This window comes from Cryphonectria parasitica (genome assembly GCF_011745365.1).
Source record: "Cryphonectria parasitica EP155 unplaced genomic scaffold M406scaffold_4, whole genome shotgun sequence".
Taxonomy (NCBI): domain Eukaryota; kingdom Fungi; phylum Ascomycota; class Sordariomycetes; order Diaporthales; family Cryphonectriaceae; genus Cryphonectria; species Cryphonectria parasitica.
Genome location: NW_024468912.1, coordinates 2,586,973 through 2,812,625, shown reverse-complemented (window position 1 = coordinate 2,812,625; position 225,653 = coordinate 2,586,973). Strand labels below are relative to the sequence as shown.

The 225,653-nt window shown below is 54.2% G+C and overlaps 64 protein-coding genes across 64 annotated transcripts; 35 read left to right on the top strand and 29 right to left on the bottom strand.

Moving 5' to 3' along the window:
* The first annotated feature begins 2,223 nt into the window (after positions 1 to 2,223).
* On the top strand, positions 2,224 to 7,159 carry M406DRAFT_351266 (uncharacterized protein). The gene is made up of 3 exons (XM_040922612.1): positions 2,224 to 2,432; positions 2,511 to 6,561; positions 6,604 to 7,159. Exons 1-3 carry the CDS (start codon positions 2,238 to 2,240, stop codon positions 6,714 to 6,716), a joined length of 4,359 nt encoding a protein of 1,452 aa, XP_040776956.1. The 5' UTR covers positions 2,224 to 2,237; the 3' UTR covers positions 6,717 to 7,159.
* Positions 7,160 to 7,335: 176 nt separating this feature from the next.
* M406DRAFT_60514 (uncharacterized protein) lies at positions 7,336 to 8,523 on the bottom strand (the record flags this gene model as incomplete). Its single annotated transcript, XM_040924682.1, has 3 exons — positions 7,336 to 7,743; positions 7,837 to 8,340; positions 8,449 to 8,523. 3 exons carry the CDS (start codon positions 8,521 to 8,523, stop codon positions 7,336 to 7,338), a joined length of 987 nt encoding a protein of 328 aa, XP_040776955.1.
* An 837-nt stretch (positions 8,524 to 9,360) lies between these two features.
* On the top strand, positions 9,361 to 10,974 carry M406DRAFT_257895 (cytochrome P450; the record flags this gene model as incomplete). Its single annotated transcript, XM_040917199.1, has 1 exon — positions 9,361 to 10,974. One exon carries the CDS (start codon positions 9,361 to 9,363, stop codon positions 10,972 to 10,974), a length of 1,614 nt encoding a protein of 537 aa, XP_040776954.1.
* Positions 10,975 to 11,618: 644 nt separating this feature from the next.
* Positions 11,619 to 13,533, top strand: M406DRAFT_290309 (uncharacterized protein; the record flags this gene model as incomplete). Its single annotated transcript, XM_040918895.1, has 3 exons — positions 11,619 to 11,724; positions 11,990 to 12,040; positions 12,187 to 13,533. 3 exons carry the CDS (start codon positions 11,619 to 11,621, stop codon positions 13,284 to 13,286), a joined length of 1,257 nt encoding a protein of 418 aa, XP_040776953.1. The 3' UTR covers positions 13,287 to 13,533.
* Positions 13,534 to 14,809: 1,276 nt separating this feature from the next.
* On the top strand, positions 14,810 to 16,813 carry M406DRAFT_256060 (acid protease; the record flags this gene model as incomplete). The annotated part of the gene is made up of 4 exons (XM_040917074.1): positions 14,810 to 15,140; positions 15,253 to 15,347; positions 15,441 to 15,654; positions 15,786 to 16,813. The coding sequence occupies 4 exons, from the start codon at positions 14,810 to 14,812 to the stop codon at positions 16,811 to 16,813; spliced, it is 1,668 nt and encodes a 555-aa protein (XP_040776952.1).
* A 1,402-nt stretch (positions 16,814 to 18,215) lies between these two features.
* Positions 18,216 to 20,060, top strand: M406DRAFT_227067 (uncharacterized protein; the record flags this gene model as incomplete). The annotated part of the gene is made up of 2 exons (XM_040915758.1): positions 18,216 to 18,432; positions 18,496 to 20,060. Coding segments are annotated over 2 exons (1,782 nt in total), but the record flags the coding sequence as incomplete, so codon positions are not given.
* Positions 20,061 to 20,928: 868 nt separating this feature from the next.
* Positions 20,929 to 21,798, bottom strand: M406DRAFT_356157 (uncharacterized protein). The gene has a single exon (XM_040923373.1). The coding sequence runs from the start codon at positions 21,752 to 21,754 to the stop codon at positions 21,017 to 21,019; it is 738 nt and encodes a 245-aa protein (XP_040776950.1). The 5' UTR covers positions 21,755 to 21,798; the 3' UTR covers positions 20,929 to 21,016.
* Positions 21,799 to 22,467: 669 nt separating this feature from the next.
* On the top strand, positions 22,468 to 22,914 carry M406DRAFT_29197 (uncharacterized protein; the record flags this gene model as incomplete). The annotated part of the gene is made up of 1 exon (XM_040919006.1): positions 22,468 to 22,914. A coding segment is annotated over one exon (447 nt), but the record flags the coding sequence as incomplete, so codon positions are not given.
* Positions 22,915 to 22,980: 66 nt separating this feature from the next.
* On the bottom strand, positions 22,981 to 23,582 carry M406DRAFT_356155 (ankyrin). The gene has a single exon (XM_040923372.1). It carries the CDS (start codon positions 23,503 to 23,505, stop codon positions 23,095 to 23,097), a length of 411 nt encoding a protein of 136 aa, XP_040776948.1. The 5' UTR covers positions 23,506 to 23,582; the 3' UTR covers positions 22,981 to 23,094.
* Positions 23,583 to 23,790: 208 nt separating this feature from the next.
* On the bottom strand, positions 23,791 to 24,198 carry M406DRAFT_257942 (ankyrin; the record flags this gene model as incomplete). Its single annotated transcript, XM_040917201.1, has 1 exon — positions 23,791 to 24,198. A coding segment is annotated over one exon (408 nt), but the record flags the coding sequence as incomplete, so codon positions are not given.
* A 6,661-nt stretch (positions 24,199 to 30,859) lies between these two features.
* Positions 30,860 to 34,603, top strand: M406DRAFT_351263 (uncharacterized protein; the record flags this gene model as incomplete). Its single annotated transcript, XM_040922611.1, has 6 exons — positions 30,860 to 30,907; positions 31,004 to 31,091; positions 31,176 to 31,246; positions 31,321 to 31,553; positions 31,623 to 32,529; positions 32,617 to 34,603. 6 exons carry the CDS (start codon positions 30,860 to 30,862, stop codon positions 33,418 to 33,420), a joined length of 2,151 nt encoding a protein of 716 aa, XP_040776946.1. The 3' UTR covers positions 33,421 to 34,603.
* Positions 34,604 to 34,826: 223 nt separating this feature from the next.
* On the top strand, positions 34,827 to 35,928 carry M406DRAFT_38081 (uncharacterized protein; the record flags this gene model as incomplete). The annotated part of the gene is made up of 2 exons (XM_040924048.1): positions 34,827 to 34,967; positions 35,056 to 35,928. The coding sequence occupies 2 exons, from the start codon at positions 34,827 to 34,829 to the stop codon at positions 35,926 to 35,928; spliced, it is 1,014 nt and encodes a 337-aa protein (XP_040776945.1).
* A 900-nt stretch (positions 35,929 to 36,828) lies between these two features.
* M406DRAFT_68364 (uncharacterized protein) lies at positions 36,829 to 38,481 on the top strand (the record flags this gene model as incomplete). Its single annotated transcript, XM_040925162.1, has 1 exon — positions 36,829 to 38,481. The coding sequence occupies one exon, from the start codon at positions 36,829 to 36,831 to the stop codon at positions 38,479 to 38,481; it is 1,653 nt and encodes a 550-aa protein (XP_040776944.1).
* Positions 38,482 to 40,579: 2,098 nt separating this feature from the next.
* M406DRAFT_255919 (GroES-like protein) lies at positions 40,580 to 41,765 on the top strand (the record flags this gene model as incomplete). Its single annotated transcript, XM_040917066.1, has 3 exons — positions 40,580 to 40,818; positions 40,919 to 41,107; positions 41,183 to 41,765. The coding sequence occupies 3 exons, from the start codon at positions 40,580 to 40,582 to the stop codon at positions 41,763 to 41,765; spliced, it is 1,011 nt and encodes a 336-aa protein (XP_040776943.1).
* Positions 41,766 to 47,123: 5,358 nt separating this feature from the next.
* M406DRAFT_356153 (uncharacterized protein) lies at positions 47,124 to 49,737 on the top strand. The gene is made up of 2 exons (XM_040923371.1): positions 47,124 to 48,419; positions 48,483 to 49,737. Exons 1-2 carry the CDS (start codon positions 47,486 to 47,488, stop codon positions 49,307 to 49,309), a joined length of 1,761 nt encoding a protein of 586 aa, XP_040776942.1. The 5' UTR covers positions 47,124 to 47,485; the 3' UTR covers positions 49,310 to 49,737.
* Positions 49,738 to 50,742: 1,005 nt separating this feature from the next.
* M406DRAFT_68361 (family 79 glycoside hydrolase) lies at positions 50,743 to 52,386 on the top strand (the record flags this gene model as incomplete). The annotated part of the gene is made up of 1 exon (XM_040925161.1): positions 50,743 to 52,386. One exon carries the CDS (start codon positions 50,743 to 50,745, stop codon positions 52,384 to 52,386), a length of 1,644 nt encoding a protein of 547 aa, XP_040776941.1.
* A 2,302-nt stretch (positions 52,387 to 54,688) lies between these two features.
* M406DRAFT_88784 (uncharacterized protein) lies at positions 54,689 to 61,626 on the top strand (the record flags this gene model as incomplete). Its single annotated transcript, XM_040926130.1, has 3 exons — positions 54,689 to 54,991; positions 55,055 to 60,209; positions 60,314 to 61,626. The coding sequence occupies 3 exons, from the start codon at positions 54,689 to 54,691 to the stop codon at positions 61,000 to 61,002; spliced, it is 6,147 nt and encodes a 2,048-aa protein (XP_040776940.1). The 3' UTR covers positions 61,003 to 61,626.
* Positions 61,627 to 61,888: 262 nt separating this feature from the next.
* On the top strand, positions 61,889 to 63,443 carry M406DRAFT_351260 (uncharacterized protein). Its single transcript, XM_040922610.1, has 4 exons — positions 61,889 to 62,158; positions 62,257 to 62,825; positions 62,931 to 63,114; positions 63,223 to 63,443. The coding sequence occupies exons 1-4, from the start codon at positions 61,940 to 61,942 to the stop codon at positions 63,415 to 63,417; spliced, it is 1,167 nt and encodes a 388-aa protein (XP_040776939.1). The 5' UTR covers positions 61,889 to 61,939; the 3' UTR covers positions 63,418 to 63,443.
* Positions 63,444 to 65,058: 1,615 nt separating this feature from the next.
* Positions 65,059 to 66,306, bottom strand: M406DRAFT_219859 (uncharacterized protein; the record flags this gene model as incomplete). The annotated part of the gene is made up of 2 exons (XM_040915556.1): positions 65,059 to 66,186; positions 66,244 to 66,306. Coding segments are annotated over 2 exons (1,191 nt in total), but the record flags the coding sequence as incomplete, so codon positions are not given.
* A 2,632-nt stretch (positions 66,307 to 68,938) lies between these two features.
* On the bottom strand, positions 68,939 to 70,585 carry M406DRAFT_31150 (uncharacterized protein; the record flags this gene model as incomplete). Its single annotated transcript, XM_040919316.1, has 4 exons — positions 68,939 to 69,294; positions 69,364 to 69,472; positions 69,614 to 69,889; positions 69,950 to 70,585. Coding segments are annotated over 4 exons (1,377 nt in total), but the record flags the coding sequence as incomplete, so codon positions are not given.
* A 903-nt stretch (positions 70,586 to 71,488) lies between these two features.
* M406DRAFT_97417 (uncharacterized protein) lies at positions 71,489 to 74,638 on the top strand (the record flags this gene model as incomplete). Its single annotated transcript, XM_040926362.1, has 4 exons — positions 71,489 to 71,539; positions 71,633 to 72,235; positions 72,350 to 74,170; positions 74,207 to 74,638. The coding sequence occupies 4 exons, from the start codon at positions 71,489 to 71,491 to the stop codon at positions 74,399 to 74,401; spliced, it is 2,670 nt and encodes an 889-aa protein (XP_040776936.1). The 3' UTR covers positions 74,402 to 74,638.
* Positions 74,639 to 75,153: 515 nt separating this feature from the next.
* Positions 75,154 to 76,892, top strand: M406DRAFT_346115 (uncharacterized protein). Its single transcript, XM_040922150.1, has 2 exons — positions 75,154 to 75,341; positions 75,464 to 76,892. Exons 1-2 carry the CDS (start codon positions 75,234 to 75,236, stop codon positions 76,301 to 76,303), a joined length of 948 nt encoding a protein of 315 aa, XP_040776935.1. The 5' UTR covers positions 75,154 to 75,233; the 3' UTR covers positions 76,304 to 76,892.
* A 7,249-nt stretch (positions 76,893 to 84,141) lies between these two features.
* On the top strand, positions 84,142 to 85,392 carry M406DRAFT_322188 (uncharacterized protein). The gene has a single exon (XM_040919611.1). It carries the CDS (start codon positions 84,157 to 84,159, stop codon positions 84,442 to 84,444), a length of 288 nt encoding a protein of 95 aa, XP_040776934.1. The 5' UTR covers positions 84,142 to 84,156; the 3' UTR covers positions 84,445 to 85,392.
* A 331-nt stretch (positions 85,393 to 85,723) lies between these two features.
* Positions 85,724 to 87,868, bottom strand: M406DRAFT_236899 (NOL1/NOP2/sun family putative RNA met; the record flags this gene model as incomplete). The annotated part of the gene is made up of 2 exons (XM_040916047.1): positions 85,724 to 86,225; positions 86,337 to 87,868. Coding segments are annotated over 2 exons (2,034 nt in total), but the record flags the coding sequence as incomplete, so codon positions are not given.
* Positions 87,869 to 88,305: 437 nt separating this feature from the next.
* M406DRAFT_255171 (uncharacterized protein) lies at positions 88,306 to 89,040 on the top strand (the record flags this gene model as incomplete). Its single annotated transcript, XM_040917013.1, has 3 exons — positions 88,306 to 88,416; positions 88,507 to 88,800; positions 88,930 to 89,040. 3 exons carry the CDS (start codon positions 88,306 to 88,308, stop codon positions 89,038 to 89,040), a joined length of 516 nt encoding a protein of 171 aa, XP_040776932.1.
* A 225-nt stretch (positions 89,041 to 89,265) lies between these two features.
* M406DRAFT_322187 (putative cofilin) lies at positions 89,266 to 90,687 on the bottom strand. The gene is made up of 7 exons (XM_040919610.1): positions 90,615 to 90,687; positions 90,407 to 90,491; positions 90,336 to 90,346; positions 90,009 to 90,192; positions 89,856 to 89,929; positions 89,748 to 89,796; positions 89,266 to 89,664 (listed from the first exon to the last, which is right to left on the bottom strand). The coding sequence occupies exons 2-7, from the start codon at positions 90,407 to 90,409 to the stop codon at positions 89,524 to 89,526; spliced, it is 462 nt and encodes a 153-aa protein (XP_040776931.1). The 5' UTR covers positions 90,410 to 90,491; positions 90,615 to 90,687; the 3' UTR covers positions 89,266 to 89,523.
* A 782-nt stretch (positions 90,688 to 91,469) lies between these two features.
* On the bottom strand, positions 91,470 to 93,749 carry M406DRAFT_356149 (heat shock protein 60, mitochondrial precursor). Its single transcript, XM_040923370.1, has 3 exons — positions 93,529 to 93,749; positions 93,299 to 93,440; positions 91,470 to 93,229 (listed from the first exon to the last, which is right to left on the bottom strand). The coding sequence occupies exons 1-3, from the start codon at positions 93,637 to 93,639 to the stop codon at positions 91,728 to 91,730; spliced, it is 1,755 nt and encodes a 584-aa protein (XP_040776930.1). The 5' UTR covers positions 93,640 to 93,749; the 3' UTR covers positions 91,470 to 91,727.
* Positions 93,750 to 94,609: 860 nt separating this feature from the next.
* M406DRAFT_101526 (uncharacterized protein) lies at positions 94,610 to 95,320 on the bottom strand. Its single transcript, XM_040914954.1, has one exon. It carries the CDS (start codon positions 95,125 to 95,127, stop codon positions 94,801 to 94,803), a length of 327 nt encoding a protein of 108 aa, XP_040776929.1. The 5' UTR covers positions 95,128 to 95,320; the 3' UTR covers positions 94,610 to 94,800.
* Positions 95,321 to 95,325: 5 nt separating this feature from the next.
* M406DRAFT_351253 (uncharacterized protein) lies at positions 95,326 to 97,274 on the bottom strand (the record flags this gene model as incomplete). The annotated part of the gene is made up of 6 exons (XM_040922609.1): positions 95,326 to 95,520; positions 95,607 to 95,966; positions 96,050 to 96,527; positions 96,595 to 96,751; positions 96,867 to 96,962; positions 97,097 to 97,274. 6 exons carry the CDS (start codon positions 97,272 to 97,274, stop codon positions 95,326 to 95,328), a joined length of 1,464 nt encoding a protein of 487 aa, XP_040776928.1.
* Positions 97,275 to 98,881: 1,607 nt separating this feature from the next.
* On the bottom strand, positions 98,882 to 100,429 carry M406DRAFT_329810 (uncharacterized protein; the record flags this gene model as incomplete). Its single annotated transcript, XM_040920462.1, has 6 exons — positions 98,882 to 98,919; positions 99,053 to 99,119; positions 99,505 to 99,572; positions 99,916 to 100,187; positions 100,245 to 100,297; positions 100,355 to 100,429. The coding sequence occupies 6 exons, from the start codon at positions 100,427 to 100,429 to the stop codon at positions 98,882 to 98,884; spliced, it is 573 nt and encodes a 190-aa protein (XP_040776927.1).
* Positions 100,430 to 102,494: 2,065 nt separating this feature from the next.
* M406DRAFT_68346 (uncharacterized protein) lies at positions 102,495 to 103,074 on the top strand (the record flags this gene model as incomplete). Its single annotated transcript, XM_040925160.1, has 2 exons — positions 102,495 to 102,611; positions 102,715 to 103,074. 2 exons carry the CDS (start codon positions 102,495 to 102,497, stop codon positions 103,072 to 103,074), a joined length of 477 nt encoding a protein of 158 aa, XP_040776926.1.
* Positions 103,075 to 103,829: 755 nt separating this feature from the next.
* Positions 103,830 to 105,351, bottom strand: M406DRAFT_68345 (uncharacterized protein; the record flags this gene model as incomplete). Its single annotated transcript, XM_040925159.1, has 4 exons — positions 103,830 to 103,854; positions 103,917 to 104,159; positions 104,735 to 104,929; positions 105,185 to 105,351. 4 exons carry the CDS (start codon positions 105,349 to 105,351, stop codon positions 103,830 to 103,832), a joined length of 630 nt encoding a protein of 209 aa, XP_040776925.1.
* Positions 105,352 to 107,721: 2,370 nt separating this feature from the next.
* On the bottom strand, positions 107,722 to 107,891 carry M406DRAFT_322185 (uncharacterized protein; the record flags this gene model as incomplete). Its single annotated transcript, XM_040919609.1, has 1 exon — positions 107,722 to 107,891. A coding segment is annotated over one exon (170 nt), but the record flags the coding sequence as incomplete, so codon positions are not given.
* A 637-nt stretch (positions 107,892 to 108,528) lies between these two features.
* On the bottom strand, positions 108,529 to 108,887 carry M406DRAFT_225235 (uncharacterized protein; the record flags this gene model as incomplete). The annotated part of the gene is made up of 2 exons (XM_040915729.1): positions 108,529 to 108,662; positions 108,869 to 108,887. Coding segments are annotated over 2 exons (153 nt in total), but the record flags the coding sequence as incomplete, so codon positions are not given.
* A 2,474-nt stretch (positions 108,888 to 111,361) lies between these two features.
* Positions 111,362 to 112,331, top strand: M406DRAFT_346110 (uncharacterized protein; the record flags this gene model as incomplete). Its single annotated transcript, XM_040922149.1, has 2 exons — positions 111,362 to 111,433; positions 111,515 to 112,331. The coding sequence occupies 2 exons, from the start codon at positions 111,362 to 111,364 to the stop codon at positions 112,238 to 112,240; spliced, it is 798 nt and encodes a 265-aa protein (XP_040776922.1). The 3' UTR covers positions 112,241 to 112,331.
* A 2,621-nt stretch (positions 112,332 to 114,952) lies between these two features.
* On the bottom strand, positions 114,953 to 115,255 carry M406DRAFT_234566 (uncharacterized protein; the record flags this gene model as incomplete). Its single annotated transcript, XM_040915987.1, has 2 exons — positions 114,953 to 115,021; positions 115,139 to 115,255. Coding segments are annotated over 2 exons (186 nt in total), but the record flags the coding sequence as incomplete, so codon positions are not given.
* A 1,073-nt stretch (positions 115,256 to 116,328) lies between these two features.
* M406DRAFT_351250 (uncharacterized protein) lies at positions 116,329 to 117,563 on the top strand (the record flags this gene model as incomplete). Its single annotated transcript, XM_040922608.1, has 3 exons — positions 116,329 to 116,546; positions 116,701 to 116,841; positions 117,211 to 117,563. The coding sequence occupies exons 1-3, from the start codon at positions 116,528 to 116,530 to the stop codon at positions 117,561 to 117,563; spliced, it is 513 nt and encodes a 170-aa protein (XP_040776920.1). The 5' UTR covers positions 116,329 to 116,527.
* Positions 117,564 to 117,991: 428 nt separating this feature from the next.
* On the bottom strand, positions 117,992 to 119,186 carry M406DRAFT_256273 (UFD1-domain-containing protein; the record flags this gene model as incomplete). The annotated part of the gene is made up of 2 exons (XM_040917090.1): positions 117,992 to 118,831; positions 118,914 to 119,186. 2 exons carry the CDS (start codon positions 119,184 to 119,186, stop codon positions 117,992 to 117,994), a joined length of 1,113 nt encoding a protein of 370 aa, XP_040776919.1.
* Positions 119,187 to 120,055: 869 nt separating this feature from the next.
* M406DRAFT_329802 (uncharacterized protein) lies at positions 120,056 to 121,948 on the bottom strand (the record flags this gene model as incomplete). Its single annotated transcript, XM_040920461.1, has 1 exon — positions 120,056 to 121,948. The coding sequence occupies one exon, from the start codon at positions 121,946 to 121,948 to the stop codon at positions 120,056 to 120,058; it is 1,893 nt and encodes a 630-aa protein (XP_040776918.1).
* An 860-nt stretch (positions 121,949 to 122,808) lies between these two features.
* Positions 122,809 to 124,583, top strand: M406DRAFT_351249 (TIP49-domain-containing protein; the record flags this gene model as incomplete). The annotated part of the gene is made up of 3 exons (XM_040922607.1): positions 122,809 to 122,817; positions 122,911 to 123,137; positions 123,221 to 124,583. 3 exons carry the CDS (start codon positions 122,809 to 122,811, stop codon positions 124,413 to 124,415), a joined length of 1,431 nt encoding a protein of 476 aa, XP_040776917.1. The 3' UTR covers positions 124,416 to 124,583.
* Positions 124,584 to 125,627: 1,044 nt separating this feature from the next.
* On the bottom strand, positions 125,628 to 127,199 carry M406DRAFT_25035 (uncharacterized protein; the record flags this gene model as incomplete). The annotated part of the gene is made up of 2 exons (XM_040916689.1): positions 125,628 to 126,637; positions 126,890 to 127,199. Coding segments are annotated over 2 exons (1,320 nt in total), but the record flags the coding sequence as incomplete, so codon positions are not given.
* Positions 127,200 to 128,976: 1,777 nt separating this feature from the next.
* M406DRAFT_329799 (uncharacterized protein) lies at positions 128,977 to 130,578 on the top strand (the record flags this gene model as incomplete). The annotated part of the gene is made up of 3 exons (XM_040920460.1): positions 128,977 to 129,090; positions 129,167 to 129,574; positions 129,649 to 130,578. The coding sequence occupies 3 exons, from the start codon at positions 128,977 to 128,979 to the stop codon at positions 130,576 to 130,578; spliced, it is 1,452 nt and encodes a 483-aa protein (XP_040776915.1).
* Positions 130,579 to 130,675: 97 nt separating this feature from the next.
* M406DRAFT_346108 (TPT-domain-containing protein) lies at positions 130,676 to 132,763 on the bottom strand (the record flags this gene model as incomplete). The annotated part of the gene is made up of 2 exons (XM_040922148.1): positions 130,676 to 132,264; positions 132,341 to 132,763. 2 exons carry the CDS (start codon positions 132,761 to 132,763, stop codon positions 130,966 to 130,968), a joined length of 1,722 nt encoding a protein of 573 aa, XP_040776914.1. The 3' UTR covers positions 130,676 to 130,965.
* A 714-nt stretch (positions 132,764 to 133,477) lies between these two features.
* M406DRAFT_78694 (uncharacterized protein) lies at positions 133,478 to 135,437 on the top strand (the record flags this gene model as incomplete). Its single annotated transcript, XM_040925976.1, has 2 exons — positions 133,478 to 133,592; positions 133,662 to 135,437. The coding sequence occupies 2 exons, from the start codon at positions 133,478 to 133,480 to the stop codon at positions 135,371 to 135,373; spliced, it is 1,827 nt and encodes a 608-aa protein (XP_040776913.1). The 3' UTR covers positions 135,374 to 135,437.
* A 1,868-nt stretch (positions 135,438 to 137,305) lies between these two features.
* Positions 137,306 to 140,363, bottom strand: M406DRAFT_276707 (uncharacterized protein). The gene is made up of 3 exons (XM_040918295.1): positions 138,417 to 140,363; positions 137,711 to 138,232; positions 137,306 to 137,623 (listed from the first exon to the last, which is right to left on the bottom strand). Exons 1-3 carry the CDS (start codon positions 139,881 to 139,883, stop codon positions 137,525 to 137,527), a joined length of 2,088 nt encoding a protein of 695 aa, XP_040776912.1. The 5' UTR covers positions 139,884 to 140,363; the 3' UTR covers positions 137,306 to 137,524.
* Positions 140,364 to 144,253: 3,890 nt separating this feature from the next.
* On the top strand, positions 144,254 to 146,128 carry M406DRAFT_236884 (uncharacterized protein; the record flags this gene model as incomplete). The annotated part of the gene is made up of 1 exon (XM_040916046.1): positions 144,254 to 146,128. A coding segment is annotated over one exon (1,875 nt), but the record flags the coding sequence as incomplete, so codon positions are not given.
* Positions 146,129 to 151,760: 5,632 nt separating this feature from the next.
* Positions 151,761 to 153,344, top strand: M406DRAFT_36875 (uncharacterized protein; the record flags this gene model as incomplete). Its single annotated transcript, XM_040924010.1, has 2 exons — positions 151,761 to 152,082; positions 152,146 to 153,344. The coding sequence occupies 2 exons, from the start codon at positions 151,761 to 151,763 to the stop codon at positions 153,342 to 153,344; spliced, it is 1,521 nt and encodes a 506-aa protein (XP_040776910.1).
* Positions 153,345 to 153,577: 233 nt separating this feature from the next.
* Positions 153,578 to 159,634, bottom strand: M406DRAFT_255190 (uncharacterized protein; the record flags this gene model as incomplete). The annotated part of the gene is made up of 2 exons (XM_040917016.1): positions 153,578 to 158,840; positions 158,958 to 159,634. Coding segments are annotated over 2 exons (5,940 nt in total), but the record flags the coding sequence as incomplete, so codon positions are not given.
* An 868-nt stretch (positions 159,635 to 160,502) lies between these two features.
* M406DRAFT_322183 (uncharacterized protein) lies at positions 160,503 to 161,176 on the top strand. Its single transcript, XM_040919608.1, has 3 exons — positions 160,503 to 160,559; positions 160,629 to 160,696; positions 160,774 to 161,176. The coding sequence occupies exons 1-3, from the start codon at positions 160,533 to 160,535 to the stop codon at positions 160,865 to 160,867; spliced, it is 189 nt and encodes a 62-aa protein (XP_040776908.1). The 5' UTR covers positions 160,503 to 160,532; the 3' UTR covers positions 160,868 to 161,176.
* Positions 161,177 to 161,538: 362 nt separating this feature from the next.
* Positions 161,539 to 162,762, top strand: M406DRAFT_356146 (COX4-domain-containing protein). Its single transcript, XM_040923369.1, has 3 exons — positions 161,539 to 161,942; positions 162,176 to 162,369; positions 162,441 to 162,762. Exons 1-3 carry the CDS (start codon positions 161,684 to 161,686, stop codon positions 162,525 to 162,527), a joined length of 540 nt encoding a protein of 179 aa, XP_040776907.1. The 5' UTR covers positions 161,539 to 161,683; the 3' UTR covers positions 162,528 to 162,762.
* Positions 162,763 to 163,106: 344 nt separating this feature from the next.
* M406DRAFT_37337 (uncharacterized protein) lies at positions 163,107 to 165,059 on the bottom strand (the record flags this gene model as incomplete). Its single annotated transcript, XM_040924024.1, is given in 4 exon segments — positions 163,107 to 163,594; positions 163,659 to 164,275; positions 164,341 to 164,571; positions 164,587 to 165,059. 4 exon segments carry the CDS (start codon positions 165,057 to 165,059, stop codon positions 163,107 to 163,109), a joined length of 1,809 nt encoding a protein of 602 aa, XP_040776906.1.
* A 1,045-nt stretch (positions 165,060 to 166,104) lies between these two features.
* On the top strand, positions 166,105 to 169,366 carry GBE1 (response to light stimulus). The gene is made up of 9 exons (XM_040915176.1): positions 166,105 to 166,504; positions 166,565 to 166,689; positions 166,746 to 166,845; positions 166,904 to 167,019; positions 167,084 to 167,775; positions 167,847 to 168,182; positions 168,258 to 168,818; positions 168,901 to 168,970; positions 169,033 to 169,366. Exons 1-9 carry the CDS (start codon positions 166,414 to 166,416, stop codon positions 169,069 to 169,071), a joined length of 2,130 nt encoding a protein of 709 aa, XP_040776905.1. The 5' UTR covers positions 166,105 to 166,413; the 3' UTR covers positions 169,072 to 169,366.
* A 357-nt stretch (positions 169,367 to 169,723) lies between these two features.
* M406DRAFT_290254 (ATP synthase beta chain, mitochondrial) lies at positions 169,724 to 172,082 on the top strand. Its single transcript, XM_040918894.1, has 7 exons — positions 169,724 to 169,807; positions 169,955 to 170,099; positions 170,182 to 170,203; positions 170,296 to 170,381; positions 170,473 to 170,515; positions 170,580 to 171,134; positions 171,213 to 172,082. The coding sequence occupies exons 1-7, from the start codon at positions 169,797 to 169,799 to the stop codon at positions 171,905 to 171,907; spliced, it is 1,557 nt and encodes a 518-aa protein (XP_040776904.1). The 5' UTR covers positions 169,724 to 169,796; the 3' UTR covers positions 171,908 to 172,082.
* Positions 172,083 to 172,475: 393 nt separating this feature from the next.
* M406DRAFT_356140 (AAA-domain-containing protein) lies at positions 172,476 to 173,821 on the bottom strand. The gene is made up of 2 exons (XM_040923368.1): positions 173,349 to 173,821; positions 172,476 to 173,256 (listed from the first exon to the last, which is right to left on the bottom strand). Exons 1-2 carry the CDS (start codon positions 173,664 to 173,666, stop codon positions 172,558 to 172,560), a joined length of 1,017 nt encoding a protein of 338 aa, XP_040776903.1. The 5' UTR covers positions 173,667 to 173,821; the 3' UTR covers positions 172,476 to 172,557.
* A 2,006-nt stretch (positions 173,822 to 175,827) lies between these two features.
* On the bottom strand, positions 175,828 to 178,238 carry M406DRAFT_346100 (uncharacterized protein). The gene is made up of 2 exons (XM_040922147.1): positions 177,822 to 178,238; positions 175,828 to 177,755 (listed from the first exon to the last, which is right to left on the bottom strand). The coding sequence occupies exons 1-2, from the start codon at positions 177,961 to 177,963 to the stop codon at positions 175,963 to 175,965; spliced, it is 1,935 nt and encodes a 644-aa protein (XP_040776902.1). The 5' UTR covers positions 177,964 to 178,238; the 3' UTR covers positions 175,828 to 175,962.
* Positions 178,239 to 179,168: 930 nt separating this feature from the next.
* On the top strand, positions 179,169 to 182,755 carry M406DRAFT_276688 (2-oxoglutarate dehydrogenase, E1 component). Its single transcript, XM_040918294.1, has 2 exons — positions 179,169 to 182,011; positions 182,078 to 182,755. The coding sequence occupies exons 1-2, from the start codon at positions 179,437 to 179,439 to the stop codon at positions 182,617 to 182,619; spliced, it is 3,117 nt and encodes a 1,038-aa protein (XP_040776901.1). The 5' UTR covers positions 179,169 to 179,436; the 3' UTR covers positions 182,620 to 182,755.
* A 169-nt stretch (positions 182,756 to 182,924) lies between these two features.
* M406DRAFT_346098 (WD40 repeat-like protein) lies at positions 182,925 to 185,479 on the bottom strand (the record flags this gene model as incomplete). The annotated part of the gene is made up of 2 exons (XM_040922146.1): positions 182,925 to 184,500; positions 185,452 to 185,479. 2 exons carry the CDS (start codon positions 185,477 to 185,479, stop codon positions 183,095 to 183,097), a joined length of 1,434 nt encoding a protein of 477 aa, XP_040776900.1. The 3' UTR covers positions 182,925 to 183,094.
* Positions 185,480 to 188,139: 2,660 nt separating this feature from the next.
* On the top strand, positions 188,140 to 190,379 carry M406DRAFT_37499 (uncharacterized protein; the record flags this gene model as incomplete). The annotated part of the gene is made up of 4 exons (XM_040924028.1): positions 188,140 to 188,315; positions 188,398 to 188,956; positions 189,036 to 189,587; positions 189,636 to 190,379. Coding segments are annotated over 4 exons (2,031 nt in total), but the record flags the coding sequence as incomplete, so codon positions are not given.
* A 520-nt stretch (positions 190,380 to 190,899) lies between these two features.
* On the top strand, positions 190,900 to 191,492 carry M406DRAFT_356139 (uncharacterized protein). The gene has a single exon (XM_040923367.1). The coding sequence runs from the start codon at positions 190,950 to 190,952 to the stop codon at positions 191,412 to 191,414; it is 465 nt and encodes a 154-aa protein (XP_040776898.1). The 5' UTR covers positions 190,900 to 190,949; the 3' UTR covers positions 191,415 to 191,492.
* Positions 191,493 to 192,355: 863 nt separating this feature from the next.
* On the top strand, positions 192,356 to 195,584 carry M406DRAFT_346096 (uncharacterized protein). The gene is made up of 3 exons (XM_040922145.1): positions 192,356 to 192,807; positions 192,898 to 195,009; positions 195,122 to 195,584. The coding sequence occupies exons 2-3, from the start codon at positions 193,107 to 193,109 to the stop codon at positions 195,271 to 195,273; spliced, it is 2,055 nt and encodes a 684-aa protein (XP_040776897.1). The 5' UTR covers positions 192,356 to 192,807; positions 192,898 to 193,106; the 3' UTR covers positions 195,274 to 195,584.
* Positions 195,585 to 198,455: 2,871 nt separating this feature from the next.
* M406DRAFT_255485 (regulator of G protein signaling superfamily) lies at positions 198,456 to 199,322 on the bottom strand (the record flags this gene model as incomplete). The annotated part of the gene is made up of 2 exons (XM_040917035.1): positions 198,456 to 198,717; positions 198,862 to 199,322. The coding sequence occupies 2 exons, from the start codon at positions 199,320 to 199,322 to the stop codon at positions 198,456 to 198,458; spliced, it is 723 nt and encodes a 240-aa protein (XP_040776896.1).
* Positions 199,323 to 207,933: 8,611 nt separating this feature from the next.
* Positions 207,934 to 208,617, bottom strand: M406DRAFT_38440 (uncharacterized protein; the record flags this gene model as incomplete). Its single annotated transcript, XM_040924058.1, has 1 exon — positions 207,934 to 208,617. A coding segment is annotated over one exon (684 nt), but the record flags the coding sequence as incomplete, so codon positions are not given.
* Positions 208,618 to 213,033: 4,416 nt separating this feature from the next.
* On the bottom strand, positions 213,034 to 215,266 carry M406DRAFT_339257 (uncharacterized protein; the record flags this gene model as incomplete). Its single annotated transcript, XM_040921431.1, has 4 exons — positions 213,034 to 213,996; positions 214,094 to 214,387; positions 214,490 to 215,112; positions 215,218 to 215,266. 4 exons carry the CDS (start codon positions 215,264 to 215,266, stop codon positions 213,034 to 213,036), a joined length of 1,929 nt encoding a protein of 642 aa, XP_040776894.1.
* Positions 215,267 to 217,071: 1,805 nt separating this feature from the next.
* Positions 217,072 to 220,143, top strand: M406DRAFT_233201 (uncharacterized protein; the record flags this gene model as incomplete). Its single annotated transcript, XM_040915933.1, has 3 exons — positions 217,072 to 217,133; positions 219,354 to 219,420; positions 219,550 to 220,143. Coding segments are annotated over 3 exons (723 nt in total), but the record flags the coding sequence as incomplete, so codon positions are not given.
* Positions 220,144 to 225,653: the final 5,510 nt, after the last annotated feature.

Here is a 225,653-nt window from a genome sequence, read left to right as displayed (position 1 = left end):
GCCGCCTGGGAAGGAAATGAAAACCGGCTTGGCCCTTCATCTCGTCGAAACAACGCCATGTATCCTACACACACACACACAGAGAGAGAGAGAGAGGGAGGGAGAGAAAGGTTGATTGCACAGAAGAACTTTACCTTTCCCTCTGACACTTTGATTTTGTTGTGCGCCCTCGCGTACCGACGACCTTGTTCGTAAGCTTGACTTGCAGCGCCGGATCTTGTGCACAAAGACGGTCAAATCGTCCAACCACCACCGCATCCCAGGCAGGGCGATATGCAGAAAGCTGCAACACACAGCTTGTATCGTCTCAGGGAATTAACTGCAAATCCACAGCAGGAAGGTGGAAAGAATGATCCCAGGTGCCACGTTAACAATAGCGGGTCGGCTTAGGAGGGCATCCACACTTAGACAACTGGGCCACGAATAGGCCACGAATCAGCTGGGGTGGTTTAGGCTCGAGTCTCGTTCAAAGTGTGGAGAGAGAGTTCTTGTGTCCAAGGTTGTGAAAACTTTCCCTGATGAGGAGCGAAATTATTACGAAGAATAAAGAAAAAAAGGGGGGGTGTCCACATGCAAGAAGAAAAAGCAAAGCGAGTGCGTAATCAAGAGCTGAAGATAACGAGGAATGCAGTGTACCATAGAATGAAGACTTACGAACCTCGATTAGGATGCTCGAGAACTTGGCACCTCTCTCACAAGGTTGCAGGCCTCCAGAAAATATTTACTACCGAGACCATACAATGGTACTATAGTGCCACTGTATACAGTTTTGCAGATCGACCGGTGCCCTAGAGATCCAATCGGAGAGGTGCAATCTGAGATACCGCTAAGATCATGGTTATTTTCTTCATTTTAGATAAAAAGAAAGGAAGTAATCAAGACATGGGAAATGAGGTGTGTGTGGGCGCACGCGTGTGTCTGGCAAGATAACATTGATGTGGTGGTGAAAATGTCGGCCCAGCACACAGTGATAAGAAAAGTTCCGTCTCTCATCTCGGAAGATTTCCATGATGTTATGGTACAATCGGGAAGCACGCGACACATGCACAGGTAGGCGGGAAGAGGATACGGGGAGGAGTACGTAAAAGTAGACGGATCTCGGATGGCTGCCCACACACAGAAGTACCACCATATTACCTTAGTATGTGGTAGTACATGGGACACTGCAGGTTTAGGGGAATTGGGGGGGGGGGAGGGTGGATTTTGAGGGCGGGCTTGCTGCTAAAATAGGGACCATCATGCTTATCGAGGGCGCATACTAGTACTACGGTTAAGCGGTACAGTGACCTGCCAGAGTAGCAGTACAGGGTATTACAGAAGGTGTATCCTAGGATATATTACAGAACAGTAGGTAGCCGTGGTACCCCTGCAGGAATCTGCAAGCCTGGCATTGATGATGAGGCCCTGGTCCCTGTCTATTACAGGCAGTCTCGATTTCCAAGAACACGAGCAAAGAGCCAAGATGAATGCAGACAGACCTGACAGACAAACCAACCGCCGTGATCGTCTTAGTCAGGCAGATCAATTCAGCAACAAGGGCTCAACTCAGCATGTAGCCACCAGCGTCTTCTGCTCCTCCTCCTCCTCTTCCTCCTGCCGCCCTGCTTGAAACATATCAAATATTGTTGCCAGGAGCTACAGCATTCCCCAAAGGGGCCCCTTGTCCCTTACCACGCGCCACGCACCACACACATCATCACCACCAACACCACCAGGACAGACTGCCTGCCCAGTTGGAGTCGACGTGCCCTCGTGCCCTCGTTCGCCAGGTCAGAACGGCATTTGGCAGCAGCGGCATCAGCCCTAAAGAACGCCAGTCATCCATCAAATGCCATGCCATATCCGTCGTCCGACACATGCTAATCCCCCCCCCCCCCCTCGACACCGTTCCAATTCGTTCGTTCGTTCGCTACAAGCAACAATACAGCACAGCCGACGCTGGCCCCCATTGGTTACGTCGCTCACTCCTCTGACCACAAATTTACTAATCCCCCCTGGCTTCGAGCAACTTTGTCCTTGGTCCTCTTCCTGAACTTAGTGCCGATCTGCAGTGCTCTGGTTCCCTCTCTCCTCTCTCCCTATACACACATGTCTTTGGCGACTTGATCTCTCTTCGCTTCTGTCGCCTGGTCTCTCCTTCGCTCGCCTGCTGCTGCTGCTGCTGCTGCTGCTGCTGCTGCTGCTGCTGCTGCTGCTGCTGCTGCTGCTGTCTCTCCCGAGGCACCCGAGGCAGGATCATGTATCCCACCGCGACTCCTCGAGACGACACGACAGACGCGCTGCACGAGACTGGCTTAGGCTCTTCTCCTGCTGCTGTTACTGGTGCTGCAACAGACGACAGAGCCAACGCCCCCCAACCGCCGAACCGGAGCCAGGGCCGTTTGCAGGCACCACAGCCGCAACCTGCCCAATCCGTACAGGCGCAGGAGGAAGTAAAAGAAGGACAGGCAGAAGAAGCACAAACGAAGATACAGACACAGACACATGCACATGCACATGCACATGCACAGGCGCAGGCAAAAAAAGCACAGACACAGACACAGATACAAGCAGCAACACGAGCCACGGATGAAAATGACCCTGCAAGTCCCGCTCGTGTATCTCCTCGTCCTGCAGAGGAATCGGTACCACCAAGCGAGAATGCATTTCCCGCTATAGACAAGGGTATTGACCAGGACGCACTCCAGCAGCAGCAACAGCCCATGGCCACAGACTCTCTCGCCTCCACAATCGAGGCCCTACAACAACGGCTCCATCTCGAACAGGACGGCCTCGCCAGCCCGAGACACGAACTCGAACTGATTCCAGAGGACCAGCCCATCTCCTCCCCCCACTCCGCCGGCTCGGAGGCGGCTCCCCTCCTGCCGCCAAACTCGATTCTGACCAGCAGCGGCTCTCATTCTAATCGTGCCTCCGCCACGTCAACCCCTGACACGGGCATCCAACGTCCTTCCGCCCTGCGTCTCGTGGCACATCCTCTCCCATCTCGCCCGTCCACACGATCACCCATCACCCCGACCTCGCCCATCGAGCCGCCACTTTCGCCCACCATCATCCGCACTGCCTCTACGAACTCCGTCCTCCGTCATCCTGCCCCTGACATCAACGCCCGGTCAGGCTCCTACACCAGCAACATCGCCGCCCTCGAGGCTACCGCTGAGCGCTTTTCTATGACCAGCAGCATAGAGGATGCCATTAGGGACGCCCACAACGAACTAAAGCGCAGCGACAGCCGCCGCTCGTCCATCCTTGCCGCAAGCGTCCGGAGCGCCGGCGACCACACCACCGACAGCCCCCAGGTGCTGTCACAAAGCTCGATTGTCGGCCTGAACAACGCAGCAAGAACGGGCGGCTACTCTCCCGGCGGCTACATCATGAGTCCAACGCAGTCCCTGACGGGCTGTCTGAGGAGCGCAAGCAAGAGCAGCGGGCCCCTGTCGAGAGCGAATAGCACCAGGAGCAAACCCGAAACCATCGACGGCGAGGCATTTCCCAACTTGTCTTCGGGCTCCTTTATGTCAAGAGATGGTCCAGGAAAGGGCTCTACAAGAAGTGTCCGCAGTGTGCGCAGTGTCCATAGCGTCCACAGTACCCATAGCGTCCACAGCAATCGCTCTGGTCCGCTTTCCCTTGCCGAGATCGCCGAGATGGAGCCTCCGGCCACTCTGACACTAGATGCCATGGACGAGGCCGACCGGACGGCCCCTAAGCTGGAGGATCTGGGCGACGATGAGCACACGATCCTCGCAAGGGCTCATCAGCATGTCGACCCTGACGCTACGGACATCCACGTTGCAGAGACCGCGGCACAATATCCTAGCAACAACGGCCAGGAGGAGACGGTCATGCTGGAACATTATGCTGGCGACTCGTATTGGGACAACCACGGGGATGTGGACGTGCAGCTTCGCAATCCCGCCAACCCGCCGCCAGATCGTGTCCGTGACGAATATGAGCCTCCAGTCGACCTCCACCAGCACGAGCACGGGGCATATGGAACTCCTGACACTGTCGATGAGGACAATGTCTTTGCCGACTTTGATGGAATGCACTGCGACCCGGATTCGGTGGCTGAGAATTTCCCTATTCCACAACAACAAGAGGATGAGTTGCCCCAGCCGCGACCACGACCAGCACAACAGAGAAGAACCACGACGGCTCGGCCCCAGTCTTACTTCGACCCCGAGACAAACCAGCAGATGCTTTACTATCCTGCTCGCGTTCCAGCTATGCTGAATTTGCCGCCGAAGCTGGGCAAGGGCATGAAAGCTGCGCAGGCGGCGAGGACCGCGCGCAGGAGCCAGGTGTTGAGCCAGATGCCCAAGGCTGCGCGAGAGAGCAGATTCTGGCTGCCTGACCCGCTCGAGAAGGAAGAGGGCTCGACTGACCTGCTGGGAGTCGATCTGACGCCGAGCTCAGGGAACCTGCTGGGCGACGATGTCACGCCGAGCTCAGCACACTCCAGCTCTCGCGACTTGGGTCGGGACCATGCACTGGCTACCCTCCAGGGCCCAGGAATGGCGTCGCACGAGAATTCGCCATTAGATTCGCCGGATCTGCATAACCTGCGGCGCCCGGCCAAGCTTGGAGGGTCTGCTGCACGCCAGTCCCGGATGAACCTCGCGGACCTGCCACCCCAGCTGCGCGCCAGCGTTTTCTTTGATCTGCCCACCGAGTCTCCCAAGCTTGAGGTCAAGAATGGTTCTGCGATGGACACATTAGATAGCATCCTGGACGCGGCCGCCTCAGCCCCGGTCAACGCCTTCACAGACCACGCCTTCGCAGGTCACCTCGGGGCGGAGGTGTATGGCCATGAGAAGAGAAAGAGCAGCCGCAAGAGCCAGCTCATGGTACCCGAGGCCGCCGGCAATGCGAAGGGGCACAGACTGTCCAAGAGCGCTTCGACTACCCTCGCCGTGCCGGATACCGAGAAGCGCAAATCGGTCTGGTCCCTGCTGCCCGGCCGTAGCAAGTCTAGGAGTAGCGTTAACTTGCTCAACGCGCAAGATGAAGACGCCCGCTCGAAACTGTCGGCTTCTGTTGGCGATGAGGACTCGCCGTCAGATGTAGATGAGCACTCGGCTCTCGCGCCTGACGAGGATGAGAGGGGCTCAGGATCCGGCTCCGAAGACGGAGAGCAGGTATATACAGGTCCTCCTACGACGCTGCTGGCCGAGCTCCAGATGCGCAAGCAACAGCACAAGAACCGCACACGCAACCCCCTGCACCAGGGCATTGGACTCCACAGTACGCTCCTGGAGCTCGATGCCGTGGCGCAGATGGAGGCCGGGCAGCGGAAGAAGAAGAAGGTGAACCTGGCCTGGGCTGCGGATCACTCCGACGCGGACAGCGACGACGAGGACGACGAGGATATACCCCTGGGCCTATTAGCTGCCAAGAAGCAGCTTGGTCCCGAGGCGACCGACCGAGATATGGCCATTGCCCTGCAGGAGATGAGCCGGCCGTTGGGCTTGATGGAGAAACGAGACCAGGACGACAACGAGCCTTTGTCTCGGAGGCGGGACAGGCTGCAGGGCAAGCCCGTGCCTGTCAGCATGTATCTCCAGCCCAACGGCAATGGCACCAGGCTCTCGGTGATGCCTGGCGGCAGCAACAAAGATCCGGTCAGCCCACTGCGTATGGTGCATCCGCTGAGTGCTTCGGCCAGCGCCACTGGTGGCCAAGATGGCGCAGAAGAGGAGGTCGAAGGCGAGACCCTCGGCGAGCGCATGAGGAGACTGCGGGCCGAGGACGAAGCGAATCCCCTGCCGAGGGCCAGGCCTGTCAGCACGGCCTTCTCCGAGGAGTTGCTCGGCGAGTGGGGTGTCGACGAGGCCGCCGAAAAGAAGAAAAAGGAGGAAGAGGAAGCCAAGAAGAACGCAGTTCCACCTGCCGAGGAGGAAGAGACACTTGGGCAACGCCGCCGCCGCCTGCAAGCGGAGCGTGAGGCTCGTGAGAAGGAGATGGGCATCCGTGTCGTGTCGGGCGGCAGCCAGAAGGAGACTGTATCCCGACGCCTCAGCTTGGCGGGCGTGCTCGGCGCAAACCCACTCGAGGGGCCGCAGGGCAACATGGACCCTCGCGAGGTCGAGCGTCGACGCAAGGAGGAGGAGGCCGCCCGCGCCGCTCGCGAGCAAGAGGTCAAGATGCGCGCGTTCCGGGCCCAGATACCCACAAACCTGACAGACCCCCGTGGTGGCGTCGTTCAGCCCGGTGGATACCAGAACGGCAGGTTCAACGACAACATGGGTGGCCTGGGCGGTTCGGTCCGTTCGACGAGCCGTCATCAGCTTCGTGCCAGCATGAGCATCGGCCAGCTGGGACAGTACAGCCAAGGCGCCCGAGCTGTCAGCGGCACGAATCTGATCGGCGCGGCTGGCAACTACGGCAACGCGAACGGCATGAACCCCGTCTTTGCCACCCCCAACCCCTTCGGCAACGGGTATAATGGAGGCTTCATGCAGCAGCCGCAGTATCAGCAGGCCAGTCCCTTCGTCAGTGGCAGTCTGCTGGGCCAGGGAGGAGGCTTTGGGGCGTTTGGTGGAGGCATCGGTGCGGCAGGTGGGTATGCGACGAACCAAACTGCGTATGGCGCCGGGGTAGGTTTCCACGGTGGAATGCCTGCCACCAGCTATGGCGTGCAGGCCGGCGGGGTGCCCATAGTGGGTGGGCAACAGACGGATCGTGTGGAGAGATGGAGGCAGGGCATCCGATGAGTGAAGCCTGGCACAGGCAGCGATCAGAGTACAAAGACAAATGACCGGACCACTATAGTTCTCTGGTCAGGCGTTTGGGATAATCTTTTTTCTCATCCTTCCCCTTTGCTTTCTTTTGTTTGTTTAGAGGGACATTGAATGCAGCATAGGACATATGGGATGGAAAGCGAAGGGGAGGGAAGAAGGCGTGACATATTGGCACCAGGCGCGTAGGGTCGGGGCATGGGATAGGACGACAAAGCATACGAGCATTGTTGTTGAGACTTGCATTGCGAGGGCGTCCGAGTGCCTATCAAGGATTTTCATATACAGACAGATACAGGTTCAGATTCAATTATTGTTGAAGAGATCTCTCGGTCAGCCTCTGAGGAGATACCGGGGAGAGAGAGAGAGAGAGGTACGGGCTATCTACGGCTGCTTAATGGAAAGGCTTCATTCAGCCCAAATATAGTGCAGTGTCTTCATGGTGAACAACAAATTATAATAAATCAAATACCAATAATGCCAATAATCTTACACCAACCAGGGTATGACCTATCTATCTTCACTATGTATTCCCAGCCAGATCACCACTGATAGAGGAGCGAAGAGAAAGAAGGAAGAAGAAGAAAAAGATTTATCATGCTGGCCTCGTCGCCAGATCAGGCCGCTGCTCCCGTAACACCTCCTGAATAGTAGTCAAGAGACTCGCATGTAAATGTGCAGGCGCAGCGACGATGCCATAGTTTTCAATCATCTTCCTGTCGGCGGTCAGATCAATGTCCCGGCCATCGACGTCACTGACCTTGCCGCCGACCTCCTCGAACAACAACATGGCGCCGGCGTGGTCCCAGATCTTGGCCAGGCGGTCGCGCGACTTGTACACCCACCAGGTGCTGTTGCCCACGCCCAGAGCGAGGAGGACCCAGCGGAGGACCCAGGGCAGGAGGGTGCTGCCGGGATACTCGACGCCTAGGCGGTGGGCTACTTCCTGGTGGACGGTGGGCAGGCCTGATTTGTTGCGGGCGGTGGTGGAGAGGAGGTGAGGCTGGTGGGCGTGACTGGGTAGACGTCTGAGGAGGGAAGAAGAAGAGGAGGAGGGGGAGGAGGAGGAGGAGGAGGAGTTCGTGTCGTCGCCAACGTTGTGCAGACCCCGAATGAAGGCGCCGTGGCCTCGTACGGCGAGGAGGATGCACCCCTCCCCAGCCGGGTCAAGCGAGTCGTCCGAGGCAGGGTAGGCGACGGAGGCAGACAGGTTGGGACAGCCGACCACGGACAGGGCTTGTTGGCCGTCGTGCAGCAGAGCGACGTTGACGGCGTAGACAAGGCCCTGCACGAAGTTCTCTGTGCCGTCGATGGGGTCAAACACCCAGATGCGGGCGGCCTGGTCTGGGCGGCCGGTACCGCACCAGTCAATCATCTGGCACATCTGCTCGGGGGAGTCTGGGATCTTGACGACGGCGGCGGCGCCTGAAGAAGCTTGCTGCAGGGTGGTCCAGACGCGGTGCAGGAGGGCTGGGTTGGCCCGCAGGGCGTCGGCCGACTCTTCGCCCACGAACCTGTCGTCTGGGAAGGCGGCGTGGATGGTGCATGTGAGGAGGGCCTGGATGGCGAAGTCGCCTACTGTGACTGGGGAGAGATCGTCCTTTGCGACGACGCCTAGTCCTTCGCTGGTGCTGGTGTCATTGCCGTCATGGCCGGCTTCTTCTGCGTCTTTGTTTTCTTCTGCGAGGCGTTGTGCCTGGGCGAGGACGAGGCTGCTGAGTCTCGCGGCGGCCTGGACGGCGGCGATGGCGACCTCGAGTTCTTGTGTGTAGGGGGAATCCATATGTTGTGTGTGTGCTGTGTCTTTTTTGGACATGTATATCTTCTTTTTCCTTCTCTTCTCTCTCTTTTCTTTCTGGCAGTCTGTTGATAAGCTAGCTTGACTTGACTTGGATGGCTTGGCTGAGTGGTGGTTTGCGATTTCCCTTCTTCCCTCATGACTCTTCAATGGGCTGTTACTTCCTCAGTAGAGATTTATTTCATATGAGAATAGACTCTATAACCCTAACCCTCACTGTAAAGCCTGGAAGGATGAAGATCGTCTTCGTAAAACAGGACGCTGGTTACGGAAGCCTCTCGAGCTCTGTTTTTGCCTCTCACTCTGACCTGGTGCTGGTCACTTGATAATTTGCCTTGAGTACAGTACTTGTGTGCTGCCGAATCCTTTCTCATCTTCTTTCTGGCGTTGTTGTGATGATGGCTTCACGAAACAATCTCGGGAGGACTTTATTGGAGTGCAACGTAGCGCCTCTCATCATCTTTTTAAAAATGGTCAAGGACAAACGAGATGTGGTCAAAACAATGAGCCAACATTTTATGGTTAATCCAATCTACTAGTCTTCTCTATAGCAACGCTTCATAACTGCCCTTCTGGAGAGAAGATATGCCATGAGCTTCAAAACTTGTTTATCTCCTTAAAAGTACTCTGCTTGAATAATTAGTAAGTAGCAGTAGTTCCGAGGTTTAATTGTTGCCGCAAACGAGGCCGACCAACGTACATATATTCAGTCAAACCTTAAATCAAACCCCTCTTCTCTTCAACTTCATGTCCGCTACCATTATCGTCCGAGAAAGACAGTTTGTGTACATGCCTCTCGACGCACATATCCCATCACTCACCATGATTTCCTCCTCTCTTGTTATCAAGGGCGTACTCGTCCTGTTTGTTCTATACATCTTGTACACTGTCATCTGGGAGGTCTTTTTCTCACCGCTGCGCAGAATCCCAGGCCCTCACGCCGCTCGCTTCACGAGGCTGTGGTACTTCACCCGCGTGGCCAACGCCAACTTCCAGCATGAAAACACCACCCTGCACCGCAAGTACGGTCCTCTCGTGCGCATCACCCCCAGCCACGTAAGCATCGATGACCCGAGCGCCATCAAGACCATCTACGGCATAGGCGCCAGGTTTCCCAAGTCAGACTGGTATCAAGGGTCTCGGGCCCCCGGGAAGAGGGTCGTCACGACGCTTTTCTCGGAACAGGACATAAAGGTGCATGCCGAGAGCCGCAAGCAGTTCCAGAATGTCTACAGCATGAGCTCGCTCGTGTCGTATGAGACGTTTGTAGACGAATGCGCGGACCTCTTTGCCCAGAGGCTCGACGAGATGGCGGCGAGAGGCGCAAGAGGAGGCGGAGGAGGAGGAGGAGACCGTGTCGACATGGCGCACTGGTTCCAAGCGTACGCGTTCGACGTGATTGCGTGCATCACCTTTGGGGGCCGCTTTGGCTTCCTCGACGCGGGTGAGGACATCAGGGGCATGATGGCCCAGCTGCACGACGTCATGCGGTACGCGAGCCTTGTTGGCATCTTTCCGAGAGTTCATGACTGGATCTTTTACCCGTCGGCAAGGTTGGGCCTGTTCGGCTCGGCGGGGAGAGTGGCACACATGGATTTTGTGAGGAGGCGCATGGCGGTCAGGGAGGAGGAGCGCAAGCTGCACGGCGGTATTCACAAGGCCCGCGCGGAGAGGGGAAGCAGCAGCAGCGGCAGCACGCCAAGGGACTTTACGGATAGATTATGGGATAGGCATGACGAGAATCCCGACAAGACGACCAAGGACCACATCTTCATGGTCGGGCTGTCAAACATCACGGCGGGCTCTGATACCACCGCATCGACGCTGTCCGGCCTGTTGTACCACCTACTTGTCAACCCGCGCGTGCTCGCCAGGCTCGAGGATGAGATCATGGGGTTCGCCACGAGCGGAAAGCTCTCGGAGCGCCCCACCTTTGACGAAACCCGCCAGATGCCGTACCTCGACGCCGTGGTCAAGGAGGCCCTGCGCCTGCACTCGGCTGTCGGCCTGCCGCTGTGGCGCGTGGTGCCTGAGGGCGGCGTGGAGGTGGCCGGCCATTTCCTCCCAGCTGGTACCAACGTCGGCGTCAACGCGTGGACGGCACACAGGAACGAGGAGGTCTGGGGCCGCGACGCCGAGGTGTTCAGGCCGGAGCGCTGGCTCGAGGCGCAGGCCGAGGCGGATGTGGGCGGGAACAAGGCCAGGCTGCAGAGGATGGAGGCGTATTACCTGCCCTTTGGCCTCGGTTCGAGGACGTGTATCGGAAGGCACATCAGCATTCTGGAGATCTCCAAGCTGGTGCCGAGGCTGCTGAGGGATTTTGCGTTCGAGCTGGCCAGGCCGGGCGAAGAGATGCAGTGTGAGGACTTTTGGTTTGTGCTGCCCAAGTCTCTGGCTGTAAAGGTCAGGAGGAGAAGTACCAGTAATGAAACTTGAAAAAGTATGGAGCAAGGTCTGGTTGTGTAGCAGCGTGAATGGGCTACACAGAGAGCAAAGAACTGGGTAGAGAATCCTGCTTGCTGGCCTTGTCGCCTTGGCAGCTGCGTTGATTCAAATGTCATATAGATATTCTACAAGGCCCTACTTTAGGCGAAGGATGAAGATTTGTGGGGTTAGTTGCCAAGTAGAGATAAAGTGAGGCTATTCAGAAGCTATACTGAAGAAGTGGTGTTTTGATGTGCTGTGGACCCCAGCAGGTGAGCAGCTCGAGAAGGTACTAGAGTCAGGCCATGTGTGGGGCCCCAGCTCAGGGTGACTGTAAACTGTGGGTGAGGACCCACCAAAAAAAGACCCGTTGCCGATTAACGGAGAGAGCCGGCCTGAGGTCTGGTCTGACGCACCCGCAGTACACAACCACCTAGAGCTGGGGTAGGATTTGGAGAAACCACCCTGCACCACCCTACATCAACAACTTCAAACGCGAGTCTTTTTCGTGGTTTCCTTTTTTTCCCTCTTCTCATTTGAGCTTCCTGTTTCTTCTACCGCCAATTCCCTCTCTCACTCTCGTCACCACCACCCATAGCTTTCAGAGCTCCTCCTTCACTCCTTCCTACAACGACATCACCAGAAATTCAGCCAAGATGCTATCCTCTACTAGAATCGCAGCTCGTCGAGCTTGCCTTGTCAACAACACAGTTCTGCGAGCTGCCTCCACCTGGGCCAAGGTCCCTCAGGGTCCTCCTGTGAGTCCAAACCAGATCGAGCTAGGATGAATAGCTGACTGCCTCTTACGGACCTTGCTAACCAAAGTCACCATTTATAGGATGTAAGTGACGAATGTATGCCAGTAGGTGATCCTAGGGAAGCTGTGTGACTGACGAGAGCGTTTTTTTTTTGGTCACAAACATCAGGCTATTCTTGGTATGTCTTGGTCACCACCACAATGCAATGCAAAACAATGTTACTAGCAATGATTAAACTGTTTACTAACACTCTGCTCCTTTCCAACCAGGTATCACCGAGGCATTCAAGGCCGACAGCTTCGAGAAGAAGATCAACCTGGGTATGCTGCCCTTCGAGTACTCGTCCCTGTCCTCCTCAACATCCACCTATCTCTCTTTCCCAGCCAACCTCGAATCAATGGTCTACAATCCAGAATATACGACTATGCTGAGTATACTGACCGGTCCTTCTCTTACCCACCCATAGGTGTTGGAGCCTACCGTGATGACAAGGGAAAGCCATACGTTCTGCCCTCCGTCCGCAAGGCCGAGGACAAAGTTGTCAGTTCCAACCTGAACAAAGAGTACGCCGGCATTACTGGTGTCCCCGAGTTCACCTCGGCCGCCGCCAAGCTGGCCTATGGAAAGGACAGCTCCGCCCTCAGCCGTACCGCCATCACGCAGTCCATCTCCGGCACTGGTGCCCTGCGCATCGGTGGAGCTTTCCTCTCCCGTTTCTACCCTGGCGCCAAGACAATTTACATCCCCACGCCCTCCTGGGCCAATCATGCCGCTGTGTTCAAGGACTCGGGCCTGACGGTCGAGAAGTACCGTTATTATAACAAGGACACAATCGGCCTCGACTTTGATGGCATGGTGGCCGACATCAAGGCGGCGCCCCAGGGCAGCATCTTTCTTCTGCACGCCTGCGCTCACAACCCCACCGGTGTCGACCCCACCCCCGACCAGTGGAAGGCCATCGAGGCTGCCGTCCGCGAGGGCGAGCACTACGCCTTCTTCGACATGGCCTACCAGGGCTTCGCCAGCGGTGACATCAACCAGGACGCCTTTGCCCTGCGCTACTTTGTCGAGAAGGGCCACAACCCCTGCCTGGCCCAGTCGTTCGCCAAGAACATGGGTCTGTACGGCGAGCGCACCGGTGCCTTCTCCGTCGTCTGCGAATCTGCCGAGGAGAAGAAGCGTGTCGACTCCCAGATCAAGATCCTGGTCCGCCCCCTATACTCCAACCCCCCCATCCACGGTGCTCGCATCGCCGCCGAGATCCTGAACAACCCGGACCTGTACAACGAGTGGCTGGTCGAGGTCAAGGGCATGGCCGACCGCATCATCAAGATGCGTGCTCTCCTCAAGGAGAACCTGGAGAAGCTCGGCTCCAAGCATGACTGGTCCCACATCACCAGCCAAATCGGCATGTTCGCCTACACCGGCCTGACTCCCGAGCAGATGGACGTGCTGGCCAAGGAGCACTCTGTCTACGCCACCAAGGACGGCCGTATTTCTGTTGCCGGCATCACCAGCGACAACGTCGGCCGCCTGGCTCAGGCCATCTACGCCGTCAAGGGCTAGAGATACGACGGACAATGGAAGCTTCCTCCTTTGGGTGATTTGAATAGAAAAATTTGGATGTGGATCGGCCAAGGGACTGGGCCCTCTGCATAGAAAGTCGTGCTTTTACTACTGAACCGGCGTGTACAAAAACTCGGTGCATCATGGGGCGCGGAAAGAGGGCATGATAGATGTTGAACGAACGTCGCACGAACAACAGGTCTAGACGGCAATACCGTGAGAAGAATCAAAGAAACATACACACCTGCTCTTGTCAAGGAAAACTGATCCAGACGTGCCAGAAGGAAAGTGACCCAACTTCGTTTCCGCCGCGAGCTGGCCCGCCACTTCGAGGATGAGGCAGCATGTGAATCTGATGCAAGCGCGGAGACGTGGTTTCCTGTCAAGACACATCCAACTCTCGTTGCATTACGGAACTCTACCCATACTCACACGTGTGCCACTTTCCACAGTACTTGACTTACTATTACGACTCCTACTACGCATGTACGTCAATACACCCTCCTGCCTTCAACCTTCATAATACGGGGTGGCTCTGGCCCCAAGATGTCTCACTCTCCCCCATTCAAGTACCAGGTAGGAATCAATTTCCCTGCAGGCCTATTATGGCACTAAGGACCCAAAATATTCCTCGTGAGTGAGCGAAGTGGCTGATCAATCATCAGCTCTCGAACCAGGAGAGGTGGTAGGATTTGCTGTCGGACTGAGAGCATGATCATAACAAGACCAAAATACAGTTGAAGGAGCAAGTAGTGCCTGGGAAAAGGGCATCCAAGGCCCAACAAGCTCAGTTTTTCCTCGCTGGACGGACTTAAGCCACGGTAACTTAATTACCTTGTCCCAACAACACGATCTAAGGAAGAGGACGCCTATTCCGGCTCCTCGGCTCTACCCATCCAAATTTCCATCCGCTGACCATGCAATACAGACTGAGGGATGGTGGTGTAGTGGCAATGCAGCACTTCCTTTTTTTCCTCGTCTCTCCCCCCAAACGCGGCCGCAGCCTATTGGTTGCCTACATCTTAATGCTGCAAAGCCGCTATGTTCGGTCCTGACCCGCTTCGTGGCCTATATTTTAATCCTGCAAAGCCGTTGCGTTCGGTCCGGACCCGCTTCGTGGCTGGTCACCAGCGGATAGGCAGGAGCTGCTGTGGCCGCCGCCGTAGGATTCCCGCCAGAGGCAAAGCTCATTAGCAAAACAACACGCATAGGTAGGTAGTTTGGACCCTTGCAGTAGGACTATGAGTTCAGCTGACACATGGTAATTACAGTGAGAGAAAATATGCTGAGTGGTGGTTTTGGATTGGGACCAGAGGGGGGAAGGCTGAGGCTATTGATTTAAATATCACTTGCTGGCTCGCCCTCCTTGGATATGAGCCAAGTCGAAGTGCCCGGTAGGCCTGCTCTGCTTCCTTTCCGTTCTTCATTCTCTGCTCGTCGATCATTCCCCTTCCTCTCTTTAAGTCTCTCTCTCTCTCTGTGTGTGTGTGTGTCTGTCTCTTTTGTTCGTGTCACTTGTCAAGATGAAGCTGGCTGGCCTGTGCCTTGTGGCGCACGCCGCCTTCTTTGACATCTGTCATGCCTTCTCCTCCTCCGCCCAGACCCCAGGGTCGCTGAAATTAGGCCTCGCGCGGTCCCAAGACAATCAGCCGCTATTGAGAAGCCGACATACTAAGACCGACCATTCGGTACTGAGCAAGATAAAGAACGCGGAAGCGAATTATTTGATTAACTTGACAGTCGGCACGCCGCCGCAGGCCTTGACGCTGTCGCTCGATACGGGGAGCTCTGATCTCTGGCTGCCTGGAGTCTACTCGGCTGCGTGCCAACAGGGAAACTGCACGAATGGAGAATGTATGCCTTTTTTTCTTCTTCTTTCTTCTTCAAACGTTTTGCTGCCTTGCATTATCTTTTGGTCTTTATTACTTCTTCCTTCTTCCTGAAGACTAATGCGTGCTGATAATAGATAACATGTCTGCATCGTGCACAGCCGAGATGTTTTTGGAGGACGAGTTTCTCGTGAAGTATGTGGATTCGACTCAAGCAAGTGGAAGTTATATTGTACGTCGCCACCCCCCTTCACCTGTTCCCCTTTTCCCCTTATTATGTTCACAAGAAAGGGATTCGGGCTAAACGGATCGCATCAATTAAAAGAACGACACTGTCCGAATTGGAGAGGCGATTATAGAAAACGCCACGGTCGGTTATGCGAGTATTCTTACCGGCGTGAACACTGGCATAATGGGTATTGGGTATCCATGGATCGAGGGCACCACCGAGCGTGTGTACTATGACAACCTTCCTCAACGGCTCGTTGACGACGGGATCATAAACACTATGGCATATAGTCTTTGGTTGGATGACCTTGGTGAGTGGGCTCTACTCCGTTCCTCCTTTCTTTACCCTCTCCTCGTCTCTCTCTCCGTCTCTCTCTCTCTCTCTCTTTTTTTCTCTTTCTCTTTCTTCATAGTGCTGACTTTATTTTCCTCCTCCAACCAGATGCGTCCAGTGGCTCGATCCTGTTTGGCGCCATAGATCGGTCCAAGTACGTCGGCGACTTGACAATTGTGGACTTCTGGCCCGAGACTGGTTACGACATCATCTTCAGGTTCCTCGTCATGCTGTCGGGTGTCACTGCTGTCAGTGACTCTGGATCTGACGCCCTGGGCTCCTCATCTTTCCCCTTTACTGCCCTGCTGGACTCCGGCACCAGTGGTACCTTCCTGCCAGACGATCTCGCCCTCGAGATCCTGGAGGAGGTCGGCGGGACTTACTATGAAGCTGATGGTACGACATGGGTCCCTTGCGACCTGGTCAACAGCACGGGTTATTACTCCTTTGAGTTCGGCGGTGGGCCAGCCAGGGTCAACGTTTCGATGTCTGATCTCGTATTTCTCGACTTACGTGCCGAGATGGACAACACGCTCTGTGAGTTCGGGATCGTCCCCATGGGCAACGTCTCCACGTCTGTCATCCTAGGCGACACCTTTCTCCGGTCTGCCTACGTCGTCTATGACCTGGCCAACAACCAGGCCGCCATCGCCCAGACCAACTTCCACGCAAAGCCCGAGCATTCGGACATTGTCACCTTTGCAAGTCTTAGTGCTACCGTACCATGCGCCACTCTGGCGCCAGGCCATGGGAACAGCACTGGGGCGAAAGGCGCCGTGACAACCACGTTGGCGTCCTTCTCGGCGGCGGCGGGCTTCTCCGATGTCCCAACCGCTTCTGCTTATTCTGTTGCCTCCTCCTCGGGCTCGTCCTCGGACCACAAGAAGTCCGTGAGAATCGTTGGGGCTGCGGTAGGTGGGGCTGCCGCGGGCGTTCTCTTGCTCGGTAGCGGTGCGTATGTGTGGAGGACAGTGGCTGCCAAGAAGAAGAAGAGGTATGCCCAGGTCGATGCCACTCCTGCGGGAGCGGATGCTGGCCATGTGGACGAGGCCAAGGTCCTTCTTGTGCCGACGGAGGTCGGGTATAAACGGCTGGATCAAGTCCAGACAGCTTATAAGGATGACAAGGGGGCATGATGGGTGTCCAAATGTATAAGATATTATTTTCACTTATTGGCTATAATGATGGATATGAAGATGGCAATATAATGGGCAGCAAAATGTACAACTAGTATAGAAGATATTCACTTCCGGAGAATATGCTTGTAAGACCTGAGATGTGACGCATATGAACCAGTGTCTGCGCTGCATGTCCATTAATTCTAGCCCTACGCGTGACTCCTTCGCCTCGAATAGGAGACGGCCTTGTCCTCAACAATCACTCGACCGCGAGTATTAGGACAAACTTGCCAGATCTCACTTTTCGCACCACCATTCAGCGGATAGACTGTTCCTTTGTCGGAATGTCACAGCCGACCTGCCACAGAAAACCGCCTCTCATGCCGTGGCGCAGTGCATCACAAAGAACTGGTAGCTCGTCTCTGACCAACGACAAGGACAAAGCATGCGATCAGTCTTCTTGTCTTCCTCCCTCTCTCCCTGATATTGAGAGGACAAGGAGGATATTGCGTGCTCCGTTCACCTGTTGGGTTACTTGAATGTATTTATTCCCCTAATTATAGTGTAACTGTTGACTCTATGATTTACGACTCAAAAGGACTCACGATCAGCAGCAACGATGGCTTGACTGTGCATCATACAATATATTCACTCTCATGTGTTATTTCCAAAGACTTGATCGACTTCTTTCCCTTTGTTGTCCTCCTTCTTCTTCCTTGGCTCCCCAGATTTGTGTATCTCGACCTGTCTTATTTTTTAGAGATTCAACTCTGGAGTAGTAACTTCATATCCATTGAATGTCGAGCCAACCATCTCCACGACGGCGTCACCTACAAAACACCAAAGCGTTTCACGCACCATTATTGAGAAATTTCACGACGAGTCTTCATTCCCTTAGGCGTGTCCGCATCCTCGGTTTCGAACTCTCTTCTATTACTCCTCAAGCCATCTCCCGCTTCCAGGGCGGACATATCAACCAGATTCACTCCTCTGATATCTCATACCCAGATTCACGCTCGGTATGTTCTTCTCCTCCTCCAGGCGATCCTCCCGGCCACTGGAGGATCCCGCCTTTTCTCCTGGCCATGACCAGCCATTCGATCGAAATGACTTTGGCAGGATGGATTATCCCACGACCTCTGCTTTCGACCATCGTGATTCTAGCAGCATACACGAGCAGGGAGTTCCTGGTCCCTACCGCCGTGAGTCTCTTGCGCCTTCATCCCTGAACGACGACCCATTTGCCCTGGATAGCACTGTTACTTTCTCCACCACTAGCCAGTATACATGTCCTCCTTCTCACTCCCACCACGAGGAATCTTTCGAGATGCATGACCTCAAACAGCAGCAGCAGCAGGAATTGTCGATCCCCCCAATAAGAAAGCAGTCCCTGTATGACTGTGCTGCACTTCCGGGAGAGATCACTCCCTACCTCGGTCTCCGCGCGAGATTATCACAGGTTCCGATCAATAGGTGGACAGTGTTGCTGCTGCTCGTGCTCGTGCGGATGCTCATCTTGTTTGCGCAGCTGAACACGAACCTTGTAAGCGCACAGCAGGAGGCTACAGCGGCTTGTTCAAAGGTGGAGGATATTGGGTCTACTTTGGCCTCGATGCCACATTATCTCTCTGCCGGCGGTAATTAAGTCTCTGTCATGTCCTACGAATAAGTTTTTTTGGGCTGATTCTTCTTCAATATAGTCAACAAACTCGTCGCTGGGGGCGTTACTGACACCGTCCGCGGCCTGGTCAAACTTCTCATCATGATTGTCAACGCCGTCATGCAGACCATCATGTTCTTCATCAATTTCGAGTACGGTACGATCGCCTGTGTGGCTGATGACTTCATCCACGGCCTCATCACCGTCGCCTCAGACACCATTGGCGCGTTGCTCAAGGAGCTGAGCGAAGGGCTCAAGGACATCGCCAATGGCCTGAGCAGTGCCGTCTCTGGAGTCGACGATGCCATCAAAGGGATCGAAAATACTGTCAACAGTATACCATTTGCGCCTCACATCGACTGGCCCGACCTGGATGCCCTCGACAGCGGAATTGCTTCCTTGAAAAATTACCAAGGCATCGATGCAAATCAGACTGTTGCCGCGATTAACCGCTTCAACCAGACCGTACCAGATTTTGACCAGCTCGAGACAGACGTCCAGTCTGTGATCAACATCCCCTTTAAGGCTGTAGAGTTGCTGCTCAACGAGTCCATCGGGAACTGGACCATGGACCCGTCAGTTTTCCCGACGGCGAGCAAGCAGACCCTCACCTTCTGCACAGGCAACGATGTCCTCACGCAGTTCTTTGAGGCTCTCTTCACAGTCGTCAAGGACGCCAAGACAATTGCGATTGTCAGCCTGATCCTCGCAGCTATCCTCGCAGCCGTCGTAATGGCCTGGTGGGAAGTCAAAAGATACCACAGGTCCGTGGCCATGGCGCAGACCACACTCCACCGCCGCGAGCCCATGGACATCGTCTACATTGCAAGCCGTCCCCTGACGGCGCGCACAGGTCTCTGGATTGCTGAGAAAGTCTCGGCAGACCCGAGACGCCAGATGCTCATCCGGTGGTGCATCGCCTACGCGACGACCTACACGGCGCTCTTCGTTCTGTCCCTAGCCGTTGCTGGTGCGTTGTCTGTGCTCTGTCAGTTCTTGGTCATGCGAGCTGTGCAGAAGGAAGCGCCGGCTCTCACGCAGGTGGGCGGCTTCGTGACGGAGGTCATTGACAGGCTGGAGGGGATCTCGACGTCGTGGGCCAACGAAAGTAATCAGGCCATTGCGTCTTTTCAGGACGATATCAACGGCAAGGTCCTCGTATACGTGTCCAACGCGACGGATGCTGTCGTCAACGTGATCAACGTCTTTGAGAACAAAACAGAGCAGATTCTGGGGGAGGCACTCGGGACTGTACCCCAGCTAGAGAACTTTGCCAACGGGCTGCTCGACTGTATCCTAATCGACAAACTGGATGAAGTGAAGGATGGCATGGAATGGATCCATCAACACGCCCAGGTCTCTTTTCCAGCGTTTCCCACGGACATCTTCTCACTGGGCATCACCGCGAACTCTTCTTCTGCGGGAGACAACTCAAGCGTGTTCAGCCTCCTCGCCAGTTCAGGCAACAACACAGCAGACGATATCACAGGCGCCGTCGACAAGGTCGTTACCGCGCTCCGAACCAGCATCATCACGGAGGGTCTCATTGCGCTCGTGTTGATGCTTATCTACATCGCCTACGTTTTCTTTGCAGTCGCACAGGCGGCTCTGAGGATGTGCTTTGTTCGAGAACGGTATGGGACCTGATTATATTTATTGGAGATTATTAAGAAGATTGGAGTGTGTCGAAATTTTTGAATGGCTAACAATGATGGTCTCTTGTCTCTGGGACCTATAACTTACATACAGATTATCACCAAGCGGAATTGACCGCACGCCTTCCAGCATGGGCAATCGGCAGGGGCAACTGCACTCGTCCAATGATGAGACCAGAAGGTCTTCGAGTACACTGAGGTCCCTGCCGCATCGAGGTTCATCTATACCCAAACTTTCCGAGGTCACGGTGCTGGGCGATAATTCTGAAAGAGCGGGAGACACTTATGGGAAACCGAAGGGGCTGGCGGGCTCTAGGCATGTGGAGGTTCAGTCGATACTATCGGACGAAGACCCGTTTGGCGATGATGTATATGCGGTCGACAAAAAAAAGCGAGACAATAGGGAGCATGCCCATGTGAACCATGGATCAAAAGACAGGGAAGAGATCAATTTGACTCCTCGAAGAGGTCACTTCTTTAAAGAGGACGGAGACGGGTAGGATAGTCAGCATGGAAGCTTGTCTTTGTGTTAGGGACCTGCACATAACTTCAGTATATGACGTCTAAATGAATGAGAGAGGTTTGTTTGTACTCATGTTTGAATTTCCCTCTTGTATCTCCTCGATTCTATGCGCTCACTTACTGGAGACGTAATTATAAGGCTACAGATGAGATCTTGTACAATTCCGAAAGAATTGGGCCGGATGAGTTACAAGAACGCCTGGCTATAGCGCACACGCAACGTAGACTTACTATGTCATCAAAAAGACCCATCGAAGGAGAAGAAGAAATGGAGGTGGTAAAAGTCACGGTGGTTTCTGAAGTACCAATTTGTATTTCTGCTCGATCAACCAAAATCGGGTTTCATCCTCTTCCTTTTCTACAACTTGGCAACTGCTTACAAACTCAGTCCTCCTGGTGAAGTTTGGCAGAGTACACATGCGTTGCCCCGTGGAAGGTCCCACCCATGTTGTGCCCATAGATATGCTGATGTCCGCGCCCGGAGTGAACAGGCTGAAGCCCTGAGCCGTTGTTGTTGATATGGTAGACGTATCCAAACTGCTCTTCCTCCGTTAAAGATGGCGGCAGCTTTGCGACTAAATCCAGAGCTGCCTTTAACTCGTTTTGCTCTTTCTCTTTGATGAGCCCAAGAGGAGACTCTGCGACCTGAAGCATAGATGCCAGCATATCCTTCATCAGTGCTTCGACAGTCTCATCTACCGAAGTCTTCTGACGGTAACGAGTCTCGCGGCCCTTTGCGTCTCCCGGCACAACTGCTTCATATATTGTTGCCATCTTGGTCGCTTTGGTTCTGCAGTCGTCGACGAGTTGTTGAACGCTCGGATAACTTTCCTTTTGCTCCCTGGAGTCTTTGTCACAGTTCCGATCACTCAGACGGCGTTTGATGGCACAAAAAACGCTGGCAGTGGTGGATAGGTGCTCAAGAACGACAGGAAATGCTTCCGGCAACCCTTCGTCCTCGGGTCCCTTGAGACGGCTGGGGCCACAGACGTTGACGATCGTATCAATCGACAATAATATGTGGCTCACACATATCATGATCTTTGTGGCTGCTTGACTCGGCATTTTGGAAGGATGGCGCGGCTGGATCCAGTCCTTGATTCGAATTTTGTCTGAGGACATGTCCGGTGTGCAATGACGTGAGAAGCAACGAATTTATTTTATAGTTATATGTCAAGTTGAAAGGAGTTTGTGAGATCAACATTGAGGCTACAGGATGACAGAGCCTTAAAATGCATCAGACTACCAGATTTAGAGCCCAAATCCGAGCCATGATACATGCATATATGGTAATTACGACGTTCTTGCCGCGCTAGACTGATGAGTGTTCGAAATTCTCGGGTACTGAACAGTCACTCGACACCCACATTCAAGTAATCAGCTCATACATCCATTTCCCGCTTGGCTTGGACAGGAAGCTCTCGAATGCATGGAAAGCGATAGACTGTACAACTCAGAGTGGTGTGGGTGGCGCGGAATGCAATGCCATGTCACTCAAACTGAGATGGCATGGCGGTGAGATAAGTGGCACAACCCAGGTGGCTTCGCCCCCGAACAAGCTGCGTATAAGTACTTAAGTACTTATGCAATGTAATCAAACAGTGTGGACTCCTCCGAAAATCCAGCCGAACTAAAGAACGAAAAACGAAAAGAGGGGGAAAAGGTCTGGATAAGGCTGTGGAATCAGAGCCTTATTTGTCTCGATATCACCATTTTGCCCACACCAAGCTTCCAGCGAAAACAAGACGAAAGATTGTATGGTTAGACCCGCAACGACTTTGTGAGGCTCTGCGTTGACATCATTACAGATTTTTTGCGGTTATCCGAAACTCAGGATGTCGGGAATCGAGGTACTAGGGCTCATTTCGAGCATTATCTCGGTGATTGACGCCTCACTTGAAATCTACAACGCCGTCAAGGATGCATCCGGGCTGCCAGCATCCTTTCGCGACGTAGCATCGCGGCTACCTGTTATAAAGATCACCATCCGAAAAGCCATAGACGAATTCCACACAAACGAATCTGACGATTTTTACAAAGACATGAAGCCGTCACTCGAGATGTGCAAGGAAAAGGTCGAGGAGTTGGAGGGCATATTCCGCCATGCCATGCGTTCCAGCGAGGCGTCCCGAATAGCGAAATCACTCAATGCCATCAGAACAATACGCAAAGCAGAGAGGGTCATGTTGCTCAAGACAGGAATCATGGAGGACCTGCAAGTCTTGACAGCAAATCAAACTATCCGGACAGCAACGCGGGCACAGGTTCAAGAACTGTCAGACACAGTGAGCAGGGGCTCCTTTATACACCGTGGCAGCTCATTCATCTCAGTACGCAACACCGGGAATGGAAGACAGACAATTCATTCTGGAGCGGGCGACCAACGTACTGATGATGGTCCTTTGTTTAGTGGTGTCTTCAATGGACCATTATACTACACTCGAAGCAGATAGAAAGGAAAATCAGGCCCCGCCCGCCTCTGTGCCCAGATTTCGTTGTGACGCCAAAGGATGTTCCATGATAGCCACAATCATCTCCCAACCCCGCTCTTTTGCGATATCTTTTGCCGTCTGGCCTTCTGCATCCCGAATGTCAAGACTCGCTCCGAACTTGAGCAGAACATGGGCATCCTCTTCTCTTCCTAGCTCTGCTGCCAACATCAAGGCTGTCTTCTTTCTAGAGTCCTGAATGTCGACTTTCGCCCCCGCTTTTAGTAGCATGTATATAATATCCCTCTCATCGCCGGGTTTCACGGCATGATGGAGTGCCGTGGCTCCGTTTTGGTCCTGTATATCACTGGATGCCCTCTCTCTGAGCAGGTATTGTATCATATCCCGACGCCTCTCAAGTGCTGCATGAGCGAGAGCTGTCATCCCGTCAGCACTTGTTGCATTGATATCGACCCCATATGTTAAGAGCAGATGCACCACACGCTGGTGACCTTGCTTGGCTGCGAGGCACAGCGCCGTGGACGCTTCGCGCTTCACGTCTTCGTTCTCGCCTCCAGTTCCTCGATTGTTCAGTAGAATCCAGGATACCCAGGAATCTCCCTGGAGAGCAGCTAGATCCAGTGCGCTGAACCCGCTCAAGTTTCGAATGATCGGACTCGCATTTCGTATTGCCAGTAACCATGTAATCGAATTATCTCTGTGATCAACAGAGTAATGTAGCGCAGTTGAACCACTCGAGTCCTGCTCGTCAGCATTTGCTTTTTTGTCCAGCAGGAGCCAGACGATACGAGACCTGCAATGTTTGGTTGCCTGGATGAGAGGCGTGGATCCGTCCTTGTCCTTACGCTGTACATTGGCGCCGTGATCGATGAGAAGCTGCGCAATGCGTGCATAGCCATAGATTATAGCAGCCTCCAGAGGTGTGCTGCCGTTGTAGTCCTCGACATTCGTCAGAGCACCGTACTTCAGCAGCAGCGATACAATGTCCTCGGTTCCGGCTTGGGCTGCGGCGATCATGGGATGCCACAAGCAGCGTCCGGATTGTTTGACAAATGCGCCACCCTGAAGAAGTGATGAGACGATACAGAACTTCCACTTCGGGTCAGCGAGACTCATCGCTTGCCGGAAAGGAGACCAATCCCTTTCGTTTCCTACGACATCTGTGACGGGCTGGTGCTCTGCTAGAATCCGCATGGCCCAGACGGGGCCGTGCTTGATTACTTGCTCAAAAGGCGTGAGACCGCCTTTGCCCTTATTGCGCACGTTCATTTGACCAGCATCTTGAGCCACCAGCTGTGCAATCACTCTCTTGTACTTGGAACCAGCCCTAGAACCGGCAGCCGTGATCGCCATATGCAACGGAGTGTTCTCGTTAGCATCTCGGATATCGGGGCGAGCGGACTTTCGTAGGAGCAGATCGACAAATGATGCAAGCCCCTTCCCTGCAGCCCAGTGCAGCGGTGTTTGCCCCTGCGAGCACGTTGTGTTGACATCCATGCCTTCCTCGATGAGTTTTCCTGCCCAGGTGCCACAGTCAAAGTACACCAAGGCGTGGAGGCCGGATACCTTTGCAGGAGCATCCTTGACCACGGTCTGGAACCAGCTCGTGACCTTTCTGTCATGTCTCAATAGTTGCATGGCCTGTTCCTCAACTTCTGCTACGCCATCCCCGTTCTGTTGTTGCAGAATCGCCTTCCAGTACTCGGCAGCATATGGAAGGAAAGCGTATCTCCGTTTACGCTCCTGAACATCATCGTGGCTGGATGCTTCCTTGGAGAAATCATCAGAAAGAAGGTATTTCAGACACTGCCGCGCCATCATAGTGTAGGGCTCCCGCGACAGTAGACCGGCTTTCTGAAGAAGGTCTTGGACAGAGTCGTGAACCAATCGCACGACCTCATCTCTCGGGTTCACGAAGGCGAGACCTTCACAAACTGACGTCAAGTCTTCTGGAGGCCGGTCAAAGTGTCGATCAGAAGCATTTTCGGCTTTCGTGATGGCAAAACTATGTAGGAGCTCTTTCACCTTCATTGGTCGCGCGGCATATACCAGCCAAGTCAGTACGTGCCTTGAGAAGGCTCGATCGGATTCTGAAGATTGGTTCTTGATCCGCTCAATGGCGGAGTTGAACACCTGAGGTAGACCTTCGGGTGGCTTTTTGAGGGCGGTATTGAGGTCTCCCAGAGACCGTTGGTTGCGGAGGCCATTGATATGCAGCGTAGCAACAAGTATTCTATGTATAGCGGACGTCAGCAACTACTCAAACAGTATGAGCACCCGAGATCTTGAATGTATGCATTGTCTAATGCCCAACGTACACTTCTTTGCTTGCAAGCCTGATACATTTAATCACCTTTTCCTTGAACCCTGGCTCTTCGGCCTGCCCTTGTCGCACCAGCCGTTGTAAATTCTCGTCTTCGTCAATGCGATACCTCACATAGTCTTCAATGTCGGTACCATGTGATCGGACCAATAGTTCGTAATCCCTGCTGGTCTGAAGGATGTTAGCCACAGCTGGGCCGGATGCTGTGGTGATCAGGATCTTGACATGGCACGGCAGGCTTTGTATGGTGTCCAGCATCAACTTTTGTTCTCTGAGAGAACTTTCATAATTGTCGAGTGCATCGATTACGAGGTATACTTGCTTGAATAGGGCAGATTGCAAGCCAAGAAGTTTAAGCAGCTCCTCGACCGGAAGGGGGTTCTCGGGCTCGTGGGCTTGATACTTGGCGTGAACTGCTCGCAAGCCATCTGCACATTGATCATCTTCACCTTGGACTATTCTCTGCTGCAACAGTTGGGCCAGCAAGCATGCCAAGACCTGTACCACCGTTGGTTGCCTGGTTTCTCTTTGGAAGTAGAAGAAAATGCAGGCCGTGTCGTTGCGCGATTCGACTCTCTTGCTCAGGTGGTCAATGATCAAGGAGCTGAAAACCACGTGGTGAGCGATGATGATTTTTTTTAGGCATGAAAGGACACAAGCAACTCACGCGAGCATGGTTTTACCGGACCCGACTGTCATGCAGAGAATGTCAGAGAAACCAATGAACATGCCAACATGAAGAAATGGCATCGCAGATATCAACTCACAAATGCCATGCATCCACAACATTCGACGTTTGATCTTCCAGTCTTTGAGCTCGTCACTGTCCAGAACCCATGTCCCTATCTCAGCAACCCGTTGTTGCTGGAAATTGCTGTGCAATTGCTGAACATAGGGCTTATGGAATGGTGCTGCCTGCGAATTCAACCATTTGACGATGTTCCTCGCTGTCTCTGAATTACCTTGAATCAGCAGTGATCTTTTACGCAAATGATACCAGTCATTCTGATACGTACGGGTTTGCTCTTCAGGTGCATCGGCAGGGCTGTAGAACTCAAGTCGCTCAATGTGAACCGGGCTAGGGCCCGTAAAAACGATCTGATTACCACGTCCTGAATGCAAAGGCTGTGTGCCGGTGCTCGTGTTGCTCGCTTTGACCTTGTCGCTCGAGTTGTCAATTTCCGGAATGTGAGATGGCATCTTGAAAAGCAAGGCAGCATTGTTCATGTGAAACCCCTCTCGGACAACAGCAGAGAGACACATCTAGTGCAGAATACCGGGCTCAAGTATTTATAAGTACTTGTAGAAGTACTTACTGAGTGACCTTGTCAAAATCGCACAGAATGTGCCAGACAAGGCTACGGGCTCTACAATGGATTAGTTCAAGTGGGTACACAACGGCAGGTTTCGAAGGAGCAGTTACATTTAACCCCGATCTGTTCAGCATACCGAGTGCAAATCCCTTATGCAAAGAGGCCTCTCTTCTGTATTAACTGTATCAAGCACCCACCTCCGCGCTGACCACCCTCACGCCTCTGAGGTAGTCATTCAGCTCGCATGCAGGGTCGCAGGGCTGACTTGTGGCAGTGAACCAAACCTTCTCGGGCTTCTGTCCATGCGGCTGAAAACGGGTTTGCATCCAGTTTCTATTGGAAAAAGAAATGTTTTAAACACCTGGGCGAGGGCCCCGCGGTAGATTTTTGAGGTTCCAGAACGTCCACGGGCACGCTCAAATCTCTCTCTCTCTCCTTCGGCTCACAATGTCGTCGCTGGCTTCATATCTTGATTATACTCCAGAAGATACAAGACGGCAAGGTTTGGCTTCCAGCCTGCCCAAAAGATTTGCTCGACAAAGCCAAACTTCATCACAGCGCACGACATCGGGCTTTGAGCGCCCTCCATCAACGGAAACGTCCAGTGACGAGTTCTACCAAGATGAACGTCTTCGCAATCCCTTTGGTCGACAATCCGAGTCGACACATAATGGCTATGCCCTTGACCCTTATCGACATGGCTCGTATCAATATCGGAGTGCTCCTGGTATCGTTCCATTCGGCCCACCAAATTATCCGGGCCCAGGACGGTACGCACCACCAGCACAGGGTCAGCCACCATGGCCACCGACGTATTATCCAGGCATGAACTACAACTCGGCAGATCCCCTTGCACAGCCTGCTGAGCAGAATAAAAAAAATCTGAATTCAGATCTTCGACTTTTACGCGAGGAGCTGGACCTTATCAAGGCAGAGAAGCAACAGGCCCAGCTTCAAGAAGAGAATAGAACGAAAGTGATACAGCTCGAAATGAAGATTTTCAAGGATGAGATCATAAATCAGGCAATACGACAGATACAGAACGTCACATCCGAGAAAGAGGCTGTGGCCCATGATCGAGACAGAGAGATATTACAAGGCGAACCAAACTCACAGCGCATGCATCCCAACGCAATAGGAGATCGCCAGGAAGAATCAGACCGACGGCATTCGAGGACATATCTCGACAACCTTGACTATCGTGATTTGGCACGGCTCGCCTCCCGGTTTTATAGAGAAACAGACCAGCGCAAAAAGACAGCAGAGAGATCCAGAAACAGACCAGGACAGAGCAACCGAGTGAGGCCTAGGCGGGATACAGGACAGCAACAGCCAGAGCAGGTATTCATACCGAGGCGCAGGAAAGAGACGGAATACATCAAGCCATCGCAGCCAGGCTCCAAGAGAGTAGTGATGAGTGGTGCATTGCCATTGCCCAGGATAGTATCCAAACCAGGGAGGACGAAAGGGCCGGGAGTATCAGAGAATATGGCTCAAGACACCTTGATGAATGATCCATCCAATGTGTCTCCTCAAGACAGCAGAAGACCAATCCTGCCGCCTTCCAATGGGAGACATATCCCTGGTGCCAACTTTCGGAAAGGGCCTCCCGCACCAACAGCTGAGGACGCAACGGCCTCGCCACCTGGTCCACCTTCTGCACCTCTTCCAGTCCCTTCGCTTTCTTTGTCCCCTTCTCCCCTTCGGCGCGAGACAACGACAGGGAGACAAAAGAAGTTGAAAATACAAATCCCATCTCCAGGCTCAGTTGGGCCTCTATCGGAGAGAAATGAGACTCATCATGCAGGCCAAGCCGCCCAGTACGCCCGAGAACAAGACAGCAACGTACTTTACGGGGATGAAGCGCTGAGGCATTTCGAGAGTGTGCCTGGAAGCAAATACAGCCCGGCACCACGTAGACAAATGTACAATGGTATACCAGGTATGTCTCGTGGTCAAACCCGGGGGGAAACCCATAACGACACTGGGTGGGGGCGGGTGGGACGAGATCAAGACGAGCACTCCCCACAATCTGGAATTGATGATCATTCCGAGGAAGATGGCTGGCCTGAGGAGGATAGAGATCGAAAGCTGCACGCTCACGTTGAGGATGAGGCAGCCTCACCAGCACCTGAAGAGGTTGACTCGAAAGAGCAAACATATACTGGCTCTGCTATGGATCGTGATCTAAACGGCTTCCACTCCAGGCCTCAGTCTGGTTTACCGTCTGAAGATCGCTCAACTCCCTCTGTCCTTGATATTAGCCAACCAGGCCCTCATACTCCGCAGTCGGAGTCTGTTTCACTTTCATCAGTAGACAGCCCTTTGCGACGCGATGGTTTGGAGCAATTTCGTCTTTCTCCTGAGTCTCTTGATGGACAGCGGCCTATTTCCAGTTCGCAGTCATATGCAGATCCCAGAGGAGCACAATCGAGGAAACCTGAAATGGACTTCTTCATGTTCCGTCGCTTTAAGAAGAATATGTACGATGCCATGATGGATGCCCTTTACGACGCATACCACTGCCTCCAACCTCCCGCTGTGCATGTGATACCCACGATGGCCACTATGCTCCAGGTGCCCCAAGTCATAATGAAGGAGGCGCGGCCCCCCAGAAAGTCGTCTTTGTTTGGTGACGACACTTACCTTTCACTGGACGACGATTCTGACGACAGAACAACTCGGACACAGCGTCGAAGCCGCCGGGATCGTCGACACAAGCGAGGCCCGGGTTCATCACAGTTGTCACCAGAGCACCATCCCTCGCACACGGATGACTTCAATTTTAGCCCAAGCAAGGGAGATGATGAGACACATGGTGGTGTCCAGCATTCTACGAGGGACGATGCGACGGTACGAGTTGATGGTCACCACGGGAGAAGTAACGACCCCGGGCAGCCAGAACAAGACCTCAACACTCTCCTGGCAGAGCCGGCCATTCAGCAGCGATCTGATAGCGAACCTGGGAACGCGTTGGCCGACTATACAGGACCCAATGGTGGTGAAGACGCGCATGATGATGTGCTTGAATCGGACTCGGAACAGAGCTTCAAAACCGCGTCGGCCGGCTCCTCAAGGCGCGGAAGTTTCGAGGGCAGAAACGGGCCAGATGTGCGGCCTACGGGAGCAGCCATGGCTGTCGAGGCCTTGCAGTTGAATCACAGCGATGATTTGAATTCCCAGTGGGATTCAGATTCGAATGAAAGCCGGTCGACCGCTGCAAATAGAAGGCCTCCAGTAGCAACCCCCCCAAGTGCAGAAACCCGAGACAAGCATTACCGTCCGTCACACAGAGTGCGGCTGGCCAAACCTACCATGATGATGGTCCCTGTGGCAGCTCTCTCCTACTACCTCGTCCCACTTGGCCACCACGGCGCACGCAACAGTTTCGCTGTTCCCCATCAGCATCAGTGGTTTTCGCAGCCATCATCGATACCTCGAGCGCAAGCTAGATCTGAGACACCCGAGCCAGCATCAAAGGACCTGTGGGATCGAATTCGCCGCCAAAGACATCAGAGATACAAAGACGAAGAAAGTGAATCAGGCTTCGAGAGCAGCGAGGAAAGCGAAGACTCCTACATGTAGATATCTTCCTAGAATCAATAATGAGCACCTAGAAATCATAAAATGCTGGAAAAGACCTAGTTTAGATGTCGAAGTTTCGGGGGGGGGGGGTTGTTGCTTTGAAGTTGTTGTATTGGCGGACCTCACTTGATCCGACCCTCGCATGCATGTTCTGAGTGCATCTTCTTTCACAAAGGAGTTACAGAAGTTCGTTCCGCTGCTACACGTTGGGGGGTGGCGATAACGATAGCGGGAGACGCTGCAGCAGCAGCATCATGCATTATTTAGTACTAAGTAGACAAGCGCCCCTCCACTGTGTCATCGCACCCCACCACACCCACTAAACCACCCACTGAGGGGCAGATGCTGAGAGGCCGAGGACGGGACCGGGGATCGGTGCAGGGGGGCGTGGCTCTACTATGACTGTTCATACTGCTGTCTTTGGCTCCGAATAAGAAATTTGGTGACTCAAGAAAGACATCACTTATATAGTACCTTCCTCAACATCCTCTCCCAACTCCGTGTTCTCCTGCTCTTGTACAACTTTCACAGAGCCAATTGAACGTGTGAGATCACCATGGAGGCACTCAAGCAGACTTTCCAACGATGCAAGGCGGAGAAGAGGGTATGTCCAGCGCTCTTTTCACCAACACCAACGACGTCTTGTCTCGTCAAAGAGATCATCGCAGTTTACTGACGCGAGCAATGCGGCCAACAACAGAGCGCCTTGGTCACATACGTGACGGCTGGCTACCCCAAGGCCGAGGATACGCCTCAGATCATGCTGGCTATGGAGAAGGGAGGCTCTGGTAAGTTTCTGCTCTTAGCTATGCTTCTTCTTCCTCTTCTTGGAAAAAAATTGTGTCTCTGGCTGACTGCGTTGCGACTGGCAGACATCATCGAGCTCGGAGTGCCCTTTACAGACCCTATAGCAGACGGACCCACGATCCAGACCTCCAACACTGTCAGTTGGAACAATGCCATCTATGGCTACTCCGAAAACCTTCTGCTTCTAGCCTCGCTGACCACAGGGAGCAGGTCGCCCTCGAAAATGGTGTCACGCTGGCCACCACCCTCCAGATCGTTCGCGACGCCAGGAAGCAGGGGCTTAAGACCCCCGTGTTGCTGATGGGCTACTACAATCCTATGCGTGCATACGGCGAGGAGAGGCTACTGCAGCACTGCAAGGAAGCTGGCGTCAACGGTTTCATCCTCGTTGATTTGCCGCCAGAGGAGGCCATCTCCTTCCGGAAGCTCTGCTCGAGCGCAGGGTGAGTCAGAGACCACAGGCATTTTGACATGGACACGCATAGCAGACTTCTTACACTCTCTATACACAGTCTTTCTTATATCCCCCTGATCGCACCGGCCACCTCCGAGAACCGCATGCGCATCCTTTGCCAGCTGGCCGACTCGTTCATCTATGTCGTCTCTCGCATGGGCGTCACTGGCGCGTCAGGCACCATGAACGCGGACCTACCCAACCTGCTCGAGCGCATCAAGAAGTACTCTGGCGACAAGCCTGCCGCTGTCGGCTTCGGTGTCTCCACACGTGACCACTTCGTCAGCGTGGCACAAATCGCGGACGGTGTGGTCGTGGGCAGCATGATCGTTACTACCCTGCAAAAGGCACCAGAGGGCCAGGGTCCGAAGGCTGTCCAGGAGTACTGTTCGTACCTGTGCGGCCGAACGCCCGAGGAGGGTCTGACGAGGGAGGTGGGCGTCATTGAGGCAATTGCTGAGGCTAAGGAACCCAGCAGCACGCCTACGGTCAGTGCCGTAGTTACAGACGACGGTGTCAAAGGCGACGATTCTGCACTAGTAGCGCAACTCGCCCACATGCACAACAAGATTCCCGACCGCTTTGGAGAGTTTGGCGGGCAGTACGTGCCTGAGTCGCTCATGGACTGTCTGTCCGAGCTGGAGGATGGCTTCAACAAGATCAAGGACGACCCGGTGTTCTGGGAGGAGTTCAGGTCGTACTACCCGTACATGGGCCGCCCGGGTCACCTGCACCTTGCTGAGCGGCTGACCAAGTATGCCGGTGGTGCAAACATCTGGCTCAAGAGAGAGGATTTGAACCACACCGGCAGCCACAAGATCAACAATGCTATCGGTCAGATCTTGTTAGCAAGAAAGCTGGGCAAGACCAAGATCATCGCCGAGACTGGTGCTGGTCAGCACGGTGTTGCCACGGCGACGGTGTGCGCCAAGTTTGGCATGGAGTGCACAGTGTACATGGGCGCGGTAAGTCAAATCGCCATCCAAGTTTTGAAGCAAAAGGAACAAAAGAAAGGAATGAATGAATGAGAAAAGGCGCTGACCAATATACAGGAAGATGTGAGGCGCCAAGCTCTGAACGTGTTCCGCATGAAGCTACTCGGTGCCAAGGTTGTCGCCGTCGAGGCCGGCAGCAAGACGCTCCGGGACGCTGTCAACGAGGCTATGCGGTCCTGGGTAGTGCATCTTGAGGACACCCACTACATCATCGGATCAGCCATCGGGCCACACCCCTTCCCGACCATCGTGCGGACGTTCCAGTCGGTCATCGGTAATGAGACCAAGGAACAGATGCTTGCGAAGCGGGGCAAACTGCCCGATGCCGTCGTCGCATGTGTTGGCGGAGGTAGCAATGCCGTGGGCATGTTCTACCCCTTCTCCAACGACCCCTCGGTCAAGCTGCTTGGTGTCGAGGCTGGTGGTGACGGTCTCGACACCAACCGCCACTCGGCCACGCTGTCAGGAGGCACCAAGGGTGTGCTGCACGGTGTGAAGACATATGTGCTGCAGAACGAGCACGGCCAAATCCAGGACACACACTCTGTATCTGCTGGCCTGGACTACCCGGCTGTCGGACCGGAGCTGTCGTCCTGGAAGGACAGCGAGCGCGCCAAGTTCATTGCCGCGACGGATGAGCAGGCGTTCTTGGGCTTCCGCCTCATCAGCGAGCTGGAGGGTATCATCCCCGCGCTGGAGTCGGCACACGGTATCTACGGAGCTCTCGAGCTGGCCAAGACAATGAGCCTGGACCAGGACGTCGTGATCTGTCTCAGTGGTCGCGGTGACAAGGACGTGCAGAGTGTTGCGGATGAGCTGCCCAAGATCGGACCCAAGATTGGCTGGGACCTGCGATTTTAGATGACGTCTATAATGGTGTCTTTGAATTATTCTGGCTGAAAAACATGCCAGAGGTAAGAATCTTTTGGTTGTTCCGGTTATGTAAATATCAAGAGTTGTTCTCAAAAGTCATAGAAGAGAGAGAAGTCCATGGACTGGGTTGTACATGGCACCTTCGGGATTCTCCCAATCGATGATGCTGTTGATATCTGTATATGGTTTTTGGTTTTGATCTTTTTTTTAGGTCGCATGCGCAGTCCGTGCATGCTCTCCCTCCCTCGACCAGGAAGATTATAATCTGCCCTCATCTGGACCCAGGGCAAACTCCTCCCCGGAACTCAACATACGATCCATCTCCACAATCATCTGCTGCCTCTGGGCATCATCCGCCGCCTTCACCATCTCATCTGCCGCCAACATCTCCGCCTCAATCTCCGCCTCCGTCTTGGGTATCAACCCCAGCTGTTTCCTCTGCTGGATGAACCTCTCCCGCACAGCATCGCTCTGCATAAGCCTCCACCGCAGCTTCCAGCCCCAGGGCCCCAGGTCCTTGATCCGCTGCGCCTTGTCCCCCAGCAGGTACTCATCCAACCCCCCACACTTGTCAATCGTCCGCAGCACGCGCGTCGTCACGCGGGTCTGCACGAAGCACTGCAGGGCCGGCGACCACAGGCGCCTGCGCTGGACGTTGGGGCGCCACTTGCGGTGCGTCTTGACGTTCCACTTCTCGGAGACGTTGTTGCCGAACTGGAGGCGCGCGGAGCCGTACAGGCCTGCGTTGGACTGCTTGTAGATCTTGCGCGGGCCGTAGGGGTAGACGGGGATTTGCTCGTCGCGGGCGTGCGGCTTGGGGATGGGCAGGCTTGCGCCGTGGCTGTCGCGGGGGATGCCCTGGCGCGGGTAGCCCGTGGCGAGGGCGGCTGGCGAGGTGCTGAAGCATCGTGTCGTTGGTGTTGTTGCCGCTGTCTTGCTCGTCGTCCTTGAGGCTATTGAGGCGACTGCGAGGGAGGTCGGGGCTGTTTGTTGCGAAGGGAGGAGGAAGTGGGATGTTGTCGGCCTGGGGAGGAGGCCAAATCGCAGCGTAGAAGCCATGATGATGGCAGTCGAATTTGGCCGAGGAAAAGATGGTATGTAGATTGCTATCGGCTGGCCATTGACGAAATATTTGTTACGTTGTAGCGGGCGCGGAGCCTGAGCGCAGGTTTGGTGGGCGGGGTTTTGGTTGTGGTTTGAAGGTTTGGTAGGAGCTCTAGAAGGCTGCTGAAGCTCTGGTCCCGAAATTTCCCAAGCCTCGCGCCAGCAAGTCCGCTGCGGCACCGCTGTGGTCACGTGAGCACCCGACTTCCCAACCCAAACCGACCACGCGTCCATGTCTACGACAACGCGTCAACTGATCCGGCCTGGCACACGAGGACTGCACTGTCATTATGCTACCGCCTGTGGAGGAATCCGTGTTGAAGAGCAACCCTGAGTTTGCGGCTCTCCACAGCACACTCACGACGGCTATTTTGAATTCAGATGGGACAACCAAGGATGACCAGAGCAGAGCGGCCAGGGAAAGAGAGGCAGTTCGCAAGGCATGTCATATTTGTTTGCTACTTTTTTTTTATATATATCTCTTATGGAAACTTTTTCTTGTCTGACTTTTGTGCACAGGAACTTGATGTCTATCGGTTGAAATCAGCCAAGCAACATCTGCTGGCTCAAGCCATCTCGTCCGCAGCGCCTCCTGAGCCAAGAACAACAACAACAGCTAGGAGGGGTAAGCCCTCATCAACGTCCCTGCCAGAGCCGTTGCTGGACCTCTTGTTGCTCCTGCCGCCACTGCTCACCAATGCCGAGCAGCTCTCCCAGGAGAGTCTTTCATTGTTGCTATCCAGTCCACCGTTCTCGTCACTCGACGATCTGCTGCCTGAGCTAGCAAGCCTCGTCTCCAGCAACCTGCAGTCCTCCGCCGTTCAGCTCGCCCGCGCAGCAAATTCAAACACGAACGCCTCCTTTCTCCACCGGCACATCTCCTCCGTCCCGAAGCACATCAGCACCCTCTCGTCCGCCGCAAGCCAACAGTTCGCCAGCCTAGCCAAGGCCCGCCTGGCAGCCGCCAACTCCCTGATCACACTCCTAGACAGACACGCGCAGGCACTGACCAGCCTCATCCGCTCCCTCGAGGCCAAGCACGGCGGCGTTGCCCGGTCACTGGAGCTTCGCGCCGCCGAGGTGGCCCTGGAGGCGCAGCGCGGTGAGATGGCCGTCGAGACGGTGCTATGGAATGTGCGCAGGGATGTGTACACGCCTGAGGTGCGCGATGCGCTGCGGAATTATGCAGATCATGTCCGGGATGGGCAGCGACGGCTGCGGGAGGCAGCCAGGGCGGCGGAGGCGGAGCTGGGGGAGTATGGCGTTCAGCTTGACGACGAGGAGGGCGGTGATCCGGTCAGGGAGAGGAGATTTAGAGAGATTGCGAGGGCGCATCGAGACGTGAGGAGGCAGATCGATGAGGCTAAGAGGGATTTGTCACGCCTTCGCTGATGGAGGCTTGGCTCGTTAGGCTGGCACGTCTGAGACGTTATGGAGACCATTGCTGCTGCGTCTGCACCACAGCAATTTTTGGTCATCTTTTGAGAGATGGAGGCCGCCTTCTTTACACAAGTATCAAGAATAAGTTCTTGATCTAGCTACGCTCCCTGGTACGTCAAACTCCAACCTAAGCGCTTCTGTTCCGTCCCTAAGCTCGCTCTGACCAAAATGTATCATGACTCTAGTGTTGCTTGGACTCGCTTTCCTCCTCGGTTTCTGACATAGTTCTGCATTGGCTTTCCGACTCCGTCAGCTCTGGTGTTTTCTCCAACAGCTGCGTCATTAGGAGACGTGTGCCGCCGCGTAGAACCCACGCGTACTGCAGTTCCCAAGGGCTTACTGTGCATGCTGCCTGATTGCCTTGTGCTTGGTGGGGATCTCTTGGCAGCATAAGACGGCCAAACAATCGGCACTGTGATCGACCCGTCTTACTTGCCGCCCAACAGACACAATCTCTGCTGTTTAACAGCGGTCGATTTAATGCGACAGTCGAATTTAGAGTAAGTATTCCGGGGATTGAGAAATCTCGAGTACCTTGTACATTAAATAGTATAGACGACAGAGTATCCAGGGTTAGGGTGTCTCATACTGGCGGCTGTTTTACTTGTACAAAATACAGTATCCCCCGCACCTACTTTGTTTGGCGTCACTTAGGTCTGACGATTTACTTCATTGTAGTATGAATATCGGCAAAATACCAGGTACTTCTGGCCTGAGATATCTTGATCAGATTTCTCGCATAGCTTTTTCATATGTAGTGAATTCTCCAATCTACACAAATTTGCACGAATTTCAGCCGCTCCCAGATCTTAAGTGTTGCATAATTACATAATTCCCATACCACCGGTCAAGATGATTCAACAAACCCGTTTCGCCCACGATCTTGCTAAGCTGCTCACACCACTCCCATGCCGTGCTCCCAACAGCACGCACGAGGCTGGCCCCTCTCAACCTGATGTAACATCCTGGTACAATACCTCTGGGGTCACAGTCGCTGCCGCCACTTCATCAGCAGCGGCTCACGACGCCAACATTTGTCACGCCGAATGGGGCGCCAGACAACTTCCCAGTGGACCAACTCCCGATGCAGAGACGCTCTTCCAAGCCTGTTCCATCTCCAAGCCCTTCCAGAGCCTGGCTATTCTCCACTACATCAGTGAGGGGGCCATCTCGAGCCTCGATGACCCCGTCAAGCTGTATCTATCGGAGGCGACATACCGCACGCTCCTCGACACTTCGATCCGAAGGGGTATGCCGGAGAAACTGGCCGCCCAGATGCTCGACAGGATGACCATCACGCAACTTCTCTCGCACACGGCGGGCACATCGGCCTCGGGCTTCCTGGGCTACCCGGAGACGAGCAGCCGTGTGCTCTCAACGACAGAGATCCTGAAGGGTGGGTTCGGCAATGCAAACAGCCCGGCTGTGTACGTCCACGCCCTACCTGGGGTGCAGTTTGAGTACTCTGGCGGCGGTTCAACGATCCTGCAGGCCATGCTGGAGAACATCGGTGCCGGTGACGGCTTCGGCTCGTTTGCGGAGCTGATGAAGGCCAAGGTCCTGGAGCCGTTGGGCATGATGAGGTCCTTTTATTGTGGCGGTGTGCGCCTCCCAGAGGACGAGGGGAACTACGCCACAGGCTATCAAAACGGTGTGCATGCCCTGGAGGCTGGCGAGTATCACGTCCATCCAGAGCAAGGTGCTGCTGGGCTTTGGACGACGTCTGTGGATCTCGTCAAGGGCATAACAGGCTTCGCTCACACGCTGCTCGGAACTGCCTCGGCCATCAAGCTGAACGGAAAGCCGTGGATCCGACCAGAAGTGGCCCAGGTCATTCTGCAGAAGCGGTCAGAGCTTGGGCATGGGGAGACTACGTACTACTGCGGCTTCGGTGTCGCCTTCTTCGATGGGGAAGACGAGTTTGCGAGGGATGAGCACCTTGTGAGGATCTCACATGCCGGGGGAAACCATGGCTATCGATGCTGGGCGGCAGCTGTGCTTCCACTTCCCGACAAGATCGATGCGAGTCAAAAGGATAATATCGCCATTCATGCACAAGCAATCATGACGGACTCTAACTATGGCGGAGAAATTGTGGGTCCACTGATGGCCGCCATCAGCGAGATGCTCGACAGCCCTCTCGGACCAGGAGGGTTGGCCACGTACGGAGAATTCACGCCCTTTATTGCTCTCGAGGAGGAGACCATAGCGGCAGAGCCCAGCTTGGATGCGTACGAGGGAGAGTGGGAGATCAAGGACAGGTCTCAGACGCTACGTATCGTGACGAGGCCGAAGCCGGTTGTCATATTCAGCCACCTGCAGGATGTTGAGCTGCCACTCTGGGCGGTGGCAGCGAGGAGAGGTCCTGGCTTTGTGAGGCTGCGCGCCAGTTCTTTGGATGTGGTCCTGGATTTTGGGGCCAAGAAGGGCGACGGTGAGGCATCGTTAACACTCTGTACTGCTGGCTCCAGGATCAAGTGCTCCAAGCTGCGCTCAGGACAGTAAGTGCCTCAACAAGCCAGGATGCTTCGATTCAAGAGATAGGAAACAATATAAAATGAAATTTGCTGAAATCCACGGAATGCTTTGTGCAACGCGGATATCCTCAACACGCAATTGAGATTTGAGGAGATGCACTGTTGTCTGGCGTTTACTATGGGCTGAGTAAGCCTCCATAACCCTAGCCCTGATTTTTCCTCATACCCCTACAGTTGCTGCCTGTCTTTTGAGTTGCCAATCAACCAATCATTCATAGGATAGTCGAGACTACGCAAACGCATCTACAATGACACAGCATGGCACCTTGAAAGTGTTTCACTTTCTGTCTGCGGCTCTCACTTAGTTTGTCTAAATTATGCTCACTGGAAGCTAGTCAATTTTCACGTGGCTTGACACAGCGTGGTGCCAACATTGAACTCTGTCAAATCACCAGAGATGCATAAGGTGTCCTCCGAGATGGGCACCTCCCAAGAAGCTCTTGGACCGGGGGCAATGCCGAAGAGCTTTTTTCCTTTTTTTTCGTGGCTGAGCAGGCACAACCACGCGCCTCACACGTCTTTTTTGTACATATTTTACCAGTCTCTCTGCAAATGACTCGACTGCCCCGAGGTATGACGAAGGCGGCGTGAGACAGGCAGGCTGCTGCCGCAAACCCTGGAAGAATTTCAGGTACGCTTGGAGATACCGAGTCAAGTCCAGATTGACTTGGAAGATTACTTATTTATTTAGCCTCGGCGAATTGATTGCACTGCACTGCCTTGGTTATTAGCCAAGTAAAGGTTTTATCAACAATACATTAACGAAACTGGGCATAGGTCGTTCTCTACTTGCCTAGGCAAATAACTGGGAAGTTGGAAGAATGCCTTCAGAATCTTTCTCATCCAGGGGGTCATGTTGCAGATCGCTTGGCAGGAGAGATCGGCACAGGATGCATGAACAGACTTTTGCTGTGAGCTCTAAAAGCCACGTGCGGTGGACCCAGTCAGTTGGGCCCAGGACGAGCACAAGAAGACTTTGTAGCTCCTTGTAGCCACTTTTCTGCATTTTCCTTTTGAGATGATAATACTGTGCTGCGATCTTCTCTGCTGCCCGCCACTGATGCTGCGGTCTTCTTGATGGATGATACAATACCAGGGATCTCAAGAGAGAAGCCGTATTTCTGCTGCTCACCTCTACCTCACCACCGAAACTATGAGAATCGAGGTGACGCACGCGTTATTGCTATGACCTGGACTTAAAGCAACTCCCTGCATGTCCCCGTTCAACAGTAGTACTCCAGTATCGCGGATGATCCTCGGTGAGATAAGACATCCTGCCGGAAGAGAGATTGTCCAGAGAGGATGGCGACAAACAATTCTTGGATCCGTCCCACTTGAGGCGCTCGCATTCTCTTCTGCTAGGCCCCACGACCTTCTGTGGAGCACCCGAGGTTCAGCGGGAAGATCCGACAGCACATAGTAAGCACTCAGTCTTGTTAGCGGCGTCGCCACTAGAAGGTCTCACAGCTTAGTAAACGGAAATCTTTTTTTTTCGGAGTTTGCTGAAGGTAGCCGAATCCAAGTGTTCTTCGCCGGTGCTTTCAGATTACCAATTAGCCTTTGTATAATTTTTTTTCACTCCTTGGTCCTTATCATTTCATTCCTACATCCCAGTCCGAGGAGCGGCACAGAATCTTTCGCCCACGACATTGTTCTAGAAGCGCGGTTTCTCCCCTGGTTCAAAAGTAAAAGGGGAAAAAAGGAGGACCCCACCATGACGTTTCCACTAGGCCCGTCGCATCGAGTTTAAAAACTACACTCTCCATTACCAATCTCGAAGAAAAGAAAATCCCATCGTCGGTGTTAGGTGAAGAGTTTTTCCCTTGACGGACGTCATTGAAGATCGTGATATTACGCGCCAAGGGCTTTGGTAATCAAGATAAATAAATATATAACGTAGAAACTTATATATATGAAGCGAGCCGCGTGTATACGAGTGAAATTTGTATCTGAGACTGAAACTCCACGCCACACTACAAATCAACAAACAATTCCCATCTCCACAACCAAAAAGAAAAAGAAAACAGAAGAAGGAAAAAATTATTGCAAAATCACATACACACACGATGCCTACTTTCACTGTGTTCAAGGGAGCCAAGGATGGCAAGGTGATCAAGTCCTCCACCACCAAGCCTGACGAGCTCACCGGCGACAAGGTCCTGCTCAAGGTCACCGCGTCGGGACTCTGCTACACTGATATTCACTACAAGACCGCCGACATGGCCCTCGGCCACGAAGGTGTCGGTGTTGTCGAGGATGTTGGTCCTGATGTCAAGCAGCTGAAGAAGGGCGACCGGGTTGGCTGGTATGTATTTCTCCTTTATTCCCTGGCTTTCTACATATAAGTGTCAGCAATACAGCGCATACAGATCAAACAAGGATTGTAACTAATGTGCGGTCTTTAGGGGATACCAACACGACAACTGCGGGCTCTGCAAGCAGTGCCTCACTGGACAGGAGGTTTATTGCGCAGAGAGAGTCATGTACGGCTACGCCGACCTGGATCAGGGCTCGTTTGCCTCTCATGCCATCTGGCGCGAGGCCTTCCTCTTTAAGCTCCCCGACGAGCTCAGCGACGAGGATGCCGCTCCTCTGTATGTGTGATCTTTTACCTCCTCCTCCTCCTCCTCCTACGGGTCGTGATGCTAACATGTTCTCCTTTCTCCTAGCATGTGCGGAGGCGCCACTGTCTGGTCCGCCCTGACAAGCTACAATGCCCGCCCCACGGAGACAGTCGGCATTCTGGGCGTCGGCGGGCTGGGTCATCTGGCCATCCAGTTCTGCGCCAAGTTCGGCTGCCGCGTGGTGGTGCTGTCCGGCACCGACAGCAAGCGGGACGAGGCGATGCGCCTGGGTGCGCACGAGTTCATCGCCATGAAGGGTGCCACCACCCTGGAGGTGTCGCAGAAGCTTGACCGCCTGCTCGTGACCACGTCCGCCCAGCCTGACTGGGCGCTGCTCACCTCCATCATGGCACCCGGGTCCACCATCCACCCGCTCTCCGTCAGCAGCGGCAACTTCAGCTTCCCTTACACGCCCCTCGTCACGCAGGGCTTTGCTGTCCAGGGCAGTGTCGTAGCCCCCCGCCAGATCCACCGCGACATGCTCACCTTTGCCGCCCGCAACGGCGTCAAGCCTGTTATTCAGGAGTTCCCCATGACCGAGGAGGGTATCCGGGAGGCTATCGACAAGCTCGAGAAGGGCGAGGTGCACTTCCGGGCTGTGCTGAAGCCTCAGGCTGGGAAGCTGTGAAAAGATTAAAATAATTGTGTGATTGAGGGTTTGTTCTTCTTTTCACTTTTGGAGATTAGAGCGTGGCGTTTGTAGACGAGGAGAAAAACTCTGGACTATACTGGGAATCGGGAGAATGGGTAGTAGACCTGGCGTGACTGGAGAGAGGAAGGAACTCTTTCAAGAGCAAGGACATGGTGCTTAGAAGGAAGGAAACAAGACTTCCAAGGTTGGCACGGAAGCTGGTCTTGGCAATATTAGCATTTTGGATATAGAAGCATTCTCAAGGCATATACAAACAACATCAGAAAAATTCAATTCACTATGCGTGTCTGCGCAACAATTGTACTATGGACTTCCTCCAGCCCGCGCCCTTTTATTGGCCTTACAGCTTCGAACGATTTTCCGAGAGCGCATGATCATCCACTACGATTATAGCTGGCTGACAAGCTTGCGCATTGATTACGATGCATGAGAGAGTTCAGGTGTTTCATCGAGGCTGTGAACAGAAATGTCAGCCGCCACATTTACAGGACTTGGCAAGTGCATAATGACTGACCTAGAGAGAAGATCTGATAGGAGATCCATATAAAAAAGGTCTTATTTTAAGCTTTTCATCTGCAAAGAATCGAGTATTCTATGGTAAACATTCTGCAACCTATCCTATACCCCAGACTCTTTGTCTCATACAGACATTCAATCTGTTGTTTTGATACACGATACCTTATTTTGAGATGGACAAGTGCACTCGGTCCCTCACTCGGTCCCTCTCTGTAGATGCTCTCATGTGCTAGGCTTAGTTAGCACAAATTAGTTCAGTGCTTGCCGCTGCCACGCAGGTCGCCAGCCTCAACGGCGCGCGGTGTTTGCTCAGCCACAAACTTCGGAAAGTGATGTCAGTCAGCCGTGTCTAGCGCCTTACCGCCCCAACTTCCCGTAGTGGAGAGTGTCAAAAAAGAAATTTTCGTGTTCGAGAACTGTCTAATCCGTTGTCGGGCCCGAAGACCTCGGTGGACCGAGGGACGATCATCATGAACGTCACAAAGAAACACAGCCCAAGCCTATCATCATCGCTGATCATCATCATCGTCAAATGAAAGAAGACAAAAAAGAGAGATCTAGAGGCGGCGCGACGCGAAAGGGGTCGAGTCACGAACACCCCCCGGATCCGCTCCTCTTCGGCTTCTGTCTTGTCCTGTCCCGTTCTCAACATCCAATACCCAGTCGGACATGGGTGGAGATTATCAGATCAGGAGAGGGGGGGGGACAGAAGAATGCCTTGCAGAAGAAGAGAAGAAGGAGAGAAGAAGAAAGGAAAAAACGCCTTGCTAACCCCACGATTCGGACATTTCATGGCCCAGATAGGAAGAACCTCCCCTTCTCCGCCGCCCAGGGGCAACAGTAAAAATAGTCATAAAGCACGAGATGGGATCATGGGTATGATCATACCCATACATAGTAGCATGTTTCAATGCGCCCACAAGCCGTTACGGCAGAATGTTCACCTGATGCTTGCTGCAAACACTGACGGCTGCGGCTGCAGCTGCGGTTCGCCCTTGGTGCCCTCGCGCCATCGTCCTCCCCACCTGGAAACCTGGATGGGACGGGCGAACTCCCCCACTCCCATTGAGACCAGGGAATGCTGTGGATGGATGGCTTGGGCTTTGGTAAGGGGCCAGAGGCTAGAGTGAGGTGAGGCGAGCGGCTGTCTCTCTTTTCTCCCTCTCTCTCTTGTTCTGAAGCTCTGAAGCAATCTCGGAGAGGATCCACTCTCAGGGCTCTGCCGGAGGCTTGTCCAGCTGGGGACATGGATACGCGAGATGGGACACATTGCGATACGGGGCTTATACTTTCGATGAGATATAGGGCTGTATGTGTGTGCAAGTGAGTGAGTGAGTTTGTAAAATTCTAGCACGTGGAGTAATTAATTACCATATTATATGTGGGCAGTCGGGCGGGCATGCATGAATCAACTGCTAAAGATAATGAAAGTTGTTTTTTCCTTCTTTATTCCCCGGAAGGGCGATGCCGGAGCGGAGGGAGGGAACTGGATAGGCAGTTGAACCACTTGTGCAATTTGCGGCGCCATTTCCCTCGCGGAGATGGGGATCAATCTCAGCCACGGGATGGCGGAAGAAGCCCATTTTCGAACGGTCAATGTGTTCATTCCTGACTTCCTGTAAAATCACACTCTGAGCCGCTGATCGACTTGGGTTAGAGTACGGCAAGAAGAAAGAAGAAGAAAAAAAAAGAGACTTTAGACTAACACAACGGCGCCGGCTGTTAATTCTGCGAACCGTCGTATTCCCGAGCATCGAGCGAGCGTGTGTTTGACCGCCAGACGACTTTCTAAAACATGCTATGGTACGTGCGTGCCCTGCGAGTAAGTCGAGAACATAGCGAAGAGAGAATTTTGACCCGGGGGGAGGGGGCCAAACAGGGTCCGGGTCCTGTTACGCAAGGCATTTTTTGAGATCACATCACTGGACGGAAAAGGGAAAAGGGGGTGAAACGGTTTGTGTGCTTTTCTTTTTCCTTGTCGCTTACTTTTTGGCTGGGACAACCCCCTTGCCCGAGCGGGTGGCACCGCGGGTTCGGCGCCTTGTGGGGGAATTTTTGTTTACAAGAGCCGCTGGGGTGGTGGAAAAGTGTTTCGAGAAAGCCCCGAGGGGGGTGCATTGACAACCGTTCGTCTTTGAGGAATGTGAGACCCGACAAAAGTTGGGGGGAAGGGGAGGGGGGAGATATCCACAATTCCTCAATCCCGCGAGAGGTCGAGAAGTTGGGTGATTGACTGACTGGAGGGTTTGAATTTTGCCAAAGGAAATAGGCCCCTTCGGAGGCGAGGCAGACTCGGTGGGACGCCGGCAGATTACCGTAGTAGGAAGTCTGGCTCTTTGTGTCCGTGCTGTGATAGAGAGGGACTGAGCACACACCCAAGAGAGAGTCTGGCCTGTGGAACCCGTCCAGTAGCATCACTGATACCTTTCGGGTCCACATCTGATCCCCTGTAGAGTTCTACTGTGGTACAGAGAGACTGTCGGGTCAGGTCTCATCTGATCAGGGTCAGGGCTGAGATCTATCTTTGTCCGCAACAAGGCATACAGGACGAGGACGGGATTTTTTATTATTATACATTTAATATATTACTTTCCCTTCTTCAAAACCTAAATCATGCTTGTTGTAGGCAAGTAGGTTGACAAGGTCTCAACTGGGAACGACATAATAGCATACACAGTAATGGTACTTTGGAATGGGGACCTTGAGGCTTATCTGGTGGCAGAAAAGCTTGGCCTGGGGGGCTGGCAACTTGGAAATAATGGGTGGAGGAGGGCTCTGCACGGCTCATGTTATGGTCTGTGCATGCATGTGTCTGTACAGAATTGTTTGTACCGAGGTGTACTTGTACATGTTATGATGGTGGCAGTAGTAACAGGAGTAGTAATAGTATAATAGTTGATGGTGTATTGCAAATCCCTTCAAGTTGTTGCAAGGCCTGCTTGATTTGGACAACTTTTGTGTGGGAGCAAATGACCGTGAAATCAGGTGTACCTCAGGGGAGAGAACCAAAAAGTAAGACGTGCATATGTCCATACACGAGCTGGTTGTAGAGAGGACCCATATTAATCATGTGTGGCATAACGGGGTATTCTCTGCACAGTACAGTCTGATGGCCGCGGCCGCACACCAAGGATATCCTCTGACTGTACCTGCGACCAAGGAAAGGCCCCGGTCCCTCACACGACGATGGCATCAGTCTTCCCCGGTCCTTTCGAGCTCGGGCCTCAACGTGGGCAGATGTCATCATCATCACTAGGTTGGGCGGCAGTCAAGAGGAGGGGAAACTAGAAGAAAAATCAGAGGCTCCATCACATTAGACAACAGGAAACCAGAAGTCAGAAACCAAACAATCAGACACCAGACAACAAGGACACTGGGGAAATGGGCAACGTATGCCAACTCCATCTTCGTGCGTCTGGTGTCGTCAACCTACGCTACGTCTCATAGGACCTGTTGGAGACCGTGATCCTATCGAGAGACACAAACTGGGGAATTTTATTGCCTGGAATTGGAACTACTGGCTGAGCGTAATCACTAGGAACAGGCAGGCGTCGTCATCACCACCACCACCCCCTCCTGTGTGTGCCATCGCTCCCGGGCCATCGAGTAGGCGCCTGAGATTTAGTCACCTACATTACATGCTATGCAGCATGGTTAGTCTGTAACATAGACGACTATGTAATAGTAACAAGTAGTAGTGTCTTTAATAGTTTACCTCGGTCGGATGCAGTCGTACCTGCTAGTGCATGGCGGTGTCAACGTTTAGGACTTATTTTCTTCTCTCAACGTCTTTTTCCTTCTCTCGTTTCGAGTGACGTATGTTTGAGGTGAGAAAGAAAGGCTCTCTACAATGGCTCTGTGGTTGTTTGAACCCATGTTGGCCTTCTCGAGGGTCGACGCTCGTGTTGGGCATCTTATTTGAGACTTAAAGTTCTCTCGTTGAATCCCTCCTCTTGAATGACTACGCCTTCTAATAGCAGCCCCCGCACCCCCCCCCTTTCTCCTTTGTACCAGCAGGCCAGGAAAGTCGAGCACATAGTAAGGGTCACATACATATCGATAGTATTACTTTTGAATACCTCTGGTACATACTGTAGTAATCCGTACGGCGATATAATATCTACTACGGTAGGTGGAATATTGGCTAGGACGGGGAGAGGGAAGAGGAGAAGCAGAAGGAGGAGGGAACCCGTCCGAGAGAAGCACCAGACGAACAGGCGCGAAAAGAGGGTGCACCACCATTCCCTGATTGGTCTATTGTGTACAGGTTGGGGGAAAGGCTTACGCGTCCTTCGATACATGGCCACAGGGAACCAGGGCTAATCATCCCTGTCTTCTGCATTGATTCATGCGCCGTCCTTGGTCGAATTCTAGTGGGCCTTCCCGTTCGGGCCAGGTCACCGTCCCGACGCTCTGCCACCCTAGCCTGGCCTGGTACCGCTGTGCTCGGGAAGTTCTCGCTTAGAAAGCCCCCCCTTCTCCAAAGCCCCCATTCCAGTGGGAACCAGTGGGCCTCGGGGCGGGCATTGAACTGGAGTGAATGTCAGGGCAACATACTAAATAGTAGTGGACTGACAGGCGGGGGGGCTTGTAAACTTAGAGCACCCAGAACCCGATACGATGTACATCCAGCACCACCTACTACAGTCGTAGTACCAAGTACCGCCCAAATACTGGCATAGTAGCGCCAACCAACCCCCGGTTTAGCCCTTGGCTGCGCCCACCCGTAAGGCCTGAGAAAACCCCATCCTCTCCCACCCCCCCCCAAACGATTCAACTCTTGCCCTCTGGCCTCAACAACTTCCCTCCTGTTCCTATCTCGTCTCGCCTGTCGTTTCATCCATCCCCAATCCACACACTTGTTACCATCACAATACATCACAACGGCACCGTCCACCCCATCATCTCTTACCAGCTAACTCTTTTTTCTTGTCTTCCTCTTTTCTTGATTCAACAGTCAACCAAAACAGAATTCAGCAAGTCGTTCTATTCAAAACTGGGTTCGCTTTCCATCCATCGTTTCGCTAGCCGTCTTACCCGATCAGCTTGACTGCGCGACCTTCCTCCCGATCATCAAAACAAAGAGATCAGGGTGCGTGTGAAGAGAAGGATATCTTAGTACTACTGCTGCGCACGGCAGCGGAGAGAAAGAAAAAAGAAGATTGGAAAAACAGGAAGAGATGTCGAGGCAAACCCTCTCACAGAGCCCAGCTGCGTCGCAGCCCGGCATGGTCGACTCCCTTGATTCTATGCTTGACCTGTCCGGTTACGAGGACGCTGGCTACACATCGCCATCAATGTCTCCCGCTGGGTCCAAGACTCCCTTCGCGAGACCAGTCAACACTGCCGTCCAGACCGCGCCCACATCGCTGCTCTCCACCGCGCAGCCCCTGACTGGCCCTAGCCATCAGTACGACCTCTACAAGCAACAGACCGGCATCATTCCCGGCGCCCTCGCCAACACTCTTCAGGTCAACCAGAACAACTCCCAGATTACTGGCTACCAGCAGTTCGATATCGATGCCTACTTTGCCAACCTGAATGGTGTCGAGTACGGCTTCAACACTTCCCCAGCCCAGACCATCGGCTCTTCGGACATCGACATCGAGTTCGAGTCTCCCTCGGGCGCCTACTTCAACGAGTCCACCATCAACCCCAATGCCATCGGAGGCCAGGAGGGCCTGCCCTCGCCACCAGTCGTCTCGACCCAGAGCAACGTGGGCCGCATGTGGCCCGGCATGCACCAGCAGGCTGCTATGGCCAAGGCCCAGGCTCAGCAGCGCCAGCAGCAGCAGATTATCGCCCAACAGCAGCAGAGGGCCAGCCAGCAGGCCGCCAAGCAGCAGCAGCGACCCAGCAAGACTGCGCAGCCCACCGACCCTATTGTCGAGCAAAAGATCACCCAGCTTCTGAACTCTATGCGTGCCAGGAGCGGCGGGCCCGAGCTGGATAACTCTCCCCTGATGAACGTGCCTCGTCCGAAGAAGGATGAGGACGACATGGACGAGGACGAGAGGCTGCTGGCAAGCGAGGAGGGCAAGAAGCTGAGCAGCAAGGAGCGCCGCCAGCTGCGGAACAAGGTCTCCGCCCGTGCTTTCCGGTCCCGGAGAAAGGGTAAGTCTAATTCCAACACATCAAATCCATACTTTATGAGGCAACACGGCTAACGATGAACAGAATACATCACACAGCTCGAGTCTGAGATTGCCAACAAGGTTACCGAGAACGGTGACCTGCGCGCCCAGAACCGGGCACTGATTGACGAGAACAAGCGCCTGTCGGACTTGACCCGCATGCTCCTGTCGTCGCCCTCATTCTCGGGCTTCCTCGAGAACCTGAGCACCAACCCCTCGCAGCTTCCCCAGGCCGCGCCCCAGGTCGAGCAGCAGCAGCAAGCCCCTCGGCAAGCGCCCAAGGATGTCAACCCCTATGCTCAACAGCATATGCAGCGTCAGAACGTCGGCGTGGCCATGATGCCTGAGCAGACCATGGACTTTGCTGCCTTCGGCGACTTCCAGCCTCAGGTCTACGCCGTGCTGGAGACCCCCGAGGCTCCTATCAACATTGACACTGCCGCTCTGTCTGGCAAGACCTCCAACTTCGTCGGCGAGTGCTTCGACTCCGAGGATGAGAAGGTTGAGATGCCCATGATCGAGCAGCCTCCGGTCGTTGAGGAGAAGGCCACTGCGCCCAAGCCCATCGAGACGCCGGCTGTTGTCATTGATGACGACTTCGAGAATGATCCCGAGTTCGCCCTCTACCATGACTCTCCATCAGCCGCCACTACCGAGCCAGCTCAGTCCACCCAGATCGACGCCGAGGATTCGTCAGAACTTGACATCTTTGGTGGTATCGAGTCCGAGAAGCTCCTGGCGCGCTACGAGCTTCTCGACGCGTCGGAAGAGGAGCAGAACGCCGCGCTGGCCATGGCTTCGGTACAGAGGCGACTAGCCAGTCTCGAGGGGTTGTGTGCGAGGTTAGACATGCTCACTGCCGATATATGATGACCATGACATGGTCGTCTATCTCCCCTTGGATATATTTGTCAACATTTTCTCTTATCGCCATTGTCTGTCAAACTCAATCACAGCTACACACACATCTTCCCTTGACGTCAAAAATTCTCTGTAAATGGATATAAGATCTATCGGATTTTAACTTGTTCAATGGCGTTTGGGCTTTGGGGTATCTACATGCCGAGGAAAGACCTCGAGCATATTATGTTTTATTGGTATAGCGGTCGGCAGTCCCCAAGATCGTGGGCTGGGGGTCGCGGATATGGCTCTTTTCAAGTTGATGAGATCAAGTTCAGGAATAGGGCTCATGGGATAGGGTTGATTTATAAGGTGGACGTGAGTAAGTTTTTGTCACGCCACTATTGATAGCATTAGAGCGCCATTTATTATGGAATAAAAAACTCATAACTGAAATCATCCCTCTTTACCCCACCAAGTTTGTGTATCACTAAGTTGTGTATCAAGTATGTCTAACTGTGGAGAGCTTCTTTACATCTCAACTAAGGGAACAGTTCCCACAGTTGCCCATGAGAGTGTGTACTGTGCAGGAAATGCTGCTATGTAGCGTTCTCTGTATATATGGTTCCTCTGTGAGGTTGGTTATCGCACCGTCGATTCAAAGAGTTTCGATCATGAGAGTGAGGTCATTCACATAAACGTGGCAGTGGCACCAGAGCCTACCGGTCCGAACCGGTCCGAGGCCGCTGGAGGACAAGGAAAGTCAAGTACGTACACTTTTTGACTAAACGAATGACATCTCGTTTGCTCCGCTGCGCTTTACCAGTCCAAAGCAAGAGAAGGAGAAGATGGGACAGGCAGCCCTGTATTTTACCGGCGGCAGCAATTATACCGAACCAGGGTTGCACCTTCTCTCTTTTGGATCAATAAACATGAACCCCCAGGTCTTGTTTCTCCGCACCTCGGACAAGCGCTCCTGTCGGGGGTCGCAGCAGCACGATGCGGTACCGACACCTGCCTAGGCCGACTGACGAACAGGCCAACCAGACGGGATCCTTGATGATCCTATCTACATGCAATTTTTCGCGTAGTAAAGTGTATATAAGTGTGGGGAGATGTCTGCTGATTTACTATTCTACCGACAACCGGGGGGGGGGGGGGGGATACTGTGGACCGGAACAGGCTGCTCGGAAGAGGACAAAAGGCTTGCTGCTATTGCACATGGGCGCAAGAAGCCTCAAGAGGTCATTCAAAGGCACCGTCAAGTACAGAACGGTTCAAACTTACTGCAGTGCTGCTCAGCCTCGCATTGATCGCACCTACAGTATCTATCTGAACCCCCAGATCCAGCAGCTGTACCAGTCAGCCAAAGCCCACGAGAGAGAGAAAGAGGAGCAAGAAAGCGACAGAAGGAGGGAAAGAAACAGAGAAATACAGAAAGCCATCGTTCTACACTGCAGGCCATGGGCCATTCTCGGCTGCTTTCTCTGCTCGCTGGGCTGGTGGGCGGTTCTCTGGCGCATACCAGCTCCGTCGACATCCCGTCCAACCTGAGCACGCGTGCTCTGGTTCGAGATGCGTACGGCTACTCTGTCGAGCCTGTCTGGCTCAGCTCGTTCACAAACACCAGCCTGATGACCACGCTCCTCCAGCAGATGGCCGACGTCACGGGCAAGGCACCTCCTATCCGCATAGGAGGCACCACGAGCGACGAGACAACGCTCTACAACACCAGCCTCGCGGGCAACCTCACCTCCAACGGGACCTCGCAGTTCAACATCACCTCGGGCTGGTACACCTCCTGGGCAGACTACTTCCCCACGGGAACGGATGTCATCTACACACTCAACTTCGCGGCCAACGAGAGCGACTGGGCCAACGCGCAGGCGGAGGCGGCGGCGGTGGGGGCCGCGCTGGGCGACAAGCTGGTCATGTTCGAGCTGGGCAACGAGGTGGACCACTTCATCAGCGAGGACTGGCGGGCTCCGGGATGGGGAGTCGCAGAGTACATCCCGCAGTTTGACAACCTGACGGCGAGCATACAGGGCGCAGCGTGGTACGAGGAGGCGGACACGGCGGCGCCCAAGTTCCAGGCGGCGGTGTTTGCGGACCCGCCGTGGGTGCCTGACCAGCAGACGGAGATTGACGACTTTGACATCATCAATCTGACCAGGGGCGGGCTCGTGGACCCGGAGCACAACGTCATCGAGACGTACTCGGTGCACCTGTACCCGCAGTCGACATGCGACACGGAGCGCTGGCTGCGGATGCGCCTGGACCTGCTCTCGAACCACACGGTGCTCTGGCTCAACGTGTCGCAGTACGTGCCGCAGGTGGCGGCAGCAGACGCGTACGACACCCCTCTGGTCTTTGGCGAGACCAACAGCGTGTCGTGCTCGGGCCGTTCGGGCATCAGCGACACCTTTGGCGCGGCGCTGTGGAGCACAGACTACGTGCTGCTGGCCGCGAGCATCGGCATGCCCAAGGTGTATTTTCATCTCGGGGCGCAGAGCCAGTACAGCGCGTTCACGCCGGAGCCGTACGTGCTGGACAACGAGACGCTGACGAGCGGGATCCGGGCCAACTTCTACAGCCACTACTTCATCGCGCAGGTGGTTGCGGGGCTTGGCGACGATGACGACTACGGCATTGCGGCGCTGCCTGGGGCAAACTCGAGCGACCTGAGCGGGTACGCCGTCTACCGGGGCACCGACCTGGCCAAGGTGGTGCTGCTCGACATGGGCGTGTGGAACGGCACCGCGGGGCTGAGCAACCCGAGCACGCTGAGCAGCACCGACGGCACCGTCTTCAGCAACGGGACGAGGCCCAGCTACAACATGAGCGTGGCGACGTCGTGGTCGCCCGGCGAGAGCGTCCAGGTCATCCGCCTCCAGGGGCCCGGCACCAACGCCAAGAGCCTGGTGAATGTGTCGGGCGTGACCTTTGATCCCGTCACGGGTGACAAGCTCGGCAACCTAACGGAGGAGTATATCAAGGTCGGCCAGGGGGGTGTGGTGCAGTTTGGGCTGGTAGAGGCGGAGGGTGTGCTGCTGCAGGTTGTCAATAACACCACCACCACCACCAAAGTGCCAAGAGTCTCGTCTTGAGGAGATTGCCAGCTCTCTCGCCCTGTGACGAGTCTGGGGCTCAGGCAGACCGCGCACGGGTCTTGTAGAGTGCCGTGGTGGCGGTTGTGGGGTCGGCAATTTTGGGAACATGTTGTTGTTGTTGTTGTTGTAGTTGTAGTATTGAGAATAATCCAGAGTGAAACAGTGAGGCAAGTCCAAATTTAGGTCGGACATTTCGTGTTCAGGTGATATGGTATTGAGATGCGTCGTGAGTTTTGTCACAAATTTGTTTCGATCATACATTTGCATTCTCCATTTCTACTCCCTCGATCTCGACTGTCCTCACCTCATCCTTCAAAGATAGGGTGCAAGTCTCGTAGTCGTACCTGTGGAAGGAAATCTAGAGGATGATGGACATTGGAGGAGATCTCATTTCGCGTCACGTCCGTGGCTAATGGTGAGGATTTTCCAAGAGTGGGCCGGATGCAAGGCTGTGGAATTTAATTACACGATCGGCTGTGCCTTTTTCCAACGTTGACGCCTGCCTGCCTGAGTGAATGAATGTAGGTGAGAGCAGACAGTGAAGAGAGAGAGAGAGAGAGAGAGAGAGAGAGAGAGAGAGAGAGAGCACATGTGTATTTTACTGCAAGGTTTGGTCTACAGCCATTACTTGACCATATTGTCGTGGCGGGTTGGGTACTTTGGTATGCGCGATTCGGCGCATCACTGGGGGCTGTACCTGCAGTAGCCTTTGATCTCCTGGTCCCAGTTTTTCTTGTATCTCCTCCTTATTCCTTGATTTTCCTCGCCATGTACCATTGAAAGGTCACAATTGACTGACTGTGAGCACATGTGCATATCTCTCTCCAAGTCTTCATCTGATGTGTGTGCTTTTTACTGTGTTGGGAGGAGGGGAAGTTTTGGAATAAAATCCCTTTCCTGCCACCCCCTACAGTTACAGTGGCACACCTCAGGACTCCGTTCAGTATGAGTGCTCATCAGGCACAGACAGGGGGGTAGGCTGTTCCAGAGGCCCCAAGGGGGTTTAGCCTGCCATCAACTGTTGAATGATGTGCAGGGGTCTCCATCGCAGTGTGCCAAGTAATTAAGTAAGTACACATTACCGTATCTACCCTGCCACAAGTACTAACTGCAGGTACGTACTGCGTAGTAATGAGCAGGACACACGCGATGAAAACCGTAGCGCAGGTTGTTATCAAACTTTGTCAAATGTGCCTCTTCTCCAACCCACTTCCAGTCTCGGAAAATTAATCTGTTGAGCAGTATTATCACTGTTCCCAATGGGAACCTAGCTTCCAACCGTGTCCCACATCCAAAATCCACTACCACTTACAGAGAACACACACACTCACTCACCAACCCCTGGAACTGCAGATGCAGCACATGTTCTCTCACCCTTCTCAGCTCTTAGAGGCCTGGGCCCTGCTGGGAAGGATACCAAGATATTACCTTGTCTCCTGAGGCAGCGAAAATTGGCCTGACTGACAACTTCACGACATGAGAGACATCTCAACACTTGACGGGAGTTGAAGCCTGCAAACTCCAATTGCAATTTGCAACTCGACTCTGTCATAGCAGAGCATCTTGGCTTCACCTTTTTGACAGCGTACCGAGGAGATAGATGCACACGCCTTTCTCCGGTTGAGCGAACCCCCCCCCTTTTTTTTTTTTTTTACTTTTCCTCTTCCCTTTCTTTCCCAGACCCCACGATCGACACGTGCTGGCCCTGTCCTGCCATGCTCTCTAGTCGTGAAATTTCTCTGCGTCGACATCATCTGAACACAATCTGAGGAACGATTGTCTTCACTCTCGACTCTTGCTCTGGTGCCAGACCCTTTTTTTTTCTTCGGTTTTATTTTGTTCCCTCTTCTCTCAAGAAACCCCCTCCCCTTTTGGGTCTGTGTGTACAGTAGCGTCTTTTGGGGTTTGCCTTGGCCTGTGATCGGCTGCAGCAACAATCGGCACAAGCTTCGCCAGATGCCCCAGACCGCAGAGAAGAGGCTCCACCCACTGCTGCAGAACTGACTTGACACCGCATCCGACGTCTTTGCTCTTCACGATCCAACGACCTACGTGTCTCTCTTGTACATACACACGAGCGGAACCCTCCTCTTCCTCCCTCCACCAACACTGTCGTCGAGCAAATCGTGTCAACCCCTCGAAGCCGCCTCCTCACTGGCTGTCCGCTGCCACCCCTCCTCCTCCTCGTCGCAAGCCACACCTTGCAACAAGAGCCTCGATCAAACCTAATCTGCTGTCTCGACTTGGACTTGGGACTTTGGGAGGGGCCGGTTGGTAGCTTCATGTCGCCTCCCCCAAGATGCCCTGGCAACCTCTGCCTCGAATCGCCTTCGCTATAGCGACCTATCCATTCGCGCCCCAGGAGCCTCGAGATCTCCCCCTCGAAATCGGCGACGAGTTATACATCATAGAGGAGACCACAGATGGCAATTGGCTCCGTGGATACCTGGTCGCACAGCCCTCTCTGCTTGCCGGCCTGACCTCCGTCAAGGGCCAGACCCTCGAGGCCCGCATATATAATGGCATCTTCCCGCGCAGCTGTGTCGAGATACGTGAAGTCCTAGGCGAGCCCGACGATGTCGAGAACCGCGACGACGAGGAGGTCGACGACGAGCAAGGGGCCGACTCTGCCAAGGGTGGCCTGGCCGACGATGTGCGCAAGAAGGGCAGCGACGCCGCCGCCGGCGGCAGGTCGAGAAAATGGACAAAGGACGTGCCCCTCGGCACAAATGGGAAGCTCTCCGTCCCGGTCACACGGGATCCCGACGCCCCCCGGCCTCAGGCTCCCGTGCCGATGCTCAAGATCGGCGACGAGACGCCCACGTCCGCCTCCGAGCCTCTTATCGACGAGATCGCCTCCTGCCTGCGCGAGTGGCACTCCACCAACCTGCACGAGCTCCTCCTGTCGCGCCAGTATCCCAGGCTCGACGGCCTGTCCCAGCTCGTCACCGCCCTCTACTTTGCGAGGCAGCAGTTCCTACACAACGTCCTCACTGCCTGGGAGTACACACATCTGCGCGAGAGGACTGTCTGGGACCTGGTCCGCATGAACAAGCTCTGCGGCGGCGAGGTTATCGTGCGCGACCCCAATGAGCGCGGCCGTGTCCTGACCGGCGACGACTCCGTGGTCGAGGTCACCAAGCTGCAGTCCGTCATGAGTTTGCTGGACGAGCCTCCCCGTCCCATCGTCGAGCTCACCTCCCTGCATCATCTCCTCGTCGACATCCGAAGCTTCGCCGGCATCGTCAGCGGCTCGACCACCCTTGTCCTGTACCTCGTGAGGAAACCACTCTCCGGGTCGCTCGTCCAGCTGTCAGAGTGCTACAGCATCGACGTGCCGTCCGACGGGGCCATGAGCGCCCTGGGCAAGAACGCCCACGCGCCCATGCGGACCCTCTTTACGGATCTGTCGCCCCAGGACACAGGAAATGTTCCCTCGGCCGATTCCGAGATCTATCTGGTCGTCAAGGTCTATACAGCCGAGCAGCTTGTCTCAGGAAAGCCGCGATCGAGGTCTGGCTCTGTGTCCCGGGAAACTGCGCCATATCATGCCACCGGCGCGGCGCGGCCGCCACTGTCGAGTGGGAACAAGTCTATGCGTCGGAGTCTGATGTGGGGAAGTAAGAGCTCGAGAACCGCGGCGGCGCGAGGCTCTGCCATGGCCAAGCTCGACGAGGCCGCAGACGAGAGGCCCTCTTCCAGTGCGACAGGCGAGAGCAGGGATGGCTCGCGGCCACCAGGGACTGCGCATTCAAAAACCTCCCAGACCTCGAGCGACGGCTCTGGGACTACCATGGCAGATCGACTCGCTGGGGTCGGGTGTCTGAAGTTGAACGCCATCATGAAGCAAGACGAAGAGGTCGAGCAGGTCGTCAACATCTGGTCGCCGTCGCTGAGGTGGACGTCGGAGAAGGAAGATGGCGGCGACTGGGATCCAGTCCTCCGAGATTTGCTGGACAGCAGCTCTGGGCAATACGAAAGGTCGAGGACGGCAGAACGACTGCAGGTGCGCCTCAAGGCCTTCGATCACCCGGACTCTGACGTGCTCGTCAAGGCCACGCCGACCTTGCTGTCAGGCATCTCCAAGACGAGGAAGATGGGGTTCTCAGGGGCGCCGACAAAGCCAAGGTCCGACATTTACATTACGCTCGACGGGGCTGCATTGTCTAAGCAGACGCTTCTGTCGAGATATGGCGGCAGCGCGACGTCCATGCTCACAAGCTGGCCAGGGAACAATCTTCAGGTCACGGTGGAGGTGCGAAAACCATCTGGTGAACTGATCGAAGGCTGTATTTTTCCGTCTGCGAATTCCGACGGCCTCGATACCTGGCACTCAATTGCAGTGGAGGCCAATGCGCCGTGGAGACAGACCCTGCGCCTCAACCTGGACGACCAAGATGTCTCGAGTGCTCACGTGGTTATGTACCTGGCCAACATGCCCAACGCGCCGTTTGCGATGGCATATCTTCCCCTGTGGGACCAGCAGGCTTTCGTCCGAGACGGGATGCACGGACTGCTGCTGTACAAGCTCGACGAGTTCACGGTGTCGGCACAGGCCGGTCCAGCGGGCAAAGGAGGATATCTCACCCTGCCCTGGGGCGCAAAGGGTCACTCGGCCGAGGTCACTGGCCCAATAGCGATCCTGCGACTCGAAACCTATCTCTGCAGCACGAGGTACTCCCAGGACCGCGTCATCCTGGCCCTGCTGAAATGGAGGGACCGACCCCGAGAGGAGATACCAAGTCTGCTCCAGGAATTCATCTTTGTGGATGAGATTGAGATTGTGAAGCTGCTCAACGACGTCTTGGATGCACTCTTCAGCATCCTCGTCGAGTGGTCTGGTAATGATGAATACGAGGACTTGGCCTTCACGGCTCTGGTCCGAGTGCTGGACATCACCCACGACAGGCGTTTCAACGTCGCACCGCTGGTGGACCAGTATGCCGAGAGCAGGTTCAACTACCCCTTTGCCACGCCCTGTCTGGTCAGGTCCTTCACGCGGCTCCTGCAGAAGCCCACCGAGCCCGAGACGTCGAGGAAGCTCAGAGCTACGTTCAAGGTCACCCGACACATTCTCAAGTTCATCACCCACGGCCGTGACCAACAAAAGGCCAAAGAAGCCGGAATCGGTATTACGAGAACTGATCCAGGTTTCACGCGGCACTTGCGGAGCATCTTCAAGGCCCTTGACTCGATGATGCGCAGCACTGCGCCGGTATTGGTCGGCAGCCAGACGTTGGCCGTCCAGCACTTCCATACCTGGCTCCCTGAGCTCGCCGGGCTCCTGACGGCCGAGGAGATCCTGCACATAGCCATCGATTTTATGGACTCATGCTCGCTTGTCAAGGGCAAGCTCGTCCTGTTCAAGCTCATCCTCATCATCAACTACGCCAGACTCGACATCTTCTCCCACCCAGAGCAGAGATCCGCGCTGAGTGCTAATACCGTCAGGTGGATCGCGCCACACTGGGGCCACACAGAAGATGTGACAGACCTCTGGAAGGACCAGGTCCGCCTGTGCTGTTCGATCCTGGCCAGCCAGGTTGACCACCTCGGGCCCGAGATACCTGACTATATCCCCAAGATCATCGACTCCTACCTCTGCATCCAGACAAAACCTCAGGCCCCCAAAACCACACTGTCTCTCCTGTTTCCCACGTCCTACCCCTTTCCCTCCAAGCCGACCCCGGAGAAGATGGTGGTCGAGGAAGCACTTGTTGAGCTGTCCGCCGTCCTCTCTGCCCTCGCCAACTCGCCCAGCGGCATGCAGCTGGAACTCACCGACGACGACCTGAGCATGGTGCTCGAGAATATCCTCCTCGTGCACATGAGCATCCTGCAGGGCGAGGCTTTCCCGCCCGAGTGGCTCAGCGTGCACATCTACCACCACAAGTCCACCATGCGGACCTTGCAGTACCTGTCGGGCATTATGCTCGAAAGTTTCCTGCCGCAGCCCGACGAGGCCGACGGATTCAACACGGATCTCTGGAAGGCCTTCTTCACGACGCTACTGAAGCTGGTGGGCAGCCCGTCCCTTGCGCTCGAGACGTTCCCAGAACAAAAAAGGCGAGCCGTCTGGAAGATTGCTGGAGATGTTCGCGAGCATGGCGCCGAGCTGCTGAGAAGGACGTGGGAGGCCATCGGCTGGGACACAAGTCCCGACGAGAGGCAGCGCTACGGCCTGACCAGGATGGGCGGCTACCAGGTCCAGTACGTGCCGACCCTTGTTGGTCCGATCGTGGAGCTCTGCCTGAGCGTGCACGAAGGCCTGCGGAAGATGGCAGTCGAGGTCCTGCAGACCATGGTCGTGAGCGAGTGGACGCTCAGCGAGGACCTCTCGATCATACAGACGGAGATCATTGATAGCCTTGACGCCTATTTCAAGTCGAAGCCGCTCACCGAGAGCATCCTCCAGAAGCTCTTTGTTGGTGAGCTGCTGGAACGCTTCGAGCCGCTGGCCGACCTGGAGGACGAGCCTCTGTACACTGCCATCCGAGATCTGATGGCGACCGTCGTCGAGTTTTTGGACCTGCTTGTTGCGGTGCACGGCGGAGACGGCTCGGGCGAGGCCTCCAACCTCATCAACCGCTTGCGGCTGATGGAGTTCCTGCGCGACATGCAGAAGGAGGAAATCTTTGTGCGCTATGTGCATCAGCTCGCTGATCTGCAGGCCAGCGCGAGAAACCACACCGAAGCCGGCCTGGCCCTGCGTCTGCATGCTGACCTCTACGACTGGGATCCTGTCCGGACGACACCTGCACTAGTAGACCCGGCGTATCCTCCTCAATCCCATTTTGAACGGAAAGAGCGCATCTACTTTGACATGATCAAGTACTTTGAGGACGGCGAGGCGTGGAGTAGTGCTCTCGCTGCGTACAAGGAGCTCGAGGTGCAGTACGAGTCGAATGTGTTCGACTTTGCGAAGCTGGCCAGAACCCAGCGCGCGGTCGCGACCATCTACGAGACGATTGCCAAGAGCGAGAAGCTGGTGCCCAAGTTTTATAGGGTCGTCTTCAAGGGCCTCGGGTTCCCGGCCAGCCTGAGGGACAAGGAGTTCATCTACGAAGGCTGGCCGAACGAACGGGCATCCGGGTTCACAGACCGCATCCAGGAACAATTCCCGTCGGCCCAGATCATGACCAGCGATCACATCGACGACATCGAGGGGCAGTTCCTCGTCATCTCCTCGGTCAGCCCCCACCGCGACCTGACACACCAAGTCTTCCAGCGGGCCCGGGTCCCGCAGATCACCAGGGACTACATCATGTCTGCGCACCCACAGAAGTTCTCCGTCTCGACCAAGAGACATACAAGCGGCCCTCCCCAAGACCATTATGCCGAGAAGACCGTGTACACCACAGTGGAAGCGTTCCCTACGATCCTGCGCCGCAGCGAGATTGTAAGCACGGAGGAGGTGCACCTCGGACCCAAGGAGGCGGCGCTGGAGCGCATCGTGCGCAAGACGCAGGAGATGACCGCGGTGGAGAAGAAGGTCGTGGACGGAGACAAGAGTGACGAAGTCGCCCAGCTGCTGGTGGACGCCATCAGCATCAGCGTCAATCCCGAGTCAGAGAACAGCGTCATTGTGTATCGTCAACTGCTCCCTACCAGCACGAACCCAGCTTCATCAGACGGTGGTGAAGATGCGGAGGATCTCGATGAGGACTTGGTTGAGCACCAACCGCCCGAGCTGGACTACCAAGAGAGTGCAATCAAGATGGCGCTGATCGACCACGCCATTATGATCAAACGGTGCCTTGCTACGTTCGCGAAGAGCTCGAACCAAATCCTCGTCAGGGCGCATTGGGATCTGCAGAAGTGTAAGTGCTAGGCTCGCAGTTCAAGGTCTCAACGATCTCCTTCTTGGTGGCGGGGATATATACTAACGTTGTCGTGTGTGTGTGTGTGTGTGTGTGTGTGCTAGACTTTGAAGCAGCCTTTGCGCCTGAGATCGAAGTATTCACTCCGCCGCAGGTACTTCCTATTAATCCACCGCTGTCACCGACCGTCGTGTCTCCAACCACACCGAGGCACCATCAGCATCACTCCAGTGTCATGTCCGCAAGCAACGGAGCAGTCGAGGTGAACACCGTGCAACCAGTGTCATTACGCCAAAGCCGTGGTGCACGGCTGAGCTTCCTTGGGGGACGTAAGAAGGACCCTTCAACATCCGCCGCGCACATGAGCACGAACGGCGTCCAGCACCCCATCCCCGAGACGACCAAAGACGACAGCGCGCCTGTCGCGACAGAGGAATCCTGGAGAAAGAGTGTCTTCCCGTCGTCACAATCCTACGAGAACCAGCGGCCGAGCCCAGGAGGCTACGGCGTGTCGACGAGCGCGAGCAACGGCACGCTACCCCATGGCCCACTGTCTAGATCGGGTACAGATACGAGCGACTGGGTGACGGATTCTGGCGGAAGCAGTCATGCAAGCTACGATACCAATGCGCTCTCGGGCACGCTGGTCAACTCCATCGATAGGGAGCGAGAGAGCGTTGGGGGTACGGGAACGCCCAAGCTCGGCAGCGTGAAGCGGAGGCTTAGCCTGCTGAAGCTGGGCGGGAAGAAGACCAAGAGCCTTGCGATGATGGGAGCTTTGAATGAGGAGTGAAGAGGGCCGTATCTGGCTATTTCTCTTTCACACGCTGAGTGGACCTGACACGACGACTACTTTTAAAAAAAAAAAAAAAAAAAAGAGACGGCTCTTCTGTTGATACTGCACTCTGCCATCATCCTCAGGGCCCCTTTGGCTCGACGGGCCAGAGGAGAGAGGGCCTTCAGGATAGTAGTGGATTTGGACATAAAGGGAGAGGGTGTAGGATAATTTTTGTTGGGAAAGTGTTAAGAAGCTTCTTGTCAGGTTTGGAAATATAGTGTGAGGACTGGCGGAAAACCCCTTTGCGAATGAATCCCTTTGATTGGGCGCAAACTTGGTCGGTTGATTGGATTGTTTAAAATGCGATCGAGGCCGTGTGTATAAAGATGGCTGGAAGGGGGGGGATGAGACAGAAAAGGGTGGCAGGCACTGGGAGGCCAATGTATTATTATCATCATTACTCTTTTTTCTTTCTTTTCGTTTTTCGTCTTCTTTCTTTCCTTTTTTCTCTTGTCGGATTCTGATGAGCGCCGTTTAGATACCACCAAAACAACAAAACACAGCCTTTGACTTCTTCGGCGAATCCGCGACGAACGAGTTATGAACGAGGAGGCTGCGAATAAATATCCGTTATTTATCAGTACTGTACACACATACGGTCTTTTGTACTGTGTTTTACACGGACGGTTAGCAGGCTAGACTTCTTTGGGCGCTTTAAGTGGCTTACTAGCGCGAGGCTGTTGTCAATTAATTTTTAAAGCAACAACCCGCCATTTGCAATCACTCGCAGGTGGGGCCAACCGAACCTTCCCGCAAACAACCCGAAGCTCCATCTGCAACAACGACGAACCAACCCTCCGCCCCCTCCTCCTTCTCCACCACCGTTCATCTTTCCATATAGGTCGACACAACCTCATATTGCAGCATAAAAGAGAAGGGGGGAGGCAAAACCATGCCCAAAGCAAACGCCCGTCGCCTCGACCAGGCGGAGAAAAACGTGCTGGTGCACCTCCTGCAGGCGCCCAAGCTCACCAACGGCGACATCGCCAAGATCATCGACGTGGACGAGCGGACTGTTAGCCGGCGAAGGAGACAGCTGCGCACATTAGGACATTTAAGCCCAGAAAAAAATTTCAAGGGGGCGGAGAAGTTGCGGCCGTGGCATCTTGAGGTGGGAATTCCTTTCTCCTTTTTTTCTTCTTCTTCTTCTCCTTCCCCTCTCTAAAGAAGACGGGAACTTGGGGGATGCTGATACGCGAGAGGAAAAAGGAGAGAGAGAGAGACAGAGTGGGCTTACCACTTCCACAGAGAATCATCGCGCTCCTCGCCGAGAACAACGACCTTCATCTTAAGGACGTGCAGGAGTTCTTAAAGAAGGAGTTCGACCTGCACGTTACCGTCTCGACTATCAGCCGACAACTGTCGAGAGCCAACCATGCGAGGGCAAGAAGGCCGGGATATAAGACTACAAGGCCGGACCTGCAGGACGAGGCCGAGGCCGAGGCTCAGGCACAAGTGCAGGCGCAAGCACAGCAACAGCTGCAGCCAGCCGACACCCGGGTCCAGGATGTACAGGCCCCGACCCAGCCACCGTTGCAGGGAGGCCAGGACCTGAGCGCGTTGCAGCAGCAGCAGCAGGAAGAGGCGAGTGCGTCACCATCCGTACGTTCACGACAGTTGCCCCTTCCTCCTCTTCAGCAGCAGCAGGAGCAGCAGAAGTCATCGGTGGAGCAAATCCCGACTATACGGTTGGCCTGTCCTTTCTACAGGCACAATCCGCAGAGGTATATAAGCACACCGTTCTGCCAGAGCAGTTGGCATAGTGTACGTGATGTCAAGTACGTATATTCCCAATAATCACCTCTGGCCTTTTCTCCATCTGCTGTCTGCTATCTTGTGTGCAGGTGCTGATACTCTTTGGTCCACCCGTCCTTCCGTTTCAGGGAACACGTCTTCCGGCAGCACATGCAGCCTAAATTCAGATGCAATCGCTGTATGCAGATTTTCGCAGACGATGAGTCCCTTGTTCTCCACCAGCGATTACCTGAGCCGTGTCTCTTGAGCGAATGGCTAGACTCAGAAGGGTGTGACGAGGCGGCAAAAGAAAAAATACGAAAAGGAGACAGGGTGCGTGTTACAGATCATACGGGCACCACCACCATGATTTTCCACCCACGACCCTAAGAACCCACACTGTTGGATTGACTGACTGACTGATCTTTTCTTCGTGCTCAGGGCGACGAGAACGAGCGCTGGAAACGCATGTTCCGGATCCTCTTCCCAGACGTCAAAGCTGAAGCTGCCCCGGACGGCCTGATCGATCCCCAGGTTGCCACCCCTGCTTCCCCTGCGGAAACGTGCTTTCAAACAGCAGCTCCCATCGATCCGAGTCTGGAAGGCTGGCATGGTCCATCGGCAACCGATGGCTGACTGAGTGTTGATGGTGGCGTAATGTCCACACAATCACTCTTTTTGTTGGTCAAAGTCTGCTCCTTCAAACCTCAACACCATTGCACATTTGGCATCTACTTCTGCATGGTCGAGATCGATTTTCACTGCGAATCTATACCTTCGAACCTAGACAAGGTTGGAGACCTCAAGCGTTAAAATGACCGATTGAGTTCTCGCGGAAATATCAATACTCTTGGCGGCCTGCTCTAGAAGGGAAGGGCAAGAGCTTGCCTGTATCCTGGGCTCAAGGCTCGGAGACATTAGTTCCGAATGTGTTTGAAGGCAATACCGAGTTGGTACGCACCTCAAAAATGGATCATCCAGCTGAGCTTCTTCACTGCCGCATCTTGTCCAAGGGCATTGTCCGAGCTATGTTCACAAACGTAATGTCAAGGTGAGATGGTTTGGGATGAGAAGCTAGAAAAAGCGTCGAGGACCATGTTTATCGATATTATCCTAATCAGAAGCAGTAAGGGTTATATAAACATGGGGTATGTATAGTCCTCCCTCCAAATCGATGATTGACTTGGTCATGTACCGAACAGAATGACCCTCCACCCTTCCCACTTCACAGTGCCCTGTCCCCCTCTCCTGACCTGGCAAATTTTAAATTTAAGCTTCTTCACTGGGTGGTAGGGTCTGCCTATGATAGTTTAAAGCATTGTTCAGATATGTTTACACAACAACACCTACAGCCTCGGAATTTCTTATTCTTACAAATAGACCAAGTAGGAAGTAAACGGGAGGAGAAGGAGGATTTTGTTGGAAATTTTAAGCTCTGAGTACTATGAAATGCACAATCGTCTGTGAAATTTAGAATGTCTTTGTCCAGAAACAGAACAACGGCAAAAGAAGGTCAAGAAAAGCACAAGGACAGGGTGGGAGGAAAGTACCGTCCCCAGCCTTACCAGAGGGCGACACGGGAAGGAGGAATCTTGGCGATGGCGATCGGCGGCGCGCGACACGTGGGACGAGAAGATGGGAGCTTAGAAAGGGGTGTTTTAGTCCTCTTTTATAATAAACTTCACTAGCAACTTAGAGCCTACTTTCATTCACTGCGCTGAGGTTGACGATACTGGCCACCATATATATATATATATATATATATATATATATACTCTATATTGATAAATTTAGTATGTAGTAGTCAAGATATATTTCTTCTTTTCCTTAAAAAAAGTAGTCTTCGAGAAAAAAGTCGCGACAAACTTATGGTCTGAACACACTTGACGCGTAGTGGAGGGGACGAAATTTCCTCTGATGAGACATTCAAGTGAGACACGGCTGGTGGTGGTGGTGGTGGTGGTGGGACACAAGTAAATATAACTATGCTGATCAAGGCGGATCTTTGCTTGTCCCCAATCTCACTTCCCCCATTTATACATGGCAAAAATCATCTGCCATCTGTTCATCAACGCCGCCGCCCCTCCCAGGAAAACGATCGGCTTCCCGACTTGGGAAATATGCGTAATACCTCATCTCTATGATGCTAAATGTGTATGAAAAATTCCCCTTTCCTTTTTTTCCACAAAATAATCAAGACCCATGTAAACGCCGTTCAGAATGCCTTCCAGGTACAGTAGTACTCCATCGATATACACGCCCACAACTTTATTGTCTTTACCAATAAGGACCCTCATGGCCTTGACCTTCTGTAAACACGTTCCAATCCCGCTGCAGGGTCCACGCGTCCTCAGCGGTGCGGTCAAAGATGTCACAGCCGCGGTGTCCCCACTTCTCCGAGAAGACCCTCCGGCCAGCCTCGATCTGTGTGTCCAGGCCGATCTGGAAGCCTTCCTGGTCCCGGTAAAAGGGCTCGCCCTGGCCTCCGCCCTGGCGCAGCTGCCACATGTTGCGCCATGACCCGCCGTCGATATACTTGACGGCCTGCATGCGGTAGGAAATGTCCACGAGGTACTCGACCGTCTCGCCCTCCTTGTCGACGAGCCTCTTGCGCTCGGCCTCGCGCTCCTGGAACTCGGCCTGCCTCGCCGGGTCAACGCCGACGCCGCCTTCGTACTGCTGCAGTTGGTCTTCTGGGCCCGGGTCGCCCTGGAAGGTGGCGTGGATGCCTGGGATCCGGAAGAAGGCGCCAAAGTCGTCGAGCACGGTCGAGGTGTCGATGATGATGCCGATCTGCGTCGAGCCCTGGAAGTAGCCGGCCCATTTCTGGCGCAGGTAGAAGTCGCAATCGGTTGCGTAAAAGGGTATGTGCGTGTCCCAGCCGCCAATGTCGAGGACGGCGTCGCGGTGGACGAGGGTCAGGTGGTCATAGGCGAAGAAGTGGTTGGCCCACTTGGGGGTGCCGGGCTGACGCAGGAAGCGCAGGATGGCGACGGCGCGCGCGTACAGCGGGTAGTTTGCGTTCTGGATGGACTTGTCGTCGGTGTGGGGCCGGAACTCCTTCTCGAAGGAGAAGGCGACGACGTCCTGGTGGCTCCAGAAGAACTCGGTCCAGTTCCTCTCGAGGGCGGTCCAGGCGTAGAAGTTCTGCAGCTGGGCGAAGCTCATGAGGGTCGGGGTGACGATGACGTTGACGCCCAGGATGTGCAGCTGGGTGTGGTTGAGGTAGAAGGGGTTCTGCAGGGTGAGCTGGCCGTTGCGGTTGGCATGCATGACGCCCGTGTTCTCGACCACGTAGATGTCCTCGGCGGGCCACCCGGCGGCGATGTAGCTCGACACGCACTGCAGCAGCTGCGGCCAGTTGCGCGTGAAGCCGATCAGCAGCGGCGTCTCCTCAGGAACGTGCTTGCGCGGTGGACGGTTGATCTCGGGCACCACGAGCTTCTTGCGGACCTCCTCCACGGGCACCTGCGACAGGAGAGGGAAGGGGTCTGGGATGGGAGCCGCCGTCTCTCTCGCGGGCTTTGGTGGTGGTTTCGCCTTGGGGTTGTACGTCTCGTCGCGCCACGACATGAACTCCTTGGTCAGGGGGTCCATGGGCTGTGACTGCTGGCGCAGCTCCGTCTGCAGCTGCATGACCTTCTCGTTGGGGTGTTGGTCTGCCAGGTTGGCTATCGACAAGGGCACATCGTGTGAGCCTGTGGGCACGACAGTCTTGGACGAGGCGGGGGTAGCTCCCTGACCTTTGGCCTGCTTGTCCTCCTGTTCTGTCGGAAGCAGAATCTCATAGCCGCCATCCTTCATCCAGCTGATGATGGACGCCGAGTTGGTCGAGTCGTCGAGCGGCGGCGCATAGTGATGAGACGTCAGGAAGAAGATGCTGAGGCAAAAGACCGCCAACACCGCAACGCCCCTGTAGCGGTAGAGGGTCGAGCGACGATATGTCATGGCGCTCATCTTGTCGACAAAAAGATAGCCAGGTTTCCCATTCCGCTGTGTGATTTTTGTGCTGTTCGCCTTCGTCGCAACGGGCGAGAAAGCGATGTAGCTAAATATAGGAGGAGGAGGAGGAGGAGGAGGAGGAGGAGGAGGAACAGCGGTGGGTTGGCAGTGGGATGGCGGTGATGGGCGGCGGAGCACGGAGGGGGGGAGGGGTTCTTTGAGGATCTGAGGTCGTCGTATTAAAAGCTCGTGAAGGTCAAATTACCGCAATTGGTGCGATTCAGGCTCAGATACGTTTGTCGATCAGAGGTGATAGCGAAAGGGTAGTTTCTTGCTTTTTTACCGGAACCCGGCCAGGGGCAGTCAACGGAATGACGATGTTCAGGAGAAATTGGGAAAGAAAACAAGACAAGACAGTTAAGAGACCACAGTTGTTTCGCAGGGTCGGTCGATCTGACAAGATCAAAAAGACAGGTCCGATGAGTGAGAGAAAGACGAACGAACAAGCCCCTAAAAAGAATAGTAGTAAAAAGGAAAAGGTAAAAAAAGCCAAGGTGATTTCCACCTAGTCATGTAAGAAGGAGTAAGAAAAACGGAAGAAAAAAGGAGAAGCCCGGCGCAAGAGGCTCTCTGCTAATCTCCAGCTTGTTCGAAAACACGAAAAAAAAATTAAAAAAAAAAACCTAGTGACGACAACCACGAAAACCTGGAGAAACGAGGTCAGCAAACCTGTCTACCAATCGTTGCCACTAAGCAGCCACTCTGGCACGTCAGCTCGAGTGTGCATCATTGTGGAGCTCCTCGTCCGTGATGATTAGAACCAGGATGGCAGGCTGCAAGAGAGCGAGAGAGAAGGTATGCAGGCTTCTTCCCCAAGCGAGGAGCAGGCCCTGGAGGGAACACTGGACACCCTCTATGCAGGACTCCAAGATCCAGGGGCCTCCTCCTCAGTGAGACCGACCAACGGCCGCGTCTACAGGCCCACCCGATATGCATTCACCCAAGTCTAGTGGATCCCTTGCGTTTCAAAACACGCCCACCACTCTGGGTCGCATTCAGAGGTCCCCCATGCTCAAACATGACCCGGAGGAATTGTGAGGCACACCAATAACGCGACTGCTCGAGGTTGATGAAGATCCCATATTGCAAGTAGATTGCACATATATTGCCTTGTCCCACCCATTCCCAACTCGACTGTACAGAGGGTCGAGAGGAAAACGAGTAGGAGGAGGAGGCCCAGCCGCAGTGGTCATAATCGCGCATTTGTCTGTCGGCCCAGCACATACGTGTACCGCGGGCGCAGTACCATACCATTCGATAGTACGATCAGGGCCGCCTGGTGGCGGCTTGTCCAGTGCCGAGCTACTACTGTAGTGGTATAGTAGAGCAGAGCGAGAATAGCGCACACACACACACACACACACACACATCCACGCCAAAGGAGCCACGATTCTAGCGTTCCCGCGCGGCAGAGGATCGCCATCGTCTCCGAAATATCCGCGGGCCGACTGAATGGCTGCTTCTCGTCGTTCGCGTGGCTCTTAGCGTTCGGCAAATTCCAATGTGGTTCCTCTTTTCTCTTGACAAGAGACAAAAGAAGAGGGGCCGTGTTGTGCTGTATTCGTAACAGGCTGCACTGCCACGCAACCTCTTGCAGTCTTTGCATGTTCTCTTGAGCCCTCGAGAGCCTATCATTGTTTGACAAGCGTCTTGCTGCACTTGATCGACAAATTATCCTCTTCCGGCAGATCTGATGTCAGAACTTGGCTCGGAACTGTGACCAGAGAGCAGATCGATGCAGGGCTGTGGCGCCTACGTCTATTTCCGGCCATGCTCACTGCCACCCTCTCTTTCAAAAGAGTATCCCGGCCTGCCAAATATGGGAAATGTCGACAGGCTGTTCTCTCTTGACTTGTGAATGTATCCACAGGATCAGCGCTCCGAAAAGTTAAAGATCCGACGAGACGTTTCAACCATCATGACAATCTGCTGACTCTTACCGCCGATTGCCTGGTTCACTGCATGCATGTGTGTGTGTGTGTGTGTGTGTGTGTGTGCGTGTGTGTGTGCGTGTGTGTATCACGATATTGTGTCTTTCAATCGTGGGCCGACTATTCTCGCACACAACTGTGAGGGGTTTCTGTCGGCTTAATTCACTGCTGATTTTCTTCTTTGCTGCCCATCACGATCACGATGTTATGTCTGCAACAAGTTTCCAGCATTGGCGCATTCCAGTCCCCATCGTCTCTCCTTCCACAGCTGCCGAGGTGGCCCAGCGGCGTGGGTTCTCGTCTTGGGCGTGGGCTACTGGTGTCTCCTGTTGGCCGTTCTTCAACCGGAACAGATGGACATGCATCGTAAGCTTCAGATGAGAGAAAACCCATGGCACGCTGCCCAGCTCTCCGCGATATTCTAGAATGAGGCTCTGCTTCCTACCCGCAGCCGACGAATCTCCCAGGTCGAAAAGATCTGTCACAAAATTGCGGGCCGATCGCTTTCGAGACGCTGCAGTGCTATCGTTGGCCTCTGCGAGAATCTGGCTTGGAAACTCCCACATACCGGCGAGGAGACCTATTACGTTTAGCAGCTTGGCCTTCCTGTTCTTCTGCTTCCTCTGCTTTTTCCTTCGGTGCGACTTACCTTTGTTTGGACGTTTCTGTAGCAGATACATCCCATCACTAGCCCGCTGTATTGCGCACACGAGGGTCTCCTGCTCCCGCAAGGCTTTCTTCACAACCTTGACCGGGAACTTCTGAGCATGGGCAACGATGACTTTGAGCGCTTCAGGAGAGAGACACTCTTGGGAACTAGCCCCAGCCTTCTTGCCAGTTGTTCCTGTTGAGCCAGGTGTGAAGAAGGACGACAAGGTAGCCTGTTTTGGTTTCCTCACGGCCGACTTCTGAGCGGCATGGTCTGTAGCAGCAGTCTCGAAAGGCTCACATAATCGACACAGGTCCTCGATCTCGACTGGTTGTGACGTTTTGATGACACTTCTCCGGGGCAGTCCGGCTTCCGAAAGCGTGGAGCCCTCTTCGTACGCGCGGCACGTCATCGTAATGGGACATATCGAGCAGTTTGGCTGGGGAGTGCAAACAGTGCTTCCTAGCTCCATCAGTGCCTGTCCCCAACGCCCTGGACCGTCGTTGGGCTGTACCTCGCCCACCTCCTCACGTTCTTCTTCTTCTTCAGTAGCAGCAGGAGCAGTAGCAGCAGCCTCGAGCGCGACAGTCTCCACAAGAGCACTTGCACAAGCCCAGATTAGGCCAATGATGGTCTTGTCGTTCTTAATATCCCCCAGCACGCCTAGCTGGCGGCTGAGCACGCGCAAGACGTTTCCATCGACCATCGGCGCCGGGCGGCCAAACACAATGGACGAGAGAGCACCGGCGGTGTACGGCCCAACACCAGGTATCTCCTTCTCGAGTGTCTTGGCATCCTGAGGCATCAGGCCGCACCAGTCTGGGTGTCGGACGACCTTCCTGCAGGCCTCAAGAATGCGTTTGCACCTTGAATAGTAGCCCAGACCTGTCCAGGCACTCATGACATCGTCTTCGTCGGCCTTTGCCAGGTCGTAGATCGTTGGCCACTTCTCCATCCACCTGTTCCAATAATCAATGACAACTTTAACCCGCGTCTGCTGGAGCATGATCTCAGATATGAAGACCTCGTAGGCGCGCTGTGTGAGGGCCCTCTGAAGCTCGGCAGCATTGTCGTAGTCCTTGACATCTATGAAAGGCTTCCTCCAGGGCATCAAACGATCGGTGCTGACCCCATCATACCAGTCCAGAAGGGCAGACCTGCCACGACTGCCGAGTTCTCCGTGGAGCAGAAGAGGCCGGTGATACTCGAGGCTGTGCTGACGGAGCGGAAAGCGGCACGAGGATACTTGAGCGTCAGACTCCGAGTTGGTTGTTGAGAATAGGCGTTGATGCAGGTTTAAAGCTGGCTCCGGGCCTGTTCCATTCTTATTCCTGTTTCCTCTGGCCCTTTTTACTGGACGCTGAGGTGGTTGGGCAACACCATCGCTTGCATCAGACGCGTCGCTTTCTCGTCTTGACACGCGTTTTTGTGGCGTCTTCCGGGGTGATGGCTTCCCTCTGGTCTTCTCGATGTAGTTCTCTGTCTCTTCATACGAATTCAGCTGCGTCTGTATGCGTTTCGACGCGACCAGCGAACTTTGTCGACGGACTGCCATCTGAAATATATTTCGATGGGTGATTTTGACTCCACGCCCGCCCACCTTAGCGTGTGGTTCTCGTGAGATACAACAATAAATGAGGCCAGGACTGTTTTCCTCCGGGGGTGGCAGGTATGGTACGAGTGAATCGACCAATTCGTGAGCTTGCCTTGGTAAATGACAGCAGTGTACCGTAGTACTCGCTCCTGCCCAAGCAAATCCAGCCAGGAGGTTGCTTGGATACTATACGTACGTACTACTACATGTAGTACTATGTACATAGTACCGAGATGCTGTCACCCTAACCCTGATGGGCTGGCTGCTAACCATAGCCTGCACCTTTGATCGCGGTTGGCTGTCTCCCAAGGCAGCTCGCTCAGAACAGCTGTCGGACCTCGAAGAGGATAGGCCCAGCTCGGTGCAGACGTCCCAGTGCCCTAAGCTCTGGAGGATCTCGGCCCTGAATGTCTATCGATCTAGCCGTGCGAATCGTCACCTTTCCTACGCCTTCTGAGTCGACCCGCTCTCTTTCTCTTTGTCTCTGTCTCGCGCGCACAACTGGGAGACTGCACAACGCCCTCCTCCAGAATGCCTCGGAAGTCGAGTGCCATTCCAATCGTCGACCCTGAAACCAAGAAGGTCTCTGACCCCAAAGCTGTCGTGCCAGCTCTGCCAATACGTCCCAAGATCCCAGACACGACGGCGAACAACCATAACACATGGTCCGGTGAGAATGGCATACGAGGCAAGGAAACCGGAACGAAGAGTACCGTTCAACCTACGAAAAATGACCAGTCCGACAAGAAGAACCCCAAGCCAAGCTCTACTACTACTACACCCGCCCCGTCATCTCAATACCCTCCTCTCCTCCAACCAACTCACGCTCAAGCTGTGAACCTGGATGAGGAGTCGTCTTCTGCTTTCAACGTCTACGCCCGCCCTTTTGTTCCAACAGCTTTCGCTGTCATAAACACGCTTCCTGGCAGGAGTATATCGACCATCCCAAAGAAAGCTATCAACTATGACGCCTACATCTCTCAATCGCTTGGACCCGCCGCTGGCTTCCTTCCCACGCCTCGCATTCTGGCCCCACCGCCGATTCCTTCAGCTGCTGCCACAGCCAGCCTCGGCCCCCGTCACTATGAGGCTTTCTTCGAATACCATCAGCGGCAGGAGAGGGAGGCTGAGGGGAGAGAGATTGAGGCATGTTCTCTCTATGGTCATGAGTGCAACATCAAGCCGGCATTTCCCTCGTTACAGCCCGACGAGGCTCTCTTGACCGTGCATGTCCCCGGTCTCAGGGAAAACAGCCCCTTTGTGGAGGAAGACGATGTTGTCCAGCTGCGCCAGCTGCGCTACGGAAGTGATGGGAACCTGCTTGGGATGAAGGAATGGCTCTCTGAGATGACGGCACTGGGGAACAAAATTGCGCAGACATCATTGATCAAGGCCGCGCCCGGTTGGACCGGCGTCATCTACTTCGCACGAGTAATGGGCGTTGCACGATCCACCGAGACTCTTCATCTCCGGGTCACTGGTCTCCCTCCGTTCTCTACCAGTTACACTGCAAGGTTCAACATCCAGTTCCAGGTGTCCATGGACAGACATATGCCCATGTTATATGCCCTTCCCGAGGCACAGAATGCACTTCCTCATGGAGGCTGGCTCAACTCGATGCTCTTTCCGACCTTTGTGGATGTGACTATTCAGGAGCAACTGCACCCAGGTGTCTTTGAGCAGCAGTTCTTTGACCCAAAACTCAACTTGGAGCAGAAAAAGGCCGTCGAAAGTATCTGGTCACGCTGCCACGGCACGTTACCATACTTGGTCTCTGGCCCGCCTGGCACGGGGAAGACAAAGACCATCATCGAGACAGCCCTGCAGCTCATCAAGAACTCAACAGAGCATAGCCACATCATCCTCTGTGCGCCTTCAGATCCCGCAGCAGACATCCTCTGTCAGCGTCTCATCGGACCCCTCGAGCCTGGCCAGATGTTGCGACTGAATAGGCCCTGCCGGACATTCGCCGAGGTGCCGGATGCTCTTCTCCCTTTCTGCTTTGTGCACAAAGAAGAGTTCTCGCTGCCTCCTTTCCACATTCTGATGAGATGTCGTGTGGTCGTCACGACCTGCAAGGATGCCTCCATGTTGACAAGGGGCAGAATGACCAACAAAGACCTGTACGCCATTCAGATAGGCATGCAGGATACGTGTTCTGTCATCAACCCGCGCCAGCCTGTTGCACCCGAGCCCACGCTGCACTGGTCAGCTCTCTTGATCGATGAGGCAGCCCAGGCGACGGAACCTGAGGCCCTGATACCCCTTGTTGTGGTGGCACCACCCGCCGTGCGTTACTCTGGCACACCAGCGCCCTTGGTTGTCATGGCTGGTGATGAGCACCAGCTGGGACCAAGGACATCGTTGGCACACTCGCCTCTCCAGAAGTCCCTCTTTGCACGGCTCTTCAGTCGTCCTGTATATGCTGATCATCCTCTGGCTCGAGGCAAGAAGGGCGAGGCGCCTACGCCGCTCACGCGGTCCATCCTGCCTGTCTTGCGGCCCGCCTTCACCAATCTCATACGCAACTATCGATCGCATCCGGCCATCCTGGCACTTCCCTCGCACCTCTTTTACTGGGACACGCTGGAGCCCGAGGCGACAGGCACTGACCGTCTGTCCACGTGGGAGTGCTGGAAAGGTCGCCGTTGGCCTGTGCTCTTCCACGACAACCCCTCGCTGGACGAGCTCGAGCTTCCTGGGCTGTTCGAGGGGACAGGCGGCTGGTATAACCACGGCGAGGCTGCCATTGCGTGTGCCTACGCAAAGTCCTTGGTGCAGTCCGGGCTGGTCGAGCAAGAAGAGGTGTGCATCATGTCTCCATTCAAAGCACAGGTCACACACCTGCGGAAGTGCATCCGAAAGCCCGCGTACGGAAGCCTATGGGATGTCAATATCGGTCCCACAGAGGCTTTTCAGGGGCTTGAGAGGAGCGTGGTGATTCTCTGCGTGACGAGAGCGAGGAAGAAGTTTGTCGAACGAGACCAGCAGATAGGATGGGGTATCATCGGCACACCCAACAAGCTCAATGTCGCCCTGACGAGGGCCAAACACGGCCTCATCGTTGTGGGGAAACGGGAGCTTCTCGTCGAGGATCCAAACTGGAAAGCCTTTATAGATTTCTGCGAGCGAAACGGCCTTGTTTCCAGCGTCCCACAGACATCAAAGGACCATAATGGTGCTGTTGATGACGCGTTACATCCCCAGGGACAGGTCACCCGGCTTGAGCAGACGATTATCGACAGAGAGAAAAGCATGCTGATACCGGCGCCGATCAACTCTGGCTTGCTGCGCAGTGCTGTACCCAGCCAGGAAATATGGCCTGGCAGCATGATGCAAGCGCCACCAGGCCCTGAGGATCAGAACGATTATGACGACGACAACAACTACGACAACCTTAATGAATATGAATATTATTACGACCATGATTTTGATGAGGTTTGATGGCTGTCCATCGCGGAGTTTTTGTGAGAAGGGATGCATCGATGGGACGGGATAGGACGGACAGGTTGGATTGGATTCAGGGCATGGCAAAAAAAGGGTCTCGCAGGCTATACACATTCCAGTTGCAGGATGTCTCTTTCTATGGCAATTTTGCATCAAGGGCGTTTCGATTTGACTGGCTTGCTGATGGAAGGTACTTACTTGACTTTTTGTCAGTCATCCCATCTTCATACTCATACTTCATTGTGTGTTGATCACGCTTGCCGTTCTTTTTAATAAATCTTAAATATCTTCTTCATTCTCAGTACTTCAGTCCGTCCTCAGCCAAGCTGACGAGGCACAGAATACAGAACATGCTGTTCATTATTCAGTGGGGAAGTCGTCCGACACACTCGTAAGGATGGCAGCAGAATCAACGGGCATGCAATCTTCTCCTTGGACCCAAGTTCGAGTATACTTGATAGTAATAGTATTCGAGTTTGGATCTGTACGTTGTTGTTCCCACACGTGTTTGAATACAGCCAATTTGTCCCCACTAGTGGGCCCGAGCCCAAAAGAGTGGCACGCGCGCACTGCAAACAAGGCTTAATCGTCATTCAAGGGCCCCTCCTCCTTTCCTCCTCCTGCCCCTCCCCCTCCTCAAGGAAGTCGGCTCCATTACTCTTGACCCACGCTATTCCTTTTATCTCTCATGTATCGCCCATTGAGGCCTCGGATTTCCCTGCCGCAACAACTTTGCAAGACGTTATCCTGTTCGTCCCTGCGCACTTTGAGTCCGTTCACGAACTTGGCATGTTACAATAGTCAAAGAACCTACTCAGACTTCCTCAAAATGAACTCCTCTGAAGCCACACACCAGCCCGATGCTACGGGAACCGACCCTAAACAGCTTAGTTACCTGCCCAACCTCAAGCTCAATGACGGACATGACATCCCCATGGCAAGTTCTTTAAGATGCACCCTTCAATTCAATTCCATTACCCTCCAAAAAAAAAAAAAAAAAAAAAAAAAGAAAAAAAAATTTCTTGTCTCATAAGACTGACATGTTTGCCCTCCCTCCAGCTTGCCTACGGCCTCGGCACAGCCAACTACAAAAGAGGCGCCGGTCGTGATGTCATTGATGATAAAATTATTACAGACACTGTAACGGCCATCAAGTGCGGCTACACCCACCTAGACGGCGCCGAAGGCTACGGTAACGAGCCCGAGCTAGGCCGCGCGATCAAGAAGGCCGGCGTCCCGCGGGAGAGGCTCTTCGTCACGACCAAGTGCAGCAACGTGGAGGCCGGACAGCTCTCGCAGAGCCTGGACACATCGCTCGCCAAGCTGGGGCTGGACCATGTCGACCTGTACCTGATCCACCAGCCGTTCTTTGCAGATGGGGACCTCAAGCTGCTGCAGAGCACGTGGGCGGAGATGGAGGCGATCCAGGCGTCCGGCCGCGCCACGAGCATCGGGGTGAGCAATTACACGACGAGACACCTGGACGTGCTGCTGGAGACGGCCAAGGTGGTGCCGGCCATCAACCAGATCGAGCTGCACCCGTACCTCCAGCACGGCGACCTGCTGGCGTACCACCGTGAGAAGGGCATCGCGGTGTCGGCGTACGCACCGCTGACGGCAGTCACAAAGGCACGGCCGGGGCCCTTGGACGATGTCTACCCGGCGCTGGCCAAGAAGTATGGCGTGGGCGAGGGTGATATTGCGTTGCGGTGGGTGATCGACCAGGGCGCCGTGGTGATCACGACGAGCTCCAAGGAAGAGAGGCTGCAGAGCTTCCTGACGAAGCTGCCGAGCTTCAAGCTGACCCCGAAGGAGGTGGAACTGATCTCTGAGAAGGGGAGGGAGAAGAATTTCAGAGGGTTCTGGACGCACAAGATCAAGGAGGGTGACTGGGCGTAGATGGGGCCTTGTCGTGGGTGGGGGGCCTGAGACAAGAGCCTTGATTAAGTGTCCCATGTAGACGCCATGCAGCATCACGAACAACTGCGGGGGGGGCTGATACAGCTTGATCTCTAGAGAATAAGTGTGTAGAGGCTGTGAATATCAGAGAGCTGTACATCCCATATTCTATTGCTATGCCTCGAAATAGTGCTTAGACGTCTCTGCGGGGTCTCAGATCAGTACTCGCCAGTCCATGTCTGGTGACATAAATGTAACACTCTCTCCCTATCACCATCTTCCCCCCTTGGCCTTTGATAGGAATTTGCAGTCATACACATACAAACACCTCGCTATCATTCGGAAGCCGTCGACTCATCCGGATCGAAGACCGGTGGAGACCTATTCAGCTTGGTGGCGGGCGACTTAGTATCAGCCTCAGATTCTGATGCGGAATCTGTAGTCTTTCTGTTTCGCAGGTTCCGGCTCGGCTTGTCATTAGCAGATTTCTTCCCCTTCTTCTCCTTCCCGGAGCCTCGAGCCGTGGAGGAGGAGGAGGGAGATGCCCGTGCCACCTTCCAACCAGCCTTCTTGGGCTGGGGCTCAGGCGCAGGCGTGGGCTCAGGATCACTGCCACTAGCCGTGTCCGAGCCCTCTGGCGTCGTCATGCCAACATCAGACATTTCCTCGTCAGCATGACTGCTTCTCTCATCAGCCTCCTGGTTGACGTCGTCAACATCCATCTTACTCGCGGCATCATCGGATTGCACGTCGACGCCAGGATCCTCCTCCTCCTCCTCGTCCTCCTCTTTGGCCTTACGCTTGCCCCTCCTCGAGGCCCCAGCGGCACCACGACGCTTTGATGATGCTGTAGCAGTAGCAGCCACTGCGTCGAGCTTACCCTGGTCCACGTCCGCCGTGGCCAGGACCTTGTCCTGCATGCGGATCTTGAGCTTCTTCTCGTTCAGCAGGTCCCTGAGCCATGAGTCGTGCTGGGCCTCGAACGCATGTTTGCTGCGCTCGAGCTCCTCAAAGTGGGCGGTCTCCCTGGCAACGAGCTCCTGGAGATGGTTGTGGCTACGCTCAAGCCGGGCAATCTCCTGCTCCAGTCTGGCGCGGACCCTGACGGACTCAGTACACCAGTCGAACATGTCGAGGGTTTCAGCCGCTGCCCGGCTCCTCCGTAGCTTCAGGGCACCCAGGGTTTCCTAAACATGTCGCGTCATTCGTTAGCCTTGGGAAGATCAGTCCCGGCTGGAGCTGCAGCCCCGAGGGACCCTTAGAAAGGGGGGGGGGGAGGGTCTTCAGTGGCGAACACCCGGTGAGATGGTGTAATGGGTGGGTCCCGTTTGCATAAAGATGAAAGAAAAAAAAAAGGACCAAATAAAGAGCCTCTTATTTCAGGGGTCCAAGCGGGAGGATGATGAAGCAGATGAAGTGCGAGACATACCGGACGTCCCGAGACCCTCTTCTTTTGGACGTGGATGAACAGGTAACCCTCGTCACTGGTCTGGGCATAGGCTTCAACATCCTCAATAGGATGGCCGTCGAGAAGCAGGGCCTCGAGAGAATGTTGCCACTCTGGGTCGGAACAGGCACTGTCGTCATGTTTGTATTTTGCAATCTTGCCTTGCTGTACTGTAGCAATAAGGCCAGACGGGGAAGGTCTCCGAGATTAGCAACGGCGAGATCAGCGCCGACGAGAGAGAGTGTGTGTGAGTGGGTAAGAGGGACACAGAGAGAGAGGAGGGATCTGGGGAGGAGGATGATATGTGATGGCTGGGAAGGTGTTACACACACACACATACACAGTCATAGCCATGGGCCCTAGGAATTAAAACTGGCATGAATGCAGGCAATGATGGGATGATGGGATGATGGATAAATGGCCGATTGCCGAGACCAGATCGGCAGGGCCCAGCTGCAAGGAACCAGAAACAGGCTGGGTACGGGGACGGAGACGGGGGCCGGCGGAAAAGGAAGACTCACAGGTCATGACATAGGCCTCAATATTGTCGGTGGCCACAAGTTCCAGATTGAGTGAGCGTGTGGGAGATCCTTCAGCAGAGGAGGAGGTCGGGGTGATGCCAACCAGGACATGCGTCTTCTGATCGCCCTGGGGGTCCCTGAGTGGGAGATGAACGACATATGGTGCTGCCGTTGCCATAGTGAATAGTGATATTGAGGACCCAACTTTTCACTCTCTTCCCTTCTTTTTTCTTTCTTCCTTGCAAGGGTGTATGGGTGGTGATTGTTACCCGTTCAAGCACTTATCCCCGTGGAAGCGAACGGCCGTGACGTGACAAGTGGTGGATAAAGGGACTGAGAAGAGTAGCAGTCCAAGTCCAGTCCGGTTCAGGACAGCGTAAGGACGTACGGAGGAACGGACGGTAGCGCAAGGCACCGCGTGAGTGGTTCAGAGTTTGGTAGTTTGTGTTCTGTTTGGGGCTCAAACGCTAGTGTGAACGAGATTGGAAGGGCTATCGAGGCTGGTTGAATCAGCAAGCAAGGAGAAAAGAGAAGAAATTAACGCGGCTGGAACATGTCAAATTGGCAGGTCCATAGGATGGCGAAGATCACTTGCCACCTGCTGATAGGAATCATGTGCAAGACAGAGAGAGATGAGAGATGAGCAAGAGGATGATGACTTCATGGGTGGTATGTTGTTGTCATTGTTGTTGTCGCTGTTGTTGTTGAAAAAGGATCTCTTTCCGAAGATGATACACAGTACACGGCTGTTTTCATATTATGTACTATAGTTACCTGTACCACTTCTGGGCAGACGCGGGGCAGCTGCCTGGTGGCTGATGGATACACCCCAAAATTCCATTCACTCTTCTTCCTCTTCCCACAAGAGTTCACAGTTTGATCACAAGCCTGCACAGTCAATTGTTATGAATTGTTATTAATCTATATTAATGTGACACGGAGTTTTTAAAATTCATGCTATGGATGCTGGCAATTTTTTTCGTACATCCCTGCTTAGAACAATATGTGTTGGTAAGCGTTACAGGGCAGACCTGACTTGTTTCTCTTGACGGGATGCCCTGCAGCTTCAGAACGCGTTGACCTCGCAGTATGACATGACTGGGGATCATCCTGAGGATCATCCTGAGGCCCAACTCAGGGACCATTATTGCAAAACACACTTAGTGTGTGCCATATTTACTGCAGGATCTGCAGGATATACATATATGCGTGTGTTCCTACTATAGAATGATTATAATAGTATGCCTTACTAACTCTTACCAGAGGGACCCTGAATATATTCACATGTCTGGAGAAGGAAGGAGAGAGAAGAAAGAAGAAGAAAAAGACGCGTCACACGACTAGTAGCTTCGGATCCATGAAGTGAGAAATGTGGCACAAAAAGGCAGAAGAAAAAGAAAGGGAAAAAAATTGATAGGTCGACAACATGACATACTACTGTGTACTATGTATGTGATAATGTGATACCATAGTACCATATAAAGTACATAGTAATGCTGTGCTGAGCTCTCAAGCTCAAGGAGCCTCTGCCCCACTGAACTGCGGAACAAACAGTGCACGAATCCGCCCTGCCCGCCTTATGTGGTCCATGCTTCGACCTCTCCTCCCCAGCCCGAGTCGTGTAGAGGTTCATGTCCTTGAGGGAGGCAGGGGTTCTAGGGCCCCAGAGGCACAGGGGGTCACATGTCTCTTCTCTTTCTCTGCCCAAAAGGCTACCTGAACCATGCTGCTACGCAGTAACCGTCATCCCTGTGCACGGATACTAATGCTTAGCATTCATTAGGTATGTACAGTAGTACAGAGTGCTAGTGCTGGTACAGCATGCCTGCAACTCGTCTTCCCCTCCAACCCCTGACCCCCTGGGTCCCGGCCCCCTGCCTCCGCTGAAGCCCTGTCCCCAGCCGCTCGCTACGCTAGCCAAGCAGCAGCACATCATCACAATTTACACCAGCTGCCAGCCCCAGCCATCTTTGGTCAGATCAACAAACCTCTCCACCAAACCCACCCGCCCTCCCAGGCAAGGCTCCTCCTGCAGGTGCAGTGTGCAGGTTTTCCCCTTCCCAACCCTAGACTGGCCCCAGCCCAGCTGCGACCACCCCCTTCCCTTCCCTCCTTCAATCCTGCCTCCAATCAATTCCCACAAGCATCGTCACCGCAACCACTCTTTCTCTCTCTCACATACACTCTCTCACTCTTCCTCCTCCTGCAAGGCGTTTTGTTCAATCTTGTTCAATCTCACCACCCTGCATCCTTTGCATAACCTCTTGTGTTTTTTTCTTCTTCTTTTTCTCTCTTCCATTTTTCTACAGGACATACCAGGGACAAGACAGTGGAGAAGGCACTGTTGGTTACGCGCCTGGTCAACGTGGTCGCAGCCATCAGCCATCAATCCTGTCCTTCGCAACTGGAGCCCCCACCCCAATTTCCCTCTCTCTCTCTGCCTCCCCCCAGCCAGGTCTTATTTCCACACCCAGGCCAGTTGACGTGCATTACGCATCCTCCTCTTGTCATCTCGTATCCCCCCCCCTCTCTCTAAAATCTCCACAATACCTTTGGCGACACGGACCAGCAGCTTTCCTTGCAAGAACCTTCAGCTTTTTTGTATCGCACAGCATCGGCGTCGTACCGTGTTCATCTCCCAAATCCGCTCTCGACAAGTTTTCTTTTCCTCTCTGCCTCTCTTACGCTTAATTTCCACCCCTCCCCACACCGGACCCCTCCAACGACGACATCACTATCGCCTGTCTTTTCACGGGGACCACAAGGGACCAACAAAGCGCAAGCCTAGAAGAAGGATACGTCCTGCGGAAATGAGCCAAGGGTCTGCACGTGGCCGCCATTGATGGTTATGATGATGATCTGCTTCTCGATCTACTCTCGCAATCAGACTCAAACGCCACCTTGCCGCGCCCTGTGACGGCGCCGGCCATAACCGAGTCGCAGCCCAGCTTGTTCTTACCCACTTCTTATGACGACCGCCGGCACTGCTTCCCGAGTTACCTCGATATCATGAATATGGACATCATGAACACATTACGAATCAAAGAGCGTCACCCTGTCGAGGACGACGTCGAAAACTGGGACGATGACGACTTTATGATTGACGGCGACGATCTCGCCCTTCGAAACCCTTCCGCATCGGCCAGCAGTGGACCCCCACACCGTCGCGATAGCTTCTCCTCACACCACTCCTTGCGATCCGAGCGAGAGTCTGTTCATGGTGAGGAGGCTAGACAAGTCCATATGCCTGCTGATGACGAAACCTCCACCATGAACGCCATTGCCATCGCTGCCAGTGCTGGAATTCCCATCCCCCGGACCGTTCCTCCTTCCGCCCTACAAGGCACCATACGGAGACTGGGAGGTCGCAAGGTCAAGAGGGTCCTCCAAGAGGACTGGAGCGATGACCTCATGTTCCCCGAGGGTGCCAACGCTCTGCGCATCAGGACCCAGGACCCTGCCCGTTTCCCCGAAGTCCTGAGACAGGTCAGCAGCGGGTCCTTCCAGCTGAGCCCGCCCAAGCCGTCCGAGTCTTTGCCAGCAGCTGTGGCTGGCTTTGTAGACCCCATAAAGACTCCCGCCAGGACCCTCGCACCACCCATCGACCTGTCCAGGTACCGCGATACCGAAGATGATGACGATATGTTTGGCGACGGCACTGAAACGATCAAGGTGTCCAAAACGCGTCAGGCCGTCAAGCAGCCCCTCCCCCTCCCCAAGCTCGCCACTACCCCTTCACCACCGCGCAACCCTGGCGAGGACGACTTCGAGAAGGACTTGGAGCTGCCGTCGGACGGCACGCTGAAGCTGTCCGCCCGCAGGGACATCCCCAAGACCCCGCTCAGCGCCAACGAGGACTTCGATTGGGGAGAAGGCAGCTTGGGCACCCGCTACGGAGGCACGAGGAGGGACGGCCGTTCCAACCGGAGCTCTTCGACCTCGGCTTTCAGCCCCAGCATCTCGAGCACCATCACCGCCGAGAGCGAGGACGAGGCACAGTTTGACGGCATCGAGATACCTACCGGGCCCCTCGACCTCAAGGAGAGGCTGAGAAGGCAGCGCCGAAACCGATCCCCGGAGTATACCATCGAGGAGGAGCCTGCCCCCTCGTCTAAACTGGCCTCGCAAGACGGCGACGGTGCAGATTTCTTCTCGGGCTTGGATGTCGGCGACGGCTCGGTGTTTGGTTCGGGCAAGCTCAAGCTTCATACGAACGTACAGCTGAAGAGCGCGCGGAACACGAGCCCCACCCGCCCAAAGGCAGCTGTCTCTCTCACCTTTACCAACAAGCCCACACAGAACAACGTTTCTCGGCTGCCTCGGCCTGCGTCCGGCCACGAACGGACGCCCACACAAACTTCGCTGGAGCCCGTCCTCGAGAGCGGAGGTTCGATGGCGTCTCGTAGCCTGAGGAGGTCGCAGTCTCGACTCGGACACATGTCTCAATCCTCACAGTCATCTACTGGAAGCAACACGACGCCAATCACGCCGTCTGGGGGCGGACCCTTCTTCCCGCCCCCCTCGACACCTCGCAGGAGAGAGGTCGGGAAGCAAACGTCAGTCATGTCGCTGCGGCAGGAGCCCACAACCACCAACGCCCAGCTGCTGCGGCTCAAGCGGTCGCTGCCTGTCATGAAGCCGGCCGTGTCACCAGGAAAGCCAATGGCTGTGCGGCCCTCGTCCAGAACCGACACCGGCCCACGGCCTACTTCGGGCTTGCGGCCCAAGACGCCTGTGGACCGAGCTCGTTTCTCTATGAGCGATGGCCCCGCGGCACAGGGCCGGAAGCCCTTCTTGCCTGCAGGTACTGCATCTCAGTCCTCGAACGTCAACGCCAAAGTCAGGACATTGCGCCGCCACGACTCCGACGCGTCCATGGAGATGCGAGCGGGTCCACGAGCGGTGTCTCGTACGATAGCGAGATCGCCGAGCCCTAACAAGCAGCGAGACCGCAAGGTGGAGAAGCTGGCGCAGGCAGGGATCCGCCTGCCCCTGAGCCTCCCGAAGCGGCCCAGGCACTTTGGCGATGGGCACGAGCTGGACGCCTTCGACGACCTGCCGACCTCTGCAAAGACCGAGTCTGAGTTTGTCAAGCAGCCCAAACACATCGGCCAGCAGTACCCGACCCAGTTTCGCAACAAGGGCATGCAGCATTTGGCGCCAGGAAGAACAACATCCCCCGCCCCATCCCCGCCCCACCAAGCTCTCCACTCACCAGCGAGGTTCGACTCCCAGCCCCGTTTTGCACGTGACACGGCGTCCAGTAGGATCGCGAGGGAAACAAACCTTGCGCATCGAGTTCCCTCTTCTGGGCCGCTCGCTCCTCTTACGTCGCAACGTGTTGCGCAGCTGTCCACGAGGAGTAATCTGCATGCTCTGCATCCGCCACAAGGCTCGATCAGGTCCAAGAAACATCCTCGCAAGATTGCTCAGCTCAAGCCACACCTGATCTCCAATCTGAACTCCAACAACGAATCCAAAAGTGAGTCCAGCGCAGCCTCAACCCCAACGCTTGTGATTTCATATATATCAATTTGTTTATATACCCCCCCCCCTTTTTTTTTTTTTACAAAAAAAAAAAGTAGCATGACTAACACCATTCTACAGTGGTAAATGGTATGCTTTACAATCCCGAGACATACCAATGGGAGGGCAATGACAACGCTCTGAGCGCTTTTGAGGTACCCGCATCCTCACCGTCTACTGCCTCCGTGCCGCCCTTTGCGGTGCGCGATAAGGAGAACGCCACCCCGAGACCTGCTCTCATCACCAACATCAGCGCGACCAAGGGCGTACAGGTTGTCGGAGGCATGGTGTTTGACCCTCAGAACATGTGCTGGCTCAAGCTAGGTCCCCAGTCTGCCCAGTCAGAGATCACGGATCCCATGGACGGCTTCAATGCATTGGACGATGACGATGATGTCTTCAAGGACATACCGGACCTAGAAGATAACACGGCCGACACGACTGAGACCGGACGCGTCAGTGAGGTTAAGGATGACTGGCTCATAGGCGAAGAGTTCGACGTCGGCCCAGAATTCGTCAGAAGACAGCGCGAAGAAGAGGAGCGCTGGCGGAAGAAGTGTGAGAGGTGGCTTGGCCTGGGTCCTCGTGATTGCGAGAACTGGCGATGGTTAATTCGCAGTGTTGTCAGCGAAGCTGCAGAACAGTGACTGACCTCTCTCACCGCCATTTCTCTCAGACCCTTGCACCGCATAACTCCACCAACCTTTTTTTGTTTTCTGCTTCTCATTCCCCCTTTTTTATTTCGTCTAGACGTTTTATTGCTTTTCAACGGATCTGTACAACGACGCAAAGACAAAAGTTTACGACACACGAGCCGGAAGGCATCACCAAAAAAGGCGAAAGAGAGGGTGGGAAAGAAGTGGAGTTGAATTTTTATTATTTTTTTTTTCCTTATTGAGGAGTACGTGCAACAGAACAGCATCCGCAGTATACACACTGCACGATTGAATGGATAGGGGGCCCCACGGGGCCATTCTGGATACCACGACATGGTAAACTATCTGCTGGATCCATGAGTTGTGGGGACGGAGGGAGACGCGAGGCTTCGAGGAAGGGGTGTCTCACGGCGGGGAATGGAATACAAGGGAACGAAATGAAACAGACGGGCAGTCATTGGCCCAAGTACTAACGACGGAACGACACAAGATATCATTGATGACAGTTAACGGTGGATTCTTTTTCATCTCTATTTGTTGTGGACCGGTCATGTCTATTGGGCATGAAGAGGGGAGACTGATTCTAATGCTGAGGCTGAAGAATGAAACAGAATCGAAGCAGTGCGCGAGAGTGTGGCGACCCGGCGAGGTGATGTGCGATGAATTGCTGCGAAGAGGTGCTTTCTGAAACCAAGAAGTGAGAGGGAAATGCAACGATGGCACTCGATGGGCTCTTGTCTGAGACGACGACGATCGATGATGAAGATGATTATCACAGAAAAAAAAACGATGACAGTGATGATGACGGCGGGCAACGAATTTCCTTTTGGTGGCGCTTCCTTGTTCTCTGTTTCTTTTCCCTCGAATCAGCATGGACGTACCGGCCCCGTCCAAACAACCCCGACTCTAGATTAATAACAATGCAACATGTACAACACGACTTGTCAATGTCTCTCACAAGAACCACCAAATTGATTGATTGGCTGGCTGATTGGCTGATGGGTGTCTGACAGTGAAACAGCCCACTGATCGCACGGCATCCTAGCAAGACGAAATGGTCTATGCATACAAAGGCGTAAGGTTGAATTGGACATAATCAGGCGAGGTTGAATAAATACTTCGATTTCGACCAAGGTGCACGTACACCTTCCTGGTCAGAATAATATACTTCCTACTCCTTTTGTCCCCCTTCCCCAGTGAAAGATCTCTCTTACCCTCTCTCACCTCTCTACTTGGCCGCTTTCTTCTTGCCATTGGCCTTTGCCGGCGCGTCCTTCTTAGTCTTCTTGTCCAACGCCCTGGGATCCAGACCCCGCCTCCTCATGGCATTCCTCTTGGCCTTCTCAATGTACTGCTCGTCTTCATCCTCATCGAAACCACCAAACTCATCAACCGCCTCCTGAGCGTCCTCGTCCAGGATGGGCGTCTTGTCGATGATTTCTTCGTCACCATAAGAGGCGTCACCACCCGCAGCAGCAGATCTCTTGGCAGACGGCGACGTGGCGGACTTGCCGCTGCCGGTCCTGTCGGCCAGGACGGCGTTGGCCGGCGTGGGGCCCGTCTTTTGCAGCTTGGCGACGAAGAAACCGTCCACATTGTAGGTGTGGGGGTAGTAGCGGCGGGTGAGCTTGAGCGAGGGGTGGAATTGCTTGCCGCGGTAGCTGGTGAAGCCCTCGCGACCGAATGTCAGGTTCGTCTCGACCAGCTTGACGTTGGGCCGCTTGGCGAGGGCGTAGGCTACGACCTGCTCGTTTTCTTCTACCGTGACAGAACTGAAAGGGTGTAAGATGCCGGGTTAGCTTGATATAAAGGGCATTGAGAGGGAGCAGGTGATTGATGGATGTGTGTGTGTGTGTGTGAGTGTGAGAGAGAGGCTGGCTTACCAGGTAGAGTAGACAATGTAGCCACCCGTCTTGCTGTGATGATTGACGGAATCAATGGCGGCGAGCAAGAGCTGCTTCTGCGTGTGCGGCAGCACCATGAAATCCTTCTCCGTCTTGTTCGTCTTGACGCTGGCATCCTTCGCGATGACACCCGTTCCGGAACAAGGCGCGTCGAGCAATACCCTGTCGAACCCACCGATAGGCTTTGGGAACTCGCGGGCGTCGTAGTTGCACACAACGACATTCCTGCACCCCAGGCGGTGGATGTTTCCGATCAGGCCCTTGGCACGAGACTTGCTCATATCGTTGGCGAAGATGCACCCCGTGTTCCGCATCAGGGCGGCCATGTGTGTCGTCTTTCCACCAGGAGCGGCAGACATATCGAGCACGCGCTCGTTCTCCTGTGGCGCGAGCGCCATGACGGGCAGGAACGAAGAAGCGGCCTGGATGATGTACTGGCCGGCCAGGTACTCTGGGGTAGCACCCAGGGGAACATTGCTTTCGAAGATCTGCAGCCCGACCTTGGACCACTTGCCAACGGGCTCGAGGGTGACGCCACGGTTGATGAGGGCGCTGGCGAGATCTCGGCGGTTCGTGCGAAGGGTATTGGTGCGGATGACCATAGGACGGGCGCTCTCGTTGGCTTCGAAGAAGTCAAAGGCCTCAGACGGGCTGAAGAGGTGGTAGAGCTTCTCGGCGAGATACTCCGAGTAGCCGTAGTATGCGCAGATGTCCTTAATCAGCTGATTGGTGTACTCGGCTCTTGACCTCCCTTCCTCTGCCAAGCTCGAGAAGTCTTCTAACACCCGGATATTCTCTGTTATTCGGTTGCGCAGGAGCTGCAGGTCTGGAGCCAGCAGGGTCTTCCTTTGGGTCTCTGTCTCGTTCCGATCCTCCTCATCATCGAGCACCTTGGGCTTGTCTCCGCGGATGTTTGTCTGCAGGGCTGTCTCCTCCAATTCTGCCTGCGCATCGGCAGCTTCTTGTTCCAGCTGCTTGTCGAGTTTCCTCGACAGTCCCTCGATGTTGGCTGCGGTCAGCTTCTCCTCTCCGTCCGAATCGTCTTCGTCCTCGGAGAAGACAAACTCCTCCTTGCGCTGGTCATTATCCGAGTCGTACACCGAAGAGTCGGAACCGAGAAAATCGTCTCCCAGTTTCTGAGGCTCATCATCGCCCTCTAGGCCCGATAGGCCCTCCTCCTGCTCTAGATCCGAATCCCCAAACTCCTCGTCGACCTCGATGTCAGAGTACGACTCTGCCTCAGGCTGGGCTCTCTTGGCCTTCTTCTCAGGCACCACGGCCTTAACCCTAGTGCCGTTGGTCTTCTTCGCTGCAGGGCGCTTCGCAGCCGGTGCGGCCTTCTTCGAGCCGTTTGTCTTTGCATCGCTTTTGTTCGTCGTCTTGCGCTTCTTGGCTGGCAATTCCTCTGCGACGTCGGCTGGCAGACCCTTCTTGCGCTTGAGTTTGGCAAAATGATCCTCTGATAATGGCTCAGGAGGACCTTGCTTCTTCATTCGACGTCCAGGACCCATTTTGGGAGGATAATTAGAAGAAATGGGTTATTTGAAGAAATTGGGACTCGGAAGAGTTGTTCTTGGTTGTTACAGAGACTGAGGCTGCTGGAACGAAAAAAGTATAAGGAGCGAAGGGGACCGGGGGGGGAAAAAAAAAGTCTAGGCGATAAGATAACGAAGGAGAGCGCAAGACAAGTGGCTGAGTGACTGCTCCAGTGTGCAAGGTCTGCCCCTCTAGAGTAGTCGTAGGTGGGGTCAGCACAAGCATGTCTTGACTCTGCACCGCTAACTAGTAACTACGTAACAGCGTCAGCCAGTCTTGCCCCAGGGCACATTAGTGTCCAACGTTTAAGCTTCTCCTCCCCCTCCTCCCCCTCCTAAACATACCATCTTTCCGAAGCTCAGAAGTCACTCGTTACGCCGACCTCGCCTTCATCTTCTCACATCTATTCAAGATGTCAGAAGTCACATTCGCTAAGTCGTTCCTCTCGGCGGTCGGCAGCCGCCCGCAGAAGCTCTCGCCCGACCATGTGGAGGATCCCAAGAACTACCCAGCTCGGCCACCCGTACGTCCACGTCCATCTGCTCCCCTAACCTTTCTTAAAGTCCAAAGAGGAAAGCTAACGAACGGCCTTGATTTTACTACACATGTGCAGTACATCCTGCCCAAGATGCCCAAGCCCATGAGCAAGCGTGTCCCCCTCGCCCCAGGCCAAGAGCGCTCCGTCACCGTGCACATCAAATCGCTGCGAAACCCCCCGCTGGAGATCAAGCTCACCTCGCAGCCCCTCAACACGTCCATCCTCGACGTCAAGACTGCCGTGGCGGAGCAGGCCGGCCTCCAGTTAGACAAGATTAAGGTGCTGCATAAGAAGAAGCCCGTCGCAGATGCAAAAGTGCTCAAGGACCTGCTGAGCGAGGAGGAGACGAGTGTCGAGTTCTCCGTTATGGTGATGGGTGGTGCTGCTGCTGCTGCTACCGCCGCCGCCGTGAGTCCAAGCGTTGGAGCCAAGGTTGAAGAGGCTGCTGGTGCTGGTGCCAACCCGGCGCAGGGTCTGAGCGGGGAAGCGGTGTTACAGACGGATGAGTTCTGGACGGATCTGAGAGGCTTCCTGTCGCAGAGGATACGGGACGAGAAGATCACCGAAGAGTTGTTTGGGAAGTTCTTGTCAAGCTGGGAGTCACGATAGCGTGTAGGCGGGGCTGAGCAGAGTGCACATAAGATATCACCTATCAGTAAATACATGCATGGGCAAGATAAGATGACGAAGAAGTCCAAGGTTGGACACCCTTACCTCGATATCCAGCCGCAGCATCTGTAGACAGGAGACATCTCTGTAGAGCAACGCGTCCTTATTCCGGATGCTGAAATGGTTATGACACGTGACAAAACTCGACAGGCCATAGTGGGTTTTGGAAGGAGGCCCAACGCCCAATCTGATTGCTATTCTAGAGCAACGCCGATATCAAGAATCTCGGGTTGCCGTCCTGTCTTTTTCATTATGGACATAAGAGCAAAGTGGTCCCCCCAATGTTGAAATATGATTTCTTTCCCACCTCAAGTCTTGCTACACAACTACTCGTGAAATCCGCGCGTGGCACGTTCTCAAACCAGGCCAGCCGTCTACTATAAAGGCAACGCAGCTTTGTGGTGCTTCTCTCGCGATCATGGCTTAGGCGGCGGCGCCCTTGCTGACCTTGCTCAGGATGGAGTCGTACTCGATGTCATCGTCGTCGTTGGCCTGGATCTCGACGGCGATACCGCTCAGCGCGCGCTTCAGGGCGTCCTTGGAGGAGGCGTACACCATCTTGGCCTGGTCAAGAGGATTAAGTTAGTTGAGGCCTGCACACTCTAAGGGAAGATACAGTGGTGGTGGGTAGGCTGTGGACTACGAACCTTGATGCCGGCATCATCGGGGGACCAGGCGATGAAGGTCAGCTTGTTGCTGTGCAGAGGTCAGTCTCGATCGCGTTCTCGTGGTCTCAGCGCACGGAAGATGCTTACCGCTCGCCCTCACCAGAGGCCAGGTTGTACTGGAAGTCGTAGACGGCGTATCGGGGACCCTTGCTCTCGGCGCCCTGGAAAGAGTATTCAGTACAACGAGAGTCACACGAGCATGACGGGATGCTCCGGGAAGGGGATAAATGGATAGCGTACGGTCTTGGAGACGGTCTTGGCGTCCTTGAGCTTTTGGCGGAAGGCCTCCCAGTCCTTGTTGTCGCTCGCCTCCTCGACGACAATCTCCTTAAGGTCGTCGGACAGCTTGAAGATGACATACTTGTGCTTCTTGTTGAGCTTGAGGTCGTTCCAGGCGGTGACGCAGTCCTCGTGGACGGTTGCTCTGTATCAAGAAAAGCGCTTGTCAGCTTGTGTCCATGTCTTTCTGTGGTTGTCTTATCGCGGTTGTTTGCTCCCATCCGCAGCTGGGTTTGGACGGAGGACGAGGGCTCGATCTAGCAGCTTCAGACGGAAAGGTCTACTAACCCGGATTGCGACTGGACGAGTAATCATGTCAGTGAGCGTCAAATATGGTCACAGAAGGTTCGAGGGCTTACCATTTTGGCGGTCTTGTTTGACAGAGAAAAGAATTTTGAGTTTGGTGGGTGTAGGTCTGGTTGCCGGGGGGAGGCTGAGATAAAGCTGTCGCAGGTGAGGGGTCGAGGTCAGCGGGAAAATGCTCCTGGGCCAAACGGTATGACGTGACAAGAGTAGAGAGAGCTTCCTTCTGAACGGTCAAGGCTCATAAAAGGAAGAGGGTCATACCAGGAGCAGTGGAGGGTTTCCTCGAGGAAGAGATGCGTAGACTGGACACGGAAGATGGACTTTGTTGGAAAAGGTTTGGGGGTGGGTTGTTGTAGGGTAAAGTGGGAGAGTTGCAAAGCAAGTGGGTGCTGAGGTACAGGTGGGAATTGGCGACAACACAGGCTGACAAGTTGCTGCCCAGCGTCAAAAGGGGGGAGCCATAGTGGGTGAGTTGAGTGGGTGTGGAGGCCGTTTTTTGTTTATGGTGGGGCCCCTGGTTCCGTAGGCTTGGGCAACAGGCTCACCATACGAAAGCCCCTCCTTCCCACCACCCCCTCACCCTTCAAACCTCACACCACCTCAAACAAAACACTTCTCTCCCTCTTCCCCTCTCTTTTACTCACATGGCCTATCCTTTCTCTCAAACCTACAGCTAGCGTATCACTCTGCAATGCCAAGCGCATCATCAACCACTAGACAAACAGGTAGCCAAATTAGGTGACTTTTCATAACCCCTCCTCAAGCCTTGGGGAAAGCTAAGCCGGAGCGACCACAGCTCCCAAAACAGCACAACGGTGCCTACAACCGAGCGTCCAAGCTTTTTTCCTTCTTCCTTTATCTTCTTTTTATGCCACCAATACATGTTTTGGTAGAAGCGCGAACCTTTTTTTCTTCCCCTTGTGTGATGATTCAACGCCCCTTCACTCTCGCCTACGGGGTGAACCTGATAAGCGCTGCCTAAGCCAAGACTCAACGCCAGGCAGAGAGTACGCGTATCCAATACGCAAGTCTCACTGCCACACGACTTGAATGAGGATGACGACGACGATCCATACGTCTTGCAAGTAGGCAGGCACGACAAAGGTCATCCTTTTCCTTGGGTTTCGGACTGTTTTGTTTTGATGTCGCATCTATCAGATGATGATGGTAATATACAGGCCTGGGAAATGTTTCCAGACAACGTAGCCGTGCGGGTATGCCAGGTAGAAGAGAGGAGATGGAGTGGGGAGAAGATATGAGAATACATGACCACCATGGATCCAACCAAAACACCAAAGCCAACGTGCCCAAATAAACTGTGCCGCTCTAAAATAAACAACTTTTTCTCTTACTTGTTCCAGTCACTAACCTTTTCTACATCATTCCCATGCCGGGCATACCACCTCCCATGCCACCTGGAGGCATGGATGGCTTGTCCTCTGCTGCCTCGACAATCGCAACCTCAGTAGTGCCAAGCAGGGAGGCAACACCGCTGGCGTCAATCAGACCGGTCCGGACAACCTTGAACGGGTCAAGGATACCCGCTGCGATCATGTCCACGTACTCGCCCTTGGCGCTGTCGAAGCCCTTGTTAAAGTCCTTGCCAAAGTCGTCAGTCAGCTTGCCGACAACGACGGAGCCCTCCAGGCCAGCGTTCTCGACGATTGTCCGGGCAGGCCTGGTGATGGCGTTCTTAACGATGCTGACGCCGAGCTGCTGGTCGAAGTTGGCAGGCTTGACGCCGGCCAGGGCCTGGCTAGAGGCCTTCAGGAGGGCCGTGCCACCACCGGGCAGGATACCCTCCTCAACGGCGGCCCGGGTGGCGTTCAGGGCATCCACGAAGCGGTCCTTCTTTTCGCCAACCTCAACCTCGGATGAGCCGCCGACCTTGATGACGGCGACACCACCCGAGAGCTTGGCAAGACGCTCCTGGAGCTTCTCCTTCTCGTAGTCCGAGGTGGTGGGGTCAGCCATGACGCCACGGATCTGCTCGCACCGCTGTGTGATGGCGTCCTTGGTACCCTCGCCGTTGAGGATGATGGTATCCTCCTTGGTGATGGTGATGGAGCCGGTAGAGCCGAGCAGGTCGGCGGTAGCCTTCTCCAGCTTGACGTCGAGTTCGTCAGTGAAGACAGTGCCGTTGGTCAGAACAGCAATATCCCCAAGAATGGACTTGCGGTTATCACCAAAGCCGGGCGCCTTGACGGCAGCCACCTGCAGCTGGCCACGAAGCTTGTTCAGGATGCAGACAGCCAGAGCCTCACCGTCAATATCCTCAGCGATGATGACAAGGGGTCGGCGGCTCTGGGTGGAGATCTCGAGGGCGGGGATGATGTCCTGGACGGCGGAGATCTTCTTCTCCGAGAGGAGGATGAGAGGGTTCTCAAACTCGACCTTCTGCGCCTTGGCGTCGGTGATAAAGTAAGGGGAGATGAAGCCGCGGTCGAAGCGCATACCCTCGGTAACCTCGAGCTCGTCGTTCAGGGTCTTGCCCTCCTTGCAGGTGATCACACCCTCCTTGCCGACCTTCTCCATAGCGTTGGCAATCAGCTTGCCGATGTGGGTATCGCCGTTGGCGCTGATGGTGGCCACCTGCGCAATCTCCTCGCTCGTGGTGATGTCCCTCTTGTTCTTTTGCAGGTACTCAACAACAGCGTCGACAGCGGCCTGGATACCACGGCGCAGATCCATGGGGTTGCAGCCGGCAGCAACGTTCTTGACGGTCTCGGAGAATATGGCGCGAGCGAGGACGGTCGCGGTGGTGGTACCGTCACCAGCAACCTCGTTGGTCTTGGAGGCGACATCTTGCAGGAGTCTGGCGCCGAGGTTCTCAAACTTGTCCTTGAGGGAAACGGCCCGGGCAACGGTCACACCATCTGCAGAAGGTCAGGTCAGCCATGAAGTGATTTGTATGTAGAAGAGATTTAGATTGAAGAGAGACGCACCCTTTGTGATCTTAGGAGAGCCGTAGCTGGACTCGATCAGGACGTTGCGGCCCTTGGGACCGAGGGTCGTGGCAACGGCCTTTGCGAGGGTGTCGACACCAGACAGCAGAGCAGCACGGCCCTCAACGCCGAACTTGAGCTCCTGTTTGCGCAGAGATGTCAGCTTGTTTCAACTCGCAAACCGAGGCAGCCTGGAAATGATGTCAAGCTTCGAATTCGAGCCAACCCACCTTGTGAGCAAAACGGAGCTGTTGAGAGAGGGCGCCGTTGGATCGGAATCTGGAAGCGACGGAAGGGGACAGGGCCGAGGCCGCAGTCCGGCTAGTCAATGCTCGCTGCATCTTGATATTATGTGATGATGAAGATCAAGGAAGTACACGGCGCAAAGGAGACTGGCAAGTTGGGGTATCGAATTGTCCAGCGCACTCAGTGAAGAGGTAGGATGTGAGGGAGAAAGAAAGACTTAGAATCGTGACGACGAAATTCGAGATTCTGAGCTCCAGAAAAAAAAATTGGAGTTGCCGACGAGCATGGGTAAGTTAGCCGGCAGCACTAATGCGCTAACCCAAAAGGGCGCATCATGGGATTCTATAACTTTCTGTGGGGCTCTGGTCGACCTGGATCGCTCCCGACACTCATGGCCCCTGGAGTTCAGGTTCCAGAAGTCAAGGTCGACGACACCATGCTGCCCTCTCAATTTTTGGCCCAACATAGTCCTCGACTATCATTCAAGGGCCTGAGAGGTGGAGCTGGTCCCTCGCTCGCCCTCGCAGCAATTAATATCACAAATTTTGACAGATATTGCGTGGTGCTCGTTCAAATTGTGGCCCTTAATCGCTCGGACAGGTTGTCAAATTTTGTCCAATGTATCATTTAGACACTTGTTACGAGTTTTTGTGACTCTAATCAGGTTGCAGTGACAGCAGGTTGGTCCGCAGATTGTGGAAATTATGCCGCACGTTTTGGAGCATGTACCCAGTGGTCAGTCCAACAAAGGCCCAACGAGGGAGAACACTGAAGCCAAAAGGATGGGAGAAGAAAAGAAAGTCATAGCAGTGGAGAGAGCACGGTGTGAATCACACTTATGCACCACCTTCTGCAGCCCAGACCGGAGCTCGAAAGCCAGGTCTCAGTCTCGTCAATGACAGTTCACAGATAGGCCACGGCCGCCACTACAGATGTGTTCACTGGAGGATGTTATAACAATTTTCATCGATTTCGACAGCTGATGTGTCCGGGATGGTGTTCTTGGACTACTTGGGAGCTCACCCTCCGCTTTTCACCCTCACGATCCTCCGACCCAAACAAGACAGCCTTCAACCGAAAGACATGTGTCAAGAATTTGTCAAGACCTCAGACCTCCCCGACACTGTCCACACAGTCATGCATGTCCGTCAAGAAGACAGCCATTTCCGCAATATTTATCATCATGACCCCCCCCCCCCCCCGGCCCGATCGCTTTCAGGCTCACCATCAGATGGTGAGCCTCAAGCATAAGTTCATCAATCGATAGGTGCGTTAAAGCGACGCACTTGAAGAAACAAATCCTTCCAGCTTCCTCGCAGGCCATGAGTTTTAAGAGACAACGAATTATCCCTGCAATGGTAGCAGCCACAGGAGGTGATATTGCAGCCAGAAGATGCTGCAGGAAAACAATTTTGAGACCATGAGACAACAACGTCCAGGGACTGAGCCGCAAAGCCTACCAAATCAGGACGACAAATCTGGAGGTTGATAAAGTACCGAACGCCGAAACTTCTTAGTCGAAGAAAAAGAATCAGAAGAGAAGAGAAGACCGCAATGAGCCATGACAAGATCCTGGCAGCCATCTGAGAGGAACAAATTTTAGCAGATGGGCAGTTCCAACCTCAGAGCTTCATGCCCAAAGTAACATGAGACGACGACAAATGAGAGTGCCGGATAAGCAGAGAGGCTCATACAGAAAGGCTGTTATTGATCCATGAGATGTCGAGCCAGCTGTTGAAAGAAGGAGAAGTCGTATGGAGACGTAGACATTCCTTACGGACTCAGTCGTCCTTCTGTACCTTCTTCAGCTGGGCAGCAAACTCGTCGGTGTCGCTGAACATGGAGGGGAAGTCCAATGCCCGGTTGGGGTCCTCTTGAAAGCTGGGGCCAGAGACGGACGACAGCATAGGCATATCAAAGCCACCGTTGGACAACATTGCGGGACGGATGATTCCAGCATTCCACTCGTTCATGTGCTACAGGGTGATTGATTAGCTCAAGACTTACTGGGGTAGGAGAGACATCAAGATCAAATTGAGTATACGGAGAGGAACCGACTTACAGTCCGCATGGCAGTAGCGGTGTGGGGAGTGGCACTGGCCATGTCGAAGCTGGCGGGAGACGAGGAGGCCGTGGTGAAGCAGGGAGCTGCTGCAGCCACAGGAGTGCTTGGGAAGGCTATGGGTTGAATCGCGTTCAGGCCGCCAGGGGCCATAGTTGCGTATCCCCATGTCTTGCCGCCGTCGGGAGTGACGGGAAAGATTGGGCCCATGAGGACCATTCCGCCAGGCTCAGCGGTGCCGTCGGTGAATCGGCCGCCGCCACGCTTGGGAGTAGGGGTGCCAAAGACCTGTTGGAAGGCAGCTTGAGACTGGGCGGTGAACACCGGGGTCGCGCCAGGAGTGGCAGTGAGGGTCGTATCCTGATCGAAGTGGGAAGTCACTGTCGTCAGCAAATGCAATTTCTCGTGGTTTTGTTTGAGGAGTGCAATCGACAATTTCTTACCTCGTTGGCAGCACCCTCTTTTTGGTTGACATCGTCCTCGCCCTTGTCGGTGAGCTCATTCTCCTTGACGCCCTGAATACTATCGTCGTCCGACTCAGGCTCAGCATAGTTGGTCTTCTTCTTGGCGGCAGCGCGAGTGGGTCGCAGAGCAACACTCTTCTTCCTCTTGTTGTTGCTGGCGACGAGGGCCTCGTCATCTTCGTCGTCAGGAGACTGGTTAGAGATCTTCTTGCGCTTAGGCTTAGACTTGGACTTCTTTTGGATGTTGGGATTCTCGACAAAGACATCGCTGTCACCGGTCTCGGTAACATGAGCAGCTGCATCAAGAAGTCCATCGAGAAGTCCAAGGTCGGTGGCGTCAGCACTCTTGTCAACGGTGCCGTCGACGTCAGCATAGGCAGCATCACCGAGGCCCTTCTTCAGATCGTCCATTTCCTCAGTCCAGCGAACAGGACGGATGGTCTCGTAGTCTCCAGAACTTTTTCAAAAGGTACGTTAGCTAACTTTGTCTTCAAGAAGGCGTCTAATCGAGAGATTAAACCTACGCGTCTTGGAATCTGCGAACATAGCCTCGGATGGCGGGATCAGGCTTCTGAGTTCCAGGCTTCTGGAGGACGGGAGGGACGAGGTGGCCCTCGGCGATCAAGGTCTTGCGAAGACGGACCAGCTGCTGCTGAACAGAGCTTCCAGAAGAGCCAGGATCTATAATTGATCCCTGTTAGCTGTCCCTCCAGGTGAACTGGGGCATGCATGCCTGCGACACCCGTCTGTCGACGAGCCACTCATAGGAGAGAAGGAAAATGTGTGGCTGACTGACTGAGACGGTGTGCAATATTATCCCAGGGAACGGAGATGTTGCGCAACTGGCACTCGTATTCCATGTGCAAGATGAGTTTCTCCATCATTCGAGGGCCTGAGACTTCGTCAGCTTTTCTTGTTCGTGTTTTGTTTGATCCATCCACGTCACGACTCATATCGACTTGGCGCAAGGATTCTGGACACATAGGCTGTCGAAAGGCAAGAAAAGAAGTGGGAAGAGGTACTTACGGTTCCAAGCGATCAGGTTGCGACCGATCTTACGGCCATTTTGGGCAAGATCGCTCTGCTTGGGGGGGACGTGGGTGTACTGAGACCAGTCGCGGTTCATGCCGCGATAGCGCTTGTTCTTGGGGATGGCATTGCTGCCGTCACCATCGCCAGCTCGCTTCTTGCTCTTCTGACCCATTTTGAACGGTTCTCAAAGTGATTCTTCTCTGGTCTGGGGTGGTGTTCTTGGTGTCAGTGAGACTGACAGTGATCAGGAGGCTGGCAGCAACTTTGCTTTGAGGCGGGAGCTTTTCTGGATAGACTATGGCAGGACGGGCCCCGTGTATGGGCGCCTGGCTAAGGTGTTGCTTGTCCAATAAAAATAGTAGTAGTATCGAAGGAAACGAAAGAAGATGATGGATTAAGGAAAGGTAAGGAAAGGACGGAGAGAGGGAATTTGGTTGTCAGGTGTCTTGTTGAACTACTGGTAGGAGACGTGCAGGAAAAGAAAGATAATAACAAAGGAAGAAGAATGCGTGACTTTCCACACGCAACGCGCAAACCTCGCGAACGTGGAGAAAGACGCGCCAGGATGTCCTCAAACTTACCTCAGCTTTCAGCAGTCGAAATAGAAGACGGACAATGAATCTCAATCACGTGCTCCGCAAGGTGCAATGGGGTTTGGGAAGTGCTGAAGAGGACGAGATATCCACGAGTTGTTGTGTTCTCCGCGTCAGGAGCTGAAGGTACGGTTTGACGAGAAGGGTCAACACCGATTTCCCTCGTCCGCTGCAATGGTGAAAGGAAAGGAATAGGGGACGTATTGTTACGTTACCAGAGCGTGTCTGGACAAGGTGGTGGAGGAGGAGGAGGAGGAAAGAGGGGGAAAGAGAAAAGTCGAAGATAATACGGGGGCGGGGGCCTTTGGTCAGAGGGCATAGGTAAAGCTACTTGCACTGTGCACACATCATTAGTTGCTGTAATCGGTAGTCTCCCACCCCCCTCTCCTTCGCCAGGAATTCAAAATGAGGTAACCACCGACACATCAACCTTGCTCAAAATGACCTTGCGATCTTGAATACTGGAGTTACAGACCTACGCCTCTGAATATTATTTTCTTCTTCATAGTGTTGGACTGGAGACCTAGGAGAAGCAAGTCTCTAGCTACATCATGAAGATCTCAACAGAGAATTACTATTGTTGTGGTAGGATATAAATTTAGGGCCAAGTGTTGTCCTCATCTGGCAATACTTTGGGGCTAGGTCACTCCAGAGTCCGTGCAGCAAGGCACTTGGACGAGCAGGCATTCCCAGTTTGCAACGCACACACATACTCAGTGTCTCTTTTGAGGCCATCAAGAATATTCCGTACTCGTGTGAGATGTGTCCAGACAATGTATTCAGAGGTACTCCGACTGAGAGTATAGCCGCAATAGTCCTGTATTCTAGTTTTGGTTTCTCAACCGCCCTGAACATCCAGATTTCAGTTCTTCCTCCTAGACCCCCAAGCATTTATTCGACGTGAGAATATACTAGTAGACAAACATGACCAGATCTTTCAGCTAGGTCCGTTCAACAATCCATGCAGGACCTGACAATTTCGTCCTCTCGGTCTGTATAAGTTGACAATTCGGTTCCATCTCAGTAGGGCCTCCCACGACAGCCTTTGATAGTCTCTGTGACGAAGCAATTAATACCATTCTATACACACACATCAGCCCTTCCCCCTCCCCCCAAAGGGTTACGTTGAATCTTCCTGAGGTATGAAACCCTAGCAAAGAGGCTTTGCTCTGAGGGCAGCACCTAATTACAGTGCGTTACGTCGAACCTGGACGCCATATTGACCTGAAATGGGTTTCATTAATGGAACGCGAGTGACTACACGCCATTATTGCCGTCAGAAAACACCTTGAGGACTTGTGTGTCATTTAAGGGCAAGAAAAAGCCATGGTAGGTCCCCTTCTAACAGACCACTTACACGGGTTGTTCCGCAGTGAGAGCTGAGGCTCGGCGGCTGCACCCGCGCCAAGGACAGGGATCCTCCCCTGTTGCCTGTCCACAGCGCTTTAGCCTCGAATGGGGAAGTACGTACTTTTCGACTTCACGTGCAACAGGGCAATTTGCCCAAAGTCACCACCGTAATGAGTATTGCCCTTTTATTTCATCGAAACTACCGTTTGTCTGTGTCGAACGAATCCTCCCTGCAGTGGAACTCTCAATATGCCCTCTACCAGATTCCACACAAAGAAAGAGCACAAACGTGGAGCCTTCAAACGACTCATCATCAAGACCAAATCGTAATGTACCGACGTCCTGTGCCAGCATCTGGTCAGAAGAGTCTTCTCCCACCCCTCTTCTCTCTCCACCAACCAGGATAGACTTACTTTTTCCAAAGTCAGACGCAGCCAAGAGTCTCACTGCTTCTCATACCTGCCTAAGAGAAGGCTGGGTTTTGGTGATGCAGCCAGTGGCTGGCGACCTGCTCAGACGTCGAAAAGCTCGTCTGTGTTGTGTAGTCAGCATCATGAACGTGTCCGTCGTGTTCTTGCAATACTGTAGCTGAGGTTGGCGGGAGGACGGCTGTGTGCGTTGGGGCGGCGGTCATGTCACTCGCAAAGTGGTTGACGAAGCCGTATAAACTCTCTGGGGTTGTTGGGTGCATGAACATTTGATGGGCAAAGGCAAGAGGCGCTGGTGGACCAAAGAAACTCGAAGCGGCCGACATCAGATGGACTTTGTCATCAGCTCTATCTCCGTAGGCAACGCCAGGGGTCGTCGTCACAAGTGTGTTTCCTGCTGTCATCTCAGGTGGGGTTTCATTCCGGTCTGTAGTGTACGAACCATTGGCATCGATGGCGTCACCGATCTCGTGCTTGACCTCGTGCTTGACTTCGGCTTTGACCTCGGTCTTGACGTCCTCGTCGATGTCGGCACCTCGAGCGGCCAGCTTGCGCTTCTTGCTGGCTGGGGTTCGGGGGTTGGTAGCTGCCTTGCGACCACCAGGGGTCACTGGAGTGCTGGGGCCCGAGGCGGCGGGCGAGCCAGCACGACCACCACCGAGACCGTTGCCAGTGATACCGTGAGCCTTCATGAGACGCTCGTACCGCTTAGCACTATTGATAGCGTTAGTAAGCAACGGGTCCCAGCCAGGAGTGATGGAAGACACCTACGCGGCACCCTTGCTGATGATGTCGCACTCGGTGGCGACCTGAGTGAAGTCAATCTGGCAAAGTTCTTGGTCAGCTTTATGTAAGAGTTCATTCTTGGTTGGATTACTCACTTTGCCAGCCGTGGAGTGTTTGATGCACGCGATCAGAAACTTGAACTGATCCTCGGTGTTGGAAGGAGGAGCCATGATTGCTGATGTCGTGCAAGATTGTTTCTATTTCTTGACCGTGCGGATGATGTGTCCAGGAGCTGTTGCCCTGAACTGTTAGCTTCCAGTATATATGTGAAAGTGAACACATTTCCGCGCCTCGAAAATCCAATCCACATCAGATGCTCATGCGCGAAAGGGGGTCTCTCCTTGCTCTCTGCCCCCGATGCTTTGGCCTTGTAGCACTGTGAGCTCGTAATCGCTGATCTGATTAAACTAACGTGAGGTAAAACGCGTCAGGAGCAGTCCTTCTTACCTTGATGAGTATTTGATCTTGCAGTACAAAGAAAAGAGAGTCGTCTGGGAGCTTGCGAGCTTGCGATGAGTAGCGGTAACGCAAAGAGGTGACGGTGGGAAGATGTAAAAACGGGACGGCTGGTTGAGAGATGGGGGGGGGGGGAGGGTGTGAGAAGGCTACAGTTATCGAGATACTTCGACCTTGACCCTTGGTTCACGATTAAATGGTTACTTCGTTTGGCTTAACCCTCATTAGTGGCTTGGCGAAGATATGTCTGGGTGGACAGGTGTGCTACGTCTGGAAAGTTTTCTGAAGGGGTGTCCCAATATTCTACTCGGGAGGATGGAGCCGGGCTCATGGATATATGTTGGATCCTTCCCAGTGTCTGACCCCTCAAGGCAACCACTTTCTATTCAGCTTCCTTATATGGCCATCCATGAATCAGCCTGTTGGTCTTGTCTTGGGACCATAGAAAGCCAGACTTGTCCAACATGCCTTCCAGTTGAGCTTGGCTAGCCATGGAGCTGGTTGTCCCATTCTCTGCTGTCTTTCATATGCTTGGGTAACAAGGGTTCGGCAGCAGTAGAGATTCAAAGTCCAATTAAACATCACATCTGACATTATCATGTCATGTCCAAAGCCTCTTTCAAGACCATCCTTTGAGGTGTAGAATAAGAGATGACATGTCCTTATTGTATGTTTGGTAGGATGAACCCGGAATGTATGATAGGTTTCATTCCTGTCTCAGTAGGCTCCAAAGTATTGCAGTATGTCTAACCCATTACTTACGAGATCGACTTACACCCACATTGCAAATAATTACCAAGATCCCAGATCCTCAGAGGGGAAGGGGGAGGAGGAGGAGGCGAATTGGATGGAATTGTTGTATCAATTGCATTACCCAAGCCTTTTCCGTGTCATGGTGAAAGCATGCTGCTGTATTCACGTACTTGTGAGCCTCCTCACAGTGTGAATCTGGTTGAGGACCCCCTTCAAGGGAAAATGCATACACAGTATCTCACCGTTCATTTGAGGTATGCGGAACTGGTTTAAAGTCTCATCATTGCTCCTCACAATGAGTAAAAAGTGTATGATGATGCATTTATATATATAAAGCGAACTCTTCTCGCTCTCTGCAAAGGTCTAGTGGCACAGTCTGTCATTGACAAGAGCGAGTCTTCACTATCTCCTTCAAAAAGAGCTCGAGTTTCTGTTACCATCCATCCTTTTGGTATTCTCTCCCTTCTCCAAATCCATACTGTCGTTCCTGAGTCCACCTTCTCCCCCAATGATGCAAATCTTCGATCTAATCCCAGCCTCGTGTTGACAACAGCGACATCATAACAACTTTAGCAGCCACCCGGATGCTTCTCCAAAGCCAACACCTTCTGCCTTGGTATCCCACACTCTTTCTTCTCCCAGCTTGCATGCGCCTCTTTTCTGACCCTGCATCTGCTGTCCTGTTCATCTTCCATTCTCTTTTCGTTTCCAACCACCGATCGCAACAACGCAGTAACTGCTTCTGACATCAACCCTTCACAGCAGCTCGCAATCCAGATCTGCTCAGTCTCTAACGTGGAACACCAGACCAAGAGTAAGTATATCCGTTCCCATCACTTCAAATTACCTGCCAGCCTTTCATCGCGTACGCGTTCACATGATACTATCTCACCGCATGGGCTACACGGAAGTTACCATCTACCCAACAGCCCCCCTTCCTTCTCAGCACCCAACCATGGAAACTCGTTCTTGATATATTGGCTGAACCTCCTATTCTACAGAGCTACAATGGACTCCCCCTCCAAGATGTCTTCCAACCAGTCGGACAAGGTCCCTGAGGGCACCGGCCCCAAGCCTACTGACGCCCAGATGCGACTGTTGGCCATCATGATGCAAAACATGAAGGGCAAGCCCGAGTTCGATGTAAGTCTACAGCGCGTCCCATTCATCCACCCTGCCTCCGCTCTGAAACTTCCCCTTGCAACAATCTACGACTCAGCTAATACCCTGTTCTCTCATCCAAAAGTGGGATGGCATCGTCGCACAGGCCGGCTACAAGAATGTCACGACTGCCAAATCCGTCTACAGCCAGATGCGCAAGAAATTCGGCTGGAACATGGGAAACACTGCCTCCACCAACACTCCTAGCCCGGCCAAACCTGCTAGCAACGCGATTGCTGGTTCCTCCTCGTCCTCCTCCAGCAACCATCTCGTTGGAGGCGCCAAGACTCCCACGAAGGTCGGCAAGAATCCGGGCAAGGGTGGCTCCTCTGCGAAGAAGCCCCGCAGCAAGAAGGTGAAGGCGGAGCTCGAGGGAGATGGCAAGGAGGGTAATACCTCCGGTGTCGATGCCCCCATCAAAACCGAGCGAGGCGAGTCGATGTGATTGGGAGGTCAAGTCGGAACGGGATGGTCTGCCTCGGACATTCTTTTTTTCTTCTTCTTGCCCCTCAGCCTTGCCCCACTGTTACATTCCGGCTTCTGAGCCCAAGGTTACGATTGGCTGAGGCAGTTTCTTTACACCAAGAAGGATATCGAGGAACTCTGGCCAGCACAACGATTCAGTATCGACGTGCTTTCGAATGATAATTATGAAAACACACAATGAAATTCATCCTGATTTATTTACACTGTTCCACTAAGCCTTTGTACGTGATCATACCTGCATAAGGATGATGATCTTGACTTCAGCTTCGGCTGACGGATTCGACTTGGTGTCAAAATCTCGAACCTGAAGTTGTGGGAGGCTTCAACTTACATCAAGTGTTCACAAGCTCAGTGCAGGGTGAGTGCTGAGGAGTTTATGACGATTGTATGATTTATTCATTGGGGGTGGTCCACTATGTCCAATTCCAAACTGTGTCGGCCTCGAAGCCAACACCACAAGAGAAGAACTTCCCTTTATCTCAAGTAAAACGCATTTCCGTGGACCATACCCTTTCATAGAAAAAGAAGAAAAGAAATCCTCCCCTAAGACGCAACCCAGGCAGACCAAAGATTTTGGTTCCAAGTGCGATCATCATAGCCCAACCACACACGATCCTCCTTCCTTATACCCAAATGAAGCCATCAAAAGTAGCCATCTTTTAGATACTTGGGCGGTGCACGTAGTAAGTAGTCAAGCAACCATGACCGTCGCACCTAGACGTCGCCATCGTCGTCGTACCTGAAGGCTGAAGTCAGTATCATAAGAAATGCATTGTACTTTCACTATGAGGAAGTACTTACTCGGTAGGCTCGTGCTTCACAGCATAACCCTCGAAGTTCTCCTCCTGTTTGACGGACTCGGAGGCGGGAGTCTTCTTCTTCTTGCCGCCAGCCGAAGTACGACCCTTCTTGGTCGGAGTCTCCTCGTCATCGTCAGCGGTCTGACGGACACGCTTAGCGGGAGTTGACTTCTTGGACGAGCTAGGCTCGCTGTTGCCGCCACCGGAGGCAGTCTCCTTGCGCTTCAGCTTCTGAAGGTGCTGACTGGAGAAAATAGTCAGCAAGAAATGCTCACAAAGTACGGTTCAGATGAAGGCAGGAAGGATGCAGCTCGGGTCTTTCCCACTCGGGATATCCTGTTGGATTGGGATGAGGTAAAGTCTAACATGCGATGGGAGGCTGCCTTATAGGTGCAGTCAATGCCACGCTCATTCAGAATGTCGACGGCCTGACGAAGCGTGGCACCCTTGGGCTGTCCACAAGCTACGAGGCAGGCGCCAAACAGGTCGCGCTCCGTCTCTGCGTCCCACTTGACGCCCTTTTTGGAAGGAGTATCCATTTTATTGATGGACACCGTTGGTAGAGGGCAATGAAGTTGGGTTGGTGGTGTTCCTGGAAATTGAGGGAGGAGTGACGATCAAAGTAGAGGGGGGTGATCCAAGCTTGGGGAAGTTGGGAAACAGAAATGAGAGAGGAGAAGGAGAAAGGGGAGAGAGATGTAAGTAAATCCTTGGGGGAGTGTGGTTGGTAGCTTTGGGGGGGAAGGAGAAAGGAATGGGGCTCCGAGGGAAAGTGTTGGGCTGGGAAGCGCGGTCAGAATAAAAGTAGGTGTAGCGTACACAGCAGCCTTGTATGTGTAGTTGTAACCCTTTGCGCAGAGCTCAGGGTTGATCTTCTTCCACTCTACGTCGGTGAGCGTGATATTGGTCACGATAGCCACCAGCAGGTCCTGGTGAGCCTGAGCGGTCCAAACGGTGCGGTCAGACATGATGGAAAGGGGAGACAATATGCGAGATTCCGTGGAAAAGACGTTGCTGTGAGTTGGCAGAAGACCAAAGCTGCAGTTGGATGTGAAAGACGGGGAAGTCAGGAAACAAGAGAGAAAACAGCAAGTGGTTGGGTCTGAGAATGAGGTGGCTTATCAGAAAACAGGACGAAAGGGTTTGGTTGATGCACTTGCAGTCACATCCCGCCCGCTACGTCTTGCCAGATGTGCAATGAGATTTTCGAGCCGATTCCAGGGCACCCCACCGAAACACGAAACTGAGAATTGCAAGCAGGTGACATACTAAAGTCCGGAAGCTGAGAACTCCCAGCCTCCAATAGCCTTGGCCTTTTCAGCAATCTGGATGATATCTCCCTTCGAAAGGGAAGAGTGCTCGAGCGTGGCAATGAGGACGTCCCGGTACAGACCCGCCTCGTTCCAATCCTGCTTGAAAGCATTGGGCTTCGCCATGATCGTTTGTGTATGTATGAAGCGGACGCGGTGTTGTTGATTGGGATCAGGGCGCAAACGTGGGTGAGGTGAGAACAGAATGGAGATGTGTCAAGCCAAAGGTGAGGTGTGGAAAACAATGATTGTGAAATCATGTGAAAGGCTTCTGTGGGGTACACCAGCGGGATCCCGAGATCTTTCGAAGTGAATCGCCTTGTCAACCACTTTCTCGAGACCTGCCAGTGTGGGGAAACGGTCGGTCATATTCAGAAGTGCACTTGCACATTGCAGAATATGACAAACTGGAGAGCACTCTCTATGAAAAAGGCAGCCCCTTCATCTTTTCAAGTCTGATTGGAAAAGAGGCCACTGCTATACCCCAGGCCAAAGCCGCTTCATCCAAGTCCTGGATCATTGAGAAGGGTGCTATGGTAAGACAAGCTGGGATGTGCAAGAACTTGTAAGGTTTGCGTAAGGATCCTTGAGGCTGGTGCCCTCCTGTGCCTGCCTCTGTATGCATATATGTGTGTGCACGTACGGGCAAGAGGTGGGAAGGGGATGCTTTGACACCAGCACTATATGAGGACACAAACATACCGAATTCCCTCCCAGGTGGTCTCGGAGTGGCCATGCTGATGCATGAAGGCAACAATCTTGTTACGCTCCTCATCCTTGAGGTGTAGAAGACCAGGCAGGGAACAGAGGATAGCCCTGAAGAGGACCACTTCGGTCTCAGTGTTCCAGGTGGTAGGCATCTTGAGAAATAGAGAAGCTCGAGGCCCTTGAGAATGAATTGGAAAGCCTCTGGATGGATTCTGTGTTGTGTGTTTTGGTGTTTTGGAGAAGAGCGTGAACAGTGAGGAAAATAGATGGGGAAATTGAGACCCTCTTAAGATTTCCGGCTGGGCAATGATGACCAAGAGCTGTATATGCCACTCCAGCGCAGAATACGAAAACGATAAGATCAACAGACAGACAGGCCAACAAAAAATAAAATCAAACAAGACAAAGACACCAGTGCAGTAGAATGTATGCTGGCAGAGGGAATGTGCTCACCGAATGGCATTCCAATTGATGTCGTTGTGACCTTTCTCCTTCATGAACGCAACAATGGACTCCTTTTCCTCAGCAGAGACACTCTTGTGCACAAACACATGGTACATGCTGTACAAGAGGTCCCTCTCGACCGCTTCGGTCCATTGCATAGGCATTTTATCTTGATGAACGAAGGCTGACAACAGAGAATGGATAGAGAACAGAAGGGGGTTGGCGGCGAGTGTTGATGATTGAGTCAAAGAGAGATGTTGGCAGGAGCAGAGAAGTTCTCTTGTTGCCTAGTGCAGACACGCGACTTGCGTTCTATTGTTTATTACCACCCCTGTGGCAATCAAAAGGTACGTGACTACCAGCGTACGTTACCAAGGAGATCACGTGAACCTTACCGGATGCCCTCCCAGCTGAAGGTCTGGCCACGGTCCATCATGCTCTGCACCAAGATATTTCTGTTGGCTCGAACCGATATGTCATTCGCTTCGAATACCTCCAGGAGGGCCCCGCAAAGAGCCTTGTGGGCTTCATCACTCCATTTCACGGCCCAAGATCTGCCGCGGGCCAGGCTGTATCTAGTGGTCGAAATCTTTGCAGCCCTTTTGGGGGGCCGTCGAGGTTCCATCCTAGTTGTGTTTCGTGCGTGCTGTGTTGATTCCATTGATGCGTGTCGAGGTCTGACGCTGCAAGAGAGCATATGCACGCTGCTAGAATGTTTGGCATGGTGTGTCGACGGGTTCGAAAAATATCATACGGTATATAATGAACGAAGACCTGAATCTTCACGACTCACTCCCTCTTGTCGATGACTGACAAGATAACGTGCAGTGCAGTGAGTGAGCGAGCCGCAACCAGCCTCCCCCCGGCGTACACTTCCCCTACGACACATCAATGGCAATCGACAGAACAATAGTTCAAGTCATTCGTATCTCAGACTCACTGTAGGGCATCTGCTTTGGAGCATCCTCAGTACCCTTCGCAAGCAATTCTGAAAGGGACTGATAAACCTTAAAGAACAGCAACTGCGCATACCAGCCCAGAGTAGTATGTGAAGTGCTGGATTCGTGATATTAAGATAGAGTAAACAATGCGGATAGGCCATTGAGTAAGATGAAACGAATACCTGAACACCGGCTGACCAAATAACAGACACCATTTTCTTTCCAAAGCGTTGACCAAAGCAACGCTGACGTGAACTCCTCCGCTTCTAGACCCTGATCCTGGGTTTCTGGGCGGCTAAATGCCTCCCTCGTCTCGGTACGGCGCCTGCCTTCATGCCTCGCCGTAAAAACTTGAAAGATTAAGTTAGCAAAGAGTAGAAGAGATTGCCCAAAGGTAACTCACTCAGGGTTATAATGCTCCACGGAGCCTGGATTGTTGTGAGCAGCCAACGCACTCAGAATAGCCTCATCATTGAGGGCAGGGTCGTGATTCTCTTCAAGCTTGGCACGCTTAGCAACATGCTCATCAGTCTCTACGTCGACATCTTCAAAGGACACATCCCCTGCATGCATCACGACATGCTGTGGTGGGGGCGGTGCCTGCATCTGATGGGCAGCAGATTCCATCATGGGAGTTGGAGCAGGTCCCACGCCAGGCTGCATGCTCGGCTGGCCCGGTAGAGGTTGCTGTTGAGAATGCCCTTGTGGCGGATGCTGCTGCTCCTGGGCCGGATCAATATCATCCGTGTCTTGAGCAAGGGCACCATCTGCAGCGTTTGCGGTGGACTTTCGAGGTCTGCCCCTCCCAGGACCTGGCCGACGGGTGATTGGGTTCTGTGTGGGATCGACCTTCCTTGGATTGTCGCCCGAGACGCCATTCGCCTCTGCCTTTTGCTGAGCTCGACGGAGGCCCTGGAAGTGTTGACTAGGAACTTGGTCAGCTGGTGCGAACCGCAAGATGGTGTCACTTGAGGAGATGGAACAAGCTCAGTTGGGTTCAAAGTATCAGAGTAGACAAAGGACGTGTGGTGGCGGACAGGGCCCAAGGAGTCACAAAGTATTTTTAAGGCTGCTTTCCACAACACAAGCAGCATGAGACACTGAAGCTGGGGAGTCACGAAGGCGACAATAAGAGAAGGCCAAAGTGGGAGAGGAGAGAAGGCGGGGGTCTGGGGGAAAGTATCAATGCAAGGCGATGAGAACGGCTGACTCACCGGCATCCTTCATTCGTGAAGCCATAACCCATCGATCTCATGTGATTGCCGATCGTGGTCCATTCTGAACCGCTGATGACTCCAATGTTCTTCACTGATAGGATAGTGAAAAACAGGTCCTTGTCGGCCTCTGAAGACGGACGTGGTCAGTCAAAGTATATGTCTACGTGAATGCCAGAGCACCAGTTTGTTGAGCAGGCAGGCTCATGTGAACACATGATTGGCAACTGAGGGACAGACGAAAGGCATCAATGACAGGCAATTTTGGCAGTGATGAAGAGTAGGACAGACGAGCGGGGAACAAGGAAATCAACGGAGAGCAAAGAAATTACTGACTGTCGCCCCAATTCTTGTTATTCATTGTCGGGTGAGAAGACTTGTGAGCTGAGAAGAAGCCCTGGACCGGTGTGAATAGCCTCAATGGCGCTGTTGGGCTCGACTGATTGGCAATGCGATTTATTGTTAGGTCAGTAGCAGTCGTCGTGGGATCAGGGCAACAAGAGGGAGCGGAAAAAGATAGGTGGCCATCTGCCAGGGTTTCTGAGACCACGGGGGGGGCTCTGGAGGGAACCTCGGGGAGGGCAAAAAGCTCTCTGGCTTGGGCTAGCGGCACACCTCCTACGCCAACCAGCCGTCCCAGCCGCTCCGGTCTAGTCTCTATGAGGTTAAAACCACTCTAACCCCCTGCTATGAGCCCGCTCATTCGTCAACCCGCCAGCTCGTACAGGCCCCAACCACTTCTCCCCTTCCCTCCATCTTTCCCCGCCCCTCTCTTCCTCCCGCCCTCCCTTCTTTCAATCAGGTTTCGGCCGACCCTCCTCTACGCCAGTCTAGTCTCTTTCCGGTCATCGGTCATCACCTGACTGCGCGTCTTTCAGGCGTTACCCTGTGGGGCAACCATTATGAGATCCATCCCTGAAGGTGACCAGTTGGACGCGTCTCGGTGCACGACTCGGGCAGATCGCCGCACCAACAGGACGTCAATCCATCGCGGGCTCCGACATTATCCAGCCCCCCCTGAAAGCTCTGTCAGATGGATCCGTGTTACTCATGATTCATCTAGACTCGCCTCTCGCCTGCGACAGATTGCCACTCCTCTTCATTTCCCTCTCTTGATGGATGGCGGATGACGCAGTGCTGTCGTTTTTCCATTGCTCATAGCACATAAAGATGATTATTCTTTGCTTTCTAATTGATCTATTAAGGCTGATATGTATCCCTGTGACCATAAGACAGGCAACGTAACTATGGGAGATGTGGTTTGACCGCGCAAGAGGCATGATGCCTATCGCTCTCCTGCAGCCTGGCCCCCCCTGGCCGCCTACCCTGAATCTGCACTTTTCTAGTCCGCCAATCTCTCCAAAGGATCCAACAAAAAATTTCACCGAGCGTCTACTTATTTCCTGGTAAAGTCTGCAGCAAGGTATGCAGACCTGCAATTCCTCCACGCTCGCATCGGGCCTGGTACCGTCCGGGTTCAGGGCCTGGCCCCCGCGGAAGAGGCCTTCTCGGACATTCTCTGCGACAGTGTTCCAATCAAGATCCCTGGAATCGGTGAACAATCTGCTCCTCTCATCTTGTCTCAGCCTGGATGTATCTGTCTGTGTGTGTGCAATGTGTGTGTATGCAACAAATGACTCACTGTCACAAAAGCCATCTCTAGTCACACCTTTCCAGGCTTGTCTTGCATCGAGGAAAATCGCACTTTGTGATGCTACCTCCCCCACTCCTGCCAGCCCTCCTGCCTGGCCGTTGGACATCAAAGATACTGACACACAACCCAGCCACGCCTCGAGCTGGACGCAGATGATTGCGTTTCCTGCAAGAACGGGGCAAGGGAAAAACCAATACATTCCGATCCTCGTCTCAGACAGAGACCAGTGCCTTCTCTTTCGACCTGGCCCTCCTAGACCCCGATCGATCCTTGGGTTGTCTCGAGGTAGAGGTACTTGGTGTACAGGGGCCAGGATCTGAAAAATGGATGCAACCCATCTACACAGCGGTACGAAAACCACTTTACGCGAAGTGCCGCGATAGCAGATCGAGCCCACACCACCCTTCGCGTGTGGTCCCTGATTTGTTGAGTCTCCGAGGTAGTGACCAGGCAACTACAGGCACCCGCTGCCATGACCTGTTTCCATTTTTCTTCTTCTTCTTTTTGGCGGCTACAAGACTCTGTCAAAAAGCAAGAAGGCCCGAGCAGGATAATTCCAGACTTCTTTTGATTCCCTTTGCCATCCTTCTTTGAGCGGTCTCCCTCCCCAAACAGCGGCAAACAAGTATTCATGCGGTGGCTTCCCTTTTGGTTATGGTCCCTATTTTGTCAAGAACCCTAGTGGTCACACTTGGGCTCTCTTGTTGAGATTGAGTTCATTCTGCTCGGGCTTGTTGCCGATCCTATCCTGGGGAGTAGCAGCACCGAGACCAGCACAAGCTCTTGGCTTTGCCCACTACTGCCTTTCCCTTCCTTGGGGGAGTCACTGCAAGGCATCATCTCCTTGATTTCTTTTAAGACTTTTGGGTAGACCTGACATATAATAACCTCTCAAGCCTCGCCTCACTGATTTTCACATCACCTTATCAAGCGCTTCACTACACACACCCACACGTATTTCCAAGTCCTCCTCACCAGAGCGGATCTTTCCTTGAAGCGGGTCCTCCCACTGGCAGTTCTCCTACGAGTGAGCCCTGACTGGAAAGAGGAAAGGGAAAGGGAAGGAGAAGAAACCCCGCTCGCATCGGATCAGTGCCTGCTCACTGCTTTCAGTCCCAATATTCCTATTACCTAAAACCACTTGTCGTGTCCATCTCTTCCTGATCCCGCCGGCCATGTCTCCTTCCAACGATAATACTATGGCTCGTTTTCTGTTCGCCATCCTGCAGCAGAAGTGCCTGAAGGATGTAAGCAATTCCGGGGTGCAAAACTTTGACACGCATGATTGGGGTCCGAGGACTCCCGACGCTGACCCAACAAATAAATAGATTGATTGGAACAAAGTCGCACGTAACCCCATCCTCACCCAAGAAATCACAAACGGTCACGCCGCTCGCATGCGGTATTCTCGCTTCAGACAATCAATCCTGGGCATCGAGCCTCAGCGACGGAACCGCAACCCCAAGTCCAAAGTCACAAAACCTAAGAAAGACAATAAGACCAAAAAGGAGAAGCAAGAATCAATCAAACCCGAGTCGATCACAACACCCGATGGTGCCTGCGAAACTTACAACGACACATTGCTTCAGGCAAAGAACGAAGAGACATTTGTCAAGCAGGAACCACAACCCATCCGCCACGATGGCCCCCTCACACCGGCCGACCTGCCTCCTGTCTCGATGGCTGACACGCAGCTTCAATTCCACAAGCGACTCATGACCCCTAACAGCGACACCGACCTCTTCGCTCCAGCCCATGGGTTCGCGACGAACCCAACGGCCGACATACTCCATCAAGAGACAACATTCGACTACACAGGACCAGCCGTTGGTCACTGTTCCCACGATCAAACCTCGTGGCAGCCCAGCCCATCCTATTCGCCCTTCGCCCTTCCATCCTACGAAGTAGACAACTTCAGCGCTACAGCACAGTTCTGCGAACACCAGCACGTGTCTCATTCGGAAGCGTTCGGCATTGTCCCAAGCGCCATGATGACACCAGACACTACCCATATTCCGGTAAAACATGAAGAATGGGACACTCGCTTCCACTGAAGAGAATCACCGGTCTATGGCACTGGCGCGACATCATATACAGTAGCTATTGACGCTCGATACATACAGATTGTTTGGGACTTGGTTGGGGAAAAGACAAAAACAGGATAAAAAAAAATTCTCTGCTTGATAATCTCATTGGTATTTGGGGTCTAATGATGGAATGGCTCGAGCTTGTTTGGGTCTTCTTGGTTCGCAACTAGTTGATTTCTTTGTGAGTAGTATCACTGTTGGCTTCTGGAAGCGCAGCATCAATACTAATGGGACACGAAGAGCTGACTGGAAGGAGATCTGTCCTTATTACGAATGGAAACGAAGTCATCACCACTCTTGAGTCACACAGCACAAAAGATGCAACTGTATCAACAGCCTCCTTTCCGTTGATGATCATCATCTCTGCTCTCTCTGTATTACAAGATTTTTCTGTCCTCTAAACGAAGCATTTCACAACTGCGCCAATTAGCGCCAGAGTCCGCTCTCTTTCTCTCCACAAGTCGACCTTGTGCAATGCAAATGTCTCGGGGCGTGCTACTACGGCAGCCATGACAAGGTGTCCTTTCCCCCTCCTGCCACACCAGCCAGCCAGCCACGCCAGCGCTTTGACCTGAACAATTCCGGGAGGGCAATTACGCTGCTCTCTCGGTGAAAGTTTCACTTTTTTTTTTTAGTCCCGGCCCGTTTGGCATGTAATAGACGCAGCTACATCTGGTTTTCCTGCCCGTAATTACGAGTAACTGATTACCTATTGCTGAGTGTCCTAGTTTTGAAGCACAGTCGGCACTCTCAAATAGGTTCTTCTCTTGTTCTTGTTACTATGCTGCCATCCAAACACTGCTAAGCTGCTCAATTACGGGGCGGACCCTCTCTACTGCTCCTGGGACTTGCTGAGCGCAACACCCTTGGCCAGACTCTTGTCCCCTCTCCACCCCCCCATCTCCTTCTTCTTCCCCCCCCCTCTTCTTGTCCCTTCTGACAAGAACTCTTTTTCTTTTTCTTGTCCATTAGTACACCGACTTTTCTTTTTTCTTTCTTTTCTCGTTACGACTGTGTCACCCCCCTCCCGCTTGTCGGTTACAATGCACAGCTCAATCACTTTCTCCTTCCACTCCTGGATAGATCAGCAGCTCAGCAAGGATATGAAGTTTTTTCCTTCTTCCTCTAGTAGAGAGGGAAAGTGCTTTTCCTTCTTATCCTTTCTCTTGAGCGAATAACTCGTCCCCTCCCGGTTCCCCCCCCCCCCTTCCAGCACTAGGTTTCATAGCGAGAAAGGAAAGGCTGGTACTGGCCCCCATGCCTTCCAACCATCATTTTACACTTTTGATTATTGTTTTGATGATACCAGACCGGTATCACGACATCAACCCACAGCGGTTTATCTCTTCTTTCATTTGTCTTGATCCACTTTCTTTAGTCCCCAGAATCGAATGATTACAAGTTGGGCATCATTGGCCGCCGTATCACGTCGCATGTACTCCATTCACACAAAGATACTCATTAGTAGGATACTGGATCTGGCCATGGTTTGTGTTGATTTCTGCATATTTGCTTCTTTCTCTCCATGCCGCTTTCCCTCCCCTGAAACTCGCATGCATTGAGTTCACAAGGATGCTTACTTCTTTTGACTTGGAAAGAGATTCTTCAGAAGTACCAAGACAATGCAACCGAGTCCAATTTTTCGATCGAGCCACAGTTCCCACCCACCGCTACGAAAAGACCCAGAGTTCGGAAAAAAGGTAGCAAGGTCCGTCATCTAGCAATGCAAAAAGAAAAAGAAAAAATTGAGTCGGGAAGATGGAGAGCCATCCGCGCAAGCGCCTCGTTGATCACCATGCAAACCTGGGGAGGTTACTCCTCCTTCTTGACTCCACCGACGACACCCTTATCCACCTCGTCCTGCATGCCCTGAGCCGGGGAGTCGTTCAGCTTGCCAGGGTTTAGAGTTGGAGTAGGAGGGCCGAAGAAGCCGGCAGGGTCGTCGTTATCCTGCAGTTCAGACTTGGGAGCTCCAGCACGAGAAGCAGTAGCAGCAGCAGTCTGGACGAAAACCTGGCCCTGGGCAGCTTGCGCAGTCTGGCTGCGAGGGGAGCCAATATACTGAGTAGTGGGGACAGCTTGTTGGCGACTGGAGTGGCCGCCGACCATATGGTAGCCAGGGTGAAAAGCAAAGGGAGAGCCTTGGAAGTACTGCTGAGACGACTGTCCCATGGAGGCAGCATGCATCTCCTGCTGCCTCTGCTGCATCTGGAGTTGCTGGAGGTGAGCCAACTGTTGCTGGCTCATCTGGGGCGTGGGGCGGGCATGTTGGTGCATCATACTGTAGTGGACCAAGTCCAGGCCGCGGGAGTTATTGAATGCACGTACGTGGTCCTGCTGCTGCTGCTGCTGCTGCTGCGGCGGCGGCGGCGGCGCCATGTTTACGACCATGTGAGCCCCGCTGAGAGGGTTGGCACCACCACCATTGCTGGACTCTGTCTTAATCTTGCAATCCTTGTTGGTAAAGACGCCACCTCCCTGGGTCTCGCCACCAGCGTCAGATGCCTGCTCCTTGACCTGCTGACCATCATCTTTCTTGGTTCTTACATTGGCGGGAGCAACTCGCTTGCGAGGCGGGGCCTTTCTGGAAGGAGTCTCGCCAGTAGAATCATCATCCTCATCATTCTTGTCCTCGACCACAGCAGAAAGGGTAGTATTTCCAAGCGCCTTGCGCTTAGTTCCACCAGTTTTTCCACTGGGAGTCAGACCCTCCAAATTGTATTTCTTCTGGATCTGGCGATAGCGAACCTGCAAGGGAGGGGGGGGAATAATAGAAATGGAATATATGAGTCCTGAGTGCCATTCAAGAAGACGGTATGATATCTTGGTAGGAGGGGGGGGGGGGGGAAGTCGTCATGAACTGACCTTGGCAGAGCCAGCATTCTTCAAGTTGGAGTGAATGGCAACCTCGTTCCAGTCGACAGCGCTGGGATCTTTGTTGAAGCGAACAATGTTGAAGAAGAGTAGGCTCTCAACAGGAGTAAGCTCGATACCACCTTTTCTGTTATTCTTGGGAGTCTTGTCGGTAGAGTTGGTAGTGTTGCCGCCTCTAGCATTGGCCGCGCCGTTGGCAGAACCTTCATCAGCAGCGCCTTGGTGCGATGACTCGACCTGAGGGTGATCGTCGTTGTCGGACATGGTTGCGACTGGGAAAGAAAAGATTGGTCAGGAGCTTTCGACAAGAGGCGTTGAGAGCAAGGTGAGAACGAAGTTAGGATCATTGTGCAAACATACTTGTATGGTATGCTTCCTTAGAATTGTGATGTGAATGGGCTGAGTTTTACTTTTTTCCTATTCGGCTTGTGGTGTTGGGAAATGCGAGGCAAGAGCGTCGAGGAGAGTTGGAAGAACCTGCTAACAAAAATTAGCCACGAAGTAACTTTATGTGAATGATGGCTGGTCTCAAACCTCCTCCTTCCCTCCGATGCAGAGGAAGACTTCTTTGAGGGGGAGAGGGAGATTGAAGAAGGAGGGGTGTTTGGGGAGGGGGGGGGGGCCTTGGTGGGTGAAGTGGGCGGTGAGGTGTACGTGACAAGCTTGGAAGACGCAACCAAAGCAGCGTGCTGGTTGGTTTTTTTTTTTTTTTTTGTTTTTTTGAAATCTTTTGCAGAGCCAGAGAGTATCAATGTCGTCTTGAACGGAGTATTGGACAGCAAGGCGATGGATGGTGTTGCAGGTGGACGTTGAGCCTTACTTGAGGGCTACCAAGACGCGTTATTGCGCTGGTGGTAGAGAAAACCGTAAAAGACGTGTCGAAAGGGTCGTTGACTTGGGAGTCTCCGATAGAAACCAAAGCTCATACGAAGAAGGGGCAGGTTGCAAGATATTTCAAAAGTTCTGTCTTCTGCGCGTGTGCGATTTCACTCTTGGGGAAGCAAGTCGAGAGAAAGCGTGATAGTAAACCAATTGCGAAGCTGTAACTTTTTCTCTGCAAGACCCCCTCGACAAGACGATATCAATCCACACTCAACATTTCGTCCGTGGTCGACTTTCCTGGAAACGGCCCTACTTCTTTGCCTTTCTTTTTAAAATCATCGCGTCACTTCACTTAACTCCGTGCTCAACCACTCGACCTTTCCATTACCAGAACCTTGGCCCTGTGAGCTTCCTCGCGTCACGACCGCCACCAGCTATCAACCACGCCACTACTGCGTCGCTGTGCTCGTGTTATTCCCTTTGATATTCTCTTTTCCTGGATATCCTCCCGACATTCTCATATTTCCTACCAGTGACAGCACCAACTTCATCAGCAAAATGTCTGCTCCCGCCAAGTGTAAGTGGGCTCCCATCTCTCCTCCTACCAAGCCTTCCTCTTGTAGACCGGCGGCACCTCACGACTTCCCATGCAGGCCCTCCTCCCCATTTACACAATCTGAATGTTGTCCTTCATGATCAGAGATGATGCGTGTGGTACTGATGATCGACAGGGACCGACGCGGCCATCAAGGACCTCACCTTCGCCATCCTGATGTCCACCAACAGTGGTGGCATCAACGTGAACGCCAATTGGGACAAGGTGACCGAGACCATGAATGCCTGGGGCTACAACTTCACCAAGAGTGCCATGAGTAAGTTCCTATATGCCATCATCATCATCATCATCATCATCATCTATGCTTCATTTGCAATTTCCTCGCAGGTGCTATCTGTCGTGTCTCGTCTGGTTGGATTTTTGTTTCCTTTTTTTGGTGTTTGTTGTTTGTGGTGCCATGTGATTATTACTGCAAAGCCTTCCCCCGCCCCCCCCCCCCTCATCCATCTCCTCTCATGCCACAACTTCAACGGAGGCCACTTCAATTGCCCTCTGACCAACCCCCGGAATTCCAACGCCCTTACTCTAGCCGTACAAACTCCCCAACCTCAGGACCTATCTCGTATGTTTCTCCAGCAAAGTCACTAACTGCCCCCTTCCCCCCCCCCTTTTTTTCCCTCTCTAGGCCAGCACTGGACCAAGCGCGTCTTGAAGGAGTTCCGTGAGCGCCACCCCGACACCGGCAGCGCTCAGAATACCCCCAAGAAGCCCCCCCGGACGCCTGGCAAACAGCGGCCCCCCAAGACCCCCGGCAGCTCTGCCCGCGGCAAAAAGCGTGCCGCCGAGGACGACAAGGACGACTCCCCGGAGGGAGGCTACATCAAGGACCCCATCGCCCGCAACAAGACGCCCCGGTCTTCTGTCAAGAAGGCCAAATACGCCAACGCCAGCGACGCCGAGGAGGACGAGGAGGAGCAGGCTGAGCTTGATGACGTGCAGGCCAAGGTCGAGGCCTTGGATGACGACTTTGGCGTCTAAGCTTTTGGGAAAAGGGAAAAGGGGTGGTTTTATGTTCTAGATTGGATTGGGGTTCTTTCACCTGCAACCATGCCCCCCACCCGCCTCTTATTCACCAAAACCAACGCGGTTGGTGGAAGGAATCTTGCGTTGTTGCGCTTGCATTCTGATCTGGTTCCTTCTTGATTTTTTTGACAACATTGACGTTGAGGTCATCATTTCTCTCAGGGTTATGCGTCGACCGTTTACGGAAGACAGTCTAGTTTCCCGTGAAAGCTAGTTAGTTCCCTCGTCAGATAAGGCCCCCAGTCAACGTGAACTCAAATCGACGTCTAACTGCACCTCAAGCAATACATGATGACCATGGTGTGATGGAAGCCTCCCCCAAACTCCGTTGCCTGCACATGACCAGAACGCCTGCAATTTGTTGACCCAACCCCCCATATGGCTCAGGCCACCTTCTTGCCATCGAGACGACGTCCGCCCGCATCTGGATTCTTCTTTGCAGGAGCTCCATCCTTCTCATCAGCCTCGCCCGCCTTTTTCACCACCCCCCTGAGCGTCTGTCCCTGGCCTGCAAAATGTGGTCGCTTGGCATTCTCCGTCTCCTTCAGCTTCTCCTCCTTGGTCTTGTAGGGTATGATCTCGTAGCCAAGGAACAGCTTGTTGGGCGGCAGACGCAGTGGTAAGGGACCGTTGGTGCGCCTGCGAGGAGCAGCGGAGTCTCGACTATTCGCCGACACGCCCGCAACGGGTGTGGCTGGCTGCGGCGTAGGGGCCTTGCTGCTCTTCTTTGAACCAATACGGTTGCCCTCGCCCGAGAAGTTGGTCACCCTCGCAGCTGCCGAGGACGGCGCGATAGAGTCGTAGTTGATAGCCTGCGCCATGGTACCCTGGCTGTGTAGCAGGCCGCCGGCTGGCAGACCTCGGCCGCTCCTGGGGGTGCTGGTACCGCTTGCTGGCGCCCGCGAAGGCTCGACATAACCGACCGGGGGCGCAAAGTCCACCGAGACATCCGTCTCAATCATACACACTCCCATCTTCTCCGTCTCGGGCTTGACCTCTAGAACCGCGACGTCGTAGACAGTATCGTTATACTCAAAGTTGAAGACATCACCCTTGGTGAGAGCGGCGAAGTTCCGAAAGGCGCGCTCCAGGACGGCCTTGGGGTCGCTGATGTCGAGGAATTTTATGGACTGGGGCTGGAGCTTGACCATGCGGGCCAGCTCAAGCGAGGTGGTCTTGATCTGGATCATATCGCCGACGTCGAGCAGGAGCGTCTGCATCATCTGGAGAGCCCATACATCATCAGCATCCATCCACACTGGGGCCGTCGCGTACACATCCGCGGTGCTAAGGGATTCTACCAACCCACTGCGGCAGGTATGCTCTGCCTTCTTCCGCTACGAACTCCAGCACGCCAGCATGTGAGTGACGGCCTTTCTCGCCGTTGATGAGCTCCATGAGCAGCGGCCACTGCACGTGGAGCTTGGAAACCTTGTCCAGAGCTGATGGCGGCAGTAGGATCTTGGAGCCGTGGTTCAGCTCACTACGCTCAGGACCAGGGGCCATGACCATGGGATAGCAGCGGTAATACTCGTCGAAGCGTCTACTGGCCGGGCCGCGCATGCCAGCTCGAGCCATGTGTAGGAGATCGTTCGGGTTGTTCGGGTCCATGCCGTATGGTCCGCGAGGGTTGAACTTCAAGTAAAAGGGTAACAATCAGCATTACACCACAACTGAGGGTTCAAGCAAGAGGGAAGGGAAACGGCTTCTTTATGGGAGGACGGGGGGAGGGTACCATCTTGGCGACTCCTTTGAGGGCAGAGTTTATCGAGAGTTGAGAGGAGGGCCTGCGGTGTGTACTTGTCGGTATGTAAGTTGTGATGGCTGGTGGTGGTTGAACTCAGAACGGAAGCTGTTGAAAGTGTAGTGATGCAGCAAAAGGTAGTTGTGTTCGTATTAGGTGGTGTAGTGTACTTAGTAGTATGATTGCGGTAGCTCGCCCGCCCAGGCAGGTGTGTGAATGACGAAATGCCACACCCCTGTCAGAAATCCCACAATCAAACAGGGGTCCCCTCTTCAGGTGAAGTTTTGCAAACCGCCCCCCATTATCTCAACTCTCTTCACATGCTCGTCCACACCAAACATCAAGCACATCCTCCAAAAGAGATGCTGGACACACATGTGGAGATGACATTAGCTTTGATCAAGATACCTAGATAGTGTGATGAAATCCTCGTCATATTTATAGCTAAACTGCAATTGAATTTCATGTGTCATAGGCATTGTTATCATTCTTAGGGTGTTTCTGACAATTGACTCCGTGTAAAGCAAATGCTCACAGAGGGTACCGTACAATAACCACAAAACATATTGTCCCCTGCCCCGACAAGATTATCTTGACAAAAGCTCGCATCAATACAGTATGCATCATCCCTCATCAGCAAATGGAAAGAAGTAGCACGACAATATCCCATAGCAACAAGTTGGGGAGGGCTCCGATGCTCTTCTCAAGCTGGAGAAGCTTGCTGTGCGGCGAGGCCAGTGGCTGCTCCGCTCACATCCTCCACTCTCTGGCGCTTTCTTGTTCGTTCCAAGGGGTCGTTGTTCACGGAACCACGTTTTCCGAAAGTTTCTCGCTTCGCTTCAGTTTCTCTTGCCCAGTTCTTTACCTTCTCACGGTGCTGCGTTATGTCCGTCCGCCACGTCTCAAGGTTGGCCAGCCTATCGCACAATCTTTTCATCTCCGCCGGGTTTATGGTCGCGGATAGCTTATTGAAATGTTGCATGATGAGATGCGCCATGTCCACAGTGGACATGTTCTGCCACTGCCCATCCAAGTTGAGAATCATCTGCTCATTGGCCTTGAGCCTGGTGTCATAAGCTTTCCGCAACACCTCTAGGTCGTTGCGTAACGTGGTGCTGGCACTCTCGAGGCTCGAGACCGCCGTCTCCGTAGCCTCAATACGCTGTGTGATAGCTCCTGGCTCTGCAGCAGGACTATTTGGGTGGGATGATGCTGCCCCGACAACCAAAGGAGCCCTTGGCGGGGCCGCAGCCTGTGTCTCTACGGCTTGAACGCGCTTCTTTAGGTCAGATGCCTCTGTCGATGCCTTGCTGATGAAATTACGCATAGTTTCAATGACCATATCCGTCAGCTTGCCGAACTGTTCCTCCACACCCCGGCGGCCCTGTTCATCGACAGCACTCAGCTGCCGGAGTCGATCGTCCAAGGCGGTCCAGGGCGGGTAGGCCAACGACTTCTGCAGAGCTTCGTGGTGCGCTTTCATATCGAAGCTGGCAATCTGTTTGCCATGCTCGTCGACTCGACGTTCCACTTTCGTCATTCTTTCCTCCCATGATGCTGCATGCTTGGCGGCTTTGGAATCCTGCGAGCAGGCATATTGCTGGAAAGAATCGGTAGCTTCGGTATGCTGGGTAGCCACCCGCTGCACGAACGTGGCAAACTGGTCTCGAAGCTGGGAGACTTCGTCTGCAAAGCTCTCCTTTGTTCGGTTCAACGCATCGAGTGCAGACAGCTGAGCCTCCGCCTGGGAGTCGAACTGGCGCTGCAATTGTGCGCATTGCGTCTTCAGAGTTGCCAGCTCACCGGCCTGTGACTCATACAGCGCCTCACGGGCGCGCAACCTCTCATTCTCCTGCCGCAGTTCGTCCAGACAGTGTTTCTGTGCGTCCTGTGTCTCCTGGACCGAAGCAAACTGCTCTTCTAACTTCTGAATCCGGTCCGCAGCTTCTGGCGCTATCGTTGACTTCTCGGCGTTGGCCAGCTCCTCCTTGGCGATCTCAATGTACTGGCGGGCCTTGCTCTTGTCAATAAGCTGGGCCTTGGCCAGACGTTGGCAGAAGTTGTCTGAGACCTTGTCAAGCAGTGCCTCGGTCTTGGCAATCTCCTCATCGAAAACGTCCTGTTGCCGTCGGAACTGAATCTGCTCTCTACGCAACGACTCGGCGAGAGCTGGAAAATGACTGCTCCCAGGCTTCTTAAAATTCTCTTCCCTGCGCTGGAAGCCTCTGGCCTCTGTCTCTTTCTTGTTGGTCCACCTCACATTGTCAGCGATTGTGTTGCACAGCTGGCGGTGCAGCGTTGCAAGCTCCGCCTTGTCCTGGTCCGTCTCGTTGCCTTGGAAATCGGCACTCGACTGAGCCTGCTCACGCCATTGCTTCTGGGGCGAATCCTGCCGAGGCCGGTTCTGCTCAGAAACGCTTGTATTTTGATGTTGATTTGGCGGGTCATGATCGCGATCATGGTCGTGGTCAGGATTTGTTGAGTGGCGTTGGTCAGCATTCTGGTCGCGATCGCGCCTGCCAGGGCGGTAGAAACCACTAGAGTTCCGACGAGGAGCCGAGCGACGAGAAGACTGGGACGTGGGCTGTCGATTCATGGCTCGAAGTGAAGAGTCAAGCGGGAGAATGCAAGAGAAATGTTTCGGCCGCCGGAGAGGAATGTGGTAAAAAATACAGTGGGCAAACACAGTCCTGGGTGAGACCTCCCCAGAGAATGATGCACACAGAACGATCAGAGAAAACACATGCCCTGCCGTGCTTGAGAACAATGGCTGAGAGACAGGTGAATCAAGGCCAGGCCAAACCAGACGTATTGGGTATGAGAGCTATGATTTGCTACTCTCTGCAGTGTAAGTTGAAAGGAGAAAACATGCGACTTTCGAGCTTCGAGGCTGTGGATGCGTGCACTGGTCTCCTCATCTAAAGGTTGCAGAGCTCAGGCACGTTTCGTTCACAATAGATAGATGACCTATCTACGCATGTGCAGTACACATCTGCAGTGGCCCGGCCTGCTCTGTGTACCTGACCAAGTGTGGAGGCGGAAGGTGCCAGAGAAGGCGTGGGGCGCTGCTAGGGTCAAAGCACCCATGTACATAGTCCCTGCACGCCCTCAAGATTTCATCACGGCGCTTTCACAGTTAGCACCCAAACACCCCTGCCTGGTCCGCAGTCTGTCAGCTCCAGTGCCCCGACTGACTAGCTGGAAGAGCACCGCACCAGCGTAAGTTGTTAGCACCGCAGTACTAAGAGGCGCGCCTCCAAATTTGTTCGGGTGCCTTTGTCGAAAACGTGCCTCGCCCGACAGCTTCCCTGGTGATACTTTTCATTGCGCAAGCACACCAGCCTTACCACCGCAAACGAGCAACAGCATACAATTCAGCTTCCACCTTATCAACTCGACCCCTGACTTACTGCCTTTGCGACCCCTCACCCTCTCACAGCAAGGTTGAACGAAATCATGGCTGCGGTTTGTACACCCCGTCTTGACGGTGTATCTCGCGCGCGCGCGCGTGTTGTGTCCAGACAGCTTTCATGCTAACCAAGGAGACGCGATATGTAGCCAGTAGTCACGGTTTCCGAGGGCAAGGAGCTCCGGGGCATCAGCCTCATCGCCGCACACTCCCATATACGCGGCCTGGGCGTTGATGCCGACACTCTGGAGCCCCGTTCAGCTTCTCAAGGTCTCGTCGGCCAGGCGAAGGCCCGCAAGGCTGCCGCTGTGATACTGGAGATGATCAAGCAGGGCAAGATTGCAGGGCGCGCATGTCTGATCGCAGGCCCGCCGAGGTATGTTGGTTGTTTGGCAGCCTAATCGGCTACTGCCTGCCGTTCCAGTGTACGTGCTGACGTGTTGGATGTCTCTGTCACAGCACAGGAAAGACCGCCATCGCCATGGGCATGGCTCAATCTCTCGGCCCCGACGTCCCCTTCACATCCCTCTCCTCCTCCGAGATCTTCTCCCTCGAGATGTCCAAGACCGAGGCACTCACCCAGGCCTTCAGAAAGTCCATCGGCGTGCGGATCAAGGAGGAGAGCGAGGTTATGGAGGGCGAGGTGGTAGAGATCCAGATCGATAGGAGTCTCACCGGCGGAGCCAAGCAGGGGAAGCTGACCATCAAAACCACCGACATGGAGGCCATCTACGATATGGGTGCGAAGATGATCGATGCCATGACCAAAGAGCGCGTGATGGCCGGCGACATCATCTCGATAGACAAGTCATCCGGCAAGATCACCAAGCTTGGCCGCTCCTACGCACGATCGCGTGATTACGATGCTATGGGTGTTGATACAAAGTTCCTGCAATGCCCGGACGGCGAGCTGCAGAAGCGGAAAGAGGTCGTCCACACGGTCACGCTGCACGAGATCGATGTCATCAACTCTAGGACGCAGGGCTTCCTCGCCCTCTTCTCTGGAGACACGGGCGAGATCCGCAGTGAGATTCGGGACCAGATCAACACCAAGGTTGGCGAGTGGAAGGAGGAGGGCAAGGCTGAGATAGTGCCGGGTGTTCTGTTTATCGACGAGGTCCACATGCTGGACATCGAGTGTTTCTCGTACATCAACCGCGCGCTGGAGGACAACCTGGCGCCTATTGTCATCATGGCGAGCAACCGCGGCCAGTCCCGCATCCGAGGCACCGACTACAAGAGCCCACACGGCCTGCCGCTCGACTTCCTCGACAGAGTATCCATTATCCAGACGCAGCCCTACGGCCAGGAGGACATCAAGCAGATCCTGTCGATCCGCGCCACGGAGGAGGAGGTGGAGCTGTCTCCAGACGCGCTCGCTCTGCTGACCAAGATCGGCCAGGAGGCTGGTCTGCGGTACGCCAGCAATCTCATCACCACGTCACAACTCGTCGCCACGAAGCGGCGCGCGAGGCAGGTTGGTGTGGACGACGTCCAGCGCAGCTTCAAACTGTTCTACGACCCTGCACGGAGCGTGAACTTTGTGGCGGCCTCGGAGAGGCGGCTCATAGGCAACGACGGCGCGGTGGATTTTACAGCTACTAACGGCAGTGACGGCGCGGCGAATGGCGGAGAGAAGATGGATACCACGTAAGGAAAAGAGGTCGACGGGCTTCGGAGGAGAAAGACGGGAGGCAAGGCGTTTTCGGTGGGGGGCAGAAAATCAAAAAGCTTCTATAATGGCACGGATAGGGGTTCCTTGTGTACTAGATGATTCACTGTAAGTTCTCGGACGGCGTAATACGGATTATCAGATACAACAGTTCCCTGCTGGTGCAGACAGCTGGCTCTCAGAATTTCTGACTGGACTGGACTATCTTGAGCACGAACGAGGGACCTCACTATGCATCCCAAGCCCCATGTCTATCAACTCGTAAACCGCGCAGCAATGCACACTTGACTTCTTGTACAAGCTGCAGGATATAAACGTGTAGACAATTGCGAGAAGACGTGCTTCACCCCCTAACTCGACTCATCGCCAAGGCGTCTTATTAGAAGGAGAACGTCCGACCGGAAAGGACGAAAAACATCGAACTCTGGTCCGATCCCTAGATCTCCTGATCTCAAAAAAGCAAATAACCAAACAGCCTGGTTCTCCTTCTCAATATTTGCCCTTGAAGGGTAGAAGAACAATATGATTTCGATGCCGTTCGCTCCAGTCTTCGCTTCTCTCCATGGTGTGTAGTACGAGACGGACGGGTTCAGGTCCACGCGGGAGCGGTAATTATCACACCTGGAGTGACCAGGGGCAATCGGAGCTACGGCGAGACCAGACCTCGAGGATCGCGTCTTCGCCCTGCTGGGTCTCATGAATCTCGTTCGTATTCAGCCCTTGATCGGCATCGTTTGGGTGAGGCATTGAACCGTTGTGCGGCCACTCTACGGACCAGAGAATGCCATTGTTTATGAGGACCGTCACTTATCTGTACAAGACATGATAAGGGTTCCCCTCTTTTTGTGCACTGGTATGGCGAGTTTGTATCGTGATGCAGCTTTGGACGAACGTCTGCCTGCATGTCCGCCCTAAAGGTAGCGGGCAGTTCATAGGACACAGGATCCTCCTTCCTTGGCATTGTGTGGGGTTGTAGTATGTTGCAAGCCAGACGGGGCGCACATCTCAGCTACCTGGCGGCCACGGAAAAGGTTGATCATAGCCCGGGGATGGAGTTGCACTATCTGGCAGCACAGAGCCTTCTGGCCCGCCGATCCCAGAATCCGCCTCGTCAACGGTCTGTGGAGCGGGAACCCAGCCCGTGTCCTTGACCCACGACACCGGTTTGCCCTCGTCGTTGACCATGATGAGCTTCGGAACGACCTCTGACCGAGCGCTCGTGGGCTCCCACGCGTGATTGCCCTGGATCAGCTTGGCTAGCTCGACCTTGTCGGAGATCTGGAGGGCCGTGCGGGGGACGTTGAGCAGATGATGCCACTCGACCGGCAGGTAATTCATGATGTCCTGGATGCCGCGGTCTGCAATGCCGCTCAGCCACCAAATGTTATTGATCAGCTTCAGAAAGGGGAGGTAGTGGGCCATGATAATAAGGGTTCTCGGGGTGCGCCTCTTGGCGAGCTCGATAAAGTCCTTGGGCAGGAAGGTGAACCAGGTGATGACGCGCAGGCTGAGCACGGGGCTGAAGCCGTTCTCCAGCTCACGATACAGGCCGCCCAGGTACTTGAGGGCATTGTAGTACGTCTCGGTAAAAGGATAGTCTCGGTCGCCTTCCTTTATGGAGGTGACCATGAACAGCAGGTTCGGCGGGGAGTGCAGGGCTCCCTGGTTGAGGTCGAAGACGGGTCGCGAGAACAGCTTCTCCAGGCCGGAGTCGAACAAGACCTCGCGGGGCAGCATCTCAAAGATGAGACCTATACCACGCCACACCACCATCCAGTCGATGATGTACAGGGGTCGCATATCGCGCTGCCTGAAAAGCTCCGACGAGAGGGCGCACAGCAGGAGCGAACAGGAGAGCAGAGCGGGAAAATCCTTGGGCTCCGCTCTCTCGATAGCCTGACGGTACCCCGCGAAGGCCCTCTGCTTGTACAACAGCGCTTTGGACATGGGCACCGGCTGGTGCAGGAACTGCATGTGCTGTGCAGAGAGGCCTAGGATGCAGTCCATCAGGAAGGGGCTCTGGAAGGCAAATTGGACAATCTGCGACCTGAGGATGGCATCGACGTGCGGTAGCTTGCCGGCCTCGACGGAGAAGGAGGTATAGGTCTCTGCCGTATAGAACCAGAGCAGCTTCATGTCGAACTCGTCGGGCCCGGCCAGCTTGATCAACGGTTCGTCCACGATGATCAGGTCGACATCTCCATCTCCATCGTCACCACCACCTCCTCCTCCTCCTCCTCCTCCCCCTCCTCCCCCTCCTCCCCAACCGCCTTCCTCACGGCCGGCCGGCGATGTATCATCGTCATGGGCACCACGGAATGCGGCTTGTGCAGCCAGAGGCGACCTATGCGGCAGCGTGAGAGATGTAGGTGTCCCCAATGATACAGGGGCATGCTGGGACAGCGGAGAGGTGGAGTTTGTGGAGGGTGTGAGGGGAGTAGGCACTACACGCAGACGGCCAGGCGGCAGTGCCGATGCCGAGCCCGGGGAAGTCGGAAATGAGGCTGAGGTCGGCGTTGAGGCAGAGGCTGGAGCTGGGGCCGAGGAGAAGGAGGCGGAGGCAGAAGCGGAAGCGGCGGAGGCACCTGTGGAGCGCGCGGCCGCCGCTGAGTGTTGAGACTGAGACGGGTAGACACAGGTTTCTCTTCTCAGAGCGCAGTTTCTGCAGCTGGGCTTCTTCTCGTCACACTTGACCTTGCGCGTCTTGCAGTTGCGACAGCCCAGACGAGACTTCCGGTGAGGCCTCTTGGCGTGATAGGGCTTCTCCTCAGCCTCGGCCGGCGGAGTGGGCGGCATCAGGACCGGGGCCGTGTCTGGTTGGCCGTGGCGATCGTGAGATTCCCGGTCGGTAGGCATCATGGCAGAGAAGGGGGGGCCGACGACGCATACGCACTTATGTTGCAGTGCACCTCTTCACTACCGGTTGAGTGAGTATTTGACGCAGAGAGTGAGTGAGAGAGACTCTGAGATACAAGAGAGATAGGGCAGCGGGAGGAGTGGGCAAACAAAATAAGATAAAAATACCAAAAATAACATGAAGAAGAGATACAACTCGTGTGAGATGATTGACGATAAACCGAGTCAGTGATCCTAAGCTTGTGCCAGCCTGCTGGAGCCTGGCTGCAGACGCGCACACACGACACCCTCGTGAATGGTGACGCTTACAAGTACAGGACAAGGATGAAATAGGACTGGACTGGACCCCACGTACCCTAGGGTTGATGCACTCAGGCGGCTGGGTACCAAGTACTGAGGGCCCTCTATGGTTCTCGTGGCAGATGGTCCCGGGTTATCGTTTGGGGGGGGGGGGGCTAGGTTTGTTGTCCGGCGTAGGGTGATCTGATCCGTGTATGAGGAATTGTGGACCTTTGTATATGATCAAATAGGGTCAAAAAAGGACTATAATAAAACAACTATGTATGTCAGGTGATAATGGTGATCTCGTAGTACTATTAGTAGTGTATGGTAGTAATGATGGGTTGTGGTTTTCGTGTATGTGGATGAGAAAAATTGTTGTGACGACACGACAGGTGATGATTCTTCTTCTTAATGCGCCAGCCGCGAGTGCAGACAGAAGGCGGAGCAGCCGCCGCAGCGACAGACGTGCCTTCCTCGTTCATTTTTCCCTAAAATCTGACCAGTACGTTGGTACATCATGCATAGTGAGTCCCCTTTCGGAATGCGGGTTCTTCGCACTTTCCTTGTCTCTCGCCCTACCTGCTGCCATCGTGCGAACGTGCCCTACTGGCCGCTGCCTACCCAAAGCTACGCTACACTTTCCCAGGCTGACCTTGTCTCCTGCAGTAGACGACGTGCAAATCCCTGAGCACCTGGGCACACCACGACGTTCCAAGGCCCTAATCATGCTCTGGGAACTGATTGCTCTGTAGAGGACATTTTGTGCTATACATATAGTAGTTAATGTGCGCAAGCTATGGAGGTTGTCGAGTAAGTATGTACTATCCTATAGTATTAGACTTACTGCCCTCAAGGCTCATAGGCAGGCTTCTTTTCAGAGGAAGAGAGACCCAAGCAGAGAATCAAACTTGTGTATGCTGACCCACCAGATCGGAAATTGACAGAGAAGTGCCATTTGGGATCGTCGATCAAGAAGGAGATCGACTCGTCCCCGCCCAGCGCTCCTCCACAATGATAAAAGTGATAACGGTGGTATTATGATACTATAGTGTGGTCACTACACGATTACTACGCACTACGTTCATCCTGCTGCAGTGAAGTACATGGGCACAGTACTAGTGCTTGAGGATGATTGAGGTGGTATTACAAGGTGCTGTGGATGCTTTCTCTTGGTCGACCTGGTGAAACTCACCAATCAACCTCGAAACCCTTTTTATACAGATCTGTTGAGGATCGGGGCCGGGTGAGGTACTCACGCCGGTACTACCCTACCCCTAACCCTTAAACGCGTTCTCTCCCCTGGGTCGAAGCTTCACGCGTTGAGGTCCTACCTGCTTGAGAGCCTCAAGACAACCCCATTATCAAGCAAATCACGAACACGCCAACGATACAGGCGAAACAAGTCATGGCGGCTTCCATGAATATGTCTCAGCTGCCGGACGAACTGGTCCTATCCATCCTCAACGACAAGTTTCCCTGTCGTGAAACTCAGACTAGAGCCCTTGCCGTCTTCTTCGACGTGAGTTGCAGGATATTAATTTATAGTCTCCCTCTTCCTTTCTGCTGGACTACATGGTTGCTGAAATCTTCCATAGCCAAGGGCTGCCTCTTGTCGAAATTGCATAGTGTACGGTACCGAGGCCACCGGCAAGAGCGCCATCGTGTCTGCCCTGCTTCAGGAGCTGGCCCAGGCTCACCGCAATGTAAACGACGACGACGACAGCGAGGCCGAGTTCCAGTATGCCATCGTCAGCTCGCCCGAGTGTGTGACGGGGCGACACCTCTTAGAGACGACGGTCAGGAAGGTCGCAGGAGCCGTCGGGTTCGGGTCCTTTGCCCCGCGATGTGAGAACCTGGCGCAGTTGACGTTTGAGCTTTCCAAGATGCTCAAGTTTGCACCGCAACCCAAGGGGCGCCACTTTGTCCTTGTCTTTGATGGCATAGACCGTCAGAAAGAAGCGCCTCCCACCCTTCTTCCTGCCTTGGCCAGGCTCTCAGGGATTGTGAGTGTAAATCCTTCGTCTCTTCTACCTTGCACGCACGGCTGCTCCCAGATATTAATCAAGATTTCACAAAGATCCCTCATCTGACGACAGTATTCATCGTGACAAATCCGCCGCCCAATGCTCTTCTCACCACCTTCGTCAACCACGTTCACTTTCCCAACTATGACAAGGCCGAGTTCGTCAAGATCCTCTCCACCACGCCGCCTCCAGCCTTAGCGAACGCCACAGCCGCCGAGACAACCGAGCTCTGGAAGCGCTTCTGCGGCGCCGTGCACGACGCCCTGACCAGGTCCGCCGCTCGCACCCTGCCTGCCCTCCAGCTCGCCTGCAACTCGCTCTGGCGCCGGTTCACGGCCCCGATCCGTGAGGGAAACCTCGGTCCCAAGGACTTCTCCAAGCTGCTCATCGCGGCGCGCAGGCATTTCCAGGACGAGTCGCTGCTAGACCCGGGCATCGTCAGGCGCAGGGACAAGGACAAGGACACGGCTGTGCCTCAATCGGCGGCGGCGGCGGCGGCCATCTCACGGACAAGCCTCGCCGCGCTCCTCCCCTTGACGGCCCGGATCCTCCTCATCGCTGCCTATCTCGCCTCGCACAACGCCGCGCGCCACGACCTGTCCCTCTTCTCAACGTACTACCACGGCCGGCGCAAGCGGCGGGGTGGCGGCGCCGGGGCGCGGGCCGGCGGGCCGAGGAACAAGCACCGCAAGATAGCACGGAAGCTGCTCGGCGCGCATGCCTTTGTGCTGGAGCGCATGATGGCCATCTTTGCGGCCGTGCGGAACGAGTGGGGGATCGGTGGCAGTGTTTCCGGGACAGATGCGGACGTCGGCATGGCATTAGCGACGCTGGCTTCCTTGCGGCTGCTTGTGCGTGTGGGCGTGGGCGGCGGCGACCCTCTGGATAGGGGCGGTAAGTGGAGGGTCAATGTAGGGTGGGAGATAGTCAGGAGTCTGGGCCGGAGTATGGGAGTCGAGGTCGAGGAGTGGCTGATAGAATAGCCCAGGGTTTCCGAACCGAGAAAACAGACAGATAGACCAAGCCGATCGTGAACAAGTCACGGTCACTTTGTCCAAAGTTTTGATTCGAAGCAAGTGCCTTTTCAGACTTTTCTACCATGCTGTATAATAGCCCGTTCCGCCCCGCCCCCAAAGCACCTATTGTATAATGATGGGGGAAAAATGGGGTTATCCTTAGTCTAGAACGCCCGTCCAACGCCAACCCAAATCCACATCCTCCAAGAATTGCCCGTTTGATATCGTCTTATGCTCATGTCTTTATACACACACATACACACAACCCCAGAGTTTCCTTGTAACCAAGTAGTGTGCCCCAAGCAGTGATGGGTGGCCCGCGAGAAGATCAGCAGATAGAGAGAGCACAGCATTCTATGCAGCTATGTTGACCCCTTTGTCGCCAAGCCTCCACGTCTCTTCCTGTTTCGTTCCCGGCGGTAGCCACTGCGCACTGCTCTGGGCTCTCGCCCTCGACGGCACATTATCGTCAGACTTCTTGCTATCATCACCGTTGCCGACCAAGAAGCCGTTGGTGTACGGGTGCGCGCCAGCAGCTGGTGTGGCGGCTGCTGGGCTCTCGAAAAGGCCCGTTCCGTTCTGATTCGCTGCCAGGCCTCCGGCTGTGTTGAGTGGTAGCAGTGGCGTGCCCTTGCTCTCCGTCATGGTGCGCGCCTTCCTGTCTGCCTTATTCTTCTCGCTGCTCCTGTCGTAGAAATACAATCCAAGAAAGGTGAGTCCGATGCCCACAGCCTGGATTCGCGTGGTCGGCGAGCGGAACCACACGATCGCGACAACAATGACAAAAACCCGTTTGATGAGGCTCGCGACGGAGTAGGTAACTGGAGAGACGAGCGACAGGAGGACGAAGGCCAGGATGTTCTGCCCAAAATGGAAGCTACCGTTGAAGACGAACTCCACGAACAGCCGACCGTGATCGAAGGTGTCTGGTCCTTGCTCCAAGTCCACAGCTCCATCGTGTAGGAAGTCGCCTAGGATCCCGAAACCTTCGCTCCAGAGCCAGATCGGCGACGTGAGCACGAAAGCAAGACCTGACGAGTAGCAGAGGAGGTTCAACTTGTCTAGTGTGCGCGTTGTCGTGGTCATCCCTTCAGCCTCCGCCCGAGCGGCCTCGTTGAAGAGCCGCTTGGAGAAGATATTCTGCGTGACAAAGATGAGCGTGGCCAGGAAGGCATAGAGAATTCCCAGCAGCTGCCCGCCGAAGGAGTGGCTCCCAGAACAGGCGAGCATGACGCCAATGGTCAGTGGTATCAGGGAGAGGTAGGTCGCCACGGGATATCGAATGTCATAGATGGCGCGGTAGGCCAGCACGGTGAAGAGGGGTGACAGCCCCTTGATCGTATGGACAAGGGAGACGGGTATCTTCGAGGTCGCATTGGAACTCAACAGATGGCCTCCGACCTGGAACAACGCCAGAGGCATTGTTGTCCGGATCACCTCGACACTCGGCGGGCGAATACCGTGTCTTAATGCTGGCACTGCGGCTTTCACGGCTGGGAATGTAGCGGCGGCCCACGAGAACAGCATGCAATATCCCGAGACGAAGAGAAATTGGATCATGGTCAAGGTCGCTGGTTTGTCGAAGGCGTTGAGGATGGACTTGGCTGACGTATTGGTCAGGGCCGAGGAGGCGTACCACGTAATACATAGTATCTACAGTTTTTGGGAAGAGTTTGAGATCAGCACGTGTCTTCAGGGACGGCGTGGAGTCTTGAAAGGGTCGTCGTACTATAAGTCTCGGGGACACGGGGGCCCGGAGCGCGCCTGCGAGCTCATGTGCATTCTGGCTGACGCTCCCACCTCGCGCTCTGATATCCCGGAGCGTATCGTTGATACTTTTCTGCCGAGCATGTCCACGCGTCGGCTGACCTGATATCGACGGCGCCCATCCCGCTCCCCGTGCAGAGCTCTCCCTCCGAGGGCGCCACTGGTCTCCAGAGAGGTGCGTCCCGCCATTTACGTAACCTTCTGGTCTGCCATTTAGACGGCCCTGTGCAGGACCAATACTGTATGCTGGTATTGACGATGATTCGAAGTCGGGGAATTTCTCCGTCGCCGCCTCATGCGAGTCGACGCTGGCATCGCGAGGACCCTTGGACCGTCCCTGCGACGGAGCGCGCTGTTCCGAACCAGAAGCAGTCGAGCGTGGCATAGCGTTCGGAGGGAAGCGAAAGGGACAGGCTCGAGGGCGGCGGGCCTGGAGGAGGAGGAGGTGGAGGAGGAGGAGACGGAGGGGGTGTAAACAAGAGGTTGTGCGATTTGAACGAGCGACAAAGGTGGGCGTGAGAAGGACAGCCGGCGCGTCTACCGCAACATTTCCTGTGCTTCAATCTTCAAGTCGTCGTCGTCGTGGAGAGTGCCATTGATCATCTGCAGAAGATTCGAGGCGAAGGGGTCGTCAAAGGAAGGGGGACGGAAGCTTGCGTAGGCGGCGATGATGCGATGATGCGATCGTGGACAAGTTACATAGGACCCTCGAACAATTGGTCGGTCGTAGTTGCAGGACCAAAACTGTCTGTCCCAGCTATAAAAATGTACCGTAGTGCAGCAGGGGTGCGACAGGTAGCTGCAGCCAAGCCTTTTCTGGGTCTTGGCGGGACCCAGCGGCGCTGGTACTGTGGTACACTGCTGTGCTGCAGGCTCTAGAGCCGTACTGGGATTCGCTAAAAGAAATAATACCTACCACCTGGAACTCAGATCTCGGCTGGCAAACTCGCGACTCTGGGACAACCGACTGAACTTCTTCTCGCCCCCGTCGACACGTCTCTCGCCCTCGACCCCCCACGCGTCATCGACATCTCTTTAGATTTGCACAAAAGCTTCTCGAACCTGGTCAGTCGGCTCTGCCGGCCAGCTCACCGTCAACATGGCGGCCCCAAAGATGACCAAGAATCAAATGCGCCGCGCAAAGAAGAAGGAGCAGAAGAAGGCACAGGCAGAGGTAAGCGCGCACGGCGAGATTCGGACCTCTGCGATCGGATGTACTGACCACAAAGCTCAGGTATCCTCGAAGCCAACCGAAGATAACGAGATTCGGGAAGACGACCAAGCTGAGACCAACGGAGACGAGGCTCCAGCAGCAGCAGCCGACGCCGTGGAAGTCAAAAAGGACCCAGACGTCAAAGAGGAGGCAGCTTCAGACGCGCTCGTCAGCTTCAAAGTCGACGACGACGATCCGGCGTTTGCAGAATACAAGAACATATTTCAGAGGTTTGGCGCGGACCTGGAGGACGACGAGGTTCAGCGGGAGGCAAATGCCGGCAACCAGGGCTTCACGTTCTTCGACCAGGACGATGACATACCGAGCGAGGACGAGGAGAATGGGCAGCCCAAGATGTCCAAAAAGAAGAGGAAGAAGCTGAACAAGCTTTCGATCGCGGAACTCAAGGCCCTGGTGAGAAATCCCGAGGTTGTTGAGTGGCAGGATCCCTCATCTACCGACCCGCGGCTGTTGGTCCAGATCAAAGCACAGCGGAACGTGGTCCCCGTCCCCGGCCACTGGTCCCTGAAGAGAGAATACCTGTCGTCCAAGCGAGGTATCGAGAAGCCGCCGTTCAAGCTTCCCAAGTTTATCACGGACACGGGCATCACGGAGATGCGGGATGCCGTCCTGGAGAAGCAAGCCGAGCAGACAATGAAGCAGAAGCAGAGGGAGCGGGTGCAAGGCAAGATGGGGAAGCTCGACATCGACTACCAGAAGCTCTACGACGCCTTCTTCCGCTTTCAGACGAAGCCCGACCTGACCCGCTTCGGAGAGCTCTATCACGAGGGCAAGGAGTGGGAGGCAGACTACAGATACTTCAAGCCCGGGGAGGTGAGCGACTCACTACGAGAGGCCCTAGGGATGCAGCCTGGCTTCCCACCGCCATGGCTATTGCAACAGCAGCGCGTGGGTCCCCCACCATCCTATCCTCTGCTGAAAATCCCTGGCCTTAACGCACCACTGCCGCCTGGTGCCTCTTGGGGATTCGGGCCTGGGCAGTGGGGTAAGCCGCCGGTAGATGAGTACAACCGGCCCATCTACGGTGGTGACATATTCGGCGTCACGGCGGGCAATCCGGCGGCCCAGACACAATTACAAGCAGCACAACCCCAGGCAGAGCCTATTGATCGGGCGCTTTGGGGAGAGCTGAAGCCGCCAGAGGAGTCTGAGGAGGAAGAATCTGACGAGGAGGAGGAGGATGAGGATGAGGAAGAGGATGCTGATGTTCCTGGTGGCCTGCAGACACCCGGAGGTTTGGAGACACCTGGTGGCCTCGTCAGCTCCGTGCCGACGGACTATCACGGTCCTAGCGGTGTCGAGAGCAGTATGGCAGGCGAGTTTGACCTCAGAAAGCAGCGCCGGGGCTATGAGACCGAGGAGAGTGTGGCAGGGCCGCGTTCTGCTTACCAGGTCATTCCCGAGAGGCAATCCCGTGCAGAGGGCTTCTTTGGCAGTGACAGGGTGTACGACCTGTCCAAGAACAGGGGTGGCGTGCCTGTGCTTGGACAGGAAGACGACAGCCGCAAACGAAAGAAGCCGGGCGATGTTGATGTCGCCCTCGACCCTGAGGCCCTGGCGAGTCATGACGGCATCAGCAAGGACGAACTGCGCAAGAGGTTCGAGGAGGGTCGGAAGGAAGAGGGAATCGGCAAGAATTGGCAGTCGTATGACGACGACCTTTCTGAGATGATAGCCCAAGAAAGTCGGAAGAGGATCAAGCGGGATGAGGAGAGACGGTCTGGGGGCGACAAGAAGAAGGAAGCCAAGTACAGATTCTAGGTAACCCGCCGGCGCTTCAGTCATAGGCTACGTTTCAATGCACAATATAAAATTGCTCTCGACCAGTCCATCGCAACCACGGTATGCCTTATTTCACCCCTTTAGAGCCAAAACGAAACGGTGTGCTTGACTTTTCATTGGCTCAATCGCCTTCGCGGGGACATGCTAGCCCGGCAGCATTGTCTTATATCTTGCAAACCTCCCGTCATGGTTAGTAGGCGTCTGTCTCATCACGATGTGAACACCATAATCATCTTTTCAGAGTGTAAATAGGCCCAGCTTGTGGGACTCATTTGGTCCTGATGGCTCTCGTCGTGCACTACGACTCGGCAGAAGATGTTTTGTAAGCCGAACACACCTACGGAGAGAGAGAGAGGCAGGCCCGCAAGACGCTTATATCAGCACCAGCATTACGCCCAACATCTGCAGGAGCTCCGTCAGTCACCACATCATCCTACCATATAATTAATATTGAGAGCGTTCGTCAGATCAGCCTTCTGAGCAAGTGTGCTTGTAACTTGTAACTTGTCTCCAACGCTTTCAGACATTAAACATGGCTACACACAATGCGGTGGGGTGGTTACATTCGATGGTGAGAACAGTCTGCCAATACATATTATTAGGCATGCAAAGTCTTGATTTGGAAGATGTATCTGAATGTTAAATGTCCTTATAATCCCATCAATTTTCATGCTTAATCTTGGAAGAGTTTAATAGGAGCTGGAGAAACGAATAGCTCTTACAAGTCTTCTTGGCCATTACTGATCACACCAATTGTATCTGGAAGTTCATGCTCCCTGGGTGTATTTGTGAGAAGTAAAGACTCCGCCCACATCATGACAACGGAGAAAAAGGCAAAAAACTTGGACGGGCACAGAAACATGTCCTAAGGAGAGGACGGATCGGTCCTGTAGTGAGTGTGGCCAATGAAATTCACGTACGAAAATGCCCGTTGCTCCGTAGTGTTGATCTCCAAGTGGCTTGACGAGAATTCACCTTTATCTCGCATATGTACAGAATATTTTGTGTGCACTACAGGCAAAGGGTAATTATATCTTTCCATCTCCCTACTTATCTGAGTATCTTAGGTAGTATGATCTGATCCGAGCCAAATGTCTTCCAGAGGTCGCAAAAGGGCGTACTGTGGATCAATAATAGTCGAAAGCCAGCTTTGAAAGCTGCCCAGTGTAGGAGAACGAGCCATGTCAAATTTGCAGTTTATGCTTGCTCACGTGAATCAATCAATAAAAGGACAGCAGAAATAAGGAATTCATACCTCATGAGTAAGGGTTTTCTGGGTTTGTATATCTAAAAAGAATGAAAAGAAAGCATTGATAACGTATAGGCCCTGGCGATGTGACATGCATGCACGAGTCCTAGCTCTTGGTCCCAGCAGCCCAGATAGGCCCGTCTCGCAGGACAAATGACCACTATAAGAAAGGGGTAAGAAGATTGACAAAACTAACGGATGGTTCTAATCATTCTCTTGAAGTACAATAGCGCAAGCTTTCTTCACCCGGCTCTGCCTATGCCTGATAGAATAAGAGAAGCAACATGAGACCACAGCAAGCGAGGCTTGTGGCGGGCAAAAGTTTCTTCGGCAGCATCGGTCTAGTCTGAGAGAAAATGACGGGGAATGAATGACTGATTAATCGCAAATGGGGAAAGTGGAGAGGCAAGTTCGCTGAGCGTGATGGTGGTACTAAATGTTATAAAGTCGGGTTCAGAACCGCACACCCTCTCCCCCTGTGTTCCCCCTCTGTGGCGAGTGATGTCGAATGTTTAGAACCAGTAACAAGCACTCGGGCTTTCGCTACGGAATACGGTTCTGAAACTGATTTTGGAACCTCACTTGTGTGTTTACTTAATCGCTGAGAAAGAAGATGAAATGTGGACTGGGAGCTGCACGAAGTCATGGCAGCACAGAGTGATGAAGATCTCAACCATATTAGATTTGATAAATGTTGCCGTCGACACTACAGCATCTTTGCTGAATATGTTTGTGTCAAATTTGCCATTGTTGCCTCCTTTCACATCAAAGTAAACCCCAGTGACACCGAGCAAGAATGCTCCGAGTAATTAGTTGATAATAACAAATCAGTCGGCTGACGAGAATTCTATGCCTGATCCTCAATCCCTCAAGGAATCGCCCTATTTCATACAGTTGTTGCATCGCCAATGCGGATGCTCCACTGCCATCTGCGCTACCTCTCGTATGCAGTCATCGTGGTAGAAGGGTTCCTTGCAGTGCTGTTCCGGGTTCAAGAAGTTAGTCACATAACCTTTCCAGCGCGTCTCAGAAGCCACCGGTGGGAGAAAATAGAGGAAAAAACGCACCTCGTTCGCGCAAATCAGCATTCCCGGTCCACGGACAGGCTTCCCACAGACCGTACAGCCCTTGGACTTTCTCGGCTTCTCCTCCTTCGGCGGCTCCGGGGCTGGTTGCTTCTCGGCTGAGGACTTTTGAATCCGAGCCTCCTGGAGGCGTGCCTGTACCAGCTTGATGCTGTCCTCCTCGAGCCCTCGTGCAATGAGCACAGTTAGGTGTTTTCCAAACTCTCGAGTACGAGAGCTCGACTCCAAAAGCCAGGCAACCTTCTCATTAACGAATTCCACCACGGCTCGCCCGATGAAAGCTTCCGAGACGATCCGTTTCTTCTGAATGAATGCATCCCATTCCTTGATGTACTCCTTTTCAGCCGCATCAACGTCGCAGAAATCCTGCACAATGTCACGATGTTTTTGAATGAGCCAGCTGTCATCAGCCACTGTTGGTCGAACCTCCGTGCCAGCAACCAATTTCATCTTGCTCAGAGGATCGAACAGAGGCTGGACCGTCTGCGGAACCAAGACCTTCTCCTTAATGATCTCCTTACTGCGGCGACCACCAGTTTTCTAGAACATCGGGTCAGAATCATGGTGTGAATCCCAACTTAAATCCTTATTCTTCACATATGTATACGTTTAAAGGAAAGAAGAGAATAAGGATGCAAAGAGGGGGCCGGGTGTGCCAGACAGAAATGCTTACCTGAATTGGCCTCACTACAGGCCTGGGCTGAGAGGTCTTTCGCTTTACGGCGACTGGGCTTTCGTTGTTGTTGGGCCCCAATCGAGACGTTGCCCAGGAGTCATCTCCTTCGACGTACTTATCCAGGTCGAATGGCTTTACAGGTCTGCCCAGCTGGTATACCTTGGGGCGCAACAAGATGCCTGAGTTCTCAGCGACGCATGAGACGTCGAGCTGAATACCAGGCTTTCCGGGATTAGAGATGACGACGTCAAAGTTGTACTGCGCGTGGCTGAAAAGGTGCGCTCGAAGTTGGGCCAAGGACTGGTGTGCTGCGTGGCAGACGCAACACGAAAAGCCGTCCACAACCAATTCCCTCACTGGGACGGCTTCTTTGGGGAGGCGATACAGGACGTGTTCCGAGTCGTCTTTCTTGTCTGCATATTTAGAGCGCTTTCGAGGCTGCCTTCCCTGTGCCTTGGCGCTCAGATCCTTGAGGTTATAGTTTTTACTCCCTCTGGCCCTCAACGAGCGACTCGGCGTGAGTTCGCCTTCTGCGTCCTCCTCCAGGTCATCATCCATTGGATGCGCAAATCCGTTCGTAAAATGACCATTAGCATGGCCATTGGTGAGGGGCATGTGCTCTTCTGATTGATGGAAACCCGCGACCGGAGCCAAATAACTTCTATCCTGGCCGTTGGTCAGGTGGTGTTTGTCTGGTAATGCATTTGTCCACCTCACATCGATATCCAGAAGGAAGTCGATATTGGTGCACACTGTAGGACCTGTGCGCAATCTCAAGGCACCCAAGCGTCTCCCTCGATCCAGAAAATTGGACACCTCGGCCTCGAGGATCCAGTGGCGTGGAACTGATAGATCGTCGCCCAGAGACGAATTGAGCAGATCGAGCGGAGGCCAGTTCTGATCACCAGCCGACTGGAGCTCCACCTTCACCCCGTACCTGTCTGCAAGATCGAAGACCGTATCCTCGTCTCGCTCTACGTAGATCTTCTCTTCGGGCACGGTGAAGGGGTGCGCCAAGTACACCCTGGCCATCTGAGTGATGCCGGCGGGATTTTGTGAAGTCCTGATACTGCAGATCTGGCTATCACAGTAGAGCACCTGCGCGTCGCCAGTCGTTCGTGCGGGGGTGGTGATGGTGATCTTGCAGCGAGCCCTCGTCATCATGTCCTTGTCTGTTGATGATGAGACGTGCCCATTTGGTTTGGCACGTGCCGAGTCCTTGTGAGAGATCTTGAGGACATTGATCTCCATGACCGGCTGGACATTGACAGGGCCATCGTGAAGCACCAAGCCGTCTATATCCGGCACGATGCCGGAATCAGGGGAGCTCTCCATGAATCTACGCCGCTTTGCTGGGCGCAGGTAGTGTTCATCGTCGCCGTTGGTGAGTTTGGCATGACCGTCGTGGAAATTGACGGAACTTATCCAATTCCGATGAAGGAAAGGAAGAGTCTGGCGGCGTGGATAGGATTTTGTCATGGTCGATCAAGCGAGAGTACTGAGGAGCCCCCTGAGGGAGCAAATACGTCGCTCAATATAGTTTTCTGATTGTCCTCGTTGATGCCAAAAGACCGGCGGCTGGGAAGGAGGAAAGAGAGAGACAAAGAAGCTTTGCTGTCAGAATAGGCCACTTCCTGAAGAAAAATACGTATGAGCTGGACCTTGTCTAGAACCGAGAGGTCGATGTCCTAGCTCTACTGTCTCTCAGTGCTGCCAAGGTGGACAGAGCCCGTTGTCTGTCGTAGTGGTGAGGGTGGTAGGTGGTGGTTGAGAAAGGACTGGACCGGATTATAAACAAACCACTGAAATTTCCATCATCAACCCAGGGCGCGCCAGACTGGATTTCATCAGTACAAGCCCATGGAAGTGGGAATGGTACAAAGGAGGCAAGGTTCTGGGCAGGACTGGCCCTTTTGAGGGGGCCTGGAAGGTGGTGTGAGGTGGGTTAGAAAAAGGTCATCACGACGCGCCCGAGTTTCCTGTAATCTTGAAAGAATTCAATGTCCCATCGCGACACCCTGCGCAGTGCGCCCCCCTGCTGATACGGCCCAAGACCACCCCTGTCCAATTTGGGGCCCACAGGCCGGACCAATTACACGCAGCTAGGTGCATCCCCTCAGCATGGTAAGAGGTACCCGGGGTACCTCATACTGTTTAGCTTGGGGCTGATGTCTCCCACTAACTCGGCCCAAAAGGAAGCTATGTGACTGCTCGCCTCGTCCTTAAAACCCCCACGACTGTGAAGCTTGCGTGTCTTAACAGAGTGTCTTCTGATGTCAGAAAAAGAAGAAGAAAAGACTAGGTCAAGGTCAAATAGAATATCCCTGCTAGCTATCACTCATGTATCAATAATTAATTCTCCAGATCCCGGAAAGTAACTCTGTCTCCCATGATTATATCTCGACTGAAGATTCACCAATAACCACGGAGTACGGCTTCCTGTCTCGTGCAATTTGCGCATGAGGAGAACCATGAGCTGCAGGTTGTTCTAATCATTATAAAACATATAGGTAATCGAAAAGTGAATATAAATGAATGCCATACAGACTTAAACATTGAGGTAAGTTGTAATTAGATGTTAATAATCCATTTCAGTTCATGTAACAGTCTCAAACTGAATGTACCACTTCAGAGTACTAGTCATTGCTGAAGCACCTCCTCAGGAATGTTTCCAGTCATAAACTCAGCCAGTCAGCAAATATCACACTGACCAATATACTAGAGGAAGTACTTGAGAATCCGCATGACCCGACCATCTCAGCATGAGTCGTATCGTGCACGAACTCCAACCAAAGTGCCCGAAGCACCAATCTCAACCAATAGCAGGCTGGGTGATCCCGGTCCATCAGCCTTGTGCAGCACATCAACACTCCCTGTGTATAAGAGGAGCTAGGACTAAAGAATCATCTTTGCCCGGAATTCTGACATATGCTCTGTCTGTATAAAGATGTTGGAGTCTACCTTAATGGTCAAATTATCATATTATCTCAAGCTGGCCTAGACCATGTATAATAGTGCTTTGAAAATCGACACCTTTGAAGATACTTGTGATAGTCCAGCTTCTTGGCAGTATCACCTGCGTCAAGTGTGAAATATATATATATAAGTGATGCGAAATAGAATCTCTTGGGGGCATTACATTTGATTACTTGCATTATCATCAGGTATAATAGCTGCCTTGACTTCAGATTCTTTAATGCTGATCTCGTTGAACAACTGATTGCGTCCGCAGATTGTTATTGACAAACAGACAGCCTTACCACATGAAACCTTTTAATTGCTGCAGCATGCAGTGTGGGTTTGCGTCATGTAGACAGGCATACATCATTAATCAAGGCGATTCAGATCTTCCGGTCATTTTGTAGACTATATATAAACAGACCTGGTTACTTGACCAAAGGCAGTTTTCTTCTGAGTCGGGAGGCAATCTTCAATCCGGCTCTTTCAGTATGTCACGTGCAGCTGGCGATATTTAGGATGGGAGATAGGGGGGCTCTTGACGTGGCAACTCAACGATGTACTCTGTTTTTTTATATTTTTATGGTCCCATAAAAACAACGGTGTAAGTCATGCTGTGGCTGACACTCTTTCCCAATGTTTTCAATTGTTGCTATAGCAAGCTGCCTATTCGGCGAATTTGAGAGTGGGGAGTGGGGGCGTATCATCAAGGCTTTCGGACCTAACAAACATGAGCAATCTCGATTGACTGGCGCTTGCACGCTGTCATAGCCCTCAAGAATCAGCCGCTCACGACGTACGTCAACATTTTGACGAGAAACCCAAAGATTTCATGCTTTGGTTCGGTGAAAGCCTCGCGAATTTCTCATGCTGTCAAACTACTTGCACTGAGCCTTGGGCAAACACCGGACAGCCGCAGTGACGAGGCTCGATCTTGACCCTAACCCGCAACAACCCCGACATTCCAGGCCTGACTGCTCAACCTCAACCTTGAATTTAGCCCTGATCATCTACTTGCCATGGCTGAAGACTCACTCATTTGATAATTACTTGGCATCTGATTTGGAGGTCACATGTAATTCGCGTTCAACGATCTCTTGTGAGATATGCTTGGCGGATGGTTGTAGCAGGAAGCGAAAGGCCTGCACGCTAGAATCAATTATATTTCAGGCATGTACCCTTCTTTAGAATGCATACACAATATTCACATACTCGCTTATCCATTTCCTCGCGCTTTCGAATATTTCTCAAGATGGGTGCTTAGAAGCATTACCCAAAGCCGTCTTCTGATCAGAGAGTGAGGCTCGCCCCGCCCAACGGCTGTTCTTGCTGATATTTGATCAAGTATCGCAAGGAATGCTGCTCGTTTAGTCTTCGAGGCGTCTCTGCTGGCTTTTAAGTCCATAACTATCTTCACTGCACTTATAGTTCGAGCTCATAGGAATTGTATGAAGACTGCTTCATCTAGATGGCAAGCTTGATGGTGGGAAATGAACGCACACGCACTTGGACACGTTGGGAAGGCTGAGACGCTGCAACCAGTCGCGGGTTATGCAGTCCTCGTCTCGAGCCATACACGAACCACACCAGGGGTTGAGGCGAAGCTCATATTTGGTATCTTTTGATGTGATGACTGATTCCAGACACAGTGTTCATGTAATCACATCTGTTATCGACCATCACCTGGCAGTAACGCCTTGGAGGTGTTGTGGCACGAAGGATCAGCCCTGGCCTCAAAAAGTTGTGGAGACTGGAAGGCTCGTCTTCAATACGAAACACAGCCTTAAACTCATCGAGCCTCTACAGCTCCATATCATACAGATATATTGCTAAGAATCACGCCAGGGGGGTGCAGTTGTTGGAGTTGGTATGGGAGAAGTCGTAAGGATGCGGGCCGGTGGCTTCAATAACGCGCCGAGTAAGTACTTACCTAGGTATGCTTAGCGGTTTGGAGGTACGAAGGTACTACTATGGTATGTACTCACACGTAGGTACCAGGGTTGGTAAGTCTCCCGTGTGCGCACGGACCACCACTAGCACTGTACCAGTATCCTGGCCCCCACACATATGCTCGTCACTGGCTGCTGCACTGAAGGTCGCATTCTTCTGGTCGCTCCAATTTGCCTTCCCTCGGTCTCACTCATCACCTTCAGCTCATCCTGCATCGGACACTCCGGGCATTCCCGTACACACCGACCTAGTGCAAACTGTAACAGTACCACTGCTATCCTTTGCGGGCCCTTATTGTTCTTTTTTCTTCTTTTTTCCCGCCGTCCCTGCGGCCGCGGCATGTTGATTCGCCTGCAGCTGCCAATCCTCCTTCCCTCAACAGTCACACACTTTCACACACAACTTCGCGGCCCCAGCCCCCATGTGCTATCCCGCCTGTTGACCTCGCCGACGACATGAGTCAAACGGGCCTTGCAGGGGTCGTCGCTATGCCCCGCCGCAACCCCCGCCGGGGAGCAGCCACCACCACCAGCCACGATGGGCCTTCGACCCGGCTGCCTGCTCCGAGCCCGGCTGGCCGCGTTACACGGAGCGCCACGCGGCTTTTGAATGGCGACACCGACTCCGAGGACTCGACTGTCGACGATCCAGATACCACCGACGAGGACTCATTGTCAGATGGCTCTGATGGCATCTTCACACGGCCCCGTCAATCACAGACCGTGCAGACTGTCGCCTCCACCAGGGAGCGACGACACCGTCCTGGTGCCTCCACAGCACAAGGGTCTCGTCGGCGTCCTGGCCGGACGGCCCAGTCCTCACGGGATGCAGGCGCCCCGACGACACCAAAAAAGAGACGTCCCTTCAAGTTCGGTAGCGCAAGGAAAAGATCACCAACACGCGACCAAAAGCCAGCATGGCCCACATCTGGTGTCATCCCACCCTGGCAGTCACTCGAATGGACCATCCTGGTCCAGATTTTCGAGCATGCCGCCTACCCTGCCGACACCCGGACGGACGTCCGCTGGCTGCTCGCGGCCGGCCTCACGTGCAAGGCATTTCTAGGCCCTGCCTTGAAGGCCTTGTACAAATGTCCTATGCCGCAAGTCATCTCCATGAATATGGGAAACAAGTTCGCCAGCCTCATCCGCGAGCTTGCTGCAGACCCTGATGCTGCGCTGGCCCGTCAGGACCACAGGCGGACCATGATCGAGTCGCTGGTTGTCGAGGTCTCTTCGCTCCCACACTCGCAAACGCGCACCTTCGATGTCGCAGAGCTCATCCTATCTCTCCCCAACCTGTCTCATGTTGAGCTGTACCACGACTTCGATCTGCCTCCTTACCGAAAACTCGACTTCAACAGCAAGAAGTGGACCTACGCGCCAGAGCTGCTCACCGCCCTCAGCACCGCGGGCGATGGACACGCCGCTGTCCGTCTGAAGTCGTGGAAGTGGAGCGAGAGGATGATGGGTCCCGGCCTGCTCGAGGAGTTGTCGACAATGCACTCGTGGAAGGTCTTCTCTCAGCTGCGCAAGCTTTCGTTTGTCAATTTTCAGGTACCTTCCTTGAGAGATAACAAAGACCCTAGCGATGCCGAGGTCTTCGAACAAGACAAGAACTATATCAGCCTGGTCGCCGCGGCGCTGGCTCCCGTCGCCGGCCTCAAACACCTGGTCATGGAGTCGTCGACTGTGGTGGACGGCCAGTTCCTATCTCTGCTTCCCAAGACGATCGAGCACCTTGAGATCGTCAACTGCTGGGAGCTGACGGCTGACATGCTGTCCGAGTACCTGGCGAGCCATGGGCGGCCACTGCGCCGCTTGACGCTTCACCACAACCAGTCACTCAACCTGTCCTTCCTGCCGATATTGGGCCAGTGCTGCCCCGGGCTGCAGGAGCTGTCTATGGATCTCCTCACATACAATCACCACGAATACTACAAGGATTCGGATCCGATTTACGATACCCTCCTCAATGTCGAGGACGTCCCGGTGTGGCCCCAGACGATCGAGATCATAGACCTCGAACAGCTTGCCAAGTGGGATGCGGATACGGCCGAGATGTTCTTCCAAAGCTTCGTGGACCAGGCTCCGAATCTGTCCAATCTGAGGCACCTCGCTGTCAAGGCCATGCTGGATGTTCCCTGGCGACAGCGGTCTGAGTTCCGCGACAAGTGGGTGCGGATCCTGAAGAAGGTCTTCCTGCGCAAGACGCAGAAGCCTCGGGCGTACCATTCCCTCGTTCAGTGGCCGCTAGACGGAGCCCAGCCGAGCGAGCAGCAATCACAGCCTGTGAAGGCCGACGATTTCGACACCTCCCCAATACGCCGCAGCACACGCATTGCATCCAACAACGACTTTGCGCCAGCCCCATCACTACCCCCTCCGCCTCCTCCCCTTCAAACACCTACCGAGAACAAGGACAACAAGCGCAAACGTCAGCGCTCCTATACACAGACCACCCGAGATCTAAGGACGTCCAAGCGGGCCAACATCTCTTATCGAGACCCTGACACCGACGAGGATCTCGATCTATCATCGGAGGAGTCCGCGGATGATGAACAAGACGAACTGCAGCAAGAGCCGATTATCATGTCAAGTCCTCCAGCCTCGCCTGTCTTAAGCGAGGAGGAGGAGGACACCTCATCCGTGCACGGCCTCTGTGATGTCGTCAACATACGATTTGACAACCAAAAACCACGAGAGTTTCAGTGGGGCGCAGAAGATTTCCTCGATGATGACACCCGCGAGTCGGATGATGCCGAGTGGGCTTCGGACCGAGATGTGGACGACGAATCAGACACCTACGCTTGGTGATGGTGCCTTTTTTTTCTTCTTTCTTTTTTTGCTCAATTGTTTCCTCGTTTTTCTCTGCTGCTATCGATAAAGAACAAACATCAAGGCACCAAGGTCGAGGCACGAGGGTTTTATTACTAGGATATGGCGTTTGCAGATGGATTAGATTCTGACGGCGTTCAAGTCAAGGCCTTGTTTCCAATGATTCATAATGTGTGTTTGTTTTTCTGGGGAGGTTTAGGGTCAGTGACGGTGACTATTTCAGTGTGTTTTTATTTCAAGGACAAGGGCGCCGGCGTTTCAGACATTTGAAGGAGTTTGAGGGCCCTCAATACCCCAGAGTAATAATTACGAGCTTGATTCTGGCGAAGATCAGAGGGAAAATTAGAAATGGTCTAGGGTTTTCACGGAGTGAAAGTGCTCTCTGATTAGGAGACTGTAGATGCAGGGAAGCACATCAAGAATGATAACAAAGAGACTATGTTGATTCGAATTTCATGGATTCTTTGTGCTGGTGCTGAGAGAGGTCCCCCCGGGAGGGGGATGAAGAAAAGAGACGAGGCGGGTTTGTCGTGCCCGCCAGCCATTTCAGCGCAGGAGAGTGGAAAATGTGTTTACATAATTGAACTATAATATACTCATATAAATGACTCGTGATTTTGTAAGTGTATGCAATTGTAATTTCCCGCTGCGGGAGGAGAGTCAGGATATGTACACAGTAATGAACAATAGATGCTTATGGTGTATCGACCAAATGTAGGCCTTTTTTTTTTTTTTTTTTTTTTTTTTTTTTTCGGTATCCCTCAGTAAAACCTACTCTTACTATTTGACCTACTGTACATAGTGATAAAGGGTTGACGGAGATTTCGATGTGACAGATGGCGTCTGGACATGGGCTGCTCATGGTATGTTTTGTACTAGTACTATGCAGACAGCCTACCGGAGAAGAGAGACTATGTACAAAGAAACCCCTCGCCCCCTTCCTCCAGTATCTGAGGTCTCTCATGAGGCCCTGGCTCTTAGTGTTCCCATGTGCCCTTTCAGGTCTTGATAGGCTCCCTAACACTAGCCCACTTCAGCCTCAGCCACAGCCACATGCCAGGTTCTCCTAGGCCGCAATTGCACTACTACAGTATCGTCAAGTACTAACAGCAGTGCTTGTACTACTTAGTATAGAGCCTAGTACTTGCATACATCGGCCTGCCTAATCCCTCAGACACAAGTCTTTCCCGGTGAAAGGAGAAGGTGAGAGCGAAAGAAAGAAGCAGGGACTTTTCAACCCTGTTCTTAAATTACCTCCCGCCCTCGCATTTCGTTCACATCACACATTGAAGATTCCCATCGCACCTCATCGCACCACCTCAACCTCATCCCGTTACTTCACACACGTACACAACACACACGACTTCAAGAACAAATGCGCCACAGCCGGCTCGCAGGGCGCATCGACAAAACTACTCCTTTGCCCACATATCGCTGTCAGGAACAGTGGGGACCGGGGAGGGTGCCGTCGATGGTGGAGCAGGGCGGCACCGACTACGCGAGCGTTACTGCGGATTGATACAAGCCGGCACCTGATGTAGGTGGGCGCCAGCAGCACCAGCAGCGCCAGCAACAGCAGCGCCAGCAGTGCTTGGTTCTGGGTCCTGATCCTGGCGCTGATCGGGGGGACCATAGCAAGCTCCCTCACCACTTTCTCCCCCCCCCCCCAAGTCCCTGACCCAACAGCAGCCAGCAGAGAAAAAGGGTAGACGAAAACCACCTAATTACACCAACAACAATCCACTAGTACACTACGAGACGGGCGCGATACCTGTACCGTCAGCGCGTTGTCAAGGTCGAGGTAAGCCAGCCCAATTTATTCTTCCCCCCTCTTCCTGCTCAACCTTGCTACACTCTTACTTTTTCCTCCCTGGCCCTGGTCATTTCGGGTGGGTTCGAGTGCCGAGGTGGCTGTTTGCTGTGTATCATTGTCCCTAGGCGCAATTGGGGGTCTGGCTGTATTGACGTGATCACGATAATGCTGACCTACCCAGACTGCCTGGGCTTCCCTTCGCGATTGTCTGTTCTGACCCTCTTTGTTGTCTCCCACAGATCTCGACCGACCTCAAACCTCCCTTTCTCCGACTGAACCTCCATCACCTATCTCGATCGCGGGTCGTTTCGGAGACCAGTCTGCTGGCCTCGTGCCCTCTGAAGCTACGCGCGCTATCTGCGACGAACCGTCCAGAAGCACCAAAGTCAACATCCGACCGCGCTTCGCGACCGACCCATGCCATCAAGGTTACCAACTCCACCACCACCACCACCACCAACCTCGTCACCACCATTCTCCTAGCAGCCGCCTCTTAGTCTGTTGTCCGCCCTCGCCCCTCTCCTCCCCCCTTCCCCTCCCCTCAGCGGACGCCCCCCAGTCTGGCGAGGCCCGTCTTTGCGACCATTCTTCTTTCATGAAGCACATCGCAAGATGGAGACTACGGCGGATAGAATCAGATCCGTCGTCAAGAGTCTACTACCAGAGCGTCCACACCACTTGTCGCTCTACCCTGATCGCAAATACGTAGTGCCACCAAACTACTGGCAACACCAGACGCCATTACAGTACTCTACCTTCCTATCGGACGCAGACCGTGGCGTCCTCCTGACCAGACCCTATTTCGACATCTGCGACGAGCCTGAGACCTCTCCTACCACCCCTCTTCCCTCAGCCACGCCCAAGAAGATGACCAAGATGTCCATTAAGGATTACAAGAAGGCGAAGCAGGTCTCCCACTCGTCCAACTCCCCCATTGAGAACGGCGTCCCTGGAAGACCGAACGAGAAGAGCCACACGGGCGATGCAGTAAGGTTGGATAAGGAAACTATGCGCAAGGAATACGACAGTTCGAGGGAGGCCGGATCCCAGCAGTCGGGCAAGGCGCAACGGGCGAACGGGGACACAGAAAGGTATGCGCAGAGCTAGATATGTAGCGGTCAGCAGGTCGTTTGCTAACCGGCTGCTCTCCCTCCCCTCTTTTACACACACAGGTCTAGGTACTCAGCGTCTAAACCAACCTCGAGAGACGCGCCGAGCCCGCCCGAGAGCAAGAAGCGCCCATTGGACCCAGACGACAGTGCCAGGCCGCACAAAAAGGCGAGACCGAGCGAGGACCTGCCGCGCAGGCCACCACGACCAGAGACCCCACATAGCTCCTCCGCGCACGACAAGGCCTCGAGTAGTAAGGAAGGGAGATCAGGAGGCTCTCAGCTGACCCCAGGTGGTCGCGCCGCCTCAGGGAGCTCCAGGGAGAGGGACCGAGCGGTGTCGCCCAGGATCACGGTGAACGGGACCAAGACCTCGAGCTCGTCACAGTCCAACCCGCTTCCTCGGAAACCTGACAGCTCCGGGAAGCACCTCGTCCCTCCTTTGTTGTCGCCCCTCCGACACCCCGCGATCGACGATGAGCTGGAGACCGACAGTCCAAAGAAGAGGCCGAAAGAGAACCCCTCGGGCGGCAAGGCGCAGACGAAAGCTCCCAAGCCGGAGGCGACAGTGAGAAAGAAGCAGCCTGCGATGCCGGAGCTGCCAGCGCTCCTGTCGCCCACGCTCCCTCCCATGGTTGAGGACGAGCTTCTGCGGCTTGAGAAGGTGGCTATCAAGGGCGAGCCGGGTCAGGCTGTCGAGGGCACAAAGAGCACGCGCAAAGAGAAGACACGGGAGGGCGGCACTGAGGAGGGCAGGCCCAAGAGTCTTATTGTCACGCTGAAAATCAGAAAGACGCTGCGGCCTACAGTAAGGAGGCTGCTCGCCCTTCCCTCTAAGAACAGGAAGGACAGATCGGCGAGTGTCGAGGCCGCACCGCCGCCAGCAAAGAAGAAGCCACGTCCCACCGAGGCGCCCACCGAGGCGCCACCGTCCATAGCAGCGAAGCGACCCACCAGCAAGGCCCCCGACACGCCCGCCGCCGTCAAGGCACCCTACACACCACCTAACCCACCAGCAACCGTCTCTCAGGTTCCTTCTGGCAGCTCACAGAACCTAACCCCCGGCGGACGCGTCGCCCAGACGCCCAGTGCTGCAGCAGAGTCTGGTCCTCCGCGCGCCAGCACGGCCAAGGACCGGGAGACGCTCATGCGCCGCCATGGGGCTATGTCGGTCCTGGGGAGGAACCTCAAGCGCGAGCGCGACAAGGAGAAGCAGGAGCGGGACAAGGAGAGGCACAAGCAGCCCAATGGCACCACGGCCAACGGAGAGCGCATGGCCGCCGAGGACTACCGCCCTGTCATGCTGACCATGGAGATGATCCTGGCCTACTTCATCGCGTTCCGGTCCCAGAACCAGGCGTGTGAGCTGAGCAGGACGCATGTGGACGAAAAGGCCTGGCTCTCGCTGGAGGCCCACCTGAGAGAGCTCCGGCACATGACATACCACTCGCTCCCGTTGCACACGCTGGCGGTGCAGCTCAACGGGATCCTCATCAACGAGATCCTAAAGGTGTACGCGTTCAATAGCAACGCATCGCGCGAGTTTAAGCTGGACGAGGGCAGCCAGAAGATACTGCTGCGGAACGTGAACCATCAGTTTGTTGTGTGGTCCGAGGCCGAGCGGTTCCGGAATAAATTGGCGGACGAGAGGCTCAAGACGCCCGTCATGGGGCCATGGACGTCACCATACAAGGCTGCTGCCGATACCTTGGCAGTCATGGCTCGGGTAGCCGACCGGGAGCATGTCGACTGGAGAGCCGAAGTAGTCCCGCCAAAGGACTAAGGAGATGATCAAAAGTTGAAAACGAGAGGAAGTGGAGGAGGAGGAGGCTATGACAGAGGTTGATTCGGGGCAGAGCACGTATTACATTCTACGAAACGTACAGCAGAAGAAGGGAAAACGAAGACGAAGATGAAGACAAAGCAGAAAATCTCTCTCCAAAAAATATCAAAAGGCAATAATAGGCGTACGCCTGTCTATATGAGGATGTTTGGAGGGTCTGCACAAGAGCGGGGACACGACAGGCTTCACTGAAATACAGATGGCTATGATGATATCCCGACGACGCTTATGGACAGCGCGTGCTTATTTGCATTGTACTGAGAATGTCACCAGTCAATACAATCAATCTTCGAAACACCATGTCAATCTACTCAAGAAGCATGAGGTCTGGACATGTGTGAGACCTGTTGTTCTAAAGGGTTGAAAACAGAAGTACTGTTTGCACCGGTACCGTGTGATTCAAGTACTGTGTGATCACTACTGATTCAGGGCCCCCGGCTGACGTTGGCGTGTTGTACTGTGTTACAGTACGTACAATAGGCTTTGAAGGATGACCTGGGACAGGGGTTGGGGTGCTCCAAGGCTAGGGCCCGCGTATTGCTGGCTCCCAGGGATGTGACGCCCGCCCCTCCTCTCCCCGCATAAGCTACCCGCTCACGCCGCTGAAGCTCCTGCTGTAGGGGGTGCTGCATCCTACCGCGTCCAACCTAAAATTCAAAAGAGGCGACGACACCCTTGAACTTTCCACACGACGACGCCCGAGCTCATTCTGCATGCGTTAATCATCGCCCTCCTCCTCCTCCTCCTCCTCCTCCTCTTCGTCCTCTCGAAAACAACACCACAAGACAAACAGAACAGGGACGGAAAGAAGGGGAAAGACAGCGATAAAATACAGTCGCGCACGTCATGTCCTCCCGCTTCTCGGCCGCGCGCCCCAAACGCGCCGGCGAGTCCTTCGCCCGCGCACATCACGGCGAGCGATCCACGACCACCACCTCTTCCTCCACCGGCCACGACGACGCACAAGACGGGCCCTCCGCACCAAAGAAGGTCAAGTTTGACGTACGAAACCCCTCCGCCCTCGCGCCCGACGCGGAGGACGAGGACGAAGACAACGATGCGGTCCTGGAGGCGGACGTCATTGGCAAGGGCGCCGGTGCTACGAAACGCGGCGCGGTGAATATCGATGGGTACGACAGCGACTCAGACAATGAGACGTTCAAAGATCGTGCTGCGGCCAGGAAGTCGCGTGGGAAAGGCAGTGGTGGTGGTGGTGGTGACGGTAGCCGAGACAACGATCTGGACGTGGCCGACGTTGAGATTGACATCGCGGACCAGCTGGACAATTACGACAAGCGCCTGCGGGATGGTGGGGACGGGCCTGGGGGGGAGGAGGCAGCAGAGGACGAGGACGAGGATATGTTTGCAGCAGAGGACGACCCCGACGAGGAAGATGCGAATGATCCGGCCGGCCCAAAGACCACGTCGCGTGCCGCCGGCCGGAGGGCAAAGGAGGTGCGCTTCCTGGACGCGGACAAGATCGAGGGCCAGGAACAGGCGAGCAGGAGCGGCGGGACGGTGCGGCTGGACGAGGGCAACGCCAGCAGCGACGACGAGGAGGACCTGGAGCTGGCGATACAGGAGGAGGGCGTGGACGAGGAGGTCGGCATGGGCGGCCTGAAGAGGAACGCACCCAAGATCGACGCCTTCAACATGAAGGCGGAGCAGGAAGAGGGCGCCTTTGACGAGGCTGGCAATTTCATACGCAAGGCGGTCGACCCAGATGCCGTGCATGACAAATGGCTAGACGGGGTCAGCAAGAAGGACATGAAGAAGGCGGCCGAGGCACACGAGAGGCGCGAGGCTGAGCTGCGGAGGCAGAGGCGGGAGGAGGACAGCCTGCTGACCGAGGACCTGCTCAAGTCGCTCATCCTGCATCTCGAGCTCGGGGAGACGCCGCTCGAGGCGCTGGCGAGGCTGGGCAGGGGCAGGGCCAAGGAGAAGAAGGTGCCCAAGTGGAAGCTCAAGAAGAAGCAGCAGCAGCATCAGCAGAAGAACGGCGAGGAGGGGGAAGGCATGGACCTGGACCACACAAAGGAGGAACACGAGGATCCAAAGCAGGCAAAGATCAAGGAGGCCATCAACTCCATTACCGAGGCGGCAGATAAGCTCCTCGGCAGGGAATATGCAGATATCTACGAGACCGAGAGGGAGGTCCTTATACGAGACTGGCAGACCGAGGCCGGTGAGCGCTGGATGCAGCCCACGCCCGCTCCAGTCGTCGAAGAACAACAAGAAGATCCTGCAGCAGCCGCATCGACCGGGAGAAAGTGGGAGTACAGATGGATCGACGGAAGGGATGGAGGTGTGGTGCAAGGTCCCTATGATGGTCCGGCGATGAAGGCATGGCAGGATGCTGGCTATTTTGAAGGGGTTGAGTTTAGAGCCGTTGGCGAGGATGGCTGGAGTAAAGCAGCTGACTTTGTCTGAACAAATAGAATCGAAAGAATTCAGAAAAGAAAACAAAAGAAGAAAAAATTATTACACTCCCCCATCGACCCGCCAAAAAACTGCAATTCGTTCTGTGTGAGGGTAATCAGTTCGTTTACGTGCAAGGCTTCGCCATCATGCATATGTTGACCAGTATTTTGTTGATGCAAGCTAGATCGATCCCGTTATTGGGAACACGGATTTTTTTTCTTTCTTCTCTTCTTTTTGGTAGCTCACAAGATGTCTATTTCTACTATTGCTTTGAAGCGTCTCGTGGTTCTTCTTCGCCGCCGCTTTCGACTGGTGGCGGTGTCTTCCTCACGGTCCATCTCCCTCGTCCAAGCCCTCACACCATCATAAAGTTTCAACAAGACCTCTTGTCCCTGGCCCAAATCATTCTTGACCCCTTGCATCGACTGTGTCCCTGTATGCGCAGAGGAGGCAACCGCTACTCTGACCGTGATCAGATCCGGTGTGACGATCCAACTGTCCTGCATCTCGCGCACCAGAGTCTGCTTGAAGCTGTTGATGTGAGGATCCATGTGAGCAGGAGGCGAGTCATCCTTTGCCAGTGCGACTAGTGATCGCACAGCCACGTCGCGGACTGTCGTCTCGGTCCCTCGTAACGCGAGCAAATTCTTGAGAATAGAAGCAGCATTTTTAGCAAAGTGAGTCATCCCATCAATACACCTTTCCAGTCTCTGCGTCGTATCCATCATGGAAGGCAGCAAGAGCCAGCAGATCAAGCTCGGCCGTATGGCGTTGCATAGTCTCACCACCTCGTTCAGAACGTGTATTTGGGCCGGTGACATGCTTGTGCCTTCATCACTTCGCCGAACCTGATCTTGCATCCAGCCCATTACGGCGTCCAGTAGACAAACAACATCGTCAAGACAGCTTTCTGGGATCTCTCTCGGAAGACAGCATCTGTTGAGGACTTGCAGAAGGGCCTGGGAATAGACACGCAGCAGTGGCCATATATCGAGTGCGGAGGAAGACGCTTGGATGATCGCAGGCAGCATGCGACCGATGACGAATGAGAGTATGTTGTCGTCCCTCATTCCACTCTCGATAATCCTGCGCTCTGCATCGAGCTGGCCGTTTGCCAGAGCCGATTTGAAATGGTTGTAGAGGTAGTAGAAGAGCTGTGGGGCCGCCGTCGTCTCCCCTTCCCCCAGTCTGAGGCCGTAAGCAAGAATGCCTGCAGTATGCAGCTGAGGATCCTCTTTGGTGGGCGAGTATTCGGCGCTGAATTGATAGTAGAAAGGGTCGACTGTGCAAATTTCGGCACCGTGTGACTTAATGAGGCCAACAATCTCACGAATGAAACTGACGTAGTCCTGGTGCTCGGTCGAGCCCAACTTGACGGATCTGATATGCGACTTCATCTGCTGCATGACCGATTCCAAGAGCCTCTGGTACCCAGCTCGCAGTGCTTTCCTCTGTGCCATATCCGCTTGACGCAGCTCCCTTCTCATATAAGCGACACCGCAGGCAAAGAGGTCTCGATTCGAGTTGTAATTAGGGGCTGCTCCAGGCTTGATGATTGCTCCCCTGATGTAGCCCACTTCGATCGACTTGAGAATCTCGGCGAGATGATTTTCATACCGCAGTGCATGAAATGGTTTCACTAGGGACGTGATCCAGATGTCGAAGTGACTGCAGCTGATGCTTGAGAAGTTGAAGACGTGGTTCTCGAGAAGGGTAGCCACAAAAAGAGGAATGAATCTCTTCTCTGCTAGGCCGAGCTCGTCAGGGAGGGCTCGGAAGATCCCATACTTGCCGGGAGAGAAAAAGTGTCGTAGCTGGCTCTTGCCGCCGTCAATGAAAAGACTAGTAATTCGACCACACAGAATGATCGCTTTCTCGACGATGGCGGAAGCAGAGCCAAGGTGCGGGGGAATGTCGCACGCTGGCGAGTTGATTGCCCGACAGGCTGCAGCGAAGAAGCCTTGGACGATCTTGTCATCCAGGAACTCAACCGCGTCCTCAAATTCCCGACTGCCGTGTGACGAAACCGAATCGTTTGTTGACTCCCGCAATTTGTACCAGAGGTCCTCCAATTGTTTGACCAAGACATCGATCGTCTCAACACAGGCTCGCACGATGCCCCAGTCCAGGTCTCCATCTTTCACGCTCAGCTTACTGAAGACTTTGTTTAGCTGGTTGACGTTGAACGAAAATGTTGCTGCTGTCAGGGAAGGACAGTGTTTGACGACATCCAGAGATGCCCTAATGCTGAAATGTAGGACGTCCTTCGCCGCGGCCTGATTTGCAGCAACAATGCCATCTAGCATCTGCTGCTCGATACGCCCCCTGTCTTCCTTTGCCATGGACATGAACTGATCCTGAACATCAGCAGCAGCTGTGAGGTATTGGGTGAGAATCTGTTGAAACACATTGTTCTGCCATGACATGAACGGCCTGTAGTCATTGACCGATCCTCCGGACGAAACGACAAATCGTGCGAGTTGCCTCCATGCCCGCAGGTTGATCAGGCAGGCTTCTTTGTGGGAACTGGCGGGTTGAACCAATTTCTCGATCAAATCAACAGGTCGACGATCCTCGGGAGGAGCAGCCCAGAAAAGGGTACAGAGGAGGTCGTGATGATTTCGTAGGGAAGCAAGGTCGTGGGAATGGATCGTCTGCTCCTTCGAGTATTGTCGATTGTGATTGGGTAGGCATCGGGTGATGAGGTTGCGAAGGTCGTTGGAGAGTCCGTTCCGCCTCATATTCTGAATGGCCACGGCCAATATCTTCAGAAATATATGGAAGCAGCGGTCTTCCGGCTCAACTGACAGGCAGGGTCCATCACTGAGCTCTTCCAGAAACCTTGGTGATTTGTAAACCTCCTCATTTCTCAAATGTGACAGATTCTGATGCCCAAAGAAGTCGAAAATTGTACCAACAATACCGACACACTTGTGCCAGCCCCATTGATCGATCAAGTAGTGACAGCGCCCCAGCAAGGCCCGACAGTAATCGTTGAAACTGGGGGATTGCCTTTGATCGCTCTGGTAGCACTCGAATGCTACTTTCAAAAGTTTCTGCGGCACGCTCCAGCCCTCAAGCGGAAGCACAGACCGCATCCCTTTGCTCAGAACGCCAATGTCATCGAATTCGCCAAGAGGGAGGAGCGTGAACATGTCGGACCACAAGCCCTCAAGTTTCTGGGCGTCGGAGGTCGGAAGGACGCTGGCAGTCATGATCGAACCCGTCAAATCCCAGAATCCAGCGCGCGGCATATGAGCTGCGCCGAGAACCTTGATGACAATGACCCAACTAGCTGCAGTGACATTTTCAGTTCTGATTCCGCGTTCTCGAGTGGAAAGACGTTGCAGATCGTGATAGGTCGTGCGGACCTCGGCAAGACCGATCTCTTGGAGTTGCTCGATGATTACTTTGGCAAATTGTTTCAGCAAGTCTTCGGCCTGCAGCACTCCGCTCGAGAGCTCGACTGTACCGTGGCAGAGTCGAAGTACCACCAGGGCGCACATGAGAAATCTCGAATTGATCTGGAGTAATGTGCGGTCCGCGCCTCGTCCGTGTGTTGAAGGTCGTGTCTGCTGGAGGAAGCTGAGGAGCAGCTCCGAGACCCGTTCCGTGAACCATCGTACTTCTACCTCTCCATCTAAGCTGACGGCGTCGAGGATGAAGCCGAGGATGTGTTCTGAACATTTTACAGCTTGATGCCCACCAGAGCGAGTCTCATCCCCCCTTCTCTCCTCTATGTTGGTGATGAGCAAGTCGAAGAGTAGGCCAAGCTCAGATGACACCTTATCGGTCCAGCATCCCCAGTCGAACCGATAATTCGAAAACCCAAAGGATATTGCTGGCCGGGTGGTTCCGACTGCATCGGAAACCCCATAGTCCAAAGCTTTTTTCAGAATGCCTGCTCCGACGATAGTATCACGGTGAAAGAAAGTATCTTGATGTAATGGGAAGATGTCGAAGTGCTGAGTGTATTGTGTTCCGAAAGGTCCTAAGCCGGTGACCTTGCTCTGCCCCTGGTGTAAAGGCTGGGGGGCTTCTGCAGCTGTAGGCTCGTCGAAGAACGGAAGAGGGTCATTCGCATGTTGAAATTGAGGATCTTTCAGGTCCAGCCGCCTTGGGAGAACCAGCTTGCGAGCCCGAGGGGTCTTCGTCTTTCTCCCCTGGTCTCTCTGGACCCTGACCTCGAGCAAGTCAAACGCAGACTTGTTGGTCGCCTCTGAAGGAGGTTCAGCAGACACACATCCCTTGTCAGAAGGAGATCGGCGTAGGTGGAAGGTCCGAGCCAGGACCTCACGCCGGTTCTTGCGAAACAAAAGATCCAGCATTTTCTTCCTGGCAGTGAAGGCGAAGTCACTCTCGTCGTGCAACACATCTGCCTCGAGCTGAGCCGGCCTGAAATGATCATCCCGAGAATGCGACACGGTCTTCTTTGAGTCCACTAATCTGACAGAATGGACTTCAGAACGGGGGGTTGACTCCTCGGCGCTTGCGAAATTGTTATCCGTCTGGACATGTCTCGTCAACTTCTGAGGCTGTATGAAAGACAGACCACTTTGCGACTTTGGCTGCCGCCTGACATTAGCGGACAGCGGCCTGAGAGCCTGCCTAGTGATTGGCAACTTTTGCTGCACTGGAGGACGTGGTGCTTTCGGGGTTGTCTGTGCGATCTTTCCAATCCTCCAAGCCTTCAAGACTGAAAGGGCGTCCACGTTGTCCGTGCGATTTCCAAGATTGATACTTTTGCCTGAGGGTTTGGATCTTCCCATATCGCTTCGCTTACTGGCAGCTCGAGCAGCGACTCTGATAAACTTTGGCGCATCGGGACCAGCAAAGTCGGCGATGCTCAGTGCAGGGGGCGAGATGGCCCTGTCCGCCTGGCCTACTGCTTGGTTGGTGCTGTTATGTTCTGATCGTCTGGCACTGTTAGTCAAAGGACGATCCAGGCGTTGTACAGAATGTGAGATTTTTTGTTGTCGATACCGCTTTCGTTCCTCGCCGTGAAAGAGCTTCTGCCGAGACTTCTTTCTCTTATGAGGAGGTCGGCGCGAGGAAGCGCGCTTCCGTTTCTGCCCAGGCAGCATCCAATCGACGAAGTCCTCCTCCACTACTGAAGCGCCGTCGTCCAGAGGTAGGAGCTCGCTGTGGTCCGGGATTGCGTCCAGGACATCATCCTCTCCGAATCGCTCAGCCCTTGCTTGTGTGTCGTCGTTATCATGGTCGTAATCATCAATGAGCTCATCTAAGAAACATTTGGTAGACGCGCCAGGCTGAGTTGCTCCGGCCTTTCTCACAGCGAGCCCTAGACGCGGCCGATCCGGGGACAGTAACGGACTCTGTCTCTTCAAGTTACTCTTTGTTTTGTCCTTGCGGGATTGCTGATCTAGTCTTAGCCAGGATGCGGGTAGGACTCCTCTGATCCTCTTCATTGTCCTCCGAACCAGTTCAGAATCGCTGTCTGAACTGGAAGCCTCCTGTCGAGGGGTATCTTCTTCCTCCTGCTCGCTCTCCGACACAAAAGCAGTGAGGTCGATGGGTTCGGTTATGGTCTCATGAAGAATTGGAGGAATTGGTTGTCGGCTGGGAGACGAAGGTTGGATGGCAAGGCCTGATGCTGGCGACTGGTGACGAGATGACCTGGTCGGCGAACGATGGTGATCAGTGCGGGATGCTGAAGTCGGTGGAGGAGGGGGAGGGGATGACGGGAGATCCCAAGCATCGGCATGTCTTCGTGAGGGAGACTCTTGTGTGATGATCGCATTGTTGGTCCTCAGTCGCTTTTTGGACGATGGAGGCAGTGATGGCGCCTGTCGCTTGTACGACCTCACGAGGGTGTCCTTTTTCCGCCCAAAAAGCTGGCTGATGTCGGGGAAGTTCTCGTCCTCGCTCATGCTGGTGTTGTTCGTCTGCTGTCCTGGGCTTTGCTCGCTGCTGGCTCTGAGATGCCTCGGAGGTGACGAGGTTTTTGGGGAGGGTGATAGCGCCAGTTCATCCACATCCACATCATCATAGATCTTCCTCTGTTTTCTTTTGTCTTGGTGCCTCTGAGACTCTGCGTCCTGGCCTTCGGATTCCAGCTGACTCTCGTTATATTCAAAATCTTGAGAGTCCTTCTCGTGTCGTCGTCTGGCGGCCGCCTCTTGTTCTTCGATCGTGATGCGAACCGGCTTGACACCATGTGTTTTCATGGAGCGGCTGTACTGTGCATTTTCCAGAAGATACGGGTGTTCTTGAATCGGTTTTCGGGGTCTCAGTGATCGATGTCCTCGGACAGGTGTCCCGGCGAGGACATCAAATCCCGTGGAGAGTGTAGCTGTTGTGATAGATCCATCCGGCCCCTGCTGTCGAGTATCTATATGTGAATACTGAGGCCCTGCGCTCACAGGATGTACGCTTGCAGGTGGCGCAGCCTTTCGGGCAACACTGGCAGAAACGTTGCCCCTCCGACTAAGCGGTGTCTCGACTCTTGCTGCCGTGGGCTCGCCTGCCAGTGGATCTGGGCTATCTCGAGCCGTACAAAATCCTGTTCTAGCATCTCCGACCTCAGAAGGCTGTTCCTCGCCCAATATTTGGGATGCATCATAATGGAGGCGTGCTGAATCGGTAGAGGGTGGTTCGACGGTCGTTCTCTGTGTAGGCTGCGGCTCGAGATGCTTCCACTGAGTGGATGGGGGCGGAGGTGAGGGCGATCCGGGAAAGTCCCAAACTTCATCTCTTTGTGTGTTGGCTTGGGGCGGGTTGGGTGGGTTGGACGATGTTGGCAACGGCTGTGATTCTTCCGAGTCCCACGCCTCGTCGTCCGAGTCTGGGACCACCCCTAGTGCCTTCCAGTTCCCCATGAGAGCTTGAATGCATTGTATACCTCCAAATTATGACATATCTGAGCGGCAATCTCTGGTCTGATTGATCAAGGAACCATTGTATACTGGCCGTGTTTCCGGTGAAGCTGTTGTTGTCTGGGCTGCCCAAGTACCTTACTTAGTACTTACTTGATTGACGCGTCTTGAATGGGAAACGCGTTTAGTTCACAAGAACTAGGGTTAGGGTTTTCTATGAGTCGGGACTATTTCCACGCTGGTGTAAACCCCAAGCAGGCGGGTCGGCCTTCTGGTCTTCCACAGCCCTTCTCCCTTCTAGCCTCCCCAATAGTTTCTAAATCAGCACAAGATGTCTGCGCGGAATTTTGCAGCATTGACCATGGCTGTTGTCGTGGGTGTCGCAAGTGGTATGATGCCCAGGGCTCTCCAATGCATGTAGGTCGCATATGTGATACGAGATGCTGATCTTTGTACAGGTGCATATACTTTCGGACCGCTCCTTAAAGAACAGCAAAAATCGCAAGAGTTTTGGCAACACCCTGGGTACGAGTTCTTTCATCCTATACCCGTATCAATTGGGACCTCAGTATTGACTGACTACTTACTCATTTCCCGTTTAGCCCTACGGGAACAAGCAATGCTTCCCAGGGTGAAGATATGGTAGCCCAGGATCAGAACAGCGGGCAGTCGGCTCGTCCAGAACAGCAAAAGTGAAAGGTCTGCAAAATTGAAGAGACAGAGATACCCTCAATACCGCTCAGTAGCACCTGCATGCACGAACGACCCGAGGGGCACGAAAGAGCAGAGACATTCGGATAGCCCTTCCGCACATGGCCAGGGACGGAATCCTCAACAAGAGATGCCACCCATGGTTGGACCATGTACATCGGAAGCCTTCAGCTAGTGGTTCTCGACGATAGTCTGTCTATATGCAGGTACGAATCTGTCGAACATTGTATCATAATTCATGTCCCAAAGTAGGGGGGACCTCAGTAGCTAGAACACTATTATACAGAGCGGTTCAATGAAATTTATTTGTGAGCGGCCTACAGCATTAAGCGTGCGCGCAGGCAATGTTTCGTCTATTCAAGAGAGTTGAATTTGAAGGGAGATGTAATCAGTTCAGCGGTCTCATGTTTCAATCCAACAGAACAGACCAAAATTGATGCTCGAGGCTTCAGAAAGTGACCGCGGAAATTGATATGACCTTTTCGTCCCGAGTCATTGGGTCACGACGTCAAGTCCTGCTGAGTCATCATTCCCCACCGGGGTCGGCTTGGAGTGGTACGATTCCAAGGACAAAGGAACCTCCCCCAAACCTCGCAAATCTTCGGAAGGCAAAAAGCAGAGAGCAACATTTTGACGGGCTCGAGCTTGTCAAACCGGACCCATCTCCACTCTTCGCCAGCGACTCCCAGACAGCACTTCAACAATCAATCAATTCCAACACTCCTCTCCTATACCCCCTCCCCCCGTCGACTTCTCGATCGCCCCTCTGTAAGCTACAAAAACAAAAAAAAACAAAAAAAAATGATGCGACTTTCGACCTCGGGTGCGGTGCGCGCCGCCCTCACCTCGGCCACCCGTCAGGCCACCACCACCACCCTCATCTCCCGCGCCGCCGCCTCGACTGCCGCCTCCAGCCACGCCATCTCCAACCCGACGCTGGCCAACATCGAGAAGAGGTGGGAGGGCATGCCCTTGCAGGAGCAGGCTGAGCTGTGGATGGCCCTGCGGGACCGCATGAAGGAGGACTGGAACGCCCTGACCCTCCAGGAGAAGAAGGCTGGTGAGTTTTAAACCCCCAGGGAGGGAGAGAAGCTTTACACGAGCTTCAGGAATGCCCGTAGCCCGCCGCGGTAGTGCTGCCGACGACAGACTGGGTTCTGCTCGTCCCATTCCGCAATCTGTCGACTTCAATGGGACCCTTGCCGGTACCTGCCGGGAACGGGCTGCGTCATGATCTCGGGTGTTGAGACCAATTGGCTAACCTGAGGACAAAACCCAACTCCCCTGCAACAGCTTACTGGATTGCTTTCGGCCCTCACGGACCTCGTGCTCTTCCTCCCCCAGATGAGGGCAAGAAGGTGGCCCTCGGCGTCTTCATTGGCGTCTTGGCCAGCCTGGCCATCTTCAGCGCGAGCCGCCTGTTTGCAAAGCCCGCACCACACACCATGAATAAGGAGTGGCAGGAGGCCGCGAACGAGTACCTCAAGGTTCGTGTCATGATCCATCTCATCCCATACACCCCCAACAAATGGACGACGGCAGCTGATATCGGAGACAGGAACAAAAATCCGACCCCTTCACTGGTATCGCCTCTCCCGACTACAAGGGCAAGGGACAGGTCCAATCCCCTCCCTCCAACGCTTAAGCTGCTCTGCAGCAGTAGTCGTCGCGTTCTTGACATACAACGCGCTCTCCCTTTGTTGTTAGAACAGGCAGAAACAAAATCATTTCCTCGTGGGCTAAGTTCCATGTACACAAAATAAAACAAAAAAATGATATCTAGACGAAGCATTGGTCCTGGTTCTGTATGGGGTTCTGGATGGCGGCTCACGAGTGGGCGCGAAGATGTGGTGTACGAGAAATCTTAAAACTTTTCATTCAAGTGAGGCTCTTTGATCATGTGAAAGTATGTTCGGTCTCACTGCCCCAGCTTGCCAGAAGACTCTCAAACGCATCGGTGATGTGATCTGGAAGCGCAGCAGCTCTGCTCCATCCACCAAGCTACATTTAGATCGCGTATAGAGTCGTCTGCACGCGATCAGGACGTATTGCCCCAAGTCTTTTCTCCTGGGCTCAGTAATCATTTGATAAGTTCGAGAACAATAAACAAGACTGCTTTATGCAAATGTGAGCCGTTACGGCCGCGTGTTGTAATAGGAAACTGATGGACTCATTATCATAATGCTCATAAGAACACTGGTGGTGTATCACCACAACTAAGACTTTATTCACCGCTTTGTCCTGCCTCTCGGTACTCCTCAAAGCTGGAGGCGGCCGCGTTGTCGGGCTCCAGAGGTTCATCTTCTTCCCTCATCCGTCTCTCTACCTCCAGCCACCCGTCTCTTCCCCAATATCCAGCCTTCTCCTGGCCCCTCACACAGGCCTCCGTGATGAGAACATGGTGGACGGGGGCTTCGTACATCGGCTCAGCCAAAACCCTTTCCATTTCCATCCTGAGCCCTCTGGCTCCGGTCCCGTTCTTCAGGGCCCGCTCAGCAATGGCGAGAAGTGCCCGCCGGGTGAAGTACAATCTGCTCGGATATGTCTCAAACAGGGCAGTGTACTGCGCGACTAGTCCGTTTCGGGGGACTGTCAGAATCTGGAAGAGCTCATCCTGAGACAATGGTGACAGTGCACAGATGTTGTGCAGCCGGCCGATCAGCTCCGGGATGAATCCATAAGCCTGTAGGTCTTCCGGCGTCGTCAAATCCACTTTTAGAGAGAGCACGGTCTCATTAGCACACGCAAACTGAAAAGGGGAAGAGATGACACGTACTTGGGGTGAATCCGGCTGGTCCGGGCTTGTTGGGTGCGACATGCTGATGAGGCAAGTGAGAATACATATCCACGGGCAGGACGGTCTTATTTCCCTCCTTTGATGACCGGCCCCTGCCTATTTCAGCCTCAAACCCCATCGACGGCTTCGATACCCTCGCCAAGATATGCTTGTCGAGCCCGACAAATGCTCCACAGAAGACAAACAGGATGTTTTTGGTGTCGATGGTATATTGGTCCGTTCTGCCGGCCACGGGGGGCGAGGGCGGTGCCAGGCCCGAGTTTCCAGAGCCATAGTTGCTCGTTATCGGGGCGGCTGACCGGGAAGACCTGTTGTCTTTAACATTGATAGTGACCTTTGTACCCTCCACGAGTTTCAAAAGCGCCTGTTGTACACCTTCTCCGCCGACATCTCGGCCGTTTGTAGTTTCTCTCCTTGCGATCTTGTCGAATTCGTCGAGCACTACGATGCCGTGTTCCGTCGCCCTTGTGTCGTAGCTTGCTTCGATGAGGAGTCTTTCGATACAGCTCTCGACATCCTGGCCTATATATCCGGCTTGTGTGAAGGAGTTGCAGTCGCAGATCGTGAAGGGAACGTTCAGCTTCTTGCTCAGGGTCCTAGTCGCAGTCAACCTCCGGGCACGTGAGGGCAAAGACAATGACAGCAACAGAATATAACGAACTCTAGTATATAAGTCTTGCCAACTCCCGTCGGTCCTATCAACAACAAGTTGGACTTGTCTAGTGTCGTATGGTGAGGTACATCTGGGTCGTCTGGAATATAGAAATCGGCAGCAAGGTCTATATGTTGTTGGCTCTGCTGTATGGTCTCGTGGTGGCCTGGGAACTCATCTAGACAGGGGGCGCAGGGCATTTCATCAGCACATGGGCAGGCAACCTTGGAAGGGTCTGGCCTTCGCGGTGACTACCTACCCTCGACGGGATGCGGTTCACGATGTGATTCGTGGTAGCGGTCTCTGTCGCGCGCCCACTTCTGCCGTGATACCCTCTCCAGAGCCCTGATCTCCAAGTCCTGGTCATGCTTCCTCCTCCGCAGACCCTGGTAATGGTTGAATATGGTGGAGCATATCGTCTTCTTGGCCCTGTCCTGGCCGACAACATACTCATCGACACGCGCCTTCAGGTCGCGGGGATAGAACTGTGGAACGCCGAAAGTTGGCCTCGTAAACATGGGCCCTCTGCCGGTGTCCTCGCTGGGGTCATAACTGCTGCTGAAACCGCCGTTGAAGTTGTGTGGTCTTCTGGAGATTAGGGCGGTGGCAGAGGCAGAGAAGGTACGGTCTCTAGTAGTCCCGGCCTTCAAGGGGCGCGAGAGCCTCCGGTGGGTCTGGGATATGGACAAGAGGTGTAGCCGCGGCCACAAGGCCGCCGACGGGTTCATAATGAGGACGCTGGCATGCTACCTGGTCTGCGCGGTCTATCGCAGCAGCAACTGTAGGCTTGGGAAAGAGAGTACTGGCCTGCTACTTGTGGAGCAGGTGGGGTTGCCGCCTGGACGGTACACACAGTAGTAGCGATGATGGATGGTGGACTGCAGTCTATGGCTGCTGATGATGGTGGTTGGTGAGCCGGAATGGTGGTGTTCACGGGCCAAGTACGAGCAGCCGTGAATCGGCCGTCGGGAGTCGTCATAGCGGGGTTCTCCTTGCCAATGCAGCTAAGCCGGCCACGGATTCCCCATCCCCAAAGTTTACCCCAGGTCTAATAGCCCCTCGAGGACAGGGGTCTTGGGGGTTGTTTTCTAGCATAGTGTATAGTAGGTGGGTGGGGTGATTCTTACAGTGTCGTGTCTTAATTTCTGAAGAGAAACATTGCAAACAAGGTGACAGGAAAGCCTTCTCTTCTTTCAGAGGCTCTTAAGATCTGTATTATTATGGGCCCATTATAGGAAAATTTGGATGCTATCTGCGGCTGCGAGGGCGGGAGGAGCGGCTAGCCTTGGAATTATGCCCTGTGTCACTTTTTTTGTGCCAGGCTTGGTTTCATTTTACTCTGGTAGGTATCCTGTTCGCCCCCTGTCAGGTCTGTTGGGTTTTTTGCCTCAGTGGATTTGCGGCCTGATGGTGTGCAGATACCATGCCTGAGGTACCATGTACAGGCTGCCATATCCTATGTATAGTCTTGTTGAGGTGCAGGGTAGGAGCAGAAGCTGCAGGAATGACTGGCATTGGGCTTCTCTGGGCTCTTGCACCTTGTCATGGTGGTTCTTGGTGGTGTTTTTTGCGGGGGTTTCTTCTTTCTTTTTTACCTTTTCTTTCCGTTTTTCTCGTTGAATTCGTCGCTGCCGCTGCCACCCGACGTCATCCCTAGCGTTGATTCGGCCAAGAGCTACACAGGACTACGGTAGTACCCCATCCGTATCTGCTGTATCTCCAGCACCTGTCAGGGGCCTGTCCTTCCCCTCTTGAGCATCATATACCACAACGAATCAGGCACACCAGAGCTCTGCAGATACATAACACACAGCATTTCTGTATTTAAGTCAGGAACAGCCCACCCTGGTCTGTCTGAACTCCCAACTATCCTCTGTTGTTCCTTCTTTATTCTTTCAGCTACCGTCATCTTTCAAATCGCCAGGAGCCTTACCTGAACGAACATCTGGAGCTCGTCTTTCCTGGCCCGCGGACAACCCAAGCTTGCATATACCATTGTACACACCCTTGCCACCGTCCCCTGCAGCTCGATTTTTCCGAATAGACCATCTCCTCATATTGCCATTCTGGGCACCAGGCAATATGGCTGAAGTTGCTGAACAATCGTCCAACACTCTGGTCACCAACGGTGGTGGTCAGAGCGCCTCCCACGATATTCCCGCGGATGGCACTGGTGAGTATTAATTTTGGCTTGATCCTCATGGGAGCTTGCTTGGCTGACACAAGCTCTCAGGTGTACTCTCAATCGACCCATGGCTGTCTCCATTCCAAGACGCCCTCAAGAGGCGCTTCTCCAAAGCCAAGGAGTGGATCAAGACAATTGATGAGACCGAAGGCGGTCTGGCTCAATTCACAAAGGCACGTAGCTCTTCTTCTACCTCGAGTCCATGGCCTCGCTAACAGCGTTTGTCTAGGGTGCCGACACGTTCGGCCTGCACGTGGACAAGAACAATAATGTCGTCTACCGGGAGTGGGCGCCCAATGCCCAACAGGCTTTCCTGATTGGAGACTTCAGTGAGAGACATCAGCCCAATCGTCTATTTTGACAGTGTACAATGCTGACCGAGCGCAGATGGTTGGAACCGGGATTCTCACTCGATGAAGAAGAATGAGTATGGAGTGTTCGAGATCGTTGTTCCTCCCAACGAGCACGGCCAGGTCGCTATACCTCACAATTCTAAGATCAAGGTGTGTGATCCGTCCCCCCTTCGCTCTCGTTACACTGCCAAGCGCTGACATGGCCTCCGGAAAGATCTCGCTGGTCCTCCCAAGTGGAGAGAGGATCGACCGTCTCCCCGCCTGGATCAAGTACGTCACCCAGGATCTGTCTGTATCGCCTGCATACGACGCCAGGTTCTGGAATCCCCCTTCTGAGGAGAAATATGTCTTCAAGCACTCTCGGCCCAAGAAGCCTGAGAGTGTCCGTGTATATGAGGCACACGTCGGCATCTCATCCCCGGAACTCCGGGTAGCGACGTATAAGGAGTTTACCAAGAACATGCTCCCTCGTATCAAGGGACTTGGTTACAACGTCATCCAGCTCATGGCCGTCATGGAACATGCGTACTATGCCAGCTTTGGGTACCAGGTCAACAATTTCTTCGCCGCGAGCAGCCGGTACGGCCCTCCCGAGGACCTCAAGGAGCTCATCGACACAGCGCACAGCTTGGGCCTGGTTGTTCTTCTGGACGTCGTCCACAGTCACGCTTCCAAGAACGTTCTCGACGGGCTGAACGAGTTCGACGGTACAGACCATCAGTACTTCCACTCGGGAGGCAGGGGCCGTCACGACCAGTGGGACAGTCGGCTTTTCAATTACGGTCACCACGAAGTCATGCGGTTTCTCCTGAGCAATCTCAGGTTCTGGATGGATGAGTATCAGTTTGACGGTTTCCGGTTTGATGGCGTGACAAGCATGCTATACCTCCACCACGGGATGGGAACGTAGGTCATCACCTTTGCCCCCCCCCCCTCCCCCGCCAGCCCACCTCGGCTCAGTACTGACCTTCCGCTAGTGGTTTCTCTGGTGGCTACCACGAATATTTCGGCGCCGACGTGGATGAGGAAGCTGTAGTGTATCTCATGCTGGCCAATGAGATGCTTCACGAGCTATACCCAGAATGCATTACAGTCGCGGAGGACGTGTCTGGTATGCCAGCACTCGGCCTGCCGCTGTCTTTAGGAGGTGTCGGTTTTGACTACCGCCTTGCCATGGCCATTCCAGACATGTGGATCAAGATCCTCAAAGAACAGAAAGATGAGGAGTGGGACATGGCCAACATCTGTTGGACCTTGACCAACAGACGCCACGGGGAGAAGGCGATAGCCTACTGTGAAAGTCACGATCAGGCGTGAGTCCTCTCTGCCTCTCTCTTTCCTCTCTATTCACATGATGTAAGAGCACTGACTAACGTCGAAATCATCAGCCTGGTGGGAGACAAGACTTTAATCTTCCACCTCTGCGATGCAGAGATGTATACTAACATGTCAACCCTCACTCCAATGACCCCCGTCATTGCACGTGGCATGGCACTACACAAAATGATCCGTCTGCTCACGCATGCGCTCGGCGGCGAAGGGTATCTCAATTTTGAGGGCAACGAGTTCGGCCATCCAGAATGGCTCGATTTCCCCCGCGAGGGCAACAGCAACTCTTTCTGGTACGCGAGGCGGCAGCTGAACCTGACTGACGACCATCTGCTCCGCTACCAGTTCCTCGACCACTTCGACAGGCTCATGAACCTTTGCGAGGAGAAGTATGGCTGGCTGCATAGCCCGCAGGCGTACATATCACTCAAACATGAGGGAGACAAGGTCATCGTCTTCGAGCGAGCTGGTCTGGTCTTCATCTTCAACTTCCACCCGACCAACAGCTACACGGACTACCGCATTGGCGTCGAGGTGCCAGGCACGTACAAGATCGTTCTCAATACCGATTCCAAGGAGGTTGGTGGGTTCAACTCGATCGACGAGGACACGCGTTTCTTGTAAGTCAACAAACAGCTAGTGATTCTATGGTGCTCAGGTCGGACAGGAGCTGATGTGAATTCCTTGTTTCTTTTATTTCAGTACAACACCCATGGAGTGGAACAATCGCAAGAACTGGACGCATGTCTATATTCCTGCCCGGTCTGCTATTGTAAGTTATCAAATGACCCGCGCTATTTTTCATGTACTGCTGAGGCTGACGATTGTGATCAGGTTCTTGGCATCGACTCATCAGATACTCGGGCCCAATAGCCGTCGTAGGTACGCCGGACAACTACATCCCAGCCTTGAGCTCGGAAGGAGAAAGGGGGAGGGGGTTTGTTGGAGGGGGTTTGTCTCTTATTCTCTGTCTTCAGGAGGCTCAAAAAGGATATAAGGGCGCGGAGAAGCTGCGAGTCAAAACGTATGTCGGAGGAAAACTGGTTGTGGTTGTTTGCACTGCTAGATTGCGACCAAATCAGTGATAGATGAATTTGCCACTTAAATGAGATCGCTTTTCTCCAGCGAATAGAAAAGACGGCAGACCATGATCCGTCTGACGCTGTACAAAGTTTCACTTGATGCTTCTGTTTTTCTATAAAACTTGTTCCCGAAAAGTCCAAATAAAATGCACCATCAACGCAACGATTGTTATATAAATAAGCACAAAATGGAAATTGCAAAACAGTATGTCAATGTTAAGGTTGCTCTCTGGTAGACGGTGAATTCAGTGTGCCGTGCATCGTTGAGCGTTACTACGTAAAAGTCCAACCGGGTTGCTGGGCGGATCCCGGTAGTTTCCGCGTCACGTGCCGGCGCCTAAGGTAACGGAGCTTGAGTTCCCTGCCACTCAGCAAGCGAGGAGCGAAGTACGAGCGAGGAGCTCTGGTCTGCTGCTCCCTCCAAGGTTTTCTCGGAACGTCTCAATTTCTTCCTCAACCCGAACCAAGTAGCCCACCTCCACTCCCATCAGAAGTCGTTCTTCAATATCTGGAAAGATGTTTAAGAGGTCAGCAGACACCCCTTTTTTTACTTTTCGACATTCCCATCGCCCGATTGAGGCCAATTGAGCCGTGTGCAGACCTCAGACGCTGGCTGGCGTCGGAGAAAAAGAGGCGAGGACAGGACAGCAGAGCTAACCAACATTTTCCCGCAGCGGCATCAAGTCCTTTGCCCGCGCGAGGCCAACCTTCGTGGCTGCCTCTGCCGCCAGGCGCGTTGCCCGACCCTCTCCCTTCCGATCATCCATCAGCAGCAGGTTCGCCTCTACATCCAGTGTTGGTGATGGCAAGATCTACCAGGTACGCAATCAACCTCGTCCTTGCGACGCGAACAGCCACCCGCTCGCCCGCGACCATAGCTGACAAAATACCTCAACAACAGGTCATCGGTGCCGTCGTCGACGGTCAGTTGCCAAACCCCCCTTCGATATGGGAGCTCAGCCAGAGACTTTTCCTCTTTTTACCCCGAAATTGTCTTCGCTGACCCCCTCTCCAGTCAAGTTCGACACGGCCAAGCTCCCTGCCATTCTGAACGCCCTCGAGACCACCAACAACAACCAGAAGCTCATCCTCGAGGTTTCCGTACGTCGTCGCCTCCGAGCCCTCTACCTCCCCCCATTTGACCCCTTTTTTGAGTCAATACATTCCAATTGCTAACGCTTTCCCTTTCTAGCAACATCTGGGTGAGAATGTCGTCCGCTGCATTGCTATGGACGGTGAGTTGAGCCCAGGCAGTCGTCATTTTTGTTGAAGTGGGTCACCTCTGACAACCCAGCACAGGTACCGAGGGTCTCGTCCGTGGTGCCAAGGCCAGCGACACTGGTGCTCCCATCACCATCCCCGTTGGTCCTGCCACCCTCGGCCGTATCATGAACGTCACCGGTGACCCCATCGATGAGCGTGGACCCATCAAGACCGACAAGTTCCTGCCCATCCACGCCGAGGCTCCCGAGTTCATTGAGCAGTCCACCACCGCCGAGATTCTGGTCACCGGTATCAAGGTCGTCGACCTGCTTGCCCCCTACGCCCGTGGTGGAAAGATTGGTCTCTTTGGTGGTGCTGGTGTCGGCAAGACCGTGTTCATCCAGGAGCTCATCAACAACATCGCCAAGGCCCACGGTGGTTACTCTGTCTTCACCGGTGTCGGCGAGCGTACCCGTGAGGGTAACGATCTGTACCACGAAATGCAGGAGACCTCCGTCATTCAGCTCGACGGCGAGTCCAAGGTCGCCCTGGTCTTCGGTCAGATGAACGAGCCCCCCGGAGCCCGTGCCCGTGTCGCCCTGACTGGTCTTACCGTTGCCGAGTACTTCCGTGACGAGGAGGGTCAGGATGGTACGTCATCCCCATTCCAAGTGCATTCGGGGAAGTCTTAGACATTCTGTACTGACACACATACCCCCCACCCTTCAGTGCTCCTCTTCATCGACAACATCTTCCGTTTCACCCAGGCCGGTTCTGAGGTGTCTGCCCTGCTGGGTCGTATCCCCTCTGCCGTCGGTTACCAGCCCACCCTCGCTGTGGACATGGGTGGTATGCAGGAGCGTATCACCACCACCAAGAAGGGTTCCATTACCTCGGTGCAGGCCGTCTACGTGCCTGCTGACGATCTGACGGATCCCGCCCCTGCCACCACCTTCGCTCACTTGGACGCCACCACTGTGCTGTCTCGTGGTATTTCTGAGCTCGGTATCTACCCCGCTGTCGACCCTCTTGACTCCAAGTCTCGTATGCTGGACCCCCGTGTTGTCGGACAGGAGCACTACGACACTGCCACCCGTGTGCAGCAGATTCTCCAGGAGTACAAGTCCCTCCAGGATATCATTGCTATTCTGGGTATGGACGAACTTTCTGAGGCCGACAAGCTCACCGTCGAGCGTGCCCGTAAGATCCAGCGTTTCCTGTCCCAGCCCTTCACCGTTGCCCAGGTCTTCACTGGTATCGAGGGCAAGCTCGTCGACCTCAAGGACACCATTGCCTCTTTCAAGGCCATCTTGGCTGGTGAGGGTGATGACCTGCCTGAGGGTGCTTTCTACATGGTTGGTGACTTCGCGTCTGCTCGTGCGAAGGGTGAGAAGATTCTGGCGGAACTGGAGAAGGACAACTAAGATGGTCATGTTGGCACTGTAGAATAAAAGGGGGAGGGGTCATTTTCGCATGGGGGAAAAAGGGAAACCCGTGTTTAGATGCCAGGATCGAGTTCACGGAGTTGTTAAAACGTAGCTCAATCAATTTCTCCTTTGTGAACTGTACCAAAATTTGAATAGGTATTCCGTGTCCATCAACTTTTATATATATGTATATCCGCCGTGTGACAGCATTTCACAGCAAGAAATTGAGCAAATGATGATTGTTGCGGCCCTTGGTGTGGGCCACAACCAATTCCGGCCTCCCAAAAGAGGAGACAAAAGCTTTTTCTTAGTGCAGTAAAAGCCGTCGAATGTCAAGGTAAGAATCGTAAACTTCTTCTAACAGCATACATAACACTTGCCATCTATTGGCGAAGAACCATATACATCTATATATGGGAAAGCAAAGCTTTCTGTTGATGAGTGGAACAGGACAGATCACACTCATCGATCAAGAACATCACAAAAAGAATCTTACCAAGACACAAATGACGTTCCCGTGAATCTTGGGAACACGTGAGGAAATATACATCTCATCGGGCCTTGTCTGGGGATGCTGAATTTTTATTTCGTTCCATCTCTAGTCTTGGTCTTTCAAGTATATTTGTTTGTGTGTGGATTGTCCCTCGTCATCTAGTTCTCACTCGGGCCGTCTCTGAGCTGACCACACTTGGTACCACCTCGAACCCAATGTGACTCTTCTTCTTCTTCCGCCTCGCATCGCCATACTGCTCATCAAACTTCCGCAGGGCTTTCAAGCTCTGCATGTCTTCCGAGATGCTGGCGGTGATGTCCTTGACGGCCTTGTCAAAGTGCCGCTTCGTTAACACACGCTTCTCTGGAAACGTGTAGGGGTCCGGTCCGGTGTGGTTGTTCTTAGCAGCGAGCTCCTCCTTTGCCGCCTCCATTGCCGCAGCTACCGCCAGGTTTTTAAGATCAGAGCCGCTGTACAGCTCCGTATCGGTCGCTAGCTTGTCCAGCGACACTGAGTCGTCAAGGGCCTCGTCACGGAGGAGAGACTGTAGGATGGCAAGTCTCGAGTCCTTGAGAGGCAAATCTACCAATATCCTCCTCGGCAGTCGCCGGAGGACGGCCTCATCCATGTCTTGTGGCCTGTTTGTTGACACAAGGATGAAAATTTGCTGCGTATTGATCGAGTTTGTGAGCCCATCCCATTCCCGCAGGAACTGGTTGATAGTCTCCCTGTAACCACCTCTGTTTGGCTGTCTTGCCCGTGAGCCTAGGAGGGAGTCGGCCTCGTCGAGAAACACTACCATTGGCGACATCTTCCGGGCGAGGGAGAAGACAGCGCGAACATTCTTCTCGCTCTGTTTCAAGGGAATCTCTCGTCAGCGTTTACATCCTCATCAAAGGAAGGAGAAAAGAAGGCGTCGTGAGTAGCCAGGAGGGGAAAACTTACGTTTCCTACCCACATATCGTTGATCGAGGCCGCAGATATTTCCAACATGTTTGCTCCGCTCCCCTTGGCGAGGGCCTTTGCCATTAGTGTTTTGCCTGTTCCTGGGGGTCCGTACAGCAGTGCGCCATGTATACGTTCGCGAGCCAGTACTCCGTAAGAGAAGGCTCTGGGATGTTGAAGAGAAAGAGTTGTCAACGCGACCAGCGAATCTCGAACGTCAGGCGGCGCAATTACATCATCAAAGGTTGTGTGTATGTCAGAGACATTTACAAGGCCTGACAAGAGTTTCTTCTCTTCGTCGTCCAGATTCATGTTCATGGGGTTCTTCCGGCGGCCCGCTGAGGCCTCGGGAGATACGTTCCCGAGTGAGATCAGGGTCTCAAGCGGGGATGGCGACGGTTGGGAGGTTGCAGCAGACTCCGAGGTTGCTGGGGAATGAATCCCAAGTATGGATATACGTGCTTCATCGACTCGCTTCATATGGCTGAGCGCCTCGGCCAATGTTGAAATATCAAGAGGTCCGTCCTTGTATCGTTGCACACCAGTAGCCTGTGTCGCGAGCCGATATATCCAATGGTTCGAATGTATGGACCTCGAGAGGTTGGAGATGAGGTCTTTCACGGCGTTATTCGATGCCAGATCTGAGTCCTTGGGGGGCAAAACGACACGAATGGGCTCGGCTTTCAGGCATTCCAACATCCAATTGATGTTGAGCAGATTGTCGTGAAGATAATCATCCTGCTCCCAGGATTTGAACTCGGGCAACTCGTCCGCCTTGGTCGAGAACACGATTGGATAGCAATCCTGCTCACTCAGCTCTTTGATCTTAGCGTGCCACTTGGCCGAGGCGTTACTATCATTCGATGCAGATCCGACGATGATGATCTTGGAGCCATCCTGCCACTGGCGGTCCACGATTGTGCGGAGTTTGCTAATGATGGATGAGCCCTCTGCCGTCATTGTCAATTCGACATAATTGTGAATGTGAAGGATAATCGATTGCGGTTTGCTCAGATCCACGCCCTTCGTCTTCCTCTTGGTGGCTGCGGAGTTGACGATCTCTTTGAGGACGTGCGTCAGCTTGAGATCATCCCAGGTGGCCCGATCATCAGCTGGCTGTAGAAACTTCATCACGCTCATCCCGCGAAGCACCAAGTCATCTTCGCCTCCCACTGTCGAGCTCGTGGCAGACGCAGATCGCCCATTGGCTCCGGCTGCAGAGTATCCCAGCATGGACATGTTGCCGCGGCCAAAATAGAGGGTTGACCCCAGGTACGGCCCCACAATCCTCGAGAGTTTGGCAGCATCCAGGTGTATGACATCCGCCTCGAGTTCCGCACCGATGTTGCTGACCATCTCCTTCGCCACGCGGCTGCCTTTGTAGTTGTGAACGTAGAGTAAGGAGATGGGCCGCCGCTTTGGATCCTTGGTGGCTCGCATGAGAGGAGCGGTGGCACCCAGCTCAGCAGAGATGGTCGAGACGAGCTCCCTCCCCATCGCCCGTTCTGGAGAGTCCGTCGCCCCCTCTACAGGCTCGGAGGCCCAGATCCCCCCAAGCTCTTTGACTTCATCCTGAGAAGAGCTGGATGACCGTGTGTGCTGCGATATCCTGTCCCATATTCTCTCGGTTGTGTTTGTGTGTGTTTCCAAGCCCGATATCTGTACGTGCTCGTCTAAAAACCAGGGCGGAAGGTTGACGGGCGGGAGACCACTGCCTGATCCACCACCATTAAGACCGCCTCTCCTTCTGCCGGAAAGGGGAGAAAATAGAGGCTGCCTGTTGGTCTCGGAGGTGTTTTCGGACGTCTCGGCGCTCGCAGAGGGCTGTGCACATGGTTCGCCCTCGCCCTTCTCTTTTCCTTCCTCGTTCTCATTGCCCTCTGGCTTGTCGGGCTTGCTTGACACGAATCGGACATGGCCAAGCCGGCCAGCAAGCGAATTTCTTGCGCTCACTGACCTATGGGACTGATCTCGACGTGCAGCGGCGAGGGCGCTCGCAGATGCTCGGAACGGTACCTGCGCCAGCGTCTGTGCCCGTAGACATCGCGCTGCAGGTAAGCGGGCCGCTACAGCATGCATTGGACGTCGGGAAGGGAGACGAGAACCCCAGTGACCATCTCGAGTCGTCGGACGGGGTGGATCGAACCTGGTCGTTGGGGAGAGGAGAGAGAGGGGGGATCTCCAGAGCACAGAAGCGGTGTCTTTGTTGAGAGGGCGAAAGTTTGTGGCAGTCGCAAAGGCGAGTCGTTACTTTTCAGGGCCACTATCCTCGAGCCGAATCGATAAGATTAGTGGGGGATCCCTGCTCTTCCTACAGACCTGGAACCACCGTGGCCATCCGAGCCAACATCCTTACCCAACAGCACCAACACAACGATTAAGACCACATAAAGAATGTCCCCAAGAAAGCACATGTTACAATACAGCTGGGCACACGTCCAACCTGGAAAATGGACCATGATCCCCACCGCCTCTTTTTGGGTTGATTGCTCCTGTTTTGGGATCTATTTCATTATCATTTTCATGTCCTCAATCTATCCCCAGCGTCGCCGTGAGAAACCTGCCGGCATGTAACTCCCCAAGCCTTCGCCGAGCACTTGCAAGAAGATGCAATTCAGTCATTTTCCGTCGACATGGTGATACCCTCCTTCTCTAAAGCGGCCCGGTATAGACTCTGCGCTTTCTCTAAAGCCACTAGAGAGGGGCCCAACAGCGTCAAGACAGCCTCACGGCCGCCGCCTATTTCTCTGAGCTGGCCTCGTTGCCCTGTTGCCTTGTGAATGGCCACAATGTTGGCCTTTTGCTCCTCTATCAACGTCTTGCGAACCCGTTCTGCCTCATCTCCTATAGCCTGGATGCGCATCACGGATCTCTTGAGTGACTCTACGTGATAGCCTAGCTCCTGTGCCCTGTCAGGGTCGCCTGAGAGGAAGGCATCCCAGAAGTGCTTGAGGAATTCCGTCGTGGTGCCATTGGTAAGTTTGGCCTTCTCGGCCAGTTCCTTCGGGACGCTCATGGGTGTGTTCTCGTCGGAGCTGTGGCCATACAGCTCTGCACGGCTCTGCCCCAGCCCGTCGAAGATTTGTCTCTCTGCCGCCTTCCTCGCCGCTCGCGATCCGACGTGTTGTGTTTTCTTGGGGGTATCTTCGTCGTCGTCGCTGCCTTCGTCAATCCCGAGACTGGAGTGGAGGTTAACGCCCCCGCCCTTGTCGAGGCGGAGAGTCTCCAGGTCAGAATTGATCCCCTTCAGAACCTCTGAGGGTACCTGTTTCTCATAGGCCCGATCCGGTGCGGAAGACGCTGTGTGCTGGTCTTGAAAGAACTGGCTCTGCTCCTTGATATTGAGCATGATCCTGTTCTCTTCTGCACTGCCTCCCAGATCGCGAAGGGTCAGCTCCCGCCACGTTGCATCGTCCGTGCCCTGTGCCGCCTCCGGATCCCCGTCTGTAGGCGCAACGTTAGACATGAGCCTCTCACTGGTGGCGTTCAGCACTTGTATGATGGGCACGTTCTTCCTCGGCCGCATCTCTACGTCCTTGCGGTTGCCGCTCTTGACGCCTCCTTGGTTCTCCTCGTTCCCCTCGACGTCGATGATGTGGGGAACATGCTGAGCGCCGATTCTGCTGGCGTAGGAGACCTGATCCTCAGCGGCGTCGTACTTGTCAAAGATGGGATCACGCCTGTCCGTATCTGCCACCCGCTCTCCCTTGAGCTGTTTGCACAACCTGGACAGGAAGAAGCGCGACCAGAACTCGGTCTCATTGAGCGGCTTCGGGACGGTTTCATCGTAGGCCCTCTTCACCACCGGGTGCTGATTGAAGATCTGCAAGACCTGGGTCTTGTCTATCGCCAGCTGGAAGGACTCCTGGCCCGTCTCAGCATCTTGCGTTGCCCTTGTCTTCATGGTGGGGAGCACATTGTAGGCACCGCGCTGCTGGTTACTCTCAATAGCATGCGCGCGGAGGAGGTTGGTGCGGGTTGACCAGAACTGCTTATTGAACTGGGCCCTCCCTATGGTGTCAGGCTTGTTCTCCAGAGCATCCCTATATGTCTGATGCAGGTCCGCGTTCTGCCTAAGAAGAGACCCCTGCAGCTCAATGTCCATCACGAGATGGTTGTCATCGAAGAGACGGGTGGCTGCTGCTGCCCTGGAACCAGCACCAGGATTCGACGAGCCATTCGTAGCAGCCGTCGGCTCATCAGCCGGCCGGGGTACCGAGGGGTCACCTGCCCGTGAGTCGGCGAGCAGCCTCGAGAGCAGGTCCTTGACTGCATTGGCCTCGGTGCGGGCGGTCTCTGGAGAGTTAAAATGGAAGAGATAGGTGGTTGGGTCACCGCCTTCGGTGGATGGCCGCTCAAAGATCTTTAGCATCACCTTGGGGTTGGTGTCTGGAGTTTGTTGCAGGTCTAGATCATTGGAGGTCAGTCAGGTCGTGGTGACGAGAGAGTCTGCGAAGTGTGAGGAGAGCTCACTCGTGATGCTCGCAACGGCCAGAGCGACGGTAGGCTGGCCGGTGCCAGGCAAAGGGGTCCAGGTGACTGAGACCTGGTCGTCCGAGATGGTGATGATACCATCCTTCTTCTTAAAGGCGGCTCTGCCCCTAGGCATGGCCATGTTGACAAAGTGGATGCAGGCCCAAGTGCTGCTCTTCAGGGCTGTCGCCTTGGGTTCGGCGTCCTTGACGTAGTGCAGCCTGGTAGTGTCATGCCGCGCGCGAGAAAGGGCTACCAAGTAAAGCAGGACGAGGGAGAAAGGGAGGAAAGACTCGTTGCTCCTGCAATCGCAGTCCTGTCAGTCCCGTCCGTCCCTTTCGGGGGCCTTTTATGGATGGATAAAATCTCCTAATACCCCTAGATTCCAGGTCTGAAAGCCCGTGTAATCAGATTCATAGTTGTTGTTGTTGTTATTGTTGTTTTGTAGGTTGAGCTTTCACCCAGGTCCAGGCAGCTCAACAAGCCAAAAGGGCTGTACTATGGTACAATGTACATGAGAGCGAATAAGGAAGCAGAGAAAGGGTTAGGGTTATTATGCTACTTGCCTTCTGGCAATGAGCCCTACAGTATTCAAATACTGTATGTATGTAAAACATACTGTGAAAAGTGTCCTATCGTACTATGGTACTTATTACCCAAGGCACAACTTTTGGCTGCCGATCGGATCGCCCTCTCTTCGCCCTTTGAACCTCGTGCCTCGCCTTTTCGCCTCTTGACGAAGGGTCAGCTGGTGGGCCAGGCTGGAGTCACCTTTTACTCTTCGATCTGGATTTTCATCGTCTGACCCAAGAAGATAGGCAGTGGATGTGTGTCACACCAAGTCTTGAACGGACACGACGGTGTCAGACAAGAACCGTGAACCGCTGGTGAATACATGGCATTTACTACGTACACGGTACAGTTGTAGTGGTTTGAGTTTACCACATAGTGGTAGAAGGATCCCAGAACGATCTGTAACGCCAAATGTATTGGCATGCCACGCTTCCTTGCCTACATTGAATTCTGGTCGAAATCGATGAGGATCTTGAATGGCTCTTGAGACTTTTACTTATGGTTACAACAGCCCAATTGACATTCTGCGTCGAGGTATTTTTAGAATGTGATCTGAAATTCAAATCCTGCGACTGGGATTTGCAGAACTTGCCCTAGACTCGAGTGCGGATGCGTTGTGGGTGTTTTGGCGGCAATCCTTCGGCTAAGTGAATTTTTGCGTCATATTGCTGCACCTGCATCTGCACCAGCAGGCAAAACCTCTCGTCAAATCGTCAGCTTTGACATCCCTCCAAAGCAGTAGGCTAAGAGCCACTTTTCCTTCCTGAGACACTTCTCTGGCATTTTTATTTTTTTGCCTCCTTCTCACCCTCTACACCACCCTCAAAGGCTCGACCCAGCCCCGGATGTCTTGCCCGTCCGCTATCGAGCTCTCAACTCTTCCAGGCGGAGCATAAAAACGAAGCCGGATTTTTGTATCCACTTCTCCTACACACACAGACCAGCGGTCTTCCTCTCCACAAGCCCTGTCACTTACAGGCCAGCTCCCCCTAGCTGCTGCTGGCATCTTCCTCTCCCCCTTCAACACCAACTCCCGCCCACCATGCAGCGACTCTGTAGAGCGAGCAGCCGCGCGCTGCGTTCAACACGCTCACCATGTGCCTCAGGGCCTTCCTACCCTTCCTACCTGTCTGCGACGCGCCGTCCTCTCGCCTTGTCCTCGCAACGTCGATATAAGAGCGCGCTCTACAACGCCCCCGACCCCAACGACAACTTCCTCCAGGGCGAAAATGCCAACTATATCGACGAGATGTACATCCAGTACAAGCAGGATCCCAAGAGCGTGCACGTGTCATGGCAGGTCTACTTCAAGAACATGGAGAGCGGCAACATGCCCATCTCGCAGGCTTTCCAGCCCCCTCCGAACCTCGTCCCTGCCTCGTCCGCCGTCGTGACCGGCCTGGCCGCCGGCGCTGGTGTAGGCATCGGCGAGGGCTCCGAGGTTGACAATCACCTCAAGGTCCAGCTGCTGGTCCGCGCATACCAGGCACGAGGACACCTCAAGGCCAAGATCGACCCCCTGGGCATCCGTCAGGAGTCCGAGGGCTTCGGAAACATCAAGCCCAAGGAGCTGAGCCTCGACTACTACCAGTTCACCGACAAGGACCTCGACACCGAGTACACCCTAGGACCCGGCATCCTGCCTCGTTTCAGGAAGGAGGGCAGGGAGAAGATGACCCTGCGCGAGATTGTGGACGCCTGCGAGAAGATCTACTGCGGCTCGTACGGCGTCGAGTTCATCCACATCCCCGACAGGGAGAAGTGCGACTGGCTGAGGGAGCGCATCGAGGTGCCCCAGCCCTTCAAGTACTCCCACGATGAGAAGAGGCGTATCCTCGACCGTCTCATCTGGAGCTCCAGCTTCGAGTCCTTCCTGGCCACCAAGTACCCCAACGACAAGCGTTTCGGCCTCGAGGGCTGCGAGACTCTTGTCCCCGGCATGAAGGCCCTCATCGATCGCAGCGTGGACTACGGCGTAAAGGACATCGTTATCGGCATGCCCCACCGTGGTCGTCTGAACGTCCTCAGCAATGTCGTGCGCAAGCCCAACGAGTCCATCTTCAGCGAGTTTGCCGGCACCTCTGCCGCCGAGGACGAGGGCTCCGGCGATGTCAAGTACCATCTGGGTATGAACTTCGAGAGGCCTACCCCGTCCGGAAAGCGTGTGCAGCTGTCTCTGGTCGCCAACCCCTCCCATCTGGAAGCTGAGGACCCTGTTGTCCTGGGCAAGGCCCGAGCCATCCAGCACTACAACAACGACGAGAAGACCCACCGCACTGCTATGGGTGTCCTCCTTCACGGTGACGCCGCTCTTGCTGCCCAGGGTGTCGTCTATGAATGTCTCGGTTTCCACTCGCTGCCCGCCTACTCCACTGGCGGTACCGTCCACATCGTCGTGAACAACCAGATCGGCTTCACCACGGATCCTCGTTTCGCTCGCTCCACCCCATACTGTACCGACATCGCCAAGGCCATCGATGCGCCCGTCTTCCACGTCAATGCCGATGATGTCGAGGCTGTGAACTTTGTCTCCCAGCTGGCTGCCGACTGGAGAGCCGAGTTCCAGCAGGACGTCGTCATCGATCTTGTCTGCTACCGCAAGCACGGCCACAACGAGACCGACCAGCCCTCCTTCACTCAGCCTCTCATGTACAAGCGTATCCAGTCGCACGAGCCTCAGATTGACATCTACGTCGAGCAGCTGCAGAAGGACGGCACGTTTACCAAGGAAGACATCGAAGAGCACAAGAAGTGGGTCTGGGGCATGCTGGAGGAGAGCTTCTCCAAGTCCAAGGACTACCAGCCGACGTCCAAGGAGTGGACCACGTCCGCGTGGAACGGCTTCAAGTCTCCCAAGGAGCTGGCCACCGAGGTCCTGCCCCACACGCCCACCGGTGTCAAGCAGGACACTCTGGAGCACATCGGTACGGTCATCGGCAGCGCCCCCGAAGGCTTTGGTGTCCACCGCAACCTGAAACGTATCCTTTCCAACCGCACCAAGTCCGTCGTCGAGGGCAAGAACATCGACTGGTCGACGGCTGAGGCTCTTGCGTTCGGTTCTCTCGTCACCGAGGGCCACCATGTCCGTGTGGCTGGTCAGGATGTCGAGCGTGGTACATTCTCGCAGCGCCATGCTGTATTCCACGACCAGGAGAACGAGGGCACGTATACGCCGTTGCAGCACATCAGCAAGGACCAGGGCAAGTTTGTCATCTCCAACTCGTCCCTGAGTGAGTTCGGCGCTCTCGGTTTCGAGTACGGCTACTCTCTGACCTCGCCCAACGCCCTGGTCATGTGGGAGGCCCAGTTTGGTGACTTCGCCAACAACGCACAATGTATCATCGACCAGTTTATCGCCTCTGGTGAGGTCAAGTGGATGCAGAGGACCGGCCTCGTCATGTCACTCCCCCACGGTTATGACGGACAGGGACCAGAACACTCGTCTGGCCGCCTCGAGCGCTACTTGCAGCTCTGCAACGAGGACCCTCGTGTCTTCCCGTCCGAGGACAAGCTGCAACGCCAGCACCAGGACTGCAACATGCAGATTGCGTACATGACGACCCCGGCCAACCTATTCCACGTCCTCCGACGCCAGATGAACAGGCAATTCCGAAAGCGTGAGTTTCCTTGATTCCTCAAGCGTAGACGTGCTGTATTTCAATCATAGCTAACACACGAGACAGCCCTCATTATCTTCTTCTCCAAGTCCCTCCTCCGGCACCCACTTGCGCGCTCTAACATTGAGGAGTTCACCGGCGACTCACAATTCCACTGGATTATCGAAGATCCGGCGCACGAGAGCGGAGACATCAAGCCTCGCGAAGAGATCGACCGTGTGATCCTCTGCTCAGGTCAGGTCTATGCGGCGCTGCACAAGTACCGCGCCGACAACAACATCAGCGACGTGGCCATCACGCGTATCGAGCAGCTCAACCCCTTCCCGTGGCAGCAGCTCAAGGAGAACCTGGACAGCTACCCCAACGCCAAGACTGTCGTCTGGGCACAGGAGGAGCCCCTGAACGCCGGTGCTTGGAGCTTTACGCAGCCACGCATCGAGACGCTGCTGAACCAGACCGAACACCACGACCACAAGCACGTCATGTATGCCGGCCGCAACCCTAGTGCGTCTGTGGCCACTGGCCTGAAGGGGTCTCACTTGAAGGAGGAGCAGGAGCTTTTGGAGATGGCTTTCACTGTGAAACAGGACAAGTTGAAGGGAGAGTAGCAGTAAATCGACAGAAGTGTTCGGGGGGGGGGGGGGGTAACAAGAAGGGACTGTTTGTACACGTATAAAGCGACACGTGTTCAAACACCAGCATCATCTCCTTTGTTCAAACAATTAAATGCTTCGAAATTACTGTAAATGATGTACCAATAAACATGAAGGGGTGGGCGAATGCAAAGGCTCTGTGAACCATGGCCCTAATATGTTTCATGCATCGACTAATTGGCCAAGTGAATGCTGTCCATATGCCGTTCACAAAATTCTTGAGACTGTGCACTTTTTGAGCACTTTGACCAAACATCTTTGGAAGGGATATGCAATGCCCCTCCAAATTAGCACTGATGTGTATATTGAAGAGATTACGAGCAGCGTTGCCGCTACAATCTAGTCCAATCCTACTTCACAAGCCTGGCGAGGCTTGCCATATGTCCGTTATGATTTGGTTGCGAGACGAGCAACACATGATTCTATTCCCTCAAGTTGTGATGACCTTCCACGGCTTGACCACCCCATTATCACCAGTCGTGATCAGCATCTCTTCGATCCCTCGGGCGTCAGAGCCAGGGTCGAACCTTCGGCACCACGTTATGTGGTTTACCTCGTGTGGCCCGTGTGAGTTTTTCACGGTAGTCAAAAGCTTCCAGTTTCGAGACCCCGCGGGGCCATCCATTGCCACCTCGGAGCCCAGAGTTTCACTCTGTTCCGAGCCGTTGGGCAATCCTGTTGGCAGATGGCCATTCTCGCCTGGCTGTGGCTCTTCCTCCTCCTGCTCCTCCTCCTCCTCCCTATAGATGGCAATGACACCATCACTGCCCGTACTGGCAACAAGGCCCGTTGAGGCACTCCATGATGCAGAGTATACATCCCGTGTGTGCGCAGCTGGCAAGATAGCTGTGCACTTCCACTCTTCCCTCAGGGATGCCCGCATCGTGTTGGGTATGCCACCCAGACCGGAGCGGAACATGGGATTTCTCCCATCCCCTTCCATTCCTGTCTCGTCGTCCTCTTTCAGTGTCCACACGCGTATTGTCCTGTCGGCTGAGAAGGTCATCAGGCGCGGGAACCGTTTCCGATCCGGGTTGGCCTCCCACTGCACACCCCAGACAGTCCCGTCGTGGCCCTCGAGGACAGCCACGCATACCCACTCCCCGTCGCCGTCCTCGCGCCATACCCTCACGGTATCGTCATAGCTGCTAGTCGCCAACACGTCAGAGCCATAGTTGCCCCGGCCCGTCCGCCCAGGCACGTCTGGGCACCAAGCCACACACTTGACATCGCCATCGTGCTCACTCAGAACTGCGACCGTCTCCCACTCGTCCTCGGCCTCGGTGGAGCCCACATCCTCCCATATCCACACGGACTTATCCCGACTACAGGTGGCGAGAAATTGCCCGGCGGGAGAAAACGCGGCGCTCTTGACTTCGGACTCGTGACCCTCCAGCACGAGTGTGTACTCCCAGTCCTCATCGTCATCGCTCTTGTCGGAGGAGTTGTCGGCGGCGGCTGTCGTCTGGGAGCGTGAGGAGATCCCATTCGCCCTCTTAATCTCGACTTCCAAGCCACCGCCGGCGGCATCCTCGGCACCCGAGAAGGGAATGTTGTCGCCATCCCAGCGCCACAGGGCGGCGGTGGAGTCAAAACTGGCAGTGACGAGGCACAGCTTGTGCGGGGGAAGGGCGGGCTTCCAGGCGGCTGTTCGAACGGAGCGGGCATGGCCACCAGCCAGAGTGCTGTGGGAAGAGAGGGTCGAGAGGGAGTAGACAGTAACAGCCTTTGCGTGGCATGTTGCGAGGAGGGGTAGGGTCGGGTGCGGTATCGAGGCCCAGGCGCGCTGGTTGAGTTCGGGTTTGAAGGGCGGTAAGGCTTCGAGCCGGACTGAGCCTGCGCTTGAGGAGGCCATAGTGGAGGTTTGTATCGGTAAAGGGAAAGGTATCGAGGTTTGTGTGCCGAGGCCAGCAGAGAGAAAACCCGAAGGAGGGAGAAAACTTCAATACTGGACGGACGAAAGAGGGGAGCAACCTCGGAGGCTACCAACACCGGAGCAGCAACGCTCAGCGTAAAGATGTGCCCAGCAAACAGGGTAAATTATGATTCTTTGTAGATTTTCCTCCGCCGCCGTCGTCGTTAGTGGGTGAGTTTGAGGGTGATACAGGCGTGGAGGCAGGTCGAGTTTGTGATCTCAATTTTTTGAGTTGCAACTGCATGCATAGCAAGATAATTACGTGGGTACATGCTGTAATGTACAAATGACGCAACGGCAGTGGCCATCAACCAGTTGCCCCTCACACACACAATCGTTCAGTATGTAAGTAAGTACCCCTCACCTCACTTCACCGTGTCGCGCTTGCCTCCTCACATAATCATCATATCGCGTCTCATGTCATTTTCACCTTCCTTGACTTATCACACATCACATCACATCTCACCTGCCTAAGTACTTAGTACGTGAGATATGCCGAGTCCTCAGCCATCGACCCACCCGGGAGACAGCAGCCGCCCTCCATTGCGAAGACTCCCATCGTACCAGCACATCAGTGAACCACTCAAAGGTGCTATTTATTCAAGCTCCACCCTTCGGACAGTGAAGAGCAGCTCTCCCACGACGATTACTTACCCATTAGCACGAGCCTTCTGTCGAGTCATCTCCGATGCACAAAGACGAACAGACGAACACCTGTTCGGCGCGAGATGGCTCCTCCTGCGGCTTGTCGTCTGACTCGGCAGTGCCATCGTCTGTGCTGATGATATCTCAAAAAGGGCATCTTCCATTCTACCCATCCATCCCTCATTCGCTCACCCTGGCATAGACTGGCACGCAGGGACGCTGTTCACGGCCTGTCCGTGCATTCACGATCGCCATCTCGTCAGCTGAGCCTCGTCCTGGAGATCCCTTCTCCATCTGCTCAAGGCTTACAATTAGACCGATCCCGGGCCTTCGACTCTTCTCATTTGGGTGAGGGCTAGCCTGATGAGTTCGTGCACCTCAGCTCGCCGTCGTCCCTGACAGTTGCACATGCCCGGTTTGGGCGCGGAGCACTCGAGGGTCTCGGACCGTGAGGCAAGGCACTGTCTTCCTGGTAATGCCATATGGGATATGACTCCAACTCACTGACTCTTGCCGCCGAGGTACTTGTCTCTAGCCTGGTCGTTCTACGCTTCGTAGTCAAACCGCAGAAGGGTTGACAACTTAGTTCACACGCCGTCCGGCGCCATCGTCCGTGCGCCCCTGACAGTGGATCACAAAAGAAGAAAAAATCGGCAGGGAAAAAAAACGACAGAGGCTACTGAAGCGCTGAGTGACCGACGCTCTGGGGCAGCAACCCCTTGGTGATTTGAGTTCCGAGAGCGCACCAAGGCGACCACAGCCGCAAAGACGCAGTTCAATCTCTTGAAGACGCGCACGCTTCTGAGCCTCATCGTAACTATTCAATAAATAGACGGCCGTACGTCCGGTACCACAAGTCAAAGCAGCTCCACCGATAGAGCGCTTTCAGATGTGCGGCGTGTCAATCCTAATCATACTAGCAGTGTACCATAGTACAGAAGCATTCACGGAGAGTCCCGAGGTCGAAGTTGAGTTACGACCCACCAAAAAGGACCAGGAAGGACAAGACCACTCTGTACCGCCGTACTCAATCCGTGACTGCGATTCGACGCCAAATCTTGATATCCCTGCTTGGTCTTACTGCTCGACCGCGCGATCGCCTAGTCAATCACTTTCTTCTTATTGGCAGTATGCGCGGGCTCGGACACGGATCGAAACAAACCATAGCCACATGCAGTACTAAGTAGTACAGGACATGGAGACGTGCCGAGGAGGTTGATGGACTGACTTCTCTTATCATCACCAATAATTGCGTGTTACTCTTGTCTCTGCCATGATCAACACCTAAATGATCCTACACAGGGGCTCCCCCCTGCTCTGCGTTGATGCCTAGACGGTGACAGGGTGTTTTTTGATACTACTCAAGATCTCTGGCAGGAATAGATCGATTTTCCTGGGTCGTACGAGGGCACGCCTTGAAAAGAGTTCACGTGATACGTTTACTGGGCCACGCTTGGGATGTCTCATAGGGGAGAGTGAGCGGAGAGTGAAAGAGGGGAGAAGAAGAGGAAGAAGAAAAGGAGAACGGGAAGAGGAGGGCAACGGGGGAAGAAGAAGCACCAGCAGTGTTGCTTCTCGCGTTTTTTCTTCGTCTGTGGTTGGAACAGGTCTCAGACTTTTCTTTTTCCTAATTCCCGCAGGGTTGCTTTCTCTGCCGCTCCTACATACTTCTCAGGACTTGGCCTGTGACCCACGACTGGAACTATTCGGTTTGCTCGGCTCACCACAGCTGCACACCTCGGCGACCCAGAACACTGACCTCATCCAGGATGGCGTCTCGAGATCTAAGACCAGTGCTAACCACTCGCATACGCATCAACTGTACTCTCACAAGAGAGAGACTCGGCCCAAGACACCCAGGACTGGCTAGCCCAAACCTGCTCAGGCCGTTCGACAGACACACCAGGACGCCACGAGAGGAAACTAGTGCTTGCTTGTTTTTGAGAATCTCGGCACTGTCGCCACTTATTGACACCCTCGACGCAGACTTGCATCCGGGAGCTTCACGGCAGGGGATAACAAAAGAGTGTCTTACTCTACGGTCACTCACAGGTTGTCAACCTCTCAACGTGCCGTCATCCCAACCACTTTTCTCCCTTGGTTCCAGTCACGTCCACAAGCGGGAGTGCCATAGTGGCAACCTCCCTGCTATGTGTGCCTCACCGTTGTTCGGCTGGTCTGAGAAGCTCTTTTCATGCCGGACTCGTATCTCAGGAACAATGGTCGCCCCACGCCGCGACGAGCGGTTCGAAGGAAAATCACCCCTGATTCAGCAGGCCCCCCCTCAGATTACCAACACAGAGAGAGAGAGAGAAAAAGAGAAACGCACTACCTCTTTAGCTGTTTTGTTGATCCTTGGGAAATTTTGTCGCCGTTTTCCCCTCCCCACAGACTTCCGCCCTTGGACCTTCTCGGTAGCGCCTCAGATCGGACCCTGGACTAATAGCCGTTGTTGTCCGGCTCGTTGGCCAGGACTCCCTCATCCGTCACCTCGGGAGTAATAACGAACGACAAGAGTAATCTTTGCACTTAATATTCTGTCGGCCGTGCCATCTTGTCCGGTCTGGCACAGAACATTTGCTGGCAGATCTTCAAGCGGAGCCCCTTCCAAATCAAGGATGACCGCCTAGTCATCTGCACGTTTGGACCTTCTGACGTCCCTTGTGAGAAGTGCCAGCAGTCGACGGGGTGTGGCCGGATATCTTTTGAACTTGTATATCATCATCCATCCTGAAGACGCCTCGCTCTCTGTCCCTTCCCCGCCCTCTCTTTGTCTCCCTCTCAGTTGAGGGAACGGTCTCGGTGTGCCGTTTTGGTCTTTCCACTGCGTTCTTCATAGTGTGACCAACGCAACTAGACATCTTCTTTGAGGCCTCAAGAACACACCCAGTTTCCCGGGACGAAAATTCGACATCATGGTCCCAGACACGTCGTCTGCCGACCAGCTTCTTGCACAATGGCAGGGACAGATCGTGCCACGATCCTTCAACGCGGGCTTTGTGACGCTCAGCTATGTCGTGAGCCTGATCGGGGCTGCGTCGACACTTGAACTGATCAATAGGAGGACGGCCCCCAAGGGCAGGATCAACCAGTATGTTTTTCTTCTCCCTCGTGCTGTGACAAACCTACAAGGCTGGACTGAGGACGGATTCAGGCTGACGGATGCGCCGCAGCTTGCTGCTCATCTCTGCAGCCGTGACGATGGGCGGTATCGCCATCTGGTGTATGCATTATATAGGAAACCGTGCCATCGATATTGGTGACGGAAACCCGCAGCTGCAGATTGCCTACTCAGGCGGCTTCACTGCTCTCTCCTTCTTCATGCCCATCATCGTGCTCCTCGCCGCATTTGTTGCCATCGGTACCAACGAGCGGGTCTCCTGGTGGCGTGTCGCCGTCGGCGGGACCCTCGCAGGAGCTGCCATCTGTGGCATGCACTACCTGGGAAATGCGTCCATCAACAACTATGTCTGTATCTATAACGTGCCCAACGTCGTTGGAGCAGCCCTCATCGCCGTCGCGGCCAGCATCATTGCCCTCTCGGTGTTTTTCGTCCTTCGGTCTTCGTGGACCAACTCGTGGTGGAAGAGAGGCATGTCTGCGGTGTTACTGGCCGGTGCGGTTTCGGGAATGCACTGGTGTGCCTCTACTGGGACACAATACAAGCTGGTGTCTCTTGCCGGGACCGATCAGCTGTCGAGAAACACCACCGTTATCGTCGTCATCTGTCTGGTAAGCAGTCCGCCTGGGTGCTATCACCTTCATCCCCCCAGCATCGCCTCTCCCGCTAACCTTGGAGCGTGATTTCTAGTCGATAGGGGCCTGTGTCATCATGGCAGGCTTCGCCATGTATGCTGCACGTCTCAGGCAGCATTATGCCAGCAAAGCACAACAGGTGGTGTTGGCTGCAGCTGTCTTCGACAAGCACGGCCGCGTACTTGTCAGTACAGACGGCCTGCTGCCGAGCGAGAAGATCACCAAGACCTTCCTGGAGAGGACACCGCAGGATTCCTTCACTGTCGCCCATCCGTTGTTCCACTGGGTGTTCCAGGTCTCCAGGAACTGGTCCAGTATCACCAGCATCATCGGCGGGATCACGAACCACCTTGGCCACCTCCCACACACTGGGCGCGACAATATCAGCGGGGACATCAAGCTCATCACGGACCATGGCGAGCTGATCGAGAACTATGATATCATCTTTCGCGAGCTCTTCTGCGCCGCGGCGGCAGGGCTGGCGGACCAGCTCAAGACCCCGCTGACCAACGTCGGCATCCTCTGGGACCAAATCATCGCGACTGGTGGCGGCCATGCCGTACAACAGGCCCCGGTGCGCCGGTGCCAGCAGGATGTCGAGCGCTCTGTATCGGAAGGGGACAACCTCGGCTCCCGCAAAGAAAGCCTGCCAGAGGGCCCGACCACGAGCGGCTCGGTCAGTGAGGACCAGGCCGAGAAGGGACTGGTCCGCCAACAAATCTCTGAGCTCGGTCGTGGCAGTCTCATGTTCCTCGTCCGCCGCGTCGAGAGCAACAGTGAAGTGCAGGCCCTCACGGCCGCCGGCTATCGCTTCGCAGAGCTGCACCAGGTCAGCGGGATCATCGGGTCATCCATGCAGATCAAGACGTGGGGCTTCGAGGACAAGCTTCGGGATATGGCCGGCTATGCGGAGGAGAACCGAATTATGGAGCCAGGCGTGCACGTCGCCCTCTTTGGTGTACGGGCCCGGGTGAACAATGCCTACGGCTTCGACGTCCTAGCCCGGCGAGATGCACGGAACCTCCTCCCGGCGGTGCAGATGCCACTGGCCCGGCTGGACGCGTGGCAGCTGACCTTCCTCCGGCAGCTGGAACGCATGACCCCGAGCCAGATCGTCAGGAGGCTCAACAGCCTGCAGAACCTGTCGCCCAAGGAGGTGACGTTCGCGTCACAGCTGACGGACAGCATCGAGGCGCTCCGCGGCTGGCTGGAGGACAAGGTGTTTGACGAGGCAGTACTCTGCCCCAGAACAGTGGAGGTGCCGTGCCGACCCGTGTCGCCAGGGTCGGGGCCGGGCACATGTACCGTCATCACATTTAGGATCGTCATCTCCATCCATATGCACGTGGAGAGCCCACAGTGCGGGTTTGTGCCCCTCAACCTGTTCAAGGTGCACCAGCTCGTGTACAAGGACTCGCCCAACCACCTGGTCTTCACCAGGTCGGTGCACCGCGACATCGCTCCCATCATCAACGCAGTTCCCCTGGCAACACACCCGACGAAGCCGAAGGCGCTGGCGCTGGGCCACACACGACGGACCTCGGTGCGGGACGGCAGGATAACGGACAGGATCTTCCGCCTCCCTCGGCCGCACACGTCGGGCGGCAGCACAAGAGGCGGAGGCGCGGTGGACTCTGACGGCAAGCCGATCCCGATGGTGCTCCGGCGCATAGACTCAGGCGCCGCCTCGGACCAGACGACGTCGACGCTCAAGTTGTGGAACGGACGGCACAGCGGCGAAGAGACCAGCCCCGGCTCAGACCACGCAGGCTACGAGCGCAGCCTAGGGTCGTCGCCGCCGCCGGCATACGGTACAGACGAGCAGCAGCCGCACACAGTACCTCAATCTCCAATGTCAACCGCTTCGTCAGCGTCGCCAATGCCATACCACCACCACCACCAGCAGCAGCAGCACCACCATCACCACCACCACCAGCACCAGCAGCAGCCGTCGTCCTTTGGTGGTATCATGGTGTCGCAGGAGATCACAGTCAACGTGCGGCCTGCAGGGGATATGTCGGATGTACCAGCCCGCCATAGCCCTGTGAGCAGCAGGCACCGGTCAGCTGAGCAGTCAAGACCACTGATCCAGCGGCGGGGAAGCGAGGGAGGGCCCCAATACCACCACCACCTTCACCAGGCGGGGCCGACAGGAGAGGCGAACACTCCGTCGCCGGCGGAGATGAAGAGGCCTGGGGCTGAGCTGGGGACAGCGGCTGCTGCTGCTGCTCATTACCCCGGTGGGCCGTCGGCGACTGTGAGCAGCGGAGGTGGGGTGCCGACGGCAGGGATCGAAATGAAGCCGCTGGCGGCGCATCGGACGAGCGTACACATTGGGGCGGGCGTGCAGGTGTCGAACGTGGAGGCGGAGAAGCTGACCGAGGTGCCGACCTTTGTAGACGAGTTGGTGGGGTTCTGCGTGGAGGCGAGGTGAGGATCATGATGAAGGTGTGAAGGAAGATGAAGAGGATAAATTGAGATTCATAATGTATGATTGATTCACGGCCCCTTGTGCAAGCTCAACTCTATTGTGGTTGTGAGTGGTGTGAAGCGTGTGTAGTGGGCGTTGTATTATTATTATTATAGCTGTTATGATTATGATGAATGATTAGTAGTAGTAATAGCCGTAGCAGTCATACTAGTATTATCATCTTTGAAGACGCAGCCACCTCTCCTTTTCCTCGCCCGTACACATACATAATGTGTCTTTGTCAGCCACAAAATCTCCGTAGGATGATAGTTTATACAAATGTACATTATTGACACAACATTACTTGAAGTATAAAAGTAACAAGTACATAATCAATGGCAAAGACAAAGACAAGAGGATGATATTATGGGCGAGGTCGGAAAAACTGGGAGGGTGATGAAGAAATGATTGGAGGATTTTCTTCCCGCCGAAGAGCCGCCGGGACATGGCAGTACTACTGACGGTACTACTGCACTACTTTATTTTCCTTCAGGGGGACGTCGCCCCAGGGGGGGTTCAACGGGAACCTTGGCGGGGGTGGGAGGCCAGGTTGGGGGATTGCCCACTCTGCCCACTGTGGTTTTAGTGGGGGGAAGGGAGGGGAAAAAGGGCCCTGTTGGGGCACGGTTTGTTCCTGCGGAGGTCTGCCACCCCCAGCTTTGCCCGGCCTGCGCAGGATCACCCAACTGGGCAATCCGCAGGCGTGGGGTGAAGGAAAGCTTAGCAGGGATCGCTTGTGTACTATCACAATTACCATAGTGCTGCAGACTATGATGGTGTTTCTCCAACAAATACATGTCTAGAGAGGGGCATTTTTCTCTCTCATTGGCATTCTTACCCTTTTTTTTTTTTTTTATGATTTATTTTCTTTCTTTTCTTTTCTTCCTGTTACCTTCCTTCGGTCTCTCTATGTGTCTTCTCTTTCCTCCTCGTCTCTCCTAAAGACATAAATACTGTTAATCCTGGGTTGGTCACAAATAACGCATACGATTAAAAACGAAAGAAGGCACTGGGAAAGATAGGAAGGAAAAGAAGAAGAAAAGAGAAGGGTTGGAAAAAGGACACTCTCATAAAGGTACTGTGTGTATCAAAATCTACTGACACGGACAATTATCGGGGAGGGTCAGTCTTTGCTGGTGAGCACTCGAGGGCAGGAACAGTCCGTCCATCAATTAAAGCCCACAATTCAACGTCATCGTCCTCCACCCTACGCCTCGTCCTTCCCACAAACACACACTACAGTACACTACACTTACTCGAGTACACCTGAAATCAACCTCCCAACGATGTTGTCCTCCTAATCCTCTCCTGCAACAGCATCTGCTTGCCACCTCATCCTCTTCCCCTCCTCCTTTTCGTGAGTGCCCATGTTCTCGAGTATCCCCTCGCTTCTGTCGCTTGTCAGCTTTGAAGTAGCTAACACAGCCATTTCATTTTTTGGAAATAGGAGTCTTGGTCAATTTTTTTTCTTTCTTTGAGAGACCGGGCGTGCTTGCTCACCACCTCCCCTTAGAGGTTCTTGTGCTCGCCCCCGACAAGGGCTACCTCTTTGCGACCCCGGCATAAACACGCAAAGTCCTCTTCCTCCGCCTCCTCCATCTCCTCCTCTTCGCCGCCGCCCGCCGCCGCCCATAAACTCCCGAGACGACGTACAAGATGCCGGCCTTCACAAAATCTGCCCGCCCTGGTCTATTACGGCGGCTTGCCGTTCCAGCCTCCATCGCCACTGTAGCAGGTGGTCTCGTTGTCTACGCATACCGGCCTCGCGAGATACCCGGCCACGAGCCACCAGCCGTCCCTCCTGTGTACGGCGCGGACGGCAACTTCAAGCCGCCGCGTTTCCCTCGCGAGAAGTCCCGTCTAGAACAGATAGCAGACCTCAAGAGGAGTGCAGCCGAGCCTGAAAAGGAATACGATGTTCTGGTGATAGGTGGCGGTGCCACAGGCTCCGGTGTCGCCCTTGATGCGGCCACCCGCGGTCTCAAGGTCGCCCTCGTCGAGCGTGACGACTTCAGCTCCGGCACCAGCAGCAAGAGCACAAAGCTCGTCCACGGCGGCGTCCGCTACCTCGAGAAGGCCGTCTGGAACCTCGACTACGCCCAGTACCAGCTCGTGAGGGAGGCCCTCAAGGAGCGCAAATACTTCTTGCAGACTGCGCCCCACCTCAGCATGTGGCTCCCCATCATGCTGCCCCTCGACAAGTGGTGGAAGATCCCCTACTACTGGGCCGGCACCAAGTTCTACGACCTCCTGGCCGGCAGCGAGGGCATTGAGAGCTCCTACTTCCTCACCAAGAGCAAGGCCATCGACGCCTTTCCCATGCTCAAGAGGACAGACCTGGTCGGCGCCCTGGTCTACTACGACGGTGCCCATAACGACTCCCGCATGAACGTCTCCATCGCCATGACCGCAGCCCTGTATGGCGCCACCACCGTCACCCACATGGAGGTCACAGGCCTGGACAAGGACGCCGGCGGCAGGCTCTGCGGTGCCAGGGTCAAGGACTTGGTCCCCGAGAGGGACGGCAAGACGGGCGAGGAGTTCAACATCAAGGCAAAGTGCATCATCAACTGCACGGGTCCCTTTACCGACGGCATCCGGAAGCTCGACAACCAAGACTGCAAGGAGATTGTTGCCCCGGCCTCGGGCGTGCACATCATCCTGCCTGGCTACTACAGCCCCGGCAAGATGGGCCTGCTCGACCCGTCTACGTCGGATGGCCGTGTCATCTTCTTCCTCCCATGGCAGGGCAACACAATCGCCGGCACGACGGACAAGCCTGCATCCGTCTCCAAGGACCCTCTGCCTGACGACGAGTCGATCAAGTGGATTCTGAACGAGATCCGGCACTACCTCTCGCCGGACATCAACGTCCGGGAGGGAGACGTGCTGGCCGCCTGGTCTGGGCTGCGGCCTCTGGTTAAGGACCCCAAGGCCAAGAACACCGAGTCTCTGGTCCGCAACCACTTGATCGATATCTCCGACTCGGGCCTGGTGACCTGCGCTGGTGGCAAGTGGACTACCTACCGCCAGATGGCCGAGGAGTGCGTCGACGCCGCTGTCAAGGAGTTTGGGCTGCGCACGCGCCCTGTGGTGGATGCCCCTCGTGTCAGCGGCACGGACATTATCGACGACGGCGCCATACTGGACGGCTCGTGCCAGACACACAAGGTCAGGCTGATAGGTGCCCACGGGTTCAGCCGCACCCTCTTCATCCACATCATACAGCACTTTGGTGTGGAGACGGAGGTCGCCAAGCACCTCACAGAGAGCTATGGTGATCGCGCATGGACTGTCGCCTCCCTGTGCAAGCCGACGGAACACCGCTTCCCCGCGCGCGGCGAGCGCATCTCCCAGCTCTATCCTTTTGTCGACGGAGAGATCCGCTACGCCGTCCGCCATGAGTATGCACAGACTGCGGTCGATGTGCTGGCCAGGAGGATGAGGTTGGCATTCCTCAATGCCCAGGCCGCCCTCGAGGCCCTTCCCAAGGTCATTGATGTCATGGCTGAAGAGCTCAAGTGGGACAAGAGGCGACAGGAGGTTGAGTGGAAAGATAGTAAGTTTCTTCCCTTTTCCCCCCCCCCTCCTGAACAGAAGAATCTTATCAGTGAACACACCGAGATCCAGCATCCAAAGTATGATCAAAGCTAACTCACACCCCTTTGAAGCTGTTGCGTTCCTTGAGTCGATGGGACTGCCCAAGCCCATGCTCAATGCAACGCGAAAGCAGGTCGAGCAGGCCAAGCTCGATTTCACCACCTCGGAGGAGTTCAAGCTCTACGCAAGACATAACAAGCCCATTCAAGATGCTGCCGAGTAAAGCAGTTCTTCATACTACCATCAAAGAAAGGGTGGATTTTTGGTGGTTCTCTTTTTTTTTTTTCCCCCTTTGGGGGGGGGGGGGTCGCCTATGAGAGCAATGTCAACAACTTTGGAGTAGGCGTTTCTGGATAGAGACCCTGTTCAGATCTTCTTTGATTTCTTTCTAACTTGCCGGTCGACGAGGATTGAGTCGCATCGGAGACAGGCAGACAAGACAGACGGTTACATTTATCAGGTTACATTTATCATAAGACAAGATAGAGAAGGAAGAAGCAGAAGGGGGTTTTTTTTCTCCTTTCTTTCTTGTTCAAATTGTATGCTACAAACATAATGTGCAAACAAACATAGAGCTTGGTTTCTTTACCATTTCGAGATTCCAAATCTTGTAATCACCCTTTTTCCTCAACGCTGTGCTTCTCTTCTTGTCCCCTGTTCCAGCCTCATTTTCCTTCCTCACTCCTGTGAAGGTTTTGCCGGCCCCAACTGCCATGGTTCCTCTTACACCGTTCTCTCGGCTCTTACTAAATACCGCTACCACTCCCATGTCTCACCTATATCTGTGAAGCCTGCCGACTCATCTTTTTCCCCCTTTCGGGACAAGGCGTTACCGTAAAACATAGCAGCACAACACAACACACATGCTGTTCTTTTTTTTCTTTCTCCATGTATATACATTAAAAATAAAAAAACGAAAACACAAAACGTCGACCCACACAGACGGGAATGAAATACTTGTGTAGGCACATTACTCTGGCAAACCAAAGTCCCTTTTTTCTTTTTTTTTCGGTCTGCGTAACAAAGGCTCCGATAACATGGTGGTAGACGTGACGTGATGTTGACTTGTGACTAACTGGGGACTTGGCTACCCGTTCTGGTTGCACACTTGTTCTTTCTGGCCTACTGAGGCCTACTGAGATCTATATGAAAGCCATACCACGCCATTGCCTGTCCCAGTATCAACCGGCTATGCCAGATGTCTCACAAGTGTGTCATGTCTTGAAAAAAGAACAAAGCTCTGTGTTTCTTGCTCCCCCCCCCCCTCCAACCCCCAAATGCGATTTCGGTCGGCAAAAGTATCACCCATTCTTGGGCTGTCCATTTTATCTGTCCGCCCATACCGCCCCCCTTCGCTGCCTAGGCTTACGGCGTGTCTCACTTGGGGGACGGACTGTGGCGCCGTACCACTTTTGACATCCTCTCTTGTGTGGCTGTCTGTTACTCTTTCGCTGTAATGCAGCCGTGTGTGTGGCTGAGGAATAGCCGCGTGTGTCTGGGGAAAAGCCGGGCAATGTCTGTATCTGGTCCGATCAAGGAAGCCTCCCTCATGTTGTGGCGCTGACCACAAGATACAATAATTCAGGTGCTATTTTCCAATTGCCAGGCGGTGAGGAAGAGGAAGGGGGGGGGGGGCGGCCGCTGGGGCGGGGGCGCCGTGTCGTGATCAAAGACGGCTTGTGTCGTACGTTGACAAGAAGATCGATCACCTCGGACCTTGTGGGTGTACATTGCCAGGCAATCCAGTGGCGTCAACGCAGATCGCAAGGAGACAGGTCAAGTTAAACCCAAGTTGACATGAACAGAGAAGTGGAAATCGAGTGGGAAGGAGATATGGTTTAGTCACATCATCAACGTAAAAATGGATTGAGGTTGCCCTCGCTGTCCCAAAGCCCCTTGGTTTCGCGCCCCCACCCCCAGGGCAAGAAGGACGCTGTCTAACAGATATTTTGTGTGTGTAAGTCATGATGCGTTATCCCTTCCGCCTTGAGACCTTAGTATCCCAAATCTGAAAGCCGTAACATGCAATTTTTTTTTCTTTCTCTTCCCTCGTAAACCACCTCTGTATCCCATAACCTAAATCACCCACGCCTCCCTTCATACCCTAGGCGAGTGGCAGACCCAGATAAACTCCACATGATGCAGATCGTGAAGGATGTGAAATACTAATCATGATGTAGCCCGTAATTCTCCCACAGCAAGAGATAATTTCATGATGGTATTAAGCACCCAGTCTTCATGATGAAAATAGAAGGCCAACAGGAACGGAAAAGAAAAGCAAGAAGGGAGAACCAACGCCACGCCGGGAGATAGCTACCGTACCGTCTATGTTGCTTCCCCCAATATGCATGCTTTGTTCAAAACGCCATATAAAAATAAAATAAAAAGAAGAAAGAAAAAGTCGAGGAGATATAGTATGAAAAGCGAGCAAGAAAGAAAGAAGCGGGGAAAAAAGAGAGAGATAGTTGCTTATCGCCCCTCGGGCGCGAAGGAACTGAAGCCAGCATAAGATGTTGGTGAGGTGGACGGCATCTCATCAGGCGGCGACCCGCCAGGGCTGAAGACTCGTTGCAACAGACTGCGCTTTGACCGGCTGGCACGTCTCTGGCGATACGATGTAGATGGCTCAGTATGTGGTGGCTTGTGGGCCAGAAACGCATTCCAGCCGTATAGGTCTTCATCGGGAGACATGACGGAGAAAGCAGCAACGTCCGACCCAGCCGCCGTACTATACGAGTGATGATCCGGCACATCGGCAATCGATGAGGGTGCCCGCAGGTGATTGGCCAGGTCGGTGAGCTGGACCCCCTGGAACGAGGTATTGAGTGGCTCGAGGGCGATCCTCTTCCTAGGCGGTGCTGTCGAGCTGGTGCTGCTGCTGTCCGTATCGCTGTCGGCACCAGACATGTCGGTGTTGATGTCGCTCGGGTCAGGCGTCAGGAACTCCTGGACGCAGTCCTCGCTGATGCAGTCCTCGCTGGTGGTGCTGTGACGGCGGCGGAAGTCCAGTGCTGACCGCAGCAGCAACGGTGCTGTCTGAATCTCAGGAGGCCTCGGATGGCCTGTATTCCTCAGGACAAGCTGCTGGGGCATGTTCCGGGACCGCCCGCGTCCGAACCTTCTCTCCTTCGTCGCTGATGGAGCAAAGCTAAAACCCGAGTTGAAGCTCGGGTGATCTGGCCACTGGCCTTTTGCGGCCACGCCACCCCTACGGCCCTCTTCCCCTTTATGAATACCCCAGGTGGTCGGTGCGTCGTTCGGCATAGACAGTCGTCGACCGGGATGAGGCTCTTCCCATTCTTGCATGTGCACATCGTCAGGAGGCGTTGCGACGGTCTCAAGGTAGGGTGTCGAATTCGTGGAGGAGAAGGAGGAGGCAGTAGGTAACGGCGGGACCTGTCGCCCTCATAAGCCGGCAGCCGACGTCGCCGCGCTGGTGATGGAGCTGCTGGTCGCTCGGTGCGTGGACCGGGACCTCCGACCCAGGCCCAACTTGGCACCCACCTTCTTCCAGCCGTTGCTGTGGGCGCTGATGGCCTTGTGAAGGGATCCAGGCTGGGCGGCGAAGGTCCATTCTGGGGTGGGTGGTGTTGTAGGCGGCGTCATGGGGTCCATCGTCGGTGGTGAGCCCGGGTCGCCGCCGTCATCAGTCATGTCCGTGTCGTCCCTGTCGCAGGGCTCGCTCATGGCCGAGGCGCCGTGGATGCTGCCAGCCTCACTCCGGCGGCTCATGTTGATGCCCAGGTGGGGGAGGAATGACGTCCTGGGGGACCGGCTGGCGTCTTGTTTGGGTGACATGTCCTTGGAAGACCGGGAGCGCGACCTGCCGTGCCTCGACTCGGAGGGCCTCTCCTCGGCGACGAAGACATCGTTCTGGGGGTGGGAGAAGGAGGCCACGAAGGGGACGAGCACGGAGTCGCTCATAAGCTCGTAGACGATCTTGACAGCCTCGTCAAGCTCGGACGGGTCGGGTGCCGGAGGCCCACAGGGGAGATTCAGCAGGCGGTCGCGTACGTGAGACGGGAGATTCACCTCGCGGGATCCGTAGGGCTGGATGTAGGCCTGGATGAGCTTGTGCCAGAGGGCAGTGAGGTGGTCGGGGTAGTCAAGCTGGCTTTGGTGGAACTGCAAGTGTGCGAGCCTGTAGCGGTCGGCCTCCATGGTGAACTCGAGGGTCTCGAGGCAGTGGTTCTGGGAGAGGTAGGCCATAAAGGCACCCAGGGTGTAGGGCTGCGGCGCCGAGTCTGTGAGGATCTCGTGTAAAGAGGGCATCCGGCTGCCGATGGACGGTGCCAGGCTAACAGGCCTGGATGAAGCCATATCGATTGGATCACCACCAGGGCGGTGGGCTTGTGCTGGTGGCTCAGGTGACAGCTCCCTCGGGGAGGGACTCGGGGTCAAATAGGACGGAGCGTAACTCAGTGCTCTCGATCTTGTCATATCTCCGCCGTGAGATGACAGTCAAGGTCACACACAACAGTGGGGACTCGGCACCCAGACGGAGATGCTTAGCACTTTTGAAGGAGACTCATCCGGTCCAGTTGATGGCTGCCTATCTCGTTGCGTCAAAACGTGGCAGGCTGACACGAGAGGGTCTGTCTGCAGGGTATTGGACTCGATCGCCGAGAGTCCAACCAGGAGGGGTCTTGTCCGGTGTAGGATATGGGTGCTTGTTGATGTAGCAGCGGGTATAGGTAGATTCCAAAGCGGGGAGGAAGAGGAGCGAGCAGTAAGTGTATCGCCTTCTTAAAGCGAGACGAGTCACAGCGATCCACACGACAGAATGGAGGATCTTGTCGAGAAAATAAATGAATGGATTTCGCCTGCGCTATCGTGTTGAGCGCAGTGTGATTGAAAGAATTGAGGATTGAGCCAGGGTGGTCAATTGGTCGTAACAAGGCGAAAGGTCGGAGCCAGAATCGGAAAAGCGAGGCTTGTTTTGGTGGATATTCTTGTCCTCGATGGTGGCGAGCGGAGAGAACGGAAAGGTTGTCGGGAATTGGGGATGCGAGGTAGATAATAAAGGACGGAGCCTATGATGGAACGGCAGTTGACTTCTGACGAGAGCAGGAGATGTTGTCTTGTCTTGGGCCGGGGCCAGGACGGCGACCAAGGAGGGTGGAGGAATGGGATGATCGACAGGTCGAAGGACGGGCGAGTAGAGAGCGAGCAATGACGAGCGACGAGCAATGAGCAATGAGGACGTGGGGGGTAATGGCGTCTGTGTGGTGGTGTTGGTCTTGGTGTTGGTTCTGCTGCTGGTGGTGGTGGTGGTGGTAGTAGTAGTAGTAGTAGTAGTAGCAGCAGCAGCAGAAGCAGCAGTAGTAGTGGTGGTGGTGGTGGTGGTGGTGATGTGTGGGAGGGAGGAATGAGCGGCCAGGGACGGGACGAGGGCTTCAGATAGGGTGTTTCTGGAATGCGCGTGGAAGACTCTGCGTGCAGGGGGGGGGCCCTGCACAAGGCGTTGGTGGTGGGCGACCTTGGTGGCAAGGAGTCATCCGGTAGGGGGCCACTGGGGATTTTCTTAGGGGGCAGGTGGGGCGGGTGGAACAGGCTGGACTGGGGTGAGGGCGGCAGGGCGATACAGGGGGCTGGCCCACTGCCACTAGGCCACCAGGTTTCCTGCTGGGCCCGCTGATCAAGGGCTGGCTGGTGTGTCCAGCCAGCAGCCAGCAGCGAAGAAGGGGGAGGTTAGCCTGCAGCATGCAGGGTTACAGCACAGTCAGGATGCACACACACATTCAGAGAGCGGGCCAGCAAGGTTTTTGGTTCTCCACCACCCACTCCACCAGCATCCATGGCAGGCCTGATCCAAGGCGCAAAAGGCCTCGACGGGTCTTGATTGGAATGCCCAAGTGGGCTCAGAGAAAAAGAAGAAGTGGGTCGGAAAAGAGAAAAAGTGAAGGGGAGAGAGGGAAAAAAAGAGAGAGAGAGAGAGAGAGAGAGAGAACGCGAGGCAGGGGAAGGGCGGAACAAGAGAAGGAGAGCCAGCCAAAGTTGAGTCGAGTGTGGGTGGGTGCGTGTGCGTGTGCGTGTGTGCGGCTTTGGCCGGCGCAGCAGCTTGCCGCCCGTCACTGCTACGGTAGTGTTGCATTCACAGGCCTCAGCTAGTTCAGCTAGGCCCAGAAGATTATGAATTATGGTCCTGACAACACAGCAATACACTTTTGCAGACGGCATGTACTGCGGTATGTCCATGTTATGGCACTATGAACACATCCTGGACAGATCTCCCTACTGCAGCGCACTAAAACACATCCAAAGCATACGTGTCCCAAACATGTCCTGCGCATCTCCAAGGAGGCAACCCCCGCCTCAGTAGGCTAGTCACGTTGGCATGCCGTGATGTTTTGGAAAGAGGGACACGGTAGTTGAGGACGGAAAGAAAAATAAGAAGAAGAAGAGTCGGCCTTCGGCTGTCATGACTGGTGAGAAACAAGGAGCGGAACGAGCACCGGGTGGGGGGGGGGGGAGACTAAGACAGACCAACTGACGGCGGCGGCTAATTTTCTTTGTTCCGGGAAGCCATGGCCTGTTGCGCGGCTTTGCAATGGACCCCGCGCCATATTCTGACAACAATCACCAAAATAAGGCGAGGAAGAGGAAACAACAGAAAAGCAATAGAGGGGAACGATGAACAGGTGGATACATGGATGAGACAGCGGAACAGAGGAATGGGGAATGCGTCTCAGGGCCCAAAAAAAGAAGTGCAGGTGGCCGCAATCCGGTCTGGTCACGGCCTGGTCGTGGCCCTGTAAGTAGTGGTATTGTGCATACACACAGTAGTACTGTACGTATACCACGGGCCAAAAGATCTGCGGCCTAACACAGCCGGTGCTACGGGGCCACGGTAATAATGACCACACATGGTGGTACTACTACTGCTGCTGCTACTCTGAGTATGGTAGTACTGCAGCAGCACGACCCAGCCCATTCCATCGCTTAGAGAGAAGGGTTAGGAGGAGCCTGGCGAAATACCACAATAGAATGCCATACCAGACCTTGGCAGCCAGTCAGTCGTGGTGTAGCGACTTGTACGCCCGCCGAATACGGAACCAGAGAAAAAAAGATGAGCAGGTGGCTTTGCACCACTTGTACGGTAGATTGTCATATCAGCACACATATGACATAGTCGACAGCATGGGTCCAGTTCGATCTGAGACGATCGTCTTGCGAGGGCTTGCAACGAGCAGCTTCCTGCGATTGACGAGAAAAAACATCTCGTCATCGGGAATGCCCTTTTGTTGTTTTTTTCCATCTTCCTATGTCGAGCCTGACAAGCTGACCGCGTACCCTGCCCCACGTCACGGCCAACGCGATGCCATAACCCACATGAAACTAAATTATTTGTGCCAGTCTTCGGGGCAAATTCTGGGCGCCCTCCCTTCGACCGCCGGGAGCGATCTCGGCTGAGAATTGTCCATCTTTTTTCTCACCATACGTTGTCTGCTACTGCCGTCCTCACTTACCGTCAGAGGTAAATTGAAATCACAAATACAAAACTTCGTGTGTTACCGAAAGCAGGTCTTACTGCACGTCTCGCTCCAAGAGCGCCACAACAGCCTGGCCTGGCCTGACATGTCGCAGCACTCGGCCGTGAAGGGCGGCAATTCCTGCATGTTTCTAGAGCGCCTGCCTCCCTTCCCGCCCGTGCAGCCCGAACGAAGAAAAAGAAGAAACAAAAACACCCCGCCAACCTGACAGACACGACCACCAGTGTGCGATCACGATTGACAAATAATGAAGGATAAATGACAAGGGTAGAAGGAGAGAAATGAGTGGACAAACAGCAAAGATGACAGGATGGGCACAAGACGGGACCGAAGGGGACAGCAAGAGGAGAACGAATGGGAAAAAGGTGCAAGGGGGAAGGACCAGTACTAGCACTACCAGACCATTACCTATGGGGCACGGCATTGCTGACCAATGAATTCATGCTGCCACAGTACCACGGTAGTACTGCTAATGCAGCAACGCCCGCCATGCTGCATGGGTAGAGAGCCCCTGTCTGCGCTAGAAGCCTCATGGAAGCACGCTAGAAGCCTTCGACTGGATTTCGAATTCTTTTCCACGCACGCCACACGCATGCACGTCCACACACATCCTATCCTTTTTCTTACTCCTCCTCTTTGCGACTCTCTCCACCACCACCACCACCACCACCACCACCTCCTCCTCCTCCTCCAACATTTGCCACCCAATATTGCTACCTCCAACTATATTATGACACTACATAGAGTGACACACCATCGACCTTTGCATTTGCTCGACTGATCGAGATCCACCCTCATGCATCACGTCGTCATCCATACTGCTGATGCGCAACGTCTTCCTCTCAGGAATGACCTCGTCGTCGTATTGCACTATGGGTATTACATAGCACTGTGGTAGTTAGCTCACTAGGAGTCTCTCTCTCTGTGTGTACCATGTCATGTATTTGTGTTTGCAAACCGTCCAGCACCTTTTTCAAAGGCCTCTTTCCCAAATGCCCACCCTGTCACGGCACCTGATCCAGCCGTTGGTCGAGATCGGCAGATCCACATACGCCCCCACCCTCCCCCGACCGATATTGGTCTCTGACGGTCCTGACAGAGAAAGCCCAGAGACAAGACATCATCCCCAAGGCCTACACCGCAGCTTTTCGCTTTCGCTTCCATGAAAAGAAATGGCAGCCTTTGGATTGGTATCGTTTGGCGAGCCCAAACCACTCCTGTCCCCCGCCCCCCGGCCCACACTCTTTTTTCTTTCTTATTATGGGAATGACCCTAAATGCCAGCCTCATCAGTTAGATTCAAGCCTACGCCCATTTCAACCGCCCCGGCCACGTACTGACACATCCTTGGTTGGGCATGCACGACGTGGCCCGCTCTGTCTCCTCAATATCTAGCGCTATTACCGTATGCTTCACCCTTGAAAGAGGCGTCTACTTCCATGTTCGTTGTCGACCAGATCCATTCCGCAAGCCGGGGACCGCTGGCCCATCTTCTTGTCCACTCGGACTGGGACCACGCTTTTCAGGCGCCCCGCCTTCACTTTTGTCTCTCCAACCCGAACGAACGGGGGAAAAGCAAACAAATAAAAGAGGATTCGACAGGCCACCATTGTGCAAACCACCCTTGACGATTTTCTTGTCTACGTTCCCATATACTATCCATAAACGGCACGGTACCGCGCCGCCCTTCGTCCCTCTCCCCTCATCACCATTCCCTTCCAGAGCGTTGGGGATGGGTCGCTAGCCAACTAGCGAGAAACTGTCGAACCGTCGCGCCGTCCCTGGTCAGACAAGCAGCAGCTCCGCGTCTCAGATAGTGCAAGCTACCTTGGGGAGACAGGGCTCACAACATGATCTTGAGTCCATCTCTCCTAGCCCTGCTGGGTCTGTACCACATAATGTCATGTCTTTGTAAGCTCTTCGGAATGCCCACCACTTGCCAGTGTCCTGCTATATGAAGGTGGAGCGGGTTATCTCGTACGACTGTGGTGTATGTAGTACAGCTGAGACCATTTTCAGTAATCCACTGGTTTCCTAACGACGGTGAAATATATATATATCTATATCTATATATATACACATATATATGTACCCAATGTAAAAAACAAACCAGAAAGGAATCTTCATGCCTGATCTTGTGCTGTAAACTCTCGTGCGATACATGGTTCAAACCCACGAGTGGTGGAGCGTAGATATGCTCTGAACCGCTGCTTTGATTTGACGAGACTTTGACACGTACCGTACAGCAAAAATAACAGTTTCACCACCGGGTCCTGCCGTGTCTCGAATACGGCCGACCGCATTGCTGCACGAGGGATCAGCTCGCGCGCGCGTGAGAGAAAGAGAGAGAGAGACAAATTAATCTCCAGGCTGGATCAGGCCTCGTCAGAACATCCTATCCCTAAACGGCTGCGTAATACCACAGGGTGTCTTGGCGTGCACACCCTCACTGGTGGATGCGAAAAGCGGTCAACCTCCTCCTCCTCCTGAGTCCTGAACTTAGCCTGGCGTGTAGTGACAGGATCGTTCACGGTCATGCCGCCAAACCCGACTGTTCCGTCCTGCGTTCCATCTTTGCATTCATGTGAGACTCGCAGGGACGCGCTGCGAGTCTCACGGTGGCATGCTCTCGATCGATAAGATGATTCACCAGCTTCTCCTCATCAGCACACCACTTTTTTGGGAGCCAGCCACACCAAGCAGACGTCCGAGCGGGTGCAGAGATCATGGTAAGGTCTGCCCGCCCTCGTCGCTGGTGGGGCAGGCTGATCCCCAACCATAACTCGAGCCCAGGGACAACGCCCACCCACACCGACATCTGCTTGCCCATAATGGAGGGAGGGGGGGGGGGCGGGTTGAGAGGCCGGGGAATGTCTACTGCGCAAGGGTACACAAGATGGACGCACCATCTGTTCCGACCCGTGTCATGCATCTGCAGGCCCTTCAGTCTTGATTGAGGCTGGGAGAGGGGCCATGATCAGGCACAGAGGAATGGGGATGGGAATGGGATAGGCGCGTGCATCCAAGGTGCCCAACACTGTGGCCCGCAGAGGGCGCGGAAGGGATACCTTGGCGCCGCAGCTCCGCCGTGTTTCTTGAAAGAATGCCCGGGCGAAGTAGTGTTGAGCAACCCTTGGCGGACGAGGCGGCCGATAAGGCGACGCTGCTTGGCCGCCGTAGCCGTACCGCAAGCCAGTACCCCGGAGTGTGTCATGAATGCGACATGTCGCGACAGGCAGGTCAGCCTCACACCATCATCCCCTCTCTTTCCCGTGATAGCTCAGCTGTTTGCTTGTTCTGTAGCCACGTGAACGTCTGTCTAAATAGTGGGCGAGATGAGCTCACTTGAGTTTCTCATGCCCTGGCGCTCTGAGTCGCCCTGCCTCTCGCCCTTGATACTGTCGTCAAACAAAAATCCCGACACCAGTGGCTGACTACCAGCTGGGGTGCTGCTGCCGGCGACCCCGAAATGTCTAAAGTAGCAGCCTTCCCACCACTGACGGGATACTACAATATGTAGATCGCTCGCTGGTCGCTCACCCAAATTCGGTACATCAGATCTTGATCTGTTCCCAGAAGAGATAAGTTGATGTCCATTCTCTGTCCCACTTCTCAGCCCAGAGGCCAAATGAAGTCGTGGCTGACGTGTTTCTCGTGATTCAGAAGCACACCGTCAGTCGATACCTCTTTCTGACTTGTTTTTGTTGTTTTTTTCTTCGGTCCCGTCTGTCTCTCTCTCTCTCTCTCTCTCTCTCTCTCTCTCTCTTTTTTTCTTTCTCTGCTTCTTCCCTGTCTTTACTTCCCGGCAGGCCATGCAAAGCCACCTCGGTCGTGGTTGGATGAGACGTTCTGTAGGTCGGCGATGGCGATTCTAGAAGCCTTCCCTTTCCGGAATGGCATGCAGGAAGGGCTGCATATCATGCAACATCTCGCATTCAGGTCTGCCGATGCTGCGACGGTCAGGCTGACAGACACAGAGCCTAGAACGCACTTTAACATACCGCAACGGAGAGAGTGGAGGCAGAGGGTTTCTAGGCAGTGAGGCAGAAGTCTGAAGTAACAAATCTGCTTTCCATCCAACTCAGTTTCGGGACCAGATACCAGCTGAAGCCGAAGAATTGGACGTACGGGACCCCGCTCAGGGGAGCCGGCAAGCCAATGTCCAGACAAGTAAGGAGTGTCAAGAGACAGCAGCCAGATGAGAATTTCAGAGACCCTCACACGGCACGCTGGGCCCCCTCCCTGAGATCCCCTCCCAAGTGGAATCTTGACTTCAGGCTCAGTTTTCTCGAAACACCTGACCACATAGAGGGTCCTCAGGTACCGGCCCTCCTCCACACCCCCCTGTGCAAAGGCTTTGCTTTCCCCCTTCAAGCGGTTGCCAGCCATACAACACATCAGCTACATGGCGAGCGAGTCTTCATAGAGTAATAGTCTCCATTTTTCGTGACCCAGACCATGTATTTGGCAGTCCACATATCCATGGCAGCTTTTAGTTCTAATATTTGTCATTCCTTGCTGAGTGGAGGACATATGCCCAAGAATCGTCGGCGTGAAACTTTTGGATGAACCTGTCAGCCATGACGATGGTTGTATGACTTGTCTTTGTTCTTCTCTTTTTTTTTCTTCTTCTTCTCCCCCCCCCCCCCTTCTTCTTTTTTCCTCTGTGAAGAATTCTCGGATAGTGTACTCCCCTGATCTCAATACGAGGTGATCACTCTCGCATAGTTCCCTGGTCAAAACATTTTGATCCATGGTAGTGTTCGTAGCTGTTGTGCCATGTGTGCCCATTGTACCTGAGACGAGAATCCGGGAAAGGAGGGAGAAGGTACATGCCAATAGGATAGAACTGGAAAGGCTGGTGATGCTGGCAAGATGCTGGCCGAATGACAGCAGCAACACGAATAGGTGTGAGGATACACGGCAAGTAGAGCTGACAAATGTATGAGGTAAGAGCAGTGGTATGAAGAGGACCCAAACTCTGGTGTTGGAAGCTGCGTCTCTCCTCCTAGCCCACCACCTCCTTCCCCTCCTGTCTAAGCAATGAGCCGACGGCACATTGATGGCAAGACCGAGTTGTAGCACGAAGGGGTTCCTTCCTACGGCATCACGAGACGTTAATGAAGGGTTGCCATCAAGGCCATTCGTCTTAATCTTTCACGGTGATTATCTTGATTGATCACCTATTGTACCGACAAAAAATACACTGCACCGGTCCTTGGGACCGTGCTATCCCGACACGGGGTCCCCCCCACCCCCCCAAACTCCGTCCACCCAAACGCCCGCAAAACAAAAACAAAACCAACAATACAACAGCAGCAGACAAGAAAACAAAAAAAAAAAAAAAATGAAAAGAGAAACAAAATGGAGAACAAGAAGACACAGGACGGATCACAGTCCGTCCAGGGAGAAATCTCCTTTGAACCCCTCGTTGAGGAGTATGGCCGCCACACGCAGCCGCTGGAGTGGCATTTCTGCCGAGGTGTATGTGGATGGGTCAATGCCCAATCCGACACAGACTCCGTTGGTGATGGTGTGGACGCCACAGTCGTCCGAGTTGGACTGCTGTGGCGAGGCCACGGATTTGAGAGTCCATTCGCTCTCAACAAAGGCATCGTCGAGGATGCCGCGCACCCACTCGCGGGCCTTGTTCTTCAGGCCGGCGTTTCCAGCCGGGCTCAGGGAGTCCAGGTGGAAGATCTCCCGGTGCTTGGGCCTGATGACCACGAGGGTCCAGTGCCTCCCTCGGCAGATTGGCACGAGGATCGTCTCGATGTCGAGGAAGTTGTCCTTCCTGATGCCTGCCCGGCGCATCATGCGCTCTGTGATGGGCCTGTCTTCGGCGAGGTTCTTCCCGACAAACGAGTTGAACACCTGGATCTTGGGCGTCTGCAGGCGGGGGTTCTTAATGCCCACCTTCTGGTTGACGTAGTTTCCGAGGTGCAACAGCGCGGCGTTGACGATCTCGTCATTCAGCCACTGGTTTCGGGGGACAACGGTCTCGAAGTCCTTTCGCTGGAGGGAGATACCCTCCGGGGTCTTGGCCAGTTCTGCGTTGCTGCGGGCACGCAGTGTGTTGCTGACCCTCTCGAACCACCCGTCTGGAAGCTCGGAGATGATGGAGTCGTGGGGCTGGCGGAGCTGGCCGGAGGCGGCAAGACGCTCGTCCTCCTCCCGCAGGCGAGCCTGCTCAGTGGCACGAAGTTCCTCCTCGGCTCGGCGACGTTCCTCCTCGGCCTGCCTGATGGCCTCTTCCTCGATACGCCGCTGCTCCTCGGCCTTCTTGCGCTCCTCTTCCTCCTCGCGCTTCTTCTCGGCTATTGCCTCGCGCTCGGTCTGGTACTTGGCCTCGGCGATCAGCTGCACTCGGAGGTCGAGCTCGTCCTGCTTCTCCTGGCTGATGGTGAGGTCCGCAGGGCTGCCGAAGATACCCTCGCTGTCCCTGGCGAAGAAGTCGTCGACGTTCTCGTACTTGACCTTGGGTAGGGGCCTCAAATCCTTCCAGGAAGCATGCTCCGCATTCCAGTCGTAATCTTTCTCGATCGCCTTCTGAACCTCACGTCGAGCGCGTGCCTCGGCAGACTGCGACGCGATCTGCTCAGCCTTGGCCGCGGCGGCATCAGCAGCGGCATTCTGGGCGGCGTAGATCTCGGGAAGCTCTATCTTAAGCTTGTGTGACTTCAGCTTCGGATCAAGCTTCCGGACAGGCTGGTTGTTCGAAGGGACGTAGAAGGCGACCTGGCCGGGCATAAAGGTCGCGTTCTTCTTGGTGGTAGTATCGGCACCCCCTTCCTTTCGGAGGGCCGGTTTGTAGGCACGGGCGTGGCCCTGTGCGTCGTAGACGATCTCGTTCTTCTTCATCGCGCGGCGGTGAGGGGTATCGTAGTCCTGAACGGTGATGTTCTTACCAGGGCTGGGGTGGAAATCATCCCACAGCCTGACTGGCTGGAATTCGCACATGGCGACATCGTCAAAAAGGGCTTCGGCCATACCGCCCTCGGGGTAGTCACCGGGAACCTTCTCATACTTGCCAGGCCAGTCCACGTAGCTGGGAGGAAGCTGGTCCCTGCGGATGGCGTCGAAATCGGCAATGATGCCGGCAAACGTATGTGTCGGGAACAGCTGGTTATAGAGGTCGCGGTGGGACAGGATGAATTCGAGGCAGCGGATGGTGCCCATCATCCGCTCGCGCTCCACCAGTGGGTCTCCGCCGAGCTTCTTGTACGGGAGCTTCAGGGGTCCGTACGGCTTGAGCCCAAGCTCCTTGTAGGTGGCGAGGCGGCCATCGGGGTGGTAGGTGTGGTTATGGGCCTTAATGAAGCTGTCAAGGCGTTCCAGCAGCCGCGTGCCGCTGTCCAAGAAGGCCGCCTTGTCATTGCGCTTCTCGGTCTGCATCATGTAGTTGTGGAGGAGAATGCTCAGAATCTGGTCCTTGCCAGTAATCTGCAGGGTGCTGACGACAGACGCGGGGAGGTCGCGAGGGTCGATGGGGTGGTGAATGTTGGGGAACGGGACGAAGCGGTTGTTCCTTATGCCCTCGGCGATGTCTACTATAAACTCGGCGACGAGCGTGTGATTGCGGATGCCGAGATAGGCGAGGGGGTCCTTGGTCCAGCAAAAGTCGCTGTCAGGGAGGGTCTTGAGGTAGTCGACAGGCAGGGTGTTGGTGAGCTCGGCCTTGGATGTGGCCAGCTCAGGATCAATGGGGAGGCGCTTGAAGCGCTTGAAGATGAGTCCATCGTCGGTGGACTGCTTGGTCTCGACATAGGCAGTGAAGAGACGGTCACGACCGGTGTAGAAGGTATCAGCGGCGCGTTTGACACCGCGGTGAATGCCTCCAGCGACAGCAGCGATGGCAGGGTCAATCTTGGGACCAAGGTTCTTGGTGTAGAAGCTGGAGACGGTATTGACGCGTGTGGTAACGTTAACTGAGGCAGGGGCATCGGACATGATGACATCTCCAGTGCTGTCGAGCTGGGGGGAGCGAGGAGAGTTATGGTTGCCGCGGGGGACGCCCGTCGCCTGAAGAATCTTGCGGAACATTGTCAGAGAGATAACGGGCTCTTGCCGGTGATGATGATGAAAAAAGACGGTGAATGAAGGTGAGTGCGATGGTCAGAGAATCGAAGTGACGAGGGAAGAAAACGCGAATGCGTGAAGGAAGGGCGCCTGGTTGCAGGTGCGAATGTACGAATGCGCGAAAGGGGGTTTGTTATGTTCGACTGAGAAGCGAAAGCTTGTCAGGTGCTCGTTGTTGCTAGTCAAGTGCTTGTCCAGTGCTTGCTGATGCTTGAAGTTGCTTGCAGTTGCAGATGGAGTGGCAGTTGGCAGTGCAGTCTGACGTGTCTAGATTCTCGTGGTGTTGTGGTTGTTGCAGAGGAAAGAGAGAAAGGAGGGAGAGGGCAACAGAGAAACGCAAGGTGGTCTGGGTTTATGGAAACACCAAGAACGCGAACTGCTGTGAATGCATGTGACAGTAGCGTCAAAACAGTCCAGGTCACGCGTTGCTTCACCATAGCAGCTCACACGTGAAAACGCGAGCCATAGCAACGCACCCAGAAGCAATCGCGACCTCACGACCGCCTCACATGCTTAGCCCCACGGCGTCCAGACCACACCCACAGCACGCACCAAGCTCACCAGGGCGTTACGTCCCAAGACCATACATCATACCCCGTACGCATGAGACCCCATCATTATCCCAGAGAGGCCCAACATCTCGAAAGAGGGCACGTCACCCTCCAGGGGTTTGTGATGTAATAGTAGACGCCACGACCAGGACAGAGCCGGCAATCTGGCACGCACTTGCAGCACCATAGTCCTCTCCGACACAGACACAGCAGTTTCCCACCCACCAGAACTGAAAGGCTTATGGCAACGTACCACAGGTTGACTTGAATTCTTCCTCCTCTCCCTAGCGCCCATCACGAAATACAACCTCGCTCACACCCCCCCTTCGCAAACAGAACCAGGAATATCACACTCAGCCTCAAATCAGCTCGAGGGATACTGGTTCTGCCGCACAACCCAAACAGGCGGGACAGTTTTCATCGGTCTTTTCTCCTCAAATGGAACGTGCCTATCATTTGCCATTCACTACCGTGGCCATATACCTGACAACATCACCTGGGTCGTTTGACGCTGGTCTCCCCTGGGGTATGGGACAGAGAAGCGGGCTGGGCTGGGCTAGAAAAGACTGAGGCAAACACCAGCGCGGTGGCCTCCGAAAAGAGGATATGTCTAAACAAAAATGCGATCAATGTCTAGCCGGAGAGGAGCAGAAGGCTCATGTTGAGGTCTCGATGAAGAGGAAAGGCTGGCTGTGAGCTGGGCAGGGGTGATTGTGGCAGGCGATGGGCCAATGTACAGGCCCGTTTGGGCACTTCAGGTGTGAGGTCGGTATGTCGTCGATCTTAAGGATTTTCCGGTGCCGGGCGCGCCTACCTACCCGCCTACCTGGGTCTGAGCGCTGACAGGGCCTTAGTGGCCCCTTTTATGTCTGAGCCTAAACGTTTCTAGGCCTTTTGTTGGCTTGCGGGCTCTCCAGCAAAGCACTGGCCAACAGCGCCCACAACCTTTTCTGGGTCTAGCTCAGTCTGGGTGTTCCCTAGCGCGTCAAGCCTTACCCGTGACCAGCTGTTGACTGACAAACAAGTTTGTTGACTTTGATTGACCCCCGCACTGCTCTCTCATATCTCCTGGGTAAGATTCATAGGAAAGTTGTCCCAGGGTCTGAGGCCTTTTCAAGATGCATAGATGGATCAATACATATGTACATGTAGATATATATGTACACAACTATGCGCACATATGGGTCCATCATGATCATTCATCACCGCTGTCTTTTGTTTCGACAATGATGTTCTTTTGTGGCTTGTGCAGGGGTTTACGTAAAAAGGAAAGCTGTCATGCAGGTGTGACCACCGAAGCTTTGTGTTGATTGTTGTCAATGTGTGCTTCTAGCAATCTGGTCCATGTCAACCCGCTGTATTGGCCCTGCCTGTTCCTTCTGTTTTACTTGTGCACAGGCGTGATACTACTAGCTAAGTACGTACCTTCCGACACTTTCGAGAGGCGCCTCCCAAACCATTTGTTTGTGAGCGGACTCTCCCGATGTTCTCGAACCATCTTTGACTCTTTTAATCTTCTTCTTGTTCTTCATCTTTACATATGCAAGCAACAAAGTTAAAGACTAGTACGCAGGCATTTCGTCAGTCTATGACATGATTTACAAACAAACACAAGGGACAACAAACATATTATGTATATATATATATATATATATATATATATATATACCTCTATATACACAAGGTGATGGCCTGACCAGGGCCTGGTTCCTCAGTCAAGGCCTCAACAAGTATCATGATGATGATGATGATGATTATACAGCATATAATTACATACACATGTTTCTCTCCTTCCTAGGTTTGGACCGAGCGAGAGACACCAGCGCTCGGCAGAACGGCACCTTGTTTGTACCCCCCTTTATCACAGCTGAGACGCGGTGGCTCCCACATGCTTGGTGCAAAAGGTAGCAAAATACTGGTTCAGCGCGTCCACTGTGCCGTTCCCCTCTGCCAGCGACACCACAATACCGACGTATCCATCAGGCCTCACCACGACAACACCACCCTGCTCCTCGTCAAAGCCCATCTTGGCGTGGGCCGATGCCTTCGCCTCGGGCACCCGCCGATCCCACCGGTCGTCTGCGTATACATGGTCGCGGTAGCGGGCCAGGAGCTCTGGGACATCACGGCTGATCTCGATGCTGGTGCGTGGCGCGGCGAGGACGGTGCAAATGGTGAAGAAGAGGCTGTGCGGGTTGTCCTGTTCGTGATGCGAGACTGTCTTGATGTCAGGCCGGGCATACGAGGCATAGAAGGAGCCCCGGCGAGCGAGGCCGTGGGCCAGATCCTTGAGCGCCTGGCTGGTGGCAGACGGCCTACCTGCCAGCACAAAGAGCCGGAAGGATCCGTTCAAGGGGATCTGCTGCTCGAGGTGCACGACGTTGGCATCGACAACCCGTGTGACGTCGGCGTTGATCAGGAGTCGGCCCGTTCTCAGTTTGATGCCTGCCGGCTGCACCAGCTGCGACTGCACTGGGTGTGCTGGCGACCAGTTGAGCGCGTTAGGCCCATAGGCAACGCCGTACCCACTGGTGAACTCGCATGATTCCTTAAAGGTCCGGACAAAATCGGTGTCCTCGGCGGCGTTCTCGCCCTGTACGATCCCAGATGCCGCCTCGACCTCGCTAGCCGCAGGTGGCCGCTGGGAGAACAGCTTGGCATACTTGTTGTCGAATGACAGCAGCATCTCGGCGACCTCTTTCCGCTCTGGCTCGTAGGTCTGCAGAATGCTGCGGTCGGCAAACCCAGCCTCCACCGCATGGATCTTCCACGCGAGGTTCTGGGCGTCGAGGAAGGCCGTGTTCATACCTTGACCAGCCTTGGGCTATCGCAGATGTTCCTTGTCAGCTGGGCTTCTGCCACTATTCTATTGCACACAGCATGAGACGCGGGGCGAGAGAGAGGGGTGTGATCCGGCTTACGCTGTGGGTGTGGCAGGCATCACCGCCAAGGAAGACGCGGTGGTCCAGGGTGTAGCGGTCCGAGATACCCTGGCCGATGGGGTACACAGAGTACCATTCTACCGACTCCCACTCTATCGAGTAGGGCTCCAGGATCCTCTTGGCGGATGCCTGGACCTCTTCGGCCGTGGCCGTTTTTCGGGGGTTCCAGTCGGAATCCGTGGAGGAGGCGATCTGGATGTACAGCCGCACAAGCCTGTTCTCGCGGGGGATGACCATGATCGACCCGTGTGCCGAGTGTATTGTGCATTTCATCTGTTTTCCTCATTGCCGCCGCGTCACACTGTCAGCCTGTCGTCCGCCACTTTGTGACCGCCAAGAACCCACCAGCGCAACAGATGGGATATACAATCTTACCTTGATGTCTGGAAAGTCTGTCTTGACCACGCCGTCCATGACGCCCCAGACATGTGCAATCGGGTCTTTGTGCTTGATGCCTATCTTCAGTTGTTCTCTCACAAAGGACCTTGCTCCCTCCCCGCTGAAGAGGTACCTGGCCCTAACGCTCTCCCGGGCGGTACCGTCGATATGCTCCAGCTGGACCTCTACTGGGAACTCGGGGTTGGCTTCCTCGTCCACGCTGAAACCCTTGATGGTCCAAGGCCGCTGGATCTTGGCCCCGTTCTTCTCGAGGTCGGCAATGAAGACGCGCTCGATGAGGCCCTGGTGCAGGAGAGTGGTGAAGGGGTACCTCGCATCAATGAAACTCGGGCAGCTGGCCCACGTGCCCGTCCGGCCGATGCCCTTGCCATCCCGTTGGGGGTCCCAGAAGGCGACCTCGTAGACCCTAGCCGGCTTGTGCGCCATAATAGCAGACTTGAGACCCATGTTGCGCAGCAGATCCAGCGACCTCGGCTGAATGCCATCCGCACGGCCGGTCGGCGTAGGCTCGGCCCTGTTGTCGATATGCTTGACCCTGTAGCCCCATCGTACAAGACAGGTTGACAGCATAAGCCCCACGGGCCCAGCGCCGATGATTACTAGAGGACACCAAGTCAGGATCAGTGGCCGTGAAGACTACCCGAGAGGGGAGCATGTAGAACAACAAGGACAATAACGACAAAGTCAGTGGCTGGGCACAGTACCAATATCATAGTTGGGCTCGGCCGACTGTCTTGCAGGCTGTGTTTCCATCTCTTGGTTGTCTAGAGAATTTAAGAGCATATGACGTGCACGAAAGGTGGCTGTGCAATGCTGGAGTGATGCAAGAAAAATGAAAGGGGCAGTCAAGGACTGGAATAGAGAGAGTGTGTATGTGTGTGTGCTGGGGAGGACCGAAGAGTACAGCAAGTAATTATATCACAGATGATCTATCCTCTGGTGCAGACTGAGAGGCGAGAGGTAAGATGTCCAAAGTACGAGGAGGAAAAGTACGTGTGCGTGTGTGTGTGTCTCGATTAGAAAGCGGCTGGCCATGGTCTACTACTATATATTCTCAGGAGACATAAGGTACCTAGTTAGATTGGAAATAAAAAGAAGAGGGCAAAAAAGACAGGGCCGAGGTGAGACGGCCGGAAGAGGACATCGGGATAAGTGTCATTGTAGACGAGTGGGCTGCGGCAAGGCAAGTCGGGATGAATGACCCACTTCATGGCCTCGCCAACAAGAGCATGCCGTAGCCCCGAGAGGTCTGGCGTTGCGGCTACCTCGAACGGCATCATGTCCTGCCCTAACCGCTACAGGTGACCCATATAAATTACCAAACATACTTAGTACATATATACTCTGTACATGGTACCATAGCACGACGGAGGCAGGCCTTTCCCGATTCAGAGAGCCCATCGTGGCTGGTCACCCGGGTCCAACAGGGCGGGAGTGATCAACAGGCGCTCAGGTGAGGACCCAATCGTACCTGTTAGAGGAGGAAAGAAAGAAAGGAAGATAGACAGATGCTGAGACCTCGACTAATTCCAGGAGGATTGTAGGGTAGGTAGGGAGGGGGGGGGGGGGGGTGAGGGCGGTTGGCAGGATGAGAGACCTCATGCATACATGCCATAGTACACAATAGTGCTGTGTTAGAAGAAGTAGTTACTCCGGTAGTGAAAGACAGTAACAGAAGGAGGTGTGGGTGGTAGGGACGGAGAGAAAGGAAGAGAAGCCCGATGGCATCATAAAGGAAGATGCTTGGCGGAGCAGAAGTGCGACAGGGCAGGTCCTGTTGTGCATGTGGGTTCGTGGTCTCTGGTGACTCCTGTGGATCCATCACTCAATTTTGAGGCGTCCCGGGAATTGGGAACGGCAACAGGGGGGGGAGCAATGTGTGCATAAAAGTATGCGAGGTTATTGCATAGTACAGTAGGTGTTGGAGTGGAGTGGGGAGAGGGAGACAGAGATTTGACTAGACTAGACCATTTACTTACCACATGTCAGCACTGTGCAGAGAGGGAAGGAGAAAGCACGTCAGAGAACTGTCAGAGCGCCCAGTCAGAGATACGGATCCGTACTATGTACTAATTACTACTCCATTACTAGTGTATAATAGTTAGGAGGGCAGGAGGGGTTCAACCAGGCACGGCTACGAAAGTCGGGAAGGAAAGAACGCCAGGAAGCCACTTGACGACAAGCCACAAATACACCAGCCACACCTTGCTCCACCCACGGAACCATCGGGCCACTCACTCGTCAAAGCCGCCCGCCATGAATCATGTATTAGGGAAAATATAACAACAACATCATCGTCCAACCGGTCAACACACCATTTGCTCTTGATCATCATAACTTGGCCTTCCCACACAAACACAATGCGTCAGAACAATTCAGGAATAAGAATGATATTCAGCCAGAATTTGTGACTTGATTTGAAGAAGAAACCACCATTTCTCTCTCTTCTTCCTCAACCCCCCCTCTTCTCTGACACATGCTCAGTCTCCAAACCTCTTAAGCATGAGAATCAAGCATGTTTCTATCAAAGATCAGCGTCATGATTGCATTGTTTCAAGTTCAGCCCTCTTTCAGCCCTCTTTTACAGGCCTCGATTATATGGCACAGAGTGTCAAGGAGTGTCACGGAGTATCAAGGGGCAAGGTGATGCGCGTTAAGGGTCTGATTTTGAGAAGGCTGAAGTTCTGTCCAAGGGCGGATAGTGTGTATCTTGTTGCATGGGTGATATCATGTCTTCAATCTTCCTCTCTTCTCTTTTGCTCTTGGTATGCATGGTCGCCCTCGAAGTGCGGATGTCTCGCTGAGAGAAAGGCCAGAGATCGTGGTTCAGCATCACGCTGCAGAGAAGTCGTCAGCAGCCATCATCTGTTTATTCGTCGTGTGCATCACCAAACTTCTATATTTGTCTTGCACTTGAACTCCAAGTGGATGGTAGCCATATACTAGCTTTGAATGGTGATCTTTGGATTGCAACTAGGCAACACATGGCAATGAGGTCTCAAATGCTGGGTGGACATTACAATGCTGCAGTGGGTGCACTTGTATGCAAGAATAGCTGTAGTCGTTCAGTGTGGAGCCAGCAGGATAAAGACTGTCGATGGTGGCAGGATTTGGTGTCGAAAAGTATGTGGGTATGTGAATTTGTCAGTCTCCTCATATCGATCTTTTTTGTTGAAGTTTTTATATTGCCTCGATATCCTCATTTTTCACAGCCCTCATTATCGGTCCCATCATGGCAGGCTGGGGGCCTGAACCAACCCTGGGTGAAGTTGGGATGCTCCAAAAAGCAGAGCAGTTCCAGCTGGTGGTGTTTTTTTTGTTTTTGTTTTTCTTTTGGACCGCGTTTGTTGTTTTCCCCTGGCCACCAGGTCTGGATCAATAGCCTGTCCACTGTCAACCAAATTGAGCACGCGTCTCTCTTGCAAAAGGGCCTCGATTTACACTCAACTACAACTCCTCTAGCATCAAGCTCCTTTTTCTGTATCAGCACTTGGAAGAGAAGTCTTGCTTGGATCTTGTCAAGAACATCAGATCTAGGTACCTCTCTCTCTGTTTCTCTCTCTTTCTCCCTCTCTCTCTCGCGTCCAGCCACTCTGAACTGAAGCAGCCACCGCACCTCCTCCACCTCGTTCAACCATTGTTCGTCCTCTTCCTAAAACACATGTCTGCCAAGCTGATTCTGGGATGAGTCTATCTGAAAGCACTCCCAGTCCGATTCGTGGGACCTTTATTCCAGTTTCGGGCCCTCAAACGCAGAATCAAGAGCCTTCCGCCTCCTCCCCTCCGAAAGGTCAGGGTACCGATCTTGGTCTACACTTCCATCTAAATCTGACGGACTCACAAATGGAGCGACTCGCCTCTGCGTAAGTAAATCGTCAGGACGACATTGTGTCTACACCCCATTATGTTTTGTCTTTTTGAACTTCTGCAGCTGACAAGTTTTACACACACACACGCATAGTCTCCCGGGTCATTACTCGCCCCAGAAGGCTCCTCGTCAACAGGACCACGGCACCGAGACCATCAAGATCGGTATGGCTCCCAAAGAGGTCCACATGGCCTCGCATAAGAGTCGTGGTGGTGCCTATGAGTCTTCTCGGTCCCGACATGGTCCAAGCAAGGACCACCGCGGTGGTGGTGATCGTGACAACCGCCACAAGCGCGATCCGGATGACTTGTTCGTGGCTCGAAACCAGTCTTCGCGCTCCCGCTCTCCTGCCAAGCGCTCCAACAAATCTAGTGATAAGGGCCAGGTTCAGGCTGCTGTGCCTCGTTCCCAGACGGGTGGTGAGTTTGAACTGCCAGAGCGTCGCAAGACTCCGCGTCCAGCTCCTGTCGACATGGATTCTGTCCGCCAGTATGGCTCTGTCTCCAAGAAGACCGTCGTCATCGAGCGTCAGCCCGGTCATCACTCCCAGAAGGCCACCACGTCCTTTATGCCTCCTTCCACCCCGCCTCTCCGTCGCGTGCCCAAGATAGCGAGCCCTGTCCAGAGCGAGTCATACGACGATGACAGCTACTCCGCCTCTTCTTCTTCTTCCTACTATTCCGAGGACGACTTCGGACAGGCCCACCCCTCCTACATCAGTCCGCTCCGCGTTCGCAAGGCTGGAGGCAGCGACGACAGTGCGCTGCAGGCCGCCTACACCGAGTGGGTCAAGGACAACTCGCTCATGGGATCGAACCTGAGCCACTCCCCGTCGATTCATTCTCCCCAACGCCGCGGTCTGCACCAGACCGCCGCCACGACAGGCGATCTTCGTTACAAAGACCTGCCTCACCCACCTCGAAACTACTCTCCGCTGTCCGATTACCTGGGCAGCCACGTCCAGCCCGTCAGAAAGCAGATGGTTGGCACCCACGGCTGGCTGGAGCGTACCACAACCACTACCGCTGCCACCACTACCGTCCAAAGCACCAAGAAAGAGAACGAGGGTAATGAGAATCACAACAGCAGCAACAACAGCAACAACATCAACAACAACATCAATAACAAGGACAAGAAGAACGACGAGCACGAGCACGAGGGCGCCCAGCCTTCCCAGCACAAGAAGCGAGGCTTTCTCAACAACCTCATGAAGATTGCCAAGGACGTTACAACCTCCGCCAGGGACATCACGTCCTCGGCTTCGCGCAGGCCCCGCGAGCGCGGCCAGCGCCCCTCACGCCTGACTGTCTCTCTGGACCCTCGCGAGCAGAGCCTCCTCTACTGCGAGCTCGAGTTCCTCATCACTACCGCCCTGGATGGCTACATCAACAGCCAGTTCAGCTCGGGCCGCCTCGACGCCGACAAGTACAAAAAGGTCGTCGACGGCTGGCAGCAACGCGGTCGCCCCAAGGTCGTGGGCTTCCGCTACGACCTCGAGACCCAGCTCGACCTGGTCCTGCTGCACAGCGAGGACTTCCGCTTCTACGGCAAGCGGGCCGGCCTCCTCGCCGCCGTCAACGGTGTACTCGACATGATGCGTGTCGATGCCCGCGCTCTACGCATCCGCACCTTTTGCCAGCCAGACACCGTCATCGCCAAGCAGCTTCTCGACGCCCAGTCCCTCTTCAATCTCATCGGCTGTTGCGAGCAGCAGCAGATCCAGCTGGCCGAGGTTATCCAGTTCTTCAAGGTCATCCTTGAGCGCGAGCAGTACTTCCGCAGGGATGACAACCCCGTCCACTCTCGCCGCGGCAGTCCAGAGTACCGTGGACGCAATGCTGCTGACACGGGAACGGATCCCCGTTCCAGCAAGCGGACCTAGATTCTGCTTCAACATCTTCCCCTCTCTCTCTCCCCTCCTTCTGAAAGACTCGAGGTTGATAGAGCTTCAGCCCTCTTCTTTAAGTCCCTTCCCCCCCCCGCCAATATAATGGAGCAACGTTTCCAGATTGGATGAAGAGAGAAAATAAATTAGTGGGGATATCATGTATTTTTATGTTGCGACGGAAACCTGATCGGATTTCACAACGGCGCTCGGGCTTTGGGGTTCTTCGGGCTGGATTTGATCGTGGCGGCGGTATGAAACAACTACTCGATGGCAGCTTGTTTCTTTTTGTCTCTTCTTCTCTTTGTCAATGATGAGAGCAGGGTCTGAAATTCATAGTCGGGGGGGGTAGTCTGTGTCTGAAACCTCGGTACTGCTACGACTCCTGCTCTGGGATCGAGCCTTGAGCCTTGCTCGTTTCGATTTCATTGGCTGCCCTTTTTTTCTTCTTGATCTGGAAGAATGTTCAGATTGCAGAGCCTGTCTTTCACTCTTTCGGGAGTATCTGATAATGAAGTTCGGCCTAGGGAAATAGATCAATTGAATGAAGTACTTTTTTTTAAGGAAGTGGAACTTGCAAAATAGGGACATCACTTTGCGCAGCCTCATCATCATGCAATCCTTTCTAAGAAGCGCCTGGTCTTTCCTCAGGGTTCTTTGCTTGGAAGCTCCATCCGTACAAGTATCATCGCGTGTATGTATGTACCGATGTTCGGCTATGACACCTTCCAGATGTTACGTCTCTTGATCTTTTATGTTGTCGTACATACGTACTCATTCATCATGATCTATGTCAGTGGTCATCTTCCTGATGCTACTCCTCGGCCTATCCCCTTAGGCGCGCGGCGCCGTCTCTGCTCCTCGAATGTGTAACATCCCACCCTAGTAATATATTTATCCCTTAATGTATCGAGCCTCTTCTCTATGGATGTGCACCGATGCCACAGACCGCAATACCGGCCGCCGTTAAGATCAGCCTCGATCTTTCCACATCGTGACAGCTCTGGCATCCACCACGGCTCTGATCCCTTGACCATGATGATGTGACGAGGCCACCGAGAACAGCACCTCTGTCATTGGGAGATAGTACTGAATTAGCATTGATGATGCCTATCCAAAGGGTGGCAGCGTGGGAGCAAGACGGGCAACTCTTGCACAACCGCGGCCCCGACACTAGCAAAACTGTCTGAGAAAGTACTCTTCAAAATGTCCCGCGCCTTCCTCGATAGAGTCTCGGCGCGGGTAATATTGTCAACCTCAAACTATCTTGACACGCACCGTTGACGATGATGGCGTCGGCGTCGTTCAAGCCGCAGTAATGATCGTGAACGAGTGCGAGGTAAGCGGTAATTATTTATGATCCTCAGTGTCTAGCATGGACTCCGGTAGTATGTTGAGGCTGCCATTGTATCGTGGTTGAGTCGCATCAGGTACAACACCTGGTGAAAAGGCCCGTTCGGTGAAAGGAGAATGAGGCGCGTTGTGACCACGTGAGAAGTGGTAGCCTTCGTCGACATTCTCAACGTTGTACCCCCTATCATATTTGCTATGGCTTCTAGCCTCGTAGGAGATAGCCACATTATCTGTGAGCGCAAGTACTGTACGAGAGGACAAGCACAAACTTGTGGGCCAGAGTTGATCTGGGAATCGAAGGCAAAAGCCACAAGGACTACCTGGCTGAGGAGGAAAGAGCGATTCAGTGAAGAAATAAGCAAAAAGAGACTAAAAATTCAAAAAGTCAAAGCCCTGGCTCTCGAACGCAAACCCCCCAAACCTTCCCCTCAAAAGAAAGGTAAATCCTCGACAATGTGGTAAAATGATCTCGAAAGGACCACTCGCAGTTACATACAGCCTCTCGAGTAGGCTGTTTAGGAGAGAGACATCGCACAGCCTCGACCGTCAACCTGAGACTACAGACAAAACAGGATATATCAATAATCAGCCCGCCCTTAATTCTCTTGAGACTTTTTCAGCACTGCCGTTGTGGTGGCGGAAACTAATAGCTCTCCGATAGCATGTTTATCGGAATACAGGGTCGAATCATGATTGGTTTTGCCTGAAAGTCTGTCCTAGAATGGCTGGACTGATGTTGGCTGTTGTAGAACAAACAAAACTCAGATAAAATACGAATAACCTCATTGAATGGCGCTTTGTGAATGATTTGTTTGAATGGTTGCTTTCTTAATTTTCCTGCAGGAGATCATGTTGCTGCTGAAGTTCACCCGGAAGGCTGGAGGACGTCCTTGTAAAACTGAATGGTGATGAAGATGCTTCAGTGTTCATCATGGAAAGCGTAAGGCATAAGTTGGCGCTGTGGGAGTAAGGAGAGGGAAGAAATGTCATCATGTACAACGCCAGTGACAACATAGTGGCAGTGGGTGTGCCCATAGCCAATCCTCTAATAAATTATCAAGATATTATTATAATTTCTAACGAGTATCTGTAGAGTATGTCTAGCTGTTGTGCCATCTATCTATGTAGTTTGTCCCATGTACCTCTTCGTAATCAGGCCGTGATTTCAGATGCAACAAAGCTCTGGAGCTCCCTTCTATTACTTCACTGGTCGATTTCTCCTCGTCAATTTGACAGCTCTCATCGCTGGAAGTGTGGACTCCCTTCCAGGCTTGCGACCAATTTCCATACAGAGAAGCCGGATAAGATCCTTATTTGCCCAGTAGCTCGAGTGGGCCGACAGCATGTTCAGATACTGCAGTTCCAGAGGACCACCTCCGGACCGGAGGAAGAAGTCAACTTGGCCATTGTCGTTCAGCAAGAAAGCCTTCCTCTCAGCGATCTCCTCCCGGGTGAAATCGTGCACCTCCAGCTCAAGCTGCGAAGGAAGACGGAATGTTGGTGGTTTGGTAGTTGCTGGGGCGGTAGCGATAGCAGAAGACGTCGTGGTAGAGCCTACAGGCGCAAACCCGCGCACAGCATCGCCCATGGACTTGAGCCAGGACGTCGCCGTGCTTGGAACGTGAGCCACCTTGAGGCTGCTGGCAAATACTGGATCGATGGTGCCATTGAGGAAGTAGGCGATCGGGTCCTCCTTGGCCAGGATGTTGTAGATGTTGTCCACTGCCAGACACCCGAAACTGCCTGCATCTGAGACCACATCCGTGGCAACAACGTCCTGCAATACAACCGTTAGCCGGGATTTTGGGTCATGTGAGAGGGAGACAGAGAAGAGAGAAAGCACCTACATTGGGCTCGGCTCCAGGCTTCGTCCGTCCTCGCCGAGGCATGAGATTACCACGCTCAAGAAGGAGGAAGAAGCCGGCCGGACTACCCAATAAGAACAAATTGGTGGTGTCGAACTCGAAGAAGCCGGTCTCAGGCACCGGTTTGCTTAGATCCAGCGGTGGAGGTATGTCGGGCTGCTTCGACAAGACTTCAAGTGCCATGACGCTCCCTAGAGAGTGAGCAATCAGGTGGACACGTCCATTCCGGCGGAACCCTGGGTTGTTGCGGTACCACAGGCGGTACACACGGTTGGCCTCAGCCACGAGAGCTTGTATCATCTTCGGCTTGTGATGCGACATATAAAAGGGAATGTCGAACATGACGTCGCTGATCAAACCTCGCACTGCTGGGATTGTATCAGGTTCGATGTCCTTCAGACCGAACCCTTCAGCCGCGGTAGCCCTCTCTTCGTCGCTCATGGGACCCCCATCCTCCAAGGAGAGGGTGTGCCTCCAGTTTATCGGCAAGACCATGATGCCGCTAAAATCGTCGCGCAAGACTGCCTTGACAGTCTCGCTCCCGAGTTCAATGTTGATAAACCTCCGAAAGGCCGTGATTGCGTGGGTGAAATGGAAACTTTCGACCCTCTCGGCAAACTTTTGCCCTATTCCGTGAGCCACCAGGACGAGGTCTGTGACTTGGCTGCGACTCCTCTCCGCTCGACATCCAGGGCATTCGCCTTGCATTGGTGAGTTTACACTATCATGCGTGTTCGGGATAGCCTTCCGTGGCGGGTCCACCTTGGGGGCTGGCTTTTTCTCATGCAGTCGGTCCCAGACGACTTGATCAAACCCACGGACGACAGGTGTTCCAATAGTGATCCCCTTCATGATCTTAGACACAGGTCTCCTGCCATAGTAGGCGGAGGGTTTCAGGCTTGGCTTTAACAAGAAAGCGGCACCTGCATCCTTATATATGACATGGTAGGAACCGAAGCTTTTGGCACCGTCAGGACTGCTCTTAGCCCCTGCGACGACGGGCTCGAGAGCCCCTTCGGTGGCGGCCTCTCCACGAGAGCAGTGTGCAGCACAGAACGGGTCGGACGAGATGGGCGGATCTGAATCCCCTGGCTCTTCAAGGTTACCTTCCCTCGGAACGACCGGCCGCGGCCAGAGAGGCCAGGATACCTTTTCCTCGCCTTCGGCGCCGACTTCGACAGCACAACGAATCTCATCGTTCCAGGTCTGGCTGAAAGGCCGCAGCTCCCGATAGCCAGCCTCCAGCTGGTTCGCGATGGCCGGCTCGAGCGGTATCATAGTGTCCCTGAGACGATCAGTTAATTTCCCCCTCATTTCAAGGAGGCTCGCTGGATGCTGTGGGAGGGGCATTTTTCGAGGGTGGAGGGAATAGCAGAGATGTGTATGCAGCGATAGCGGATTCCCGTGATCTGCTCACCTATAGAACCATGTTGACCTTGAGATGACGGCTATGTCGTTCACCGGAGACCAATATATTGGTTTCATCAGCAATGAGGGCAAAGAGACCATATGTAATCTTGAAACTCCCACGGGTACTTCGACAGCGCGGACTCCCTCTTGCAGATACTCCTTGCCCTCCAGACCGGCTCGCGTCGGAGATACCACTGATTGGCTTGTGTCGTTTTTTGCGTCGTCCTGACGGTTAGCAGGTACCACCTGTTCTTGCTGAACAGTGCTCAAGGTTGTTCCCGTAGACGTCTTAGTCCCGTCATTCTCTACCCTGACAAAAGGCTTGCCGGAGATACCATCGTCGACGACAGGAGGCCGCACTGGCACAGCGGCTTGCTTTGGAAAGGGCTTGTTCTCAGGCTGCGGCGTGGATGTCACGGAAACATGATGGCGACGACTGTCTGTTGACCCAGAGCGGCTCGCAGGTGTATTTGAAGTCAGTGACGATGCCCTGCCCCTGGAGGAGGTGGACAATGCGTGGATCACGAAGCCCTCCGTCCGTGGGGTCGATGTCGACATGGACGGGGCGACGCGCGGGGGCACGACAATGGGCGCTGGCCGGTCTCGCTCCATGGCGGCCATGACCTTCTCGATGACATGTTCCTGTCCCAGCTCTTTCTGCTTCCTCCTTGTCAGTTCGCAAAACGCCTCCGTGAGTGCTTTGGACGCCTCGACAAGCAAGGCCTGACAGCATACTGGCATAGTAGTATCTGCCAGGGC

What these genes read in the sequence shown, in the direction of transcription:
- M406DRAFT_290254 (XM_040918894.1), top strand. An exon ending in AGCTCATCCTCGAGGTTTCC is followed by an intron (nt 170,382 to 170,472) that starts GTACGTCGTCGC and finishes TTCCCTTTCTAG; the next exon opens with CAACATCTGGGTGAGAATGT. An exon ending in TGACGAGGAGGGTCAGGATG is followed by an intron (nt 171,135 to 171,212) that starts GTACGTCATCCC and finishes CCCACCCTTCAG; the next exon opens with TGCTCCTCTTCATCGACAAC.
- M406DRAFT_356146 (XM_040923369.1), top strand. Translation starts at nt 161,684, where the DNA reads ATGATGCGACTTTCGACCTCGGGTGCGGTGCGCGCCGCCCTCACCTCG. An exon ending in CCTCCAGGAGAAGAAGGCTG is followed by an intron (nt 161,943 to 162,175) that starts GTGAGTTTTAAA and finishes CCCCTGCAACAG; the next exon opens with CTTACTGGATTGCTTTCGGC. An exon ending in CCGCGAACGAGTACCTCAAG is followed by an intron (nt 162,370 to 162,440) that starts GTTCGTGTCATG and finishes TATCGGAGACAG; the next exon opens with GAACAAAAATCCGACCCCTT.
- M406DRAFT_356155 (XM_040923372.1), bottom strand. Translation starts at nt 23,505, where the DNA reads ATGACAGCTCTCGCTCATGCAGCACTTGAGAGGCGTCGGGATATGATA.
- M406DRAFT_322183 (XM_040919608.1), top strand. Translation starts at nt 160,533, where the DNA reads ATGGCTGTTGTCGTGGGTGTCGCAAGT. An exon ending in TTGTCGTGGGTGTCGCAAGT is followed by an intron (nt 160,560 to 160,628) that starts GGTATGATGCCC and finishes GATCTTTGTACA; the next exon opens with GGTGCATATACTTTCGGACC. An exon ending in GAGTTTTGGCAACACCCTGG is followed by an intron (nt 160,697 to 160,773) that starts GTACGAGTTCTT and finishes TTTCCCGTTTAG; the next exon opens with CCCTACGGGAACAAGCAATG.
- M406DRAFT_356140 (XM_040923368.1), bottom strand. Translation starts at nt 173,666, where the DNA reads ATGAACATGAATCTGGACGACGAAGAGAAGAAACTCTTGTCAGGCCTT. An exon ending in ACGATATGTGGGTAGGAAAC is followed by an intron (nt 173,257 to 173,348) that starts GTAAGTTTTCCC and finishes CCCTTGAAACAG; the next exon opens with AGCGAGAAGAATGTTCGCGC.
- M406DRAFT_276688 (XM_040918294.1), top strand. Translation starts at nt 179,437, where the DNA reads ATGCAGCGACTCTGTAGAGCGAGCAGCCGCGCGCTGCGTTCAACACGC. An exon ending in GAACAGGCAATTCCGAAAGC is followed by an intron (nt 182,012 to 182,077) that starts GTGAGTTTCCTT and finishes CACACGAGACAG; the next exon opens with CCCTCATTATCTTCTTCTCC.
- M406DRAFT_346096 (XM_040922145.1), top strand. Translation starts at nt 193,107, where the DNA reads ATGCCGGCCTTCACAAAATCTGCCCGCCCTGGTCTATTACGGCGGCTT. An exon ending in GGAGGTTGAGTGGAAAGATA is followed by an intron (nt 195,010 to 195,121) that starts GTAAGTTTCTTC and finishes ACCCCTTTGAAG; the next exon opens with CTGTTGCGTTCCTTGAGTCG.
- M406DRAFT_356149 (XM_040923370.1), bottom strand. Translation starts at nt 93,639, where the DNA reads ATGCAGCGAGCATTGACTAGCCGGACTGCGGCCTCGGCCCTGTCCCCT. An exon ending in AGCTCCGTTTTGCTCACAAG is followed by an intron (nt 93,441 to 93,528) that starts GTGGGTTGGCTC and finishes CTGCGCAAACAG; the next exon opens with GAGCTCAAGTTCGGCGTTGA. An exon ending in CTCTCCTAAGATCACAAAGG is followed by an intron (nt 93,230 to 93,298) that starts GTGCGTCTCTCT and finishes GACCTTCTGCAG; the next exon opens with ATGGTGTGACCGTTGCCCGG.
- M406DRAFT_356157 (XM_040923373.1), bottom strand. Translation starts at nt 21,754, where the DNA reads ATGTCCTCAGACAAAATTCGAATCAAGGACTGGATCCAGCCGCGCCAT.
- M406DRAFT_322187 (XM_040919610.1), bottom strand. An exon ending in GCCTCTGGTGAGGGCGAGCG is followed by an intron (nt 89,797 to 89,855) that starts GTAAGCATCTTC and finishes ACCTCTGCACAG; the next exon opens with CAACAAGCTGACCTTCATCG. An exon ending in CCGATGATGCCGGCATCAAG is followed by an intron (nt 89,665 to 89,747) that starts GTTCGTAGTCCA and finishes CCTCTTGACCAG; the next exon opens with GCCAAGATGGTGTACGCCTC.
- GBE1 (XM_040915176.1), top strand. Translation starts at nt 166,414, where the DNA reads ATGGCTGAAGTTGCTGAACAATCGTCCAACACTCTGGTCACCAACGGT. An exon ending in TTTCCTGATTGGAGACTTCA is followed by an intron (nt 166,846 to 166,903) that starts GTGAGAGACATC and finishes GACCGAGCGCAG; the next exon opens with ATGGTTGGAACCGGGATTCT. An exon ending in CTCACAATTCTAAGATCAAG is followed by an intron (nt 167,020 to 167,083) that starts GTGTGTGATCCG and finishes GCCTCCGGAAAG; the next exon opens with ATCTCGCTGGTCCTCCCAAG.
- M406DRAFT_356139 (XM_040923367.1), top strand. Translation starts at nt 190,950, where the DNA reads ATGGTGTCGCAGGAGATCACAGTCAACGTGCGGCCTGCAGGGGATATG.
- M406DRAFT_356153 (XM_040923371.1), top strand. Translation starts at nt 47,486, where the DNA reads ATGTCGAGGCAAACCCTCTCACAGAGCCCAGCTGCGTCGCAGCCCGGC. An exon ending in TTTCCGGTCCCGGAGAAAGG is followed by an intron (nt 48,420 to 48,482) that starts GTAAGTCTAATT and finishes AACGATGAACAG; the next exon opens with AATACATCACACAGCTCGAG.
- M406DRAFT_322188 (XM_040919611.1), top strand. Translation starts at nt 84,157, where the DNA reads ATGGACGGCTTCAATGCATTGGACGATGACGATGATGTCTTCAAGGAC.
- M406DRAFT_276707 (XM_040918295.1), bottom strand. Translation starts at nt 139,883, where the DNA reads ATGACAAAATCCTATCCACGCCGCCAGACTCTTCCTTTCCTTCATCGG. An exon ending in CCTCTCAGCCCAGGCCTGTA is followed by an intron (nt 138,233 to 138,416) that starts GTGAGGCCAATT and finishes GAGATCATTAAG; the next exon opens with GAGAAGGTCTTGGTTCCGCA. An exon ending in TGCTGATTTGCGCGAACGAG is followed by an intron (nt 137,624 to 137,710) that starts GTGCGTTTTTTC and finishes AACCCGGAACAG; the next exon opens with CACTGCAAGGAACCCTTCTA.
- M406DRAFT_346100 (XM_040922147.1), bottom strand. Translation starts at nt 177,963, where the DNA reads ATGGCCATGCCTAGGGGCAGAGCCGCCTTTAAGAAGAAGGATGGTATC. An exon ending in GGCCGTTGCGAGCATCACGA is followed by an intron (nt 177,756 to 177,821) that starts GTGAGCTCTCCT and finishes CCAATGATCTAG; the next exon opens with ACCTGCAACAAACTCCAGAC.
- M406DRAFT_351260 (XM_040922610.1), top strand. Translation starts at nt 61,940, where the DNA reads ATGCCCAAAGCAAACGCCCGTCGCCTCGACCAGGCGGAGAAAAACGTG. An exon ending in TGCGGCCGTGGCATCTTGAG is followed by an intron (nt 62,159 to 62,256) that starts GTGGGAATTCCT and finishes GAGAGGAAAAAG; the next exon opens with GAGAGAGAGAGAGACAGAGT. An exon ending in CATAGTGTACGTGATGTCAA is followed by an intron (nt 62,826 to 62,930) that starts GTACGTATATTC and finishes CTTCCGTTTCAG; the next exon opens with GGAACACGTCTTCCGGCAGC.
- M406DRAFT_101526 (XM_040914954.1), bottom strand. Translation starts at nt 95,127, where the DNA reads ATGGCTGCCAGGATCTTGTCATGGCTCATTGCGGTCTTCTCTTCTCTT.
- M406DRAFT_351266 (XM_040922612.1), top strand. Translation starts at nt 2,238, where the DNA reads ATGTATCCCACCGCGACTCCTCGAGACGACACGACAGACGCGCTGCAC. An exon ending in CCGTACAGGCGCAGGAGGAA is followed by an intron (nt 2,433 to 2,510) that starts GTAAAAGAAGGA and finishes GCACATGCACAG; the next exon opens with GCGCAGGCAAAAAAAGCACA. An exon ending in TGGAGGCATCGGTGCGGCAG is followed by an intron (nt 6,562 to 6,603) that starts GTGGGTATGCGA and finishes GCGCCGGGGTAG; the next exon opens with GTTTCCACGGTGGAATGCCT.
- M406DRAFT_346115 (XM_040922150.1), top strand. Translation starts at nt 75,234, where the DNA reads ATGAACTCCTCTGAAGCCACACACCAGCCCGATGCTACGGGAACCGAC. An exon ending in ACGGACATGACATCCCCATG is followed by an intron (nt 75,342 to 75,463) that starts GCAAGTTCTTTA and finishes CCCTCCCTCCAG; the next exon opens with CTTGCCTACGGCCTCGGCAC.